The sequence below is a fragment of the Myiozetetes cayanensis genome, unplaced genomic scaffold (assembly GCF_022539395.1).
Source record: "Myiozetetes cayanensis isolate MyiCay16 unplaced genomic scaffold, myiCay2020 scf12, whole genome shotgun sequence".
NCBI classification, from domain to species: Eukaryota; Metazoa; Chordata; class Aves; order Passeriformes; family Tyrannidae; genus Myiozetetes; species Myiozetetes cayanensis.
Window position 1 is genome coordinate 12,500,741 of NW_026086826.1, and position 215,388 is coordinate 12,716,128.

General features: G+C 45.7%; 1 protein-coding gene across 5 annotated transcripts; it reads left to right on the forward strand.

Moving 5' to 3' along the window:
* Nucleotides 1-7,538: 7,538 nt before the first annotated feature.
* On the forward strand, nt 7,539-205,197 carry PDE4B (phosphodiesterase 4B). 5 transcript variants are annotated; one of them, XM_050307439.1, is made up of 17 exons: nt 7,539-7,796; nt 32,111-32,222; nt 34,003-34,238; nt 144,056-144,250; nt 146,190-146,226; nt 146,313-146,383; nt 150,086-150,135; nt 176,226-176,338; nt 191,879-191,972; nt 195,958-196,136; nt 196,594-196,692; nt 196,831-196,995; nt 197,612-197,711; nt 198,535-198,689; nt 198,789-198,911; nt 200,417-200,599; nt 203,186-205,197. In XM_050307439.1, exons 2-17 carry the CDS (start codon nt 32,181-32,183, stop codon nt 203,549-203,551), a joined length of 2,208 nt encoding a protein of 735 aa, XP_050163396.1. In that variant the 5' UTR covers nt 7,539-7,796; nt 32,111-32,180; the 3' UTR covers nt 203,552-205,197. The 5 variants fall into 5 exon arrangements, with proteins under 5 accessions (XP_050163396.1, XP_050163398.1, XP_050163397.1 ...); XM_050307441.1 differs by lacking the exons at nt 7,539-7,796; nt 32,111-32,222 and adding an exon at nt 114,950-115,248 and having other exon boundaries at nt 34,136-34,238; XM_050307440.1 differs by lacking the exons at nt 7,539-7,796; nt 32,111-32,222; nt 34,003-34,238 and adding an exon at nt 48,854-49,301.
* Nucleotides 205,198-215,388: the final 10,191 nt, after the last annotated feature.

Below are 215,388 nucleotides of genomic sequence, written 5' to 3' on the forward strand. Positions count from 1 at the left end.
CAGATGCTGCAGTTGACAAGGACGTGGTGGCAGCGCTGTGGCTCTCACAGCAGAGCTCTGCAGTGCTGGCACCCAGCCCCAGCAACACCAAAAGGACCAAAAAATAGCTGCCTTTCAAGAAGAGCCAAACTGGAAAGACGCAGAATCCTTGCGGATGGAAAACCGGGAGGTTTTGGCAGGTGCCATTCTGTTCACTAATGATCCCAAACAAAAGAAAAGGGAATTGTCTGTGTGAGACTCTAATTAATTACTACCCATCAGGAGCTGCTTATGCAAGAGCTGTCATCAGCAAAGCAGGCCAGGCACTGAGAGACTCTCCCTAGGAGAGCTGAAAATCAGTCTTGATGGCTTCTGAAATAATGCAGCGTCCTGCTGGGAGGGAATGAATGGAAAAACAAATGAAGAGAGATGGAGGAAAGGAGATCCTGGGGGGGCTTTGAACGTGGATGGAAAGCCATAGCCAGCGAGGTCTCTGGGCTGTGTGGGGCCTCTGTGTGGTAAAGGTCATGACAGTGCCCACCTCTGCCGTTCAGATCTAATTAGAGGGTCTTGTCTGGCCTTTCTCAATGCCAGTGATGTGCAGCCCCCTCTTTCCATAGTCCTGGATGGGCCCTTTATGGATGCAAATGAAGCTCATTTGCTATCACTGAAAATTACTTCAAAAGCACCCATTTGTGCCTTCAAAGCTGAGAGGAGCATTAAGGACAGGTAACAAGCACAGAATGGCCTTGTGCTACTTCTACAAAGCTGTTTCTCAGCAGAGGAACTCATTTCCATATGGCACCAGCTGTGCCACTTGGCAAAGGAGAAGGAACGACCTGGGCTAGTGGAAAGTGTCCCTGCCCAGGGAACGGGGGTGGAACTGATGAGCTTTAAGGTCCTTTCCAACTCAAACCAGTTTGGGATTCTGTAATTCAATGAATGGACAGGGTTGGAAAACCAAGGACCAGAGTCCCTGTTAGTTCTCCCAAATCCAAGCTGGCAAGGCACATGCACAGGTGGGCAGGAGACCCAGTGCAGGCTGGAAGGAAGCACTCAGAGACTTATTTCAAGCTTCAGCTGATGATTAAAGAGCTGGGCTGGAAGAGCCTGGCACTGAAAGGATTATTTAGTCTTGTGGCTGCCTAATGTCAAAAGAGACCTGCTGCTGTTTGCTTGAACAGCTTGTCATCCCTCTGCTCCAGCTGGGTGGGCATGAAAACACCAGCTGAGGGGCTGCTGCCTCAGTGGGGACCAACCTACTCCTCAGCACTGGGAGCAGGAGGGACCGGTGAGGGGCTCAGCCCTGATCCCTGTTTCTGCACCAGGTGCCTTCCCACATACCCTGGAAATTCTTTCTGGCCTGGAGTGGGGCAGAGATGGCTGCAGAGAGGCTTCTTCCAACAGCTCTTCCTGTTGGGTTTCTTTTCGGGTCTTCCTTGGGTTTCTTTGCTGGGTTTCTTTCTTTTTGTTTTCAATATCCACAGGACTTTGAAATGCACTCTGAAAGTACAGAAAATGTTTTATTTGCTGCTTGTCTTGTAATGGGGCTGGGGAAGGGTCTGGAGCACCAGGAGTGGCTGAAGGAGCTGGGGGGGGCTCAGCCTTGGGAAAAGGAGGCTCAGGGGGGACCTTCTGGCTCTCTGCAATTCCTTGACAGGAGGGTGGAGCCAGGTAGGAGTCAGGCTCTGCTCCCAGGGAACAAGGGACAGGGGGAAACTGCCTCAAGTCACACCAGGGGAGGTTCAGGTTGGATACTGGGAAAATTCCTTCCCAGTGTTGTCCAGCCCTGGCACAGCTGCCCAGGGCAGGGGTGGAGTCCCCATCCCTGGAGGGATTTAAAAGCTGTGTGGATGTGGCTCTTGGGGACACGATTTAATGGTGGCTTTGGCAGTGCTTGGGAACAATTGGACTCGATGGTCTCCCAGGGCTTTTCCAAGCTTAATAATTCCATGATCTGTAATGTTGTAACTGTGGGTCCTTTATTTTCTTTTCCTCATCAGCTGAATATGGAAATAGACATTGAATTAGGAGGGGGTGGAACAAGATGAGCTTTAAGATCCCTGACAGTCTGAGCCATTCCAGGAATCTATTCCACGAAGAATTCAAGCTTTAATGTCATGGCTCAATTCTTTGGATCTGTTATGTGTATTGATTGAGTTCAGATCACCTTGTTAATGAAACTTCAGCTGATTCCTTCATAAAATACCAGGATCTTTGCTGTTATACAAGACAAGAACTGGAAAATATTGTTAGTGGCTGTTTTTTCACAGAATTCATCAACATCTAGACACAGACCCTCCTACGGTTTTATGAACTGGGTTGGGTACAACACTCGAGTTCCAGGCTGGCAGCCAGGGAGCCCTCACTGCCAACAGGAGAATATTCCCCAGCAGCTCCCTCTGCAAGTGTCAGCTGGGACCCCCAGCACCACCTCAATCCTCTCAGGGATTGGGATCCTCCCAAAGAGCTCAGGGGAATGAATCAGCTCCGTGTCTGCCAGTCTTGAGGCTGAGGAGGAGGAAGAGGAGTGAAGTGCTTGTACTGATCCAAGGCTGTGGGGAAGCTGCAAATTGACATAAGCTTTTTCCTTCCTCAATTCTTTGCCTGGAAAAACCCACTTATCTTGTCTTCCCTAATAAAATCAACAGCTGATCCTTTCTGGGCCCCTTTTGGGCCTGCCATGAAAGCTGTGGAACTCTGAGCTGAGTCAATGTAACATCCACCTTTTCCAGAGCAGGGCACAAACCGATCCACCTTTCCGGTGGTATTTTTTCTGCTCTGTTGCAGGTATTTTTCAGGACATCCAGCACTTCCCAGCTATGTCTGTGATGATACCCATGGCTAAGGATTCTCCTAATACCCTTCCTCCCTCTAGGAACCCAGGCTGCAGAGAAAATCAGGAGTCTGAGGTCTCAGAAGTGCTGTGATTCTGCACAGTTGTCTTTAACCAAAATATTCTGGTTTCCAAACTTATTTCAGAAGGACAAGTCATCCACCTAGTTATCATTATTGCCTTAGGCTGCACCTCCATGCTGGTTTAGGAATGAGGAATTCCAGTGGTTGCATTCTGTCCTTGGCATTACTTTAGGGCTGCAGGGGAGTGGCTGTATTTAAAAGCTGCACTGCATTTTAGAAGATATTAAAATTACTAAATTGAGCTTCAGAGATTTCCTGAGCTGTCCCTTTTCCCAGGGAAAGCTGGTTGGTCTTTGTTAGGGAAGCCAGTCTGGAGGCTGCCTGGATTGCTGTACTTATCCATTTACATGCATGATTTGGGAATCCACAGCAGCTTCCTTATCCTGAGGAGAGGTGAGAGTGAACAGCCTTATTAGCAGTCTCCCAAATGAACTTTTGAAGGGGTAGGAAGTGCATCCTTCCCAGCACAGCTGGCTGCTCCATGCATTTCTCCCAAATAAGTCCCTAATAATGCTCCAGAAAGTTAAGGAGGGCTGGAGTGCCTGCCCTGCACCTCATCCCTCCTTCCTCTGCTCTTCTCTCCCTCTTGAAAGCAAAAGCAACAGTTCTTCCACTTCTGGTATGAAATCAAGGAGAGTAAATCTCCTTGCCTGTTCACAGCATTTGTTATTAATTTAATTACACTATTTTAATTTAATTCTCCTCTATTTGATATATATGAGCTTCTTGAGCCACTTCAGCTGCAGTGGAAGGACAGAGAGGGGAGCACAAGCATTCCTTAATTCTGCCCAATGAATTAATTCATTGATCTCCTGCAGTATCCAAGGTTTCCTTTCCCTGTTTCCATGTCCTATTAGTCCCTTAACACTCTGCAGCCTCCCACCACTTTTCACCTGAATGCCCTTTTCTGGTACCAAGACTTTCATGGAAGAGGAGAGAAGATTGCAAAGCCATTTGGGTTTGCTGAACTGAGGCACAGAGGGAAGCTGGGGGGTGGTGGTGGTACTTGCTCTCTTTGTTTGGTGTTGGCAGCACCAAGAAATCTCCTGATCCTCTCTGAAAAGAGGGATTTTGGAGGGGGGAGGACACCAAACAAAGAGAAAACCCAGAAAACTCTGTAAAATACCACAAAATGGCATCAGTGAAGGTTCTGGGGCTGCACTGCCTGTTTGGGGGGTGGTGGAGGGTACAGGAACCACAGGAACCAGGACCTCCTTCTGACTAAAATCGGCCATTCTCATTCCAAGCACACTTGCTTTTGCTCCCTTTCTATTTTAATGGGAAATGTATCTTTTTACTGTTTTGACAGGGCCTCACTGAAGCCATTTATTCTATTCTGTACAAGCTCTCCTACCACATTTATCTCCAAAGGATCTCAGTGCATTAAGCAAAACGACAGACATCTGCCAGGTTATTTTTTTTCTCTCAGTCTCCTCAGGAAAAAAATAAAATGAATGCAGTAGTGTCCTATTTTAGTAAGTTGGACTTTTCCCCCATCCTCTTCTACATATGCATTTCTTTATTTTTTTTATAATAGGGAAAGCAAAGCCCAAGGAATGTAAACTTCCCACGGAGCAATAATTGGTGACACAGTTATTACTAATATTTACTTCTTGGCTCACTCCACATCCTCAGGTTTGATCCAGAGGCAGTTCTAGTTTCTGAACACAAAGTTGTACTATCCCTCCACTGAAGAGCAGGAAGGAAGGTATCACCAATACTCTTCATCCTACTGGGCAGCCTTTTTGGCTTGAAGACTGAGAACCCTGCACCATAACAGGGCAGAAATGGTAATGATGGAAATGGTAACTTGGACATGATGAAAAACATCACTTGGGTTGGTGAGAGCTCCATGTCAACAATGCATCCAAAAATACTCCTGAGTTACTGCCTGAACTGATCCCTTGGGCATCATCTCTATGGTGTTGGATGGTTTGGGCTGAGAGGGATCTTGAAGCTCATCTAAACCGTGATTTTAAAGATCATTTGCCTGACTATTGTGTGTTTGAGAGATCAGTAGGTGTCTAGGGGGAATGACAAAGGCACTGACTGCACAGCATTGGTCAGTGCAAGTCACTGAGAAGTGACCTTTTCCCAAGGCTGGCAGAATCACAGGCAGATTTACAGGCATTAAGTCCTTTAGGATGTTTAGAGCTTGTTGATAATGAAAAATTTGTGCTCCTGAGTGGCATTTGGTAATTGTAGCACAGAACTGTGAGCACTGCAGCTTTCAGTGTTCAGTTCTAGTGTGCATTATGAGTGCTCAGGGCCTCTGGAATGTCTTAATGCCAGGGATGACTTCTTGGAGTTGTCTTGGCAGATCAGTGGAGGGCGATAAGAATAACACGAGCCTGTGATACAATCACACCACGAGCTCTGAGGAGTTTCTTAATTTCATCCTCCTGGTATCAGCCCTCGCTACCAAGTTTCTAAGAGGATGTCAGGCAGCAGGAGGGCTGGGGAGGGAGGAGGAACACTTGGGGCTGCTGCTGCCAGCTCACAGGCAGCAGTAACAAGCAGGTCCTCTCCACAAGGGTGAAGCTCTGCTGTCTGTTCTCAGGCTTTGGAATTTTATCCATGACTACTCTTGTTGCCTGAACAAGGATAACTGATGTCTCTTGTTGCCAGGGAGTTAAAATCTGGGATGTGCTGCCTGGAGGCTGTGCAGGAACAAAAGTAAGATTTTCATTTTCCTGGCTTTGTAGTCTAGAAAGAGTTTCTTTTAACCATTCGAAAACTGTGCCATGACTTGTATTGTTTGGTGCTTGCAGTTAAGAGACAACTCTCCTAAATATTCCATACCCCACACCAAGGACCTGCCTGAATCTAAACCCCAAAGATTAAATCTGGAATCTAGGGAATAATCGCTGAACTGACTTCTCCGTGGAGTTTCACAAAGTTTTACAGTGTTGCACATCAGACTCTCCACCACATTTCTCATACCTGACTCTCTGTCCAAGGCAGCAAATGGGAAAATATCACCTCTGCTCCTGCAAGTCACTGAAATGCTACAAATGGAGGGAAACATTGGGAGTATATATTTTATTGGCAAAGGAAAGAATGAGGTGATTAAGTTATAAGGCTGCAAAACATTTAGGAGAAATACTTCTCATAGCTGTAAAGATTCCAGCACTTCAGCATCATGTACTCATGGAGGTTGCCCTTCTTCTGCACCCTTGTTTGTAATATGAAGTAACAAAGGAAATTCAGTATATACCTGCAACCATCATTTGAATTAGAATTGTTGGCAGTCTTGCACATTTTTTTACACATGTACAGAAATAAATTTGCCTTTGGGAGCAGGAATTGAAATTTGATTGATAATTAGTTTTATATTTTGTGTATGCAAAAAGAAACTCCTGTATATTATAGAGATCTGTCAAGCAGTTATTAACTCTTAGTTTTATTGGGCTGGACAGCTGGACAGACAATCTTTTCTCCTCTTTATGATTATGTTGTACAAAACTTTCATTCAATATTGTCCTTTTACTGCATAAAGACTGGTTTATCAGGGTCTGGTATGGTCTGGACTGTGGGTCTGTGGGATACAAGGCCATGGGATGGTACTTGAGCAGGAATTACAACACAGCAGCCCTTCTGTTCAGTTTTCAGAGCCTGCAGTCATTAATCCCTGGAAAAAATCAAGGGGCTGTGTGTCATCCACAAATACCCAGTTTAACTCTTAATTTAAAAGGTTTTATAATGAATGGATTTTATTTTTCTGTTCTGGACTCTGAGGTTTTGGGAGCTGGGGTGGGTTCTTTAAGCCTTTTAAATGTTGCTCCTCAGCCACGAAGACTGGAAACTCTTTTAAACATGTGAACCAAGTCCTTCACATTATTACTCCAGAAACTTGCCCTTTGATGAAGACATCAAACACCCAAAGATCTCGCATGACAGTGAGGATCAAACAGAAGTTCCTGCCATAACGAAACCATATAAAATGAGTTCTCCTTATCTCCCACATCAGAGGTGTTTGGGGGTGGTGTGACCATCGCGTACAGACATGACACGCTCTGCCACTGCATCTTTAAGGCAGAAGCAGCTCTTGTTTGCCAGCCTGGCCCAGCTGAGCCATCATGAGTGTCCTGTGGGTTGTACCTTGCAGGGGGCTGGTGGTCCCTCTGTGTGTGGGGTGTCCTCTGTCCGTGCCTTTGAGCGTTCCCTAAGGAGAGCCCTCAGAGCGGCTCCTTCCCCTGCTCTGCCCCTACGGATGCAAACATATTGATAAATTTGTGCTTTATTCCTGAGTAATCCCACAGCACCACAGACTGATTTAATTTGGAAGGGACCTTAATGTGCACCTCGCTCCCCCCTCTGCCACGGGCAGCGATGCCACCCCACTAGACCAGGTTGCTCCAAGCGCCATCCAGCCCGGAATTGTGCTGGATTTGCTGCAGCCCGCGTGTCGGAGCTCACCTTGGCCCGGCGGGCTGCGGGCCAAATCCCGCCGGCGGCCGGAGCGGGGTCCCTGCCCTGAGGGGAGGACACGAGGCGGGCGGGGCCGGGGCTGGACCCCACCCGGGGCAGGGCCGGAGGCTGCGGCGGGGGAGGGACGGAGAGAGCGGCGAGGGAAGGAGCGGTGCGGGGTGGGAAGGAGAGGAGCACAGAGGGAAGGAGCGGGAAGGCAAGAGAAAGAGCAGGGCGCAGAGGAACGGAGCCGGGAGAGGCAGAGCGGGGAGGGACGGCCAGAGCGGAGCAGGGACGGGAAGGAGCGAGGAAGGAAGGGAAGGAGCAGAGGAGGAGCGGATCGCGCCTCAGCCGAGCCGCCGGCGCAGCCCCGCGGAGCCGGCCCCGATATCGCCTTGGAGCCGCCGCTCCGCTGCCATTCCCGCGCCATGGAGCGCTGAGGGGCTGCGGAACCTGCGGCCGAGCCGCGGACACGCCGCCGGGCCGAGGTAAGCGCTGCCGGGGCTGGGGGGCCCTGCCCGGGGGTCCCGGCGGGTCCCGGAGGGTCCCGGTACCTGTTACGTGCCCGGGGTTGGGGAGCGCGCCCGGCGAGGGGCCGATGGAGGAAAACGACTGAGTCACTTGTGGGGTGTTTCGGTGGCTCCAGTAAGTTTGGTCCCATGGAATCACATGGCGTTAAGAACTGATAGTTTGAGGGGAAAAAAAGCGGGGGGGGGTGGTGAGGCGGGGGGAAGTGTGTGTGTGGGGTGTCTTGTGGTTTTCCAGAGAGCGAAGGTGTACTTATTTGTTAAATTTAAATTATATTGTTTTTAGTCTTTCTACATCTTATGGATAGTCTATCTGTATCTCTATATTCCTTCTGTTTCTTTCTATTCCAAATTTCTGTTGGAATTGCTCATTTTATCTTGGACCTGTTAAGGTCCATGGAATTGTGTGCCCAGGATTTGTGTCCTCCAGCACATGGGCCGGGGGCTGCCATGGCCGGGTTCCACCTGCAAAACTGGTCAGCCCTCGCCCAAAGCTCCCGAGCGATCCACACCCTTGGGTCCTCTGAAATGCTGGTGGGATCAGCCCTCCCGATGTTCATCTCCCGGAGACATTTCCCCTCCCAGGCTCTCCAGCTCTGCATCATGTTCTCTGACATGTGCTTTGAGTCAGTTTGTTTTTTCTGCTTCTCCTTTTCTCAGTTCGGTGCCTGGTGGGAGTTGTGAGTTTGGGGAGGATGTGGAAGTTGAGTGTTTCCTTGGTGTAACTCCACATCAGCTCCGCGGCAGCAGCTGCCTGCAAGCCCATGGAGCAGGGAGAGCTGCTCCTTTCCCCCCTTGGGGTGGAGGTTGAGGAGTGATAAATCAGTTCCGATGTGCAACAAGCTATTCACTGTAGATCTCTCGGGGTGGGATGTAGCCATGAAGGTATTGGGTTGTTTTGTGTGGTGCTCAGCATGTGTTGCAATAGGAAACATCCCAAGAGATTACCTACACCGAGGAGAGAGTTCCTGAGGGATTTGTAAATTTTTAGCAGAATTCATACAGTGCTTTTTATCGTTTTCCTCTGAAATTCTGATGTCAGCAGTGAGTAAGGTGAATATCGCATTTGCATGTTGTAAAGCAAATGAAACACGGAACATTTTAGACCAGTTTGAGAGATGCTTGTTTTCTGTGTTTCTCACTGGTCCAGAGAGGGTGGCCGGCTTATAAACAAATCTGTGATACATAAATCATCTGGAATCTAAAGCTCTTTAGTGTGAGTGCTTCTCTAGTGCACTTATTAGGTGTACTGGCTGCATATAGCAAATTATTCATTGTAATTATGTTTCTCTTGTCATCTAATCTATTTTAATAATTTTCCATGTGCTTGCTCAGGTACTCCAGGTACAGCTATATCACCCTTTATCCTCATCTTTAGACATTTTAGATTCCAGTAAATCATTTTTAATGAAATGCTTTAATGGGAACCTGAAGTAAAATGTGAGATTCAGCCTTGTTTGCTGCTTCTTCCAAAATCATATTCAGGTTTTTCCTCAACCAACCCTGTGTTTACTCCCCAGCTCTTTCCACGTCACATGGAAACCTCTCCTTATTCAGCAGTCAAATCCTTGCTCCAGAGCCTGACTTATCCAGCAGGAAGCTTAGACCAGATTAGCTGACTAATCGTCTCTGGGAACACCAGTCTCGTTTAAAAAGTCATTACAATCAACTCTCTTGAATTCCCATATTTGAAATGAATAACCACAGATAGATTTGTGAAATCCTTCCTAAAATGGCAATTTTAAGTGCTGATGAGTTTGTTTTACCCAAACACCCTTTCCTTGGGGTGATCTGCCCCGGTGTAGATGTGGGAAGTCCTTACAGAGTGAGAAAAATGGTGTGAAAACAATTCTTAAAAATACCTTTAGTCACTTATATTAAATGCCTCTTATGCAAATAAAGCATGCAAGACTTTACACTGGTTCCATCAGTAAATAAAATAGTATAATTAGTGCAGTAGGATAAATCCAGCCTTAGCAGATGGAAAAAAAAACCAATTAGAAAGGTGTAGGACAAATAATGATGAGAAAGAACTTCCCTAAACGTGACTGTTGCAAACAGATGTGTGTCTACTTTAAATATTACTTTTAAAGCAAGTGGATATTAATCTGCTGTTATTACTCGTGCTCTGGGTGTTCTTTTTGCCCCTGTGTTTCCCTTAGTTTAGAGAATTAAAATAATTTGTCAGCTTCACTCTCAGCTTCTTGCTGCTGCAATGTTTTGGTTTCAGGCAATGCAGAGGAATGGTTTAAGTGGTGTAGGTAAAACATTTTAGCTGGATTTCTTTAATTATGAAAATAGCTTTCAGCTTGAAAAGCTTCTTTTTACAAGAAAAGAACAAATTGATAGGATCACATTCCTGGCTAAAAACATGCAAGAAAGGCCACTTTCTCTTTCCTCTTAGTTCTCTGAGTGTAAAATGCAGTTGGTTCCATTCATCTGGGAGGCCTTCATGCCAGTACATTCCGAATAGTTTAAGGATATAATCCTTATTCAGGTTAGTAAGTTAGAGAGAATATGATGAATGATACAGAGAAAGCAAGTTCAGAACCTTTTCCCTGGTCATGCAATAGAAAAGCAAGTGGGCATGCAGCATTCAAGACTTTTGATTTAATTTTTAAACTTAATTTAATTTAATTTTTCATTAGATTTCCAATTAGACCAAGGGAATACTTGCCAGAGAGTTGTTCAAGCGCAGGACTTGAATCCAAAATAATTATGGTAAATCACAGAGGTGTCCAGAATTCTGAGAAACTTTGCAAATACTAAAAAGAAAATTTGAGAGAACAATAAAAAAGCCAACCAACCAACCAAACAACAAAAAACCCCAACTGTTTATCCCTCATAGCTTAAGCCACTGTCTGAGAAATAAGACTTGGAGGAAACTTTCTGGTAGAGCAGATTATTCTGTGTCTGCCTGCAGTGGGATTTCTTGCACTTTCTGTTGCAGCATCTGGTGTTACTGTGAGTGATGAGGGAATAGATGAGTGGATGGGGATGGATTAGATCTGTGCCTCTTCAGGTGGTTACAGAGGGTAATCCTGGAAGTGCAAATGTGCGCTCTGAGTTTGGCACTTCCTCATGTTTGGCCACTTAATGATACACTTTGTTTATTCATAAATGAGGGGGAGAAAGAGCCAGAAAATTCCCATATATTTGTCTTTGTTCTCTTTTTTTTTTTTCTTTTTTTTTTTTCTTTCTTTTTTTTTTTTTCCCAATGCATGTGGGGGTTTTGTATGTGTGGATTGAGGGTTTTTTTCCTCCCCTCCATCAATCTCTTTCCTGAAAGTTTTCTCCTCTTTGGAGGCCAAGCAAAAAAGGTTATGGATATTTTTACCAATGAGGAACCAAGGCCTGGAAGAAGTAAGGACAGTCTTGGTGGTACTGAAAATGTAGGTTGGGAATTGGAACAGCGTAGAGCAAAAGTATTGTTTAGAGTGAGTTATTTTATGTAGTAAAAAAGTAGCTTATTTGGGGTAGAATTATAAAACTCGGTACCTTATGGGCTGAACATCTTTGCTGTTAAGTTGTTAAAGATTTGAGAGACGGGTAAAAGTTGGTGCCAGCGCAAACAAATGGCTTGTGATGGGCTGTGGGACAGTGGGTGAGGCTGGGATGGGTTTGCTGTTGGAGCTCAGGAGGAAGTGGGTGGGTGATACAGAGTTACCTTTGACTTCTGTGAAGCGACAGGAGATTCTGGTGGGGTGGAAGGAGCTCAGAGGTGCAATATGGCATAAAAAGCCACTGGGAAGGGAATGGGATCTGTCACAAGTTTAGGTGTTTCTCCCCATGTGTGGAAGTGCTACGTGTAGTAGTGTGGCTAAAATTAGGGCTGGCAAGCTGTGGGTTGGTGACTGTTCATTTCTGCAACACCAGTAAGGGCTGATACTAACAGGGGGTGCCTTGAAGGAGAAGTCTTGACTGGATGGTGGTTAAAGCCACAGCCCACTCAGGTTGAGCTTCTCAGCATGGATTTGGAAATGAGAGCACCAGTCACACCAGAAAGAAGGTGAATTATGGTCTTTAAAGGGTGATGGCTGGGGCCAATTAGGCAAAATGCCTTTTGCTGGGCTCTGAGGATGAGCAGCCTTGCTGAGCTGGAGTTAAGATCCAGGTTGCTGTGGTTCTGTGATTCCCTGTTAGACACTCACCCTTGTGAGCAGTGATTTAGGGGCTGCTTTGCTGCCCCAGCTGTAAGGTTTTTAGAGCTTTCACTCCAGGAAGGATTCCATCCCATACTGACCCTTCCTTGCCAGTAAACTGAGCCATTTGTCCCTTGTCTTTCTGGTGTTACCTCTTGTAATAATTGCATGTCAGCCCCTTTAGTGCCCTACTCCAGAAATTCCTTCAAACCAAGCTGTGGAGGCCATCCTGGGGTAGCCAGAGCCCAAGGAATATCCTGTCTGGCTGCTTACAGGAAAGATGAACTTGATCAAAAAGAGCTGCAGGCTTGAATTTTTGTATCATTGAAGGCTCTAAATCCTTATTATTACTCTTCTGAGGTATTTTCCTCACTGTTTGCATTCCATGCTCTGAAAATGAAAGTACTTAGCTGACTGAGGTTTTTGAAGTTTCTTTTTATAATTGAAACACCAGAGGAGCTTTCCTTCTCTGGTGCTTGAAGCCTCTGAGATTTCACTGTGGCTTGGCCAAGAAATCTTCTAGCATTTCTGTTTTCCTGTGGGCTTCAGGTGATTGGATGAAGTGCCAGTATTTCAGTGTATGATGTACTCTCTCATATATTACATTAATTCCTGGTAACAGAAAAGCAGTGGAGACCACCAGGGTCTTTTGCATCAAAGAAGTTGAGGTGACTGATGCCCTCTTTGTTCCCTGGAATGTCAGGAGTGTTGCCTGGAAGAGGATGGAAAACTTTCTGTGTAAGGTCTGGGCCATGTTCCAATAGGAGCACGGGGATGCAAACTATGAGATGACACTTTTGAGGAATACTTTGAATGTCGTTTGCTGCAATGCACCTTATTTGCCAACAGCTGCCTGTTGAGAACATTCAGCTGACCTGCCCCAGCTGCTAAATGGTTAATATGTACTCATTTGCTCTCTTAATTAATTTGCTCTCTGATAATACCCTACATTTGACCTGATTTAAGCAGCAGATTTTGCAGGGAGTGGTGGATGTTTGTGGCGCAATCTTTGCCTTCCATGCAGGAAGGGTTGGTGAGCAGCACAGGACTAGAATGACACAGAACAGGTAATAAAAGGTTGACCAGAAGGGTAACCACACAGCAGGCACTAATACCTGCTTTATCAAATAATTTTGTGCTCTCAGAAACTAGGACAGGGATTGTTGGTGTGATGTTTGCAATGAAAGAATGGTTTTCACAAGGTATTCAAGGCAGAGCTTGTGAGACAACATCCTGTCCTACAAGTGAAGAAGTAGGAAGAGAGAAAAGGGGAAAGGAACATCACCTGAAATAAATCCAAGGAAACAGGATGGTCTGCAGCTTACACAGAGCCAGACAAAACAGCAGAATGGGGGGCAGCCAATAAGGTGATGCCACGGCGTGAGTTTGTATGTCATGTCCTGCAGGAGAAGTCAGCTCTGCTCTCCTAAACCCAGGAATGAGCTCAACCTGTTGTAGAGACAACATTCATGAGGTGCTTGTGTATTGCTGACAAAGGCACCTCAGGGCAGGTGCACAAGGCAGCCACAGAGAGCTCGCAGAGGGTTTTCTCCTCAGTATTCTTTTCGGTGCTTTTCTTTCATTACAGTGTTTCTAAACTTGTAAACAAGAAGCTGACCCTTTCCTTTGCTAAATACCCATCATATTTTCAGTTTTGTTTTTCCCTGGGGTCCTGGTGAACTCAGGTGCCGCTGACACATACAACAAGCAGTGTTTTTCCTGGTAACCAAGTCAAATCAAGTGACTGCCCACAGCACAGAAGAAATCTGGAAGTTGTTGGGAGCTGTGGTGTCTCCTCACTGACGTGCAAAAATCAGGTTTGGTACCTATACCAAGGCACGTCAAGAATAACAGGGCGAAATTGCCCTTGATGGAGGAACCTTCTTGTTGCTAAACAAAGCTCACCCTCTGAGTCACACAGATTGATCTGGATTGAATGGTTTCTGCCTGTAAGATGGGCACCAAGGGACAAATTACTCTTGAGCATTGGGCGAAGGATTAGTACCATGCTCAGCTCAGAAAATAAATTCTTGCAATTGATTTTTGGTTCATTCATGCTTTTGTAATTCAGTAATTGCTTCGAGAAGGCAGTAGACCACGTCCCACTTGAATAAACAGAACAAAAAAACCTTCTGAAATTGCCAGAGCACTTGTTAAATGTGAGAGATAAATCTGGAGTGGAGCTCCTTGCAAGGGGGATACTTTCAAGAGTGCTTATAAATAGTGAGAACAGGAACTTCAGGAGGAGAGGAATCCAAAATGATTAATCCTCAGGAGTAACCACTGCTGAAACTCCGAGCCCAAATAAGAAGCAGAAAATAATCCAACAGCACAAGAGCTCTTGAGAAGAAAATAAGTATAAGACATATGGAAACCTTCAGGGTGAAGCTGCTCTGTTTGATGGGATTCTGTTCAAAGCAAATCATATTCTCAGGATGCACAGTGTGCTCAGGAATACTAATCACAAATCTCCCACTGCCTGAGTGTGGTGCAGGAGCTGAACCCACTGCTGCCTGTTTTGGTCATGCCACTGGAAGAAAAGGTGTCCATGGAGAACATTTCCAATCCCTTGCAATCAGCTTCAGCTTCCCTTACATCAGCTTGGAAAATTGTCAGTGAAATAGCACAGGATTCTCCCATTTTTCATCTGGGAACGGTGATCATGGTCTGAATTCACCAGCCATGCTTGGGCAAGAGCAAAGCACGTTTGGAAGGGGGATGTTAAGTGTCATTTGGAGAGTGCTGAGGGCACTTGGTGTGTTCAGCTGGAGGAGACTGAGGGGAGACCTCATTGCAGTTACAACTTCCTTGAGGGGGGGAGAGGAGGGGCAGGCACTGATCTCTGCTCTGTGGGGACCAGGGACAGGACCCCAGGGAATGGCCTCAAGTTGTGTCAGGGCAGGGTTTAGTGTTGGATCTCAGGAAAAGGTTCTTCCCCAGAGGGTGGTTGGGCACTGAACAGGCTCCCCAGGGCAGTGGTCACAGCACCAAGGCTGCCAGAGCTCAAGGAGTGTTTGGATGATCCTCTGGGGCACCTGGTGTGACTCTTGGGAATGGTCCTGTGCAGGGCTGAGGGTTGGACTGGATGATCCTTGTGGGTCCCTTCCAGCTCAGCATATCCTGGGATTCTTCCAGAAGTGCTTGTCTTCATACTGAGGAAAACTCTCTGGGTACATCTTTTGAGATCCTCAAAAGAGAGAAGGAATCTTGTCCCAGGTTGTCATCCTTGATAGTTTTAGCAGCTTCTCCAGGAGCCTTCGTGGTGCGGTGCCGAACAAGAAGAGCAGAGCTGGGGGGTCCCGTCCTTGGCTGCTGATCCTGAGGATTTCATGGCAGGTTCTTACCTGAGACAACTCCAACACAGGTACATCATAGGAAGCTCTAGTCCAAGGATCTATTGCTACCATTGCAATGAATATAATAGTTGTTAGGATTCCCTTCCCCATTGGTTCTTTCCAGGTGTGCTGGGCTGGGAGAAGTCAATGTGCCTCAGCTGGTTTTGTGTCACTTTTCTTTTTCCCTTCATTCCTTTGTCTGCCTCCATTCTGCATTTCCTTTCTAGAATTCATCCCAAAATTTCCATTCCAAGAGCTCTCCACTGCCTCTTCCTAATGAATTATGCATGTATGGAACTTACAGACCTTTGGGTGAAAACCATTTAGTAAAGGGAAATACTTAGAAAAGCAGGATGATTAGAAGCCTGGCACTTCTACAGCTCTTATTTTCCCATTCTGAGCTTGTATTTTGCTTTCAGCATATACAGGATATTTTGGGATCCTGAAATCCCCTGCTGGTATTGGTAGAGTTTGATGTGTTGCCTGTGTGTGTCCAGTGTTCCCCCTGCTCTGTAGGTGAATTGTGCCCCTTTGTTTTTTCCCATTTTTCTTATTTTTGGCAGAGCCACGGGACCATTGTGGTATTTTTCAAGCTGCTTGTGGGTCAGTGATGAATCAATTAAATTCTAAATGGAAGGTTTTAACTGCCTTTTCTCAGAAAGGCAAGAACAAGTCAGTGTTCAAATAAAGTCAGGCACAAGAACTGTAAAAATAAATCCTTGTTTACCTAATGCTTGGTTTCCTTCTGGAGCCTATTGGCATATCCACAGAAAACCAGATATTTTTAAAAAAGGAAAAATGACTAGAAGGAAGTAGAAAGGTACATTCTTTAGCGTCTTTCCTTATTTCTTAATCATCCACTATTAATGTAAAGCTATTTTATACTGTCCTGGTGTGGGACTCCTGTCATGGAATAGTTGGAATGAAATTAATTCCTCAGTTCAGTTATCTGTAATAAAATGTAGGAAGAATTTGGTAAGCAAAAGATAAGGTATTTGTTTAGACTCATGTAAAAATAGAGAAACTTTATGATTAAAAAATAGTCACTTAACTCTGAGCAAACTCTTACTGACTTTGTGCATATCAATAGAATTTACTGGTGAATTTTCCTAAATTAAATATTGCTTTTCTTTCGTGCCATGAGGTGTTCCTGTGGTGGACTTCGCTTGTTGCTCTCACTGCAGGAGGAATTGATGCTGATGTGAGCACCACTGTTTATTTGTAAAACAAGGACCAAGCATGTTCCAAACTCCTCCCATGGAATGGCTCATGCTGCCATGTCTCCACCAGCAGGAAGCACATGCTCCTCTTCTGCTTCACCTTAGGGCAGGGGAAACGATGCCTCACAAAGATGAGGTACCTCCTCATCCTTAAGGAAAGTAGTTTTCCGTGCTGGCATTGTGCATTGATGCATTAGAAAAGACATTTGGAACCAGCCCCCCCTCACCAAATTCCCTTCTTCCTTCCCATAATTCACTCTATATTTGGGCTGCAATGAGGTGCAACCCCTGAAGCAACTTTTTCTCTTGCTTTTTCCATTTTACTCTGCAGAGATCTCTAATCATTTCTTTATTTGATAGGTCTTGTGACTGTTTAATGGATCCAAGACCTGCTGGTGTTAGTGGGCACCAGCACTTGCTTCCAGTTTACACTGTAAAACCAGCAAGTGAACTGAAATGGGAGTGTTTGGATCAGAGTTCAGGTGCTGTCGGGTCCAGGCTCAGTGGTTTTTTTCAAAGGATTAGGCTGAGCAAAGCTTTGAATTTGGTTTTTCAGTGCTGTAGCTCTGCCAAGCTGCTGTTTGGTACCTGCACAGTGCAGGAGGTTTTCCTGGTCTGCAGATTAGCTGTGGATTTGGGAAAACACAAGTTTTTCTCTGATAGTTATAAAACTAGTGGAAATTGGAATCTCTGGTGGAAGATTCCCTGCCCATGGCAGAGGTGGAATAAGATGGTCTTTAAGGACCCTTCCAACCCAAACCAGTCCAGAATTCTATCATAAAACCATATTAAGGTCCATGATTCCATTATAAAAACAGCTTAAGCTCTACCTGCCCCATCCCAGATCTATGGCATTCCCATCTCTAATACTTCCAGGATAAATACATCCACGTTTTGTTGATGATTCCCATCACTTCTAATCCAGAGCACATTCAGTCTCTCTCTACATTTGTTCCCAGCTACTTTGTGGTTATATAAATCATATTTCTTTGAGATATTTTATACTTTTCAGGAAAGAAAGCCTATTTTGAGTTTCATTATTGATGTTGTGCCTTTGGGAGTAAACAAATTGTGCCTGGATTAAGTGAAGTGCAGTCCTGTGGCACCCACAGCTACTTTAGACTGGTTTTGACATCAGACATATGAATTCTTTGTAAGTGTGGTTACAATGGTTGGTTCTTAAAGGGTACTTATAGGTGTCTAACAACTGCACTTTTTAATCAGAGTAATTAAATTCATAAAAATTAGTCATTTGAGATTAAAAAAATATGCAGGCAGCATAAAGTCATTCCCCCTGTGTTCTTGTATTTATCTGTGCATGCTTGGTGACTAAAGCACAGGGCATGTTTTACACTGTAAATATAATCAAAATTATAATTTCCACATTTTTTATATGTATATATATATATATATGTGAAATAGCTGGAGAAGATTTCTTTCCCTGTTGGAAATCTGTGGGCTCAGATCATCTCTCCTTTATCTGCAGAGGAGGGTGAAAGGAGTGTTCTCCATATGTCTGGGGGGTTAAAATTATCCCGAGCGCTGTGTGGTGATGGTTCTGCAGATGAGCTCAGTTCTGCAATCCACACCTAAAACTGGGAAATGTAAATGGAGAAAGCAGCAGGAATGTTTCATTCCTGAGTGGTTCAAGCGGTAGGAAGTTCAGGTTCTCCGTTGCACCCCGTTGTCTTCGTACTCATGGTCTGGCCCTTTGAAATGGGACTTTTTTCTTTCAGTGAGCAGGAGGCAGTTTCTAAAAATAAGTGTATAAAGTGATATTGTAATTTTCATTTATTGACTCTCTGGGTACCTGCCAAAACTTCTGTCAGAGACCTGCAGTCATTTGTAAGGATTCACAGACTGTCTCCCAAGCCTGTGAGAGGGAAAAGATGTGGTGCCTCCTCTTGCCTCAAACTGCGGAGGAAAGAAAAAAGCCAACACCTAATACCTGCCCCCGGGTGGATGTACAGCAATAAATTCTGGGAGAAATTCCTAACTATGAGGGTAAAATTCAGGTTGCCTGGAGAAACTGTGGCTGCCCCATCCCTGGAAGTGTCCAAGACCAGGTTTGGACAGGGCTTGGAGCAGCCTGGGGTAGTGGAAGGTGCCCCTGCCCATGGGGATGAGATAAGCTCTAAGGTCCCTTCCAACCCAAAGCATTCTGGAATTCTGTGATTCTATGAGGCCAGTGCTGTTTAATCCCTGTGTGAATGGAGCAGGCAAGTGCCCTCCTTCCCTGCCACCACGCTGAGGAAGTTTTTCCATCCTCCCCATCCCACGGTGCCCCCAGGGGAAGTGAAGTCTCCTCTGTTCTCCTCTCTTGGGTAGAGGTGGCCCTTGTGATCTCCAGCTCCAAAGCCAATACAAAGGAGAATGAAAGGGGCTAATTCTGCTCGCTGCAACACCTCAGGACCTTAGGACTATCCTTGAGTTCCTTGCATTTTCCTGCAGTTTTCACCAGCAGAGGTTTGGTCATACCCTGAGGGTGTAAAATGCAGACCTCATAAATTAAATTCTGATTCTCCTTCACTCAGGCTCTCAGTGGCTTTGCTTGCAAAGGGCTCAGTCTCTCTTATGGGATGTGTTAGAAATGCTGCTCCCAGCCAGGTTCTGAGCTGTTCTGTGCTCTGTGTTTACTGTAGGAAAACAGCTGAGGGGACACATTTCGCAGTTTTATTTTGGGCATCTTGTTTGTTTTGAGGAAAAAAACCCATTTCCTTCTATTCTGAGTTCTCAAAGGAAGGAATATGAGCATTTCCTTATCTCAGTGGAAGCAGATTTATGAGGGGAGCACCTGAACGTTGGAGCTGGTTAGGAATGAAAGAGCCTTTGGAAAGGAGAAGAGAAGCAATGATATAGAGCCTCCCCCCAAGTCCTGTATGAACAGATTAAACTGAATGTAATTAATAAGAGAAGAAATCCATTAAGTTGTTATAGTAACTAGGGAGCTAAGGTTGAAAATGTATGATCTGAGTGACTCAGCTCTGGGGGAAGGGATCTGAAAGCCCACACAGAGCTGGCAGCTTCCCTTTCCCTGGGCTCCTCTCTGTCCCTGCCCCAGGAAGCTCCAGTGGAGGCACCTTGCATGGTCAGCGCTCTTCCCAAACCCTTAAGACAAGCTTATTCTCTCCGCTGCACCCTGCACCTCTCGTTATCTGCCTCTCTGGTGGGCCTTGAAGAAAGTTGACAGAACTCACCCAAAAGAAGTGATAGTGAGAGCAGTGCCAGGTCTTTCCAAGAGGCTCTTTCCTAGTGGGAAATAGGGAATCTGTGGATTCTTGTGTCCTGCAGAGTAGCACCACCTCATTTCTGGAGGTCCCTTGGAAGGAGGACATCTACTGATTTTTTTCCCTATAATTTATGTGGGATCTTACACAAAAAAAGTACATTGATTTGGTTGACCTCATTAAAAACTGCTCGTGTAGAATGTGGGAAAGGGTTGATTTATTTGTGTATCTGTGTATTTCCATCATTTGCAGTCCTTGTTTTCTCAGGATGCAGCTGCTTCCCCACAGTTCATAAACATTTACCTGCTTCCCTCCAGGTGTTTATGTCAGGGAATGACTGGATGGATGGAGAACAGTACAGAAATCTGGGGTGTTTATTTTAGCTTGGTGGGAAGATGTCTCCAGTGAAAGATGTCTCCCCCAGCCCATGGGGATTGGAAGGAGATGATCTTTAAGGACCATCCTAAACCATTCTGTGATTCTGTGTTTCCCAGTGTATCTGGTTCTCAATATTTAGTTCTGCATCCCGAATTAATAATAAACCTTTGCAATAGCAAAGCTCGTTATTTCATAATTCTCATGATTGTGTGTAGCCTCTACCTTAGGAACAACCAAGGTTTTGTTGAGAAATTAATTGCCTAATAGCATCTCTAAAGCTGAAAGTAATTTACTAATGTAATGATCTTTGTTGATCTGAAAATCATTAGGGAGTGACTAGTGGTTTATTGCATCTGTTCAGTTAAAAATGAGTATTAAAAAGGGTAAGAATTGGGATTTATTGAAAAAAACCAAAAACCAGAGGTAAGAGGCTGACTGTTGAACAACCTCAGGGTTGTTGGAGATTTCTCTGTAAGTGTTTGGTCTGATTTCTCAGGTTCAGTTACTTCAGGTTTATGTGGAATTTATGTGCTGTAGGTAGACCTTCATTTCTGGTGAAATTTAAGGATATCCAGCTACTTAATTTCTGAGCCAAACCTAACATTTTATCTACCAGCAATTAAGATGAAAAGTAATCAGGCTCCATTTACTCAGTAGAAAAGTCTGTTATCACTGGATTATCTTAAGGTCCCTTCCCACCCAAACCATTCTATGATTCTGTATTCACACAAGATAAATGCATTTGTATGTAACTGCACCAAACTGCAGGTGAGTATTTGGTTGTAGTAGAGAGTCCAAGAAAATACTCTTGTTCCTTGTACAATGTGGGATTCTTTGATCTGATCCTCACAGGAGTGACAAGGACAAGGTGAAAAGCCGACACTTTTTAATTTTTTTCTTAATGATCATATTCTCCAACCGTAAGAAAGACATTGATATTTTGCTTTAAATTTGGTAGGGAGAATAATCCCTGCTGTAAACCTGGTCTAGTGGAAGGTGCCCCTGTCCCAGGGCAGAGGGTGGAACCAGATGAGCTTTAAGGTCATTTCCATCCCAAACCAGTCTGGGATTCTGTGATTTTGTAGGTCGTTTGTCTTGTGGCATAAAAAGATCATTTCATGTCCACATCATGCTGCTGTTTTGCACTGGAACAAGCTAAACTATCATATTCTTCTGCCCTAAACAAAGGCTACTTTAAAAAAAAAAATAATGTACTGATAATACCCAAGTATTTTATTTCTGGAAAGAAGATACAGGGGGGAGTACATGAACGTCTGTGACCAAGAGAATTGCCTGTTTTAAAAAGAACTCAAATAATTCTAATACATTCTTTTGCTTTGTTGCTGCAAAGGTGAGGAACTGCCTTTTACCACCACATTTTCAAATCTTTTTAGAAGAGGAATATTAAGTGGAGTTTCCAGCCTCCTCTTCAGCAGTAGTCGAGCTTCTCTTGCTTTATAGGCCAAAGACAATTCTTGCATCCACAAATACCAGTGGTGACTTTGCATAGAATCGTAGTTTGGGTTGGAAGAGACCCTAAAGCCCATTTGGTTCCACCCCCTGCCATGGGCAGGGACACTTTCCACTATTCCAGGCTGCTCCAAGCCCTGTCCAACCTGGCCTTGGACACTTCCAGGGATGGGGCAGCCACAGCTCCTCTGGGCAGCCTGTGCCGGGGCCTCACCACCCTCACAGGGAAGAATTCATTCCCAATATTTGATCCAAGTATATCCTCTTTCAGCTTAAGGTAATTTTGACATCATGACTCCTTTTCAGTTGCTGTCATTGCTGAAAATTTCCCCCTGTGTGCAGAGAAATAGGAATTTTCTGGATGTGACCAGGCTGGGGTTCCTCTGACCATGCTTCGAACAACCTGGGCCTGTGATACATCCCTATATTTTGGACTTTCCAGTTCTGCAGTTCCCTTTGCACCTTTACCATTGAATAGTTTGGACGTACATTTGAATTTTGACAATAATTTGGAAAAAAAAAAAAAAAAGAGCCAGACTTTTTTGTGGGGACACACAAAAGGACTGAGATGTGGAGCTCGTCCCTGTGAAATGATAATTCCTTGCTCTGGAGCGCTGGGATGCTGCAAGGAGGGGTTACTGAACAGGGCTCTCTTCATTAATTGCACTCTTTGAAGTGATTGAATTGGATAAAAACTTTCTAAAGTGTTCAGCAAGAGGCAGACACTGAGTGCTGGAAGTATCAGCCCCCCATAATTAAAGGTTTGAAGAGATTTTAATAACCACGGGAAAATTACAATGAGAAGTTTGAAGCAAATGTTCACTTTCACCTCAGTTAACAGCACTTGATTTTGGAGCAAATTAAGACTGAACTGAAGTATTCTTTCATTTCTTAAAAAAAATGCTGATAATTTCAGCCTGGAATCTCAGATAATGCAAATATTTTCCCAACAAGCAAAATATCAGATACCGAAGAAAAGAAAACAGCAGTAATATAAGGAAACAGTAACATCTGCTTTGGCTACCAGTAAAATCCTGGAATAAGAAAGCTTAAATATTCATCTAAATCAGTGTTTTTCCCCTAAATCTCCTGTTATAAATTAGATGCCTCTTAAAATAGATGAAGTAATATATTGTAACAGACGTGGTCGTAGCCAGTGGCTGGTATAAAACACGTGTGTGTTTGCAGGAGGCCAAATGCTTTTCCTTTTAGTCTTCATTTTCTCTTTTTATTGGATGGGCAGACAGAAATTTCATTCTGGAAATTGCAAGCATGGAAAAAAACCTGGGATAAATCAAGTTTGTAGTTGACCATCATGTCTTTAGTACTCCCGATGGCTTTGCCTTTGCAGGTGAGATGTGAAGTTGAATTGGAATTATTCTCTGCTCCTGGATGAAAAGGGGACTTTCTGCCAAGGGATAATGTGCATGTTCCAGGGTATTTTATAAAATTTATAAAATTTTTGAGCCAATGCACCAGGGCAGGGAATGATTATTCCTGTACTTAATAACAGAGCTACTGCTGCACCAAATTTGTGATCTAAGAAAAGAAATGCTTTGTATTTCATTAACAAAAATGATACTGCAGACAGGCAGTGTTAGAAACAATAAATTGTGGGTGACTGGATGCTGTTACCCTACAAGTAACCTCATTTTGTCCTCATTTAGCAGCACACAGAGGTCTCTCCCTGACTCTGATTTCCCTTTCCTTGGACTCCTTAGAGGGCTGTATTTTATGAGCAGTCTGGGATGAGGGATTTATGGAAATGCAGCGTATCAGCTGCAGAATCCTTCTTCCTGGGGAAGGGAGGACGTCGGGGCAGGCAAAAACCACCGGCATCTGTTTGCCTTGGCACAGAGCCCCAATTTTCCCATTTATTTGGGTTTTTTGTGTGTGCCTGTGGTCAGAAGAGCTGGTTACGTGGTCTCTGTGGAAGCATTTACTCCAACTGGCCATGGGATAGGTTTGGCCCCCGGCAGTGAAATTGTTTGCTGGGTGGTGTTTCTGAGGACTCACAGGACCTACCTGAGCTCCTTTCCCAGGTGCTGTTTGAAGATACTGCTGTGTCCTGATTGTTCAGCCCCTCACATCCCGTTTTAGAAGTCATCTGCAAATCATGGAACGGTTTGGAAGGGCCCTTAAAGCCCATCTCGCTTCACCCCCCGCCGTGGGCAGGGACAACTTCCACTAGACCAGGTCACTCTTTTGCAGATCTCAGCTTTAATTTGGTTCTCCAGGGACCTCTTGCTGCCCTGATTTTTCATTTCATCTTTCCCTACTATTTTTTAGTGGTTTTTTTCAAATTCAAAGGCAAGGTTGGGAATATTCCTGTGTTACAAGGCTTCTGGAGGATGTGTTCTTCCAAGGATGGTCTGTATTTGTAGGCTTGATTCTGCTCTTCTGAGCTTGGGGTCACTGCGTGTCTTTGCTGCACGGCTCTAATATTAAAAAGAAAAATTAAAGTAAAAGAATCCTTCTTGTAGCCTATTGGAACTTTTCTCTTCCCATAAAAACCACAGGGGAAAGCGAGATCTGAGGATCTGAGAACATTTCCTCTTGGAGCAGAGCAACCTCTGGGTGAGTTTAGGAAGGGAAGAAGTAAATCAGGGGCTGGAAATCAAGTAAATCAAGGGCTGCATTAGCTGGTGGTGACACGCTAAGTTTCCCCACACTGTTGATCCAGCTAATCCCGAAGGATCTGCAGCATTTCCCTTATCTGTGGAGCCCAGCAAGGCTTAGTGCATTATGCTCCTTTCCCAATAAAAACACAGGGGGAACATGAAGTCTATTTTTTAAAAAATCAGCTTAAAAATCTAAAGGGGCAAAATTTGCCTGGCATGCATTTTCTGGGGGTTTATTTTTAAACTTTTTTTTTTTTTTTTAAGCATCATAATAATTGTTCTTTGCTCTCTAAGTGCTGTTCAGCTGCTTTCCAAGGAGTGGGAGGCTCTGCCAGTCATTTGCACAGGGAACAAGGAAGATATAAATTGCATCCTTTAATAGTCTGCTTCACTTTTCTCAGTAATTACCTTGAAAATCCTTCTGTGGTAGGTAACACTGTTAAATGAGCCCTTTGGTGCTGTCAGAACTGATTTTTAATTTAATTTCATTCGACCACGGTAGTAGAACTGTTTTATAGATATATAAGATTTAAAAACCACTAATATAGTCAGGAAAGAGAATAATGTTTCCTGCAATCCTTTCTTCTATTAATATTTGTCTGGAAGCTTCCTAAAAACAATATGGTCATATTTTCCAGGGAAAAATACTGCTTGTATCTCATGTGGGTTCTGCAGCGGCCTAACAAAAGCAAAATATTGATTTTCCTGTTGTAACTGAAATAAATGGAGAGCAATGACAACCTGGGTGACCCTCTGCTGGAAATCAAAGAGTTACTGGAATTTCTGGAGCAGATTGACTTAGTTATTCTCAGCTTTAATGATTAGGTTGCCAGAGAAAAGATGAGTCTTTGCAATCCTCTTAACCTTGGTGATATCTCGGTACGGAACCTCCTAATGAAAGTTAAGACACCGTTTTAATAAGGATAATTTACCCAGTGGTAACGTTGGAGTTTTAAAGGTGTTTTTTTTGGTCTTGTACAACTTTGACAGAGCTTTCTCAACTATCTACAAAGAGTGTCCTGCCTATAACATTCACTTTTATAATAAAAGAATTGGTTTATTTAATATGGTAGATAAATTTGCAACTTTATCCCATGGCACAGATGCCTCATGGCTTAAACCACCAGACTAATTTAGACTTGGTCAGCCTGTAATTCACAGGTTGGCAACTGGGACAAAGCTCAGAACAGCCCTGGAAGAGGATACTGGAGGAATCAGTTCTCCAGCTGGGTGATATTGGTAGGTCTAAGTTAGCAAAGTTGTTTTATAGGAGAATTGCAGTGATAAGAAATAAAGTTCATTACACCTCTCAGGGCAAATCTGCCTCCAGCTCTGGGGCCCCAGCACAGGAAGGACATGGAGCTGCTGGAGCCAGTCCAGAGGAGGCACCAGGGTGATCAGAGGGATGGAGCAGCTCTGCCTGTGAGGAAAGGCTGAGAGAATTGGGATTGTTCAGCCTGGGCAAGAGAAGCTTTGGGGTGACCTAATTGTGGCCATCCAGTACCTGAAGGGAGCCTGAAGAAAAGATGGAGAGAGACTGCTTCGAAGGGCCAGGAGGGACAGGACAAGGGGGAATGGCTTCCCACTGCCAGAGGGCAGGGTTAGATGGGATATTGGGAAGGAATTCTTCCCTGTGAGGGTGGGGAGGCCCTGGCACAGGTTGCCCAGAGAAGCTGTGGCTGCCCCATCCCTGCAAGTGTCCAAGGCCAGGTTGGACGGGGCTTGGAGCAACCTGGGATAGTGGAAGGTGTCCCTGTCCAGGGCAGGGGGTGGAAGGATCCCTCCCAACCCAAAGCACTCCATGATTCTATGAAATCCCTTATTTCTGAGTCAGTTTTCCTGGGTTACAAGCATTTGTGGTAATAGATGCCCTTGCTTTTGTTTTGCACACTGCTGTGAATTCTTCTCAGCTTTTTATGAAAATTAGAACAGATTGAGTTTGTTGAGGAGGAGTGATTTTCTTGGAGCTGCCATAAGCTCTGCAGACCAGTTTAGTTGTTCCTGTTCACAAGAAATGGGAAAAGGTCACTGAAAAAAAGCAACTTTTTCTTCACTAAATAAGTAGTAAAAAGGGGCTGTTTGGGAAATTCTTAGGTATGTATTTTTGGGAGGCTGTGTCCAAGGAGTTGGACAGAATTGGGTGTTTGAGAAGCTTTTCCATCCCTTCTTGTTGCCCAGAGCAGCTGTGGCTGCCCCATCCCTGGAAATATCCAAGGCCAGGCTGGATGGGGCTTGGAGCAACCTGGGATAGTGGAAAGTGTCTCTGCCCGTGGCAGGGGGTGGAACTGGATGAGCCTTAAGGGTCCTTCCAACCAAACCCTTTCATGATTCTATGTTAAGTAGGAACCCATATATTTTGTCTGGGAGAGCTAAACCTGAGATTATAATTTTTTTTGGTGTCTGTCACCCTAAGTATGTGCTTCACGCTGTGAAGTTTTGATGACCTTTAAGGAGAATCCAGTTGTTTGAATCCCAGCTCACAAATGATGTAATTCTCTGTATGATCAGATAATCTCCTTCATCCCAGCCCTGCCCTTAGCAAAGCCTCTCTAATCATTCACCATTCAGGTGTCTGGGTTTATCTCTGATCATCCTCAGGTTCTGCAGAACTGGCAGGGATCAGCATTTTGTTGGTAGGAAAAGTCCTGCCTCGAGAATGTGTGTCGTGGCCCTGGCAGTGAGGAAGAACCAGGTGTGGGACTGCAGGATGTGCTGTGTGATATGAATTTCGCTGGGATTTGTTTTGTTTTTCACTATCTCTCAATCTTTGTGTCTTGCCTTCTTGAGAAGTGGGAGGAAATGAATTTAGAGTCTGAAAGGAGCCAGATACACAGCTCTGCTTGCCAAAACCTTCTGTTAATCCAAAGAACCAGCACCACAGGAGCAGCAAAATGTAAACCTGGCCCTGCCTTGCCTGTGTTTCATGGGAGAGGAGGATCTTCAGGAGTGGGAGGGTCACTCAGCTCATGGTAACACCCTGTGGCTTTAAACCTGCCCATGCAGAAGCCCAAATGTGTGGGAAAACAGCGACATGGTGAAATGTGTCTCTCCCATTCCAAACCATACCAGAACTTGAACGTTAAGATGCCTTTTAGGAATTTCTTTAAATAGTGGATTTCACACTGGATGAGCTGGATAGCTGTTTTTTTAACCAGTGTGTAGGAAAAGCAGGCTCTATCCCATGCATCCCTGGTGTTTTTATCCTCACCCCTGTCTGCTGACCATTTTTCACCCCATTAATTCATACCTTGGCTGTCAGGCTTTATCACTTTGGAACTGCTGGAGTTTACCAGCAGTTTGGAAACACACAGTCATGGAACACAAAAACCTTGAGGTGGAAGAACTTGGTGTAAAAACAAACCTCATACCCTGCCTATATTCCAGCAAAATGGATTAGACTCAAGTGCAGCACTGAAGGAGTATTTTTCTTTGCAATTTAATAACAAATTCAAAGCTTTGCTGCTTCTCAGCGTTCCCTGTTACCCACATATTGCTAGTCACTGGGATACAGTTTATTTTGGGAGGATTTGGGTGGTGGAGAGCAACTCTGTTTGTCATAAAAGATTGCATGAATTACAAAATGTACAGGAGAAAAAAAACTCCGAGTAAGGCGCTCTGGAGTGTTTTTATTTGGTTTATTTTCCCCCTAAATATTCGTCCCAGGTGTCAGATCTTTTATGTAAAGGCACAAGAAAGAGTGAGTCAGATTTTAATAGTAACTTAGTCAAGGCTAAAGGAAGTGTTCAATTTTCTTGGTGGGCTCTTCAGAAGTGCAATCTACAGAACAAAACAAAAGATGGCTTGTAGAATTATTCATATTCTGGTTAAATTTGCTTTGGCAAATTGATAAATATTTATAAAGGGAAGGAAGTTGTGGTACAAGAGGACTCAGGCTTTCACAGAAGTTATCTGCAAGTCAGTCTGGTCCATCTCCCCATCTTTCATGTTCTGGTGTTGGTTCTAATCCTAAAGTTCAGCAAAATTTAGGAGACTTTCTTAGACTCCCATTCTTTCAGATTTGTTTTCCCAGAGAATGTGTGGATGTGGCACTTGAGGACATGGTTTAGTGGTGAACATGGTGGTGGATTGATGGTTGTACTCAATGGTCTTAAAAGTCTTTTCCAACCCTAACGAATCTGTGATCCTAAGAAGTTGTCCTGCATACTTATGTGTGTGTTGTTTCACTTCATTGTGTATTTACTGATTTATTGATGTTACTTTCTGAATGGACATCTGTTCAGGGGGCAGATACAAGGTGAGTTGGTTTGTGTTGGATTCCCAGTGTCTGCACAGTTAAACACTCAAACTCGTGCTTTATTAAGCACAAATCTGTACTTTATTAAACACAAATCAGTTGTCTGCTTCAATTCTGCTGTTGATGTAACTCTTTTTTTTTTCCTTTCTATGAATATTCTCTGCATATTACAGGGGAGTATGTATTTATTCATGCCATGTTGTCTGTGCATACATACCACTGTCATGGTCATCTTAACCTGCACAATATCTGGGACAGTATCATCCAATTCTTTTCATAGCAGGGCTTTTTAGTTTCTCCTAACTGTTGAAGATTGATAAAATCATTAAACTTATTCTAGAATTTTTTTCTGCTGATGTAACATGACTTTTATGCTGCTAATAGGACAGTGACTCTAGGAGGCAGAAGGCAAATGTTTCACAGTGAGAACAATCAGCCACTGGAATAATTTTCCTAGGGAAGCAATGAATTCCCAACACTGGACACTCTTAAGGTTCAGCTAGAGACAGTGCTGGGCCATCTTGTCTAGACGGTGCTTTTGCCAAGAGAGGTTGGACCAGGTGATCCTTGAGGTCCCTTCCAACTTGGCATTCTGTAATTCCATGCCTTTTCTCACTCCTGTGAGATCATCTCATAGTACTGTGGATCCAAACTATGGGAGGTTTGCAGAGACGTCACATTGCCATGCTCTGTGCTGCCACATGTCAGGGTTTTAACAGCCCTTCTACTGCTGCAAGATCTAAACCCACCCTGAGTGCTTAGAAAGTGTCCAAAGGAGGGCAATGGAGATGGGGAAGGGCCCTGAGGAGGAGCGGCTGAGGGCACTTGGTGTGTTCAGCTGGAGGAGACTGAGGGGAGACCTCACTGCAGTTCCAACTTCCTGGGGAGGGGAAGAAGAGGGGCAGGCACTGATCTCTGCTCTGTGGGGACCAGGGACAGGACCCCAGGGAATGACCTCAAGTTGTGTCAGGGCAGGGTTAGGTTGGATCTCAGAAAAGGTTCTTCCCCCAGAGGGTGGTTGGGCACTGAACAGGCTCCCCAGGGCAGTGGTCACAGCACCAAGGCTGCCAGAGCTCAAGGAGTGTTTGGATGATCTTCTGGGGCACCTGATGTGACTCTTGGGGATGGGCCTGTGCAGGGCTGAGGGTTGGACTGGATGATCCTTGTGGGCCCCTTCCAGCTCAGCAGATTCTGTGATTCAGTGAGATGTGTAGGGGCTGTAGTTGTAAGAAGAGGGCTCTATCAGGCCATAAGTCTGTTTTTCTCACTCTGGCTCTGGCGACAGGCAGGGATGGATGCTGGGGGGAGACAGCCCTGGGGGGAAGTGTTGCAGAGTCCTTGTTACCTGTCCTTTGCTCCCTGCTCATCCTTTTGTGGAGGGAAGCTGTTGAGTTGCTTTAGAAGATAAATCCCTCAGCTCTTTTCCCGTGAATCCTCCAGCTCTGTGTGCTGGCACAGCTGAAATGGCAGTGAGTTTTGTCTGGCATGGATCTGAGCACTGGGAATGCTTTGGCTGGGATATGTATGTGTTGGATGCGTGAACCCTAAGGAAATGAAAACAACTGGAGGTGCCTGTGCTGCAGCCAGAACTGCAGGAAGACTCAGCTACAGCAGTGTTAGAGCTTTGTGTTCGAGTTTCCTTTGAGTTTGTTTTGTTTCCTATGTTTTCCCCTCATTTTTTCCCCTCTGCTTTAAAGAGAATCAGGTTTGTTGTGGCACATGGAAGAGCAGATGAGCAGTTGGCTCGAGACTGCAGTGTCCTCAGACCTCTGTACTCAGGGACTGTGTCTGAGAATTAGAGTGGGCTTTTTCTTGAAGCTTTTTTTTTTTTTTAATTTGAAGAGGTAGAGGTGCAAAATAGATGGTGTTTAACCTGGACACAGGCAGAATTTGTACCCTTGGTGGCACAGGTGTGTTGTCCTGGAAGCCAAGCCAAGCTGCCACGTGTGAGTGTTCAGAGTCCTGAATTCCTTGTGGGGTGGGAAGGTTTTGTACAACCAGCAGTTGCTGTGTAAGATGCTTTCAGTACCTGCTGCCAGGGCTTTGAACCTCACAGGAAAAGCAGGTGGTGCAGGTTCCCTGCTTTCCAGGACCCTGGCTGCTGGCAGTGGCAGGGAAGAGGATTAGGTGCCTAATGCTGATGCCATGTCTGCTCCTCATGTGCTGATGGTGGCCGGGGTCTGGCAGCCCTGTTTTACAGGAGGTCTGAATTGCTGCTTGTTCTCCTGAACTTGCACTGCATGGAGAGGTGAAAGGAATACAGGAAAAGAGTTAAACCTCTGTCCAGGGAGGTTTTGGACTCCCCATGCCTGGAAGTGTTCAAGGCCAGGCTGGATGGATCTCTGAGTAACCTGGTCTGGTGGAAGGTGTCCCTGCCTATGGCAGGGGATGGGATGGAATGGAATGGGCTTTAAGGTCCCTCCCAGCCCAAACCATTCCATGATTCTACAAAACTCCTTGATTTCTCAGAGTGAACAGCATGTTAAAAACCTGACATCACCAAGCCTGAAGCTGTTGCACAGCTTTTTGTGGTGGCTTCAGCAATGATGCTTATGAACAGGGGCCCTTCATCCATTTTCAGCCTCAAATAAGAGATTTCCAAGAGGTTTTTCCCCTTCCAAAAGGGGGAGAACATATGCCAGCACGCAAAAAGTGGCACTCCAGATCTACCTGTTCTTTGGGGAAAAAAGGAAAACACCAAACCCTCAGTGTTCTCTCTATAAATCCTAAATGCTGCTTTTTTCCTGAGCACTAAACCACAGCAATAAAAAGAAGGGGCCTGGGAACACTCCAAGGGGGGTTATTCCCATGTGCTGCTTTCTCCTGCTGCTTCAGCTGCTCGGCTGAGTTTTATTCCCCTTCTCATTCCTGCTTTGTTCAAGGTGGCTGCAGTGTCACCTCTGCAGAAGGCTGTGATTTAGTGGCTGGAGTGTGTGTGGCAGTGTAATAATAAATAATGTTTGAGAGTTGTCATTGAATTTTAGAATCGCATTACAAATGCAAATTTCTTCTGTAAGAGCCACCTCGAGCTGTTCTTGGAGACCTTCTATGCTGTACCTCTGAAAAGGGCTCAATTAAAGACATTTTAAAGAAAAACCTGTTAGCTTTGATCCCGGATTACTGGGCTTGTCTCAAGGCTGGCTTAGATTGCAGAGCCTCGGGAATGCTGGTTGCTCTCAACATGATTTTGCTAAATATTGAATTGGCCTTTCACAATTACAGAGCTGCACTTGCAGAACATCTGCTGCCTGTGTTTTATGGAAAACCAGACAGGATGAGAGGAAACAGCCTCGACTTGCACCAGGGGAGGTTTAGATTAGATATTAAGGGAAGTTTTTTCATGGAATGGGTTGTAAAGCACTGGAACAGGATGCCCAGGGAAGCTGTGGAGTCACCATTGCTGGAAGTGTTCAAAAATGTGGATGTGGCACTTGAGGATGGGATTTAGTGATGAACATGGTGGTGCTGGGTTGAGGGTTGGGCTTGACGATCTTAAAGGTCTTTTCCAACCTTAACAATTCCGTGACTCTATGAAAATGGGCAGCAAGTTATAAATCAGCTGTGATGGTGGTGGTTAGTTTGTCATCAAAGCCAGTTTGTTATTCAGAAATATGTTTTTTCTTTCAGGTTGCCCATCTGAAGAAATTGGATTTAACAACAGGAGTTTTTTATAACGGGGTGCGCTTCAATCTCGATAATGAAGAAAAGCAGAAGTGTCATGACAGTAACTGCAGATGAGGTGAGTTTCTTCTGAAGACATGTTTTATTTTCCCCAGTACTTCATGAAAATGATAAAAAAAGCTGTTTTTGTCTTATTTCAGAAGTACGAGCTGATTTTGAGTGCTCTTTGATAATCCTGCAAGATTATTATTTAATAAGCAGAAAATAAGCATAGCATATTTTAAAATGAACAAACCAACCCACATGAGAGGTTTAGAGCAGTCTTACAGATACCACATACTCTGTCTTTGGTCAGTGTAGCGTGGGCAGCCAGCAGGGAATGTTGGTGTGACTTATGGAATATCTGTTCTGGATCCCACCTTTGCTCATATGCTGCACTTCTATACTTGTGAGTATACTGCAGTTGCTGAACACTTAATGTGATGATAAATGTGTTATTCCATCACTACACTTTCTAATCATCATGGTAATCCCCTATTAATTAAACTCCAGTTCCCATTCTCTGGAGAAATGCATCCCTTTGTAATGATGGCCTGATAACCACAGCCTTAATTGGCCTGTTTGTCACAGCTGGGGCTCTCAAAAATCAGGAAATCACGTGGAATGTAACGGAAAACACAGTGGAGGAATGGAAACGAAGAGTTAGAGTAACCTGTAGCACTCCTCCAGTAAATAAGTGTTTATTTTGCACCCTTAGAGCACATGTTGCATTGCTCATAGTCAGTTTGCCTGAGCATGAGGCTGAGTTTGCTCGGTCCTCGCTGACTTTAATGAAAACAAACATCTGAAATCTAATGGGAAGCTGGGAAACTCTTCTGGACACTTCTGAAATAATAACAAAGAACTAAATAGTCCCATAAGGGCAGGTTGAGTTAGATCCTCATACAGAAGGCAAGGCTTTTCTTTCTGGAATTCCTACGAGTGTTTTTGACCTGATTTTGTTCAGTGAAAGAACCTGTGAGGCAACTGAGGCCTTTGCAGTTCATAGAGCCATAGAATCATTTAGGTTGGAAAAGACTCCCAAGATCAAGTCCAACAAGCTGTTCCTGGAAAATTAAACCTCTCTCATTTTCTCTGTAGTCCCCCAGTGCTGGCTGGAAGAACACAGTTTGTAGGGAAAGTGAACAAAGGGATTTGGGGAGACAGTAATGTGGATTTGGAAAGGTCTGGGAAAGGTGGAAAGAGCAGGGTAGAGATCAAAACTCAGAAGGAGATAGAAAAAGAGGATAAAAGTGGCCATAAATATATAAATACATGTATATATATATATATATAGACACACCCACATATACACTGATTAAAATAACCCTCCAGCTTCTATTGATAGCTCATCACATGGAATACAGGAATAGCCTCGTTTATATTGGACAGATATATTTGAGGAGCTAAATTCTCTGGGTGAGACCAAAACTGACAACCCTCTTGCAGCTCTGTTCTGCTGTGGGAGAACTTCTGGCTGCATTTGAGGAGGCTGACAGCCAGCTCTGTGATCATGGGGATGCTTTCAAATAAAAACCTGCACAAACTAGAAGAGGAAAAACTGCTTCAGTTGATCAAAACCTTTTTTTGAGACTATTTCTACCAGCAATGTCAGACATAGGGCAGAGTTCTTTTCTCTGAAGGGGAAGTGTTTAATTACATCAGAATTAAATGTTGTATTTAGTTTAGACAAGTTCTACATGAATTTTCAAGTGCACTCCTAACTTGATAAAATAACGCAGCGCTCTCAGACTCTTCCAAGCCTTCAGAAGAACAATTGAAGAAAAATTGAATGTGTTTTATCTTCATGGAGGAAAACATTTGCTTGCAGAACTTCAGTGGCTTCTCTGTCTCTGCAGAACGCTCTGGATTACCTGGAGTGTGGGCTGAGTAAGTCCTACAGCACTTCCACCCACGCTCTGGGCATCGACCTGTGGAGAGGGAGAAGATGCTGCTCTGGTAATTTGCAGTTACCACCATTGTCCCAGAGACAGACAGAGAAGGCCAGGACACCTGACAGAGACATTGTCTGTAGACCAACAACTCTGCCTTTGTTGACACCTCCAAGTATTGCAATCACCACTTATCAAGACTGGTAAGTTATTTTTCCTTGTTGTAAATCTCATGTAATTGTGGGTTTATTGCCTTTTTCAAATTTTTTTTCTTTGCTTTGGAGTTGGCTTTTTTCCTTATTTTTTTTAGGATAGATAATTATCTGTGTTAATCAGTACTGTTGAACTCTATCAGTTGGTTTGTCATCCATGTAAGTTCCAAAGTATTGCCTTTTCTTTGGAATTCTACTTCTGTTAAAATCCCTCGTGAAACTTTTGTGTCATAAATTCTGGTCTCGACCAGAGTATTTGTGTTACTGATTTTCCACCCACACAAGAGTTCAGGATGGTGGTGGACTCTTCCACAACAGATTGAGGGAAAAGGCTTTAACTCTGGCTATTTCCTGTCCACGTGTTAGAAAAAAGGCTTGAAAAAACCCCTTTTGAATCTAATGTTAAGCTCAAGATAAGTCCCAAAGAAACCACCAGAGAGCTGATTAAAAGGGGCTTGCTAAGAGGTGAGTTCTTAAATAGGAACTGGTGTTAAGTGCCAAAAAAAAGGAAATTAATCTGGAGTCAGGAGAGGAGGTAAAGCCCTGAGTGTCCATGTGTTGGAATTGCAAGGATGGATTTAATGGCAAAATAGGATTGGCTGTCCTGCTTGTCATACAAATGTTGAAATGACATTAATGCAACCTTACAACCTGTACTTTCAACTTCAGGTTTCAAGTGAGCTTTAGATTCTAGTTTATAAATGCTCCACTCTCAGTTTTGTTTTCTGATTGCAAGACATGTTCACATCATTATTCCCAACTTGGAATCTGGTTTTAGCTTCTGTTAAGCTCAGCACTTTTCAGTTTGCGTTTGAACAATTACAGAGGACATCCCAAATTCATTTGTCCTTTAAAAAGAATGTTCCTATTGAAAATAGGATTTATAAACTCTGCACTTGAATAGCTGAGATACAGAAATCAGGGAGGAATTAGCAGGAGCTTTTGCTCAGGTTTTGTGCTTAATTGCTGTGATGAATTTAACATTGTCTAATTTTAGATGGATTGTGAATTCTGATGATAAAAGGGTTGGTTTACCTTTGGGAGCATTGTCCAAGTGTCCCCTTGTGTGTGGGTGCAGCAATTTGCAATCCTGACGGCGAGGCCATTGAGAGCCTGTTTACAAGGTGGGATTGGAAGAATAAGTTAATTCTGGTCTTTGAATACACTTTAGTCCCTGATTTAGGAGAAATGCAGAGAATTGCAATGGATTTATCATTAATTTCCTTGGAACACAAGGGGGCGTTGCTGCTCCTCTTTTTCGGTACAGCAGATTCGATGGGTGAGGATCTGTCCTTGAACTGCGAGTGCTCCAGTCCCAGAGAAACCCCTGATAACACATTCTCAGGTTCTTGGTATTTCTTCACTGTAAAAATCCCGCTTTACTGGAGGGAATGGGAGTTGCTGGTCAGTGTGTGATGCAGAGCTGTTCCACCAGGGCCTCACCTGGAATATTGGGGCAGTTTGGGCCACCACAGTATAAGGAAGATATGAAGCCACATATTCTGTGTTTGCATCCCCCTCACCACTCTGCCCAGTGAGATTGGCTGCTCTTACAACTGGGCAGGAAACTGGGCTGAACTTTCCCATTTTCTGTTTAAGTTCTAGTCATTGAGGGCTTTTCCCTAGCTTAGTACTGATCTCTACCCATACCAGGCAGTTCCTTCCCTACACAATTCCCAGTTATTTGGGGCCTGACCAGACTCTCAAGGAGCAGAGTCATAGAATCATAGAATTGTTAAGGTTGGAAAAGACCTTTAATATCATCAAGTCCAACTGTTAATCAGCACCATCACTAACCCACGTCCCCAAGTGCCACATCCACATGTTTTTTGACCCCTCCAGGGATGGTGACCCCACCACTGCCCTGGACAGCTGTGCCAGGACTGGACAACACTTTCCATGAAGAAATTTTCCCTAATAACCAACTTAAACCTCCCCTGGCACAGTTTGAGGCCATTGCCTCTCATCCTGCCCCTTGCTCCTGGGAGCAGAGCCTGACTCCCACCTGGCTCCACCCTCCTGTCAGGGAGTTGCAGAGAGTGAGAAGGTCCTTCCTCATGACTGAGATGTTTTTGGAGCAGGATCTGGTCCCCAAACTCTTTAGGTTTCTACACCATGGCTCAGTTCTGCATGAAGTACACCCCAGACACAGGTTAAATTTGTATAATCCCTGTATTTGTGGTTGCCTTGGAACAGCTTTGGAATGAGATGAGCATTAAGAGGACTCAGTGAGTGGGCAATAAAGGAAAATTTCAGTGTGGATAAATATAAAGTGATATCACTGAGCAGGAAATAATTGGAGCTGAAAACCAGTGTTGCCATGCAGGAGCAAGATCCTGCATGTGGGATAGAAGTCCAATAGATGTGCAGTTTGACAATCTGAATGGAGAAGGCTTATAAGCTTCTTTTGCCCAAATTTTGTGAATATTTTTATAAAACTTGTTAAAATGTTTTCCACCATCCTGCTCTATATTTTATAACTAAAGCTTTGTGATAAGAAATCCAGGCAAGAGTGAAGAGAGAGGGTGTGAAGAATATATTCGTAGCTACACTTAGAACATCCAAAATAGTTCTCTTCCCTACTTTTTTGATGCTTCCTAGCTCCTGGGATGGGTTTGAGAGCTGGAGGCTCATTTCCACTCTTTCCACACATTTTATTCAGGTGTGTGGAGATATTTTGACAGTTTTGCAGCAAGTTTCTCTGTTGAAACAGAAATAAGTTCTGTGATGTGTCCCAAAGCATAAGGAAATAAAGGCTTTAAGAGTTATGTGAAGAGCTGATATAGTTACTATTAAATAGTGGAGCTTTTCAAAGCTTAGAGATTCTGTTAAATATTTAGACCATGGTATTAAATGCTTTATTAAATACGTGTTTGTGTGACCGTGAATTTGCCATTTATCAGTGAGGGGGTCTGTGCCTTGTTTCTTCTGAAAGAATTTTATTGGGCAGGTTGGTGATCAGAATTTAAGAGGAAAACATTAAAGGATTAATTTTCTCCACACCCACCTCAAAAGCTTCCTGGAGTGGGTTTTTCAGGTGCACAAGTGGATTATGACGAGGGCTGAGTGTATTGAGTGGCAAATCTGCTCCTGTCTCTGCTCCTGCAGTTCTGCTCCTTGCTCTCCAGATGGTGGTCGTGGGCAGCAAATTAAATGCAACATCAGAAACTAAAGAAAACCAAAATTCACTGCAATTTTGGGCAACTGAAACCTTCAGCAAAAATGCTGAGTTCAGCCAGAGCCCGCTCGTAGTCCCTGGGAAGCTGTTGGTAATTAATTGAGGGATAGATAAGATGGGAATTAATTGAGGGATAGATAAGATGGGAATTAATTGAGGGGGAGATAAGGAAAGTTAGAATGATAAATTGGTGGAGATTTGCATGGAGAATTAAAAGGATGATAAAATTATTATTGCTGGTAAACCCGAGAGGAAGGTAATTTGCCCAAATATTCCTTTACATATTTGAAACCTGTAAATCCGGTGGGATTAAAGGAAATATTTGGGATAATAGGAAGCTTTAACAGGAATGGTAGGGTGAATGCCAGGAGTTCAGAAGGACATGATGCTTTGGAGAAGTATGGGGCTTTTTTTTTTAATGTTGTTTTGTTTTTTAGATGTTGTTTCAGACTCTGGGATAGCACCCTGTGAAATAGGTTGAAATCTTATTTCTTACATAATTGTAAATTCAACTAGAGAAGAACTGAAGGAATATCCTGAAAGCTTGGAATAGGAAAAAAAAAATAGATGAGCTGGCTTCCCATATGATGTGAAAAATAAAAACTAGGAGGAAAAAATATTTAATCCCACATTTTTGGTTTTTATACCAATGTTTAAAATTATTTAAAACACAGAATAGTTGAAGTTGGAAGGGACCTCTGGACATCACCTGCGTCAAAATGGTAATTATTTCCATAAATCCCATCAGTTTTCATGGTAATGAAGCAGGATCAATTATTCTGATTGAACACACTTCCTGGATTTCAAAAGCCTGCACCACATTTCTGTGGGGCATTTCCTTACCTTGGAAAAGGAGGTCAGCTCTGCTCATCAGAACATCTCATTTATTCTATGGGGAAAAAAGGTTTTAATTATGCTGTGCATAATTAAAATAATATACATTATGATGGGAAATGTATATGGGATCTTTGTTTTGAAAATCAGACTGCTGTGATTTGAACTACCAGTATAAAAGGTGTCTTTCAAGAGGTCTGGAAACAGCCCTAAAGGATTTTTCTTTCTCAGTGATTTTTTTTTTATGGTTTTAGTAGGTAAAAATATTACCTGGTCCTTTTAGGGATGGTGAAAATATTACTTGGTCCATTTAGGGATGGCTTACTCCTAGTGCTGGACACTGGATTTGGTGGGAGCTTGAGGTGCTGGGGATCCCTCGAGATAATCCCTGAAAAACTGAAAATACTCTGTTGGGAGGTTGTTCCTACGTTGTCTGCAGGTGGATCATAAAAGTTACACAAAGATGGTCACTGAGGCTTAAATCTGCTTGAGCTCACCAAGGTGGGAAAGGAAAATTCCTTGAGTTTGTTGTCATTGTTGCCAGTCATTTTAATACCTCCCAAAGATGTGGCAGAGGAAATGCCAATAGGTAATTTAGAGAAATATCTTTTCTAAAGTATTGCTATTTTCTCCCTTAATAACATGTTCCCACTAGAGAACATCCCATCCTTGCTGACTTTTTGGGATGCTGGTTCTTCCTGATGAGGATCAGTCAAAGAAATCCAACTAAACCGTGATGGTGCTGGCACCCCCAGGGAGCTGCTCCCCTGGCTCTGGTTTGGGGGGTCACTAGTGGACCCCCAACACCATCTGATATTATACAACAAATCCTGGAGATCTGTTTATTAACATAAATCCCAGGAATCCTTTCTATTGGGAAAAAATAGTGGGCAACCCAAGCATCCAGAGGTCGGTGCTCGCCCATTGTGTGATGGTCAGTACAAATGCCAGCCTGTCCAAAAAGGAGCTGCTGCAGAGAGAATCTGTGCATGTCTGACTTAGCCCTGGAGTTATTTTCTCAGCCAAAAATACCCAAATAAGTGTTTTGTCTGCCTATGTTTAGACATTGTCTGTTGCCATCAGTTTTTGAAGCTCTCGGATCTTCTCAGTTGGCACATTTTTTTTATTTTCCTGTTTTCTTGAAGGTCTAAATAAAATAACTATGATTTGTATGGGATGTAGTTGGTACAGAGGAATTTTAACAAGAAACATAATGCTGGATTAGTCACGGGTTTTGAATTAAAATTATCATTATTTGATAAGTGTCTTTTTGTACACAATTTATATTTTGTTGCTGCAATATTACCCTTTAATTCATTTGCACTTATTTTAGTCAAAATTATAACATCCCCTTTGGTGTGAATTGCAAGGTGAGCCCAGTAATTTTATTGAGGATAATTCTGAAGTTTAGTGCTGCAAGGTTTGCCTGGAGATGCGAGTCTTCAAAACAGAGGTAGCTGTAGGCACACAAAAAAGGCTTTTCATGATTAAATTATAATTATGTACCTCAATGCAGAATGCAACAAGACAGCTTGAAATGTATGTGGAATAGAAAGAAATGAATCACTGTTAATCAGCAAAAGACAAAGAAGCTTCTGAAATATTATGTTCAAACTTCATCCTCACAAGAATATAAAATAAATGAAGATTATGGAAATACAGTTGATGGAAAAGCTGAATCAGACAATAATTTGACATGATTTTCTTTTAAGCTTCTGACTAATGATAACTTCATTTGAAAGGCAAGATCTGACACAGTTTGTTGTGTTACCTGGAGAGCTCCAGCTGATCCATGACATTCCATGCCTGGAAGTGTTCAAGGCCAGGTTGGATGGGGCTTTGAGCAACCTGGGATAGTGGAAGGGTCCCTGCCCATGGCAGGGGGTGGAACTGAAAGAGCTTTAAAGTCCTTCCCAACCCAAACCAGTCCGTGATTAAATAAGTTTTTGTTCAGTATTTGGTCTCATTCCTCCAGAGTAACAAGTGACAGGACAAGAGGAAAAGGCCTCAGGTTGCACCAGGGGAGGTTTAAGTTGGATATTAGGGAAATTTTTTTATGGAAAGGGTTGTCCAGCCCTGACACAGGCTGCCCAGGGCAGGGGTGGAGTCCTCATCCCTGGAGGTGTTAAAACCATGTAGGTGTGGCACCTGAGGAGGTGAACATGGTGGTGGTACTGGTTGATGATTAGGCTTGGTGATCTTAAAGGTCTTTTCTGACCCTAACAATTCTGTGATTTCCCTGGAAAAATGCATCCAAATCCACTTAGATATAGAAATCACATTTCTATATACTTGTAACCAAACTACTGACTCAGTTTACCAGATTACTCATGGTCTGGATGCACCAGGCACTGGGGGGGTCAGGTGCCTTTAGACTTTCTCTTATGTATTTTCAGTAGCTACGTCGAGACCTTCTGGAATATTTTTAAACTTCCATTTTGTAGCAATTCCCTCCTGGGTCCTTTGAGCACAGACCCTGCTAACACTGAGAGTGTCACTGGGATGAATTAGGGGAACAATAACATGTTGTTGTCCTCTGCTGTTGGCCTTGGTCGCGTTCTCACCCTGACTGCTGCTCCATGGGCTCGTTACCCATTGCTGGACACTCTTTCCATGAAGAAAAACATGAGACTTCTTATAAACTTGGCCACAGCCACCTCCTCTCTGACCCCGTTTTTATTGGCACTGGCAGTGAGCTGCTTTCTAGGATTTTTGGCTGGGAATTTACTCCTTTAATTAAGCCGTAATGGACAAAGCTGTGTGGGAATCCCGACAATTGAGGAACTGCATTTTCTGTTCTTTCCCAGCACCAAAACCTGAGGCACCTGGTAAAGCTGGAGGTTCCAGCCCTGCTGTTGAACAGGAGATGGAGTGAGCTTTACCTGTCTGTGTCAGGGTTTTCCTTAGGGAAAAATAACTATAAAGAAATGCACCTTGTGAACATGATACTGTTTAATCTGAGAGAGATGATGAGGTGTAGTTGGTCTGAAACACAAAGAAATCCAAATAACTGGTGTGCAAACTGTTTTGTCAGTCAACTGCTGCAGAACTAAGAGGCTGGAAGAACAAGAGTAAAATGAAAACCTAAGTAGACTTAGATTAATGTGGAGTTCTCTGTTCTTGCTCAGCCACTGCAGGTGAGACCAATATCAGAGAAATATGGGGCTCATGAAAATGATTTAAATCTTCTTGTCGAAAGGAAGAGGAGGGCAGTCCAAGGCTAAGCATTCCTTTTTGTCCCCTTTCCACTGCCTGTGTGAGTGGGGGTGCTGCCAAACTACCCAAAATGCAGCTTCTCACGGGAGTGTGTGGCAGGATGCAAAAATGACCTGGCAAAGTGGGAGCTTGAATTGGTTCTGCAGGATTATTGGGCAGCAGTGAGAACATTGCTCTGTCAGAGCTCAAGGAGTGTTTGGATGATCCTCTGGGACACCTGGTGTGACTCTTGGGGATGGGCCTGTGCAGGGCTGAGGGTTGGACTCGTTGATCCTTGTGGGTCCCTTCCAGCTCAGCATATTTTGTGATTCTGTGATCTACTGAGCAAAGTCACAATCCTGGCTGTCAAGAGCAGGTGACTCATGGGAGATGAGGTGTTTAGTCACAGGCAAATTCATGGCAGAGGCAGGTGCACCTGCTGCTGATCACAGTCACAGAAGTGAGTAAAATGAATAAATAACACTGACAAATCAAACAACAGCCTGGAGAGAGCTGAGCCAGCCTGTCCAGACCAATATATTTTTAGAGATTCCTTCATACCACATCTCTGTAGGAACATAAAGCCTTTTCTCAGCAGGATGGGTGAAATTTTAGCACTTTTTTCCATTGGCTTCTCTTTTCTCAGGAGTCACCCTGGAGGTCTCTGCCTGTGAAGAATAAATTGGCTTATTGAATTAATTTGTAAAATATTAATCTATAGCTGGGAAATGAGAAAATAATCACAAGTAATACAGATTGGTCTGACATATGTGATTACTCACTATGGATAATATAGAAGGCATTTAAATGTTCTCTGAGAATAAATCAAGTACAATCAAAGTTGCTAAGCAAATTCCCATCTTACATCATGCCTCTTTGGCTTATATAATTTTATAATTTGTAAATATATAAATGATAGAAATATAAATTTAAATATATAAAATATAAAAAGCATAAGTGAGATATTTTATTTTCTCAGATATATCTACTAAGAGGTAACAGTATAAGAAAAAGTAGCATGGTAAGAATTTATACCCTCTTTTTTTTTTGCTTAAGTACTAAAAAGTGCAAGGAAGCCAGATCCATCTTTTCGTGTGTGTGGTGTGATTTACTATGGAAAAACTGTACCAAATTCAGTTTAGGACTAAGCAGCAGGTGAAAGGCACCAGGTTTACTGTTATTACAGACTCTTTCATGCGTGCTCTGAATGCAAATACTTTTCCTGTGACAGAGAACACCTTGTAGGGCTCTGCTCAAACAGTGCAGTGACCTGGTTGACGTAGATGACAAAGTCAGTGTGAACAGATGAGCATCCAACCACTCAAAGCTCTCAAGGTGTCTTTCCTAAAGATGGAATTCGTTTTTTGTGACTAATCTTGAAAGTATTCTGGAGTTTCTTGGTCTTGTTAGAGGTAGTGAATGCTTTAAAGAGCTAAAAACTTATGGAAACATATACAAAGGCTGCAAGTACTGGTTGTTAAACCAGAAATTAATATACAAACTGCTTATTGAATGAGGAATAGCCTGAGGAAGGGCAGCTGGATGCTATGGAATGGGAAGAGCTCAAAAGGTGGCTTTTATTTAGAGTGAGTCCTGTCCAACCTCTGCTGAGCTCATAGGGGTGGGTAAGGTCATAGAGTCACAGATTGGTTTGGGTTGGAAGGGACCTTAAAGCTCATCCCGTTCCACCCCCTGCCATGGGCAGGGACACCTTCCACTAGCCCAGTTGCTCTAAGCCCTGTCCAACTTGGCCTTGGACACTTTCAGGGATGGGGCAGCCACAGCTTCCCTAGGCAACAACATCAGCATCTCTTCACAGCTTCAGATCATGTTTCTTTGCTGTTCCATTTAAGCCCTGGGTTTGTACTGTGTGTTTTGGAAGGTTGATCTCCATGCTGTCTTGTGGCTTTCCTTTACTGCCTTGTAGAAGGATGTGGCTGATCAGAAGCATCTCCAATTACAATGGTGAATTCTTATTATTCAGGTTAAATTACTAATTTAATGCCTCATAGTTTGAGATGATGGTTTAAAATGCCAATCATAGGTCTATGTTGAAGTCAACAGCAGATTTGCTGCTACTCTGAGGGAGCTAAAAGTGAAAATGGGACTGGGATGGGGTAGGATTAACTAACACTGACTCTGCCCCTCATGGAATTAGTAGCACTCACTGGTGGGATGGACATGATGTGTCTCTTGGTTGTGATGGAAAGGAAATCAAGAAGGCAGGGAGTACATTTTGTATGGTTTTCTCCTGTGTCTGTCTCTTCAGCTTGTGGTCCTCACCCTTTTTTTCCCCTTTCCTCCACTTCTGTTGTGTCTAGAAAGCTATTCCATCACTGTGAAGATTTAAGTTCTCTGCCACAAACACATCCTTCTGTACAGGACTGCCTGTACAGCTGCTGTTTATTTTCTTGGAATCTCCTCCATGTTTTAGCAATGCTGCATCCAACTCTCCTTTTCTCATCACTTCCACCTTCTCAGCTCTTTCTTACCAGCCATTGCTCTGACTTAAAGCCTTGCCTGTCATTCCCTATCCTTACATTTTAATCCACAGTGACTTCTGTTTTCATATTAAAGCACCATTCCTTGGCATCTGTTTTCCTGGCTGCTTCCCTTTTTACAGCTTCCAGTTCACTGAGGTATTTTTTTGTCTTGCTCTAGACATTTCTGTGTTGTTTGATTCCCTGCTCCCCCCTCACATCTTTGCCTGTCTCCCATTCCCTGGGTTGCTCTTATTTATTCCCAGTGCTGGCTCATCTTGGCAATTACATCTTCTGCCTTAGGCATTGAACCAGAGATCACATCCATGTCGGTCCTGTGACATTTCCACTGCAAATTTATTCTCTCCTCTGCTGCTGTCTTTGTAACCGAGTTCTTTTCCAGTACAAATGACTATTCCCATGTTCTTGAATCTCTGTTCTACCTTCTGATTTCCTGTGCTTTGTCCAGTCACATTGGTTTAGTCCATGAGAAAATTGTCAATTCCTAGCTTTTTTCTCTCTTACTTGGTTTCCTTTTCCCCTTTTCCTCAAAATCATGTTCTTCTGCCCTTTCACAAAAGCAGACATTCCTCAACTCCTCTGTTCCCCTAAACTCAACACTTGCTTCAGTGACCCAGTTCCCATTCCTGGTGTCCTGCATGGCCACTCCTACTCTGACCAACCCTCGTATTCCCTAATGGAAATGTGCTTCAGGTGACCCACTGGAGAGGAGCAGTGATTTCACTGCCTCTTCTTTAGGATCATGTTCATGTCTCTTTGAGCTAATGGAGTTAATTGGCTTCTAGAATTTCTCTCCTGGGTGTCCATCACAGATCCTTTCCCAACCCATCTTCTGCCTGGCAGAAATCCATGTTAAGTAAGGACAGTGCTGTGAAATTCCAGCATGTTGCTGGCTTAATTGTGTTCTTTTTTTCACATCAAATAAGTTTAAATTATAGTCTAAAAGAAAAATATTGGCTTCTAAGAGACTGAATCCTTCCCTTGCACATCCTCAACTATAATTAAAGGTGTCCATCTCTCCCAAGTGACCTTTACAATCCTGTGCCTGACTTAAGCCAAACAAACACTGACATGGATGAGGGACCATCAAAGTCTTTCCAGGACTAACAGGCACAAAGGAACAGACCCTGTTTCTTCAGGGCCACTTGTCAGATGACAGTAAATTGCTTGAAAAATTAACAATATGCAGAGGGAATCTAGGTGTTATATTTTATAATAATTGTCAAATGTAATAATCTTAATTTTCAAATTGTTTGAAAGTTTGATGAAGATCTTTATTTTTGCTTTTCAAGAGGAAATACTGAAAGCCAGGATTCCTGAAAAGGAGACTCTGTACTTGATTAAAAATATGTTTCCCTTGGGTTTCCTTCCTTGGAAAAAGAAATAAAAGTAGCACCAGCAAATGGCTATCCCTTGAAATAATTTTCCTCATTAATTTACTGTCAGTTTAGTGTTATCTTTTTGGGATGCCTTGCTAATGTGGCTGGATGGAACAATTGCCTAAATAATAGAGGGGAGCTTCCTAAGTGCTTTTATCTAAATGTGCTTCTAGAAGAGTGTACTGTGAGGAACAATTGTCCAATTACTCTGCCACCAACTGAAAGTGCTGTGAAAAGTCAACGAAGAGCTTTTCCTTTCCTACTGAAGCATGTAGGACACTCAGAGTTCCCTCTTCCCTGGCATTCTAATTTCTCTTGGCATTACAACTTAAAACCAGGTAACTAATGGTGCTACTGTAAAGGAAAGGTATGGATTCTCGTTGCTTAGCAATTGCTCCCAACATGCTGAAGATCAGATTTGATGAGGAGTTGCACACTTGAAAAGGTTGTTTACCACCTCCATCAGTTATTTTAATGAAATATATTAAAACTTTCTGCAGTTCTAGACACTTCAGGGAGGTAAGAAGTGTGTGTGAAACCTCACCCAAGTTAACTTTTGGAAGTTTCCTTAGTTGTCCTTGTTCTTCCAAGCAGTCTCATTTTCCTGCCAGTGCTGGCAGGCACTTCCTTTCTATCATCTTTTCCCTCTCCTCAACTTTTCCTTTGTATTGCTGGTCCCTTTGGTGATGCGATGAAATTGTTACTCTTGAACTACTGATCTATTGCAGGCAATAATCTGTATTGATAAACAAATTATTGCATTACAGTGGGTTACTGGAGTGTTACAGAAGTTCAGGAAAGAGTGAGATGCCTGTTGACCATTTCATTTGTGTATCAGGGCAACGTCAGTAACCTTGTCCTTGCACCCCTGGGATCGATGCAGGCTTGGAGATGGACAGGTGAAGCAGCCCTGGAGAAGGACTTGGGATTGCTGGTCAGTGAGAGGCTATTTACAAGGGCCTGGAGGGACAGGACAAGGGGGAATGGATTCAAACTGCCAGAGGGCAGGGTCAGATGGGATATTGGGAAGGTATTCTTGGCTGTGAGAGTGGTGAGGTTCTGGCACAGGTTGCCCAGAGAAGCTGTGGCTGCCCTATCTCTGGGAGCGTCCAAGACCAGGTTGGATGTGGTTTGGAGCTACCAGGGCTAGTGGAAGGTGTCCCTGCCCATGGCAGGGGGTGGAACAGGCTGGGCTTTAAGGTCCTTTCCAACCCAAAGCCATCTGGGATTCTATGAATCTTTCCAGGGCTCTGGTACCCTCCACGCTCTGTCTGCCATTTCTGCTGTTGGTCAGCAAATACAGCAAAATTCACTTTTCAGAATTATTACCAGATTTTTTCAGATACCAAGCTTTCATGCCAGTTAACTCAAGGCTCTTGGGATGTTCTTGTTCTCACCTCTTCTTGGCTTATCCTGGAGTAAAGCCGCGTGCCTTGCCAGGATTCCAGTGCTACAAATCAGTGGAGACTTTACAGATGTTGGCTGCAGAGTCCTCTGTGTGTGTAACAACACAGATTGGCAACATAAAGGGTGGTGGTTGGAACACCAACCTGGAAGGTGTTTGAACCTTGAAGAAGAAATATCCTGTGTTCATGGTGAGCCTTCAAAGTGCTCTCAGATTAGAGAGGCACCTGAAGCAACGAGTGGCACTTTGTATTTCCATTCTTTATGCTTTCCCAAGGGAGTGGAGCTCTGCTTCCCCCACAGTCTCCTTTTCCCTTCTCATTAGCTTAGTCTTGCATTTCTTTGCCCGGGTTACCACAGGACCTTCTCCAGGCTGTGGGGCTGAGAGCTCATTGTTAATTTATGGATGTCCAAATGATGGGAAGCGCTCCCTTAATGGACACTGTTCTGCACCGTCTCTGAATTCAGGGAAGGACAGCACCCACTCAGTGTGAGCAGCATGCCCTTGTACAGCATCTTGTATTGCTTTCAAAAGGTGATTTCCCTTTCTTCTCTTGCCGTTTGAATAGCTTTAGGAAAAGGCATGGATTTACTGGTTCTCTAATATGAGATATAGTCTCACAAAACCCCTTCAATATCCCATTTGCTTCCTGGTGAGTTAGGAAGTTAATTTTTTTTTTTCTGTGTCAAATTCCAGATTGGAAGCATTTGTGTGGATTTTGTTTCTCATTCAGCAAAGCTCTCAAGCTTCCCTTTGTCTCTCACTGCCTGTCAGTGCAGTCGAGTAACAGTTCACAGTCTAACACATCATAATTCCTAAAGCATTAAATATTCCTGTTCTGCTACTGCCTGAACCTCTCAGTAATAAATCACACTGCATTTCCAGTGTCCTCAGGTTAGGCTCAGGCTCTTTGTTTGTTTCTTTCTTTCTTTTAGTTTTGAATAAATGTGAATGGTGAATATTGCAGGGCCCTCTATAGGCTCTGTTACAGGGAAGCTCTCTCTTACAAGCCTCTGAAGCTGAGGAAAGCATGCTGATGATTTTGTAAATTGTTTGAGGATATTTGGGTGAAAAACCACTGGAATGGACAGGGACTAGACTGGTAGGGATTTGTTGTGTAATTGATGCCTGTACTGTGCAATCAGATCTTGGGCCACGGGCCAGCTGGGTTTGCTCTTCCCTGTCTCCTCCTCCTTTAAAAAGGTTTATTGTATTTGCCTTTAAGGTGACATACCTTTGACCAGTTAAAAAGATGCTCTGCCCCTCCTTGCAGTATTTATTATGTTCTTAACATCAGCATCAAATCTTGTCTTTAACTTCCTTACCTTGATGTTGTTTTTTTTAGCCTTGCAAGTGCAGAAGTTGCTTTCATGGTGTTTGTCCAGAAAAAAAAATAGTGTGGGGTTTTTTTTTAAATATTTTTTTGTTAATTTAAGATGATATAATGCTTAAATTAATTTGAATTAACTTACATCAAGTCTCCCATCCTTTGGGGTTTTGGCAGAGATTTTGCCCTTTGGCTGTGTGTAGATCCCAGGACAGTGGAACACGCTGCTCCAGCAGTGTTCATGGATTCTTGCATGCTTTGTTCCTACAGAATACCATTCCCTGCCTCTTTTTTTCCCTACTAGACCTTTTATCCTGTCTGCTCCTAGTGCTGCTCACACCTCTCCCGGAGCCAGCGCTGCCATCCCAGAGGTCTCTTCCGGGATGCGCCGGGTGATGCCCAGGACCAATGTCAGGGTATTAAAATGTCCCGAGGATCCCACACACTCCTCACGCAAGACAGGGCAGAATAGAGTCCAGTTGTCAAAATAATCCCGAGCCAATAAGCACGTCCTGGGTGGAGCTCCTGCGGCTCAGGGAAAACTAATTCTCAATGAAGACCTTTTATTAAAGCCCCGGAATGAAGCAGGTTGCACAGGCTGGGGAATTCCTTGACTTTATTCTCACACGCGAAGGATCCACCGGTTTTCAGTTTGGAAGGTGCAGGCAGAATGCTGGAGGGAAGGGATTGATGTGGAGCTGGTGGTGATGAATTTTTCATGAGCTGCTGTGCAGGGCTGAATGGCTCCGGCGCGTCGGTGGCGACCACGGAGCTGACACACCAACACCACCCTGGCGCATTTTCAGGGGGAGAGCTGGGCTCAGAAAGGCTCTTCTGACAGCCCTGGCTTACCATCCTTGCATTCGTGCTGCTGCCACTTCAGGCAGCCTTCCCTTTGGAGCCCAGCCTTGTGAATGAGCGGGGTTTAACCGCGCTTTGACTCCGCTGCGTTTTTGTTGCGTTTTCTGAATGGTGAGAGCTCCCCACATCATCTGAGCTATGACAGCGAAAGAGGCTTCTAGGGAACTTGCTACTCCCGAGTCCGAGATTTACATCAGGACTTTCAAAGAACAGATGCATTTAGAGCTCGAGCCCCCCAAGCTGCCCGGGAACAGACCCACGTCTCCAAAGATTTCTCCTCGCAGCTCTCCCAGGAACTCTCCCTGCTTTTTCAGAAAGTTGCTGGTGAATAAAAGCATCCGCCAGCGTCGTCGCTTCACGGTGGCACATACGTGGTAAGATCTGGGTACCGGTGTGGGTTTAAAACCAGTGTGTGTAGCTGTGCTTTGAACAGGGGAAAAACGAGCTGAGATTCATTCAGGAGTGTTAAATGAATCGAGCGGGAGGCAGCCAAAGGATGTTTAATGCAGTGCCTCGACAATCGTCAGTCAGTGTCTGCTGTCCGGGGTAAATCCAGCCCATTATTCCTGTGTGCCGGGTTAATCTCTGGGAACAAAGGCAGCAGCCGGTAACTTTCCCAGCCCTTGTGTTGTTGTGGGTTGAACACACGAATTCATTTCAGAACCTTCAAAATGTGTTTTCTTTGCCTTCGCAGCTCGGTCTGGCAGCACAGCACAGACCGGGTGGTTCAGACAGGGCACTCTTGGAGGTAAACGCTGCAAAGGGCTTTAACTTCACTCTGAGGGGCTTTTACACAGTTTTTCCTGGCTACAAATATCCCTCCTTTCAGCCATTTTTTGCAAGGAAACTCTGTCTGAGAGTCTTCTTTTCCCTCCCTACAAATTACTAGCCCCAAATAGTCAATTTGTGTGCCATTACAGTTGATTGGAGCTACTTCTGACTCGGTTATCTGGTTAATCCATGCCATAAACAGCAATCAAAATATATAATTCAGGAAAATCCCTGAGAATCTCACTTTCTAAATTTAGTCTGTATGTGTCTTGCAGGATCCACCTTTTAAATTCCAGGAGTCTCCATTAATATTCACTAGTTGTCTGTGTGAATTAAACCAGAAAACTTTCAGGAATGTGAATTTTTTTAACCCTGCTTACACAGTGCCATACCCATTACTTTCCCATTCCAGGTTGAATCAGAGGAGAGAGGATGAAACTATCTGTATGGGCTGGGTGTTTTGGGGTATCTGAAACACCCATCCCTGTCTGCTACTTTTTAACAGAGAACATTGTGTTAAAATGGTTTATGTGAGTTATGCTAAAATATTTCAAAGCTGTATTTACTTCTGAAGTGAATTACTAATTGCGGAGAGTGAGTTCGTAGCTCTTACAGTTGTTCTGTCTCATTAAACAGTAAGAAAAATAAGAGGGAAAACCACAAACTTGGAGACCAGGGAATTGTACTGGGTAGAACTGAGATAACTGACTTTTTAATTTTGCTTTAAACACAGTTTGAAATGCATTTGGGGTGTAGCAATTCAATTAGAATTCGAATTCTAGAATCATGCAGACTTTCTGCTTCTTTTTGTTGTTGTTGTTGTTTTTAATCCAAGCAGAAGTAACAACCTCAAACTGGTTACAGGCTGTAAAGGCTTCAGTATGTTCTTCAGCATTTAATTGGTTGTAGTGACTCGTATTTAGGTTTATACACATTAATTCCCTGGAACATCTGTCATATCTGTCAGCATTGAAATGACAGGAGGCTGCTTGTCTTACATCCACTGGTCTGTTTGGAGAAATGGGTGCCGTGGAAAGATGGTCCTGCTGGGAATTAGGGGAGTAGAACGTGGCTAGACTTGGCACAGGGTATCTGGATTGTTGGGGAAAAAACCATAAAATATGTATTTATAGAAGTAACTGATAATCTCTTCTTCTTGAATCAACTCATAAAGGAGGTGGGATCCCTCTAGGTTTATTTTTAATTGCAAGAGAGAAGGTTTTCAACTCAATTTTTGAAAGTTTTTAGTATCAGGTGATTTTGAATTGCAGATCCATGTTTTAAGCTGAGATAAGAAGGAAATTATTGTAGAAATGAAGAAAATCATCCCTAGAAAAATAGGTTTCAAGAATGTTTGTGCGTGAGCACATGCTTAACATGTCAAACCATACAACAAAACCAGGCGTCTTTTCATGTCCTACACATGCTAAAACATAATTTGAATTATTAAAGTGTGATACAACAATTCAGTGGAATGTCTGGAGGGCTGTTTATGTGTGTTGTAGGCAGTTATTTCAGCTGTGTACCTGAATTTCCTTCTCAGTTGTGAATTTGTGGTGCAGTGCATGGAAACACCCTCACCTGTGCTAAGCAAAATGCCACTTACATAAGGTGCTCTTTTGTGTGGAGCTGGGAAGTAGTAGCTGGGTAGAAAATTACCTCAGGAGTAAATGTCGAAGAAATACCAACTACACAGTAACAGTAGCAAAGAAATGAATTCATGCTGTTGGATTTCATAGGATCCATAACTTTCAGAGCCTCATAAACAAGGAACTTCCTCAGTTTGGGGTTGGTGGTGTGGTAAATCATCATTTTTCACCACCTCTGTCTTCATTACTGTCATTACATGATGGTTCTTCTTCTGTGCCCCTTATTTTCAAGTTTCTGTCTTCTCTTGCTCTCCTTTCCTTTTTCACTAATTGCCTTTCCCAGGCATTTTCCTTCTTTTGTGGCTGAACGCATTGCAACTTCTTTCTCCTGATTATGCTGATGAAATCTGTGTCGTCACCAATCTGCTCCAATATCCAGCCAGCAGACCTTACCCAGGAAGAAACAGGAAAGCAAATTTTCAGATTTTTTTCTTTTTTAATAAGGCCATGACTCAAATGCTTCTGTGCTGCAATTTGTTCTTTTCCTCAGGGTCAAGTTCTCACTGGACATGGCCAACATGTCATCACAGTTCCCTCCAAACATCTGTCAGTCTGATCCCTGCCTGCTCCAAACCCCTTAAACAGTTTCCCACGGCTGCTGTCGCTGTGTCCAGTCTTCAAAATGCCTCATTCATATCAAATAACAGAACAAAACCTCGATGGCCTTCAGGCTTTTTCCTCCACCAGAATCCACAAGTCTCAGTCCTCTCTTGCATCTGTCATTTTTGCTTTGGAGATCCTGGAAGCCCATATGCTGCTGCTTCCTTTCCTAAAGTTCCCCTGTTATCATGTGCATTTTGGAGAGGGGGGTAGGGGGGTTGTGAGGAACAGAGCAGGCAGAAGATGGCATGACTCTGTATCCCTTCAGAGCCATCTAAATTTTGGACACACAGTGCTTCTTCGGGTGCAAAGTTTCCTTTGGAGTCACTGGAGGGAGGAAAACATCTCCTGAAGATGGTCCTCAGTGCTTTCTTCTGTCAGCCAGAAAACAGCATATTCCCTGTCCGTGGTCCACAGTCTGTTCTCCCTCACCCCATCCTTACCTTGAGGACTTCCAAAGCAATAGTTTTAAAGATAGCTTTTATTTTCTGCAGGTCTGCACACCTTATTTTTATCAAATAATAACTCTTAATATCATTAGGATTGCACCCATAGCAGGGACCTTCTCAGCAATGTCTTGGAAGATCCCAAATGTTTTATCAATGAAAGTCAATATTTTCTAAATTAACTCTGCTGCTTATAACACAGTTTTCTTTGCCTTGCTGTATTTATCCTCAAGATTATAAATATTTCTTCAAGGCTAGGTTGGACAGGGCTTGGAGCAACCTGGTCTAGTGGAAGGTGTCTCTGCTCATGACATGAGATGAACTTTAATGTCCTTTCCAACCCAAATCATGTGATTCTATGAATATTTATACCACTTATATCACTTACTCAGTTTTTTAATATGCAGCCAGTCACTGGCTATGCTGTGTGAGGAGCATGAGCTTTTTAATGAAGGGATTTCTAGAGGAGGATGTTTATTGTCTTTCCTTAATTAAGATTTTCAGGAGTTTTTTTCCAATTTAATTCACTTTCAGCTTTCATCATTTTAGTGATTACCTGTTACCTTGTTTATGAAGAAAATACAGGGCAGAACAGAAACCAAATACTAGGAAATTGTGCTCTGGATTTTCTCTTGGTTTTCTTTCAGTGCAGCTGAAATACATTCATGCATTTGCTTTTCAATATATAATGTAAAATGCAAATCATATGTTAGCCTTAATTTTTTTGAAAACATGATCTGTTTTCATTACACAACAATCTTCCGTGGTGGAATTGAGCAAGTTAAATAATATGGCACAATCCAGTCACGGGGGGAGCATTTGAGTTTTTTCCAAGCCTGGTGAATAACAACTGATCTGTTTAATTACTTGAAGCTGTAAAATGTACTATAGGCAGAGGAAAATTATCAAAAGATGTCAGGTTTGATTTTTCTTTCTGATCTTGGAACCAAATAAGAAAGACTTAAGTGGCAGCCCCCATTTTTGGAGACTGCGTACGTGAAATTGCTGAGGAGAACAGGAATTTATAAGAGCCATAAATTTCTCCAGTGTTTTGGTCACTGTGGAGGAACTCAGGAGGTAGAGTGGAGCTCCTAGTGGGACATGTCCCTCTTGGGGTACCTCCCAGCACCAACTGTGTGTCCAGCTGTGCTGAGGTGGCTCCTGCCCTGTGCTGGCATCCCATGGACCAGGATCCCAGATCTGAGCTCTCCAGGCCGCCTTCACCCAGTACTTGGGCTGGGGGAGCTGACTTCTGTTTGTGAGATAAAACCAGTATCTGTCACAACAGCCTGCCCCCTGAATGTCCTGTATACTGATGACTCCATGATCTTTTCCAAAGTAAATGATTCTGTGATTTTTTTGTGATGTGCTTTTGGACCTGGTTCCCTTTTGCTCCATGTACAGCAGGATGCTTTTCCATAGTTCCACTGTTGAAAACACCCTTGTCTTTACTTTGATGAGCTGATCTGTTTGTCCTTCTCACTGTTGATGTGATTTCAAGCTTCTTGTTCCATTTTGGGGAAATAGGATGGTTCTCCTGCTTTCTGCAGCTTCTCTTTCCAAATGGGACTGGTATTGGACACGCTGTGTTGCTCAATTATCTCCTGAAAGTCCTAGGCGAAACAAACGGAAGTGAGGAGGGAAGAGGATGGGGGAAGACCAGAAGGTTCCTCTCTTTTTCTCTGCTGAGTATGTTCTCCCATCTGTCTCCATCTCCTAAGGAGAATTTGTGAGCACTTGCAGCGAGTGGCAGGAAGGATTGCAAAGGATGTGAAGGTGAGGAGGAAATAAAAATAAGCCCCCACACAACAAACACAGAACCAGCTGTGTCATCCTTACATCTGTTCTGTCCATATATTCCCTCCAAACCCTGTCTACAACCGTGGAAAACAGAAAGGAGCAGCTTCTTTCATCCCCCGGCCACATATGTGGAAAAAGATGGTGTTAAAATACTCACCAGCTGTTAAAAATTCAAGTGAAGTACAACAGATCATTATATTAATGGTAATTTGATTTTGATAGATTCAGCCATTTCTCTGACAGGGGGAGGAAGAACCTGATTGATTCGGTGACTCTGTGAAAGGCAGTGGATTCCTTCTCAGAGAAGTAAGCTATTTCTGGAGTTTTTAACACCTTTAAGTAAGTTTTTTAATGTTTGCAGTGTGTGCTAATCTCTGAGGATCAGGGAGTCCCAGAAACCCAGAGGTTTCATGACTTGCTGTGGTAGCTGAGACCTTCCTAGGGAATCCATGACCTCCAACCCTTATACCCAGGGTTAACTATTAAGTTAAATTTTTTGTGCCAAAATAGTTTCTCAAGGAAGCTCTCCTGTTGAATTCAGCTTTGTTGAGAGCTCTGTTGATGTGTGAAGCTTGCCATTGTGATAGCATCTACAAATTTGGGCTGTGTGTTTCCAGGAGGTGCAGTTGGCTTCTTACGGGCTCGAGTTGGTTGCCAGGACAGACTGTGGCAGACACATTTGTGGTTTATCCTAATTTATGCAGCATAGCTTGGCTTCACTGCAGATCTGTACATTCTCTGTTCCATTCTTGGGTTTTTTAAATCTTTTTCAGCTTTTTTGTTTCTGAATAACAACAGTGTTTTACTTGTATTGCCTGGTGTTACCTTATGAGAACATCCCGTGGGTTCACAGGGATCATAGGATTGTAGAATTATAGAATCATGGAGGGGCTTGGGTTGGAAGGGACCTTCAAGCTTATTTGCCATGGGCAGGGACACCTTCCACTATCCCAGGTTGCTCCAAGCCCATCCAACCTGACCTTGGACACTTACAGGGATGGGGCAGCCACAGCTTCTCTGAGCAACCTGTGCCAGGGCCTCCCCACCCTCACAGCCAAGAGTCTTTCAGATTGGAAAAGACCCCTAAGATCATCGAGTCCAGCCATTTATCCAGCACCACTGGTGTGTGTTTGTCTCTTGGAACAAGTCTGAGGTTTGTAGGTTCTCCCATGATGATCATGGTATGGACATTCTGCAATAGCCACAAACTAGCTGAGATTCTACCATGATGTGCAAGTGCCACAGAACATGCTCTGCTTATTCTGTGATGGGTGGATTTGGAGAAGTAGGAAGGAGAGAGCAGATTTGGGAAGCTAAAACAGGAAAATTACATTTCCTCCCAATTTCCTACGGGACTGCTTGACTGGGTCTGAGAGACAAGGTGTAAATAACAAACCTGAACTCTGCCCATGGGAGGCTGTGACTTTTACCAAGTTTATGAATCAATAGGCAGTGCTGTTGACACGTGTGGGTTCCTGTCTCAGCACTATGTGAGGCTATAACTGCTGATAAATCCTAGGCATTTCTGTAATGCACTGAAACAGTGACACACAAGCATAATGCTAGGCCAAGGCAACAGCAACTGATTATTTTTTCAGGTAAAATATTGCCATAACAGCCCATAGAAAGGATTATTACTATAAAATAGGTTTTATTTTCCAAGACATACATGCATAGATTGAGTCTCTTCTTTTGGATAGACGTGGGAAACACTGGAAGAAAAGTAAATATTCGTTTTGTAAGTTTTTCGCATTGTTTTGTTCTCTCAGGGCTACAAATAAATGTTGCTGAGGGGCAAGAGCAGAGATTAAGTAACGTAATAATAAGGCTTTGGAGCAATAACAATATATTAGATTATTTCTTTTCTTCATATGGTAAAAACACAGTTTTGTGTGTGTGTGTTGGACTAAACACTACAATAATTTCCTAGTATCTCCTGATAAACTCCTTGTGATGTGGTACATTATGGCATCCTCACACTGTCCATGTCTCCAGGATGGGGCACTTAAATGGGAATCAGGCTTGATCAGATTCCTTTGAGTTTTGGCTATTTCCAACAAAACTAACTGACATATAACTCTGTAAAGACCTTCTGCTTTTTTTTTTCCCAACCAGCAAGTTGCATTTTCTAATGGTAGAGCAATTTATTGCAGCTTTTTCCACAGCAGATTTAAATGCTACGAAGGCCAAACATCTGCACGACACTTGATGGAATTAAATAGGAACCATTTCTCAGTTTGCCCTGAATCAATCTGTGCTCACGTGGAGAAAGAAGTTTTGTTGCACTTCCAGTAGCTCCAGTGCCCCACTAGTGCTGGGATGATGCTTTTCATTGTGCAGTCTGTGATGCAGATCTCAAAAAGGAATCTTGTTCTGAGTAAAAATGTCCTGCAGGTAGTTTCTTCCATCTGCATATACTGAATAATTTTCCTCTCATTCCCCATTTCTCTTGGCACAGTAACTCCTTGGGTTCCTTCTATATTGATTTCTGAGATAAGTTGTGGAAAAAGAAGCACATTGTACCCTCTGAAAGCTGAGACAAGAGGAGACATTAATCTCATTTTATCAGTTAAAAAACCCCAAACAACCCAGAAATCAATTGATTTTCCTCCAAGCTCAGGCAGAGCTTTACAGATACAGATGAACAAGTACAACAAAAATGTGTAAGAAATTACCTCCTTTTATTATTTTAACTTTCAGTTTTAACCATAGAATCATAGGATCGTTAAGGCTGGAAAAGCCTTTAAGGTCATCCAGTGCAGCCATCATCCAGCCCCACTTTAAACCATGTCCTCAAGTGCCACATCCACATGTTTTTTGAACACTTCTGGGGATGGGGACTCCACCCCTGTCCTGGGCAGCTGTGTCAGGGCTGACAATCCTTTCCATGAAACGGTTTTCCCAATATCCAACCTGAACTTCCCCTGGCACAGCTTGAGGCCATTTCCTCCTGTCTTCTCCCGTGTTCCCTGGGAGCAGAGCCCAACTCCCACCTGGCTCCACCCTCCAGGGAGCTGTGGAGAGCAAAAAGGTCCCCCTGAGCCTCCTTTTCTCCACAGTGTCATAGTGTTTTTTGTATGTTCTTAAAATGTGCAGAATGTAGTTTGTAAATGAGCAGTTCCTTGCTACCTTTTCAATGTATAAAGAACCACATGAAGCCCTACTTGAAAATTAGAAACATTTTGTGCTGCTCCTTGGTTTCCAAAAACTTTAATGACCCCTGCTGACACTGTGCATATGCAGGTAGGAATTGCAGAATGATGGACAACTTCATTAGGTGAGAGGGAAAGTTTTCTTTCATAACAATAATGCAAAATGAGCTTTTCCATTTTATTGGTTTCGTTATTACTGAGCTAATTGGAGAACCTGTACTGAGCCTGGTGCTTTGTGGAGCTCATTCCACAGAAATGAGGTCTGAGGGAACTCAGCAACATTCAGAAGACATCCAGTCCTTGTAGGTTTAAGGGTATTTTAAGATCTCAGTTCCTTAAAACAGTACAGTAAGTCAAATTATGTATTACTTTTAAAGTAATGCACCAGGGCCCAGGAACATGGACATTGCTCCCATCCACAGGGTGGGATTCTGGGATTTGCCCTGTGCAGGGCCAGGAGTTGGACTGGGTCGTTGTGGGTTCTGTCTAGCTCAGGATATTCTATGATTCCATCTTGCTTAGATGAACAATCCTCTTATTAGCTATGGATTATTTTACTTTGGACTTTTTCTTGGGGGGGTGGGGAAAGAATGAAAAAGTATCAAATATGTGAAAACTCAAGAAGTAGTTGACAAGGAACATAAAACCGTGGCAAAGAGAGAAAGGCAGAAGATGATACGGACAGAGGGAGCTGAGCAGCACATGAATCCTGCAGGAAACAGTTCCTGGATGACCCAGCATGGATTCTGATTGATACAGTCACTGTTTGTCACTCGTGTGTCAGGCTGTCCTTGGGCTGTTACAGCTCCAAGAGCCAGTGGCTGGAGTTAAACCTCTTGGAAGAGGCAAGCCTTTGAAGACCTGAGGCAGAGTTCCTTCTCAGCCTTCCAAATCTGACCATCATGTCTGAAACTCCCTTTGGATCGGGCTTTGGGGGAGGTTTGGTCTGTTCCTCTCAGGTGAGGAGCTGAGGTTAGTAACCCACACACTTAGTGCCTCCAGGATCTGCTCCTCAGTTGGGCTCCAGTGCCAGCTTTCAGATCTTCATAAAACCATCCCTAAGAGATTTGGATGTGTTTTTCCCTGACTTACAAACATCTCAGCAGACTAGCACTGTTCAACTCATTTACCTGGCAAAGGAAGTCAAATCAAGTAAATCCAGGTTGTGATGCTGCTCATACATTGGAAAACTTCTGGGGAAATAACCGAACTACACAGCATGAGACACCTCTGTTCCTAATCCTAGCTTAGGTTCTAAAACTGGCGTTTTATCCTGGAAATTGCTTGTGCACATTGGAGTAAGCAGACGGCACTCTGTATTTGAGTGGTTCTGTATTTTTAGTGGTTGACTTAAGGAGAAAAGTTTTCACAGTGGTAATTACAGGCATTATCTCTTAACTGTGATCACTATAAATTAATGATAGCAAGCCAAAGCTACTCTAAACTTTTGAGATCTGAGTATCAGTCTGTTTTCCAAAGCTTTCTCTTTCTCCTTAGGGAATGTGTCCTTTTAAGTTAGCCAAAGTCTGTATTGCCAGACTGGCTCCCCTTAACAAACTGTTTTGTGGAGCTGCTGGAGGTCAGGGGTGGGACGTGAGAACAAATGTGTTGTCCCTCAGTGTTTATGGATTTGGTTGCCTCCAGCTGGTGTTGGGATTGCTGCTTTGCTTTTCCAGCAGTTTGCTGATAGATTAAACCAGTGTATCCATTCAGTAAACACCCTCATCAAGAGGTCACCGTGTATTCATAAATTATGGCCAGGCAGCCCTTTTTGTTTGATGCCGTTTGGTATCAATTTCATCTGGAGCTCTTTCGGTTCCAGATGAAATTGATGGAAGCTGCAAATGGATTTCTGAGTCTCAGCCAGAGACATCATTTATTTATTTAGTTTTGCTCTCAAAGACAGATGGTAACATGTGATAAACAATGTCCTTACCACAAAAAAGCCCACTTCCCAACCCCTTCCCAAAAAACTCAGACAACTCTACTGTCATGTGACTGATGTTTGTAAGACAAATATTCTTAAATGTTGGGATGAATGTACGAGGAACAATCCTACTGTCATCACGTTGGTACTGAGATGCAGGTGCTTACATGGGTGTAATGATAAAGAAAGAAAAAGAGGTGAGAAGATGGACCTGGATGGAGAAGGTGACACTGGAAGATGCACATGGAAAGAGAAGTTGGTGTGATGAAAAGCCCAGAGTTCGTACAAACATGATCTGAAATGAGCTCCTCTGGAGTACAATATCTTGGCAATCTCTGTAAGTCTCAATCCATACTCAGCTGCTGCCTTTTCTTCTACCTTCTGAAGTGTGAATCTTTACCATCCCCACAGACATAAGGTTGTCTTCTCCCGCTCTGCCCACAACTAAAACACCTTCCTGAATCCCCATGACCCGAGGCTTTGCTCTGTTTCCAAGAAGAGACTGACGAAAATCTGCACTACTGTACTTGAAACCTGCCTCCAGAAGGAAGGAGAAAAATCTTTAAATGTCAGGCTTTGCTATTTTTGCAGCCTATCCCCAGAAAGCAGCTCCTGCCTTGCCGTCTGTGTCCGCGCTTGCAATACACGGCGTGCCTGGCATGGCCAATTATTGCTGTTTGTCGTGTACTTGTCAGTTGTTATTTTACAATGAAAAAAACTCCTGGAGCAAGTTGTAAATGCTTCCAGTTGGTCAGCCTGTTGTGAACTGAATGTGAATCTTCTTCAACCGTGCTTGGAAAGCATTGAGGGTTTTGAGAATAATCTTCGTACTTTGGGTTGGGATTTCGTGTAGTCAAATTGTGTGAGTCATGGAAGAGTTTGGGTTGGAAAGGATCTTAAAACTCATCTTGTTCCAACTCCTTGCCATGGGCAGGGACACCTTCCACTACAGTGAACACTTCCCAGGGGTGGAGAGTCCACACCCTGTAGTCCACACCAACTAGGCCTCCACAGAAGACTAAGTGAAAAATGACAGGGCTCTGCTCTGTAGGATAGAAATATCTTCTGATAGGTTGTTTATTGTGTTCAGAGCATATTTGTGTTCTTGAGGATTCACAGAACATTCACCACTAACAGCATTTGACAGTGAGCTCCCTTTGCAGGGTACTCACTTGGAAGAGCCCCGAGGTGGACTTGGGAAATGGGTTTGGTTTTAACGGTGGCTTAAAAGATTTTAGAATTCATTAAAAGGACTTAAATTGATGTTAATTCACAAAGTGAAACGGGAAAAATATGAATTAACATCATGGGTCTCTTCTGTAATAATAGATGGGGGAAAATTTAAAAATTCTCCCTGCGGCCTGAGATGACAATTGGATTTGTCAGAGTATTCCTGTCCGTCCTGATCTGAATCACTCACTCACCACCACCTCTGTCACTGGACATCATTCAGCCTCAAACATCATTCAGCCTCAAATATCAGACCTGGCTTTTTACTCACTCCTGCTGTTAGTTGACTTGTTCTCACTTGTTATTTAAATATCAAGAGCAATAAAATGGGAAACCATGGTCTTGCTTCAGTGCTGAAGGGAAAGGAGAAGGGCAGTTGGGACTGGGTGATAACCTTTATGATTCTGGGATTTTGAGAAGCAAGAGAACATGGCAGGGTATAGTCAAGCACAATACTGAGAGTTGTGTTATTAATGGTGTAAATAATGAGTGTGAAGTGAGCTCAAAAATACAGGGTTGATGTTTTAAACACTCATTTCGAGTTGTTTGGAAGATAATATAACACAGATATCCCCAGATCTTCAAGTGATGCCATTTATCCATCTTATTGGCCAAAATTTGCAGAACCAGTGACAAGACATTGGAAAATGGTGTCAACAGGAGAGCAACTGGCCCCTTTAAACTGGGGACAACTGGAGCAATAAACTCAGAGGTTCAAGTCCCAGATATTTAGTTCTTAAGGTTTTTTGATTTATTTAGTCATTCTCATCCAAACAAACACTGTGTTTTAGTGTTGCAAATCCAATTTCCAAGTTGTTAAGGATAAATTGCTCTCGTAAGACAGGTCTTGATTAATTTCTGATTTCTCTTGTTAATGTGCAGTGAAGGTAAAGAGAAATAAATTCGAATTATTCCGAGGCTTTAAGGCAAATATTTCCTGTGTAATAAACACCACAGGTTTACTCATTCAAATGTACTGGGGTGGAAAGTGATTTCTTGGTGAAAGAGCAATTGCTTGTTGTGAGTGAGTGGCACAATCATTGTCAAATCCCAATTCCTTCCTTTGTGACCGGAATGGTCCTGGGGAGCAGTGATCCAAACTGGAAATGGCATTGCCTCAGGCAAATAATACCCTGTCTAATGTATTTGATTTTGCAAAGATAACAAGCTGGGTTACATCTTTGCTTTCACTTCCATTAATGGTTCAAGGAAAGGGAGGACAAGAAAATGAAACAGATTATTAAAGCTGCCTTTTAGCGTGGTGTCACTTCAGGCAAAAGCGAGCGATGCCTTAAGGAATCTTTGGAAAAATGCAGTATTTATTGCTATGTAGAGAAAACTAGAATTTGTAATGTATTTTTGTTCAATTTACTGGGGGGTTGGTAGAGAATTTGCTTTAAGTATCTGATGAATAATTTAGGGTCAGTAATTTTTTGTATAGACTAAAAAACATTCCTGGTGTAGACAAAGAGAATAAAAACACAGCCTTTAACTACACAACAACCAAACTGAGAGGTCAGTGTGGAGGGAGGGATGCTGGGACTAGCCTGTGGACCTTTGAAGGGCATCAACTCTTGGCTGGAAAAGGGAATGATTTAATTCTGATCGATTTTTTTATTAGTCAATATTAAAATCTCTCACCAGAAGCCATAAGTAATTCTAATTACATAATATTATATTATTAAAACAGTAAGTTCTATGAGCAGAAGAGTTTTGATACAAGCACACAGGGGAACTCTAAGACCTTTATGTCTAGACTCCAGAATTCCATGAAATGGTTTTGTTGAACCAAATATCTGATGCATTTTTGATGTTGTACTTCTGCCAGGCACGATATGGAGCTGGAAAACAAAGGGGAGGATGTTTCCCTGGTGAGCTTGCAGTCTTAATTAACAAGACTTAACAAATACAATTACCACAGATAAAGGTTAAAAAGAGATAGGAGAGATAAAAGCAAATCTCAAATAGGGACAAGAATTAAAGCAGAGATATTAATGTTCAAGAATCCTTTGCCTCCACTGAGAACAGCAGACACTAATACAGATGCTTTTCAGAGCTGCAAATGGCCTATTTTCCTCCTGGATCTCTTGATCTGCATTTTCAGAAATTTAAATGCTGGATTTCAAAGCCAAAGGAAGAATTTCAGAGACTTAAAGAACACTGTATTATAACATATGTCACCTTTCCAAGTAGGTGCCTTTTGAAGGCATTTGGGGTTTAGAGTAAAGCAGAAATCTCTGGAAACAGCAGTTTGTTGCAATCAGAAACAACCCTTTATTTTTCATTTCAGTGTGACCCTGGTGTAGGGAATTATCCGATGCTTCAATTTGACATAAAGGGCCTGGATTGGGAATCCTGTAGCTTGTAACAATTGAGTAGATTTGCCCACTCTCAAGGGAGAACTGGTAAAAAATACAGGTAATTTTACCTGAGTCATAAGAAATAACAGGATCACTTGGAGCTTTAGGGCTGTCACCCTTTTCTTATGGCAGATGTCTCCTTCAAGCAGCTACTTTTTGCTTGATAAGCGCTGCTCCAGTGGTGATTTGGGGGTAGAATTTTGTTTATTTGTTTATTTATAAGAGACAATAGAGAGGTGTTGGGGTGGTTTTCGTATTGATTTGGTATTTCACAGGGCTTTACTGAGTCCCTTTGGATCCAGGAACCAGGAAACTGTGGTGGGGAAATTTTGTGATGTCAGAAAATCGATCTCTGCAGCTTCGAGCACTGAAGTTAAATTGATGTGATAACTGTGACTGCTTTTGTCACCAATAATTCCTGCCTTGAGCAGGATATTAAAGAGGACAAATGAATTAAAAACAGACCCACTACTGACTACACATTTTATTTGACTTCCTTAATGTTAAATTAATTGTTGACAGAGATTATTTAGGTAGATTGGGTTTGGGCTGTACTTTAAATTAAGCAATTGCGGTTTTACTTTGCATGCAGGAAAGATCCTTCCAAATTTTGAAAAGGTCACCACTGTTAATCATTTCAGGAAGGCAAGAAAATATGTTAATAATGACTCAACTGAAGGGAATAACCAGGATTAAAAGCTTCTTAGTGCTTAATAAGTAGAAGTGTGATCTTGATTAATTCGTGTTATCAACCCTGTGACAAAGGGTTCACTAAGCACGTGGTATAGCTGAAGAATATAGTTTTTTTGGGAGAGTGTTATTTGGTTTTAGGGTTTTTGGCTTCCTGCCACAATTTAAAAATTGGAGATTGGTGATGGGTTAGATTTTGGATGCCTCAGATGTCAGAGGTGTTTGCTGTAGGAGGTATTTGTGGTTGAGTTTGGTTCTGCAGTGCTGCAGAGCTCCCAGTGACTCCACTGTGAATAAAGTGGGAAATTTCTGTGTATTGAGACTCGTCTTATTTTCCAGCTGAGTACTCCAAAATGGGATCAAACTTTAGTTTTTACAAGGCTCTGGAGTGACAGGACAAAGGGGAAGAGCCTGAGGTCAGGTTACCATAAGCTTTAAACCTTTTGGATGGAGAAGACTCCAGGAAGACCTCAGGGCCCCTTCCAGCACCTAAAGGGACTCCAAGAGAGCTGGAGGGGGTCTTTGGACAAGGGCCGGGAGGGACAGGACAAGGCTTCCCACTGCCAGAGGGCACGTTAGATGGGAGAGTGGGAAGAAATCCTTCCCTGTGAGGGTGAGGAGGCCCTGGCACAGGTTACCCAGAGAAGCTGTGGCTGCCCCATCCCTGGAAGTGTCCAAGGCCAGGTTGGATGGGGCTTGGAGCAACCTGGGCTAGTGGAAGGTGTCCTGCCCATGGCAGGGTGGGACAAGATGGGCCTTAAGGTCCCTTTCAAGCCAAACCAGTTTGGGATTCTATGATTCTGTGATTTATGCATTTTTAAGGGTTTCATCAGTATTATTTGTATGTCTTTTGTGCTGCTGGAAATGTCATTCACTTTGGTGAGGATGAGTCAGTGCAGACCAGAAGAAGGGCTGAGCACATTTAGCATTATAGGTACCTGATAAGCAACCATTCCTGTTTAAGAATCGTTGCAAATATATTTTTCAGGAGATAATTTCTGTATTGAAGAACTGTCACAGGTCTCGCAGGAACGGGAGCCTGTTTTCATTTTAAGGCTGCTTTATTTGTCATCCTTTTTAGTCATCCTTTCAGCACCACAATGTGATTTTGGAAATAATCCACTGGCCTTCTCTGCAGCTTGGTATTTATGTTAAATAGGATGTATAGATACAGTACAAATAAAGAACTGACAGACTAGGAAAGAACTCAGACTTACTTGTTTATCCATAAGGTCTTCCTTCCCCTCACCCCCAAGTCTGACTCCTAATTAATGAGGGGTTCCTTTAGTTGAGAACACAGGAACAGAATAAATATTGAAGGATTTACCATAATAACATGTATTTATTGTATTTTTAATACTTCATGTTTAATTTTATTTTTATATACCAAATGATCAGAATTATTCATATTTAGTAAATATTTTGGTTCTTCTGATACCCTACACTTCTATTCTGCATTTCATCCCATTATTCCTCAAAATACTTTAATCTTTCAACACTCTGTTTTTTTTTTCTTTTTGTATTAATACCTGAAAACAAATGTTGACAACCAGCACAACTATTTTAGCTAAAAGATGACTGTTTTCTTTTTTTAATCTTTCTTTATCCTAATCCCATGGGGCTTTTTAGGCTTGTTTTCTATTTTCTCTCAAACCTATCTGGTTTCTCACACACACACACACTCTCATTCCAGGTGTGAGCACTGGCTTTGGTTTTCTCTGTCTGGAGTATCCCTGTTGTGCTAATTTTTCCTGATAAACAAGAGAATTTCTAATGCTTTCGACATATGATCTAAAGAATCCAATTTCATCTGAGTGTCCTGCTGTTCTTGCATCTCTCAGGCTAATGCATTTTCCTGTAGACAATTTGTTTAGCTGAGGATTTAATCAGCTGTAGCATCTATTTTTGTTCCTGCTTTTCCCAATCCCTGACTCGTAGGGAGCGTATGAATCCACATTCCAGCTGAGGGGAAATATATTGACTTCACATTTCTAATCTAGCATTTAATTTTTAGAAGCACAGGACACATCTTCATATCTTTCAATATTTTTAAGATACTGGCTTTAGCTTTTAAAGCATTTTTCCTCATTGCACTGCAGTAATCCTTCACTGAACTGGTTGGGTTGAGCTGTTTTGATTGGTGTGACATGTGTGGGCCTCCTGCTGCTATACTTGGATTTACGTTTTATGCAGAAGATTAATCTCCAGGTCATCAACTTTAAGTCTTCTGAGGACAGAGCAGAAGGAATTTTCTGTGCTGGATGTTTCCGAGTTACTGTTTGTACAGCGTCCAGGTAGAGCCTCTCCTTGCTCTTCCTTTGTTCTTTCAATTTACAATAGGCAAAGCCATGGTAGTGAATTCCCACCTGGACAAGGCTGTGCTGGTGTGTCCCTGGTGTCCCAGTGGGACATTGGTGACATTGGTCTGCACTGACAGTGGAGAGCAGCAGGATTGGAAGTGGAATTAGAGTGGACTGGAAGTGGCTCTTTGCTCCTGTGGGCCTTCATCTTGCAGCTTGAAAGGTGGTCAGTGAACACCATGGCCGGGTGTGAGGAGTGGAGTTATCACTCAGGCTCATGTTGTGATATTTGGGGGTTTGGATGATTTCAGGGCTGTGGAGTCTGGAAGCAAGACCTTTAGTCACTGTGGATGCTTGGTGAGGAGCAGGTGTGGATGAACTTGTGTCCAGAGGGCCATGGGTGAGAGGAGGCAGGCTGGTGGCACGCGGGAAGTTATGTGTGAAAGAAGTCACCTTTACTGCTTTAGTTTGGGAGCAGCTCTGCTTCTGCTTCTTTAGTCCAAGAGAGCCCCTCCTGGGCAGTGTGTGTGACCTGTTTTCCAGAGGAGCCCTTCATTGTCCTGTCTGTCTGTCTGTCTGTCTGTCTCAGGAAGCAGCCTGGCATCAGCCACACGTGTGTTGGAAGAGACCCAAAAGGATCACGAAGTCCAACCCTCAGGCCCATCCCCAAGAGTCACACCAGGTGCCCCAGAGGATCATCCAAACACTCCTTGAGCTCTGGCAGCCTTGGTGCTGTGACCATTGCCCTGGGGAGCCTGTTCAGTGCCCAACCACCCCCTGGGGGAAGAACCTTTTCCTGAGATCCAACCTAACCCTGCCCTGACACAACTTGAGGCCATTCCCTGGGGTCCTGTCCCTGGTCCCCACAGAGCAGAGATCAGTGCCTGCCCCTCCTCTTCCCCTCCCCAGGAAGTTGGAGCTGCAATGAGGTGTCCTCTCAGTCTCCTCTTCTCCAGCTGAACAGGCTTTCAAACACCAGGAATTAGAAAGAGGATTTCCCTGTGTTGGAACTGAGTGTCTGGGCCCCTGGGTTATTACTCATGCAGAGGAATTCCTCCACCTCTGGCTTCCAGAAAGTCTGCCTGGGACTGAAGCAATCTTCAGCCAGCAAAACATCCCTGAAACTGGTAAATGTAAAATGGAATAGTGGTGTGGGCTCTACACAACCTTCCCTTTTCTGCTGGAAGCTCTGAGCTGGCTGTGTGAGGCACCAGGACAGACCCCAGGTACCCTCCTGCAACACCATTTTCAGGCTTGGAGTAATGAAAGTACAAATTCCCCGTGGCCGGGGCGAGTCCCAGAATGGGAGAGGCTCCGGGATGTGCATCTGCGGGAGCTTGTGTTGTGACAACTCCCATATGTTCCCACCTACACGAGGAAATGTGATTTCTGCCTGATCAGCCTTAATCCTTCCTCGGCGATAAGGGGAACGTTTCGGGAGGCGCGTCCCTGGTGACCAACCTTCCCCTTCTAGATCTGTCACGGCAGCTCTGGGCTCGTGGGGGGCATTTACAGGGTTGAGGTCTCTGCTCCTCTACATACACCAGAACTATGTATGTTTTCCAGGAATGTTTAACCTGCAGTGTGTTGACAGGAGGTTTGGGAAGGTCTGTTATGGAGAGCAGGAAACTATCCTGTGGGGAGTACCTGGGCAATACACATGGTCTCCTCACCTGTCCCCTTCTCTGCACTGAAGGTTTCATTTGAGTCAGCAAGTGATTATCCCAAAGTGCAAATTAGATCTGTGAGAAGAGATTACATTTAATTAATTTTTGTTTGTTTGGTTGGTTTTTTTTGTTGTTGTTGTGGTGCTTGTTTTGGGTTTTTCTGGCTTTTTACTTTTTCCCTTTTAAAATACTACAGAACACCACGTTGGGATTGAAACAGTAGTAACCCCAATTGCTTTTTAGGTTCATCTGCTATTTTTAATTGGGTTTTGGTCTCTTAATAAGCTATCTGGTGTCCTGTGGATTGTGCTGGGAAGGAGTGCAGTGTGAATACTTCGTTTCTCCGTTCTCAAAATGTCTGGGTGTAAAACCACCATGGTTAAACCCACATTATCCCCTGACAATGTGTTGGATTTTGAGGAGCTGGGTTTTATGAGTTTTGGAAAAAAATTTGCTTTCAGTTCAAGTAGACCCTCAGTTAATACATTAACAGCTGAAAATATCCATGGAGTGTCCTGATGAAGTTTCAGTTTCAGTTTTCTTGCTGAAGTAAGAATTGGAAATTAGGCCAGTGCAAAATCTGAGATGTTGTGCCATTGTGGACAGTTGATCTCTGATAAAAACAAGGCAAAAAACCCCAAGGAAAACAGAAGGTAGCAACAGAAATCCCAATTCTTTCTTCTGCTTCCAACACAAATTGGCCAAGCTGCTGCCTCGTTTCACTTGGGCTGATTTCAATGCCTATGGGTGAGCTTTTAACTCCGCACAGCATGAGAGGAACCTGCAGTTTCCACTGTGTAGGGCTTTTATTTCAGAGGTTCACAGTCGTCTCATAAATTATTTTCTGAATTTTAGTAGATTTTCAGCAACATAATTAATTATATTGAAGATACAAATTGTTTGTGTCTGTGTGACTTGGGTTAGGGAATGCTGTGCTCAGGATTTATGGCCACCGAGTGTTGGCCTCTAGTCGAAAAGGTTTGATGGAGGCTCTCCTTGACCTAACCACAATTAGCAACTTCCACCATTAATTCACCGTATATGATGAGAAAAGAGAGGGAGAGGAGAGGGATATTGGAGACTTCTGTCTTGTCTTGGCTACTGAGTGATACCCAGGGAAGTGGATTCCCTCTTCTTGGAGGAGTGACCATCCCACTGGTGTTTTTCATGGCTGCCTCAGGGTTCTGGGACTATTTGCAGATACCTGTCAGGTGAAGGTGATTATGTGTCACCTGATGAATCCCAGTGACCCTCCATCACCCACCTGGAAGCTGGGGAGCATTTGGGAAGCGAAGAGTCGCGAGAGATTTTTTTCATTATTTAAATGTATTACTGGGTGATTTTCCCTTTTGAGAAGCATGACTGTTCAGATGATTCACGGTTGCTTTCTCGTAGGCATTTCAGCAAGCAAACACAATAGAATGTACTCATGTTGCAGCTTGTTTACTTGAGAAAATATCCAGAACACAAATTGTAATTCATTAATCTGGGGGCATCTTCCCAACTGTAATTGTTAAATTAATTTTAGAGCGGTTTTAGCCAATTTCATGGTGATGAGCTGCGTGTCAGGTCTGTGTGTTCACATCACACTTGAAGAATGCTGCCTGTACTTGCGCTGCAAAGCTGCTTTAATATTGAAATTTTGATATTAGGCCAACAGAGTGGATGGATACTTTTGCCTCCAGCACTAGAAACGAATTGTTTTGTGCTTTGTAATCTGTTACAGTAACAATTTTCTTGCTCTTGCAATACATATCTCTATTTGGATGGCTGAGCAATGTTTTTGCTTGTAACCTTTGTGTCCAGGAAGGCAAGTGTAACAGTAGAGAAGCCTGAGGAAACATCCTCAGAGCAAATCACTTACATTTTCACAGGTTAATTTTAGGAGATGTTACAGAATTTTGTTGTGAAAGAGTGTGGTAGACAGAAAGAACCAAAGTAAGATATTCATCAGAAAAGAAAACGGCAAACAGTGCCCATCAGGGAAGATTTAAAAACTGGTGTTATTTACTCTCGAGGCAAGTGCTTTCTTGAAGTTCTGTAAGAATTTCAGGAGAAGGAAACTTCTTTCCACATCTGCTGCAATAGGGCAAGAAATAATTAGCAAGACCTGCAGCAAGGGTCAGCAACAGTCAGGCTCTGGACATACAGAAAAGTCAGGTGAAGAATGATGAGGAACTGAACTCCATTGCTTGGGCAGGCTGGGAGATCTTCAGCCTGCATTGTTTGTTGAGTGAGGCTGGAAAGTTTTGGATTTAGCTGAACCTGCTTTGGACTGTGGGAAGAGATCAGATGACTTCTAGAAATCCCTTACAGTGATGTCTTTCTGTTCATGACAGAGGTGTGTGGATATTCAAGGGAACTTCTGAGACAACACTGAAAGAGGTCACAGAATCCTGGAATGGTCTGGGGTGGAAGGGACCTTAAAGCTCATCTCATTCCACCCCCTGCGATGGGCAGGGACACCTTCCACTATCCCAGGTTGCTCCAAGCTCTGTCCAACCTGGCCTTGGACACTTCCAGGGATGGGGCAGCCACAGCTTCTCCGGGAATTCTGTCCCAGCCCCTCACCAGCCTCTCAGGGAAGAAATTCTTCCCACTATCCCAAATAACCCTGCCCTCTGGCAGTGGGAAGCCATTCCTCCTTGTCCTGTCCCTCCAGGCCCATGTCCATAGTCCCTCTCCAGCTCTCTTGGATTCTCTTTAAGCGCTGGAAGAGGCCCCATGACAATATAGAATGTGTAGTAAAATAACAGGTCTGAACAAAAAAGAACATGTATCTTAAAAAACATTACTCATTTACCTATTTAAAGCCTCCTTTTTAATGCAGGCAGGTAGGAGAGTACAAACCTCATCCTGCTATATAAAAGCAGGAGGAAGGAGACCTCTGCTCACACTGCCACGGCGTTCTCTGCTGTGAGTCTCGTACTACACCTCCCACCCTCTGCCTTCCTGTGAGTGTTGGTACACATGACTGTGAGGGATAAAGGCTGGATCTGCACTGAGAAGAAGCAGCAGAGGGTGTGTAGTGCAGTGGAAAGGGAGTATTGTAGCAGCCACATCACTGCTTTTACTTGAGGTTTTTCCTTAAAACCCTCTGTGTTCGATGTGCTGTTGGTCTTACAGTGCAAAGTACGGGGCTCCTTAGTCATTGTAATTAAAGTATGGCCCTCCCTGGGAAGGAATAAGTCACCTCCCATCTGTGTGTGTTGTTTTGAACCACGGGTCAGAGAGGGAAATAATTGCTGGGAAGATTGATGGCTGCACTTACGTAAGACAGCACAGGTCACAGATCCCATTTTAGTCGTCCCTGCAGTCACACTCTGGGGGTGTTTGGTGTGTCAGATATGGTACCGGGGTAAAGCAGCAGGTGAGGGGGATTCTGCCCCTCTGCCTGCTCAGGTGAGACCCCACCTGCAGTGCTGCCCTCCAGCTCTGGGGCCCCAGCACAGGAAGGACATGGAGCTGTTGGAGCGAATCCAGAGGAGGCACCAGGATGATCAGAGGGATGGAGCAGCTCTGCCTGTGAGGAAAGGCTGAGAGAATTGGGATTGTTCAGCCTGGGCAAGAGAAGTTCTGGGGTGACCTAATTGTGGCTGTCCAGTACCTGAAGGGGCCAACAGGAAAGATGAAGAGAGACTATTTCGAAGGGCCAGGAGGGACAGGACAAGGGGAATGGCTTCCCACTGCCAGAGGGCAGGGTTAGATGGGATACTGGGAAAGAATTGTTGGCTGTGAGGGTGGTGAGGCCCTGGCACAGACTGCCCAGAGAAGCTGTGGCTGCCCCATCCCTGGCAGTGTCCGAGGTCCAGTTGGATGGGATTTGGAGCAACCTGGGCTAGTGAAAGGTGTCCCTGCCCATGGCAGGGTGTGGGACTGGATAGGCTTTAAAGCTTTTTGATTGTGATCACTTCAAGCAGTAGGGGTAGGAACCAGAGTTTGTCCGGGTGGATCAGTGGGGATCTGAGTGCCTTGAAAGGTCGATTCCATCATCTGTGTTTATTCTTCCTCACAATTAACTTCAAGGGGTTTTGTGATAAAGAGAATGTGGAAACCCATGTTATGAATTGGGAGGTTCAGGTTGGACATCTGGAGGAATTTCCTCATGGAAAGGGTGTTCAGGCATTGGAAGGGGCTGCCCAGGGAGGTGGTGGAGTCCCCATCCCTGGAGGTGTCCAAGGAATGACTGGATGTGGCACTCAGTGCTCTGGGCTGGGTGACAAGGTGGGGATTGGGCACAGGTTGGACTCGATGGTCTGGAAGGGCTTTTCCAACCTCAAGGATTCTGGGATTCCATGAATTGGCTCAAGAATAACAACTGAAATAAAACTAAGATGAGGTCGTTGGCTACAAATCCTTTACTACTGGTTACTATGACAGTTAATCAAGGGACCATGGAAACAATATAGTCAGTATTTCATGGCTGGCGGTGCAGCTGCCACCTTTACCTGGAGTGGGGAGAACCCCCCAAGGAGGAAATAGTCTTGTCTTCTCTTCCTAATAGTCTTGTCCCCCTAAATTATATCCATGATTTTTATGTAACAAGAATGAAATTTTTTAAAAATCCATTGTTTTGTCTAGCACTTGAGTGAGAATGACATTGCTTTACTCAAATTATTTAAATGATGGTCTGTGTGCTCCAGGTAATTATTATTTAATTACATTTTTTTGATTGAATTGAGGAACCGGCGAAAAAACTCCCACAGGAGTTTTCACCTGGATTCAGTGCTGGGAAATAATTTCATTTAATGTCTGTATCCCCAAACTCTGTCTGTATCTCCAAACTCTCTGATGCCAAAACCCACCAGGATTTTCATGGGCAGGATTTAATTTTGTAGTTCTTTCTTACTGAAGTATAAATCTTTGTATTGTTAATCTAATTCTTTGGTCTCTTCTTGTCTTACACAATAGAATAAAGGCAGCTCTTTATGGTAGCCAGGAACCCTGTCTACAAGGTTAATTATAATTTTGTGGATAATCCCTCACTCTGATTCCAGCTGTTCTGGACAGAATTGGATATACCTACCCAGAATTTGAATTACATCCTTAATAAGCTTTTATTTTGTTTATGAAGCATTTGAGTGGCAATTGGCAGCCTGGATGAATGTACCCACTTAGGTAGCAGCCTCAGCAGTGTATTTCTTAATTGTTTTATTTTTAATTTAGCAGGACATTACTTTCTGTCCCTCACTCTTAACAGCTGCCTTGCTTTATGGGACATGCTGTATGTCCCTTCACCTACGAGTTTGTTCAGTGAGATGAAGTCATGCAATTTTCACTAAAAAAAAAAATAAATAATTTCTGTTAATTATGCTGTGCAAGTTACCAAACATTTTCAAGGATTAAAACAAAGATTATTTCTTGTAGCTGTTGGCATCTCTTCTTAGAAACCTCTAAATGTCATTTATATTATAGAGAGTTGTGAGGATGTCATTTCACAGCATCACCATGGGATTTCACAGTAGTGGAATCACAGAACCATGGAATGGTTTGGGTTGGGAGGGATCTTAAAGCCCATCTTGTTCCACCCCCTGCCATGGGCAGGGACACCTTCCACTATCCCAGCTTGCTCCAAGCCCTGTCCAACCTGGACTTGGACACTTCCAGGGATGGGGCAGCCACAGGACAAGGGCCTGAAGGGACAGGACAGGGGGGAATGGCTTCCCATGGGATATTGGGAAGAAATCCTTCCCTGTGAGGGTGGGGAGGCCCTGGCACAGGTTGCCCAGAGAAGCTGTGGCTGCCCCATCCCTGGAAGTGTCCAAGGCCAGGTTGGACCGGGCTTGGAGCAACCTGGGCTAGTGGAAGGTGTCCCTGCCCATGGCAGGGAGTGGGACAAGATGGGCTTTAGGGTCCCTCCAAAGTCAAACTATTCTGTGATGTTCATGATTCTTTGACCTAATGAATTTATAAACAGAGTGAATTCTGTCCTGTTCTGGGAGATTGTGCTCTGCTCCAGAGAGTTGCTGTGAATTTGCTGTCTCAGTGATGGGAATCCTTTCTGCTGGGGTCTGCCTTTATGTGTTTGTTGCTTGTGGATGCAGATCCTTACTTTTAAACAAATTATATCATTCTCAGATTGGCAGGACCCTGTTGTTTGTATATGTAGCAAAGTTTAGTGCAAACAAATCAAAGACAATAGGAAATGATTGCATATTTCCCTGGCTTAGCAATAACGAGAACTAATTCAGGGTGGTTATTTGTTTTGGAGATTGAATTATGACTTTGTTCCATTTCATTGAAGTGGATTCTCTACAAAGAGCAATTTCTGAGTGTCCCCTTCTTCATTAAGCAACAATTCTTATCACAGGCTTAGGGAAAACACCTAAACCCAGAGACACACAGAACAGGATTTTTAGTGTTATTTGTAGTGCTTTAGAAGAGGGAGCATTGGGAGTTTTGGCCCTTAAATATATACATTTTGAGTCTTTCTGATATTTAAATTGAAACATGTTCCTCCTTTTCGGGGCTCAGTGGTACACACACACTACATGAGGTGCCAGCACCCAGCTCCTGTTAAGTTGTAAATGCAGAAAAAAAGAAATGCCTACCGATAAAATAATTTTATTTTTTTTTCCTAAGTATTTCTGAGGGTGGAAATTTCCATCCTGTCCTGCAGTTTGATGTGTTTGCACTCTCAGACTTTCAGGTGACTTTGTGAAATGCCTGAAGTTATTCAAAGACTGAAAACGCTTAAAAATCATCAGAAACCAGTTGGTTGTACCTTGTGGCAAGACTTAAAAGTCCAACAACATTCATTTCTGGCAGGTATTTTCCTTGCATAAGATCTCATGGTTGGACATGGTCTTTGGTGTCTCTTCCAACCTAAAGATTCTGTGATTCTGCTGGAATCTTAAAGCACATTTTGTAGTAGCTTGTTCAGGTTTAAAGTGAGGAATGTGGATGCTGTAGCTACCTTGGGATGTTTTGTCTTCAAGGAATCTGCATTGATTTACTGATGAAGAAATCATGAGGGAAAGTCAAAGAAGCAAAAAGTTAGTTAAAAAAATCTTGGAAAAATTTGAAGTCAAGTAAATACATTCTGTACATAAATACCTGGGTATTCCATCAGTCATATTTGGAGGGAGGAGCAAAGCTCTCCAGCAATGCCCAGGTGAGCTGGTCTTGCTCTTACAGGGTCCTGCTCCCTCCAGACTGTCCATGACTGAAATTCAGAGGAGCTTGTGACATACTTCAAGTATTTCGTGTTCTATTGGCTGCTTGAAACTTTGGAATTCAAGCAGATTTTACCTTTTGTTTCTTTTTCCTTTGGGCTCCTTTAATTTGGGTGATCACACCAAAGAAGGAGCTTCTTTGACTGTGAACTTGTGCCAGGCTGATGGATTGAAAAACGAATAATGGGGGAAAAGGGCAAAACCAGCTGAAAACAGAGTGTTGGGTTTGGCCTTTTCAAACTTATTTTAATTGGTTTGAACTCTGGGGATGCTGTGGCAGAAAGGGTGGCCAGACTTGCTGAAATAGGTTCAGTCACAAGCCATTTGCCATCGTTGCCAGTTCTCTGTGCTGACATTTAGTGGTTGTCACTCACTTGTCACTTTAAAAACAGTGGTGGAGGGAAAAATGGGAGTCTGATAATGGGAAAGCAATGGTTGTGTCAAGAAAATGTTTGAAATTCTGCAGTTTAATTATTGCCTTCTTCCATGAAAGACACAGGTGGGAGTCATTAACTCAAAAATAACCCCCCAAAAAAACAACACACCCCAAAGCAACCTCTCCTTCAAGTCTGATTTGAAAACAGATAATAGTGAAATTAGAGGAGTATTCAGTAATGTTAAAAATGAGAAAATTGCATAATAAGGAAAAGATTGACAAGAGTAATCTTGTTCTCAGGAAGGACCAACAGGTAGTAGAAAATGGGGTATCTTTTGAAATTCAAATGAAGATTTAAACTTGCATACAAGGCTCGAGATACAAAATATTGTGGGGGAAAAAAATCACTGCAAAGCCCAGTTGTGGAGATTTATTCCTGAATAAGGTTTTCTTATCTGCGCTCCAGATATGTTATTTGGTTATTAAGGTTGGCAATGTTTTGGTGAGGTGAAAAATTAGTTACTTTGTGTTTGTAAATGGGAGAAAATAGGATGGAGAACAGCTGAAATTACACCTCCTGGGGGAAAAAGGGTCAAAGGCCTCTCCTGGAGCTCCCAGGGATTACTGAGTAGGGAATATTGTTGGGAATATTGTTCTCTGTTTCATGAAATCGGGGTTTTGACAAATGACAGGGTAATAAGCACAGCTCGGAGTCGGCTCAGGAGCCTTCACAAGTGCTGAGTAACTTTTTTAATAATCAAAGGCCATTAAAATATAATGAGGAGATGAGGATTGTGTTCGGTACATCCTGTTTGCTGCTGCACCGAGTGCCTGGGGCAAATTTACCTTCCATTCCTCCCCTGATGTTAAAAAAGCAGCTCCAGACCCCTCACACTTCTTGTAACTCCCCTCCAACCCACCGGGATGTGGGATTCATCCCTTGGGAAGAGGGGGGGAGCCTTGGAGGGGGAAGGGAGCTGGCGATGGCTCAGCTGTTCATCAGCGGGGAGAGGGAGAGGGAGAGCGATGCTTTCCTGCAGCATTGTTGTAACCATGACACTAAGGACGTCATCCCGTGAAAATAGCAGTGGGAACATTTGTGGAACAAAGCTGGAGCGGCTCCGCTCCCCGCACGAGGGTCCTCGGCAGAGCGGAGCCATATGCACGCCGCTCATTTGCATATAGATTAACTCCGCTCGCAGCCACTTGCTGGGCTTTAAAAAGCAGGCGAGGAATTAAGGCTGGAATTGCAAAGCGAGCCACGGGCTCAAGGAATCGTTGCAGTTTTCAGAAAGGGATGAGCAGCCTCACAGAACTGGAAGGACTCATGAGAATCACGGAGTCCAACCCTTATCCCCGCACAGGACCATCCCCAAGAGTCACCTCCGAGTGCTGCTGGTGCTTCCAGAGGGGTGTTGGGATGGGGAGAGGGCGGATTCCTTCTCAGCTTTGCTTTGAGTGGCAACTCCGCTGATTCAACAGCCTCGAACTTACCCTCCCCTGAGTAAAACTGATGGAAAACTGTGGTGGGGAAGGATTAGTGCCCTGGGAATGCTGATAAAGTCATTTTTATGGCTGTGTTGAACCCCAAAGCAACCCTGTAAATAAAAACACCGGGAAAGGGAGGGCAGCAGATGGAAAAACAGCCTAAAGGTAAAAGAAAAGGATGAAGTAATGCCATCGGAGAGGGAAATGCGTGGAGGGGAAGGACAAAAGGGATGGAGGCTGGAGGAGGAGCGAGGAAGGAGGGAGACAAAGCAGGGCAGGGGGTCAGCAGGGCTGACGTCACCGAGCTCAGCCACCACGGCCTGACCTGCTTCCTATTCCCCCTTCCCGTCAGGAGTTCTTTCTACAGCATCTTTGCTGTCTGGATTTGAGTCTAAAAGCTGCAAATTGGGTAGGGACACAGCTCCAAAGAGCATCCAAAGGCATGGTCCTCTCTGAGTGATCCATGTGAATCCCTCTGCTCCTGGGAAAGTGGGGCATCACCCTCGCCTGGGCAGAGCTGAAGACGTGTTCCCCCTCCTCTTCCTGGCCACTTGCATTCCACAGTTGGGGTATTTTCCACCTGGGAGAGTAACAAAGTACAGGGATTGCATCTCGGGGCTCTCGTGCATGTCAGGCCTGCGCTGCTGCATCAGGGTTTGTCACAAAAACACCTGCAGCTGAGGCGGGGTTGGGTTTTCTGGTTTATACCAAGACCTGTGAGTTCTGCTTGAGTTTCCCCTGAGGTGGCATGAAAACAACAGTGGGATTATACAGGAATCACCACATTTGTAATGCTAGAAAAAGAAATCCTTCATTGTTTGTAACAGAGTTGTTTGGCAGGAGGCCGTAGCAACAAGGCATGAGGAAGGCAGCTCATCCCAAGGGAATCCCAGGTGTGCTTCCAAGGCCTCCCTGGAGATTTGCAGCATCTGCAACCCACTTGCAAGGAGCAGGGTTTTTTCCCCCCACATAAAAATTGATAATTTACTGATAATTAACAAAATCAATGAATAAGAAGATTAATTGTGATTTTGGACATTTGACCTTTTTGAAAAGACTTGAGTTGTTCATGTTCATACCTAAATATTGTTCATAGAGTTTTTTTTCTTCTTACAATTAATTGTCAGGTAGTAAACTTTTTGTCACTTATTTTCATCTGTACTATGAAATGAGAGAAAAATGAGCTTCAAGTTTTTAGTAATTTTCAGACTTTTTTTTTTTACAACTCGGAGAAGCTGAGGAAAAATTTACTTCAGGGAATAAATTCAGCAGAAATGCTAGAGAAATTAAGATTTCTTTTAATTCCTGTGGCTTTTCCAGCCTAGAAACTGGATATCACTTTCCTGTTCAGAGACATTCCTGCATTCAGGGTTGTGCAATCTTTTAAGCAAAAGGTGCATTTTTTCCCAGTGAATATATGTTGGGAAAATCCACTAAATCATAAAATGGTTATATTCCCTACCATATTCCAGGAGGCTGCTGCTGTTGTGCTTTTCCCAGATGAAAGAGGCATTTAGGTGGTTTTTCCCTGTGTACTTGAGGGCTTCCATATCATCTCCAATACTTCAAAGTCCCTCTCGCTGCTTCCTCCTGGAGTGATCGGTCTGACTCATCTTCAGCTTCAGCTTAGTCATTCTTAATATTGAAACATTCTTCAAAGGAAGGAGATCTGGAAAAACTTTTCACTCCTGGCAACACCCACAACAAAGGCTTGAGTCAATGTATTCAACACAAAATAATTGGCGTAAAAGGATTCAAAATCTTGTTTGGCAAAAGAAGTTTTGACCTGAGAGGGAAAAGTAAATCCCACCAGGACAGCCTTCCCCAAACCCATCGATCGCCTGCATCAAAGGCACTTTTGCCTGGTGCCATGTCCTTGGATCAGAGTTTCCTCTCTCCATAATTTATCTTCACTAGAAATGGTTGATGAGTTTTCCATCAACTCCTTCGCGCTCTGCAAAATCCTGAAGGTGATGTTTGGAGTGAACCACAAGGAGGAAGCAGGAAGAGAAGATGGGAGGAATGAGCTCACCCAGGAACTTTAGAGTGAAATAAGTGGCTGCTGCAGTGATTCCCTTCATGGGTTGGCCTGATGCAGCCTGGCATTTGTGTTGTGTATCCTTATCCAAAGGATAAGGATGCCTGGAGGGGGCTGTTGGAGTGAGGAACATCCTCAGTGGAGCTTGAGCACAGACTCACACAGTTGTGGAATGGTTTGGGTTGGGAGGGACCCTCAAGCTCATCGTCCCACCCCTACCATGGCCAGGGACACCTTCCAGTAGCCCAGTTTGCTCCAAGCCCCATCCAACCTGGCCTTGGACACTTCCAGGGATGGGGCAGCAACAGCTTCTCTGGGCAACCTCTGCCAGGGCCTCACCACCCTCCCAGGGAAGGATTTCTTCCCAATATCCCATCTAACCCTGCCCTCTGGCAGTGGGAAGCCATTCCCCCTTGTCCTGTCCCTCCAGCCCTTGTCCCAGGTCCCTCTCCAGCTCTCTTGGAGCCCCTTTGGGCATTGGAAGCGGCTCCAAGGTCTCCCTGGAGCCTTCTCTTCTCCAGGTGAACACCCCCAGCTCTCCCAGCCTGTCTCCAGAGCAGAGGGGCTCCAGCCCTGGGAGCATCTCCGTGGCCTCCTCTGGACTCACTCCAGCAGCTCCGTGTCCTTCCTGTGCTGGGGACCCCAGAGCTGGAGGCAGCACTGCAGGTGGGGTCTCATGAGAGCAGAGGTTTAAAATCACCTCCTTCCAGCTACTGGTCACGTTTGAGGTCTTTGTGATGAGCAGCAGGATGTGCAAGAGCAGAAATGCCTTGATGACTCCTTGGTCATCAGTACGGGAATCAAGTCCCAAACTCCACAGAGTTTTCTGAGCTGCCAGATTTTCTAGCTGTGTCTGGATCAGTACAATATTTAATAATGACAGAAGTTCTTCAGCTTTAGCTTTTGGCTGAACATCCTGAGTTGGAAGTTTCCCTTATTTTCTGTCAGTGTTGAATGTTTCCAGTCTTGGCCTTCAACTTGGACAAACTCTTGACTAAAATACAACATATATGTTAGGATGTTGAGCATTTCCCATGACTTGTGGCATGGGAGTAAAGTCAATAAGCATCACTTTGCTCTATATGATGCACTATCATCCTGCTGACCATGTTCACACAGAATTCACATCCTGGTTAGTATTTATTCCTATTAAATACGTGTATACACCTGTATGTCATCACTTCCCAAACCTACTCTCACTGCTGCATGGCTGTCAGTATGTACATTTATTCACCCATTTCTCCTCATATTTGTCGTATCTGCAGCTTTAAAATGAGCTCTATTCACTCAAATCCTTTCCCAAGGATATGTTGAAGTGTGATTTGTGCTACTCCCATCTGCTACCTGAGGAGGAGGAAGAGAAATGCACTTTAATAACGAGAACTTTAAGAAGACAAGCATATGTACTTCAGAATTTGATTGATTTCTTTTTAATGGTTTTGAGCTATCAGAGTGGGGCTGAAAGCATTATGGTTCCCAGGAAAAAGACACTGGGAACATCTCCCTAATTGGACCTGAACAAGATGATGTTAATATAAAACAGGGCGTACTGAAATAGCTTTGTGTGGTAGATTCTCCATCAGCCGAGTTTTACAGGAGTTCTTCCCTCTTAAATACACAATTTAATATAAAAACCCAGGCAATTTCTTGGCTGGCTTTTTAAGTGTAACACGATTGTATAAATTTGGGGAAAAAAATGGAACAACTGGGGGCTTCCAGCATGGTTAGAAAACTACCACACTGTGCTATTTTTAGTGCCTGTGGAAGTGAAGTGCAGCTACACTGAGGGGGTTTTGATCCAGAACAGACCCATTGGGTAGATTTATCTCCTACTCATAGCTGTAGGTTTTCCCTGACTTCCACCTTTCCAAAAAATAGTCCCCTTGGACTGCAGGTCACACACAACATTTCCTCTCCCTTCTGGGGAGAACCTCCTGATTCTTCCACTCAAGCAAATCATACTTCCCACCTCAAAGTTGCCAGGTTTTTGCTTCTCTTTTTTGGATTTCTTGCAGAAATTTCTGAGTTTCTTCAAAGATTTTAAATCCGAACTTTGAATTAAATGTAAATAATGCAGGAGAGTTAATTTTAATTCAGATTTTAAGAATTCATGCACTATCCATTCCCAGGAATAGGAATGGTGTTGCCACGGTATCTCAGTGGTGCTTTTTATATATTTAACCTCCTCAAACCTGTATTTTTAAGGATTCCCTCTGACCCACAGGCACAAAAAGAACTAAACTTCAGTGTTTTATTCTAATTCCAAAAGTTTTTAAATGGTTTTGGAGAAGAGCTTTGCCATAAATTAGTCCCAATATACTTGGGAAGTGTCCAAGGCTAGGTTGGATGGCGCTTGGAGCAACCTGGGATAGTGAGTGAAAGGTGTCCCTGCCCATGGCAGGGGGTGGAACTGGGTGAGTTTTAAGGTCCCTCCCAACCCAGACCACTCTTTGGAATACAGATTTTGTGTTTCATAACAAATGGGAAATAAATGTTTTCATTGATTTTATATATTTGGTATTTTTCCAAACTTCCTACATTTACAGAAAAGCTTCTAATTGCCAGCCATGGGCACGTGTGATGAAAAGTTCCTTCCCAAAGAAGTCAGTAAAATTGGAGTCTAATAAGTAGATAGGTACTTTTTAATGAAGTGTGTATATACATATATATAAAATACAGAAATATGCATATAAATATATGTACATATAAGATATAAAATACTGAACCAATGAACAACTATTTCCAGTCAGCCCCACAACCAGGTTGCAACTGTTTCAGAAAAGCACCTCTCAATCACAGAAGCAATTGAGGAGTCAAATTCTGTGCCATTTTTAGTCCGTTGTCTCCAGAGAAAGGCTCATAAAACGTGCATGAATTTAGTCACAAAAATGGCTCCCGATTTTCGTCCTGCCCACCTTGTTTTTGGTCGCAATGTTGTGTTCTGCACATCTCAGGCAGAGTTCAGGAGGGTCAGCCCTTCCAGCAGCTCCACCAGCTGATGGATTGGACTTGGCAGCTCCGTGTCTTCAGGGGTTCCTTGGTGACTTCACTGGAGGAGCAGGTGACCTGTTGTTAAAGCAGAATTAGCCTTTTGTGTCCCTTCTGGAGTTTTCCCTGGAAGTTTCCCTTGCCTTTGCATTTTTCTGGATTAGCTGGTGATTTAAAACATTCATCCTCATTCTCAAGTGATGTAAAATGCAGAGCAGCTGGTGCCCTGCTTGATGCACTTGGTCGAACACGTCCTTGGATGTCCCTGCCACCACGAGGGGAGGTGGCACTGGGGGCTCCTTGTGCTCAGACAGGTCTATAATTGGCTTTGTTCTGATGTCCTTTGGGCAGGGAAGGCCAGTCTGGGAGTTGTGACAGTTTGTGGTTCTGAGGGGACATCAGTGTTGTCTGAGGGCTCCCTCCTGTCCCTCTGCTCTCTCGTGATGCCACCAGGTAATCCCTGGCCTGAACTCAGGTTGCTGTAGGGTTTAAACCTCTGGGCTGGAGGAGAGAAGGCTCCAGAGAGACCCTGAAGTCCTTTCCAGTGCCTAAATTTGCTCCAAGAGAGCTGGAGAGGGACTTTGGACATGCAGTGACAGGACAAGGGGGGATGGCTTCCCACTGCCAGAGGGCAGTGCTAGATGGGACAGTGGGAAGAAATCCTTCCCTGGGAGGGTGGGGAGGCCCTGGCACAGGGTGCCCAGAAAAGCTGTGGCTGCCCCATCCCTGGAAGTGTCCAAGGCCAGGTTGGATGGGCTTGGAGCAACCTGGGATAGAGGAAGGTGTCCTGCCCATGGCAGGGCGTGGAACAAACTGGGCCTTAAGGTCCCTTCCAAGCCAAACCAGTCTGGGATTCTGGGATACACAGCTAAGGCAGTGAGCTCAGCTGAGAGCCAGATTCCATTTTTCTAGATATTTTAGCCAGAAAATAAATGTGAGTGTTTAAAACAGGTGGAGAAGGATCCAGATCCAACCAACCTGGAGTTTTGGAGCTGCTGCATTTTCCTGGCAGAGGTTTATTGGAAGCGAGTGCCAACACCATCTCACTGCCATGGGAACAGCACTCAGATAATGCTTTTTAATCTACTGTAATCAAGTACATAATCAACATAATTAATTTCTATACTGTTGCTCTCCTTGGTTCACATGGAAAGCCATCCCAAATTGCTAAATTGGTCCTAATTCAGGGGGAGTATTTTCCTTAAGTATTCCAGGTAATTTCCTTTTTAGCTGGGTGCTAATTGCTAGTCTCTATATTGATGACATTTGTTGTACCTGTTGTTACCTTTTCCCTGCTGCTTTGAGACTTAACTGTGTGGAAATAGTGCTTTGGCAGTGATATCTCTTTCTTTACCTACATTTAAAACCAGAAAAGGATCCTACTGAAGATACAACTTTACATGGCTGTGTTGGAGGGATTCTCACTGTCAGCTGAGGCTGAAATACTGACCCATGTGAAGCCTGAAGTTTGCATTCTCACTTATTTTAGTTGAATGTCAATGAACACTTAATTATCATTTTTGAGAGTTAATGGCTAAGATAATGGACTCGGGGCTGTTCTCTGCAGTGCCCCAAGGGTGATACCCATCATTTCTGCATGTCCCCTGGGTGATGGGGTCGGATGCAGCTTCAGTGTGGAAATAAAACCCTCCTTCCCCCCAACTCTGATTATCTGAGGGGCAGCAGAGGAGCAGGCGCTGATCTTTTCTCTCTGTGATGGGTGACAGGACCCAAGGGAACGGCTGGAGCTGTGCCAGGGGAGGCTTAAGTTGGATCTCAGGAAAAGGTTCTTCCCCCAGAGGGTGGCTGGGCACTGAACAGGCTCCCCAGGGCAGTGTTCACAGCACCAAGGCTGCCAGAGCTCCAGGAGCTCAGGGACAAGGTGGGATTGTTGGTGTGTCCTTGGCAAGGCCAGGAGCTGAACTGGATGTGGGTCCCTTCCGACTCAGCATATTCTGTTTTTCTTGCACATATTGCAAAGATGGATACTGGCCAATTTTTCTGTGGTGATCCAAAAGCTCCACCAAAATCTCAGACATGAAGATCTGAAAACCTCAGAGGCTTCACAACTCAAAAGAGCTTCTCTAAGGGTGAATTGACTCAGTTGAAAAATTATTCCTGAAGCTGCAACTTGGACAGAACCAGATTTTTCTCTAAGTCCCCTTTTCTGTGGTCTGTTCCTACTCAGGATAATCTGTGATTCTGTTTATTTTGTCACTAATTCCTGCTTGCATTTTCTTTTGTCCCCGATATTCTGGACTGGCAGCACCTTGTCCTTGTCCCTCTCCACCTCTGCCTGGTGCCAGGATAAGGAATGCTGAAGGGCAGCCAGACCCTGTGGCTGTTCCTTCACACCACGGGAATTCAGCTCTGAGGGCTCCGGTTGATTTTTCCTGCTGAACGTGGTTGCACGGGGTTAAGCCCGACTTTGCATCTCATCTTCAAATTCCCAATGAAATTTCCCCCTAACTGGTGAACTCCATCTGGCCTTAATTAAGCCCAAATTTTCAAGATAAAGGAGCACATTCTCCTGTCACTGCTGCAGACTCAGGCTGCCTTTCCAAGTTGGTTTGTTGTTGCTTTTATACGTTTCTTTTCCAATGAAAAAGGGGATTATTATAGTTGCAATTACCATGGAAACAATTACCATAAAGTATTGATCGACCAAGATAGATTAGGAAGCATGAAAGGATAGAGGTTGTCTCTATGGAAACATGGACATTTAGAGCTTTTTTTTTTTTCTTAAGGAACAATTGTTTCTTTCCTTGAACAAGTTTCTAGTCTGGTTTAAAATCACCTTCTAGTTTTAATCAAAATGGTTTATATAATCTATAGTGTGTATTAATACCATTTATATCACAAAAAAATTTCTGAAATGGTCTTTAAAAAAAAAAAGAACTTGCATCATTTGTACAGCATTTTTTCATATTAAAAAGTAACTGAACTGTATCATTAATTGTCAGTCAAAAACAGAATAAGCCATTGGATTCTGAAATTTAGTGTTTAGTGGGGTGTTGTGTTAATGGGTTGACAAAGGCATCATTAACCTGTTCCTGCTTTGAGTGGCACAGGGAGTTCAGATTTCAGTAATGCTTTTGGCTGTTGGTCATTTCAGCACCTGCTGTTGAATCCAGGTGAGCATTTGTATCCAGTTCACTAAGAAATGGAATTCAGATACTCATCACTCAGAAGCACATCCTCCTCTTTCTCCAGCAGGTGTTGACTGTATTCACTGTATTCTTCCCATGGCTGCAATGACTCATTCCCTGAGCTTAGGGTTTGGCACCAAAGTGAGTCCAGACAGGTTTGCCAGGTGATCACTCCTGTCAAGTATGATCATGATTAGTAAAAGCTGAAGTTGTACTTTTGATACAAACTGTTTAGTTACTCATCCTGGGAATATGCAACTTTTCAGTTTCTGGAGATGTTTTTAGTCAATGCTTAAATTCTTCCAATGAAATGAACTGACTTTGGGGTCCGTCATTGTTTCAGAAATGGTTTTGATGCACAAACCTCTAAACACAGAATCAGAGACTCTCCTGGACACCTTCCACTATCCCAGGTTGCTCCAAACCCCATCCAGCCTGGCCTTGGACGCTTCCAGGGATGGGGCAGCCACAGCTTCTCTGGGCAACCTGTGCCAGGGCCTCCCCACCCTCATAGGGAAGGATTTCTCCCCAGTATTCCACCTAACCCTGCCCTCTGGCAGTGGGATCCATTCCCCCTTGTCCTGCCACTCCAGGCCCTTGTCCCAAGTCCCTGTCCAGCTCTCCTGGAGCAAATTCAGGCACTCGAAGGGGCTCTGAGGTCTCCTTGGAGCCTTCTCTTCTCTAGACTGAACACCCTCCCAGCCTGTCTCCAGAGCAGAGGGGCTCCAGCCCTGGAAGCAGCTCCATGGCTCTTCTGGACTTGCTCCAGCAGCTCCACATCCTTGCTATGCTGAGGGCCCCAGAGCTAACACAGTATTTAGTTCTGTGTCAGATTCTTTACAAATAGCTGGTTTCAGTAGTGCAAGTGGTTTGTAATGTTTCTTACCATAATTTGAGCTTGAATTTCTTTTGCCAGCTGCTCATGCAGGTTTACAAATTCAAGGGACATATGGAATATTTATGCCCTCTTGAGGGAAGTGGAGATTTTAAGCTTTCTGTTAAAAATGAAAATATATCTCTAACGTCTTTCCTCCTGACAAATTCCACATGTCATGTAGATGTGAATTACTGGAATTTCATGGCAATCTAAATATAAAACTCAGAGAAGGGGCAAGTGGAAAAAAAAAGAAAAATACTCGGAATTGTGTTCTCTAACGAGGTTCAGGGGAGCGAGAAACATAGAAAGGTCTCATTACAGTTGGAAAATACAGGCTTGTGCTTCTAAATAATGAGGATAGAAACAATCTCCTTCCCAGCTGAGAAAGGGAGGGGAAAGATGAACCCCATGTGCTGAAGTGGGAATGTCTCTGTGACCACCCACTCTGTCCCACCACCTTTTCCCCACGGCTGCTCCTGCCCCAAACTTGCCCTCCAGTGCAGTTTGGATAATGCACCAGGGCTGGACTGGGAGTGCTGGACTGTCAGAAAAAGAAAATCTCCTCAATTTTCTGCATTTTCTGCATAATGTTCTGCCCCAAGTGATGATTATTATAAACTAATCATGAAAAATCCCTTCTGCTGTTGGATTTTCACTGTCTCACTCCTGGATTGCACCTCTTAGACTTTTGAAAACTTTTACAATTTTAGACATTAAAAAATAATTTAGAATAAAAGAATCCGGGCATCCAAAATCACAGAATCACGGAATCATTTAGGGTGGAAAAGAGCTCTAAGAACATGGAGTCCAGCCTTTGATCCATCACCACCTTGTCAACCAGACCATGGCACTAAGTCCAGTTGTTTCTTGAACACCTGCAGGGATGGTGACTCCACCCTCTTCCTGGGCAGCTTGTTCTAAAATGTTCTTTTTGATAATGGAAAATTTTTTTTTTCTTACATACAACTGTCAAAATCACTTTGATAAATTACCATAGGATGGACATTACTCTTTTGACACAAACATGCTGAAGAATTTAAAGAATTAATATTAAATATTAATTAGGTTTTGATTTAATGAATTCTGTGAACAACATCTTCTGTTTCCTGGGGGAAGATGCCCACTGAGGGTACCAGCACCACTAGATCTTAAAATCATGGAATCATTAAGGGTTGGAAAAGACCTTCAGAATCATCAAGTCCAACCATTAACTCAACCGTGTTCACCACTAAGTAATATTCAAAAGTTTCTTTCTGGTTTTAAGATGTACTTTATGTGCAAATTCTGTTATAAATAATCAGAATGAACACTGATTCATGGAAATTCTGGAATTCATTAGGCAGCAGTGCTTTCCTGGAAGTGGAGGTGTGGATGTTGGAGCCAAGGCAAGCCATGATTAAATCCTGCCCCTTGGTAGGCACAGTGGATTCATGTCATAATCTTTAGCTCCATTTCCTTTTTTTTTTTTTTAATGTATCCAAAACAATATCTTGAGTTTCATTTGCTTTTTTAAATGTATTCACAACAGTAGCTCATTTTTCTAACTCAGATGTGGCTTCCAGTGGTTGTTTTATTTGTCAGGAGATAAACACTTTATAGAGTATTGTCTGTCAAAAAGTTGTCCAGATAAAACTAAGTCCAGGGTGGTTGTAAACCAGATCTCTTGATACAAACAAGCTCCATTATTACTGGAATGTGTTTTTTTGGCTCTGTCATGGGAGGGCGAGTTAAGTGGATCATTTCAAGGCAGGTAAATTCCAAGCGGGGGGCTTTGCATTACGTGATAGATGAGCTGTGGGTGGAATTGCTGACAGTTAATTCTGGGATCTGGATCTGCCTCCTCCCAGCCTGCATCCCTCCTCCCCCTTTCCTATGATTGCATCTAGCTTTGATATTAAGTGATTGGAAGGCAAGAGGTGAAGTCTAAGGGGACAGACTTGGGAAAAACAAAAAGATGTAATAGGTTGCAAAACTGATTCTGATGGATTTCTCTGAGCAATGGTGCAGAATTCCAGCAGATACAGGACTTTATGGTGCCAGAAGGAACCATCTCCTAGAGGGAACATAACCAAAGAAAGCTATGTTTTGGGTAATCCAGAGTGTGGGGTTAAAATAACACCGAAAAATGGGCTTTGCATTAGAAAATTGCAAGAAAAATAGAATCATACAATCACTAAGGTTGGAAAAGACTCCAAGATCATGGAATCCAACTGTTCTCCCAGCATTGCCAAGGCTACCACTAACCCATGTCCCCAAGTGCCACATCTACAAGGCTTTTAAATCTCTCCAGGGATGGGGACTCCACCACTGCCCTGGGCAGATGTACCAAAACCTGAGCACACAAACCAACAGGAGAAGCTTGTTGGAAAGAAGGACAAAACCAGGCTGCTCTGCAGTGAGCGGGAGTTAAATGCTCTGGATTTGGCTGGGGTAGAGTTAATTTTCTTAACAGTAGGATTTAGAGGTCCAAAGTTATGAAAAGACGTTTATTTAATCCAACAGACAGGAATGAATTATTAAGACCTGCCAGTGTAAGCTGCAAAATGGGAGAATTCAGTTTAAATTGCACGTCAGTGGTGCTGGAGCTGCTTGTTCTGGTTGTGTGCACTGTCAAGGCTTTGGATTCCATGACCTTGAGCAAGGTCTGAACCTTTCCTCTCCTGTGTCTGCAGAGAGCTCCATAAAAATGAATGTGGCAGACAGAAATTGGATGTCCAGCTCTTAGCAGAGAGACCAGAAATGAGGTGGGGTTGGGGCTTTTTAACCTGTTGTGGCTCTTTGCTTCAGCATCAACATGTTTGGAAAGGGCTTAGCTGAGACCTGGTGGTGGCCCAGGGGTTGTGGGAAGGAAAGTGGGTGCTGGGATTGCCCAGGAATGAGGATATCGGGAACATTCCTCCTGCCCTGGCCTGGCCACTGTCCTCCTGACTCTTCATCACCCGTTGGGTTGCCAAAGGCAACTTCAAAGGGATTCTGGGATAAGTTTGGCTGCCAAATAATCCTGATGTGGGACATGGCTTTGAACGTGTCTAAGTGGCCAGTTTCTCATTCCAGAAGCCTGGATTCCAGCAGAATTTACTTTTATATTTCTTTTCAGTTTCCAAGAGGAGTTTCTGTGGCCTGACAAAGGCCCAGAGCAGGCAGGGTGACACTTGGTTACTCCGGGCTCCTGTTGGGTGGGGACTCCCGCCCTGATTCTGTTCACATTCCCTGGAGCTGAGGGGACACAGGCAAAGCCCTCTGCTACAAACCAGCCATAAACCCCTCAGCTTTCTTTCCCAGTGACCTGCAGTGACCCCACCACTACCCTTGCCCACATTAGTAATAATTGTTTTAGAAGCCAACTAAGCCGGGCTCAAATTCCTCACTTTAATCTGTCCCAGGGCTTTCAGCGTATCAAGCTGAGACAGATGGATGCTTCTAAAGGAATGCTGCTCACCTCTGATTAAATGAGTGCCTCTTAATTGAGAAACCGGAAATCCTTCCTGAAAATATTGCCTGGAAATTGATTTTTATATTTAGCTAAATACTCTTAAAAGGTTATTTTGGCTTTTATGCTATTTTATCTATTTTTCATACTGAAGACTCCAGTGATTCTTTCATATCTCCCTTTTTAAAATCAAAGGTAACATAGTCCAGAGCTCTCCTCACTAACAGATGCTGCTTCCCATTCTGCTCTGCATCATTCATTATGTTTATATTCCAGTTATTTCAAGCAAATACAATATTACTCCTTTTTGCACTCTCACAAAAACATTTGCTTTCTGTACCGTGCCTTTGTGGTCTGGTTCCTTTCATTACCACAAGAGATGATAAATATTTAGTGTGATATAAATAAGTACCTTGATACTATGTTAAACATGCCATCAATTAAATTTCATACTAATTGAAGAGAGTTTACAAAAAAACTTGTCAGTCTGAAGGGAAATAGGTCCATTAAGGTAGGAAAAGTGGCATTTTTAAGAATGAGTGTGATTGTTTTGTCAGCTACAAAACAGTTTCAGGTTTCCTACTGGATGTAATTATTTTCTACTCTTTTTAAGCTCATCTCCATGCAAATGGAGGATGATTTCTTCCTGAGGATTCCCCTGCCAGTATCCAAGAGGAGTGTGTAAACCTCCTCCTTTTCAGCATGAAACAATCAGGCTGTTGAGACAAAACAAAGATTTTTTTTTTTTTATATATCCATATATTTTTTAATTCCAGGGTGGGTTTTTTGCCTTTTAGACTCTGATGTCATCAACTGTCTGGTTTTTGTAACTAAGAGTCATTTGGTTGGAGTTGGTTCTACTTGGGCTTGAATTTGTGTGGTCAATCCCTACTTTAGAACTGCAGAATCCCAGACTGGTTTGGGTTGGAAGGGACACTAAAGATGATCCAGTTCCACCAGGGACACCTTCCACTGGACCAGGGAGCTCCAAGCCTTGAACACCAATCTGTATAACCAGTAGTATTCTGTCTGTGTGTTTAATTTTGGAAATGAGGGAAGAAGCGGAAATTACAGAGCAGAGTGATCTGACGGAGCAAGAGGAAGGGGGGAGTGATATGATCCAGGGGAAAGCTGAATACAAGGAGCAGATGAAAGCCAGGAGGGGTGTGCAGGAGCTACGTTGGTGTGTGGGCTGCCAGTAAATGTATCTCAGTAGGAGACAGAATCCTGTGTCTGGGGCAGGGGTGGCAGGATGACAAGGCAGGTATTTAAAGCTGAAAGATGAGACTCGTGGAGAGATTTTCCTCCCAGATTCTTGTTTTAGTGCACTGTTGGCATCAGGAGTGGAGCTGCTTACGTGTAGCTGGAAGCAGAGCTTGTCCCTGCAGATCTGCAGGAAGTGTCAGGAAGTTTGTGATGGGGACAGAGAACATGAAGTGAAGGACTTGGAGGTGTCACAATGAGTCCAACAGTTCAGCTTCATGTTCTTCTTTCTAGAAGAGAGCAAACAAATCAGGCCTGAGGAGGACACAGGAGGTTTTCTGTGGTAGGGTACGAGGTTGCTTCAGGCTGATGAGTTCCCTGATGTTGAGTCAGTGAAGGCACCAGCCTTGGAAATCAGGATGTTCCTGCTGCTTGTTTGTACTGTAGGTAATGAGCTCAGCCCACGCTGCCACTTCTGCCCATATTGATGAGTTTGTTTCCTTCTGGTGTCCAAACAAGGACTGTGAGAGCTGAACCTCTGCCCACCACAAGAACAGGAAGAGCACCTTGAAAAACTTCATATTTATAATTTTATTGCTGACCTTACCCTGTTCAGTATGGTCTGTTGAGGCTGGTGGTGGTTGGGAAGGACCTGTTAGTAACACCAAGGACTCCCATCATGCTTCTCCTTCATGTTTATTCCAAAAGAAATCTGAAATGGGTATAAAAATAATTAGGTCCTGAAATAATCAGCCCCTTGAAAGTGAAAGAAGCATAAAGAATTGATTATGTTGTTATTTTTGATGGGAGCCTGTTCAATATCATGAGTTGTACCCCTAAATTAGAGTGAGTTTTCTGCCCAATGTTTTCTAATTTTTATGTAATTCTTGATGGCCTTGGGAAGTATCTTCTGTGACTCCCCTCTGGCAGTTGGTACAGTTAGAGCCTTTCCATCACAGAATGGTTTGGGTTTGGAGGGACCTTAAAGCCCATCTTCTCCCACCCCCTGCCATGGTTACACCTTCCACTAGCCCAGGTTGCTCCAAGCCCTGTCCAGCCTGGCCTTGGACACTTCCAGGGATGGGGCAGCCACAGCTTCTCTGGGCAACCTGTGCCAGGGCCTCCCCAACCTCAGAGTAAAGAACTTCTCCTCTTTCCCATTTTATATTTCTTCTTTCCCGTTTTTTGTTCACCTCTGAAACCCCCAAATTAAAAAAAAAAAATTAAAAAAAAGGAACCATCATAACCTGTAAATCTCTCCAAGCTTTTCAGTTATTGTATAAATTATTGCTAATATTGGACAGTTTACATGAGTTTTTAAATAGATTTATAAATCTGGTTGAATAAATGGCCTGGAGGAGACCATTGGCACATCCACGGCCCCGGCGGGCAGCGGGAAGATCTTGCAGCAAGTGGGGAATGACGTGGGTTAGGTGACAAAAAAAAAGGATGATGTTCCTCAGGGAGAAGTTTGATGTTAATTTTCCAAAGTTTTTCAAGGAACGCTTCATAATCTGTTCCATAAAATGTTCAACACACTCAGGAAAAACCTGTTTATGCAGAAATTCCTGTTCTTTTTGGATGTGCTGCATTGTGAGGGTCTTGTCAAGAAGTGAGAGGTGGATGGGGCAGATTTGTAGGTGGAAACACCAGGACCCAGCAATAAGAATTATTGAGCCTTGAAGTGTAAGGGAGAAATCATATTGACAAGTGTTTGTGCCTGATACTTGTTATCACATAAATCAGGGTTGTGTTTCAATAATACCCCTTCGAAGGTTTTATTTTCTCCTGCCCTGCTTAGTTCAGTTCTTATAAATAAAAACACATTAACTTTGAGTTATAAAAGTGTTATTCTAATTTATTATTCCAAACAAAATGCCTCTTTCCTGAAGAAATGCATGGCATCCTTTTAGAAGTAATATTAGAGAGGTGAATTTCAGGTTTTAATTTGTTTTATTGCAGCTACAGGGAATAAATTTCATAAAATGAGAGTTTATTCCTGTGAAATACTTCCTGATTTTTCCATCCATCTCTTTCAGCTGGAGTTTAAATGCAGTGGGGTTTAAATACAATGCAGTTTTAAAAATGGAACTTTTATCTAAAGAAATAAGGAACATGGAGTGGTAGGACAAAGGGGGATGGTTTTAAACTAAAAGAGGGGAGATTTAGATGGGATATTGAGAAGAAATTCCTCCGTGTGAGAGTGGTGAGGCCCTGGCACAGGTTGCCCAGAGAAACTGTGGCTGCCCCATCCCTGGAATTGTCCAAGGTCAGCTTGGAGCAACATGGGGTAGTGGAAGGTGTCCCTGCCCATGGCAGGGGATGAGACGAGATGGATTTCAAGGTCCCTCCCAACCCAAACCAGTGGGATTCCATGATCCTTTACAAAAATAAATGAAGGCTGCACAAATGCCTCTTGCCCAAATCTGACATTATTGACCATGGCTCATGGGCCAAGCCACGGGCACTGAGACACGTTTGTTCCTTGGATTTTGCCATTTCAGGATCTAATCTGATGATCAGAAAGCGAGGGAACAAAGACTATCACAGAATCATGGAATCACAGAGGTTGGAAAAGCCCTCCCAGACCGCTGAGTCCACCTGTGCCCAATGCCCGCTTTGTCCCCCAGCCCAGAGCACTGAGTGTCACATCCAGTCATTCCTCGGACACCTCCAGGAATGGGCTCTCCACCCCCTCCCTGGGCAGCCCTTTCCAATACCTGACCACTCTTTCCAGGAAGAAATTCTTCCTATGGAGGGTGTGGAGCAAAGGGCAGGTATTGCCTGTTCGTAGGAGATTCCCACAGAGTGCAGGTCTCTCAGTGATGTTGTTCATGCTGAGCCTTGGAAATTTAATGTTTCAGCTCAAACTGATTATTTAATACATTCAGGGGACAAATAACCTCTTCCCTGTATACCCAATCCATTATTCATAGATCCTTCTTGGAATTACCTGGTGGCAACACTGGAAGAATCAATTTCTTTTTAAAGCCAAATCTCTATATTGTGTTTTTGAAGGGTATGGAATTTTAATAACTCTAATGTGAGTGGTCACTAAGCCATTGGTATTTTTGAAAGTCAGTGTTTCTCCAGATGCACTTTTACCTTATGAAAAATGCATGTGTTTTGATAGCATAAATTATCCTTAAGCTTCAGTTTGAATGAGAATCAGTTCTGATGATGCAGTGAATATTTAAAAAGTCTGTTGTTTGTCCACAAGCAGCTGATGGGAATGATGAGAATACTTTTAAAACAGCAATGATTTCTGGAATGAGCTAATGTTGCCATCAGGTTGACGTGGTGCATCAGCAGAGGCTGAGAAAACTGGGTTTGTCTTTCTTAGAACATGGGAATTCTGATTTGCTGTGAGGAGAATAATATGAGAAAACTGGGTTTGTCCTTCTCAGAATGTGGGAATTCTGATTTGCTGTGAGGAAAATAAGATTTGACTGGGAGGGTGTCAGACCCTGGGACAGGGGCCAGAGGATCTGTGGGATCACCATCCTTAGAGATGCCCAGAACTGGCTGAAACCTTGAGCAACCTGGTCCACTTGGAATCACTTTAGATGAGACTCTTCCAGAGGTCCCTTTTAATCCAAACCGAGTTATTTCTGTGGTCCTTGAGGATTTGAGCCCTTTCCTGCATATTGGACAGCTCAGATATCTCAGGAAAAAAATGTAGATTCCTTGCAGCTGTGGAATAACCTGATTTCCCACTCAAGACCAGCTGGAACACTTGCAGGTTCCTGCCTATTGCTGCAGGGAAAAATCTACTTACAGCACCACCATGGAAAAAGGAGGAGAAAATAGAGGAGAAAAGGGAAGAGAACTGGGATGAAGCAGAAAGCAGGTGGAAATGGTGGACATGTGTTAAATACTCTGTAGCTCTGCCGTAACCAACCTTGTTCTGTGTGGCAAAGGTTTCAGTTGGGTGTGTGTCAAATGCAAGATTTTCAGCAGGTGATGAAGGAGGGAATCTTGGTAAAAACTAGGCAAAAAGATGATTAATTTCCACACTAATATTGGGGTTTCCTTCATCCCAGATATTTTATGGTGTCCTGGAGAATCCTTGGCTATGGAATAGCTCATCCCTGCTCTGGTTTCCACCTTCAGTCTGGGAGGAAAAGCACAGTAGATCCCAATCGTTTTAATTTACACATAAAAAGCAAGATAAATAATATACTCCTACTATTCTACATGAAACTAAATGTTATATAAAATTACCATCTATTGTAAGAATATGTAATTATTTAGAGGATCTTTCCGAATGAAAAATGCCATCAAAGAGACCTTTATTCAGGTAGTAACTGATACCTCCTTGGAAAAATACAGAAGCCAAAAAAAAAAATCTCATCCACTTTAATCTTGATGTTATTTTAATTTCTTTGTGTTCTTTGTGAGAAGACTGTTTTCAGAGAAGCTTTACAATTTAATTTGCTGCCTCCCACACGCAGCACAATGCTATTGCCTCCCAAATGCAGCAGGTTAATGTGTAACCTGGAGCAAATCAGACTGTAATAAAAAAAGTGAGACATTTTGTTTTGCTTTGAACCTAATGCTGTTATCTGAGTTGCCAGCGAGGGTATCAGAATGTCTTCCACCGTCTTTTGACTTTTGGATTAGATTTACCTCCAGTAAGAGGATATAAATAAATTTTATATGTTGGTTCCTAGAAATTAATATCTCTTTTAAAGCCTCTTTCTGCCACCTGGGCTGCAGTTGATGTGAAAATAACTCATGTAGCTCATAGCAACAGCATCCTAATGGTTCCCAGCCTGGAGTTTGCCCAACAACTTGGAATTCAGGGTTGACTTTGTGTTTGGCTGGTGACAACTCTTGCTCTTGAGCATGTTTGGCAATCAGGGTGGGGAGAGTGACTCAGAGTTCTGAGGGCGTCCTTCGGTGACCTCAAGCTGGAGCTGCATCATGTTCTCAAGGAGAACATGATGGAGGAGCTGGGAGGAAGTAGTTTTCCTTTTTCCATTGTCCACTGGAGCAAAGAGCCAAGCAGGAATCCCATCCCAGCTATGACCTTGGCTAATGTAGGACAGCCAGAAGAGTCATCACGTTCAACCTGTGCCCGATATCCCCCTTGTCCCCCAGCCAGAGCACTGAGTGCCATGTCCAGTCGTTCCTTGGACACCTGCAGGGATGGAGACTCCACCACCTCCCTGGGCAGCCCCTTCCAGTGCCTGACCACCCTTTCCAGGAAGAAATTCTTCCTGAAATGCAGTTTAAAAATTAAATACAAGAGCTCATTGGTTTTTAGCATAACATTATCATGCATTTGGGGGGAGGGGGAACCCTGAATGCATTTAATTCTTGGTTTGGAGAATTTGCAGTCAAGTAGAAAAAATAAAATCCTAGAGGGAGTATTAAATGGCTGCTGTCAAATCCTGCTGCATACAAAAAATGAGGGGGTATTGCTGTGGAATATTCCATCACCCTGCTCTTTGTAAAAGCTCTCCATCAATTTAATAAATGTCACAGCTATGGCTGTGGACAGAATTGTTTCACTCTAGTTTGCACCTCTTCCCCAGAAAAAGGGCTTGAGTGAGGATATTTGAAGGTCTGAAAGTGTCACAAGTCTGGCCTGGGTCTTGTTCCTCTTGGAATAAAAGGCACAGAGTTTATCACATCTCCTTTCACAGCTGTGGGATGTTCCATGTCAGTGATGATGCAGGTTCATGGTCATGATGAGTCCTCCCCAGAGGGAACATCACGGATTCCCAGTGCCATCTCATGGTCAGCCACACCACAGCTGATCCAGGAGAAAATGAACTGGGAAAACAACCAAAAATCTCTGTTTCTGTGCAGCTCCACAAGGTAAAAGCTCAGAGAGCAGCAGGAGGGAGAGGGCTGAAACCCCACGGATTTTTGCACTCAAAGAGGACAGTTTTGTGATGGCACCCATTGCATTTGTGCAGAGGAGACGTGAAGAGCTGTGAATCAAACATGCAAATCTAGCAAAGGAGGAATCCCTGATAGTTATAACTCTTGTCTGTCCAGCAATAGGTGGAAATTCCAGGGTCTTCCTCACCTGGAGTTGTTGCCATGGATGTGAAGAAAAATTCTGTCAAGGTCCCCAGTCCCAGGACAAAGAAGGTCCCACAAGCTCAGCCCTGGATCAAAGCAGGGATTTGTCTTTTTCCTCTCTCCTTAGGTCTTACATTTTCTTTCAGTCAATGAAAATGTAGTAGAATTTCAGTTTTTGAAATATTTCATTCCTGTTATCCATGGGAATATCTTTCTGCCTTACTGAGCTGCACATAGCAGGAAACTGCAGAAAGTGGAGTTTCTTTTCCATCTTCATATTTTGTTTCAATTACAGTTTTGGTGTCTGTTGTGCAAATTGAGCTTTGGGCCAGCAGAAAGGTCCGTGACCGTACCTTGATTGTGTTGAGAATTCTGATTGTGTAATGCAATCCCATAGCCAATGCAGTAATTCCATGGAAAAATAATTACAGCACCTATGTAAAAAAAATGAAGGCATATTTTGCCATCTCTTCTGGAAGCTCCTTGTAGTGCTTTGAAGCCTCATTTTGGCAGTTGAGTTTCTTTATCACCATGGTGTTAATTCCAGTACATCCCAGTTGCTTGTTTTGTTTTGCATTTCTTCTGATTTGAACGAGGGGAAATCAGGCACCATCTCTGAAGGGTTTCTTTAAAAATAACTCATAAAACCCCAATTTAGATTTTCACTGGGTAAATCTAACCACCACTGCTGCTCAACAGTGTATTTTTATCCAAGAGCTCTGTCTCTGCAGGTACCTGTGGGGGGTAGGCACAGTAATACAGGTTTTATGGCTTCCTGGTGGAATCCCACCAAATCTCAGAACTCACTTCCCAACAGCAAATTCCCTGATCAACAGTCTCTGCTGGAGGCATGTGGAGAGATCTTTGGAAGGGATTTTATTTACCAAGTGTGTGAGGACACCCACACAGATGTCACTGCGGGTTTCTCGGTGAACACCATATTTAGAATGTTCAGACTGGGTGTTTCTTGGCTGCCTGGGTGCAAATGGCTCATTTGCAGCCATTGTTGCTGCTGCTTAGACTGCACCAGTCACTCTTTTAAAACTTTAGAGGCAGTAAACCAAGACACAAAGATTTTATGGAATGGTTTCCATAGGATGGACCTGCCCTCTCTGCTGGGTGGCTGTGTTGGGGTTGGGATGAACCACTGACTGGTGCTATCAGATGTCCTGAACGGAATGGGAATAGTGCTGGGCCCTAATGATGAGTAATTAGGAATCTGTTTTAAATTGCACTAATTGATTAAACAAAATTTCTTTTGAAAGGGAATGTTAATTCACCCACAGGCTGGAGTTCCTCAGCAAAGCTCCCCTCCTAAGGCACATCCCACCCCTTGAACATACTCTTCTTTCTGGACTTGGGACTGGCAATGTCGAGTATGTTTTCCCCAGCAAATGAAGTTCTTGGGGGGGTGTGTCAAAAGGGAGAGGAAAGCTGTGGGTATTCATGGAATCACAGAACTGTTCAGGTTGGAAAAGACCTTTATGATCATTAATTCCAACCATTCCCCCAGCACTGCCAAGGCCACCACTAACCCGTGTCCCCAAGTGCCACATCCACGCAGCTTTTAAATCTCTCAAGGGATGGGATCTCCACCGCTGCCCTGGGCAACCTGTGGGCTGGGCAACCCTTTCCATGAAGAAATTATCTCTAATATCCAACATAAACCCCTCCTGGTGCAATTTGAAGCCCTTTTCTCTTGTCCTGTCACTTGTACCTGGCAAAGGAGACCCACTCCCACCTCACTCCAGCCTCTCTTCTTGGAAAACTGGCTGCTGGGTCTCCTGCCACTTGGGAGGGAGAGATTTTCCAACTGCTTTGCCTGTTGCTTCTCCCAGGCACTGCTGGTGTTCCCTTGGAACTCCATATCTGTGACAACTGCCTATGTCCCCCATGCTCTTCCCAAAAGCTTCCTTTGATTTATCTCTGTTGAAGGCCAAGTTGAAGACCAGGGCTGGTATTTTTTTAATGCCAAACCACCACCAGACATTGCTTAACATTCTCAGCAGTATTGCTGTCTTTAAAATTAAAGCTTCAAAGGTCATTGGTCCTTGTTTCCTTTGAAAGAGCAGTGGGGTATATAAATAGAAGTTTGTGTTTTCCTCAAGCTGGGGGTGTCCAGGCACCACTGTCCTCACAATCCTTAATGTTATTTCCCACTGCCTTATTTTTGTTGTAGTAACAGAGATGAAAATACGTTGTTTTGCAGAGAAAAATCCTTCTTTTGTACAACCCTGCCATGTTCCAACCTCACAGTTTACTGTTTAGGCATCAGAGGCAGCACTCAAACCCTGAAGAAATTGTTTCAGAGGTCTCAAAGCTTTAATTTGATTCACTTTTGAGCTGGCTCAATGTGCTGAATCCTTGCTCGAGTCAAGTCCACTCTTTCTTCTTACATGATCTGTGCTCATGAAAAATAAATATGAACCGTAAAAGAATCGGAATGTTTGTCTTACAAAGTTTGTCTTGCTTGGAATAACAATGTAGTGCCAGGGATTCAAGAGCAGCAGGGATGCTTGGGGAAGTTTAAGGAAGTTGATGCATCTTCCTTTAATATGCAGGAAGTGGCTGTACCCACTGAAGTTGGATGTGTTCAGGCTTCTCCAGAAAATCACTGGATTGCCTGGCTTTGCCATACACTGATAAAGTCTTTGGTTTTTCATTTCATAACTCTGACTAGGTGCTGATTTGGAAAATATTTTGTTACTATAAGGGAAACTACTCAACAGAGAAAAGGCAGCCTTGTACCCTGTCAGCCTGAGGAGCACTTTTGTGACACGTCAAATGAATTCCCACCACTTCTTTTCCAACTGCCTTAACTCACACCAACATTTTAGGAACTCTTCCATATTGCTTGGCAGTTATTAAATGGGATTGCCTGAAGTTCTGGCTGTGTTCATTCATAGGTATTAATGAATTTTAAATGCAGCACACATTAGGATAGTTAATTTTTATTCCAGTAAACCAATTCCTCACCTTACATCAGCTCGCATCTTTGCGCTCTTCCAGCTGTTTTATTAATATTTATGCTTTCCCATAATGTATAAAGTTTATTTTAAGGATTAAAGTGTTGTTTAATTCTTATTTTACCTCACACCTTCCAGTTCACATTAAATGTTAGTTTACATATAATTTGCTGCAGTGCAAAAGAGCTTTGCTTCATGATAAAAGAACAGGGTCTAGTTTTCAGGAGTTATGCCTTTGCTGCTGCTGTCATTTTGATGCTTTCCTAATGTGATTTTAATATTTGTGTATTACTCGTGTTTGAAATAATGAATGTTAATACCGGTAAATTGCCACAAACAAAAAATAGAAAAGGTTATGGTTCATTATCGTGTTTGTTTGACTGAAGATTTTATTCAAGATTTTACTGAAAATACCTGTTAATGTTGTTAAAGTGTAGCTATAGAAAATTGCTTTCTAGTTTTCAAGGATTATGTGATTAGGATACAGGGAGCTGATCTCTTTTTTGAAGTCTTCCATCAGGGCCTTGTGGCTTTGGGCAAGTTGATCTCTGTGGTTCACCCACGTGTAGGGGAGAGGTGCAGGAATTCCACAAGAAAAATACATCTTGGAATCATGGAATCCAAGATTAGTTTGGGCTGAGAGGGACCTTAAGGACCATCTTATTCCATCCCTGCTGTGGGCAGGGACACCTTCCACTATTCCAGGTTGCTCCAAGCCCCATCCATCCTGGCCTTGGACACTTCCAGGGATCCAGGGGCAGCCCCAGCTTCTCTGGGCAACCTGTGCCAGGGCCTCCCCAGCCTCACAGGGAACAATTTCTTCCCAGTACCCCACCTAACCCTGCCCTCTGGCAGTTTGAAGCCATTCCCCCTTGTCCTGTCCCTCCAGGTCTCCAGCTCTGTATGGACTTCCTTCCCTAGGGGAGACAGTTTGGACACACTGGCCTGACGAGTGGGTCTCCAGCTCCAGGCTGGGGTTTCCCTATGAGGTGTGGGTGACTGTCCCATCCAGTGAGATCCATGTGTTGAGCTTTCCTGAGAGGAGCTGCCCGATTGCAGAAGCCCAATATGTGGATCCCAGCAGGGTGGGAACTATGTCCACTGTTCTTGGATGGATGCAAAAATAGAACAAGAGGCAGGTGAAAACATTCCCAGTGAAAAAGAAATTTGCAAACTGGCAGATTTGTATGGTTCAGTTGCTTGGAGTTGACTCTTCTGAATTTACATCCTTTTTAGGACCTGTTCTTAGTAACATTTTTAATATTCATATCACGTTGTATGTATTAAAGAACAACAACATTTTTTGGATGCTAAATTTTTAGCTTCATGAAATTCCTAATGAACTTCTTAATGAGCTACCAGGGCAATTAAAAAACCGGGCCTTTATAATGATTTGTGTCTCTGGGAAGATAGATTTCATGTGTGTGGGTGGGAAAGTTGGTCTTGGTGAGTTAAATTTTCAAAAGTAAAACTGGGCTTTTATTAAAAAGTATTTCAATGCTCCAGTGTGTCCTACTTCTGCTGACTGGGGTACTGGAGACATGGATCCACTTCAGTTTCATTATTTTTTAGAAAAATATGAGTTTATCCCAGCAATTGCCTTCAGCCAGATCTCCAGCCCTTGCTGATGGATCAGTTTTTCTGGGACAGATTTGCTGGTGCAGGTTGTCCAGGGAAGCTTTGGGGTGGAACGAGATGGGCTTTGAATTCCCTTCCAACTCAAACCATTCCAGGATTCCATGATATTCTAACAAGATCTCATTGAAGTCAAAGGCAACTCGATGTAGCAGCTACACTCAGATAAAGAAAGAGTTAAAAGTTAGAGTGCCATGAGAATAATACAATTGGAATCACAATAAATTACCTGGCTCAGTTATGAATGCAGGGAGGAGAAAATTCATAGTAAAAAATTGGAATAAAATCCATATTAAGCTGGTTTTGGTTTTTTGGTTGGTTGGGGTTTTTTCTTGGTTTTTTTTTTTTTTTTTAAACAAGCTGAATTATTCATGGGAAGCTGAAATCCCATGGAGGGGCTGCTGTGAGATTAATAACCCACTCAGCCTTGCTAATGTCACTCGAAGCCCCCTCAGTAGAATTACTGTCATGTACAATTAGCTGAACATTAATCTATATGTTACTGTTTTCTTGAGCAGAAATGACATTCAACTTGTTTGTTTCTGATTCTATTAACGAGATACAATTTCCACCTAATAGCAGACAGAAGATTGCCAGTTGCTCTTCAAAAAAAAAAAAAAAACAAAACCAACACATTCACTGGCCTAGAAACCCATTTTGTCCAATTCTTAAGTCTAAACACACCAATATAGGAGGGTAATGTCTTCCAGATGTGCTTCTCATGTGGAGGACTCAGAGAAAATCAAGTTCAATCCGAGTTTCTGTTCTCCCAGGTTCAGGGGTAATCTTGCAACTGAGTCTTGTCACCCCTGGAAATGCTCTTTTGAGTAGAGAAACCTCCACATTTTCAGATTTTCCCGTTTGAGATTTTAGTGGAGCTTTTGGATCACCACAGAAAAATTGGCCAGTATCCATATGTGCAAGAATCATGGAATATGCTGAGTTGGAAGGGACCCACAGGGATCATCGAGTCCAACTCCTGGCCCTGCCCAAGACACCCCAGCAATCCCTCCCTGTCCCTGAGAGCATTGTCCAAACACTCCCTGAGCTCTGCCAGCCTTGGTGCTGTGACCACTGCCCTGGGGAGCCTGTTCAGTGCCCAACCACCCTCTGGGGGAAGAACCTTTTCCTGAGATCTGGAAGAGAGACAGACTGGTTTTGCTCCTTGTGCTCCCACAAGGGATGTTTCTACAGTCCACATTGCCCTCCACTACATATACATGACTTTGACTTCTAACATGACCTCCCTTCTTTTTCATCCATAATGTGAAGTCATCTGTGGCAGCAAAGAATCAGATCTTCCCTAGAGACTGGAGGAATGACAAACATTAAGCAGCTCAGCATCCTATCATTCACAACAAGATGGTTTTCACACCAGCTGCTTCCCAGCCTATGTAATTTGGTGACAACTGGGGCAATTTTCTGTCTCAGCAGGTAGATTGTGTCTGTGCAGTGTGCAGAGCTGTGTACAGCCATTGTTTAGGAGGAGATGGAGAGAAGAGACAGGATATTAGGATCCAACTCCACTCTAAATAAGAGAATCTTTTCTCTGTGAACAGTGGGAGCTGAGCTGCACATCTAATGAAGCATTCCTTAGGCAGCCAAAGGAGTGCCATCTATCAGCTCTGAATTGTCTCCTTTAGGAGACCAGAAGCGTCTCTGAATTTTCTGTTGTTGTGCCAATTGCTTTCAGAATGGAGAAAAAATTTAATATCCAAGCTGCTCTTTGGGGGAAAGTACTGCTGTGTCCCACAGTGCAGCAATAATTGGGGTTTCAGCTGGGCTGGGAGTGTGTGGGTGACACCTGTATGGTCACATCTGGGCATTTGGGAAGGTCACCCCTTTGGGTTACCTGCCTTGCTTCAAGCAGTGAGATCCCAACACACTGGGCGTAAAGGAGGACTGGAACATGGAGATGGGGAAGGGCCCTGAGGGGAAGCTGTGAGAGGAGCAGCTGAGGGCACTTGGGCTGTTCAGCTGGAGGAGACTGAGGGGAGACTTCATTGCAGTTCCAACTTCCTGGGGAGGGGAGAGGAGGGGCAGGCACTGATCTCTGCTCTGTGGGGACCAGGGACAGGAGCCCAGGGAATGGCCTCAAGTTGTGTCAGGGCCGGTTTAGGTTGGATTTTAGAAAAAAGTTCTTCCCCCAGAAGGTGGTTGCCCACTTCAGTCTAACAGATGATCTGCTTCGGATTTTATGTGAATAATTCAAGAGTACATGTTCCAACTACAGCACAATTATTTCCTTTTAAAGTACAGTCTGGACACGTAAGAAAATGTAATGTTTCAGGACAGAACCTTGCATTCTCAAATGGTCATTCCAGATTTATCCACTGACCCCTCTCTATAGCTGTGATTCTTCTCAGAGCAGTGTATTGGTCACGAAGAGATTAAAACTCTGTTTCAGCAAGAAATTAAAGTGCATATTCAATATTAAACACAATTATCCTTATCCATAAAAGCCCTAAAATTCCCTTTTGTGTGATATACCTCTGTCTGCTCAACTGGTTCAACTCACAAGTGTCGTGACGCTTCCTTTCCTGTAAAATCACTCTATTTATGGTGGAAAAAACCCAAACCCACAGTGTAATGTTTAATCCAAAAGATGGGGTGGTCAGAGAATAAATCTTTCTCATTTGGAAACATTTATACAAGGAAAAGGAAAATCTATCCAAAGCCAGTGAGAGAATCTCCAGGGAACAACAAATACGAGTTAAGGGCTGTGAAACAGTTTCACTCCTGGGTTCAGTTTTGCTGTTTGAAACACGAGGTTGGGATTTTGTAAGTCATGTTTTTAAGGATTTTTTAATCTTCTTTTTAATTTTGTTTTTAATATTGTTTTTAATTTTGGAAATCTTGTTTTTACAGATCTATTTCCCCAATAGCCCAGTAGTGGAATTTACAGAAATAATATTTTTATGTTGAGTGCACAGCAAAAATACCCCATAATTTATGAAAGTATAAAACTTAACAATAAAATTAGAGAATGATGTAAAATTACAGATTTATAGAAGAAATAATTCTGTAATTCTTTTAATTATTTTTTAGGAAAAAATATCAATTTTACAGTAAGATTTAATCAATAACTATTTTCCATTTATATTTTCAAAACGTTTTGTGTAGAATTCAATTGGCTTCTTTTTAATTGAAAGGATAGAGAGATTTTCTATAGTTAAATCCACCAAGGAATCATAAGAAGAATAGATCTGGCCAATGTATTTTCAGCTAAACTACCCAATTTCTTCTATCTCAGTTCCTCAGGCCATATTTACATTTCCAGTGAGAAAGAATCTACCTACTCCCTCTGACTGTGGGGTTTTGATTCTCAAACTGTTTTCACGTTGTAGATGGAATCATGGAATCATTTGGGTTGGAAAAGCCCTCTGAGACCATGGAATCCAACCATCCCCCAGCACTGCCAAGGCCACCACTGCCCCATGTCCCCAGGTGCCACATCCACATGGCTTTTAAATCCCTCCAGGGAAAGGTCCATCAATCAAGTAATGTTATGTTGAGTTTAATGCAAGGGTTTATTGAAGAGCAAACGGTATTTGGGCAAAAGTTGGTGCTTATTGTGGAGCTGGAGTAAAGTCCTTGCAAGGTTCCTGCAGGTGCTTCAGCCTTTGAGGCCAGATGTTGTTTACAAGAGGTGCCAACAGCATGTTAATGGTTATTCAAGGTTTTAAACTCTCCTAAATTATAGAATCATTAAGGCTGGGAAAGACCTCCAAGATCAAGTCCAACCCTCAGTGAACGAATAAGTGTTACCTCCTGATTGTTTCAGGTTTTTTTGGCACTTAGAGATTTCCTTTTAACCCAGATGCAGAGCATAAGTGAATCCAAATCTACCAATTTATATTCTCTTTAAATGGGCAAGCAATTACATATCTTAGCACAATTCAGTGGGTTTATTGTTTGGGTTCATACAAAGACTTACTGCTCCAATAATTGAGACAAATGTGTTTTCATTGGGTTCTATTACTAATAAAATAGTTGTGATTTAACATCTTGCTGGCTAAAAATAACCAGACCTTGGGCCTAATTACAGAGTTTTCTTTTGCTTAAGATTGTGTGCACGGTGGAGGTTGAAAGGGTTTGTTTCCAAGGAAACAAATGCACTGCACTTCTCTTGCATCCAATGTTTCCTGTAAGAGATTGCCATCACCAGGCTCCCGGGAGAGAGAAGTGTTGGGAGGTGGAACCTTTTTTTAACAACACCTGGCTTGGCGTATTCCTGAAACTGGGAAAAACTTGTGGTTTTCTCAACTTGCTGTTTGGGTTCATGGAGTTTGTAGTGTCAGTGTACCAGTTCTGGTGTCTCAGGTGTTGTCACCCTGGCTCAGTGGGGACGCTTTGGTGCAGGTGTGCCAAGGGCTCCTGGAAGAAGATGTGGGGCTGCAGCAGCAGCATCTGCAGGTATAATAATAGAGCTGCTAATTCAAACTGCAGCTCTACTCCTACATGGCAAGGGCTGGTGGTTGTAAACTGAAAGAGAGAAGATTTAGATGGGTTATTGGGAACTCTTGGCTGTGAGAGTGGTGAGACCCTGGCACAGGTTGCCCAGAGAAGCCGTGGCTGCCCCATCCCTGGAAGTGTCCAAATCCAGGTTGGACATGGCTTGGAGCAACCTGGGCTAGTGGAAGGTGTCCCTGACCATGGCAGGGCGTGGAAAAAGATGAGCTTTAAGGTCCCTTCCAACTCAAAGCAGTCCAGGATTCCATGATTTTAGGTAGACATATTTTTATGGATCTCTACTGTCAGGTGTAACAATTCTGCCTTTAGCAGATGAGATATGAAGAAGGGCAGAGCAGTGCCAAGGGGAGATATTTCCCAATTCCTTGCCCATTTCTCTGAAAATCAATTCTGTCAGAGAAATGGGAGCAATATAAATTGGTTTGAAAAGTGTTGTAATGGGCAAGAAAACTGGAAAGAGTCCAGGTGCCAAAGCCCAAAAGTTTTTTGTGTGACTGGAGCTGGAGGGGGTTTTGGAAACCTTTAGAAAGAGCTTGTCTTCTCCCTGTTCCTGAGATGATATTTAGAGGGTAGGGAACGTAAGTGATAAGGAGTAACAGTTAAATATATCCACTCACGATGCCGAGCTGTGACGGGGACTATTCTGAGATACATGAGTAAGGCTCTCAAAGGGCTTCAAACTGTTCTTTTTCATCATATACCACAGGTCATCCAGGAAGCCCTAAAGGGGCTCCATAAGAGCTGGAGAGGGACTTGTAAAGTCATTATTAGTTTTTATTTTTTAATTTTATTGTCTGGGTGGAACCTACTTGGAGAACACGTACAACCAGACAGAATTTAAAGGAATATCTACTTTTATTACCAACAGAGCAGCTTCAAAGACAGAATGAGGATCAGCTTCAGGTGAGCAGGTGCCCCCACCTGTCATTTAGAGGAGCCCTGAAGGCTTTTCCATCACGTGCAGTACAGAAGGTGTTAGCCCAGGTAATGCTCATTTCCCTACCGTTATTTCCAGCAGTGGAAAAGCATCGAATTCCCAGGGTAGGGCAGCCTTGGGGGATGCCAGTGTGTGTTACAGCACCCACACACCTCGCCCACCTCGCTGCTTCTCCCAGGGGATCGGACTCGGGATTTAACAACCCCCAAAGCATCACTCTCTCTGAACAAGGTGAAATTTGTGAGTTTTCCCAGTAAAGGCTTTGCAGGCAACCAGGGAATCTCACTATCCAAGAGTGTGAGCTCTGCCAAAGCCCCACAGAAAACATGCATTTATGCTACTGAGGTTTGGCATTATGACAACACTTTGAAAGAGAAATGACATTGCACATAGTTTAATACATACATATCCACTTCACAGACTCACAGAATCCCAGAATAGGATTGGAAGGAACCTTCAGGATCCTCTAGTTCTACCCCCTGCCATGGGCAGGGACACCTTCCACTAGCCCAGGTTGCTCCAAGCCCCATCCAACCTGGCCTTGAACACTTCCAGGGATGGGGCAGCCACAGCTTCTCTGGGCAACCTGTGCCAGGGCCTCCCCACCCTCACAGCCAAGAATTCCTTCCCAATATCCCACCTAACCCTGCCCTCTGGCAGTGGGAAGCCATTCCCCCTTGTCCTGTCCCTCCAGGTCTTGTAAATGGTCTCTCTCCATCTTTCCTGTTGGCCCCTTCAGGTCCTGGAAGGCCACAATTAGGTGACCCCAAAGCTTTTCTTTTCCAGGCTGAACAATCCCAGCTCTCACATCCTTTCCTCACAGCAGAGCTTCTCCATCCCTCTGATCATCTTAATGCTTCCTCTGGGCTCACTCCAACATGTCCATGTCCATCCTGAGAGGAGGCAGAAATACCCACAGCACACCTGAGTCCCCCTGGAGCTTACCCTGGTCCTGGCTCAGAGCAAACTCTTGCCCTGTTCTGTCTGTATTTCTGTGAGCTGTTCTCTGTCCCAGGCTTTTAATAGCAAAGCCAGGCTTACTGTGGGCAGCCGACTTTGGGAAACGTTCTGGCACATTCGCTGTTTTCAAATTATTTAAAAATTAGAGCAGTTCTGAATTTTCACAGTTTTGAGCAGGCCAACATTTCCTGGCTTGGATGGGTGCATAGAGATGTGTGTTAGTCTGCTGCTGGAAGTTGAAATGAGACTTGTATCAATATGAAAAAATAACTATTGCCAATGTAAGTTAGTTTTTGTTACAGCAATGTAATACATAATTGAGAGGGGAGTTTCTGTATTCCAAAGAAATAGAATTACAGACTGGTTTGAGTTGGGAATGACCTTAAAGCTCATCTTGTCCCACCCCAGGAGGTGGTGGTGGCCATTTCACCTCCAAACAAGTGCTAAGTGGCACATTTGCAAAGATTTGGAAGCTTCTCCTGAGGGGGTTCACTTGGGATCACCGTGGTCCTGGTGGATGTAGAGCACTTGCTTAAGTGAGGAAGCCTGTGGAGAATGTGATTAAATTTTCCTGCCTGTTCTGGGTCTTCCTCTCTGTCACGAAATCAGATGTAATAGGAAATATTTTAAAATATTTTCATGCAGATAGATTTGTACTCAAAGGAACTTGAGAGCATGATGGGAGTTAACATTAGGGGAGAGAGCAGAAAGGAGCAATCTGAGTGCCTGAGGAAACTGCTGCTTCCCCTGTCTCCTGTCAGGAAATAGCTCCTTAAGTACTGTGCTGAAATTGTCATCTGCTTGTTTTAACACAAAATGCCATCATGTAAAAATACCCCTTCTTCACTCAAGGAGATGTGAAAGCTCTTGAGAACTACGGCTGCAAGGGTTGGAGACACGGAAAAAATGTTGAGGGTTAGAAGTCGGGATATTATAACCTATATCACAGGGGCAGTTATTTCATTCCTTATAAACCAGTGCTGTGGATGAGGTCTAGGAAAGCCAGAGAGGCTCGTGGCTGTTGAGTGCCCTCCCACCCATCACCCTGATCCTTGGATCACGTCTGGAGATCCATTTCTTTATGGATCCAAGTTCAGCTGTAGATGCTGACGGCTAAAAACACCACATCAGCGCCCAGGGCTGTGTTTGTGGAGGTTTATTACTCATCCAGGAAACACCAAGCCTGGTGTGGGGCTGAGATTTTCTCCTGGCCTGCAGCAGGGAGTGGGAAGATGGAAAAGCGTGCCGGCATCGGGCGTTTGTTCGACATCTGCTTTTCCAGATGGCTGCACTGATGGAGGGGGACCCAGAGTCACAGCTTGGAAAGCTTGAGAAGCCTCACGATGCTTCATGTGTTACTCTGAGATGTCTCATCTCTAATAATCAGTCTGCTTACAGGTGATGGTACTCTGATCCACAAGGAATTTGTAGCCTGGAGAAAAAGAGGCTCTGGGGGGACCTTCTTGCTCTCCCACTCCCTGGCAGGAGGGGGTAGCCAGGTGGGAGTTGGGCTCTCCTCCCAGGGAATAAGGAACAGGAGGAGAGGAAACAGCCTCAGGCTGTGCCAGGAAGGTTCAGATTGGACATCAGGAGGAATTTGTTCATGAAAGGGGTTGTCAGACATTGGAAGGGGCTGCCCAGGGAGGTGGTGGAGTCCCCATCCCTGGAGGTGTCCAGGGAACGACTGGACATGGCACTCAGTGCTCTGGGCTGGGGGACAAGGTGGGGATGGGGCACAGGTTGGACATGATGATATTGGAAGCCTTTTCCAAACTGAATGATTCTGTGATTCTATGAATTACAGCACTTTTCCCCTGTTACTTCATTTAATTTTATCCAGAGAGGAGCCATCAGTGCTCCTTCCCTATCTGAGGTAATACAGCGACTGCTTTCCAAAAATGTGGAGCATCAGGAGTAAATAAATTTCCTTTCAGGGATAAAGTTTCTGGGAGTTTGTGTTTCCGTCAGATAAATGGTGCTGGGGTTTGCTGTAGTCACTTGCTGTGGGAACTCACATCCCCTGCAGCAGCTTCTGCACAAATTGCTTTGCGAAAGCTTTAGAGGTTGGAAGTAGCCAAAGTGGAACATAAAATTAAACCTCCCTAAAGATACAATAAAATGGGAGATCAAGATCTAATCCAGATGGAAACCTGCTCAGCGCAGGCACTTCTGCGTGCCTCTCCTTTCCAGCGCTGAGGCTTTGGTGCGCTCCTCCTAAGTGTGTATTGTAAAGATGTCATCATATATATGCTGTTGATATAAAATAGATAAAAACTCTCCCACTAATTAATTGCCAACTAAGTGAGTGCTGAGACCCCTTGGAGATGGTTGTGGAGAAGGCGGTGCTCGGTTTGCTCAAGCCAGCTGCCGTTGTTGATTCATTTTGTTATGTTCTGTGTTCTGCTGGAAACTTGTCAGGAGCCTTCACTGGGAAGTTGCAGGGTGGATTGAGGATCAGCAAGATTATTTTTCCTTCTTTTTTTCACCCTTGTTTTAGTTTCCTCTGCTTCTTGCACAGGCTCCCTCTGACTCTTTCCCACTTACCCAGCCCAGTCTGGTGCATCACTGGTGGCTCTCTGGGCTCTGTCTCTCAGATTTAGTCCGTTTGTGTGAACTGTTTGCTTTGAAACGCCTCCTCTTCCACGTTAAGTTCCTTGGCTTGAGTGGTACCCATCTGAAAACATGGTTTTATTTATGGGAAGCGGATAAGGAAAGTGTTGGTGAGAAAGATGGAGGTGAAGTGTCTGCTTTGAAAAGATGAATCTTCCTGGGGGGCACTTCAGGTTTGTGTTTGTGGAGGACAGATTGAGGGTAAGTTGAGAGCATCACTCCAGAAACTGCAGTTTCCTGCTGCCAAATGACTTTTAGTGATGCCATTTTTGGAAAACATCAAGTGCTTGTGCCATCTCCACACAGTATTTACCCAGAGCTCTGTAGACTGAGACCACTGTGACTGTAAGACAACACGAGGATGCCCATCATTCTGGAATGAGTCCAGAGGAGGCCATGGAGATGCTCTGAGGGCTGGAGCCCCTCTGCTCTGGAGCCAGGCTGGAAGAGCTGGGGGTGTTCACCTGGAGAAGAAAAAGCTCCAGGGACAACTTAGAGCCCTTCCAGTGCCTAAAGGGGCTCCAAGAGAGCTGGAGAGGGACTTTGGACAAAGGGCTAGAGGGACAGGACAAGGGGGAATGGCTTCCCACTGCCAGAGGTCAGAGTTAGATGGGATATTGGGAAGAAATTCTTTCCTGGGAGTGTGGTGAGGGGCTGGCACAGATTGCCCAGAGGAGCTGGCACTGCCTGGAAGTGTCCAAGGCCAGGTTGGATGGGGCTTAGAGCAACCTGGGCTAGTGGAAGGTGTCCCTGCCCATGGCAGGAGGTAGAAAAAGATGAGCTTTGGGGTCCCTTCCAACCCAAACCCTTCTGGGATTCAGTGATTCAATGACTCTCTTTCAACATCTTTGAAACAGCCCTGGCAGAGGGGCAGGGACTGCACCATGGGGGGGAATGAGCCCCAGATAGTTGAGTTGACAATGAAACAGCCTCATTGCACTGGCAGGAGGTTCAGTGACCCTCTCCCAAATGAATGTGTGCCTCCTGCAGTCCAACACCTGGCTCATCCCACCCCGGTATCCCTCAGAGGTCTCTGGCACATTCATTTTGCAGAAGAATCTGCAGGAGACCCAGGTTTTGGAGCTGGGAATTTCCTGGCACTCCAAATTACCTGCAGGTTCCAAGTCACCTTAGAGCAGGGACAGCTTATTATTTGCTGACTAGAATTCCAGAATTCAGGAAAAACAGATTATCTGAAAATTATATTTGATGAGCTAATTATGTTGAGTGGGTCTATGTTTTATGATCTCATTTCTTAATTAAGTATATTTCTCAGTATTACATGGAAAGTAGTGTTGTTTAATGTAAAGGTTTGCAATTTAATGCTTCTGGAGCTCTTGGGCAGCTTGTTTGGGAGGGGGGAGGAAATTAGAATTGCAAATTAGTATTTGATCATTCTGAATCAGTGTGGCCAGAGAGAAGGAATGAATGAAAAACTGCTGCATGGCTGAGGAGCTGCTTTGGAGCATAAGCAATGCACCCTTCCCAAATCAATAAATACCTCTGTGCTCCCCATAGCAACCTGTGGCCTTGGCATGTGGCAAAAAGACCCCAACAATTTAAATACTGGGAAAAGGATCAATGCTGCTCTGCAAAACAGACAATAAAATCCCATGAGCAGCAGGGGGGAAGTCCTTTTTGGGGTGGTTTTCATGCTTTTGATGATCAGCTGGGATGTTTGCAGGTTATCCTGATTATGTCACTGTTAGCAAGGAGGAGAGAGCCACAATATGCCTCTAAACATTTAGTGCTTATTTATCTGGGGTGAAACCCCCAAAATGCTCTTGCATTAAGTGTAGAGTCTTTTAATCTGGAAAGAGAGAGCATCCAACAGGATTATTTTGATACTCCACACTTCTGGTTTGTCTCAAAAATATCCAAAATATCAGCTGATATTTCTCAGGCTGCGCCTTCCTAGGACAGGGAACATTCCCGGGCCTTCACAGCGACCTGCTGTGGATTGAGGGAATGAAGGTTCCGAGGTGCTGAAGGGCCTGCAGTGTTTCAAGGCAGCAGGAGAGCAGGGTCGGCTGTGCAGGAGCTGCATTATGTAACTTTGCTGAAAGATGTGGAAAAAATAAACGTTCAGGGCTGGTTTTCCCGTTTTTTGAGGAGTCTGTGCAATCTTTCACAAAGCAGTTGAAGTTTCCCTGGAGGAGCATCAATACTGGGGCTGCCAGGAGGGCCTGGTGGGAGCAGGGCTAATCATTACTAGGGCTTACAAAGCCATTTTAGCTGCTAATTAATAAATATATTAAATATGTAGATGTGGCTGAAGATCAAAATGAACAATTTGATGGTTTTTTTGAAGTGTGTGGGAGTAGGAGGGAGGGCACTCAGCGGTGCACAGGCCCAGAAGTGAGGGAGCAGTGGGTTCTGATCACAGCCCTGAGAGTTACATTCATTTATGTCATGTTGATACTGCAATTGCTGGTTTTTCAGTTGGGTCTTTAGTGGAGGATAATTATTCAACTGTCTGAGAAGCTCTAGGAGAAAAAACCAAGAGAATGAGTTATTATCCTTCCCACCCAGCCACTGTTTGATTACTGCCTTGTTCCCTGCAATTAGCCACATCAAGTTCAGGATGCTGGATGAAGGGAAAGGTCAGACTCGTGAATGGAGGTGCCATAAAAGTGGGAATGGGGAGGGAAAATGCACACTCTCAGTGTGGTGGGATAGAAAAGACGCAACAGTGCCTGGAACTGTCTGTTACCAAATTAGCAGGGAGTTAATTTTGACTTTTTCACCAAGAAGAATTTGAATAATGTTCGTGGCTAGCGTGGCAGATGTTCATTCCAGGGGGACATCCTGGGGTTTTTTTGTTCCAGGCATGGAGAGGGGAGTGCCAGGATAAGGGGAATGGCTTCCCACTGCCAGAGGGCAGGGTTGGATGGGACATTGGGAAGAAATTCTTCCCCATGAGGATTGTGAGGCCCTGGCACAGGTTGCCCAGAGCAGCTGTGGCTGCCCCATCCTGGAAGTGTCCAAGGCCAGCTTGGACAGGGCTCTGAGCAACCTGGGCTAGTGGAAGGTGTCCCTGCCCATGGTAGGGGATGGAATGAGATGGGCTTTGAAGTCCCTCCCAGCCCAAACTCTTCTGGGTTTCTATGATTTTCATGTTTGTGTATGTGTGTATTTATGTCCATCCATGTATGTTTGGGGACTTTTTCTTATATAAGGTGCATCATTCTGTGGTCTACACAAAATCATTTGCCACCGTGTGTAAAACTGGGTCCTTTCAAACCAAATTACCACAAGTGGAGGTGCAGCAAAGCACATGAGAGGTGCAAACTGTCAGTGTATTGATTATCTGTACTCAATGGCTTCACTTGCTTTTTATACTTCTAAGTTGCCCCTTTTTTAATATATTTTTTCTAATGTCAGTAGAATACAAATACAGTTTCATGTTTCATCCACAATTACAGAAGAGAAGCTTAAAAGAGTCTTCCAGTCTGGAAGACTCTTTTCTCAGCTCTGACTGCCGGTGCAGGCGACAGGAGTTTGAGTTCGGATGGAATGACACTGCCAGTCTCCTCCTTTCCGTGTATTTTGAAATTGGATTTGACATCTTAATTACTAAACCAGTTCCTCATTCCCCTTTCTAGTTGGGAGTTAACTGCAGGGCGGGGTGGGCTGGCAGGTTTCAGCTCTTGGTTTATGGATCCTCAGAGAGCTGTGGGATACAATTCCCTACTCTGTGCCCTGGGCTGCTGGTCCTGTGCTGGCCCCTCCTGCTGCTTTGGGCACCCCCTCCCTGCGGGTAGGGAATGTTATGCATCGCTTATAGCTCTAATGAAATGTAAAGCCCATTTTACACCCATAGAAATCCCATTTATACATCACCTATAGAAATCCCGCTTGTACCTCACCTATAGAAATCCCATTTATAGATTTGCCGATGCCTTTGATTTCAGCTGGTGATAAAATCCCTTCCCTTGGTTGTCAAGGTGAAATGTCTGGGGACTTCAGAGGCAGGAAAAAAAAAAAAATCCAGCGAAGGCAAAATTTGCCGGTGCCTCCTGCGCATTCCTTGACATTGAACTTTTTGTTTCCCAGGCAGGAGGAAGTGTCGCATCCAGCCCGGCCCCATTAGCGTCCCCCTCCCTCGCCCCCGCAAGGTGCGGGTGGGCGGAGGTGCAGCCTGGGCAGGGACGCGTGGGCAGATCCCTTCCAGCCTTCCCGGTCCGTGGCACTGTCGCCGCTGGAAGCGCTTTCATTCTCCTCTGTTTCTCCAGCTCTCCCTTTATCCCTGGATCCCCTCCCCGGCTGCGCGTCCCCGGCTCGGGCTCCGGCGGAGGTGCGTGGTGGGGGCAGGATTTTGGGAGCTGCTCCCCGTCTTCCCACCACCCACCCCCTGACGTCGGGATGCACCAGGGAGCTGTGCCGGGTTTGATGTTTAGCGGCGGGATTTAGATGTAAATCTTGTAAAATTCCATTTTATGCAGAGATTCACAAATCTGCTGTCGCTCATCGGGGCGAGGTCGCAGCTGCGGAGGTACCTGCTCCGAGGATTCTCCTGCAGGCACAGCACCTCGAGCCGGGCTGGGGAGGGCTGGAGAGGCAGTAGGGATCCTATCCAGGGACACAGCCCCGGTCCCGAGTGGCGGGAATAGCGCAGAGCACTCCCCTCTCCGTGCAGAATGACCCCTGGCAGGGAGCTGGAAACCCTCGGAGAGCTTTGCTGCTGCGTCTGGTTTGGTGGGATGGATAAGCCAGGCCTTTTGCCACAGAGACCTGCTCCCTCCTGCCTGTAGCACCTCACCTGGATGGGGACCTGTGTCCCCACGTAGCTGCCTGCACCCCTGTCACCCCGGGAATACCATCCCTGGGTTACACAGGAGGGACCCGGGAGCGGAGTTTCTGCAGCATCAGAAAACTTTGATTCAGCTGTGAAGGTGCTGAATGAACGAGGGATATGACCTGGAAAGGATAAACAGGAAAAAGGGGATGTTTCTCCAGCTTTGAAAAGCCTTGCCTTTTCCCCCCCCTCCCCGTCTCAGGATCACTGGAAGGGATTAAACAAATGAGAGCAGGAAACTGCAGTCAGGGTTTTGCCAGAAATAGATTTATTTTTTCTTTCTTCTGCTAGAAATGAAGAAATATGGGAGTCCATAGAGGCTGTTCCACATGCACCCTCACATTTTGATTGCCAAGTCATTTGCATTCGTATATAAAGTGACATCCACCCTGCAATGGGAGTTGACATGTAATCACAAAGAATAAAAACTCCTGGAAACATCTCCGTGCCACTGATACAACTTCAGAAAGATACAAGTTTGGAATAAGCAGGAAATGTACTGAATATTTTCGGACGAGTAGAAGAGAAGTCTCATCTTGGAAGATGTTAAATATTAATATTTTACCTAATCGCCGTCATTCGTGGATTTGGTGAGTATTCCATGGCTTTGTCTGGATCAGAGCAGTTCTGGTGGGCAGAAGAGCTTGAAAGTGGTGATTTTACCTTGGTCAAAAGCAGCTGCTGAACGGGAGCGTTAAGGGGGTGCGTGTTCCTGGAGCTGTGGCATTGTCAGGTTGTTTAGTGAATATTTTCTTTTCTGATCTTTCCTGGTCAGATTTTGATCTGGCAACGCACCCTCACGAATCACCTGGTAATTGGGGCTGTGGGAAAAGGGTGGGGAAAGGATGGAAAATTTGGTGTTGTGCTTGGTTGTTTTCATTCTAAGGTGTGCATGAACTGAAATTTTCATTTAAAAATTGATGAGTCCCTAAAATGTTCTTTCGCTTGAGTGATTTTGCCATGCTACCTCTGTACCTTCTCCAGTCTCTTGTCAACTACTGTTGCATTTTAATAAGCAGATGGAGCTGCTGCTGCTGCCTCTGCTCTGATCTGGCCATGGTAGGGCAGAGGGAGGGGAGAGGGAAACTCCAGAGTCGTGTCCTACCACGGGTGGCGCAGGATTGGGTTTGATAGACGGGACCAAAATGGGTTGCATTTTATAGGTAAAGACCTGCTGTTTGAGTTCAGGGATGAAACCATTGGGTAGTGTGATATACATGGTCTTCTAGTGTGGCTAATCTATGTAGTCCTTAAGGATACAGAATATAGAGATAATTTTATATCCTAGATATTCAAATGCTGATTCTGTAATCGTACCTATACACAGAAATATTCTGCTCTTACATAGCGTTTATTCTACGTAATCTCATTATTGCTTATAATCGTTTAACCTCTGCATTAGGCTCTGGGATGAACCTATAGCTTAGTATTTGTATATATTAATGGAAATATTGAGGCTCTGAGCCTTTAAAGGCGCTGTGGAATGAGAGGGTGAGATTCCCTTCCCCAGAGCACAGCCCGCTCCTTGAGGAGAGACGGGTGTGGTGTTTCAGGGACAGGAGAATGGAAAGGTAAATATTTAGAGAAGAGCAAAAAATGCCTTATTATATTGTTGGAAGACCTCTGGTGACAGCAAACCTTCAGAAAGGAAGCCAGTGGAGGCCCCTGGAGACACGGAGGCGGCGGGGAGAGGAAGGATGGAAGGTCCCACTGGTTGCTTGAGTTCTCTGTGCGTGGTGCTGCCTGTCCTCCCTTCCCAAGGGCCCTTCACGGTGGTGTGAGCTTTTCTTGATTGAAACCCCAACAGTGTTTGTCATTACCCTGAATAAAATGAGGGCTGTGTCTTCCTGATGAATCGTTGGAGAGCTGAGGTGAGCAATCGCCTTCCTCTGCCACGCCGTGGGCTGGGGTGGACGGCAGGGTCCTTCTTCCTGCTGCTAGTGGTGCCAGCTCTTGTGGCTGCTCCGTGCTCAGCAGGGTGTTGACAGCAGCGGTTCCTCCCCGGCCAAAGAGGTCCCACATGTGCCAGGTCTGAAGGACAGAGATAAATGAGGATTCCATGGCTGTGCCTGACACAGCAGCAGGTGTTGCTGCTCTTCAGCAGAGCCTGTATCAGAATCATGGAATCCTGGGATGGTTTGTGTTGAAGGGACCTCAAAGCTCATCTCATTCCACCCCCTGCCATGGGCAGGGTCACCTTCCACTATCCCTGGTTGCTCCAAGCCCCATCCAACCTGGTCTTGAACACTTCCAGGGATGGGGCAGCCACAGCTTCTCTGGGCAAGCTCTGCCAGGGCCTCACCATCCTCACAGGGAAGAATTTCTCCCTAATCTGTAATCTAAACCAACCTATCTTGGAATTTTTACCATGGCTTTCCCTTGATGTTTTGCAGGGGGAGTTGGTTTGATTTAGAAAGTTCATCATAAGGAGGAGCCCTAGTAAGCTGAGACAGAGGAGTATGGGACCAGGAGGAAAGGAGTGGGAAGTGTTAATTGATTTGCCAGACTTACAACTGAAAGGAAGAGGAGAGACTGTGTACATTAGTTATGGACAGTGGGAATGTCTGTGCAGAGCAGAGGGAGTTACGGAAGTGTTTCATTTGGAGAAAGGAAAAATACATTCTGTGGTTGTAAGAGCAATATAAATAATTTCAGCTCTAGAAATGAACTGAAATAACACTGAACAACACCCTAATCCTAAGAGGGAGGTTTACTAGGGATGGGCCCAGGGGACAGGTCATTGCCATTGACCAATCAGTGAGGTTTCAGGTAATTAAAAGTGGACAGCTCAAAGGGAGCCTTGTCAGAATATGGATTTATGAAGGAGGGGATGGGGTTATCCTATAAAATTCACTTCACCTGTGCATAGGTGGAAATCAAACATATTCCTCACCCCATGCTGGCCTTGTTAGTGTTAGACTGAGTCTTGCCAATCCTGACCTGTGTAGCCTCTTGGTTGCTTGTTCAGAGCACACATCATGGCTGAGGCTCATGAATTGCTGTTACACATTTGCACTGCAACTTCAGGCATTTTTTTCCTCTTGAATAAATTTTTGTTTTTCCTCTGAGCTTCTTCTTCTGCTGTCCCATCATGCATAAGCAAAGTCTTTTAATTAGAGCTTCACCCTGATTTAGTGGAAGGTGTCCCTGTGCCCATGACAGAGGATGAAGGGACATGGTGACCCCCATGAAGGGTCCCTTCCAAACCATTCCATGATTCCATGGAGCACCATGTTCTCCTCCAAGTTCAGCAGAGGTGCTGGTGGTTCCTATCCACACCTGGACAATGTGGGAGATCGGTCACTGCAGATTTTTGGCGGCAGAGAGGAGACCTCTGCGCTTGTGCTCTGCCTGGTGTGGGACGTTGGAACGTGTTTTGGGGCAATGGAAAATGGTTATGTGCAGTTGGGATTGCAGCAGCACATCAGTCCCTGTAAGTGCCTGGTGGTGAAACAGAGGAATTCATGGCTGGTGCTTGTTTGTAGGGCTGATTTCAAACTCTTGAATTCAGGCTGAACGTTGTGTTGGTGGGGGAGCAGAAACTGTCATGATATGAAGTGGTGGAACAAAAACCCAGGGCTCTGCTTCGGGCTGCCAGCACAGGGATCTCAGAGGTGCTCCACAGCCCCCCAGATAAGGGCAGCCAGAGGGGCAGGTCCTCTTGGCGTATCTTTGTGCTGGAATAGAAACATGTTTATCAGAGGGGTGATAACCACAGGATGCAGAACAGCCACCCTGACCTTAATTCTTTCAGCTCACTTGATTCAAGTGGAGATGTTTGCAGTTGGATGTGAGGCTGGAGGTGTTTCTCATAATGTGGTATTATAGAGAATCATGGAAGCTTTTAGGTTGGAAAAGCCCACTGAGACTGTTCCCCCAACACTGCCAAGGCCACCACTGCCTCCATGTCCCCAAGTGCCAAAACGAAATGGCTTTTAAATCCCTCCAGGGATGGGGACTCTACCACCTCCCCAGGCAGCTCTGCTAGGGCTGGACAACCTTTTCAGGGAGAAATACTCCCAAATATCCAAGCTAAACCTCCCCTGCTGCGACTTGAAGCTGTTTCCTCTTGTTCTGTCCCTTGTTACCTGTGAGAAGAGACTGACCCCCGCCTCACTTCACTGACATGAACTGACTTTGATTTTGATATTGAGTTTCAAAATACTCAAGGTTGGGTCTGTGATTATTTAACACTCTCCAATGCTGTGGACTAAAATCTGCTCTACCTTCAAGTTACCTGATTTTCCTGGGTTTTAGCCATAACTTTAGATGTACTTCAAACATTTTGGTTGTCTTCATGTGTTAATTCCGTAGCCTTCTATAAATAGGCAGAATTTCCAACAAAGAAATGATTTGTATGCAGAAGGTAGATTTGAGAGACATAACTCAGAAATCTGTAGGCACAATTCAGAAAGAGAAGGCCAAATATTTCTCCTGTGCTCACAAATGCCTGTAGGAAGCACAAAGAACCCACTGTTGAGATGTGTCTGCAGCAGAGACAATGCCTGGCTGAAACAGAATTTTTAACAATAAAATAATGGGGATTTAATTGGCTCCGAGCAGTGCAGTGTTTGCTTTGGCTGTTTGGGAAGCTGGTTACAGAGGGATGTGTGTGGAGGAATGGGGTTGGTATTTAGTGACCTTTCCCTTCCCTTCTCTTCATGCTGTATCTTTTCAAGTTGTTCCTGGCTGGATTTTCATACTGGTCTTGCAAGGCAGAAGATAAGAGTTAGAGTGTTTGAGGCCGCTCTTGACGTATTTACATTACCATATTTCCATTCATTATCTTGACTTCCAGGGAAATAATCTGTGTAACTTCACTTGGATAGGAGACTTTTTAGCCAAGTTCATGTGCATCTCTATCTGTCACACACATGAAGTTGTTTTTCCAGTCTATTACTCCTCCTCCTCCTCCCTGACTTGTCCAAGTCCCAGCAGTCTGCCCTCCCTGGCTGCACACACCCCTCCATGTGCTGGTCCTGTCGGGATGAGCCTGGATGGAGGAGCTGCCTTGGTGGGTCAGCAGCTGCTGCTCCCCAGCCTGGCTTTGGTGGTGTCTGTGAACACCCTTTGGGGTAGGTCATCCAGGATTAACCAGGAAGCCAAGATGACTTTCTCCAGGTTCACATGAGTCCAGAAGGATGTGGAGCTGCTGGAGCAAGTCCAGAGGGACCATGGAGGTGTTCTGAGGGCCTGAGCCCCTCTGCTCTGGAGACAGGCTGGGAGAGCTGGGGGTGTTCACCTGCAGAAGAGAAGGCTCCAGGGAGACCTTAGAGCCCCTTCCAGTGCCTAAAGGGGCTCCAAGAGAGCTGGAGAGGGACCTGGGACAAGAGCCTGGAGGGACAGGACAAGGGGGAATAATTTCCCTCTGCTAGAGGGCAGGGGTAGATGGGATAGTGGGAAGGTATTCTTGCCTGTGAGGGTGGTGAGGCCCTGGCACAGGTTGCCCAGAGAAGCTGTGGCTACCCCTGGATCCCTGGAAGTGTCCAAGGCTAGGTTGGATGGGGTTTGGAGCAACTTGGGCTAGTAAAAGGTGTCCTTGCCCAGGGCAGGCAGTTGGAATGAGGTGAGCTTTAAGGTCCTTTCCAGCCTAAACCATTCTGGGATTCTCTGAATGCAAAAAGAGGTCTCAGCATTTTCTAGGAAGTTCTGGGGCTTTTTCCACTCTTGCATCTTAGCAGGCTTAGAAATGCAGATTCCTGTTTCTAAAGCTTTATCAGGATTTCCTTCATAAACCTCTTCTCCAGAGGCTAATAACTGGGATACAGATTTCTTTTAGCTCCAAACTCACTGGCAGATTAGGCAATCTCAGACAGTCAGCTGGTACAGTGAACAACACGATGGAAAAGGGGTTTCATCTCTACAGAAGAATTAAATGAAATGTAATAAGTGAAATTTCGGGTTCCTACTGACCTTTGTTACAGACAAAGAATTGCAAAAGTTGAGTGATTATTTTTTTTACAGCCTCCACAGCTTGTGATTTACAGTTCTGCCATCCTGAGAACAGCTCTCCGTTCCCCCTGAGCCAGTCCCCTGCAATTTATCCCCTTTGCTGATGGGAATAATGAAAGAGTTATTCCAGGGGCCATGAACATTCCCATCCAGTTACCCTGCCCAAGTTGCTTCTGCACAGAATAAACCCAGGTGCACCCTGTGTAGGAGCTCCCTTGCCAACACAGAGCAGGACAGATGGATGTTAGGCACTGTCCTCTGCTCCCCAGCTCCAAAGCTCAGCTGGAATTTAACCCTGAGAACTAAACAAAGGCTTTTGCTATAGGTTTCCCTGTCCTTGCTGACATCTTGCTCAGCCCTGGGTTGTCACACGGAGTTGTCACCAGCAGCCGTGGTGTTCACTCCTTATGCAGACAAGAATCCTAGAAGGACTTTTCAAAGATTAAAAATCTTTCTTCACAAACTGCAAGAACAAATCTATAACCATTATCCACCTCCTATTCCCACTGGCTCTGTCCTGGGAGCTCTGGATTGTGGCAGATGGATGTCAGTGCTTGGCTGCCACCAGATTAGAGCTGTGTCAAACCAGACACTGCTCAGGGAGCATCTTTGCTGCTCATTTTCAGGGCAGGCACATAAAAAAGAAAGATTCTGAAGCCTTCCATCATAGAATCATGGAACAATAGAATCACAGAATTGTGGAATCACAGAATCCTGGAATAACAGAATCATAGAGTCATGGCATGATAGAATCACAGAATCATGGAATAATAGAATCATAGTCATGAAATCACAGTCTGTTTTGAGTTGGGAGTGACCCACAGGGTCACCAAGTCCAGCTTGTAACACAGAACATCCCATTCCACAGAATATGACAGTGTTGATAACATGGGGGTTTTTATAAGGGTTGGGAAGTTAAACCCTAAACTGTCTGAATTAGAGCAAAAAGAGCCATTCTGTTACCTTTGGAAGTACAAAGAGTGTCCTTCCTCAGCATTTTTATCACAGATCACAGAATCACAGACTGGTTTGTGTTGGAAAGGACCTTGAAGATCCCCTCATTCCCCCCACCCCCCATGGGCAGGGCTGATCCCTGATACATGTTATAATCACAGTTTATTGATTTAAACACAAACTCGATAAAGGGACGGGAAAAAAGGATTAAAACAGCAAAGGTTTTACGAGAGAGAGAGAGAGAGAAAAGCACCTCATTTTCATTCTGGTGAATGAGCTGCGGGTTTTTCATTCTCCCAGTTCTGTGGAGTTCACCAGACGTGCGGGGCTGGTTTGAAAGCTCCCGGTGACGTCAATGGAGCAGCGAAATGAGAGCAGCACCCGGCACAGGGCGACAGCTCCAGCACAGCCATCCATCCCCACCCTGGCACCGCTCCAACCCCGCCACTTCCAGCGCCAATACCTCCCCAGGACTCGGGGAATAATTATTTTCCTTCGTTGCAATTCACAAATAGTGAGATTAGAACCTGCAGCTGCCAAATGTATTAAAGAGCTGAAGCTCTTTGCAAAATTCTGTAAGTTTCAAAATCAAATTGCAAAGTAACACGATTGTTGTTTGGCTTATAAAGGGATTTATCAGTCATTTTACAGGACTGGTTCTCCCCCACCCTGGTTACTTGTATCATTTTGTCGCTTTTTTTATGTAGCTCTCAGTATAAATTCTAGGACATAAAATGCCTGTGAGCTTTAATAGCAGTTTATCTTTTTTTAGCTTTTTTCTTTCTGTGTTGTTGTTTGGGTTTTTTTAAGGAAAGCATATGAAAACGTGTTAATTGTATCAATCCAACTGTTAAAGCTGAAAACAGTGGGAAATCAACCCATGACACTGAGCCGGAGAATTCCTGCTGTGTGCTGGGAAGCCACACATCCTCATCCCACAGCACCTTTGGTTTACAGTGACTGTCGCAGTTCATCCAGCCCTTCTTGTCCCAGGTGTTAAATCTGGCTGTGTGAGCACAGGACAGCATCTCCTCAGCCCTCATGGAGCACAGGAGGGGCAGATACCGGGAGAAACAGGAATTGGGGTGGAGATGTGGTGATGGCCAGGGCGAGGTCTCAGAACACAGCAGGGAAGGGGGCGGGTCATGTAGAAAAAAATAAAATAATCTTAACTCTCCAAAGCACTATTAAAAACTAAACTCCCAAGCTTCTACACCTTGGTGATGGGGTAAATACAAAAAGCAGAGCCACAGAACTGTGCTCAGAGATTGGAGAGCAGGGAAGGGCATCAGGAGACCTCTGCAAGCCAGGGAGCACCCAGTGGATACGCCCTCCTTAGGATGGACATCACTGCCTTCCCCTCTGAAAGCATTCAAGGAGAATCTTGGAATCTTGGAATGGTTTGGGTTGTGAATGACCTCAAAGCCCATCTCATTCCACCACTGCCATGGGCAGGGACACCTTCCAGAAGACCAGGTTGCTCCTGGCTTTCCCCTGGGACTCCTTGCCTGATTCCTCTGGGACTGGGAGCAGCCCAGCACTAAAAAGGCTCCAGTTAGTGCCCCATGTGCTTGGATTTGCATGACACTTGTATTTGTAATGCAAGTGTCAGATGTGGACTTTGGGATTGAGATGATTCCCTTCCATCTCTCACTTAGCTTCCCAGAGAGCTGCTGGACCACTCACAGCATTTCCAGTTGGGACTGGGGGGCTCTGTTTAATGCCCCATGCTATACCCCTACGTTTGCTGTGGAAAAGTGATGCTCGAGTGTTCCCTTGTCCCTGAAAGCTCAAGGATATTCCAGCGTCACATTTATCCATGTTTTTGTAGATGAAAGCACTAGGTGTAGGTCTGTTGGTGAAATAAGAGTGAATTGATCCAAAGGGCTTGCTTTCTTCAGAAAATGTTTTTAGAAGCCATGGATAAAACATAATGACTCAATAATATAAACTCCTGGAATTAATGTATTGTTTGATGATTTAAGTAATACAGTTTTGGGGTAGGAATACACACAAAGCAGAGGAGGACTGGAAAAAGCCAATCAATATATGCTGGTAAAAATGCTCAGATAGTAGTGTGGACTATTGCCTCCACAGGATTAAAATCTGTCATGGACAGCAGCCAATTAAAAGCAGATTTGTCCCACTTAAAGCAGCAGATTCCATGTTCTCTCTCCTGGCTCGGGAGCATTTGGATTTCAGGGGTTTGGCCCACTCTCAAAAGCACCAGCATGAGCAAAACACAGCAGATGTGATCGGTGGGTTTGTTTATAGGAGTAAGAGAATTAGGAGAGGAACTGGATTTGATAGACAGGATATATTTGGCTTTTAGGAGAGCATGAAATACAACTTGGAGTATTCCAGTTGACTCTCATGATGGGGGAACTCTAATCTGGCCACAAACTGGCTGGGAGCTGAGGAGGAGAGTGGGCAGTCCAGGGGCATCCGTGGAATCCAACAGGACAGGCTGCTCCAGGGAGCCTTTTATTACTTATCCTGGAGGAATTAATATCTGCAGAGAGATAAGCACAACTCTTGATGTCTAAAGGCTGGAAAAATGAAAAATAGATCCTTGGTTTTCTGCATGTTATTCCCAGAGAAGGAGAGGGAGCTGGGAAGGGTAGACAGAGCGCGGAGGTGCTCTGGGTGGGCTGGCAGGAAAAGGGGAATGAGGATGAACCCAGAGATGCTGAGAATAACAAGATAAATAGTCTGGTAGTCACTGTGCAGTGTGGAAAGGACTGTTTGGTGGAGCAGCCTCAGTATCTAGGGCAGCACTGACGTATTTCCAAGGAAGTCACAGCAGTTTTCAGGAGTTCAGGGCTTGAAGCGGCAGACGAGGCAGATTCAGCACGACACAGTGGAGAGGGCTGGGGGGGACCTGCAGGAGTGGGATGGACACGGTGCTCCCTGTTAACTGCCCACAGACTCTACCAGTTCATGGCCTCAGAGAACCTGGAACCAAGTCTGAAAATCCCATACATGTAAATTCAGTGGTTTTTTGTGATTTCCAGCCTGGCTCTAGGGACCCGAGCACATGGCTTTACTTGTAAATTTTTGGGAAGGAGATTGTGCTGCAAGTGAGGTGAGCATGGAAGTGCTGGACATGGAGCAGGCAGAGCCTTGGGGGAGTCGGAGTGGAGCACTGGGACACATCCTGACTGGGGAGGGAAATGCTCATGAGCTCAACATGCCTTGGTCCTGTCTGCTGGCACCCAGAAACACCCGGTGCCCAGGGCTGACCAGCGTGGGCAGCAGGTGTGGGGGGATTCTGCTCCACTGCCCCACCCAGGTGAGACCCCACTGCAGAGCTGCCTCCAGCCCTGGGGAACAACAGCAGAAGGATGTGGAACTGCTGGAGTGAGTCCAGAGGGGCCACGGAGGTTCTCCAAGGGCCTGAGTTCCTCTGCTCTGGAGACAGGAGGGGAGAGCTGGGGATGTGAAGAGAAGGCTCCAGGGAGACCTTAGAGTGCCTTCCAGTGCCTAAAGGGGCTCCAAGAGAGCTGGAGAGGGACTTTGGACAAGGGCTTGGAAGGACAGGACACAGGGAATGGAATGCTTCCCACTGCCAGAGGGCAGGGTTAGGTGGGATATTGGGAAGGAATTGTTCCCTGTGATGGTGGTGAGGCCCTGGCACAGGTTGCCCAGAGAACCTGTGGCTGCCCCATCCCTGGGAGTGTCCAAGGTCAGGCTGGATGGGGCTTGGAGCAACCTGGGATAGTGGAAGGTGTCCCTGGGATTCTATGATAATACATACGGAGAAGGGTTTTATTCAGCCAAAAAGTAAACTTTTGATGTTGTTAATATTCTTTCAGTGAAAATGTTGTGAAGGTAAAGGCTGCAGATGTACTTTGAGATGTGCATAAATGCCAGATGATGAAAGAACAGAACACTTTTGGAAATGAGGTTGTGAAGTCAGATGGGGAAAGTCCTTTCTTAGTCCTGTCATTCTGTCAGTCACCTCCATGTCTTAGGTGGGGCTCTGCCCTACAATTCCCAAAGATTTTGGTATTCACTGAAAATGGCAGACAACACTTTGGTGTGACACATAAGCACAGACAACACCTATATAATGTGATTAACTATTTTTTGGAGGAAATTGATGGTGTTTCTTGGAGGCTAATGGAGTAATAGCAGGGCATTTCTATTGTTTCATACTACTTTTTTGTGCTTTTTGAATTAAACTCTATCAAACTGATGCACCGTTCTGCTCTAGCTGCTAAGGGATGTATATTTTAATTAGCTCACAGAATCACAGAATGGTTTGAGTTGGAAGCGATCTAAAAGCCCATCCCATTCCACCCCCTGCCATGGGCAGGGTCACCTTCCACTATCCCAGGTTTCTCCAAGCCCTGTCCAACCTGGCCTTGGATACTCCCAGGGATGGGGCAGCCACAGCTTCTCTGGGCAACCTGTGCCAGGGCCTCACCACCCTCACAGGGAACAATTCCTTCCCAATATCCCATCTAACCCTGCCCTCTGGCAGTGGGAAGCTATTCCCTGTGTCCTGTCCCTCCAGGCCCTTGTCCCAAGTCCCTCTCCAGCTCTCCTGGAGCCTCTTTAGAAACTGGAAGGGCTCTGAGTTCTCTCTGGAGCTTTCTCTTCTCCAGGTGAACACCCCCAGCTCTCCCAGTCTAGACAATCTCTTTCTTTTTGATTACCTGTATCAGATCCCTGGACTTGTTCCCTTATGTTTCTGTGATTCCTGGTGTATTTCCCTCTCAGTGGTTTTAGCTGCTGTCTGCAGGAGGACTGTTCTGTGTGTGATAGGGAATTGTTACCTGAAAACCCTCAGGTTTGGAATACGCTGATCCTGATTCTGTGGGATGGGGAGCAGAGGCCTTCACGTTGGGTGTGTCACATTCGTTGCATTCCAGTAAAACACTGAGCAGCTTTTGTTTTTATGGTATGACCACATAAACCCTGACCCCCCAAATCTGTTTTGTTTAATAGTAAGCCCCTGATGACTGATTTTGCATGCAGTACACAGAGGAGCATGACTATTCTGGGATATGATCCCAGTAACAGTGGTGAGTCATCAGCTGCAGCAGCAGCAATGATATGAGGAGCTATTTATTACGGCCTCTCTAAGCTGTGAATTCTTCTAAGCAGTGAGTTCATGTAGAAATTATGTAATTATTCCTCCTGGATGATTTCTCTTATTGGTTTGTAATTACAAAATATTCTCAGAACACTTTTGTATTTTAAAATTAAGTCCTCAGAATGACTTAATGAGAGAAGAACTGAGAGATTATATCTTACCTTGTTTATGTTTGTTTTATTTGACTTATCAGCGATACAGTTTTCTGCTGTTGTTGCACTAAGTTCACCTTTCTTTGCAAAACTTTATAGTGCATCATTTACTGGTTTGTACGCCTACAAACAAGTGGTTGGGGTAAAATCATCTTGTCTTGGAAACTGGCAGGAGTGGAATTCCATGTAGGATTTTACAGCTTGTTTCTTGGGTGGGAGAACAACTGGATCGAGATGGGCTTTAAGGTCCCTTCCAACCCAAATCATTCTGGGATTCTGGGATTCAATGATATCTGGAATTTTTTACAAACCTGGAGAGAACAGCTTTCTTCACTTTCTGAATGAGCAAGCCATGTGCCTTATCCTGGAGCAGGAGTTATCTCCTTGTAGTACCTGGCTTGTGTCTGCTCACACCAGCAGAGCCTGTTAGTGACGATTTCAGGTGAAAGGAGACCAAGACATCCAAATTCACTTGGGTAATGGTTTGATTCCCTGCCATGTTTCTGAGACTCAATCCTTGTGCTTTACATGTGTCTTTGGAACACCAGGGAATTTGTTTTGACATTGTCATACGTTGGGTACACAAAGGCAAAAGGTCTTGACCCCTACACAGTCTATCACAGAATCTCAGACTGGTTTAGTTTGGGAGGGACTTCAAGCTCATGTCACTCCAAACCCCTGCCATGGGCAGGGACACCTTCCACTAGACCAGGTTTCTCCAAGCCCCATCCAGCCTGGTCATATTCCCCCCACTGTCTCTGCCCACCTGAAATGTCGAGGTGCACTTGTTTATTTGTAGCTGGGTGACAGGTTTGTCCATGGAATGCTGCCACAGCACTGAGATGGAATTTTTTGTCTTTGCCTAGAGCTGAAAAGTGAAAAAAGTGCCTCACACTAGACTTCAAAGCAGCCTGTGTTCCTGTTGGTACCTCTGGGAACAGGAGATGCTTTCATGCTGCCCCACCTGGAATCCCCTTGTGAGCATATCCAAGAAGTACATTTTGAGGTGTAGATGGGGACCTTCCCAACTAACATTTTATTGGCAGTTTTGTCACCCACAGGAGCAGGTCTGAGGTGTTTTTTTGGCATAACTTAACCAGATACAAGGTGGAGCAGGAAGTAGTTTCCCTGTAGATCTGTGTCTTTGGTACAGAATATATTTCACAGTGATTCAAAGGCTGTAGATTAAAAAGAAGACTAAAGAGATAAACCAGTTGTGTCTTGCATAGATGCTAAGGGGAGGCAGAGGCAGCTGGGTGTCAACAGGGCACCTAGTCAGTGAGGCTGCAGAATTTGGCCCCAAAATTCCCCTGAGATTGGAGGAAGGGGCCATGGTGCAGCTCTCTGCTAATCAGAGGCTCCACACTTGGTTTTTTGAGGGGTTAGATAAACATGTAGTAGATTAAATCACTATTTAAAAGTTAAAAAAGCCGTGCCCTTCTATTTATAATCTTTTCCTTAGAACTGTGCTGTAAACTCATCATAGCTTGAATGTTTCAAAACTTATACAGAAGGTGAGCTAGCAAGGCTCTTGAAAAGTTCTAAAACACACTTTATTGTCCAGTTACCTTATGTTAGTCCAATTTTTTTTACACTGACCTTATATCATTTTGTTTTAATCTTTATTATATAAAATTTCTGTTCACTTTTTAGCTCTCCCTTAGGAATAGTCATTTAAAGATGATTTAGCAGTAAGTTTAAAAGGAGAGATTAATGAAAAATACAGTGGTGGTGAAACAGGTCTGTCTTAGGTACGTCATTCGAGGTCCTATCAGGTATTAGAAATTAGATGACTTTTTCTTTCCCCCAAGTAGAATCACAGAACCATTGAGACTGGAAAAGCCCTGTGAGACCATCGAGTCCAACCATTCCCCAACACTACCAAGGCCACCACTGCCCCATGTTCCCAAGTGCCACACCCACATGGCTTTTAAAACCCTCCAGGGATGGGGACTCCAACACTGCCCTGGGCAGCCTCTTCCAAAGCCTGACCACCCTTTCCATGAAGAAATCCTTCCTCATGTCCAGCCTGAACCTCCCCTGGCACAACTTAACACCATTTCCCCTTGTCCTGTCCTTTGTTCCCTGGGAGCAGAGCCTGACCCCCACCTGGCTCCACCCTCCTGTCAGGGAGCTGCAGAGAGTGAGAAGGTCCCCCTGAGCCTCCTTTTCTCCAGGCTGAGCCCACCCCCCAGCTCCCTCAGCCGCTCCTGGTGGTCCAGACCCTTCCCCAGCTCCCTTCCCTTCTCTGGAAAGTTAATACAGCTGATTTCTGTCTCAAAGCCTTCAGTGTGGTGCCATAGTGAGGTGTAAGGTGGAGGTCTGGATTGCAGCAGCATCTATAGGGTAGATAAGGAATGAGCTGTCCCACTCCTGATGGCCTCAGAATCCCTGATCCCGGCTCTTGTTCTTTCAGGAGCTGTTCCATCCACAAGCCCCTAATGCAGAGTGCTGAGTCTGGCCATGGGATCAATGGCTCAGTGTCCCCTGCCCACCTGCGTCCCTGTAGTGGGGCCAGCTCAGCTCCATAAATCCCTGGAACACGTGCATTGCTTGGCCTGGAGTGAACATTGTGCCGGGTGGGAGCAGGGAGGGGGAGAGAGCCCATCCGCTGGTGGCTGAGCCCTGGAAAAACTTTACTGTAAAAACACCCAGGGAAAGATACTGAAGCAGCTGGAGGAAGTGCAGGCAGGGATTTCTTATAAATCATCTCTGTGTCTGCTAAAAGGAGAATTCCTGCACACGTCAACTGTTCCCTACTCCGGCGGGAGCCCCGGGGGCGTTGGAGCTGGGTGACATCACAAGGAGAAGGAATGAATTCACAGGGAGGGTGACGCCAGGGAACTGAATTCCTGGGTTTGCTGGCTGAGTTGTGCCTGGCAAAGCAGAGCAGGGAAAAGCAGAGCACCAGGAGAGGTTTGATAAGTGTCTTAGTTGTGATCTGAGTCCCGTTTTGGGGCCAAGAGCTTCTTGGTGTCCTACACAAACGTTTCCTGTTAACTCTTTCTGAGGGTGAGGAGCAGGAGGGAAGGGGCTGGTTTTGTGCACTGTCCACAGCAGTCCTAGTGTTGGGCCAGCTTGTCCAGTCCCCTGTGACCACCCTGGTAGGGCCATGGAGCTCCCAGTATTACACAAGACCATAGCTGGGGAGAGCAGCTTGATTCCATCTGTTTGCAGTTAAAGACACTTACGAGAACAGAGATTTACTGGGGAAAGTGGCAGTGAAGGAGATGCTGTAGCTCACCATGTAAAGTGCATAAAAGGACTTTCTGGGAAGAGAATAAGTATTGGCAGAAGGAATAGACGTCCATGAGTGAAGGTTTGAAGTGGGTCTATGTTAAATGTCCTAGTTTCACTCACATCACAAAAGGCTGCCTACATTTTTTCATCCGTAAAGATAGTAAATTGTTTGGAGTGGAGTCTGGAAGAACAAGCTGACCCCCTTTTGCTTTACTGCATTAAAATGATAGTGTTTTAAGAACTGTTCTATTAAACTCTACACTCACTGCTGCTCTCCCAGGCCACTTTTAGCTCCAGTAAATCTGATAACTGATGCAATATTATACATTTGTTTCAGATTAAAAGTATTAAGAACTAGATTCTAGAATAAAAAGTCTGTTTTCACGAGGAAACGCAGAAAATTGCGAAAGCCCTAGCAAAGATATCACCTTCCACCAGGTCTGATGTGTCAGCACAACAGTGTGTGGAAGGATGAACAGTGTGCAGCTGATGTAACATTCTTAATGCAGGCTGGAAGGTGCTGGGGCTGCAGAGGTGCACAGGCAGAGGGGGAACATTTCATAGAATCATGGAATGGTTTAGGTTGGAAGGGACCTTAAAGACCATCTCATCCCATCACCCTGCCATGAGCAGGAACACCTTCCACTATCCCAGGTTGCACCAAGTCCCATCCAACCTAGCCTTGGACACTTCCAGGGGTGGGGCAGCCACAGCTTCTCTGGGCAACCTGTGCCAGGGCCTCACCACCCTCACAGGGAACAATTCCTTCCCAATATCCCATCTAACCCTGCCCCCTGGCAGTGGGAAGCTATTCCCCCTTGTCTTATTCCTCCAGGCACTTGTCCAAAGTCCTTCTCCAGCTCTCCTGGAGCATCTTTAGGCACTGGAAGGAGCTCTAAGGACTCCCTGGAGCCTTCTCCAGGTGAACACCCCCAGCTCTCCCAGCCTGTCTCCAGAGCAGAGGAGCTCCAGCATCTCCATGGCCCTTTATAGAATACGGGATGGAGTTTGTGAGTATCAACCAGCCCCCTCACATAACACTTCACTTTCCCTGTCAGCGCTCCCGTTCATCCATCAATAACTCTGCAATTCCTCCCCAGAAGGGGTGTAATTTGTCAGGGCTGGTGCTGCAGAGCTGAGTCCAAGGTAGCAAGCTCCCGTGCCAGGCAGCCAAGGCCACAGCACAGCTCCTGCAAGCTCACAGCTGGGGACTGCACAGCAGCCAAGATTTCCAGCCCAAATTCTGTATCTCTTTGCTTCTCTGAGTTTAAGTCGTGAACTTACCAGACACACATTTTTCTGTAATTTAATATCTTTTCCGTGGCTTCATTTTCTCTTCTGTATTAAAAAAAAAGAAAAGGAAAAGCTCTCCTGGGCATGAATGAGGATTTATGTAATAGGTTGCAATGGCTCCATCAAAGCCATTGTGCTCTGTCTTGTGAATATCTATTTAATCAGTGGTTTTAAAAGACCTTATTTGTGCTAAGTGATTTTTCTTTCTTAGACTGCAGCAAGAATCTCCTACTCTTGTGGAGACGGAGCTCAGCCAGTCCAGCTACTCTGGGCTTGAATGGCACTATTGAACCAGCTTTGTGCTGGCAAAAGGTTCAAGTACCAGAGACGCTATTCAGATGATTATGGAGCTGCTGCAGGAGTTGGGGAGGGAGCACTGCAGGATGCTGCTTCTCTGATGAAGTACTGGGGTGTATTAACTGATCTATTATGCTCAAGTCAACAAGGAGCTTGGTTGTGCTTGCATTTTCCACACTACAGATTTGCTGGGGAAGCTGTATAGGTGACCTCTGTAATTTAGGAGTTAGGCCAACTCGTAATGTCTTGGAGGCACTCAGGAGGTTTCAGCCCCTGCTCCCAGAGAGAACTTTGCTCCATCAGCCCTCAAAGAGCTGCTCTCACGGTGCAGGTCAGAGCAGTGTGCAGTGAAGCCACCACTGGGCCAGGGTGTGGGAGAGTCACGGGGGGGTGAGGCTCAGCAGTGTGTCCATGGCTGTGTTCTCAGTTCTCAGGCTGTCTCAGTGATCACTGACTTTTTGCTTCCACCTCACCCAAGGCAACAAGAAGGGCTGGGAGTTCATTCTAGCTTTGTTCACTGGGACAGCTGGAACCCACGATTATAAATTTAGGGAAAATTTGGGTTTTGTGTGTGGCGAGTTAAGAGCACGCACAGAAACGTTGATGCTTATAGCTTAAATCACAGAACATTTCTTACAATGGTAAAGTAAAAAGCCATCGTGGTTAAGATGTTCTGACCCATAATAACTCTTTGCACCTCAGCAGGGTGACTCCTGCATGGCCTCCCAGCCTGGCACAGGCTGTTTTCCCCTCTGCTCCGTGTTACTGAACATGCTGCACAGTCTTGCCCAATTAAAGCAGAACCTTGGCAGAAAGCAAAAATCACCAATTTAGGGCTGACTGCTCAGCACAGAAGGGCTTGACATTAGGGTTTTGTTCCCTGTTGCCTCCCCTGCCACCCTGCTATCTTGTTTGCTCTTCACATGACTGGCCATCAGGCCCTGGATATCTATGTGGCATTTGATGTCCCCTCGGTCAGATGTTGTGCTGGGTGACGCCAGGGCACTATTATAGGGTGTCACATTTTATCCTGGCTGAGCCATATCCAGAGAATACCCGTTGTTTGCCTCCCACTCTGGCTCTGTGATCTTGATCGTTCCCAGACGCTGCCGGAGGCTGGCAGGCGGGTGGCACAGAGGACCTCGCTCTGGGACTGATTGGTTTCTTGGCCATCATCCAGTTCCAAACACATCAACACATTTGCAGAAAGGTTTCCTAACTTGAAAACTCAGGGCTGGCCTGAGCTCTTCCATGAAGGACGGAAGGAGACAGATTTCTGCTGGAGTTCAGCAAAAGCCCAGAGGGGGAAAGTTTCAGGAGCTGCATCTTGGCTTGGGCTGGAGAAGGCAAGAGGCCTGGGGTGGGATGGGAGGGGGTGCATTGGAGCTAAGTCTCCTTCTAGTTTCCTGCTGGGATTTAATCGCAGCTCAAACAGGCTAATTTAAATCCACCTCTCCAACTGAAACGATACGGCTGGCAGCGATTTAGCCTGGGAAGCTTTGCTGCAAGCAGACAAAGGGTTAAACACCCTGTTGGGTGCTGAATTGCAGGAAAAAGGCTTCCTTCTGCAGCTTGTAGAGTTATTGACCTGAAAAGCAGTATCGAGCAGACACTGCTGGGCTCAGCCCTGCAGGAGGTGTTGGTGTGCACAGGGTGTTTGTTCAGAGCTCCGGCATCGCTGGACCTGGGATGCTGCAGCCCTGCCTGCCCTGCCTGCCCTGCCTGCCACCCCAGTGTCCCCCCATCCAGCCCCCCCAGCAGGGCATTCAAAAGCTCCCCAGTAGTTGTGGGTGTTTTCACAGAAACACAGAATCGTTAGGGTTGGAAGGGACCTCTGCAGATCATCCAGTCCAACAGCCCTGCCTAGGGGTCACCTGGAGCAGGTGACACAGGAACGTGTCCAGGTGGGATTGGAATGTCTCCAGAGAGGGCGACTCCACGCCCTGCCTGGGCAGCTGTTCCTGTGCTCTGCCACCATCTATGGAAAGAAGTTCTTACTTCTGTTGAGGTGGCACTGCTTGTGTTTTAGTTTATGGCCATTGCTCCTTGTCCTGTCACTGGGCACCACTGAACAGAGCTGGCGCCATCTATTTCAGCAGCCCCTCACTAGTTCCAGGTACTTTCAGCAGCTCCTCACTAATTTCAGTTGTTTTCAGCAGCTCCTCACTAATTTCAGGTGTTTTCTCTCCCCTGTTTCATCCATGAAATCAAACATTTCTTCCTCCCCCTCGGAGTAACCCATCAGTGTGTACTCTCTGCAAGTTTTGCCACAGTGAATGTTTTCACACGATGAGTCAATATTTTTAAACGGATCCATTTTGCCCATTGATCACCTCTGCCCGCTCGTTCTTTGTTAGCTCAGCTCAAACCTTTATCAATACCCTGAAACACCCAGGATGTCTCAATTCTATTAGCTCAACAATGGAGCTTTTACTGCAATGACGCGAATCTTTAACTGAAATCAGATGTAATGATTTTGTGCCAGGCCTACATATTTGTGCTTATTCACACTGAAAACTTCACCTTCTCTGTTATTAAATGGTAATCAATTGTGGCAAGTGCTCTGCTCATATTTCTTCCAAATCTCCCAGTCACTGTGGCTGCATTGTTTGATGCTCCTGGACTTGGTGACTTATAGCTGCGTTTCAGATATTGATAGTTTTGAGCTGAAGATTGCTCAGTGCCCCCATGTCTCTATTTCTTTTGAACAGTGCAGCTTTATGGTTTGTAGCAAGTGACTCCAAAACAGTGTTTTCAGCAAGTGATTTTCAACAGGAGACAGAGTTTCTAAGGGATCTTTAATTAAAGAAGATCAAAATGAGCCCTGGAGTGGGTCTTGAGAAGATTTGCAGGTCTAGGGAACATAACAGTGTTATTAAATGATACTTTGGGTGCCAACAGTGCACTATCTGTTTTCACATCAGAGAAATCATTCATTCCCAAGACACTTTTCAGAAGCACAGCACAGAGCAGCTGCTTGAGGTGCAGGAGCCTTTCCGAAGGGCTTCGTGGTGCACTGATCACCCGAGGTAGGGCTTGAGCAGGGAGATGATTTAGCAGTGAGAAGACACGGACTGTTGCAAGCACAAACACGCTGTAGAGGAGTCACATGATGGTTGTGAAACTGTGTGTAGAGGAAGTGGCAAACTGGGTGTTTCAGCTGAACGTTGGGAACCAGGGATGGAGAGGAAATTCCTGCACGGTGTTGGGGAGAGTGGGAAAACTGGGATGGTGTTGATCCAGGCTCCCAACAAGGGGTCACCTGTGTGGACACACACCAGGGTTTGGAATACTTGTTTTGGATGGAGAGGCAAGCTGAAAGGATGCTGGAAAGGTTCAGGGGAAATAAAAACAGATAATGGATATCATATGTACTGAGTGATAGTGCTTCCTGAAGGATCCTGTGCTCAGTAACTGGCAGTCCTGCAAGAACTCCACCACACCTGGAAAAGCTGAAGCCTTGTATGTGCTGCATGACCTCACCATTTGGCATAAACTACATGAGATATGCTGCAGGACTTTTGCTCTGCCTGCTTTTTGGGCTCGTAGTCACCCCTTTAGAAAGTTTTGTTCTTACTGCCCACCATCTCTATCTTCTCTCCATGTTGTGGAAGGTTGCCCTTCTGCTAAATCCAGTTTGCTGTCCTGAACGATTAAAGCTTATTGCAGAGCATGTGACTTAATAGCAGAAAATAGAAATCTGTGGCTTAACTTCACCCTCTTCTTCCTCCCTTTGTTGTCAAACAGCCGGAGGAGGAAGGAGGGAGTGTGGGCAGACAGAGCGTGTCCCTGCCGGTCCCTGCCGAGGCTGCGCAGGGGTCCTTTCCAGCTCACTGTCATTAGTAAAAATGCAAATTTATGGAAACGCTGTGTGGTGCATGCCCAGGGATGGCAGGCTTTGTATTCACTGCCTCTGCCTGTGCCTGAGCTGAGCCACGGGGTCATCAAAGCTATGGGAATGGCAGTGGGGGAAGAGGCCAGGCCAGAGGGGTCTCTATTGGGGTGGTGTAACATGATTTTGACACCAGTCCCTTGCTTGGATTTTATTTAGACCAGAGAACCCCAGACTGGTTTAGGTTGGGAGGGACCTTAAAGGCCATCTCATTCCATCCCTGCCATGGGCAAGGTCACCTTCAACTGGACCAGGTTGCTCCAAGTCCCACCCAACCTGGCCATGAACTCTTGCAGGGATGGGGCAGCCACAGCTTCTCTGGGCAACCTGTGCCAGGGCCTCCCCAGCCTCACAGGGAGCAATTCCTTTCCAATATCCCATCTAACCCTGCCCTCTGGCAGTGGGAAGCCATTCCCCCTTGTCCTGTCCCTCCAAGCCCTTGTCCCAAGTCCCTCTCCAGCTCTCCTGGAGTCCCTTTAGGCACTGGAAGGGGCTCTAAGGTCTCCTCAAGAGCAATGTTTAGTAAATTATTCCATTAATCCCACCAGTAATAACATCAAGTCAGTGTTTACCCCCCAGCACTCCCACAGGAAAGCTGTTTAGTGATCTGTCTGCTCTCGAGGCAAAAAATTTTCCTCTGATTTCCAACCTCAGTTTATTTATGTCCATTTTATGCCCACTTGTTCTTATGCCAGCTTGAAGATCCCTTCTCCTCTGGCCTTTGCTTCTGGCTCACACGTGGGTGGGGTGTTACCCCTCCACAGGGGGAGCAGCAAGTTCCCGACCCCCCCCTTTGGTCCATGTGCCAAACCCTCAGACAGAGCAAACACGGGACTTTCTGCCAAAGGGCCAGGTTTTTCCATCCTTGATATTTTTCCCTCAAATACCAGTTGTCAGATGCTCATGATTTGGATGAGGCGACTTTTGCATTGAGCTTTTGCTGGGCCTGAAATGATCAATGAGAGCTATAAAAAAGATTGCCCTTGGAATCACATCAGTGTGCTCTGATATTTGCTGTTGCAGTGTCCTTTCCTATGGATATAAAAGATGGAGACTACAGACATTTGAAAGCTGTGAAGCAAGTAAAATTTTGCTGAAATGTACCCAGCTGGATTAATTATTTTAGGGGGGCTGAGTCTCCAAAGGATTTAATGGTCTCAATACCATCTTAGGACATTTCACTGTCTTTTTGCTGACAGGCCACACAGATCCCAATTATAAATACAAATCCAAAAACCAGGTCAAATAATTATTCAAGTGGGAAGACTGGGTGCATTTCGGAGCACAGCAGCTTTCCACACACCCACTGTTGGGTGCTGTGGGTGGGCTGAGGGGAGTTTAAAACATTAGTGCAGAAAAACTGTGAGTCTTCCGACTCAAAGGCTCTCTGTGCTCCCTGTTCATCTCAGGTAAAATGGAAAATTCTGTGGTCTTTATAAGTGGTTAAAATGGTTGTCACTTTATCCTTGTCCCCAGCTTGTGTGACAGCAGGTGAGAACAGCTCTGTGACGTGCAGCTGGTGCCTGTGTGGTGCTGGATGGAGCTGTGGCAGAGCCGTGGTGGAGACAAGCAACTCACCCTTCACTTCCCAGCCTGCTTGAAAAGGCAAAAGTGCCTCTTGGAGTCATGCCAGGAGATCGTCTCTTTAAGGGCAGGCTGAAGTAAAGCATGACTCTGGCTGACAGGCTCCTGATGCTCCGGTTCCATACAGATACGGGAATGCCTTTCCTACATGCTGGAAGCAGAGGTCATTTGCTGTACCGGACCCTTGAGAGCTGTGCTGATGGTCTGCCTTTGCCATCAGGACACTGTGTGCTTTGGGAGGAGAGTTAAGTGCAGATTACACTTAAGAGGTATATGAGATATTTGAAGACACATCGATAAAAGATGCAATATAGGACTGTAATTCCCATTTTGTTACCAGTAATACCTTAGTGGGGTAAAGGCAAGGCTGGACCCCGTGTCCCCACTTGCTGGGTGGAATTGCCCACCCCAAGATGGTTCTGGGCAGGGAGCAGGGCTTGTCCATAGGCACAAGTGCTGTAGGGTGTCCTGGGGCCCCTCCAGAGGCACTGGGGTCACCTGCAGCCCTGCATTGGGGTCCCCATCACATGAGCCAGGCTATTGAGGGCAGCCTCCTCTGTGGGAGGCAACATCCATGTGCTGTGCATTACAAAACAGAGTCTGTAGAATGTTATGGGCTGTAAAAGGTGAACTGATGCTGAACAGAGCAGAACAGCCGGGCCAGACTGGGATAAACACTGTCCCATAACTCAAATGTAAACATCTGCATGTAAACTTGAATGTAAAGCTCTGTGTTTCACAGAAGAGGTGATGCCAAAATCCAGTGACTGTCTGGAGCACCATGCTGTCCCTGTGCCACCTGTCACAAGCACGTGACTGCCTGTCCAGCGCCTTCCCAGCAGGAAAAAAGTGTCAATTATCCCCTTGGCAAGACCCAGGCGGGCCCTTCAGCACAGCAAAACCACAGCCCATGTGCCAGAAGTTTGGTCCTGATGAGCTGTGGGCAGGTAGAGTGTGCTGGGCAGGAACACCTGGAGGATGAGGAGAAGAGCTGTGTAAGTGCTTCACAGGGAGGATTATCATGGAATCCTGGAATGGGATGGATTGGGAGGGACCTTAAAGCTCATCTCCTTTACCCCCTGCCACGGGCAGGGACACCTTCCATTTGACCAAGTTGTTCCAAGCCCTGTCCAACGTTGCCTTGGATACTTCCAGGGATGGGACAGCCACAGCTCCTCTGGGCAACCTGTGCCAGTAATACCTTGTTAATACCTTGGCTGGGGAAGCAGTGGTAGGAAGGAAAGCAGCTACTCCATCAGTTGTTAGCTGGAATATTTTCAGAAGGAAAAAGCCCTTAGGAAGTGGCATTGCTCTCTGTGTTGGGGGTGATCATTCACAGACCCATCTGCGTTTCCAAGCTCTGGAAGTAAAAATAGAGTGGAGTGTCTGCTGTGTTTGACTATGCCTTGCATTTTCCAGAGATTAATGGCAGTGAACCATAGAAAGAGGACAAAATAGCCCAGGATGTACATTTGGAAAAATAACAAGTGGTTTATAGAATTCAGGAATTCTTCTCTGGGGGACTTAAACAACCCCACAATGTTAGCTTGTTACAGGATAACGTCAAGCTACTTATCTGTAGTAAACATGAAAAGGATTAAATTTGTTGGAACCCTTCGTGCTAAAAGAAAATCCCAACTCGTTTTTACCTCCCTCTGTACTTTTCCAACCATCTCCCGGAGGCTGTTCTGACATGGCACGAGGCTGCAGCTGGCACAGCACAGTGCTGGATGCTGTCCTTGACATTTGCTGCTGTGCAAACTGTGAGCCTCCCCGGGGTGCTGCTGATGAGTTTTGCTGGAGAGCTGGGAGGGCTCTGGCTCTGGATTCCCATTGTTATCTTTGAGCTATGCTGAGGATGGATCTGGGGTTGCAAAGGGAGCACCAGCAGCTCTCAGGTCTGTTTTGGGCTCTGAGTGTTGAATTCAGGCAAACTGGCATTCAAAGCCAAAGGCAAGGTAATGATTGTGGCCATGGTTGGTCTGACTCTTTTATATCCACTGAACAGGGGAGCTGCTAGAAAAAGTGGATCATAGAATCACAGAATGGTTTGGTTTGGAAGAGACTTTAAAAACCATCTCATTCCACCCCCCTGCCCTGGGGCTTCCTTCCACTAGACCGGGTTGCTCCAAGCCGTGTCCAACCTGGCCTTGAACTTTTATATTCGGAGATTACAAAGTCAAGTAAACACATATTTTTGCTTTTTGATACATGCAGAGGCTTAATTACATGTTTAGCAGCAGATGACAGTTTATGTTACAAACACTTCAGAAGTGCTGCTGTGTTCAGTGCCAGGCAGCTGTGATACAGTGCTGGGGAGGGGCTGCAGGGGGCTGGTGGCTCTGTGTTGGGATGCTCAGGGGTTCATGCTCTGGAGATTTCAGAATCCCAGAGTGGTTTGGGTTGAAAGGGACCTTAGAGATCAACTCATTCTAACTCCTGCCATGGGCAGGGACACCTTCCACTATCCCAGGTTGCTCCAAGCCCCATCCAACCCAGCCTTGGACACTTGCAGGGATGGGGCAGCCACAGCTTCTCTGGGCAACCTGTGCCAGGGCCTCCCCAGCCTCACAGGGAACAATTCCTTCCCACTATCCCACTAATCCTGCCCTCTGGCAGTGGGAAGCCATTCCCCCTTGACCTGTCCCACCAGGCTCTTGTCCCAAGTCCCTCTCCAGCTCTCCTGGAGCCCCTTTAGGCACTGGAAGGGCTTCTAAGTTCTAGAGCCTCCTCTTCTCTGGGTGAATACCCCCAGCTTCCCAGCCTGTCTCCAGAGTAGAGGGGCTCCAGCCCTTAGAGTATCTCCATGACCTCCCCTGGACTCGCTCCAGCAGCTCCACATCCTTCTGCTGTTGTTCTCCAGAGCAGGAGACAGCACTGCAGTGGAGTCTCACATGGATAAAAAAGTTAAGAACAACATGATGGACAAACCCAGCAGAGGGATTTGAACACTTTTGAGAGGCTTTTGAGAGCAACAAGGTTTTTACCTTGTTGGGAGAAGCTCAGGAGGGTTAGGATATCTGAGGAGCCCGGTACCTGTGCCAGGCTCCAGCGTGCCCACAGTGTGTCTGACCCTGCTTTATTAAGTGCTGATGGTTTCAAGCACAGGCCTTTCCACATGGAAGATTGTTTAGAAAAAGCAGCAAGCTGTTCTTATAATGGGGAACAGGGGCACAACACTACATAGCAGGGCCAAGTGATCATGCCTGCATAAGTCTGAGGTGTAAGGAACAGCATTTTTCATTGCTAATGGTGTTAAGAATCCTGATGGATGTCTTGGTGACATACAAGGTTCCAATGATTGCGAGAGGATCTTTATAATTAGCAGAGTCTGCCCAAACCTCTGTATTTTGGAAACATGTTTGAGACCATCATAAGAGTGGTACGGTAGTTAGAAGATTGGGAGTAATGTCCTCAGGAATGAGTCTGGGAAGGCAAAGCAGATGGTGAGTCCTCTTGGAGAGTCAGCACTGTCATCTGTAGGAAAAGTGTCAATTCCCAGCATAAACAAGAAAACCACAAGCCTGCCTTGTCTGATCGGCTAAAATGTGTTTGTATTTCATACTACAGAGCAAACTGTGGAGCTGCATAGCTCTCGTGGAAACCATTTGACTTGCAGTGATTATTCAAATGACTCTGAATTACATCCAAATCACAGCACAATCCTATTTTTCAGTCTTTTTGCCAAATTTTGCCACATTCCAAGACTACTCGTGGGCAGTGGTAATCCAGGGACAGTGTGTTCCCGATGCTGGTGAAGGGTCTGGAGGGGAAGCCAGGTGAGGAACAGCTGAAGGGCACTTGGCTTGTTCATCCTGGAGAAGAGTGAGGGGAGACCTCGTTAGGAGCTGCAGCTTTGATTTATTCTCTCCGGTGACCTGTGACAGGACCCCAGGGAATGGCCTGAAGTTGTGTCAAGAGAAGGTTAGACTGGATCTTAGGAAAGGGTTCTTCCCCCAGAGGGTGGTTGGGCACAGAACAGGCTCCCCAGGGCAGTGGTCACAGCACCAAGGCTGCCAGAGCTCAAGGAGTGTTTGGACCACACTCTCAGGAACAGGGTGGGATTGTTGGAGTGTCCTGTGCAGGGCCAGGAGCTGGACTGGATGATCCTTCTGTGTCCCTTCTAGCTCAGGATATTCCATGGTTTTATGATATTGTAGCTGTTACAGTAAAACTGCAGAATTTGGACAGTTGGGCGTTGCTGTTATTAATTTCCTTTGTTTTTCAGAGTGACTCAGGAAAAACCTCGCTGTGTTTTGCAGTGATTTCTCCTGGCTCACCACTGTGTGTCTGTTCATTACCGTTCATTACCATGTTCACTGTTCATCACTGTGTCTCAGTCACAGCTTTCCCCACGTCCAAGGCCAGTGTCCCCTCGCTGCCTGTAGGAGCCAGATGCAGCTAACTCCTGCCACCTGCTGTCACCTCCTTTCCTCTTCAATTCAAAACCATCCTGGTTTATTGAAAAATGCAGAAGGACAAAGGAGATGGAGCTGTGCCTTTGACCCAGGTCACAGGGTGACAGGGTCCTTCTTATGCCTCCAGCTACTAAAGTGTTCATGCCCTCCAAAGATATTGAAAATCCCCATTACTTAGGTGGGACTTCTGGCAAGTCTGACTCAGGATAGGCCCAGATTAGAAAAGAGCTTGTTTTTATGTTAATGGAGGGAAAGAGAGGAGGTTTTGAGTATCTTCCACCTATCTGAAGGCACAGAGGCCATGCTCCCCTCTTCCCAAACTTACTTTGCTGCAGAGTAGTTGTCTTTGCAAAGAACCCCCATCAGCCTTGCTCCCTACCTCCTCACTTCACCTCTTAAACACTTTTTAAACCTCTAAAGTGTGGACTTTTTCTCCCAAACCAGTTGCCGATGCCCACCAGTGAGCAGCAGGTATCAAACAGCCAGTAGAAGCTCTGCTTGGCTAAATTCTCAGATTTAGTTCAGCGCTCAATTTCCATTTGTGTCAGTAAATTGAATGTTCCCAATTGCTGGTTTTGCAACAGTGTTTTGAGTAATCAGAGTTAATTTTCTGAATAGGTATGGAATAATTATCAGCTGGCTGTTGTTTGTAGATGCCATAGTTACAGGGCTGAGTTTCTTCTGTTGAGTGGTATTTGTACTTCTGTGGGTACAAATAAAGTGTACTCAAGCTGCCTTTGGTAAAAGGGCAGATAACAAAGAGTAAAAGTAAAGAACATTAATTGAGCCATTACCAGTTTCAAGATGCACTTCAGCAGCTGGGTAAGTAAACACTCCAGTGAGGGGTGGTGGATTTAGGAATCTCTTCAGTGTGTACTGTGTAACACTGGTGTCCTACCTTTGGATCTCCAAAGGATCTAAAAATCCTTGCAGGGGTACCCATGCATTTTTTAATTGCATTATTTAAGTGCATGTTCTCATGCATTTCTTAATTCTGGAGGAACCATATGTGGGACCAAATAGCATGAGACCAAAGTAGTCACCATCTGTCTGCAACCACAAGGAGCAGAGTAACCTCCAGCAGAGCTGTCATCAGTTGTTATTTTTTAATACTAATATTTTTTTAAGATAATAATTTATCTGCTCCTCCTGCAACAGTTAAAAGCAGAGCTGCAGAGCAGAGGGAGAGCAAGGGTCTTCCCTGCCACTGTGCTGAGGGAATCTTCTGGATTAAAGCACTGGAGGAGGCAGCAGCAGGGAGGGATGGAGAAATTCATGGCAGGGACCGCAGCTCGGTGTCATAGCCAGGGCCCAACAGGAGCAATAAATTGGGAGAACATCAGGAATGGGGAGTGGTATGTGGCATTGCGAAGCGAGAACTGAGCTCTCACTGTAAGTGAGGTGAAGCCTCAAAGTTCCAAAGGCAAGAAAATTCATCCTGAATGCAGCCTTATTTCATTTGGCTTTGCTGGGACACGGTCACACATCTGGTATTTATATCAGGTCCAAATGCCCAAGCAAAGGAGGCCAACCTGCTTATTTTCAGGGTTTACGAGGGGTGTCACTTGTTAAAGTGTCCAGGGTGATTTCAGCCACAGATTACAGCAGCCAAGTTATGAAACCTTAAGAAAGTGGGTGTATAATGGAAATGGTGACAGGAGGTTTGGGGCTTTTCTTCTTAATTTATTTTTAAGCTCAGCTGTTTAAAGTTCACTAAACTAACACCTTGAATGGCTAAAACGTGAGTTATGGCTGGGAAGAGACTTGGACATGCAGCTCACACAACTGCCAAGTTCTTGCCAACCTTGCAAGATTTCAAAAGTTTGGTTCCAGCGTGGATGGGAACAGGGCTGGGCTGGAGGGGGGGTGTCATGTTGTAGTATCTTTAGTGCCTGTTATGCTTGTAAGGCTTGGAGTGAGATTTGGCAGATGGAACCCCCTGACTTGTGCAAACATCCATGAGGGTGGAGTGCAGAGAGTTCCAGAGATTGGTGATGTTGTTTAGAATAATGGAATTCTGGAATGGTTTGGTTGGAAGCTCATCTTGTTACACCTCCCTGCCGTGGGCAGGGACACCTTCCACTAGACCAGAAAAGCCCCGTCCAACCTGGCCTTGGATGCTTCCAGGGATGGGCAGCCACAGCTTCTCTGGGCCTCACCACCCTCACAGGGAGGAATTTCTCCCTAATCTCTAACCTAACCCTGCCCTCTTCAGCTGCTGCATGTCCATGCTGAGAGCCACAGAAGCTGTGCTGAGCTGAGAGAAATTCAGGCTGAAGGAAGCCTGAGCAGATGCAGCCAGGAAAGAGCCCTCCAGGGTAAATGTTCTATTGTCACGCAGAGTCCTGCTTCATACAATAGAAACATGCCAGTGAGAGGCTGCAGTAAATGCAGTGTGAGAAAATGACATGTGTAGTGAGAAAATGACATGGTGTGAGCAATGCAGACATGACACAGGCACTGAAACACCTCTTTTGGCAGATGTGTGACACACAGTATGTGCTTTGTTCACAGCTTCGATGTGGAAAATGGCCCATCCCCAGGTCGCAGCCCGCTGGACCCGCAGGCCAGCTCCTCATCAGGACTCGTATTGCACACGACGTTCCCAGGCCACAGCCAGCGCCGGGAGTCGTTCCTGTACAGATCCGACAGCGACTACGACTTATCACCAAAGACCATGTCCAGGAACTCTTCTCTCCCAAGTGAACAGTAAGCAGAAATTCGGCTCACCTCATATTTTACAGTCACTAAGAGCTTTACGTGGCTGCTGTAATCCTCAGAGCTCTGTTAAGAGGAGTTACGGGTGCTACACTCACATTTCACAGCCGGAGCGCCCAAGATGGGTGGTTTTGCAGTCTGCCAAGGCAGATCCAACACCCTTCCCCCATCCCATCCTTAAAACATTCCCATTTTCTCCATAATTTAGCAGAAGAGCTTTCAAATCCTTATCCTGAAATAACAGAGAAGTTGTGCTGTACTTATATTTACAGTATAGCTCTTCCCCATCCTGTTTAGTGTTAGTGGCTGCTTGCTAGAACTGTGCGGAAAATGAGCCAAGACAGATGGTTGAGCTCAAGAGGATCAATACACACAGAGCCTGGAGCTTAAATGAGTGCCCTGGATTTGCAGCCCTTTATTTTGAAGGGCCCAATTTAAAGTTTTAAAGTGACCATTAAGCTACAAAAAAGGTGCTCATAAAAAAAAAATTGAACTGTTGCGAAAGCCCTCCAAGTTCTGTCACAAAATGGAGAACTAAATATTAGCAAGATCCATGAGAATTCTCCTGAAAGAGAATATCCCTGCTGTGAGTTAACATGTAGTAAATGTTTACCAAAGTAACCACTCCAGATTATGCAAATGCCATGTTTGGTGTAAACGGTGGATTTAAACAATTGCCCCATGTTCCCAGCAGTGTGCTGGGGTGGGGGAATCCCATCATTTCTCCCAAACTCACAGCTCCCTTTAGTCAAGTTGTCCATTCCCTGCAGGCATCAAGGCTCCAGCAGCACTTGGTGAAACCAGCACCCCCACACCAACTTGATTTTGACATCAGTGTTGAGACAATTTTAATTTTAATTAATTGAGACAATTTAATTAATGAGCTCTGTGGCAGCACAGGCAGGGACAATACTCCTTTGGAGGAGTCAAGCACTGATGGACACATCTCCAGAAATGCCCATAACAGCCTGTAGCCTGTTCTGCCCTTGCTCAGTGGATCCTGTTGTTACTTATGCAATTAATCACATAATTCGTTACAACATTGCTTTAGGAAGACCTCAGAGCCCCTTCCAATGCCTAAAGGGGCTCCAGGAGAGCTGGAGAGGGACTTGGGACAAGGAGTGACAGGACAAGGGGGAATGGCTTCCCGCTGCCAGAGGGCAGGGTTAGATGAGATGTTGGGAAGGAATTGTTCCCTGTGAGGGTGGTGAGGCCCTGGCACAGGTTGCCCAGAGAAGCTGTGGCTGCCCCATCCCTGGAAGTGTCCAAGGCCAGGTTGGATCAACCTGGTCTAGTGGAACCCCTAGCCCATGGCAGGGGATGGAATGAGATGGGCTTTAAGGTTCCTTCCAACCCAAACCATTCCACGATTTGGTTATTCTATACCCCACCATCGCTCAGATAGGTAAATCCTACTGGATTTTCCATACAGACACAAATACTATATATAATAGCACAAAAAAAAATTCCCTCTTATCAATGGCTGTGATATATTTTGCTCAGAACTTCTGCTCAAATCTTCCATGATGAAAACAGCCGGACAAAACCCGGCGTCTGAATAACATTAAAGACTGCGACAGAGATCAACAAAAGCCAGGAAATTCAAAGGTGACCTTTCCCCACACCATTATGGTTTTTTTTTTCCACCGCGGTGCAAGCGAGAGCCTTAACTTTTGAATTTCCTGGCTTTTATTGCCTGGTGTTCCCAATCTGAACACTCACTCCAGCCGGGTTGTTTTGGATATACACTGTGACCTTTCCATTAGGACCAAGGTTTTATGTGGTGTTAAATAAACGCCGCGTGGGTTCGTCTGTTTTTGTGGCACGAGAAAAACCCCTCAGGAAAACGCTCATTCCCAGACGTGAATTTTGCTCTGTTTTTAGGGTAAATTTGTACATCAATTTATACAATTTCTCCATTTTTTATTAGGCACGGCGACGACCTGATTGTCACACCTTTCGCCCAGGTGAGTTGGTGGCGTATTGGCCTCTAAAACTGTTTTTAAAGCACTAAAGCAGAGAAGGTGACGCCTGTGGTCTTTGTCTCCCTCAGGTGCTGGCCAGCCTAAGAAGCGTGAGGAACAACTTCACGCTCCTCACCAATTTACACGGCACCTCCAACAAGTAAGCCTGGCTTTTTAAGTTCCCTTTTTAAGTTCCCTTTTTAAGTTCCCTTAGGTTCGCCCGGAGGAGGAGCCGGGGGGGCCGGGGACCCGCGGTGTCTGAGGGCTCCTCCATCGCGGCCGCCCGGCTCGCCCGCCGCGGTTTGCGCTGGACGCCAGGGGGCGCCATGTCCTCTCCCCTCGTGGCGTCCGTGCCCTCAGCCCCTCATGGCGTCCGTCCCTCAGCCCCTCACAGCCCTCACCTCCTCCCCAGGGAACAGGACACGGGAGAAACGGCCTCAAGGTGTGCCAGGGGAGGTTTATTTTAATATCAGGAAGAATTTCTTCACTTAAAATTTTTGTCCATCCCTGGCACAGGCTAGCCAGGGCAGTGGCGGAGTCCCTGTCCCTGGGGGATTTAAAAGCCATGTGGATGTGGCACTTGGGGACGTGCTTTAGTGGTGGCCTTGGCAATGCTGGGTTGGACCCGGTGATCTTAGAGGTCTCTTCCAACCTAAACAATTCCATGATCTTCCTCACTTTGCCACCTTGGCTGTCCCAAGGGTTCCATAGGTGCCCAGCTAAGAGCAGAGACATCATCTCTGTTCAGTCAAGCCATGGTCCTGCCCTGCATTTCCACTGCTGATTCACAAGACAGTTGTTTATGGGCAGTGCCAAGGATGAAGACCCCATGCATGAGGCTCTGGGGACAGCAAGAGTTCTCTGGCAGGGCAGATAGCAGTGTCCTGCAGGTTGGCTCCACGGGGGCTGCCCAGGGAACTGGCCTGTGCCACCTACAGCCAGGGATCCCACATCGCTTCCTTTGCTCTGAGTGGGGAAGGTGATGCTCTCAAGAGGAGAATGCTGGGTTTTGTACCTGCTGAACAGGAGAAATCAAGCAAACTCTTTTTTATGTCTTTGTCCGGAACCACTGTTTCCCCTTGCCTATTTATACTGAGCCAGTCATCATCGTCTTCTGGCCTGTTTTGCCCCAAGTGAGCTGTTTTGCATGAAACCAACATCATTCATTCCTGGCGATGTTGTCTGCGCACCCACCCATCCCATTTATCCCACCCTGAGACTGGCAGGCGCTGCTTACTACAAATGTCCTGCTGGCTCCAGAAGCAAAGGATGAGGTGCAAGAATCCATTCCAGGGGAACACCACGGTCTTGCTTCACTGCTGCAGATGTGAGTGGCATCACCTGGATGCTCTCCACGAGCTTGGCATTCTCCCTTCCAACTCAGTATTGTATTTTACATAAAGCCCAGCATTTTAGCCAGACTTTCCTCCTGTTGATTTCTGTTTGCAAATTTTGATGGGAAGGAACCACCAAGATGGAGGTTACTAGAAAAACAGATGGCTGAAATAGATTCCTTTTTTTTTTTAAAGCTTTGCTTTTTTGAACAGCTCGAGCGTTTCAGTAGTTCCTAATGAGGAATCTGAAATTGGACAGGCCGGAAGGAAGCGAGGGCGTAACCTGCAGGACACACAGGCATCTTACAGTGTCTTTTTGAAAACATTCCCAGATTTGATTGAGGTATAAAGTTGTTTGCCCAGCCAAAGTAGAAGTCGCTAAATGTTTAAACCATTATATGCCAAGCATCCAAATCCGTGGCTGAATGTGCTTCCAGGCGCTGAGGAGCTTCCCGCACAGTTTCCAAACAGCTCTGCTGGGTCACAGCCCCTCTGCCAGCTCATGATTTTATCATATGTCTTATGATATGTGGTATTTTACTTAAACTTACGCACTGGGGATCATGAGAATCTCAGCTTTTCTTTAACCCCTCCTCTCCTCTCTTTCTTCCTCCTCCTCCACCCATTCTGGCCTGAGAAAAAAAAAAAAGAGGATGCTGTCCCACATATTTGCTGGAAAATATGAATGTTAAGGGCTGGAGGAAAAAAAAACAACCAGCAGTCGTATTTTTTGGACTTTAACGTCAGGATTCTTAAGGCAGTTTCCTGATTGGAAAAGAGGAGAGTATGATTAATGGGTTTGGAGTGCCGGAGTTTGGCAATTGTGGCCCAGGACATGGTCAGAAAGCATCCGGCGCCTGCTCCTCTTCATACCCGCCGGCAAGAGGGAAGGAGCAGGAAGGGAGAGCCATGAACACTGGAGCAGAGTGATGGCCAAAAAGAGATGGTGCTGTCGACAGCCACATCTCTGGGTCTCTGTTGCCTGCGCCCTGGTTGCCACAAAAACAGGATGGGCACGGCCATAAATTTGAGGATGCCGGGAGCAGTTGTTCCCTTTCCAGGCTCTGGAGCGGGGAATACCCTCCTGACTAGCAGTTCATGCCTCCCCGCCCCCCCAAAGGCATGTCTGTGCAGCTCAGGGTTTGGAGATACCTGGAGCACATCTCCCCCGATACTGGAAGCGCTGCAGCCGCAGCGTGGTGTCCCTATTGGGGAGTTTCTGTTTTTGAGAGATTTCAAGATTTGCCTTTTCAAAGGCTCAGCAGAGGCAGGTCAGGGCAGATTTTCAGAGAAGTGTGTGCCCTGTGCTGAACCCTTCGAAGAATCTGGGTCCTGCACATCCCTCCAGAACAGCCAAGCCTTTGAAATCCCAGGGAGCCTGCTGGTGGGAGCAGGCTGTGGAGGCTGGCTGGCCCCATGCTGCTTGCTGGTGGGTCCAGAGGCCAGGGTCGAGGGTGGAACCAGAGATCTCACCTGGGCAGCAAGGCCTTCCTGGAGCACTTCTGAAGAACCCCCCGGAGCTACAATTGCAGCAGAATTGAGCCGCTCACCTCCTTTGATTTTAGCTTCAAAGGAGAGCTGGCGAATAATGGATGTTCAGTTCAGTGGCTGACTCAAAAAATTGGGGTTAGGAGGCTGGCAAAGAGAGTGTGGGGAAATCTGGCTGCAGTTAAAATGTATCTGAAACTTCTTAGGGAAGCAGAAGCCCGAAGTTTCATTTTTGGTCAGCCTGAAGTACTACCTTCAATCTAAACTGAAGTATCTTGATTTTGGTGTCAACTCTTTTTAACTCCTTTAAAAAAGAGTCTCTGATTATGGTTTCAACTTGAAAAAGTAACAGCTTTATTTGGCAAATCTCACAGGGAACTATGTTGACATTTGGAGAGATACTGCACCCTTTTCCACTCAGACCCTCTTGGCTTGACTTGAACCAGTTTTTCAAATAGGTTTTGGTCCTTCTGAAACCCAGGCTCTGCTGATGACATTTTTGCTCCCAGTGAAAAAGATGTCCGTCAGCTGTTTCAGAGCTTAACACTGATGACTGCATCATCTTTTTACTCACTTCACAAGCAATTCAAATGTTACCTGCAGGGTTTAAAGACACAATTCTGACTTTACCTATGTCATTGCCTTACAACAATTTGATATTACTTCAGGGTCCGTTCCAGACTCTGTAGGGAAAAGCTTTCTGGGAGAAGGCCTTGAACCTGGGGAAGGCACTGACCTTTTCAGCCATAAAGACAGGCCCTTGCTGACTTCCAGGTGTATTTTGAGCAGAAAGTGGCAAAGGCAGCATGGGATGATGGCACATTTCCAGCATGTGTGTGTGCCTATCCACTGGACATACATCTTTGGGTTTTCCTAACAGGTCTGCCCATAGTGCTCAACAAGTCATTGTAAAGTTTTTTGGGCTTCTTTGTGAGAGTGAAAAAGGATTTTTAACTGGGGGAGGAGACAGTTAGAACTGCCAGCAGGGTTTGGAATGATAAAATAATACCTACTGACAGAGTATTCTTTATTCCTCTTAGGAGATCTCCAGCCACCAGTCAGCCACCTGTGTCCAGGGTTAACCTGCAAGGTAAGTGTGGGTCTTTGGGAATCACCTGCAAATCACCTGCCAAAGGCAGACTACACTTACTGCACAGTTTTACTCTCAGCTGCTTCTCTGCCCCCTCCCCTGGTGTGGTTCTGGGCTCACAGAGCTTCTTCTGAGTTAATCCTGCAAAACCAATATGAGAGACCCATCAGGTTCAAAATATTTTTAGTTTAATAGTTTGGTTTGGGGTTTATCCTTGTATATTAGCTTAGGAGATGAACATGATTTTGGTTTGATAGTCAGGGCCACAGTGACTGCTGTTCTTCTGAGTCCCTGTGTGCACAGGCCTGGACAAGCCCCAGCCTACAAGCCTTGAACAGGCTCAGACACAGCTGGGTTTTGTTTTTTGGGGTTTTTTATCCTGTTTATTTCAGTTTGTTTCCATGTGATCTGTGTAAAAATGGCAATCTCCAAAAATCTTTCTGAGGGGAAACTTGCTGTGCTTCCTCCTGGATGATCACAGGACCCCTGAGGGGGCTCAGCACCAAGGCAGGGAGGGGTGGCAGCGGTGTGAGGGCTGCTCAGGCAGGGTGAAGTACTGACAATGAGGAGCAGAAGCAGCTGCTGGTGACTTAGGACAGGCTTCTTTATTTTAACACCTGGTTTAGCCGTGTAGTGTTGAGGGCCTGAGGGACCCCACTCAGGATCAGGGCTGGCCCTTCTTGTGCTAATTCAAAGGTTTCTCCCACAAAGAAGGAGATAAGATTTGGAGCAGTGCCCATCTGTAAGGTTTAATCTCAGCCTTTCCAATAATTACGTGCTTGGAGGGACTAATAAACCTTAATTTTTACAGCGTGTGAAGCCTGGATAGCTATCATTTCCTTTCATGCTGTGTATTATTTATTCTCAGGGGACATGTAGAGTCCTGGAGACTTCCAGATTAGGTTCCTCCAAACTTGTTAATGGGATGTGGAAACCTCTGATGCAGAAACAGAACTGGACAACATGATCTTAAACTTCTCTTTCAGTCCCTGTCTGTGAACAGTGTGGACTCAGAACTAGCAGGAATGCAATTCATCACCTTATTTAAAGTTGGTTTTAGCAAGATTTTGATTTTGTGCACATGTGAAAAAAATAATGGAAAATTTCATAAGCTTTCCACATCTCTGTTTATATAAGTTACAGAATATAATAAAAAGGAGAGAATGCCCTTCCAGGAATTTTTAGGTTAATTTTCTTAGCACTTTCTGTGGAAAAAATTGCTTTAAAAGTTTTAACACTTTTGGGACATTTTTCTACAGGTATTTCCAACATGAGTATGATACTTGTTACTTCTTAGCTAACCAAGCTTCCAATACTGAGAACACATGAAAGTTCCTTTGGGACCGAAAGGTTTGATATACATCATTTTAGAGCAAGTTTTCTGTTACCCTGCAAAGGCTGGATTCCTGGGCCCTCAAGTAAGTGTGTTCTTAACCATCAATCTTAAAGGCTTTTAGATGAAGTCTTCCCATGAAAGAAAAAAAATGGTCAGTTGTATCATTACAAACTAATAAATTGTGGCACTTTACAGGTAGGAAGAAGAAACATTTTTGAGACTGATGGGAAATTGTGTTATTTCCTACATGAGAGCAGTCAATATTGACATTATTAGCAATCATAACAGTTTACTTTCTAAGGAAGTTTCCATATAAATGCAGCAAGAACAGAGGTTTTTAGAGATTTTTTTTTTTCAGTGTTTTCAGGGTTTTTTTCCCTTGATGGCTTCTGATTTGGAAATTATGAGTGGAAGGAGAGATTTTCCTATCTGAACACTTCCAGTTCAGTGCCAATGGCTCTTGTGGCTGAAAGGATGCAGAGTTTTTCCTGAAAGTTTTGCAGAAGGAAGCAGTCATGTTTTGATTGGGACTAGGCTGTGTTACATCTCTCTAGATAAAAGAATGTGTTTTGGAAAGAAATGAGTTTATATTCTCTAGGTCAGTTAGTCGGCAAAGCTTGGAATTTTATTTTAGCTCTCCCATGTCCCGCATTGATTTGTGGATTTACCACAATGCATTGACATCACTATGAGCACCTCGTGTATGTCTCCTTTGATTTGTCATTTGTGGAGTGATTTATATCCTGTTCTGAGAAGTGCAGAACGCAGGATTTAAAGCAAACGAGCCTGCATTAATAAAATTACCCTGGAGGGAGACAAATTATATCCAGCATTTGCACTGCAAGGAATACATGCCAGCTGTTTACTCCCACTGGAATATTTCAGGATTGGTCCGTTGTTTCAAACTGAGAGCAGCCAAATATGTTGCTGGTGTTGCATCACTGAGGACCCAGGCCCGTGGTGAAATAAATGAGCCGTGGAGAAATGAGGAAATTCTTTTTCTTTTTTTGCTTTCATTTTCTTGAAACTGTGAAAACTTCTGGCCAGGCTTTTCATGGGACAAAGTGCTTTGAAAACCACTACTGGTGTCACTGTGAATTTCAGCGCTTTCTTAGCCTTGTAACCACAGCCAGAGAAGGAAGAGGAATATGTATTGAACATCCTGTGTTTTGTCCTTGGTATCAGCTGAAGTAAATCTGGCAGATTTTTCCTGTTATTTTGTTATAAGTGCAGATCACAGGAATGAGCAAAATGGCTTTTATGAATTAACTGAGAATGAATAACACGGAAATATGGAACTGTAGCTAAATCCTTAATTAGCTGGTGAACTTCACACAGGAGGATAATGGGAATACTGTGGGGTGTAGCATCATAGAGTGCAGCTGTGCAGGGCCAGGGTCATGAACAGGTGCTGGGCAGTACCCCCTCTCAGACACTACAGAAGCATCATGTAAACACATTGTCACAGAAGTGGCTGTGGCAATTTCTTTCTCCTATTCCCCCTTTGTTTCTTTTAAATGCCACCTCTGCCACAGTTATGTCCATGGACCTTGAGGGGGGACCTCATTGCAGTTCCAGTTTCCTTGGGAGGGGAAGAGGAGGGGCAGGCACTGATCTCTGCTCTGTGGGGACCAGTGGCAGAGCCCAAGGGAATGGCATGAAGTTGTGTCAGGGCAGGGTTTAGGTTGGATCTTAGAAAAAGGTTCTTCCCCCTGAGAGTGGTTGGGCACTGAACAGGCTCCCCAGGGCAGTGGTCACAGCACCAAGGCTGGCAGAGCTCAAGGAGCATTTGGATGATCATCTGGGGCACCTGGTGTTACTTTTGGGGATGGTCCTGTGCAGGGCTGAGGGTTGGACTCCATGACCCTTGTGGGTCCCTTCCAACTCAGCAGATTCTGTGATTCTGTGCTACCTTGGGCTCAGCAAATCCATCAGCACCTTCTCTTCTTGGTTCAGCTCTCACTCCCCTGGCATCACTGAAAGGTCTGCAGTTCTCATCCGACAGATTCAACTAATGACATCTTTAACCAGCACAAGTCTGGCCGTTCCTGCTTAGTTTTGTTCTTTCTTCCAAATTTATTTACTTCACTGACCCATCTTCCCTCTGAATTAAATCATCTTTCACTGACTGTCACGTTCAGTCTAAGCCTCCCATTCTTCAGCCTTTTTGGTACAAACTTTTCCCCATCTGTTTTGTTCCCTTTGTGTTATTCCCAGGACTTTTTCATATTTTACCACGTTCTTTCTCTCAGCTCAGCACAGGATCGGTGCTGTTTGCTTGGCTTGACAGTGATTGCGTAGCTGGTTGTCACCTGGACTAGTTCAGGCTCCTCATGCTGTCACCTCACCTTGGCCACTGAGGTACCTGAGCCCCTTCCTCCCTGTCACAGACGTTGCGGAGAAAGCACTGTCCTAGCCGGGACTGAGAAGCCTCTGGGATGACCAGGGACACGGGGGAGAGGTGGCACATGCGTGAGGGGTTGGCAAAGACTCTTCTCAGCAACAGGCAGTGCCCCTTGGATACTCTGAGCACTGAGTAATTATAGTCTGTCCTCACAATTAATTATATACCCAGCAATATAATAAACCCTGCACCCCGAGTGCAGCCCCAGGCTTGGGGGGTGTAGCATTTTTGGGATATGTCACACATGGGCTTTCCAGGGCTCACAGGATTAAAGCTTTGTTAAAATTCCTCTCTGGGGATGGGAGCAAAGGATTGGTGTTTTTCTTGCTTGTGCCGTAGCCTCTGCTTTCCTGTACATCTGCACGTTTGTCTGCACTTCCCACATGCCTTTACACGACCTCAAAACTTGTACTCTTTCATTTTTCCTGTGGGTGTAAGATGTACACAGACTCGTGCACGAACATTTGTATAAAGCATAAACAAAGACTGGATAATACCGGTGCTTGTGCTAATGAGAGCCCCAACTTTTGTAGTAGTTAACGAGCCCCATGCATCAAAGTCAGCTCTGGGTTACAAATATCTATAAATCCCAGCTAATTAGTATGGACCTGGTGCTCTTGCACCATCCTCCCTCCACTTGGCGTGCTGAGAATGCTCTGGGCACACACGAAATAGAGGATTCATTTTGAAATTCTGTTGCTCTGCTGTGAGTTTGGCTGAAGATTTGACCTTTTGATTTTGAGAGCGATTGTAAAAGTCAAGTAGATGTGGTGCTTTGAGCTTTTACAAGAGCGCAGAGGAACCACGTGTTACCAAGCAGCTGAGCTAAAGAGTAACTGGTTGTGTGCACAACAAATTCAGTGGTGCTAGAGCCCTCCCATAAATATTATCACCCACAAATATTATTTGTAAAGGATGCAGTGCTAGGATGATGCAGATTATTCACAAACTAAACAAAACTGTGAAAGAAATCAGATAGATAATCAGCTAATGACGTGACTGAGTGAAATGAGGGCTGTTGAGTGATGAAGTGATTCTTGCTGCTAATGAGATTAAAAGTGAGTTTCCAAGTGAATTTTCAAAGTTACCTGCAGGAAAGGCAAGTGGAGCTGAGCCGGCAGGGGGGAGTCCCGAGGCCCTTCCTGGCTCTCCGGGGGCAGTTCGTTCCTGCCGAGAGTCCGTTTCGCGTGTTGCGCCTGCCTGCGAACACACACCCCCTGAAAGTTGGACTCATGCATCTTAGTAAGTATTTCAGTTATGCTATTGACGTCAATGCAGTCATTAAATAGATTGCCGGCCCTCCCATCAGCAAACCTGTGCCAAAGACCTAGAGGCAGACACATTTTAAAAGAGGAACATCAGGTTTTCTTTTAGCGTTTGGAGAGAATAAGAGAAGTTTCTTCTGAAGTCACTGCACTTTGCAATAAGGGTGGTTTTTTTCTTAATTTTCTAAGGCTCATTTTCTGCGAAGATAATGGCTATGTTTTATTGAACACACGTTTGGTGTGTTACTGCACACATAAACAGCTCCAAATGAGACTAAAGAGTAATTTTTGTGATCAGCTCTGGCTGAAAAATGACACTGGTTTTAGGTCTCCCGGCTAGATTTATTTGTGTATTGAGTGACAGAAGGTATTCAGGCAAACCTGCTTAGCCTTTGACTCCCGAAATTCTGCAAGGATTGATTTCATGACATCTATATAAGAAAATAGCCTTCATTTCTCCTCGGCAGGCTCTGAAGACATACAAGCTAATCATGACTCCATAGCAACGGATAAAAACTGTTTTCCCCTCCACCCCACCTGTGGATGTCACATGAAGATGCTACACGTGCTGCTGCCATCAAGAGCCTGTCACTCCCCGGGTCCCAGCTGCCATCTGTGGCGAGGCCAGCGGGTGCCAGCGGGACTCCCTCTGTGTGCTCCCGCTGTCCTGCTGTATTCCTGAGGTGGGCTGGGCTCTCCTGGGCTGGCCAGGACAGCCATTCAGCCCCCGTGGGAGATACCTGCCTCCCAGAGGGACCAGTCTGCCCAGTGCTGGAGGCAGCTCTGAGCTGTGCAGTTCTCCTTTCCTGGTGTCAGGAATGGCTCTGAACAGAGGTTCCAAAGGGGCTGCAAGCTGAGAACCTGAGGACACACATAGATGGCCTCCTCACCCAGGTGGAGGGAGCACCTTTCCTTTGACAAGAGGAGCAGGTATGTTGTAACAGCAACAGCAACACCTTTTGGAAGAACAGCCGAGGAGCCAAACCTCTGGGTTTTTTGTTGAGGTCGTCGCTTCACTGATGATCCCACAGGATAAAGCCATAAAAACAGTCATCAGTTATTAACAGGGCTCTGTCTGATGGGTGGGTTCCTTTGGAATGACCCAGGCAGCTGGTGACCCAAGGTGGCAATGAAGAGACCTTCAGAGTGGCACCCTCCCGTTGTGTCCCGAAATCCACTCTGCTCTTTAACACAGGTCAGGCCCTGGCAGCTCTGTGTTGCTTTACTCACTCCCATCCCGTTGGATTGCGTCAGGCCTCTGTGGAGACAATGAGGCTTTGCCATTGCTAATATCAGAGTCGATACAATCTGTGTTTCCTTTGTTTTCTGCACAGAATGAGAACAGTTGCTGTGGGTGAGATTTTGACAGCGCAGTCTTCAGCGCCCTGAATCAGTTCCATATGAGAATGAGAAATGTGTACTCGATCGGAGCGAAAAAACAACCCAAAACAAACAAAACCACCCAAACCAAACTTCTGGCAGGCAGAGTTAGTTTTTTAGGTCGCGGGGCACAGTCTGTGCATGCCTTAGTGATGAACAGGGTTCTTCATTGTCCCACTGCTTTGAGCCCCTTCAGCTTCCATGTCATCAGCACTTTCCAGCCAGTGGGGGCTGAAACAGCCTCCCAAAAGCACCCATCAGCTCATCCCCACAGCAGCTATATATATAAGTTGCTCCTTCCTCCCCCGAGGTTGAGCTCAGTGCAGCAGGGCTGTGTCCCGGACACAGCTGGCCACGGAATCGTGAGAGGCTGCATCCACGTATCCGTGCGGAGACATTCCCGGGGTAATGCACCGCACAAATCCCAGAGCCATCAGCCTGTCCTTGGGTAGTCCCAATATCCAAAACTTTGTCCTCCTGCAGGATCTGATTCCAAGTGTAAGTTGCTTTCTTGTGCTTTAAAAAGTATTTGTAAGGTTGTGTTTTGGTTCTCAGCAGCCAAATCATTTGGTTTGTAAGTGGGCAGGAATTCCCAAATACTTTTTTTGTATTTATTAGTCTTGGTGGGAGCAGGGTTTGGTCCTAATTGGGAGGGTCATATATAGAAGGTAAAGCACTGACCCTGAAAGACAGATCTGGAATTCTCTGTCCTCTCTAGGGAGAGGACTTAACTCTACAATTATAAGATAACAATTATAAAGATTAAAACTTTAGGAGCTTTCAAAATCAATTTATAATTTGGTAGAATTAAAAGAGGGGCTCATGCACTTTTCCCTCTATTCCACAAGGAATTGCATCGGTCCTGATGTCGTTCAGACTCACCAATTGCCAAACAGTGATACTGAACAGTGAAATATTGATTGTTTCGATGTTCAAATCACCCAGAAATGCTCTGGTTTTATTATCATTATCTTTTCATCTCCTGATTAGCTAAAAATGATTTCCTTAGTCAAGCATGGTGTGCTAATTAATGCAACTATCAGGTCATTGTGCAACTGGTGAAGAATGTTGCACTAAGAGTTAACAAAACATTTTATTGTAATATTGTTTTCTCTAAGAAGTGGCTGTAAATGACAGCCTTAAGGATGGTATGAGTGCAATACTTTTTTGGCAGAAGGGAGAGAAAACCGTTAATTATTGATGGTTATTAATCAGACATACCAGTTTATTAAAAGTTCATTCAGTTCACTGGAAATATACATGATTATAAAGATCTAGATTTTTTAAGTGGTAGCCTTTAAAAACCATCTAAATATGCCTGTCCCTGTGGGATATATTTTCACATCTAAAGGTATTGTTGATTGGCTTTGGTGTGCATTTAAGGCACTTAATCATTTTAGGAATTCAGATTTTAAAAACAAAAGGGAAAACCCTCCAAAATCTCGCAGGATGTTGATTTGACAATTAATGTCTGTTGATTTTATATTCAGTTCTGTGCCTGTGGAAGGCCAGTGACAAACATCAGCCAGGAGCTGGATCAGACCCCAGGTCAGACACTGGGTTCTGTTGAACCAGGATCAGTGGCCATTACTAAGTACTAAGGAATTACATAGTTAAATTTCATTTTGAAGGAACTATGCATTTTAATGTAGATATTCTAATATAAATATCCTGCTTTTTAACGTAGATATTTCAGTATAAATATCCTGCTGTCATAAATATACCTTTCCAAGAGGAAATTAATCATCTGTGCATACTAAACTCCTGTACCACACTTTCACACTCTTCAAAAGCTTTCTTGAACAGACTTTTTTGCCTTGTACCTGAAAGACTTTAGTTTCCAGGTGTTCCAAGCAAGGCTTTGAATCCAGCGTGCCGGGTCCCTTGGAGCATATTCCAGACACCCCAATGTTTTCCTTTAAAGTGAGTTGGATCCAGTTCAACCTTTCATGCCACAAGCATCTGTTAAGCTTAGCACTTAATACCAAAATGGCTCTAAAATGTCACATTTTACAAGCAATGTATTTTACTTTAAATACTAGCTTGACAAAAGCGGGAGATGGGCAGAGCAATCACTGTGTTCTCTGAAAAACCGGTGTTTTCTGAGAAGTGGAAAAGCCAGCCTGTCTTCCTGCTCCCCTTCCCTCCCTCCCTGCCTCCTTCCCCTCTCTGAGTTTTAGAGAATTGACTGAAATCGTGGCCCTGCTGTTACTGACTCGAGTACAGGACATTTGGATGCACACTGGGTCAGCCTGAAAGGATGTGGGATACGTGTCTGCTCTGTGGGGACTGTCACCCACTGCACTGAGCACAGCATGGGGCCATTCCTGCCAGCAAAAATTCCAAGAAATAAACATACACAAGTGCAGGATTTGCTGGAAATCAACCTTTCTGGCATCTGACAGCTGTGAAATGTTTTCCTCCCTTTCTTCCCAAAGATACTCTTGAAGAAGAGAAATCCAGATACAAGTTTCCAGTGTTACTGGAGTGTTTTGTGCTTTAGCAGTAATACTTTATGGGATATGGTCTCCATCCAGCTCCTAGTCAAATACGTGTGCTGGGCCTTCATCTGAATTCCAGTTCTTTGGGCAGGGTATTTCCCGAAATTCCTGTTACTGAAATGTCACGAACTGTTTGCAGCTTCCTGGGTTTCACTGTATTGCATGAAACTTTGAAATATTTCCACCCCCTTCCAGTGGGAACGTACTGTTCAGGTAAAAGCCAAGGAGCTGTTACTCGCACTCTATAGATCAGGAAGAAGAAAGTGGAACCCAAGCAGAGATGCTGCTCACACCACATTTTTCAGCAGCAGCTGCTCCCTCCGAGCCACCCTTTGTAACTCTTCCAAATGTGGTCGGCTCAGCTCACTGCTAGAATGGCTTTTAGAGCACATTGCCTCAAGTGGAAAGTCATGTGCTGCCTGAAATCAGATGTTTCACAGAAATTGTCTGAATTGCATTGAATTGACTGCACATAACGAATGACAGTGTGAATGACAGTGCAGAGACCTTGCAAGGCTAACACAGGTTGCCTCTGTTGTGCTGCTAAATGTAAGAAATTCTACAAGGTGCCACAAAGCATAAAACTTAGAGCAGAAAAAGCAACCCCTGGAATAATCCACAGCAGGCCAACCCATAGCTGACCTTCAGTGGGGAACATTTCCATTTCCATGTCCATTTAATCTGATATTTGAACTGAGATTGTTAATAAGGGGTGCCTTTAATGCTGACATTTTGATTTCCTTGAACTCAGATTGAGGTGCTTAAAAAAATGTATTTTGAGGGTTTTAATTAAATGTATTTTGAGAGTGAAAGGCTGTTCTTACCTCTGCTGGCTGTAACCATTTGAGGAGTCATTACACTTCCAAGTCTACCTGTCACTGCTGGGGTCAAGTTTATCCCCATCTGCCCCTTCAAGACACCTCTACAGTGTGAACAGCCTGATTCAGGACGAGAGCCCAGGTTTAAGGAAAGTACAGGAAGTCATACATGACTCAAATCTCCAACTTTAATCACCTTTTGGCTAAAATGATTAAGATATAAAAAGAACCCCACAAATACATTATTATCTGGTGGTTTGTATTACCAATTTCTGATTATGGATAACCAGGAAATGAATCTGATGTTGTCCCTCTGGCAATATTGAGGAAATTATGGTCCAGTTCTGCCCCATGTCCCAAATACACCTTTTAAAAAGCTGGTGAGCAGGGTGTGATGGCCTCAGCTGGCAGGTGACACAGAGGCACAGTGGAGATCAGCACGTGGAAGGATTAATGTGGAATATTAAAAGCTGTCAAAACAAATGATGTTGGATTGTAGGATCCTGACATCTCCCTCTTCCTCCCCACCCTGTTCCCCGTGGGACTCACTGTGTGATTTTAAACAGATTATTCTAAAAGGCTGTACGTGCACTTTGGTAAACATAGAGCACAGTGAGTCACAGCACGAACAGCTGAAGTTGTGCTGAGGGAGATTAATACAGATGATTAGCACAGGGGATGTTTTAGCTCTGCTGTCAGCTACTGCAGGCCTCAGGAGTTGGAGTTCTGTGACTCGAGGCTCACTCTGAGTGCCCAGAGTTACAGCATGTGGACGTACAAAAAGTGAATCCATGTGTCTTGGGGTGCTACCACAGAGCTCTCTGGTCACTGGATTCACACGTGAAACATTCTGCATTTTCAAAAGAGGATCATGAATTAAGAAACATCTTTTTTAATTACCTGTACTCTGAGATAATTCAAGCTCTTTCTGCTGGTTCTGCTCTCTGATCCACAGTGAGCAACACTCTGACTTCCCACAGTGTCCTGCAGTGCAATTGCAGATCAGTCGATAGGGCTTACTCACAGTATCACTGCTCAACCAAATATGTCAAAACAGGCCATTTTTTGCAACATGCTGCATTCTTGAGTGACTCTGCTCAGTGCAAATATCTCTGGGTTTCAGCTGTGGGATGACAGTCCCAGTCATTTCTTTGAGAGGCAAAATGAGGGCAGAAAGTTCAAATGAGGTAAATCGGTGAGGTTGACATTTCCCCCTTGGGTACACAAAATATCTATTGTAGGAAAACAGATTAAAATTCCAAACTAAATCAGTTTTTTTAAGCTTCTATCCTAAAGGATAATGCTTTCAAGTAATTACATTTAGCCATGAAAAAACCACCATTTAATTATATTTTATAATTAATATAATTTAAATGGCTAGCATGGTGGCTCAAAACATAAGGGATGACTCTATGTCCTGTCTCTCCATGTCTGCAGACACAAAGGGTGATATATGTCTTAAAGAATTCCTATGGATTATGGTTGGGATGCTTCCAGGAACCACATTCTTTACTTTCATTTTGAAGAACTTCGGGAAATTAAATTGAGAGGAAACGTAGGACAATTTTGTGTTAAGTTGTGACCTTTTAACCTTCCCAGGAGCCAAGGAAGTTGATTTAAACAGGTCTAACATTTTACCAGTGTCCTGTTCTACATGGCTGTGGTGACGTGGGTGGCCTTGTTCTGACCCTTGTTTAACATTTCTGAATAATTTTCCTCATGAAGAGCTAAGGATTGTTAATAAACTTTGTCTTTACATCTAATGCCAGTGGCCAAGTGGAGCTTTTCAGGTAGATCGGCATCATGCTTTGAACTTCCAGGATTCATCCCTGAGGTTCCTCTTCCATTTCCTACTCCAGTATTTGTTTCACCACAAGGGACTTTCACTCTTGACAGGCTATTTAGACCGTAAGCTTTATTATCTCCAAGTTAACCCGGTTCAAAACCTGATTTAATGGCTCCAGATAGGCATGTGGATGAAAGTAACACCTGGATTCTGGGGCAGATCCAAGCGCAGACCTTCTTGCTTGTGGTTTGCAAAGCTCTTGTGAAGCAGTGACACAGAGCACGGTTAGTGCTTTGCACCTTTCACGCTTTGGGGTTGTTTTTTCCTCTTGTTGAATTGAAATCGTTGCTGTGGTCTGTCTGGGGAGTTCCTCTTGTGTCGCAGGCCTGTTGTGAAAGTCAGCTCACGGTTTCGGAAGGAGGAGTGTTCGGTGCAAGCAGCAGAGCTGCAGGCACGTGGTTCTGCACAGAGAGAGCTCGGCACGGGCGCTGCGTGGCTCTGGGGGGTGACGAGGGCAGAGCCCCTGCTCCAGCATCGTGGCCTGGCACCAGCAGCGCTGTGCAGGAGTGAGTCCTTGGACGGGCTGTGGATGAGCCAGCTCCAGAACCGGAAGCTGTCTAGCCACAACAGCACAGGATGGTGCCCCACGTAATTAAGCCTGTTGAAAGGCAGGGCTAATTAGTTTAGGTGGAGTGCCTTGTTAGCACAAGGATGTTGCTTCCAGGATCCGAGTTGGTTTCCCTGCACGTGGAAGCTCCCCAGCCCTCTCGGAGCCAGGCCACATGTATGAAGGGAGATAATGCCCGGCGTGGCACAGGTAAATCCTAGGTGGATAGCTGGGTCATTTCATAATCATATCCTGGTTTTTCGGTATCTTTCTCGCACTCGTGCATTCACATGTGCTCGGGAAGAAAACACTTCTACTCGCACAATAAAATGTTCTTGCTGTGACCTAGCCTGGCCTTGTTTAGCTAGAAAAACAAAAACACAGTCCAGGCACCCTGTGATTTGCAGGAAATTGGGATTGGGATTTACAATCCTTAGGCTCAGCTCTTGCTTCCTTCTGCAGCCTATCCAAATCAATGGGCACTGTCATCCCAGCTCTCTGGGCTGTTTTCACTGCACTTTGAGGACCATGTTGAGTAAAGGTGTGATAGGGTTTCACTTAATTTAAAAATTCACCATGACCTGATTGTGATCTGTCTTCAGAAATGTGTTCAAAGCATCTGTTTATTTCCTCACAAAGCATCATCTGACAAATAATTTTCAGTGTTCTCCTTGCAGATCTCTCATTTGCATACACTGTCCATCTGCTACACTCTTTGTCAGACCCTTTGTAGGAGAGGAAGTCTCTTGCATTATATTTTTCTTTGTGTCTTGTGATTAGGGCAAGAATCCTACTGGACAACAAGGAATCAAGCCTGGTCAGTAAAACAATAATGTGCCAAACCTAATGTTTGCTCCCTGAGATAATGTTGGAACTGAGGAATCTTTCCCGTTCATTCAACAGGCCAAGATTAGATTCTGCCCTTCTTGCCATTTCTGTTTCTCCCTCTCTGTGGACCGAGGAATTCCTACTATGCAGGCAAATCCCGTTCCCAGATTCCCCCGTGATATTGCTGCTAAGTGACATCTGACAGGATGCTTCCTGCATTTTGTTACTTCCATTTGGCACCATAAAAGCACTGTCACTTACCCTTCTGATTTGTGGCAGCTCCGCTGCATTGTTCCCTGCACGTGGCTGCCGTTGGGGGGGAAGAACACTGGGAAACACTGGGAAACCAGGACTGTCTTGTGGTAAAACTCTCCATCCCACCCTACAGGAGACGATATCTCCAATCTAAATCCTTCCTCAGAACTTCTCCAGTTTTCCTCCTCGTTAGCATTTCAGATTAAACCTTTAGGCTTATCTCCAGATCAGAAATTACCTCTCTGGGAAGCTTCATAAGCTTCTATCAGCCACCTTAAGGTGTTCTTAGTGTTTACACCTCATTTTTGCACCTCATTGTCATGCAAAAGGTGCAGTGTTAACTTTGCTTTGGGAATCTGCATCTTTCATCTCTGTACTGTGGAGTCTTCAAAGCTGATGTAGAATGTAATCAGACACATGAAAACTCACAAAATAGATGTAAGAGTACTTTTTTAGTTTTTATTAGCTGACTTTTACTACCTAGTCCTTTCCAAGTGTTTTTGATGCTCTATCTCAGTTGAAGAGAGATATTAATATTATTTATTCTGTGGGAACAAATTTTTATTCTGAAATATCTTCTGTGCTCCACTGCAATGCCCACTGAAGCTTTCGTCCGAGCAACATTTGGCAAATCCTTGAGTAGCATCATCTCCCTGTTTTCTTTGCTCTTTGTTAGTCTGTTTTTAAGGTGTCTTTAGGGGTAGTGCTTAGCTGGGGTTATCCCAGGTGGTATATCTGGCTGTTGGTTGCCTCTGCCATGTCATCCTCCTCTCCTTGAAGGAGTATCCCATGTCACTATCCTCTCATAGAAGGAGCTGTGCTATTGGCACTCCTGGTGCCAGGGAACACTGACCGCTGCCCTTGGAGGCCTGACTGTGCTGGGAAGTGCTGCTTGTGGGCAGCCGCAGCCATTCCCACAAAGCCTGGCAAAACTGAGCGCCTTGTCCAGCTCTGCGATAATCAACCACAATCACCCTGCCCTTCGCTAATTGCTGAGCGATTGCCTGGTTCCTGCTAACAGTCAGTGGGCTGCTCAGTGAGTTGCCAGCCCTCGGCAGTCCTTGGTGACCTGATTCTCATGACCTGGGTGGTGATCCACCCCAACCAATGCTGGTGGGTACAATCAGGACTTCTGCTGGTTTGTCCAGTTCTGCCTTAACTGGCTTCATCAGGGCTTGGCTCTGGCTCCAGGCTGACCTCTTGGTATGAGCTTCCTTGAAATGCTTCATTTTTGCTTCAAAACAGTGGCTGGGCCCCCATGACTGATCTGCTGCCGCTCACCTTGGGGTACGTTACAGGAACTGGGATCAAAGCAAACTGGGAGGGGACAGACTGGCCAGCACCAGGGCTCTGCACAAACTCCTCTGTTTGCTGCTGAGGGCTTCTATTACTGCTTAGTCTCAAGACTCTGTCATTGTCATAAGATTAATTTCACCCCACTTCAGCCACCTAAAAATTATAGCCCAATCTTAAGTGATGGCTGCTTTTTGAAGAAAACAAATTGTGAGCTTGGGAGCAAACTATCCTGTTGTGCAGGAAGATCAGGAATTTCATCAGAAGCCAACTTGGTGAAGTGAGGAGCTTCTTAGCGAGTCAAAGTGCGAAAAAGAGCAGGCAAAGAGTGAGAAGGACTGGGAGCAAGGGAGGCATGGGAAAGTGGCTGATGGAGCTGTGACTAGTGAGGGGACTCCAATATGAGTATGAAGTAGGGAAAGAAGGTTCAGAAAAAGTGTTGATCTATGAATGAAACAGCCTTGTGACAACTCATACATGAAAGGCCAAAATACTCAGTGTCTTTTTTGTCTCAGTCTTCACAGAGTCCTCACCCAGGCCCTGGTGACCCTCCAGCCTGCTTGGAAAGGAGAGGGATGGAGGGCAATGAGGGATCAGAGGGTTAGGGGCAGCCTAGAGGAGGTGGATGTGTTCAAGTCTATAGCACCAGACAAGATTCAGGCTGGAAAAGCTGGGTCATGTGACTGTAAGGTCAATGTGTGTCATTCAGGAAAACTGTGGTGCTTGGGAAGACCTGTGTCAACAGGAAAAAGGTCCATCTTTGAGAAAGGTGAAGGGAATCTGGGGAACTAGTCAGACTCTTCTCATCACTGGAGAGGTCACTGAGGGTGTCCACTACAGTCTGTTTCCAACCACACGTAGGACAAGAAAGTCAATCAGGAATGGTAGATGAAGATTTTCCAAGGGCAAATTGTGCTTGAAAGCTCCAACCTCCTCCTCCAAGGAGTGAGGATGGCCTGGCTGTGGGACGTGGAGGGCTGTGTGTGGGTGTACCTGTGGCAGTGAGCATTTTGGCACCATTTCTCTCAGCATTCCCACATGGCAGTGAAGTGGCATTGTCAGACAGACGGGCTGTTGACAGGGCTGGATATTGCTGGACCACCAGGTTCCAAGGATGGTGATGAAGGTTGCATGTCCAGTTGGTGGCTGATGACAGGGAGGGTGTGGGGTATCTAACAGTGCCCTACAGCTACTTGAGAACTGGTGGTGCTGATGATTAGCTGGGGATCATCCTTCAGCGGGTGGGAGAGCAGATGACCTCCGGAGGTCCCTTCCAACCAGTTCCTGTGACTGGGGTAGAGAGGCGCCTTCTGCAGTTAGTGGAGAGTGACAGGCACCTCCGGGGGGTGATTCAGCCCGTCACAGCAGTGTGCTGAGAATAGACCAGAATCACCCCTTGGAGGTCCCAGCCACTTTCCACTGACTGTGCGGGGAGCTTAGGTGATTAACTTTGAGATGGCCAAAGATAGCTGCAATGGGCCCCCCCACCGAAGTGACATTTCTCCGGGCTGCAATCGAGGGTGCTCAGGTTACACCGCAGCTGGCTCAGGGCTGGTTGGTGTTGACTCAGAAACATCACTGCTACTATGGCAGTGGGGTGACTCGCAGACGTCTGCTGCTCTTCACGTCGCAGCCGAGTCACGCTGCAGGCATTCCTCCCGTCACCGGCAGCCTCTGCCTCGGCGGACACATGAGCTGTGCCTTCTTCCTTCTTGGGACGGAGTGAAGTCCTTTGGTTTTGTGTCATTCCCTGCAGACAGGAGGTTTTCTTTTCTCCCTTTCATCCTGGTTTCCACAGTCCCCATGCCTTCACTTGGTAAGGGCATCTCTGCTTTCTCCCCAGAGTCTTCCAGTTTGAACCTGTATGTGTCCTCGGTGTTCTTGGCGAGTGCTGGTTTAATCACTGCCTTGACGTCTTCAGCAGTTTTGGAGCTGTTTTACTTGGGACTGAGTTTTCCCAGCAGCCTTTCTGGGCAGCTGAAATGGTGTGTCCCAGAAAGGACCTGTCTTTAATTAGGGAACTTAGAATGCCAGGCTCCTCAGCAGTGCAACACAAGAGTTTACTTCTCCTGCTCCTTGTTTTGAAAATAAAAGCCCCCATGAAAAATGAAAAATGCCCCCCAAATCTTGGCTGTATTTTTGCCAAAGGCTGTAGCGCCTGTCAAACACTCTCATCACCAATTTCAGTCTCACAGATTCCTGGCAGCACCATCTCACTCATTTCCTGGCATTTTTCGCAATTAGCAGTAGAAAGCTTTCACTTCATTTTTTTGTCTCTATCTTTCTCTTCCATCTCTGAATGCAGCTTGAATACAGGCTCCATTGTTTCTGCTGCTTTTGAGCCCCTGTTAGGATTTTGTCCGTGTTCCCCCACAGCTGGATCTCCTCCAGTGCCACCTCCTCAGTGTACCCCTACCAGTGGCTTTGCCAGTTAATCCTGTCACCTCCCTCCACAGGGATTTCATTCGCAGGCCTTTCTGACCAAATCTCATGTATCAGCACAGGGTAACAAGAAAACCCTACATTTCTAAAGTATTTTTTTGTTCCAAGTGTTACTTTGAGCCAGCTCCCTGTTCATTTGCATGCAGTGCCCGTGCCCATTCCGGCTGCAGCCGGCCCATCTCCTGCTGCGCTCTGGCTCCCACCGGTCCTGCTCCACAGCTCTCCCTGTGCCCACTCTGCCGGGCACCCAACAAGAACCCTTTGCTCTCACTCCCACCTCCCCTGCAGGCCAGATGAAGGCTGCAGGTGTGAGAAATGTGAGAGGGGGCAGCTAGAGTTACTGGTCCGGACCAGAGTCCCAAAAATACGATGGGGCAAGGGGAGAAGGGCAGGCTCGTCCATTTGTTCGGGAATTGCTCAAGAACAGACTGGCTCCACCTGTTCCGCGGGTGCTGGGGCTTTGTGCCTTTCTTAGCACATCTGCACTTATCTTTGCAAAAGATATAATTAGTTTCATTGCACACAATGAAGTGGTGGGGAGGAGGGGAAGTGCATCTAAATGCTCTGGTGTTCCCATGATTTTAGATTACTCCTAATTCCAGCCCCGCGGTCCAGCGGACTGGGAGTGCGCAAGTGTCCGTAGACCTACAAGAGGGAACATGTTCGGGCTCTGGCAGCGTTGCCGGCATGTGTGGCATTGGGTGGTTCTGCTGGATACATCTTGCTTTCAAATAACACCTTCTTTTAGGTGCATGTGTAGCTTTTGTGCTTGAAAAAGAAATTGGAAATCTGTTCTGTAGACTCCCTGAATACTGGAAGATGCACAGGAGATCTATAAAAGAAACCTGTAATTACAGGATACAGGGTTTTTTCAGTGCTTGCAGTTTGTGAGCTGGTACTATCAGACTTAGACTATTTCATTACAGATTTTAAGTGAATCCTGGCAGTTGTGCACAGTGCCTTTGATTTTGTTTCCTGTGTATTTTCAAACCCATCTATAGAACAATTTTCTCAGATCTCTTTGCTGGATCTGTCAGAACAATGGTTTAACTCAAGGAAATAGCTCTCTGCTCACGAGTAGTCATGAATGCACTAACAGGATACATTAAACAAATAAATCATTTGGTGTCAGTTATTCCCTTGGCATTGTCAAGGATAAATATGTAAACATGTCCACACGATCTGTAAGCAACCACAGATCCATTAGGGAAGGCAAAGGGTAAATGGCTGACAGCCTGCACAAGGCCCTATTCTATCAAGTTTTGGCATGTCCTGTGTTGATAGACCTGTTTTACTGAACACGCTCCTGGGTTTTGGAGTGATGCTACACACTGGCTGATAATTATTGCAGGGCAGTATTGGTTATAATGAATCTTGCATTCTGAGGTTAAAATAGCCATTTTCTATTGTTGAAAGGCAGGGAGCACCTTTGGCCATCTGGGTCTGTGGTCCTTTTATCTATGTCAGGACCACATGGGTGCCTTGTTAAATCATGCAGACCACCACTCCTTCTTCTCCTCCTCCTTCTCATCCCTTTCCTTCTCTTCCTTCTTCTCCTTGTCCTTCTTCTCCTCCTTCTTCATCTCCATCTCTTCTCCTTCTTTCTCCTTCCTTTTTCTCTCCTCTAACCTTTACCAGGATTTAAGTTCAAGCAAGTCTCAGCTGAAGCACAGGTGGGTTCAGCTGATGGATCAGCTGGGATGTGGGGCTCCCACAGGGAGGGTTTCTGCCACCCTCCTTAGACACAAGCTCTGATCAGTAGTCAAAGAGTAAGAAACATAAATGAAGCCTTCAGTGACTTAAAAATACCTATCCACTCACCAAATACTAATCTGCCATTCCCATGATTAACTAGAGGATCTGCCTTCTCAATCTTTTTTGTCATCTCTAATAATGACAACAATTATGATAATCTAGAATAAATATAGTGTCATTAGAAATGGGTTGTCTTCAGATCCTCTGATAAATGCTAATTCTGAGCTTAGTCCTCTATAGTCCTTAATGCTGAGTCTTCTGGCTTCACCTGAGAATTAGGTAGATTTTAAAATTGCACTCTTAATGTATTTTCCAGTTGGGAGCCCGGGAGCTTCTTGCCAGACGTTTCCTAAAGCATAGTTTTCAGTGCCTGCAAGTGGCTTCATGCATCAGGATAAACATTTACATGTTCCCATACAAGGACATGAGGACTCCAAAAGCCCCAGCTCACCTAAGAGTGGTAGTGAAGCTCAGTCACCAAATCTGCTCATTATTAGGTCACTCACTAGTGACCTAATTCCCTGTCACTAGTGAGGGGTAGGAAGCATTTTCTCCTGTAGTACTTATATTTTCATGTTTTGTTTCTTATGAGTGTTAATCTGCTTCAGATTTTGTTGCATCTTATGAGTTTGATCAACATTGGGGGAACATTTCAGTGCCTGCCTACTGCCACTTTGTACACACTGGATTTGGGAACAGATCCAAAATCAAAGCCTTTCTAAGGCAAAAATGAGCATCTGCTCACATTAATTTTCCTTTTAAATGAACACATTCAATCCTGAGTCTGAATTGTTGTTGGGGTAAGGTTATGATGGAGGGATAATGTATTTTATTAAATCAGTTGGAATCACTGGAAAATGCCTTTGATGACCTCTGTGACCAACCCTGGAGTCTCAACCAAATTCCTACTCCGAAGGCAGGCTGGATGTTTGGAGTTGGAAGGACAGCCCCAAATGCTGAAGAACTTTATAATTATAAGTAATCACAATTTATTGCAGCCAGGATGCAATGAAAATTAAGAACTCAGAAAATGCCTTACTGGCACTGTAAACAAGTGGCTGTGCATGTGGAATAGGATGGATAAAATTTGGAACACTGCTGGAAGCTGCAGTGCCTTGCTTTTAGTCTTCCTTGTAAAAGTTTCTCTTGGAATTTTTCATCAGCCCTTTTTGACAGAGACTATCAGAGGTTTTTTTAAGTCCTAAACTCCACATGCCTAAGGTTTACAAGGAAAGTTATGATCCATTAGAAGTAACTGTTCCTTTTCCTTGCAGAATTAGAAGTTAAGTCTTTTGCCAGTACAGTCAGTCCATAATTTGATCTGTGAGAGTTGAGGAGAGCTGAGTTTGTAAAGATATTGGCAAATATTTGTATTCGACATTTCTCATCCACTGAATTGGACAATGTGTTCCCAATATTGAATCCTCTTGGGAATAGTAACTTCCTAGATCATGGAAAGCTTACATTTGTCACGTGCAGTATTCTGTTGAGCAAAGAGAATTGCAACTCCTCTCTGATTTTTTTAACTTACCTGTTTGGGATGTGGTATTTTGACAACTCTTAAAACTTATAAAACTTTTTAGCCTTTACACTTTCTGCCAGAAGCAAGACATGGCATGTCTTCAAGTCTTTACTTAAAGTGACTGGGATGGCAAGAGACAATCATGACGGAATCAGGAGAGAGAGAGAAAAAAAAACACTTTAAATTTGGCCATTTGGATCTAGTTTCAAAATGTTTCCTAACTTGGGTCATCTTCTGTGTCAGTTGAGAGCAAAGCCATCATTCCCTCCCACAGCTTCAGGGCTAGAGTCTCTGCCCCACCATCCCACCGTGCTGCCATATGGGGCTTGTGGCATTTGGTCACCGGATGGGAACAGTGGGTTTGTGGGATAAGAGAGGAACCAGGCTGCAGCTGCAGATAACATTGCCCTCATGCTCAGAAATTTCCTGGCCAGCTCTGAGCTGGGAGAAGGATGGCACAGACCAGGTTGGTGGGAGAGTGTTGGGCAAGAGTTTGTCATATTAACCCCTCTTCCCATCTACAACACTTCATGGACCTCCTGATGAAGTGTGTGTTTGCCCTTGTACTGAACTACTCCCAGAAAAGAGGATGATCTCCAAAGCCTTTCACTTTCCAAATATTCAAGAAGAAAAAAGCCTGAAGTTGATATTCATTAACAGCTCTCACTCTTTCAATTTTTCTGAGCACTGGAGTCAGTGTTGGGCCCCTCACAACAAGAAAGACACTGGAGGGCTGGAGCATATCCAGAGAAGGGAGCAGAGCTGGGGAAGGGGCTGGAGCACCAGGAGTGGCTGAGGGAGCTGGAGGGGCTCAGCCTGCAGAAAAGGAAGCTCAGGAAGGACCTTCTTGCTCTCTGCAACTCCCTGACAGGAGGGTGGAGCCAGGTGGGGGTCGGGCTCTGCTCCCAGTGAACAAAGGACAGGATGAGAGGAAATGGCCTCAAGCTGTGCCAGGGCAGGTTCAGGTTGGACATGAGGAGGAATTTCTTCACGGAAAGAGTTGTCCAGCCCTGGCACAGCTGACCGAGGTGGTTGAGTCCCCATCTCTGGAGGGATTTCAAAGCCATGTGGATGTGGCACTTCCATGAGTTAGTGGTGGCCTTGGCAGTGCTGGGGGAAGGGTTGGACTCGATGATCTTAAAGGCTTTTCCAACCTAAATGATTGTGAGAGAAAAACAAGAGAACAGATAAGTCAGTAAATGGGAAAAAGCTTCTAAAAACAGTCTGCTAAGTCACTTCTCTAGTGAGAGATACTGTGTCTTCCATCACTTTACAGAGCTGAAAAAGAAATAGATGGGGTAAAATACCAAAAATGCAGTTGTTGCAAAATAACGGCACATAACTGAGTTGCATTTCAGTACATCAGAGCGTTCTGAGGGCCAGTGGAGAACATGAAGTGGTGTGCTGCTTCTGAAGGATCAGCCAGTCTGTCCTCAGAGGGACTGGCAGCAAGTCAGGTCTTGTGATGAAATGTCACCTCAGTTCCTGCTAGATTGCCACCATGATCAAAAGGCCTGCACAAACACCATTTAAAAACTGAAACTACCTCCTTTTGTTACTTAGTTCCCTATTCTGTCTGAGAAATGATTTCATGGTAAGGCCCTAGAAAGAATGACAAAACAACGGTTATAACTTTAGGGGTTAGGGCTTGGTTATGCAACACCCAAATATAAACTGAAACGTGATACACTTGAAGAGGCGTCGTGTAGGATTCCAGGAGACCATATCCAGAAATTGCAGGACTGTTTCCGTAAGTGACCATGTGCCTCAGCTGTACCAGGAAGGTTATCAAAGTCTGCGAGTGGAGAAGGTTTAGGAGTGTTTCTGGCAGAGGCCCTTGCACTGCTGATGTCAGTGTGATGCTCACGTTGGATTCAGGGAAAGAACATGTCATGTAGCATCTAAACTTCTGTTTACTGTTTATGTGAATCACTGTAGCAACACAGATGCCACTCGATGAGAGAATCTCAGGGCACTTCATCTTTGTCCTCTGTTCTGGAGCCAGGCTGGGAGAGCTGGGAGTGTTCAGCCTGAAGAAGAGAAGGATCCAGGGAGAACTTGGAGCCCCTTCTAGTGCCTAAAGGGGCTCCAAGAGAGCTGGAGAGGGACTTTGGACAAGGGCCTGGAGGGACAGGACAAGGGGGAATGGCTTCCCACTGCCAGAGGGCAGGGTTAGATGGGATATTGGGAAGGAATTCTTGGCGAAATTGGACAGGGCTTGGAGCAACCTGGTCTAGTGGAAGATGTCCCTGCCCATGGCAGGGGATTGGAACAAGATGAGCTTTAAAGTGCCTTCCAATCCAAACCATTCTATGATATCCATGAATATTAAATATTAAGAAAGCTAGAAAATGTTCGTTATTCCCTTTTAAGATCATTTCCACATAAAATTTTTTACATTTGTAGAAAAGCAACTTCTAACTGGCCTTGTACCTGCCTGTTACTTTTGGGTAGGTGTGTATCTTACAACATTTCCCAGGGACTTGGAGTATTCATTTTAATTTTATGTCCTGTTTTGAAAAAAGCATCTACTGCTTAACCTTATGAGTGGAATCTGAGCATGTGCTTTCACAGCTTATTTCTAAACAGCCACAACAAGCTAACGAGCAGAGAGTTAGTGGAGCTGCACCAGCCAGGGAGGGCTGGCTTGATAAGAATTGGGTTTCCGGGTTGATTGTCTCAAACTGCGTCACTTGGTGGCTTTGGGGGACAGTTATAGAGTTTCTAAGAAGGGGTGAACTTGGGCTCTCTTCCTGCTGTCAAGGAGGATAGTGTCTCTTCTTCTGCCTAACTGTCTAATTTCTTGAAATGGGTGGGAATGTGGTGTCTGTGACGTACTTACTGACCAAGCAACTGGAGCCAAAATCAGCAGCAGGTTCAGAAATGACTGATTGATGACCATGGAGGGCAGGGAGGGAGGAGAAGCTGGAAGGCACTTGCACATCTTCAGAGCACCATTTCACCAGTCTCGTTTGCTTAAGAAAATGAGTGAAAATAAATAAATATTTGGATAAGTCAAAACCAAAAGACACGTAAGAAAGGCTACCCAGGGATGCAGGTGGGGCATCTCTCCTGGGTCCCAAGACCCAGAGGGAGCTGTGGGCAGGCTGGCCAGCATCAGAAAAAAAAAAAAAGCAAGTTCTGAAATAAAATGTTCACCGTGCTTTTGTATGGAAATCCACTTCTCCTAGATTGGAACAGCAGAAGAACTCACCCTTTTTTCCCCTTAAAATGATATTTCAGAAGAACTGTTTGCTCTCACTTTAGTGTGACTTTGCTATTGAAACAAGATATTTTAAGTGGAAGTTTTCATCTGCATTTAAATCGTTAATCTATTGGCCTCTAAATGTTTTTGATGAAAAGGCCCAGGCAAGTGATAATGCTCATGTTTTGCATGACTAAACCAGGCTGCAGTCTCAAGGGACCCCCACTGTTTACAGGAGTCTCACTGGAATGAGGCAGAAAGGCAGAAACAGAAGGAAGGAGGGTCCTTCTGCACAAGTGTCCTGATACACTCTGCTAAAAATTCTGAAAAACATTACAAATGCATACAATATTCACTGTATATTTGTCTCATCTTCTGAAAAGCAAAAAGAAATATAAAGTATTTAGAGCCAAACCCTCTTGCTCTATACCTAAGCCTTGAAGTTTCCTAATTCACATTGATCTCCTTAGTACGTAATAGCTTTCCTTGGTTTGTTTGTGTTTTTTCTTTTATTACATAAAACTCATATTACAAAGTAAGGGAATCTCCTGAACCATTTGTCAGCTCTGGAGAACACAAATCCTTCAATATCAAGTGTAAATTTCTATTCTTGGTCTTGAATTGTCCTGATGGTTCTTTTAGAGGTGAGGATTTGGAGCAAAGTGACAAGGGCAGCGGGTCCTGCAACCCCAGCCCTGGGCAAGGCTGGAAATCCTGCAAAAGACTAATATTAGGGTCTTGTGCCCCAGTCTCTGTGAACCTGTTCCTTCTCCTCAGGAATGTACAAACGCTGTGGTTCTTCTTCCTGAGGAGTCTCAGAGCAAGGGAATGCAGGAATTTAATGCAGTATGGTTCAGTATTTAAACATATGGTCTATAGTTTGTCTGAGGAGATGGTTTTCTTTCCTATTCCCAAACTTACGGTCTAGCCTGTTTAGTTTTATTGATCTAAACATTTTCTGTAACAAGGAATTTGAGTCCTTCCAGGTCAACTAATTTACATGATAAAGTAGCTGATAGAAAATATGCCTGTTAAAAAGGAAAACGCACCGAGTTCTGTGTGTTTTGGCTACTTCTACCTGCTTTTTAATACATGCAGCACAGAAGTATGCAGGAATGAGAATGACTTGCCATGTTTGGAGCTCTGTGAGCACAGAAAAAACACCATTAACTTTTAATGCCAAAAAGATTTGGATTTACCAAATCTTTAAAACATGTGTGTACCAAGTTTATTGCTGAATTACCCTTTGGCAGCATTTATTTTCAATATTTAATGTACAGTCTCTATCCAGTGATGTCCATTGCTTTATGGTGAATGATGGAGGGGATGTGTTCTTAGGAAGGCAGATACCAGCACAAAGTGTGGTTCCTTTCCCCGAGGACACGAGGGTTTGGTAGGGAAGGCAGGGGTGTTCATGTCTGTGTGTGCTATAGAGCAGATCCTTCACTGAGTGTGTATCTTAACAATCCTGACCTCTGATGTCACTGTTACCTGCTCAGCCAGTGCCATTAGAAATGCTGAATCCATTAACTTTGACAGATTTATGGGGTAAGCATATGTCACCAGCATTATGAGAAGCAGTTACATTCATGGGGAGATTTTATGATTCACTGTATCCGCTTATGTAAACCTTAACTTTTACGCGAGAGCCGCTCAGGAGCATGTTGTCCTGCTGGCAGGGTCAGGGAGCACAGCTCGGTGGGAGCGGGGAACAGGAGCAGGGTCGGGGTGTAGGGCCTGCTGGGAAGCACAGCAGAGAGTGGGACCAGGGGTCTGTGGGGCTGATGGGCAGAGCTGGGAGGGAGCAAGGCCAGCAGAGCTGGGGAGCCAGCACTGACAGGGAGCAGGGCCAGGCAGGGTTGGGAAGCAGGGCTGCTGGGATTGGGGAATGGGACCAGCCAGGGCTGGGGAGCAGGGCTGGAGAGGTTGGGGAATGGGCCTAGTCAGGGTTGGGGAGCAGGACTGGTGGGGAGCAGAACCAGGCAGGGCTGGGAAGCAGGACTGTTGAGGTGCAGGGCTGTTGGGAAGCAAGATGTTATTGGAGAGCAGGACTGCTGGAGAGCAGGGCCGTTCAGGAGCAGGACTGTTGGGGAGCAGGGCTGTTGTTGGGCAGCAGGGCTGTTGGAGAGCAGGACTGTTGGGGAGCAGTGCTATCGCTGAGGCTCAGGGCTGTTGTGGGGCAGCAGGGCTGTTGTTGGGCAGCAGGGCTGTTGGAGAGCAGGGCTATTCAGGAGCAGGACTGTTGGGGAGCAGTGCTATCGCTGAGGCTCAGGGCTGTTGGGGTGCAGGCTCTGGCAGCTGCGGGGCTCGGCCGGGCGGGGAGCGGGGCTGGCTCGGAACCATCATCCGGGGCGCGGGCAGCGCGGAGCGGCGGGGGCGGCCCCAGCCCCACAGCAGCCGGGGCGGGGGCACCGGGACTGACGCTCCCCGAGCCCTGCCCGGGGGGTGCGCCGTTCCCCCCGTGCCGCGGGGGCAGGGCCGGGGCAGGCAGGGGCGGGGGCCGGGGCCGGGGCCGGGCCGGTGCCAGCGGCGGGCGGGGACTCGGTGCCGGCGGCCGGGGCAGCGCAGCGGCGGCCGCGTGATGAGGGAGCGGAGCGGCACCTCCGGCGGCGCTGGCGGCGGCTCGGGCGGCCCCGCCATGGACAGGCGGCCGCAGCGCCAACCCGAGTACATGTCCGTGTGCCTCTTCGCAGAGGAGCCCTACCAGAAGCTGGCCATGGAGACGCTGGAGGAGCTCGACTGGTGCCTGGATCAGCTGGAGACCATCCAGACCTACCGCTCCGTCAGCGAGATGGCATCCAACAAGGTGAGCCCACAGGCGGGACGGGGATGCGGAGTGGGGATGCGGGACGGGGATGCTGAGCGGCGCGGGGCAGCGATGCGGGATGGGCATGCAGGACGGGGATGCGGAGCGGTGCGGGGCACGGCAACCTGATGCCAGACCAGTCTGCGCGTCTGTCCAGGACAGCAACTCCAAGTTAGTATCGGGAAAGGGGGTGCACGGAGGCACGGCCAGGAAAAACTCGCGGCGCGCGGCGTGGAGAGAGCGATCCGGGACGTTGTGGGGAGAGCGATCCGGAGTGGCGTGGGGAGGGCAATGCGGGATGGTGTGGAGAGAGTAGAGTGATCGCTGTCGCCGGCTCATTTATGAGAATTAAAGAGGTTTCAGTTATCGCTGGTCCCTTGGAGCCGACATGACCAGAAACACTGTGCAAACGCATTTACCAACTCTAGACGTCAATTAACTTCATTGTTGTCTGTTCGTAATAACGGCGAACTGTAAACATTGTGGTCCGGTATTTTATGGCTGTTTTGGCTTTCGGTAGCGTTTTAATTTGGTTTTTAATGCGCTGGGCTGGCTCGGCATCACTTGGCAGCACATGTTGAGGGTGCGAAGGCAAGGATGGTGCACAGGGAATGATCTCCGAGGGCAGCAGCTCTTTCGGGGTTTCTAATGTGAGCGAAAGGGGACTCGTGAGGTTTTTTGCAAGGAGTAAAGTGCTTAAGTGTGTTTAAAGTCAGGAGCAGAGCAGAGCCCCGGGAGTATCCTGAGAAGCAGCAGAAAGGGAGAAAAACGAAAGGCAAGGTCTGAGCACCTGTGTGCAACTTCTGGGAGCTGGCGTTCCAGCCCCGCTCCCCGCTGGATCCGGGCTCCCCGCATCAGCCCAGCTTCGTTCCCGCATCTCCCCGAGCCCGCCCGTCCCTCCCGGGGCGGCCGCTGCGGGCGGGCTGCTCTCCCTGCCTCGGGGCCCGGCCGCCTCCCTGCCGCTGCCTGGGGCTGCCAGCAGAGCCGGCACACCCCCGGGACGGGCTGGCAGCTCCCAGCCCTGTGCCTGCCTCTTCCAAGGATCCAAGACAGCTGTTCCAGCCCCGCATTATCCGCTGGAGCGGTCACAGTCCCACATTCCCAACCCAATCCCGCTCTGGCTGCGGGATGCAGGATGAGGGCTATGCCAGCCGCATCCATGTCTTTGCCCAGTTGCCGTGGTTTTAAACCCAGTTCTGCACAAACCCCATGTTATTATTATTTTTTTTTTAACTGGAAATTACTGAAATCAGAAATGCTGAATCATAAACTGAGTTTTTAGAAAAAAAGTTGAACAAATGAATCCCATGTTGTTTCACCTTCCTCCTCTGGTAGTGATTACCACGACGTGCAGGGTCAAAGGAAGCAGTAAAAGTTTTATAGGTCGAGCTTTCAAGAAAGGAATATTATTTTTTTTTGTTTGAATTTGTGTTGAAGGAAGGCTGGATGAAAGTTGAGAAGGGTTTAGGCTGCACCTCCAATATGGACACTGATGGCCTTCGGTTTGAGGTTACTTATTTTTGCTGAGTGACAAATCTGGACTCGTGAAGGTGAAAGACTTTTAACTAAATTGCTTATGTAGCAATTAAAAGTTGTGGTCTCTCTGTGTGCAGATGGCTTACAGCTGGGTCGAGCTAAAGGTTCCTGAAACTGTTCTTTCATAACCCGTTTCTGAAACGTTTGCGCTTTTTGGTCAACTTCCAGTTTCACAGTTTTCATCTGTGAAGAAGAAGCATAAAATGGCCTCACACCTCGCTTCCCTTTCCTCAGCAGCAGTAAATATTGACACAGTTCATGGTATGGTTTGGGTTGGAAGGGATCTTAAAGATTATCTCATTTCAACCCCCCATAATTTGGGGGGATTGTGGTTTTCAGGGTTTGGTGGCAGACTCTGCAGTCTGACATTCTGACAGTGCGAGGTTGGAAACCTGCATCTTCGTGAGGAGGCTGCAACCGTCCTTCATGGGGCAGGTCTTTCCCTGCGCCAAGTGTCCCGTTCCACTGCCAGCTTCACTCAAAGGCATTTCAATTTGTCACCGGTAAATAGCAAAACAGTCAGATGTTTTGAAAACAGGATGCTTGGGCTCCACATTATTAAAGAAAAACGGAAGGAGAAACAGTATAGATAGGAAGAAAGCAAATAGCCTCGGCATGCTCCCAAGTGCAGGAGCAGTATAAACAGTGACCTATCTTCCTGACCTCCGCTCTCGCCAGTTCCTGGCCCCGCGCCACCCAAGCCAAACTACGTCATTTGAGACTGATAGTAGGCATGGCACAGCTGTTGCAAGTGTGACTCGAATTTCCTGTCTCCTTCCTGACAGACGTAGTTTAGAAAATCCAGAGTTGCAACAACAGCAGAGAGAGAGGGAGGATCTCGGCATACGTGTTCGCGGGGTGATTCTCAGAAGCCCTGCAGCAGAAAGGAATCGGTGGCTGGGGGGAAGCGCCATGCAGGACGGCATCCTGGCTTTGAGCTGATGGGTTTCGGAAAGCAGCGGTTAAAACATGTGCGTATACTTTTTTAAGCTGTGAGTTAATGACAGGAGGAGTGAGGAAATGAGCAGCCAATCTTCCAGCGAGCTAACAAGCCGATTGCGCTGACATCAGTGCGAGCAGAGGGAGCACTGCCGCTTGCACAGCGGGACCTGCAGTCCCAATGAGCTGGGATCCAACAGAAAGCTGGCAAAGAGGGAACTCTGTGCCCCGGAGTGCTGTCAGTGTTCCTGAGTCCTGACGCATTACCAGAGCAGTGCTTAATCTGCAAACCAGCCCAAGCCCTCGCGGCTCCAGCTGCAGGACTGACCGTGCACAGTGCCCCTATCTTTCTAAAGTAGAGAAAAAAGAATTACCTGCAAAATTACCTGGTTGCAACTGACTCAAAGGGAATTTATTTTCCTAACGTTATACTGATCTTTTACTGGGAGCTGATATGGCCTTGCAGCTTTGCAATGAAACAAAATTACCTATAAGAAGCTCTGCAGGCACTCAGTGCTGCCTGAGGAAACAGACCACACTTATTTATGTTATTGTAACATATATATTATTTTATTCCTGCATTTATCGCCCTATCCAGCTCCCAGCTCAGGCAACTGCTGTGTCTCAGAAGGGTTTGTGACTCAAGATCTTGATGATGAGGAAGAAGTATTTTCTCTCTTGGTGGCTACCCTGTAACTTTGTGTTTGGCATTGGGCAGCTGTCCTCAGCCTCGCTTGTCCTGCAGACAGAAGTGCAGGATCCACTCAGCTCTCTTCCCTAATATAGCATTTGGGATCTGGGGGAAGACATGCTCAGTGCATCCCCTGATTTATAAGAAGGAACAAGTATCTTTCCCAGATAAAGCACTGGTCTTGCCAGCTCCAAGTTTTTACGGAGTCATAATGTGATAAAATTGAGGGATGGAGTAAACGTATTGTTTCTCAGGAGCTACCTCCCTGTCCATGCAGGATACACCCAAATGGTACTAAGCAGCACCTTTCCATCTCCTTAAGTTAGACCAGTCTCATTTAGAGCTTTCTGCAGTCCATCAAGTCCAGATAATGTCATTTGTGGCCTGTGGGAATATTCAAGGTTTAAGTGGACAGAGGTGGTGTAATGAGAGTTCCTGCTGTGTGGTCTCTGATTTTGAAAACCCATTTCTCTTCCCAGGCTGGTCACTGGGAGACCCTTCCCTGCCTGCACTGTCCGTGCGGCTACACCGACTGCAGAGTAAATCCTTAAATTCTCTTTTTTCGTCTATAAAGACATCTCTGTTACTCCCAAGTGCTGGATAGCAGAACTCTAATCTTGCCACCGAGGGCCATGTCCAGCCAGCAGCTCGGGGCAGCGGCACGCCAGGGCTTCGCGCTTGTATCTTGGTAGCTCGTGAACCAGAAGCCACTAAGATAAACAGAACTGATTTCGTTTTGCTTGTGTTTCAAAGGGCATTTCGGTCAAAAAAGAGGAGCAAGGCCGCACCTCGCTTTCAGGAGAGAGTGGCTAAATAAACATCTGGACACTAATGTAAACTGCTGAGGTCCGCGGTGGAGGTCGAGGGCGGCGCGGGGCCAAGTGCCAGCGGTGTATGTGCCGGGCTGCACAACGTCCCCGCTCGTCCTCCTCCCTGCTGCCAGTCTGTCAGCCCCCAATATCGTCCCCTTCCTACGTGATGTTTCCCTTAAGTGGTGCCGAGCTGTTTAGTCTTTCGCTTGCTTTTCGCTGTAACTTCCTTTGTTTAATAAGCTTTAAAATAGCCGAGCGCCGCACAAAGAGAGGTCTGTTCGCTGGTGCAGCAGCCGGCGAAACAAAGAGACTTCCACGTCTCCTGTTTTTACAAGCCGGGATGAATCACTGAGCTCCGCACGCGGTTCCCCGGCCGCACGCCGGTATTCCCCCCGCCCGGGGACACTCGCGGCTCGGAAGCGGGGGCTGGAAAGCTGGGAGAGCTGTGCTCCTGGAGCAGCCCCTGGCACTGCTCCCCGCGGTCCCGCAGAGCCGGTCCCCGCAGAGCCCCGCGCACGTCGTGCCGGTTTGACGTCGGCGCTCCGTTAACTCTTTCGTTCACGTCCAGCTGCGGGCGGCGGAGCGGGACACCACACCAGCGGGATGCTCCAGGAGGTAGGAGCTCATAAGGGCTGAGGATGGGAATGTCATCTCCATCTTTGTGCTGTTTGATGGGGGTTCATTCGTGGTGAGGATGTCCTTGTCCTCGAGGACAGGGCACTGCGTTTCTTCAGTGATGCAGGAGCCAGGGTTTGTCACAGAGACACTCAGGAGTGATGAACAGGAGGTTCCAGAGAAGCCTGCTGGGTGAGGAGGGAACTGGCTCTGACCCAGACTGTGAAAACCCTCAAAGCTCTTCATGGATGCTCATGATTTAAAGAGCTTGGTCCGAGTCAGCTCCTCTGTATGAGTTCTCATCATCATGATATATGGAGTTCTAGGGTAGCTGTCTCTGTATCTGTCATATTCTTCCTTCTTTGCTCTTTGACCTCTAAAGTGTATCATTCCGATTGTACCAGTTAGCTTATAGGTGCATAAAAATCAGGAGTTGGACTCGATGATCCTGATGGGTCCCTTCCAACTCAGCATATTCTATGATTCTGTAAAATATGCCATAAAGGTGGGGTGGGGATAGTTGGGGCCATATGTATTTAACAATCTAGGGTTTTGCTCTTGCCAGCCCTCTGGGCTATCAGTGCCCAGATATCTTAGTTAAACCGATTCAAATATTTAAAAACTTGAAATATTGGAAATCTGCAGCGTTGGCTGTGGGAAGTGTGGGTACAGGATCAGTAGTCAGTGCCACTGTTTGAGATACCTTCCTAGAACAAAGGGACTCTGAGTGGTGGATGCTTTCTCATCTTCTGGGACTGATGTGGTAAATGTATGGGAAAAGCCCATCTGAGGGAGATCCCACGGCCTTGCACCATATGTGCTGCTGATGCAGAGATGAAGACTTTGGGGGTAGAAATTTGGTTCAAATCCCTCTTCTCAGGAGCCTTTGTGGAGAGCTGTCATCCAACCTTTGGGACACAACGGTGCCCAGGACCTTCTGGCATGTCCTTTAAACAATCCTGCTTTTACTAGGATGTGATAGGTTTTAAGAGTTCTGCATTCTCAGACTTTTACGTTATAACATATTAGGGTGGGGCTTAAATAAATAATAGCTCAAAGGCAGGTTCTAAATGAATCATGATCTGAGGGCAGGACTAGAGAGTGACTAACTGTTCAGAGCAGGGACCTCTCTGCAGTTAAGTGAGAATACTGGAGATGTGTGACATCCCAGAGGAGAAGCATCACTTAAAGTGAAGGTGAGCTATGAAGGGTTTCATAGCAGGGTTTAATACTTGCAGCAGTCCTACTTCTCATCCTGATTTTGTTCACTAGGTCAGTTTCCATAATCTGACTCCAGCTCTTAATTTTTCACCCAGTTAACAGAGCAACTGCCTTCAGTGGGGCAGTTGGTGATCCAAGTACTTGCACTAAGTGAAACCTAATTGAAAGACGGTGTGTTATCAAAGGCAGGACATGTTGTGGAGACGTATTGGGTTGAAGACTCACCATCAGAGCTCTTTAGAGGGAGAGATTCTTCCGATTAAAGCCTTTGCTCAGTGTTTAAAGCCAACAAACCAGAAATGCCTCACCTTGCTGCTGGTTTAGCACAGCTAAATGATGTGCTGGTTTAGCACACAAAAATGATTCTGCAGAGCATTTGCCTATCTCTATGTGAGAAGTATTTTTCATTTAAATGTATTTACATTAATTAGTGCCTTCTGTATGGTTTTGATGCTTGGATTAGGCTCATTTTCATTTTGGCAGGACCAGCTACCACATCTGGGGGGGGACAGTGTTGTAGAGCTATCCTGACTTCTTGCCAAGACTTAAACTGACTTCTTCCCAGGACTTACAGTGACTTCTTCCCAGGACTCACTCTTTTGTCCCGTGTTTTCTGAAGCAAACAGACTTCTGTCGATTAAAAGTTGCCAGAGTTTTTTCATCACGGGCATCTTCGAAAAGTCATCTCAGGGCACAAAGTTATTTGAATTTTCCAGAGCCTGTTCTCCTACTCAGGTAAAACCCCAGCTGGATTTGCCTAAATGATGACTGCAGAGCTTGATTCAAATTTAAATTAAATTTAAATTGCTGCTTCATACGATTAACAAAATCCTGTGTTTAATTGCATTGCTCTCTTGTTAAATGACAAATGCTCTTCCTTCTCAGTTGTTTGTTGTTTGTTTGGTTTGGTTTGGGTTTTTTTTCTGAAGATTGAGACTATAATCCAGGTCATTTAATCCAAATATCCGACATCTCCTGGTTCCACGGAGGAGTAGGGATAGCTCTGCCTGCTCCCTGCGAGTGGCTGGGTGGTTTGTGGGCTCTCCTTACGTAGTCGTTTGGCTTCCTCTGGCACTCAAGGCCTCAGCAGTGTGGTTTGCATGGGTGTGACTGACACAAGATTTTGGTCTGAGATCTGCAGCCTCCTGCAGCACTATCTGCTGTCCAGGCCACAGATGTTGTCAGCTGCATCAGGTCTTTCTTTAATCAACTTTATGTCAACAAACAAGCTGCTGTAGGTTTTAATTTTGCTGGTGCTTCCTTGCCTTCAGCACAGGCTGGTTCTCATCACCTCTCCTTCCCAATTCTCCTTTTGTAGCTAACACAACAAACATTTTTCCACCTGGTAAAATTCTAAAAATGATTTTGCAGGACGAGTGTTTTTGCTTGTTTCTGCTTTTTTTGGTCACCTCTTATTTGAGTGAAGAATAAAGGCAGTGCTGGGATGAGAAACTGATATGAACACTCAGCCCACTGCAGAGCTGTGAGCTTCTGAGTGGTTCTTACCTTGTGTAGTTTGGTATTAATGGGGAGGAAATCCACAGAAAATTCAGTAAGACGAGATGTAGACTCCAGATATTAATTAAGTCTATATTAATTGGCTAGAAAAGACCTAGTCTTCATGTAGGTAGAGCATTTTGGATGATGCAGAAATCAACACAAGCTTCTTCCAAAGAAACCCAAAGCTTCAGTTCAAGCTTCAGGCTGGACCAAACCTCACCCAAGGAGACACACAGTGTGTGCTTTGTCACATCACACTGGGAGAAATAAGTGTTGGATGGGGCTCGAAGCAAGCTGGTCTAGTGGAAGGTTGTCCCTACCCGTGGCAGGGGACTGGAATGAGACGTTCTTCGAGGTCCCCTGCCAATCCAAACCATCCTGGGTTTCTGTGAAATCTTAAACTCTCCCAGTCCTGGTATATCATATCAATCCAAATGTAAATCTAACCCAGGGTCTGTTGGATCCCAAATGTAAATGTAAGCCAAGGTCTGTTGGATCCCAGGTGCATCCATGGTGTTGGATACACCGAGGCTGGCATTCCTGAGCCGGAGCTGCTGCGGGACTGCCCGCCGGAGGAGGCGGCAAGCAGATTTGACCCTGCAGGCATTTCTCCGTGTGCCAACACAAACCCAGGCAGGCACACCTTATAAACACATGACACATTCATTTTCAGGAAAGCAAAGGGGGTGGTTTCTCCATGACCTTACCCATTCCCCCGCAGCGGGTGGAGGGGTTTTTCCTCTGCCTTACCCGTTCCCAGCAAGTGAGTAACATGCCCCGAGCCTGCTTTGAAATGAAGAAATTCAGTATGGTTTCGGAGCAGCGCTAATCCACAGTGCTTTCCTTGGGCAGGATCCTATAGGGAGTTTTTCCTTTCCGGCATTCGAATGCAATTTGCATATTTCAAGTCTCATTTGGCTGGAAATGAGCTGGAAAGGCACACTCCGCTTCAGGTTCCAATTCATCACTTTTTTAAGCCCTGTGTTGCGTAAATCCGTCCCACCCAAGGGAGGTTCTGCTGCTCTCAGAAATGCTAAACTTCACGGGTAAAATCTGAATATTGTTCTGTCTACATCAGATATATGTTATTGCTTTCATGAGCAGCCACATGCTGATTTATGGCAACATGCTATTTATTTATCAACATTTACATTGTGGATTTTTAAATTATTCTAATAACATCAGGCCAACAAGTTGGTCATGATGCTGCTCCTTTAAAGTCTTCCTTTGAACATATATATAAATCAACTCTGCTTTGATGTGAAATTGGAGATTTCATAACCGTGTGTTTACTTTTTGGTTTAAAAAATAAGCTGAAGGGAAAACAAAAAAACCCCAAAAAACAAATAGTACTTTGTATCTCATTAAAAATAGTTTCTAGCACATTAAGCATGATATTGTTTTAGGAAACAAGAACTAGAAAGAGTTGCAAAAACATTTGATTTTTTTTAATGACTGATAGTTGACTGCAACCATTCCACTTTTCTTCAGGCACTGAAATAGAGCTGAAAACTTTTTCCTTTAGTGCTGATTAGGGTGAAACGGGCTCGGTTTTTTTTATTTAAGCATTTAAATACACCTTCCTATCACCCTCCATGTGAGTGCCTAGAAAGGAAAATCGATAGGAATTGTGAAGTAACAAGGACCGCTGCAAATTTGTTTGACACGGTCCTTTCTGTAAGTGATGTAAGAGCAGGAAAACACAGATAAGCAGGGTTACTGCTCCTACAAATTAAAGAATTTTAACTCTTGACTTGCAAACCTGCCAAGAAACAACAAAAGAACTGCTCCATACTTCCAAAATCCAGGAGTTTGGTGTGTTTAAGGGTTCAGTCTCTGTGCAATAGAGGAATGAAATCTGTCAGGACAAGAGGGCTGGGTATAACAAGCTTCAAGCTTCTCAAGAACAGGGATGATATTAATCCCATTTTTTAAAAAATCTGCAGTAGAAGTGTCCCATCCATCCCCTCTGAGCACCCAGAGGTCCAGACAGAAGCATTACACACTGGTTGTCTGACCTGGTTGCCATACACATGGATGAGTAATTTTCCTCCTGTGTGTAAATAATTTCCGACGGGACTCTCGTTCCCGCTCTGTCACACGGGCAGGTGAGCGTCAGCTCTTTCCAGCTCCCAGAGCTGGGCATCCAGCTATTCCCAGGAGAAGAGCTGTTAAATGGAGTTGCACCAAAGTTTAATTGCGCCTCTGGACCTGCAGTAATTTACCCGGGTAATTAAGTGAGGAGGATTCAGCCCAGCTGCCTCTGCGTGGAATCAAAGGCGAAAGTAACCCTTGTACCACAAATCCTTTTGTTCTGGGGATTTCTAGGAGCGGTGGAGGAGCGAGGGATGTAACGTTTGCGTCAGAAGGGTGGGTCGCCGGGAAGAGAGTTTATAAACACTTTAACACACTGGAGATCTGCACTGAGATTCCTCCATCAAAGTGTGGGGTGGGACCCCTCTCTCCATAGGTACTCCAGGACAGAGCCCTACAGCATCTGAGCAGCTCTTTTATCTTGGAATTGCCCTCAGCTCCTGCAAATGACTAAAACTTTTTTAAGCAGCCTCTTTGCATAAGGACTCTTGGCCTCAGGGAACCCCAGCTGGTATAAATTGACTTCAAAGGATTTACATCAGCAGCAGATAACATCCTCCTGTCTTTATAATGCCTGTGATGCACCAGGAACACCTCTGCTGCTGTACTCCAAAGGGGAATAGGAACAGGAATAACAGCAGGATTTATCACTGGAGCCAGTGCAGGACTGAAAAGGTGAAGAACTGTGTGTCCTTCTTCATGGCTTTCCCTAAGAGAGAAATAGAGTTGTTCCTTCCATAAAGAGCCAGAAGGGTGGGAATTTCCATACTGAAGCACCAGGGACATTTCCCCATTCCCATCTGAGTCATACCAAAGAATCATGGAATGGTTTGAGTTGGAAAGGACCTTAAGGCCCATCCCATTCCACTCCCTGCCATGGGCAGGGACAACTTCCACTATCCCAGGTTGCTCCAAGCCCTGTCCAACCTGGCCTTGGACACTTCCGGGGATGGGGCAGCCACAGCTTCTCTGGGCAACCTGTGCCAGGGCCTCGCCAGCCACAAAGTCAACAATTCCTTCCCAATGTCCCATCTAACCCTGACCTCTGGCAGTGGGAAGCCATTCATCCCTGTCCTGTCCCTCCAGGCCTTTGTCCAGAGTTCCTCTACACATCTCTTGCAACCCCTTTAGGCACTGGAAGGCCACAGTAAGGTCACCCTGTATCACACACGGTGGCCCCAGAGCCCTCCCAATGCAGTTGGGCTCCTACATCTGGCAAATTCTATCTTAAATTAGGCCAAAGTTTCTTCTTCTGCCCCACACTGCAGTGAAGGAGTAAAAGCACATATTGCAACTTCTGGTGGAGAAAATCCCTAAGCAGCGAGGGTTTGGTGTGGGCAGGCAGGAGGGGAACTGTGAGTGAACTTTCCCAATGGTAATCAAGGAAATTACCGCCCGCACGCACGACTGGAAAGCTGGAAAGAAACTGTGATTCCCTCAACCAGAGGATGCATGGGATAGGGTCACTGCTGGTAATCAAAGAATGATTCAATTCTGGTAGACTTAATTTGGTGCAGATGACTTCTGCAGTTACTTCAGAGCATGCAAAACAGGAAAGCTCCACGCAATGCCGTGGCTGTTTCTCACACAACCCTCCAGATGGTTCCAGAGTGTGGTGACTCGCTGGGGAAGGTCAGCTGTACTGCCATATGCCTTTGGATATGGAAAATTGCAGTTGGGCTTCATCTTATTTCCATTATCTGCACTCTTCTCATCAGCTGATTGTGTTAATTGGATGGTCCTGTGGTCGGAGTTTGGTGTAGAGGGAAGGGAGCACTGAGCTCTTTTCCCAGTTTTAATTCTTTTTAAGGGAAATACCCTTGAGTCATTCCCTCCTGTGTCCACCCTTGTGTGTGCATGTGCCTCAGTTCCCATCTGTGCAGCAAGGCTATCAGTGCTAAATTCCTTTGGAAGAGGCACTGAGATGATTATTAATAATGAAAATCACAGCACAGGCCCACGTGCTCCTGACGGGTGTTACCGTAATTGCCCATGTTGACGATGGGCATGACCATAATTATGAGGGGAGAGAAGGAGCTCTCTGAAGCCCCATCCCTGTGTTTGCCTGGCATGGTGCAGTTGGCGTTTTCTCATCACTACCTGCAATCTGTTTGTTTTACCCTTTGCTGTCGCATCAATTTAAGGACCTGATCGTTACAGAGGTTTGCTCATGACATCAGCCATTGATCCCTGCAGAGGCAGCAACCTGCTTGCTCCCTGCAGGCAAGTGGCAGAGCACTTCCCAGGGCATCCTGACATCGAGGGTAGCTCAGGAAAAATCCCAAATACACCCCATGAGCAGTGAAGACAGCCAGCATGCCTTGGTCCATGCTGGACTGTATGTTTCTGAAAGGGCATCATGTTATTAAGTAAATCTTGCTTAGGTGCCAGCATCGTTCGGGTGGCAAATCATAATAATCTTTGCAAATCCTGTGGGAATCCCCACAGCTCCGTGGGTGTCTCAGCTGGGTTTGGCCCTGATAGTCCTTCTAGCAGTGCTGTGATTCTGCTGCCTGTGTTTATAAAAGGTTGCTGATTCAAAGTCTGGAAAAGTGAAGGAGATTAAGGCTGTTGGAGGAGCTGTGTGGGACAGATTCCCTTTTACAGATCGGATATGAGGATCCTGAGGTTGTTTATCTGTCCTCATCTCTGCTGCAGATGGCTTGGGTGACCTTGTACAGACCATTTAATTGCTCTGTGCTGCTGTGAAAAGGGAGCAGCTGCCCTTTGTGCTTTATGGAGCCAGTCGTGAGGTAAAGGCATTTTTATCAGATGTTTGTCCATCACTTGGGATCGTTTAACTGAAAGGAGTGATTGTATAGAAAACCCAACTGATTCAGCTGTGCTTAAAAGTCATTTGTGTGATCATCTGATGATGGTGTTTTCCTTGAAAAGATAAAGGCCTCGATCCAGAGAGTTTTCAGCACATGCTTGGCTGTCAGGCTGTAGGAGTGCTCACGTGTCACTGGCTGCTGCTTGTGACCAGTGAAAATACGTCACTGTAAGGAGTGATGGGGTCAGAGCTCTCCTCCCCTTCCATGGCCTTTCTCTGCCTTGGTTTTCATCCTTGCTGCCACTCATGCTCCAGCACTAAGGCTCCTCTTGGGAGTTTCAAAAGAGTTTTTGTCCCTCTTGGTTGGCATGGAGTGTAGAGGAGACTCTGTGAGCCAAAACCCGTGGCCCAGTGCTGTGGAATGTCCTCCTGGGCAGCCAGCATCCTTCACATCCTCCTGCTGCCCATATCCCATGAGATATCCACCTTCACATACATCTTCTTCCTTCCTGTATCACATGAGACAGTATTTAAGCTGTTTGAGTAACCTGCAGAGTGAGGCCTCGCTGTGTGACATTGAGAGTAGGTTTGGATTACAGATTGGGAAGGAATTCTTGGCTGTGAGAGTGGGGAGGCCCTGGCACAGGTTGCCCAGAGAAGCTGTGGCTGCCCCATCCCTGGAAGTGTCCAAGGCCAGGTTGGACAGGGCTTGGAGCAACCAGGGGGCAGGCAGTGGAATGAGATAGGCTTTAAGGTCCCTCCCAATCCCAATCATTCCATGATTCTATGATGGCAGGGCAAGGCAGAGAATGCTGCAAGAGAATCATGGAATCACAGAATTTTTGAGTTTGAGTTGGAAGGGGACCTTGGAGATCATCCAGTTCCAACCCCCTTGCTGTGGGCAGGGACACTTTCCACTATCCCAGGTTGCTCCAAGCCCCATCCATCCTGGCCTTGGACACTCCCAGGGATGGGTCAGCCACAGCTCTTCTGGACAACTTGTGGTAGGGCCTCCCCACCCTCACAGGGAAGAATTTTTTCCTAATAGGAAAATGGGGAAAATTTCCTGAGAGGAGGGAGCAGGGATGGTGGTGGCAGTGTCCCTGGCAGGTAGCACCCCATCTTTGGTCTGCACAGACAGCCACAGGGTAAGAGGGAGGTACCATCAGCTTCCCACCTCTGATAAATAATGAATTCAAGGAGAGAAGAAGGTGGGTCACAGCTTCCTTTGCTCCATGTGCTTCTTGTAACTGAAGGCTGAGCTGGAGTCCCATCTGGATATTCTGGAGCCATGTCTTGTCCAGCCTGGGCAAGTAGGGAGCAGGGACCAGGGGTGCAGGCTGCCCCCATGCCCTGTGTGTCCCACAGCATGTGAGGAAGCCTCGTGCCATCCTGCCAAGCCAGGCTGGTAACAGTGAAGGTGGCTAGAGAAAGGAAAAGATCTCAGAGCAAAGATGGCCCTTTTATTCTGGGAATCCTGGGCACTGCTGTGTGGGGTGTTACAGGCAGCAATCACCAAGGACGTCCTGGAACAGCGGGGGAGCTGCACATCCCGGTGATCCCGTGCTGGGGGCTGTGTCACACACACAGCACAATGGGCTTTTCTTTTGATTCCATGCTAAAAGGACAGCTCCAGCTTCCTAATAAAGGGAGTGCTTTTCAGTTTGAAATTAAAATTGTAGAAATCATTCAGTCTTGAAATTCAGATTGTGAATCATAGAATGGTTGGGGTTGGAGGAGACTTTAAAGCTCATCTCGTTCCACCCCCCTGCCATGGGCAGGGACACTTACAAGAACACATTCTTGTGAGGAAGAATTTATGAATTGCATTTGTTACAGATTTAAGGTTATTATTAGTTTATACCTCTTACCTGGAAGATATTTCCAGTTTGTCAGGGTACATTTTGCTACATTGCTACATTTTGCCCTTTACCACATAGGAGAAAAAAAATTATCCTACTGAATATGTGAAAACGATGCTTTTAAAATTCCATATATATACCTGCTTTGAAAATCACAGTCTCTGTAAGGATGAGGATTAAACAAAGCAGGAATGGAGAAGAGATTGCTGCCTACTTTTGCCTTATTTAAATATTCCCCGAGCTTCCTCCATTTTAATCTCCCTTAAAAAGATGGCTGTTACTAAAGCTGGCAGCCCCTCTGAAAGCAGCATCATTTTTCTGGCATGGTGTTCAGCTGAGCGAGCCTAATGTGGAGTGGGGACCCCCTTCAGCCAACCGAGCAACCGGGACGATTCCCAATTCCCCAGTGCTTCCAGCCATCCGGCTGAATCCGCTTGGATCGGTCCTCGCTCCTTTGTGCAATCCCTGATTTCATTCCTCTCTCCTGCGAGCACATCCACCCACGGGCAGGCTCGGCAAGGATGCGATGCCAGGCTTGGCTTTGTCTGGGATTAGCAGCTGCCGGGCTTTGGGGGATCGCTGGCTTTGCTGAACGCTGATTTTTTTCCTGGACTGGGGAAGGGGGTGTCCGTGTTCCCAAGGAGCTCTCCTGTCTGACCGACGATTTCTCTGGGAGGATTTGTGGACGGTAGCGAGGAGTTTTCCAAAATGCCTGAAGCAAACTATTTGTTATCTGTATCTTGGGGTTATATTAAGGTGGGTGTAATTCCTGGAGGATTGTTAATGGCTGGTTTGTTTTGTGCTGTGTTGCTTGGATAAAACCTCCATCAGGAAAAAAATGCTTTTTAAATGGTTATTTATATGTATTTTGGCAAGAGCTAGACATGCGTGTAGTGTGCATGCAGAGTACATGTATGGAATTTTTTTATCCCTTTGGGAATTCAGTGTTGCAGGATAAAATGATGCAGCAATGAAAATGTTTGATTATAAAATCAGGAGGATCATAGCATGTATATGTGGGGGAATAATGTCCGAATCCTTCATTTTACTGTAATGAGCTGAGCAGATCTTCAGATTTATGGCATATTTCTCCTCTGGATATGCAGTTGTCTTTTCCTTGCATAATACAAAATGGAGAAAACTTTAAAAATCCAGAGCAGGAGAAGGTTATAAGATGGGGAATTCTAACCTAGGCAAGAATTTGAGCTTTCAGAGCAATTACCTGAAACGTTATTTCCTCATTTGTGACAGTAACAACTAATGTGCATCTTTGGAGGAAATTAATTGTGTAGTTTAGTGGACTGAAAAGAAATATCTAGTCATGGTGATGCTGAACAGTATCTAAATGAAACCGAACCATGGCTCCGGCTCCATTCCAAATATCCCCAGAATTTTGCTTTTAACATCTCATTTGTGGACTTGCCTGTGCTAACACCGGATTGATTTGGGAAAGGATTCAGAAAAATGCCATCTTTGTCTGTGCTCTTCCCCTCCCAGTTCAAGAGGATGCTGAACCGGGAGCTGACACACCTCTCCGAGATGAGCCGCTCCGGCAACCAGGTGTCTGAGTACATTTCCAACACTTTCCTGGGTAAGGAATCACATCCCAAGCTTTTGGGTGACTCAGAGAAGGATTAATGGCAGCCTAATCACTGCTTGTGCCCAGCTTTCCTTTGGGACAGAGCATTACTGAAATATGTTGGGGTTTTCACTTTCAAATGGATATGGGGAGGAAAATGATAGTGTTTGAGTAAGTCTATCCACAGAGGAATTACTTCTCTAAACCATTGGATTTTGCTGGGCAGATTGAATGAGGCTGTTGGTAGCTGCCTTATGCAATTCTTGATTTTTGTGTTGACCTTATATAAAGGACAAAGTCACACAAGCCCAACTTGCAACTGCTGCCTCCTTCAGCTGCATCTTCCCTTTCAGAGACAGGGTTCAGATTAGACTCAGCCCAGACATTTTATATATTACTTTGTGTGAATTTGCTCATTTTGCACCAAAAGCCAGAATAAAGACTAAAGAGAATATTTTGCATTTCATTAGTTTTGCTGGAGCTCACAGCACTACTGACATGAATGAATCCTCTGTGTCAACAAGTATATTTATTATGAGAAATAGAATTTTCTGTGGAAGCAGCTTTAGAGTTTGTGACCATTTGCATATAAATGATATGTAGCAAAGTACCCTCATACATATCTCTGAGTTCAGCAGCTCCAAACAATGAGAAATTTGGGATACTGGAGCTCGTGGAGAATCGTGCCCTGGGGTTAAGATGACCCTGAATGCATTCACTGCATGACACACAATTATTTCCATTAAGGGATTTTAAAGTGATTCCAATGGCCAGTTGCAACTGCAACTGCTGTCTGCATTTAGGACACATCACATCATTAATAATCCATGGAAGTCTGGAGCTGCTTTGTGGGATCCAATGACCCTGTCTTAGTGCTCAGCTTAACCGTGACATCCAGAATATGAATTAAAACAAGGAATTAGGAGCAAGGCTGTCCAGCTGCCAGCCAGCAGCCACTGCTGGGAGAGCCTGGGATACACAGCATGGCCACAGTGGCATGTTCAGGGAGCTGGCTGGTCATCAGCTCTTCCCAGTAGACACAAGTCTGTGGAACAGGATGGGCCACAGCTGGAATAGCATATGTGGCCACCAAAAATAAACCACACATACACTAAAGTCAGGGAAGTCTGTAATTCAGCAGGGACTGATTAGCTGGAGCTGCTGCTGGTGCTAAGGGGGTTGTGTTATTCATGGAATCATGGAACCTCAGACTGGTTTGGCTTGGGAATGACTTTAAAGGCGATTCAGTTCCACCCTCTGCCATGGGCAGGGACACCTTCCACTATCCCAGGTTGCTCCAAGCCCCATCCAAACTGGCCTTGGACACTCCCAGGGATGGGGCAGCCACAGCTTCTCTGGGCAGCCTGTGCCAGGGCCTCCCCACCCTCACAGGGAACAATTTCTTCCCACTATCCCATCTATCCCTGTCCTCTGGCAGTGGGAAGCCATTCCCTGTGTCCTGTCCCTCCAGGCCCTTGTCCCAAGTCCCTCTCCAGCTCTCTTGGAGCCCCTTTAGGCACTGGCAGGGCTCTAAGTTGTCCCTGGAGCCTTCTCCTCTCAAGGTGAATACCCCCAGCTCTCCCAGCCTGTCTCCAGAGCAGAGGGGCTCCAGCCCTTGGAGCAGCTCTGTGGCTTCCTCTGGACCTGTTCTAACAGGTCCATGTCTTTTCAATTCTTTCTATTCCCATAGTCAGGCTGGGTCAGGCAACTGCATTTCCCGTTGCAGGTCTGGACAATGGTCTGTTCATTCCTGTTCTGCTGCTCCTCCTGTCCTCAGTGACAGTGATGTCCCTATATTTTGTGGCAGTGTGAGGCCACTCAGCCACTCAGGGCCGTGGTGGTGCTGAGTGGTGCAGGCTCTCCAGACTGGGCCAGATTGCAGCCTGATTGTTCACATTAAAAAAAAAAAAAGAGTAAAGCTTTTAAAAGAATCATCAAGCTATTTCAGGAAGTCATGCTGTTACATTTTTTATTAATTACTTTTTCCCCCCTAAAATTTGGTTTGAAATTAAATGAACACACAAAATAACAGGAGTCTACAGCTGAGGAGGTTGAACAAACAAAAAAAAGAAATATGTGGGTAGGACATTCATTTATCTCCAAGCAGCATTTGTTGGATTGGGCTTACTTACAGATATGAAAATCAGATTATGTGACTTTATTCAATCTCTTAATTTTATTAGAGCCTGCAGTGACAGGACAAGGGGGAATGGCTTCCCACTCCCAGAGGGCAGGGTTAGATGAGATACTGGGGAAGAAATTCTTCCCTGTGAGGGTGGGGAGGCCCTGGCACAGGTTGCCCAGAGAAGCTGTGGCTGCCCCATCCCTGGAAGTGTCCAAGGCCAGGTTGGATGGGGCTTGGAGCAACCTGGGATAGTGGAAGGTGTCCCTGCCTGTTGTGACAGGGGATGGATCTGGGTGACCTTCAAGGTCCCTCCCAACTCAAACTGTTCTGTGATTCCATGGTTAAATGAGCTGAGAAGGCACCAAGAACTGATGTCCTCTGCAGAGGGTCCAGTCCTGCAGTCATTGGGCGCAGCTTTTGATCCATGTCAAGGTCAAAGATGACAAACAGTGGTTTTATCATTGGCCCCATCACATAAACAGGGAAGATCATGGTGCCCTTTTGGGACAAGTTCTACCTAAGGGCTGAGGGGTGTTGCTGCCACCACTGGGGAAACTTGATTTAACAAATCAGAGATTTCTGTCCAAGAATGTCCATTTTACACTGCCTTAATGTTAGTCATTGCTAAGGAGATTATGTAGAGGAAAGTCCTTCAGTGGTTCAGCAAAAACACACAAGGGAAACACCCACTGATGTCAGCCAGGCTGTTGCTGTGAATGATGGCTTCTTTCTTAATTGCAGTGCTGCAGACACACTGATAGTTCTGATTTCAGAGGGTTTTAATTAAGCCGAGGCAAAAGTAACTAATGCCTACAGGCCTTGTCCCTCTGAAGGTCCTCAGGGATGCAAAGGTGCAGAGATTATTGTAGCCTTTTCTACAAGTCCCTGAAAAATTATTTGTATGGAAGTAATGAGCCACTCTTATCTCCACTTTAATGCAGCAAATAAATCAGCTGTAAGGGCAATAATTAACATAATTGAAGATATTTACTTATTTATTTATTAAACACATCTCCACAGCCAAGTTTGTGCCTATTTCATGTGGACTAATATTGTTATTGTCTCTGAGAATGGCAAGCAGAATATGACCTGTACTTTTATGTTATTCTCCACATATTTGTAAAGGACAAACCTTTAATAAATCAGTGTCACCAATTTGTTACTGGATTAATGTTCTAAGAGCAGGGGATGTTGACCCAGTAACTACCAATGTAAGGAATGGGAAAATACAAACTTTTAAACTTTAATGAGGAAAAATGTGTTGTTGGGATACATATATTTTCCTTACAATAGGTAATAAAAATTAATTGGGATTTAGCCATGAACAGAACGTGATGCCCCTCAGGCATGGAGAACCACAGAACCATTTAGGTTGGAAAGCCTTCTTAGACCATTAAGTCTAACAATTCCCAGCACTGCCAAGGCCACCACTGACCCATGTCCCCTAGTGCCACATCCACACACAGAGACACATTCCTGGACATGTGCTGTGTCCCCAAGCCATGCACCATGAAAATGGCTACAAGGAAAGCAGTCTGGTCTTAAACAATCATAGAATATGCCAAGATGGAAGGGACCCATCAGGATCATTGAGTCCAACTCCTGGCCCTGCACAGGACACCCCATAAATCACACTGGGTGTCCCAGCAGGGCTCAGTGGCAGGTTCAGTCTTTCAGAGGGGAACCAGAGGTTGTGTCACTGTTTTGCTTTGGGTTTTGGGTCCCAAAATACAAGAAGACCCCCAGCAGGAGCACGTGGGTTTGAGCTGGTGTGCAGAGCCACTTAGTGAGCTCTAAGGGTTGATTTTGGGGGGTGGGATCGGTGCTTGTTCTGCAAAAAGTGTTGACTCATTTCACCTTGATTTGTTACAGACAAGCAGAACGATGTGGAGATTCCTTCTCCCACCCAGAAAGACAGAGAGAAGAAGAAAAAACAGCAGCTCATGACACAGATCAGTGGAGTGAAAAAATTAATGCATAGTTCAAGCTTAAATAATACCAGCATTTCACGGTTTGGTGTGAAAACAGAAAAGGAAGATCATCTGGCCAAGGTATGACAGATTCTTGCCATTCAGGGGGGAACTTGGAAGCTGGGAAAGGACTGGATGAATGGATGCCCCCCTTGTTAAAACTGTAATCAGTAATCCTGCAGTGATGTGGCCATTACAAATGTTGTAATTAATGGCAGCAGGCCCTAACAGTATATTCTATGTTTATAAATACTTGTAATTATCCCTAAAATAATAAGAAGAAAAGTGATGAAGGCTGAGGAGAGCAATTATGAAACAGAAAATCAGCCCTTCGCAGTTACTCTGTGTTCCTGTACTATATTAAATACACATATTCATGCACTTACATAATTAAAATAATTATTAAATTTGCATATTTTGGAACTTTAGGGGAAGTTCCAAGATAGAACTTCTTCACACCAGAAGATGTAGTGCAAGTGAGAAAAGCCAAATTGTCTGGAAAAGTAATGTAACCATTCTCTTTTTGTCCTCTCAAAAGGAACTGGAAGATCTGAATAAATGGGGTCTGAACATATTTAACGTGGCCAGGTATTCCCACAACAGGCCCCTCACCTGCATCATGTACGCCATATTCCAGGTTTGTCACTTCCTGCCCACATTTGCCATTCTTTTATGGCACTATTTTAATTTCTTATTGCTTTCTGATTTGTTGTCTTCTCCAGCATGACCTCCTTACCTGATACATGCCTGTATGTTTGTATCTTTTATTACACAGGAGCGAGATCTCCTGAAAACATTCAAGATCTCCTCGGACACGTTCGTGACGTACATGATGACACTGGAAGATCACTACCACTCGGACGTGGCCTACCACAACAGCCTCCACGCTGCTGATGTTGCCCAGTCCACCCATGTTCTGCTCTCTACCCCTGCCCTGGATGTGAGTTACCTTGTTTGAGCCGAGTTGTGTTGGGCAGGGTTGTGTTTGAAGGTGGGATGGGCACTTCCTGCTCTTCTGAGGGCTCAGTTTGCTGGCAGGGACTCCTTCAGACACTGATCTCTTCTCTTTGAGGACCAAGAACAGGACCCAAGGGAATGGCCTAAAGTTGTGTCAGGGCAGGGTTAGGTTGGATCTCAGGAAAAGGTTCTTCCCCCAGAGGGTGGTTGGGCACTGAACAGGCTCCCCAGGGCAGTGGTCACAGCACCAAGGCTGCCAGAGCTCAGGAGTGTTTGGATGATCCTCTGGGGCACCTGGTGTGACTCTTGGGGATGGGCCTGTGCAGAGCTAAGGGTTGGACTCAATGATCCTGTGGGTCCCTTTCACCTCAGTATATCCTGTGCTTCTGTGATTAAGAAATTTCAGCAGCAGCTCTGCCTGAAATCGCTGTTTCATCTTCAGGAGCACAAGCTGCTTGTAGACCTTTCTTATGAGTCAGTGGCTTGTCCTCAGAAAACTAATTTTAAAAAGCACAATTTGTTTCTCTAAATCAGCCTCCCAAACTGTTGGGGGATAAAACCTAAGGACCTCTTTGACAAATTCCTTCCTTCCTTTGTAGGCTGTCTTCACGGATTTGGAAATCCTTGCTGCGATTTTTGCAGCTGCAATTCATGATGTGGATCACCCCGGGGTCTCCAATCAATTTCTTATTAATACAAGTGAGTTTTGTTTGGAATACAATCATAACTTCATCCACAAATTTGGAAACTAGTGGAAATGCTTTTTCCATTACATAAATGATGACTTGCAGACTGAATTGCCTTCTCAAAATATTGTGCAGTAAATGAGGGAGACATTTGGAAATGAAGAAATAATTAAAATGAAATTCCTGACAAAGGGAGCTATTGTAGTGCAATTTGTAAAGTACCCTTGTGAATATTACTACTTGCTAACATGTAATAATTCTTCCAGTCCCGAGTGCAAATTTTACCATTAATATAAGAGAAATAATGCTATTGCTATTGACAACCATAAAGCTAAATATTGTGGCTCATATTGTGTTCTGCGACAGGCTGAGCGTGTATTTTGATTCCAAAATATGGGTATTGTTCTGTTTTGGAAAGAGTGTATGCAGGATTCTGTTGTCAGTGACTCTGAAGCCGTAACTAAGTCAACTGAGTATTATTTTGTTCACTAAGACTGAGCAAAGGCTATTTGTACTATAAACATACATGCTGGGGTTATCAAACCACAGGCTCTTGTCACTCCTAGAGCAAAAAACAATCACAGAATCCTGGAATCATTTCCTTCCATTGCCTGCCATGGGCAGGGATACCTCCCACTATCCCAAGTTGTTCCAAGCCCTGTCCAACCTGGCCTTGAACATTTCCAGGGATGGCACATCCACAACCTCCCCAGGCAAGGAAACCCTCCCTGATTTATTGCTCCCAGATAAAACATTTCAGTGCCCAGGACAAGTGTTTGCTGTTTGAAGTCACCCATTTCACATGCTGGAGTCACATATCTGTGTTCCTTTGCTAGATTCCGAGCTGGCCCTGATGTACAATGATGAATCTGTCCTGGAGAACCACCACCTTGCTGTGGGTTTCAAACTGCTTCAGGAGGAGCACTGTGACATCTTCCAAAACCTGACCAAGAAGCAGCGTCAGACACTCAGGAAGATGGTGATTGACATGGTATGAGCTGTGCACGCTCTGCTCCTCTACCTAACCCAAAAACTGGCTTCTTTGTGTGGCTGCCCCTACTGACATCCTGTTTTTTCCCCTTCTGTCAAGGTGTTGGCCACTGATATGTCCAAGCATATGAGTCTGTTAGCTGATCTGAAGACTATGGTGGAAACTAAGAAGGTGACCAGTTCAGGAGTTCTCCTTCTGGACAACTACACTGACAGAATACAGGTATGGCAGCCAAATTTCCTGGATTTTGTGTATTTTGTTCAGGATGAAGAAACCACGTTACCATTTTTATTATGTTTTATTATATTAAATTGAACATATATAGAAGGTACTGACCTAAATGTTCAGCACGCATATTCTTCTGTAATAAGAATGGCTGCAAGGTGGTCCCATGTATTTCAGGTGAAGGGGATTATGGGTTTTGTAACACTAAGAGCATCTGAGTTCAAATATGCATGTTCTTCTGAGGTTAGTCCATAAGGCTGAATTTTTGAGGGCCCCCAAATTTCCGTGCTGCTTTCTCCCATTTGTGTCTTCTGCTATAGCATTGCAAGAATTTTAATTTATGGCTCCAGACTTAGAAGCAACTCACAGTGAGCTGAAAGTAGTGATGAGCAGTCTATTCCCTATATCGTGTAATTCTTGATTTACAGAAATGACGAAGCAGTGCTGGAACAGGGTTACAGAGTGAGCAGGACAAGATACATTCTGATCTGCTCTGCACTTTGATGACCAACTTCTTAAGAACAGGCTCATGGGAAAACTCCTTCAGTTTTTATTTAAGACTGCTGATGTTAAGACAAGTCACTTTGCTGCTGTCTCAGTCCTTCTGGCCAGTTAGTCAGGCACATCTTGTGTGTGTCTGGAAGGGATATTACTCATTTAATAAAGTAGGAGCATTTAACCTACTTCCATGAGAGCGTGGAAATGGATTTTGAATGGTGGGAAGCACCTGCATTCAAAAACAAACCTGTGTGATGTCATTAACATTGTCACAACTGCACCCCATGTAAGTCTTGAGATGTCTGAACACCAGAGAGCATGTGTTGCCTCCGAAGGGACTGTGGCAGCTGGGCTCATCTGTGGATATATAGAATCAGAGAATCACAGGCTGGTTTGGGCTGGGTGTGACTTTAAAGCTAATTTAGTCCAACCCCTGCCACAGGCAGGGACACCTTCCACTATCCCAGGTTGCTCCAGGCCCCATCCAGCCTGGCCTTGGACACTTCCAGAAATGGGGCAACCACAGCTTTTCTGGGCAACCTGTGCCAGGGCCTCACCACCCTCACAGGGAACAATTCCTTTCCAATATCCCATCTAACCCTAGTCCTCTGGCAGTGGGAAGCCATTCCCCCTTGTCCTGTCCCTCCAGGCCCTTGTCCCAAGTCCCTCTCCAGCTCTCTTGGAACCCCTTTAGGCACTGGAAGGGGCTCTAAGTTGTCCCTGGAGCCTTCTCTTCTCCAGGTGAACACCCTCAGCTCTCCCAGCCTGTCTCCAGAGCAGAGGGGCTCCAGCCCTTGGAGCATCTCTGTGGCCTCCTCTGGACTCGCTCCAACAGGTCCACGTCTTTAGCGTGGTATGATGGAACAATGTTAATATTTTTATGGACTGTTTCATAATCAAGGAGTCTTGTGGTCAGATGTTCTGCAATAAGCGAGCAGATACAGATTGAAACCGTCTCCTTTTTCCATTTGATTTTATGAGTTTTCTGTTTAACGTAATTGCAGGTTCTCCGAAATATGGTACATTGTGCGGACCTGAGTAATCCCACAAAGTCTTTGGAGCTGTACCGGCAGTGGACAGACAGGATCATGGAGGAGTTCTTCCAGCAGGGAGACAAGGAGAGAGAAAGAGGAATGGAAATCAGCCCGATGTGTGACAAACACACTGCCTCGGTGGAGAAATCACAGGTAATTGGCCCTGAGCTGCAGTTCGTACTGCCTGAGCTTGGAGTTTTAAAGCAGAGACAAAATTCATCTGCTTTCCCCAGCACAATTAGGCAATGAGCCAACTGTTCAGAGGGTTGGTTCTGATCGACCCTGACGTCCAGCTGTGCCTGGAGCTCACACAGACTGATGAGGCTGCTCAGGCTCCTCTCTGTGCCCCTCGGCGTCTCCTCATTTCCAAACGCGTGTTCATCTTGCCCTGTTTGTGTCCCAGTTTCCAGGAGGAGTTGGTTTCCCTTTGTTCCCCAGGCTTGAAAAGTGCAATTCTGCTCTCCCCATCCTCCTGCCAGGTCTTTCCTGCTTTCACACCCTCTGTTAATTAGCACCTCCTAAACGTACTGACATTGTACCCTGGGCTGGACATTTATAGCAGTGCCAGCCCCATTGAACTGCAGGGTAAGGAGCTTTTCCCAGCTGAGTTCCACTTCAGGACACTAGACAATATTCAGGACAGTTTTGTAGTGCATGATCTATCTGGTGAAGTTAGAGGACTGATGGAACTGCTGTGTGCAGGGTGAAGTCACAGAAATATTCATTTATGTCAATACAAACCTTAAAAGGAGCTGGATTTGCCCCATTTTTTGAGGTGAACCGGCTCATCCCTTGTTCTGATTCATAATTAAATGGTTTCAAGCTCAGATTTTGTTCTGACCTTTGTAGTACAGGCCATAAAATTTCACCCAGATAGTCTGTAATGAAACCAGTAATTTATGTTTGCCTAAACATATTCCAACTTTTATATAATGGTGTCTTGGTTGTTGTTTTTGAATGACTAGAGCAAGTCATCATTGAGGTTTTTCGGCTTGAATAAGTAACAGAATTGATGATAATTATTTCCAAATGTCCTCTCAGGCTAAGCCAAGTGGTTTCAAAATTATTCACTCAACCGCGTGGTGATTTTGTTGGAAAAATCTGTCTTATTTGTTAACCTAACAAGAAATGAATCCTTCAGCCAGGCTTGGCCAGAAAATGCCCATGTGCTCCGCATGTGAGCTCCAATGCAATATTTGTTTCACATATGCACTTCACAGAGGCTTCAAAATGGCCTTTTTGCTATGCAAAAAGCACAGGAATTGCACAGAATGGCCCTCATGGAAATCTCAGAGGAAAAAGGGAGGTGGCAATGTCCATGCTGGAGGGAGAGAAGGAGTTGACTGGAAAAGAGTATGCGAGTACTGCAGAGCTTGAGATGTCACCTCTTTACATCAAAATATTTTAGGATCAATGCTGAGCCATGTGGTTATTCCATGTTATTCCAGTTTCACCATGACCTGGGATGTTTTTAAAGAAACAGTGATCCTATTAATGAGTGCTGATCTTTACCCATTGCTGCTGTAGAGCCCTTGAGCATTTTGGGTGGCAGCAAAGCCGTGAGCCGACCATACAGAATCCTTTTTTTTTTCCCTTTAAAAGTGCTCCGGAACATGTGCTGCAGGAAATTTTCATCACCTTTTTGTTTGAGCTGCCTCAACTGTATGTTACAATTGAATGTTAATGGTTCTATTGACATCCTGTTGTGTCTGAAGGAGCCATGTGTGATTTCCAAAGCAAACATCTGCACGTTGGGGCTGGCTCCTCGGAGAGCCATTTTCCTGCTGCACAGAAACCTTGTCCAGCAGAGCGAGGAGAAGTGACACATTCTGCCAAGAGGGAAGAATTTCAATCCTCTTTATGGCCATTCAGTTTTCTCCATCCTGGACGTACGTCCTCTCTTAGTCAGACAATTGAAGGATGATTTAGCTCAGAGCTTACGCCGGCGGAAGGACTGACAGACTCAGCCACAGCCCTCACTCTTTCCATCGCTGACACGTCACTCCAGGGGAGGCAGGCCTGTCCTCTTCATGCAGGAGGAGGATTCTTGGGATGAGCTGACCTGCTTTCTGGGCTCTTTCCAAAACAAAATGAAAGGAAAGAGAGTCTCTAGCTGGGCCAGCTCTGCAGAGAAACACAGTGGCTGTTCTGGCAGACTGGAGGAGAAAAACTGAAATGTTTAAAGCTGCAGGAGCATTAAACGGTTCAGAACAGGCACAAACCAGACACTGTAGTAAAGTACACCTAAAGCTTGAACTGCAGTCCATAAGGCAGGGACATTGGGTCTTGGGATGGCTGCTTGCCTTGGGAGCACTGGTGTATTCCCAGCTCTCAGCCAAGTGTGTACCCTGGGATAAGGGCACAGTGGCCATAAATGCACCAGCCTTGTCCCCGGTCACCAGGGAATTCTATCTGAGAGGAGCAGGGATATTTAAAATCCCACTTGCTGCCAGGGATGGAATTGGCAGTTCTATATCTTGAATTTCCTGTTGGCTCCTGCTGTTAGTTAAATTTTAATCCAAGGTTTGATTCTGGACAGCAACCTAACCCAAGGTTGTAGGTGGAATTCTGGGTATCAGATGATTTTGTCCATAATTATGCTGTGCTGGTTTGGGGACTTGCTCTGGGGTGGGGATTTTGCTTGTAAAAAGCTGGTATTACCATAAATTGAACTTTTTAGACCCACACCTTCTCCTAGTCATTCTCTTCCCCTAAGTATGAGTGTTCCTGTGTTCCCAGGTGGGATTCATTGACTACATCGTCCATCCACTCTGGGAGACGTGGGCTGACCTGGTGCAGCCCGATGCCCAGGACATCCTGGACACGCTGGAGGACAACAGGAACTGGTACCAGAGCATGATACCTCAGAGCCCGTCCCCTCCCCTGGAGGAGCGGGGCCAGGACTGCCAGGGCCTCATGGAGAAGTTCCAGTTTGAACTGACGCTGGAGGAGGAGGACTCGGACGGGCCGGAGAAGGACGGCGAGAGCATCGGCTACTTCAGCAATACACAGACACTCTGCGTGGCCGAGCCGGGGGAGGAGGAGCCCCAGAGGGAGGCAAACATAGAGATTGTGACAGAAGACACGTCTCCTGTCGACACATAATGTCCTGGACCCATGTGAGTGGATTTTAACACTTAAGGAGCATGCAAGCAGTCTCACGGACAGCCTGCAGCGGGGTCTGAGGCCTCTGTCCCACAGTGGCTGAAAGACCTTCCCAGCTACTTGAGATTGGAGTCAGGGTTAAAGATCGTGTAGTGAATGATTGCTCAGGAAATTACCAGGTGATTTACGTTGTGGTTTGAGCCTTGTCAGCCAAGAGCATCGTGTTGTCCTGGAGCTGGCTTGGGTCGGGACTGAGGCGTCAATGACACATAACTGAGAGATTTTATACTGTTAGTTTTGGAATTTATACCAGTTAGACTGATAGAAACTACTGATTAATAACTCTCCATATAAAACCTGTCCACCCAACCACCTGTCTGCAGACCTGTGTGCCTTCTTTGTAAACACTTTCATGTCTTTTCAAGAGTCTCTTAATTAAATACACGGAGTTTAGTATTCAAAAGCGACACAAAGTGTTTCAGAATTGATGGATACTTTTTTGATTCTTCCTGTTACAAGAAGCAGTCTTCCTTTTTTTCATGGGCAATACCTGTCACTTTATTGCAGTTAATCACTTTGACAGACTAAACAGAAGGGGAAACCCTCTGGTTTGCATTACTGCACCTTTAATCGTCTTCTTAATACCCCTGGTGACCCGTTTTAAGTCACTTCATGCCATCGTGCACCATCTCTGTTCTCTTGCTTGGAACAACAGTATTTTTTCCTCACAGGGTTTGGTTTTGTGGTGAGCAGGACAGAGGACAGGTTGTTTCCATGGCACAGTGCAGTACGTACATGAGTAAGGCAGTGTGTGACACACGTTCCCCCTCGGCAGCTCCTTGGAATTTGCACGCTCGGATATTTGTGTTTCTCTCGCCTCTCGTCCACGTTTCCTAGGTTTAGGCCCACCATCCTCCTCCTGCACTGCCTCGAGCTCTAACACCTCCATTACTGTTTATAACAGTGTATTTATTACGTAATGTATATACTGTAATGTTTTGTAAGTTATTAATTTATATGAATTAGCATTGCCTGTCGGCGGCGATGTTAACGGTGTAGAAAACTCGGAATAAGAGTTGCCTTTTTTTCTTGTAACCTTTTGTATTGCATAAAGTACAAGAACCTGAACATAGCTGGAGAGACAGACGCAACCCAGGAAGGGCATTCGGGTGGCAGCCGCCCGTGGGAGGGGGTGACACCAGACCCCAGGGCAGTTGGGAGTTAACAGAGAGAGGGGAAAGCGAACAAAGAAACCCCCCTGAGAACGGGCCGGCTTTTAAATGTCACGTTCCAATTTCTGAACAACCCAATGTGAATTTCTATGACAAAAATGTGAACTGATGTAATAATTGTGCTGTGAAACTTCCTCTGACAAAGCTTGTCCGGCATCGTGAGCGGTGTCAATCTCAGTTTGTAAAATATGTTTCAAGCTTTTTGGTCCAACTTGTGACTAACTAGTTAATGACAATAGCACAGTTGTGCATGATCAATGGGTTTGTTTGTCTGTTGAACACTGCATTGTTCCAGGTGGTTATTTTATTGTTTCCAAAAGTTTCACACAATGTATGTTATAGTATTATATATTGTGTTCAGATGCATTCTTAAGAGATTTTTATATGAAGTGAATAAATGAAAGCATGACCCTGCCTGTGGCTCTTCATGATGCTTTTGTCAACAAGTCAGTGTGAGCCGTGTCACCATCACTCGGGGGACAGCAAAATGGAACCCTCCAGGCCCAGAACATGCCTCTGTCTGAAACCCAGAACCCTCTCTTGGCCAAAACCCAGGACCCTCCCACAGTCAAAACCCAGGACCATCCCATAGCCAAAACTCAGGACCTCCCACAGCTGAAACCCAGACCTTCCTACAGCCAAAACTCAGGACCTTCCCACAGGCAAACCCAAAACTGTCCCCCAGCCAAAACCAGAGCCTTCCGGAGCTGAAACCCAAACCGTCCAGTGGCTCAAACCCAGAACCCCCACAGCCCAATCCCAGTGGACATGGAGGAGCCCTTGCCTTACGCACGGGAAGAGGAGGGTTCCTGTGTCCAGAGGGCACGGCCACCCTCCATGGTGGGCTGGAGCCCGCGGCCTTCCTGGCGGGGCCGGTGTGGCGGCGACAGGAAGGCGGGCGCAGACAGGAAGTGATGGCCATGCACCGGGACGGCCCCCGGGCCGCTTTCATGTCCCGGCCTGACCCAAAACAACCGACTTTCCAGTAAAAAAACATCCTGCTGACAGGCACTCGAGAGGACACGGGGACTCTGTGCCGCCCTCGCTGTGGCAATGCCAGCGATGCCCCCACTGGGGCACCGTGTGAGCCTCCACAGGCTTTTCCTGGATTCTTTGGCTCCAAAGTGAAGCCACGTGAAAGCAAGTGTGGATCCCTCATCCCACATGCATTTTCCCACACAGCACTCCATGGGAGCAGCAACTGCCAACCCACCTTCCTGCAAATCCCTCCTATCCCAGTGGAAGGGGTTTCAGCCTCAGCCCACCCTGGGCTTGGCAGCCAACTCCAGCACCTCCTGGGGGATTCTCCCAGCACCATGCCAGGGGGTTAATAGTACTTTCTCTCCCAGGGAATTCATGGAATCCCAGAATGGTTTGGGTTGGAAGGGACCTCAAAACTCATCCAGTTCCACCTCCTGCCATGGGCAAGGACACCTTCCGCTATCTCAGGTTGCTCCAAGCCCTGTTCAACCTGGCCTTGGACACTTCCAGGGATGGGGCAGCCACAGCTTCTCTGGGTAGCCTGTGCCAGGGCCTTCCCACCCTCACAGGGAAGAATTTCCTCCTAATCTCTAATTCAAATCTCTTCTAGTTAAAACCATTCCTCCCTTCACATCCTTTCCACACTCCTTTGCTGTGCTGGCTGTGTCCTGCTGTGGCCAGCACTGTGCCCACGGCTCCCAGAGACGTGCAGAGATGGGAAACGGGTTATTGGGCTGGAAAAACATTGGCAGTTCTGGGTGGGGAAAGTGCCTAAATAGGACAGAGAGCAGAACTGGGGCTGCAGGTGAAGCATCCGCCCCGCATCCAGAGGTGTGTTAGGGGAGATGATGTGTCCAGTGGTGTCCCTGGCTGCGGAACCAACACAGGGGTTCTGCCCTGGCCTTGTCCCCTCTGCTACACCCCCTCCCCTCCAGCCTTCCCTTGCTTTATTCCTGTCCTTTTTCCATGACCTAGTTCTGCCAGGCAGTAGCTTCCTCATGAACACGGGAATGCAGCAGCGCAGTTCTGGTGCTGAGAGCAGCTGCCTCTCCCTGCTCCTTCCCAGCAGCAGCGGGAAAATGCTCCAGTGGCCGCTACGCTGCAAATCCAACCCAGATCCCTTGTTTCCCTTCCACTTTTGGGGTGGGAAATCCCAGTTTCAGGTGTGAGGTGGTTTGATGGCTCAGTTTCCTCAGTTCCTGGGGGGATGATGATGATGCCTTGGCTCTGCTTCCCCATCCTCACATCCAGAGCTCCTGTGGGGTTTGCATGGTTTTGCTCAGCATGGGAAGCACGTCAGTGTGGAGGCAGCGATGCTGTGCTTCCTCCTTGCTCCAGAGTGGCCCAGATGGACAGGGTTGATGGATCCTGCTCCCCCTCCCTGGTAGTCCCCCCAGCCACTTCCAGTAGCCTCCCAGCAGGTCCTGGAGGGGCTGAGGTGTGTGGGGTGGATGGTGTGGAGGGGCTCAGGACCTCCAGGCTCCCGGGACACAGATGCTCACCCTGTCCCCTCCATGCTGCCGGTGTCAGTGATGGATGTTCCCGACAGCCCCCGAGTGGCAGCTGTCCTTGTCCCCAAGGACATAGTTTCCTGCTGAGGCCATGGAGCTGGGGTTTCAGGGGGATTTCCACCACCCACAGGCGTCAATCCTGAGGATGAGCACTGGGAGCAGAGCTGGCCCTTCCCAGCTGCCCAGGGTGCGGGGACAAGGGTCCTGCAGAGCCCCCAGCGCTGCCAGGAAACTTCTGACCCGGAGGTCGGAGTTGTTCATGGAAACCATGATGCAGAGAAATAAAATAATAAACCAGCCTTGTTGCTGTTTCCCATGCAGCACAGGCTGCGCTGCTGGGGGTGGGGCTGGATTTCCATGGGTTTTTTCCCCCCAGTCCATAGGAGTTATGAGCGTGGGTGTTCCCACCTGCCCAGTGATGTAAGACAGAGCTGAAACAAAGGACAAGTGACAAGACAAGAGGAAATGGCCTCAAACTGCACCAGGGGAGGTTTAGTTTGGATATTAGGGAAAATTCCCTCATGAAAAGGACTGTCCAGGTTAGTGGTTGAGTCCCCCATCCCTGGAGGGATTTAAAAGTCGTGTGGATGTGGCACTTGGGGACATGGGGCAGTGGTGGCCTTGGCAGTGCTGGGGGAATGATTGGATTTGATGGGCTCAGAGGCCTTTTCCTACCTAAACAATTGTGTGATTCCATGATTCTCTGCCCGTAGTCCACAGCCCCATGTCCCTCTGTGTGCCAGCCAGCAGGACAGAGCATTTCCCAGGTTATAAATCCAATCACAAGGATTTGTGAATTGCCAGAAGTGGTTTGCTCACCGGGGAGATTTGGGTGCCACTGGTGCAGAGTTCACCTAAAGGTCCTACAGATGAAAAAAGAGAAATGAAAATGTGAAGCACTGACAGTTTTGCAGTCAAAAACAGGAAGGAGCTGGGGGCTGGTGCACAAAGAGCAGATTTTATCAGGTCTGCGGCGCTGGAACAGAGCCGAGTTCTCCCGGCACCGGCACCTTCGTGTGAAGGGGAGCTGTGACTGGCACAGGGACAGCACTGGGATCCAGGGCTGGCCAGGAAGGACAGGGTAGGTTGTGGCCCAGCTGATGTGGTTCAAGATGTGTTTAGGTGGTGTAACTCTCCCAAATGTCCCTTTTGGGGGGACACACGGAGCCCAATCCCAAGGTCTCCCTGTTCCCAAGTATTCCCTTCCCCAGGGGCACCCTAAGCCCTGCTCTTGCTGCATGATTTTTGCTCTGTTGGAGTATTTCTGCCATCCTTGTCTGATGCTGTCACCGATTCTCTCATTGCAGTGCTGGGGACATTTGGGATCACAGAGCTCTGTCTCACGAGAGACTGTGGTATGATCACCCTGACGCAGGGGCAGGATGGGCTCTGCAGCCTCCTTATCAGTCCAGAGCGGGGTCTCCTGGGGCATCCCTTGTTGTTATGGGGTTGCCCATCCTGTGATGTACCGCTGGGAGCACTGGGATTCACGTGCTGGGAACTGGGCAGAACTTGTCCTGGTGGCACAGTCATGCAAGAGGGGCCAAATGCTCTGCTTGCTCCCGACCGCTGGTCCAGCTGTGATTTGGCCCTGTTTTGGGGGCTGCAGGGGTGCTGGGGCAGGGAGGACACATGGGGGACAGCAGGACCAGGTGTGCACGTGCTGCCTGCACGTCTGTACAGCCCCGTCCTGTCCGTGCACATCTGTACGGCCCCGTCCTGCCCGTGCACAGCTGCACAGCTCCATCTGCTGAGCTCCCGGACGCTGCACAGCGCAGAGCGCCGGGAAACTCCACGGCCGGGATATGCACGGCGGGAATGGGGGTGTTTGCTGTAGGGTCGTGCCCTGCAGGGACACGCAGAGCCGGACATGCTCTGCAGGGACACACACACGGGGTGCACAGCTGGAGCCCCCCGACAGCTGGGACGGTTTGTGGCAGGGCCCCAAACAGCTGGAGACGTGTCCAGCTGCAGTCCCACACAGCCAGGGCTGTGCACAGCTGGAATGGTGCACAGCTGGAGTCCTGCACAGCTGGGTGTTGAACACAGCTGGGTGCTTGAGCACAGCTGGATTCCCACCTAGGTGGGTGCCTGCACAACTGGAGCCTTGCAGAGCTGGATTCTTGCACATTATAACCATTCATGGCTGGATTCCTGCACAACTGGAACCCTGCACAGCTGGAACTCTGCACAGCTGGAGGCAGTGGCTCCAGGACTGTGTTGGGGTGCTCACCTTCGTGAATCCCTCTGCCTTCACTGCCCCTTTGAGTCGATGCTTCCCAGCACAGCCCCTCACCCTCTCCCCGCTCTGACACCCTCTGGCATCACTCCCTCAGGCTCCCTGGGAGCTCCCAGGTTCACCTTCACCTGGATAATGTGCAGCTGGTGGAATCCCACCTGCCCTGCCTGGCCCACCCCCCAGCCTCAGCCCAACTCCTTTGTCCCCCATTACATCCAACACCACCTCCAGCTCCCACACATTTTTTTGGTGCAGTTTTACCATCTAGGTCTTGCAGAAAATCCTTTTATTTACACAGGAGGAATAAATGGTTTTCCCTGGCAATGTGGGGCAGGGTGGAGAACCAAACACATGAAGGGCATCTGCAGTGCTCGACCAAATGTGGCGTTGCCACCACATCACATGTGAGGAGTCAGGAGGCTTGAGGTCACACACTGCAGCCACAGCAAGGGTTTGACTTCCATCTGCCTTGAAAATCAGCTCTCCATGAAGTGTCTTCCCACCCTGGAAGGGCAGAGACCCCAGCAAGGACTGTGCCCTTCACAGGGGATTGGAGAGCATCTTCTTGGGGTTTGGGGACCACTGGGGGCAAACTCTTTTCCTCCTGCCTGTCTTTGCTAAAGGCCCCTTTGCCTCAGGGTGACCTGTGCCCCTGTAGACCCTGTGTCAGGCTTTTGGGTAAGGTGGGCAATGTGCCAGTGGAGGAGCTGTGGCATCACCATAAGAGCCCCCTGAATGCCTTAGAAATGGCCTTTCCACAGCAAAATACAGGTACATCCTTACAGCACCCCGAAGTCTACTTGTAGGGCTGGGAGGGGGGACAGAGGCGGGAGAGTTTCTCAGCACAAGAGTGGGAAGAATATTTTCAGTGTTAAAATCACGTCTTTTACTTATAACCTCATTCTCATCTGAGATATTTGGGTTGAAATTTTCAAAAATTAAAAAAAAAAAAAAAAGAAAAATCAGCCTGAAGTGGTAAACTGTCAGCAAGAGGCAGCGTGAACGGTGCTGGTCTGGGGAGGGGAGGGGGGTGTGCACCCGAGGGGGCCTGTGCCAACGAAATCCCAGGGCAAACTGCACCCACCCACGTGGAAAACGGGGCTCCCGCCTGTCCTGGGCTGTATTGGACCTGAACTGGGCTGGTTTCATTCCCAGTAGGATGCAGCTGAGCCCTGGTGCTCTCCAGGACAGGAACATATGTGCTCCCTCATGGTCAGAGCAGTCAGGTTTTTAAACTGTTCGTGGTTAATCAGCCATCACACCTCGAGGGAAAAACATGTTTGGAATAGGGTTGGATTTGGACCAGGGCAGAAATTCTCAGTTTATCTTCCAGTGGGGCTTCCCATAACAATGGGAAGGTCACCCAAGGGCACCCAGGGCTGGGTTCACCCCCTCCCCCAGGACTCCAGGGAGAAGCCCCCCGAGATTAAATTTTCCCTGAAATCCCCACAGCCAACACTGTTCCTACAGAGTTTGTTTTCCATTTGGAAGCTGGGGCCAGCTTAGTCCCCCTGTGCCATCGAACCCCCCTTTCCTGCTTGGGCTGCAGCCTTTCCAATGAAATTAATGCTGTTTGGGGCTGAATTGAATGAAATGGTATTTTTGGGGCTTCTCTGTCCATGAATGTTCAGGGAATATATTGGGTCCCTGTTCTCCAGTGGGATGGAAACACTGGATTCATAGCAGGGTTCCCACAGCCAGGTGAGGTGCCAGGAGCTGGGGTGCAGTAGTGACCCCCCACCTGGACTCTGGAGCACACGGAGGGGTCATTCCCATCCTGAAAACACCAATGGCCTCAGTGATTGGATCCCAAATTGGTTAAACAATATTTAGGATGGGACATGTGATGTGGAATGGGGGTGCTGGTTGTAACCTACCATGCCTGTGGGGTATAAGAGGACTTTGTCATTGTTCCTGAATTCCTTCTTTGTGGAAAAAAAAATAAATCAATTAGCAACACCCTGGAGCATCCCAGCTCAGCTGCACCTTGTCCTCATCAGGGTTTGGTGCTGAGGTGCTGGTGATTAACCTGATTAGCCCCTGATTATCAGGGGTGTGAGGGGGGGCAAGAGAAGCTCCTGGTGTGGTGTAGGAGGTGCTGCTGAGAGGAAGGGGAGAAGCAGAGGAAGGTGGGTTTCTGTGTGGAGCCTGCAGGGTGTCCTGCTGAGCTGGTGGAGCTGGGTTTTGGTGGCTGCTGGTAGATGGGTGTTTCTGGATGTGGTGCCTTGTTGCTATGAGATTTGCGGTGATGTGGAGCAGAATTTGGTCGTGCTGGTAGGAGCCAGGGGGTTCCCATCCTGTCTTTGCACCCTGGGGCACAGCCCATTACCTCCACTTCCATGAAAGCTGGTAAATAAAGTAGAATTGGCTCTGGTGGTGTAAACCAACCCCCCTGCCCCGAGTGTGCCCATCGTGTCTCTGCTCCACCAGCACCTCTGTGCCATGGGGGCACACGGCTGCCACCTGCCAGAGGGGCCCTGCTTGCCAAAATGTGAGGTTTTGGGGGCACTTTACAGAGCTGTTGCAGAGGGGTGGATGCCACCCTTCCTGCCCCATGTCCTGTCCAGTCAGTGGTGGATACTCTTGGTCCCACAAGATGTTGTACTTGGTTTTAGGGAAACTACTGCCCTTCTCCAACCCTGTTGTGACTGTGCCATGGCCTTCATTAGGGGATTTCCCATGCTGGGTGTGGTTTGGGGTCCTGTTGGATGCTGTTGTGCTGGGTTTCAGCATGGGCTGGGAAATTTAGGGGTGTTTGGTGAGGTGTAGAGCATTTTGGGGGTAAAAAGCACCTTGTAGGGTGCCCCACAGGGCTGTTTCCTGGGTGCTGGTGGGGACAGGTACTGTGTGATGAGGGCAGGAGGGAGTTTGGTGGGGGCAGCATGTGCCTGTTCTGTGCTCAGCTTGTGTTGCTTCCCTGGGGAGCTTCTTCCATGCTGGAATTCTGCTGCTCTCTGTATCCAGAGAGCAGCTTGGTGCATTGAGTCTCCCTCTAAAGGAATGATAAATACATTTTTTCCAGTACTGTTGAGAAAGCAGGAACCCCATCTAGGTCTCCTCCTCTCCCTCATATGTCCTGGGGGTGAGGGCTTGCTCTTTCATCCCTTGTGTCTCTCTTTGGAGCAGCTCACTGAGAAGGGAAGGGCTCATTGGGAAAACTGAGGATGAATAGAGAAAAAAACTACTACAGCAGAAGGTAACAGGCTCCATTGTGGAATTAGAAGCAGCTGCATCCTGAGAGGGCTCTGTGCCTGGGCAGGGAATATGGGATCTGCTCCTTCCAGCACTGGGCACCTGTGCTCCTTCCTGTTCACCCTGGGATGAGCAGGATGGGATGGGATGGAGGCTGGCAGGGCTTGATCCCATGAGCTTCTCAGGCTGGTCCAGCCCTGCTCGTGTCAGGAGATATGGGATGCACATACAGTGCTCTGGCTGTGCTAAACAGAGTGGGCTGGGCCCAGGAGCATCGCCACAGGGAGCTGCTTTGGGTTCTGCTTCACAGGCAGCGGCATCTGAGGAGTCTGTGCAGGGGCAGTGGGTGCTCGGGTCCTGGGTGATGGGCTGATCCACTCCCATGCCCTCCTGAGCTCCTGGAGGCTTGGCTGAGGTGCTTGTGGTGATGCCTCACGTCACAGCCTTCTTCCTTGTTGGGAGATAAGGTTTGAATAAGGAATCCTGTAAATAGGCTACAGGAAGACCTTAGGGCCCCTTCCAGTGCCTAAAAAGGTTCCAAGAAAGCTGGAGAGGGACTTGAGACAAGGGCTGGAGGGACAGGAGAAGGGGGAATGGCTTCTCACAGCCAGAGGGCAGGGTCAGATGGGATATTGGGAAGAATTTCTTCCCTGTGAGGGTGATAGAGCTCTGGCACAGGTTGCCCAGAGCAGCTGTGGCTGCCCCATCCCTGGAAGTGTCCAAGGCCAGGTTGGACGGGGCTTGGAGCAACCTGGGCTAGTGGAAGGTGTCCCTGCCCATGGCTCCTATAAACTCAGTTTTATAGGAAGAGAAGAACATGGCTCATCTTTGTTGAAAAGCCTATTTTGCAGGTGAGGGGGGAGGAGTCCCCATCACTGTGGTGATGGGAATTACCAGTAAGGAGGGGCTGGGGGTCTTGTCCCCTGCATTCCCACCAGGAGCAGAGAGAGGATGAGTTTATTCTTAGTAAAGGTTTAATTACGGGCTAGCGAAAGGGTTGTGGAGCCACGTATGGGGAGATGTAAACAACCCCCTGGCTGCCCTTAATGCCAGGGGATTTACCAGGGCCAGATCCTGGGTGAGGATGAGGCTGTAGGATTGGGGTTTTATTTAGCAAATCCCCCTCCACGCTGCTCGCCCGCCCTGGGGCCAGCGTGTCCCTGCGACCGGGGGCCGAGCCGGGCTCCTCCGCTCCACTGTCACATGGACCTCCAGCATGACTGTGCTGGGATATGAGTAATGCACTCCAGTGACTCATTTGCTGCCTCTTTTTTTTTTTTTTTTTTTTTTTTTATCTTAAGGCCCTTGGCTTCATCTGTTGCTGTCTGCTGGCAGCTTTCTGACGTGTCTCCTTCAGGAGCTGCCCAAGATTTCCAGTGTTTTTGCTGAGAATCGTCCTTGTGTCAGTTGGAAGGATTGGAAATAAGTTAGAAATGTGTAAATATCAGTTTTACCTTGAGCAGAGAGGGGCTTGCTGGCACGCTGCCCTCCCTGGGCACACGGGTGTGCTCTGCCAGGGACCTGGCTCTCCCTGTGCCACCTGCCTTTGGGAAGAGCCCGTGCCAGGAGCAGGTTTGTGGTGCCCTTAGTTTGGGGTTAATTTTGCCCTCGGGAAGGTGAGTTTCGGTCTTGCCACGTGACAGGAAGGCTTTCATAAGGCCAAGAACATCCTGCAGAGCCGAGGAAAGCCTGAGTTGCACTGGGATGAGCAGTAGCTGAGGGATTCCCAGCTGTGCTCAGGCAGCAGGTGCCAGTGTGACAGCAAACCTGCCCAAACCCAGCACTGAAATGGGGAAATTTGGTAAAAAAAACTTATTTACCCATTTCTCAGCCTGGGAGGGCATCTGTAGGGGGGTATCATGGCTCTTCTTGCCTGGTTAAGGAATATCAGCCCTGCAGAGTTTACAAGAGCTGTGGGTCTGTCCTGGCTGGCAGTGGAGCCACTGGGATGTGGCATCACAGAATCCCAGACTGGTTTGGGTTGGAAGGGACCTTAAAGCTCCTCATGTCCCACCCTCTGCCATGGGCAGGGACACCCTCCACTAGACCAGGTTCCTCCAAGCCCCATCCAATCTGGCCTTGGACACTTCTAGAGATGGGAATACTGGGACTGTGCCCTGCTGTACAGCAGCTGCATGAATTTTTGGATGATAAGGTATTTTAGTGGGTCTACGAGGGATTTGGACACTGCAGGTGTGTGTTCATCACTGGGGCATCCTGCCATGTGTGCCAGCCTGGCTCCTTGGGGAATTTTGGGCTTGGGCTCAGGGGACAACAGGGTGACATTCAGTGCTTTGTGCTTACCCCGGGATTACAACTGGAATTCCTGAAAGCACTGGGCACCCTTCCCTGTGCTGGAAGCACAGGCAGTGCAGGCAGGTCACAGGACCTCCTTGCATGGATTAAAGGAACCATCTGTTAAATAATCCCATCCCTTTTCCGGCTGCTGTGGCATTTCTCACCAGCTGGGGTGGGTGTGGGCTGTGCTGGAGACACTTGATCTGGAGACCCTGTTGTGGTGCTGAAGCACATTTCCTCACTGGTGTATCCAGACCCTTGGGAGGTACTTGGCTTTTAGATCAATTTTTAAAGGTGGAAAAATATTTAGGGGTTTTTTTGATTGTAGAAAAATGGGGGTGGGTTTACTGAGGGGCAACTGATTTTTTTTTTTTAAATAATTTT

What these genes read in the sequence shown, in the direction of transcription:
- PDE4B (XM_050307439.1), top strand. Translation starts at nt 32,181, where the DNA reads ATGAAGAAAAGCAGAAGTGTCATGACAGTAACTGCAGATGAG. An exon ending in TCTTCTCTCCCAAGTGAACA is followed by an intron (nt 144,251 to 146,189) that starts GTAAGCAGAAAT and finishes ATTTTTTATTAG; the next exon opens with GCACGGCGACGACCTGATTG. An exon ending in TCTCTACCCCTGCCCTGGAT is followed by an intron (nt 196,996 to 197,611) that starts GTGAGTTACCTT and finishes CTTCCTTTGTAG; the next exon opens with GCTGTCTTCACGGATTTGGA.